The sequence below is a fragment of the Barbus barbus genome, assembly GCF_936440315.1.
Source record: "Barbus barbus genome assembly, chromosome: 2".
In the NCBI taxonomy this organism is placed as follows: Eukaryota; Metazoa; Chordata; class Actinopteri; order Cypriniformes; family Cyprinidae; genus Barbus; species Barbus barbus.
In genome coordinates, this window is record NC_136730.1 from 31,466,443 (window position 1) to 31,754,800 (window position 288,358).

Consider the following 288,358-nt stretch of genomic DNA (forward strand, 5'->3'; position numbering starts at 1 on the left):
TATTAAAATGAACTGAGCATAAAGGGTTTCTTTCGTTATGCATCCCTTTATTAGTGTTAGGCCTGTTAGAAGTCATTTTTTCCCCTTGAGTCTAAAACAGACACACCTGCAGAATTGCCCTCCTCGAATGTGAGCGGGACCCCCATTTTTATATCATATACACATGCGTATTAAAGTGCATTATATTTTTTTTTTGGGGGGGGGGGGGATCAGTTCAAACTATTAGATGTTCATAGGTCCACCAGATCAACGTTTGCAGTCTAGCGGTGAAACATCTGTATTTTTTATATTTTATTTATTGAAAATAAAATTTACAAGAATGAGAGACAATAAACAAACAATATTTGATTTTGAAATTATTTGAAACTAAAGTCAAAACAGTATGACGTCCGAAGCCTCGTTTGCTGATACTTTGTTACTTGAACCTCTTGAGAGTTTGACTCAAGGTCCGAACCACTGATTAAAATCATCTGAGATTCATAAAAACTTCGAAAGCGCCCTTCACCAGAGATTATGCACCACAGCAGCAGGGGGCGCTGCACGCGCTCAGACGCACAGTCACCACTGCAGCTGTAGTAACTCACAAACAACACAGACAGACCTAAGCAGCAACGGGACTTGAAGAAGCATAAGACATTTCTCTTGTGAAACTGCTGCACAAAAAAGGTACATATAAACCCATAACAGTGTGTGTGAAGAAGATATGCCGGATTTCAGATGTTAGTAGTGCTCTTATCCACGCTTATAAACATGCAGTGATTAGAGTATTATACAACTGTTTACAGTGATGACATGTTTACAAACGTTATAAGCTGGGTTTTACTAGCAGCAGATTCGTCTCTGTTTTGAATTTTGAGGAATAAATCTCACAGCTGTGATTATTTGTCTTAGATGGATGGTTTTATATTAGTCAGCATCATCTAGCAGTGTGCTGGCTAATGCAGGATGCTCCAGCACTGCAGATCATGATCAGGGTGCAGGTGCTTTGATTAACACTGTTTCAGTAGTTCAAAGATTTATGTTGCATGGCTGCTGAGGAATATAATCCGTTAAGATTTATTCAAGTGTGACCAGCTCACACTTTTGCTCCTCATTTAGAACTAGGTCATATTTTATCTCATAATCAAAAAGTAATCAATTATATTTTGCATTAAGAACATTACGGCTACAGTATGTTGAAGACCATTAATCATTTGTTATGTGACAGAAGTTTTATTTCAGGACTCATTAGGGTCACTTGTCTTATTTACAAACAGAAAAAAACAACAAAATTATACTTGGTTGCATTCAAAACTATCTTTGTTTTAAAATGATTTAATTACACAGCCATTTTCATTGGATGTTTTAAAAAATGGTATGTGGGCATCTCAGTGTTGCTTCCCCTGTTTATATTGTTGCATTAATGTAATCTAGTATAAAGCTAGAGTAACACAAAGGAATATTACAATAATTCAGTACTATATGACATTACACTTTGTCACTCATAAAACGATGACCTAAAAACACTAACATGTAGCATTTCATTATAATTTCTTAAGATTTCTTTACAAAAAAAATAGCAACACCTCTCTGTTGTTTAATATTCACTGCTGTATATGTTACATGGTCTGTTTATACATAGCACAAAATGATTTTCATTTGTTAATTTTTAAATATATTTCATTATGGTATTGATTGCTGTCTTATTCAGTGTTGTATTATGAAGTTTTGATACTAAGTTGAACAGTTTTAGATTTTTAGTGGTGGTTGTGTCCGAGTGAGAGAAGCATTCATGTAATTGGACAGAAGTAGTCACTGAATGGATTCTGTGTCAAAGCAGTGAGAAATGGTCCACAGTTTAGCTGACATAGACTCATAGACTGCTGTTGTGCTTATTGTGTGAACAGTTTTGAAAATGTGATTGAGAAATGGGTCTAAATGGTTTTAATGGTTCTAAAAGCAGACCTCATCTTCTTAATGCAAAATATAGTGTTTTTTGTTTGTTTTTTAATTGTGGGGTGAAATATGACTCCATTATTGTGTTTTTAAGTTACGCTGGAATTTTCGGAGACCGACTCAGACATGTCATATGTCTTCATCAATGACTCGTCGCAGACCAGTGTACCGTTACTACAGGCTTGTATCGATGGGGACTTGAGTTACGCTAGGCGTCTGCTGGAGGCTGGCTGCGACCCCAACATTCGTGACAACAGGGGCCGCACGGGTCTGCATCTGGCAGCGGCGCGAGGGAATGTGGACATCTGCCGCTTCCTGCACAAGTTCGGCGCAGATCTGCTGGCCACCGACTATCAGGGCAACACTGCACTGCACCTGTGTGGACATGTGGACACCATTCAGTTCCTAGTGTCCAATGGTCTCAAAATTGATATTTGGTGAGATATGCCAAAAAGTGACTACTGTTTATGTAATGTACAACATGACTGCTACTGTAGCATACTTGTGCTTTTTAGTACTCCCATGGTGTATGATTGCAAAAATCCTTTTATTGAACATCGATGGAGCAATACATTTATATTGTCATGGCTTAATGGTTAGAGAGTCGGACTCGTAATCCAAACGTTGCGGGTTCGAGTCTCGGGCCGGCAGGGATTGTAGGTGGGGGGAGTGAATGTCCAGCGCTCTCTCCACCCTCAATACCACGACTGAGGTGCCCTTGAGCAAGGCACCAAACCCCCAACTGCTCCCCGGGCGCCGCAGCATAAATGGCTGCCCACTGCTCCGGTGTGTGTTCATGGTGTGTGTGTGTTCACTGCTGTGTGTGTGCACGTTGGATGGGTTAAATGCAGAGCACGAATTCCGAGTATGGGTCACCATACTTGGCAGTATGTCACTTCACTTCACTTCATTTACAGGAAGAAAATTATAGAAAGTATTAAAATAAATATTTGAGCTATAGTAATAAATTCAGCTGTTTTGCATAAAATACTTCTTCAAAGTCACTTTATCTTTAGTAATCAATTTAGTTTTATTATGTTTATTCTGAGAGATAAAGTGATTTGAATAATAATTTTGTAAGATATATCATATTAATTTATTATTTTACTGTAGCTGTAATGATGTCATTATCATTGTTGGACTCAAATTATTCAATTTCTCGATTGTTCTCTGATATTTGAACAGTAACCACAATGGCTCGACACCACTGGTGCTGGCTAAGAGGAGAGGGGTCAATAAAGATGCCATTCGGTTACTGGAAGGGCTTGAAGAGCAAGAGGTCAAGGGCTTCAACAGAGGAGCCCACTCCAAACTTGAAGCCATGCAGATGGCTGAGAGCGAGAGGTTAGATTTCTACATTTACATATTTTAGTTAGACACGTATCAGTACCTTTTTTCTTAACAAAATACCATTGTTCCTAGTGCGATGGAGAGCCATTCGCTGCTGAATCCAAACCTGCAGAACAGCGAGGGTGTGCTATCCAGCTTTCGCTCCACCTGGCAGGAGTTTGTGGAGGACTTGGGCTTCTGGAGGGTGCTGCTGTTGCTGGTGGTCATCGCCCTTCTTTCTTTGGGCATTGCTTACTATGTTAGTGGCGTACTGCCCTTTTCTGCAAGTCAGCTGGAGTTGGTCCACTGAGGGCGAGGTTGTGTTGTATCTCGGGACCAGACGAGTCCAACTAAAGGGGAAGTTTGAGTGGACTCTGAAGGTACACTGAAGGTTCCTCATAGTACAAGATTAGGTCTAATGTGAAGTTTAGAAACAATCTTGTGATTCTCACAGGTGAGGTCGGGTGACAGCGTTCACATGATGATGGCTGCACTATGAAGGAAGACTGAAAGGTTAAGGTATTTATGGGAGAAAATGTTAGAAGTTTCTCAGATACACCTAAAGTGATGTAAACCCATTTCTCACAGATTTTTCCATGATCACTGAACCTGGTCAACTGTTGAACAGTAGACACGCACACTTATTAGCACTTGTAAGCAAATTATGTAAGGTGATGTAAGCAACATTAGATGACTGTTGTAGATCAGGCATGATGTTTTCATCCTAGTATTTACATATTTTCTTCATGTAAATCATCTTTATTTTTGTCTGTATATGAAGTCTTTATTGTGTATGACAGTAGATCGGTTACTACACACATATGCTTATTCACATATCTATGATTCAACAATTTACATTGTTACATGAAATATTGTTTAAAGTAATATGTAAAATGTTACATATATCAATAAATGGCCATCAGGAATTTCCTGTTTGTGCACAGATGACAGTTTGTCAAAGGACAATTAACAGTCTTTCTTTTATCCTGTGTGTGTATAGTTATTATGTTAAAAGGTTCTTTCTATTTGTTAAAAAACAAACTTTTTTCACATCATAAAATAAATTTTCCACAAGAATACATGCCAATGTTAAGATAATATTAAGCTAAATATGACCTAAAATGATTGCTCATTGTCTAAAAAAGCAAGTAAGTCCTAAGAAGCAGCGATTTACAATGATTTAAGAACAGCTAATGGGATCCCTTAACCATTTATTCATAACAATAATAATCGTTCTTATGCCAAGCAGTGTAGTTTTTCAGCAACATATAGCGCATTAATGCGGATTTAATGAAGCCGTGTGTGTGTGTGTAATGCTTTTTAGCCAATCGTAATTGACCGTAACTATTAGTTTTATAAGTTATTGAGAAATAATTTGATCAAACTATATTTTAATATTTCCTTTTTGTTGATACAAATAAATATGTGCAACATTAAAATTTCTTATCAATTTTTGCATACAGTAAATGATGTTTAAAGATGAAGAGTACATAAAGAAAATTTGTTAATACTTTATTTTAAGGTCCAATTCTCACTATTAACCAGGACTTTTGCCTCAATAAGCTCCTAATTACTTATTAATAGTTACTAAGGTAGTTGTTACGTTTAGGTATTGGGTAGGATTAAGGATGTAGAGTATGGTCATTTATAAGTACTAATATGCTAGTGATATGCATACTAATAAGAAATTAGTTAATAGTGAGAATTGGTCCCTAAAGTGAAGTGTTATTGAAAATTGAATGTAACAATTTCATGTATATCTTAATGACGTATTGTACATCTCACTATTTATTTTTGTGTCTGTTTATAAATTAGGGTAAGGGTTACAGCTATATTTGATTGCATTTCCATATTTCATATAATTTTACCTTAAATAGGTTAAATATTAATTTTAATTACAAATTTTTGGCAAACTTTGATATAAAATGTGTAACTAGCATGTTTTATTTGGTATAAAACAATGGGAAAAACACGTCAAGTAAATGTAGACCTATACATACATTTTTGTCCTGCTAAATTGAAATTCTATAAACCCATTAGAAAATCCTAAGGGAACCCATGACTCAAATGCTAATGCTTTTCCAGACTTTAGAACTGCAAACTGAACAGCTCTATTGTATTTACATAATTGCCACAGCGCCCCCTGGTGCCCACAGTAGAGTGGAGCAGGAGAAAATACAGTATAGATTTCACTTTCTAGTAGCATTCCTTTGTATCCATATTTTTTTAGTTTTAAATCTAAATAATTACTTGGTAACATGCACAAACATGACTTTGTGGGGAAGTCGTGGCCTAATGGTTAGAGAGTCGGACTCGTAATCTAAAGGTTGCGGGTTCGAGTCTCGGTCCGGCAGGGATTGTAGGTGGGGGGAGTGAATGTCCAGCGCTCTCTCCACCCTCAATACCACGACTGAGGTGCCCTTGAGCAAGGCACTGAACCCCCAACTGCTCCCCGGGTGCCGCAGCATAAATGGCTGCCCACTGCTTAGGGTGTGTGTTCACGGTGTGTGTGTGTGTTCACTGCTGTGTGTGTGTGTGTACACGTTGGATGGGTTAAATGCAGAGCATGAATTCTGAGTATGGGTCACCATACTTGGCTGTATGTCACTTCACTTCACAAACTTATTGTATCTGTTACAAGTCTGCTAACCAGTGGTTATATCCAGACACACTTATTGGTTTTCTCATTATGATGGAAAGAGTGTTGATGCTGAATGACTCATCCTGATGTTTCTTTGGGTTTTGATATAGATTGGTCTCAGCAGGGGGAGATGGTGGGGGTTGTAACAGTTTAAAAGCATGCTGAGATTTCTGCAGTGGTGGTATCACTCAGAGAGAGAAACCACAGCAACCAAACAAAACTCTGAGACATATTTAGCATGTTCTGATCCACAAAATGCAACACAGAAACACAAGAGAAAAAGATGGCAAGGGAAAGCTATACTGTAGTATTAAAGACTCTGAAAAAGCTTAAATAACTGCAAAAGCCAAAACAACAGGCCTCGGTCAAACATGAATATTTTCTTTGTGAAAATTACATTTAATATACAATTGATTTGGTGTTATATATAGTGCACAATGATTTAATAGGTAAGGATAAGGAATTACTTGCAATTTCTACCCAACAAAATAGTTTGGATCTTGACATGATTAAAAAAATAATAATAATTGTAAAAAAGTATAAGAATGGATGACTTTTCTAGATCATGCTTTTAAAATGATGCTCCCCTCTTACATCCTGCTCCAAGACTGGGACCGCTGGTTCTTCAAAAATAGTTAAGTGCTTGATTTATCTTATTTTAAATGCTGAAGTGATCTTGATGCCCTTTTAGAGTTTTGCTGAGCTTCCTGGTTGAAAACCACTGACACACATAAATACTGAATTAAATGCATTGACATGGTGTTTTTAGCTGAATCTTTTAGTTTTACTGTCACATGCCACAGCCTTCTCAGCTTCAGTTCTCCTTAGGCAATTAAACCAAATATAACACTAGAGTAACCTTCAACCAATGTAGCAACAACCAAAAACTGTGCGACAACATAACCTTTACAGTAATGCCAGGTGACTGTACAGTCCATTCTATTATATTTAATAGCCCATAATGGGTTGTGAATTAAACATGAGATGTAATGAGCTACAGGTCATTTTCTGTTCTTTCTTTTGGAGACTCGAGACTAGCCACAGCCTGAAAACATAAAAAGAAAAATGTGTGATGGTATAGGTTTACATGGCAGAAAATATCATTAGCTTAGTATAAAAATCAATGGATTGTCCTATGAGAGAAATAAAAAACAAGTGTGTGTGTGTGTTTGAGAAACATGGTGGATGTCTTTAGTAAATGCATTTGTATGTTCTGTCTGATGGATGATGGCCATCAGGGAGCAGTAAAGTGCTTTAGTAAAGTACATCTCATTTGCACTATTTGCTCTGTAAAAGCTGAGTGCTTTATCATGATTGCTCTGTAAATTACTTGTTGATAGTAGTGGAGAAGGCTGTGTCATGTACCATTACAGAACTGCTTGTGTTTCGCTAATTTTAGGTAAAGTGACTGAGAAGGTATGCGGAAAGCATGTTCATACATCGATTCAATTATAATCATAGCCTGCAGGATGACAACATTGTCAGCTAGACATTTCACTATTCACCAAGAATAGCTTTTTGTATTTATTATAGTTGCTGTCAGCCACACACACACACACACATACATTCTTCACCCTCATTGTTTTTTTCCCCCCAGCTTTTTTATTGTATTTTATGCTGTGGTGGTCAGTGAAAATGGACACAGTGAGTTCGGAATTTATTTCACAAAATGTAATAAACAATGAAAGTGTCCAGGGAAGGTTTGAGAAAGTACACTGTGTGCTAACAAAATGGACATGATGTCCGCAGGAAACAGGAAGTGAAGGAACAGTTCGAGCTGAAGTAGGGTGTTAGTTCAGAGGAGATTTATTTCCTGATGCTCTGTCTGTCTGTTTTTCTATTCATGGATATTATGTCCACTTGAACTGTAGTAGAAGGAATGCTTTAATGAGCAGTGAGGAGGTATAGTAAGTGCCAAGTGCTCCTTATTGCATGCTGCCAGCTATAGTCCATATTTGGGTGCCTGGTGAAGGGTGAAGGGAAGGAAACTGTTGTTAGCTCAGGAGCAGCATGTGTTAATACAGGTGATTACAATACACTTTGACGTCTCATTTCATCATTTCCTAATTTCTCTGCTTTGTATACTGTTATCTGGCCTTTAAAAAAAAGGATGACTTTAGAATTTAAGTTCCTGTTTACACAATTATCTGTTTTTTGTCTTACAAATGTAATTTATTCAGTTTGGTAACTATTTGACTTAAATAGTTTTGTCAAAACTGCAAGCATAACTTGTGATGGTCTTGAAAAAGCATAGTTTAGAATAAGAAAAATGATAAACGCATATTTTGGCACACTGTATATTATAGTAAATACTGTCTGAATTGCATTATAACTTTTTGGGTTAAAAACAGGTTAACATTAATTGAGCTAAACATATTTATTCGATATGGGCCAGGAAACATTTGGCAGGGCCAATGGAAATCTTAGCTGTACTGCCAGCAGGAAAAAAAAAGAAACCTTATTTTTGAGCCGTTTTTACACCAGGGTCCAGAACCAGACCTGATGACTGGCGAGTACTTTATGTATCCGGATGTGGGATGTCATTGTGTGTTTTCAGTTCAGCAGCTTTTAATGTTTTGTCTAGTTTCAAATTGGGAAAGAAAGAACTTATTTGTTTGTGGACCATGATCTTTTTGAATGGGATGAAAAACCACAATGCATCACTCACAAAGCATGTTGTAAAGACTATTCAAAACCTGTGTGTGGACATATCTCTGCAGGATTCAGACCGACGATCCCTCTCACGTCACGTGGATCAGCACCCTCCAGGCATCAGGTGACACAAATACACATCTGTTCTTCCTCTTCTGAAATTCAAGTGCATTTGACCATCCGTGTTTGCTATCTTAGGTCTTAGCACTGTATTTATTTAACAATGCTTTTGACTTTATCATAAGACCAATGCAATTCTGTGAACTGCCACAGGGGGAAATTCTTATCCTCTTATCCTGTTTGCAGATTTACCCTTTCCAATGTCCTCTCAAGATCTGAGGGAACAATTCACTTCCTGTTGAGTCATTTATTTGTCAGCAGTGACACAGTGATGATTTATAGGTTAAATCCTGTATCAATCGCATTAATTTGTTTGACATACTTCCACAGCAAATGGATGAATCTGTTATATTCAAATGCTCTGGTGTTTAGTGTCTAAAACATGCCTTCAAATACCTGACAACTTGAGTCTTGCAGATGAGAACCAGTCTAAACTTGTTTGAGATATTGGAGCACTGGGGGCCTCAATTTTAATCTTAGTTTTTGTTTGTTCTGTATTGTATGTGAAGCATGTACTCTGCTGAAGGGTGAAGTCTGTGGTTTTCATCTGATAGCTATGGCGACACATCTGATCTTCATTGCTGCACCTACTCCTATTTCACCCCCACAGGCACTGAATTCATCTTCCATTTCATCTATAAACTAGTATACTTCAATACCCACAGAGGCCTAGCCCGGCTAATCCTCCGGTAGGTGGTCACCAAATACACAGCAGGCAGTCAATCATCGAGCAGCTGCCACACAGCAAAGCCCACCCCCTAATGACTACATATACATGTGGGTTCACACATGCATAAATACGCATAAACGGATCAATATAAACTGCATTTTTATGATATTGCTCCTAAAAGGCAGTATTCTGCAGGCTATGTATCACAGTATTAAAAACTTTATGTGAGAACTACAGTATGCCCACACAGAGTATAAAGCCCGATGATTTATACACATTTAAATGTCAGGAAAACATGTTAAATATTTTATTAAAGTGTCTAAATAAAATATGATCTTCAGAGGTGCCCAAGCATATGAGAGAGGCTTAAAATATAGACGTTTTTCTTTTTTTTTTTTAAATGCCACCACTACTACTGCTACCCCCCCCCCCCCCCCCCCCCCCCCCAGCAGTAGCTACTACTGCTAAAAATTATATGAAAGGATGATTATTATACTGTAAGTGACTACTGACAAATAACCAATACTGTCCCATCACGACATGCTTTAGAAATCAATCCAAGATCAGCACAATCAGACATTTGCTGTCCATTCTGCCAGCTGGCCTGTGTAAAAAAAATCAATGTTCTCTAATGATAGCACTATTCTTACAACTCACTGCCCATCATAGGGCCACCTGTCATGGTTATGCTGGAGGACTCAGAAGTTCAGATGGGTGCGAGTTGTGAATAATTTAACAGAAAAGCTAACAGGGAAACAGTCTGTGCTGTTTGCTGTGACAGAGCGTTTTCATGAAATGTTATGGTGTCATAATGAAGAATTCAGACGCCTAGAAATAATAAATGGGTATGTATGGGTGATTCAAATGGTGTTTTATTGCTAGTAAACTACAAAAAGAGCTCAAAATGTGTTTGAGTTCTGACTCAAGATCGCTTCCTGTTCCCCTCTCTCCTTTTCCTACATTTCCTGTCTGCCCTCCTACTGTCCTGTCTATTATTAAATAAGATAGGTGGTAGCATTGCTCAATTTAAACCATGCAAGGTGGTTTTACAAATGCTCTTTATAAGTACAATATATAAATATACCACCACAGTACAGGATATAGAGCAAGAAACCTCAGCTAGCACTGCATTGTGTAAATAAGCCTGTGTTTACACTGTAACAAATCTTCAGGGGTTTTTTGCTCAGATGTGACACAGAACGGATATTGTATGTGTAAACCTGCACAAGTGTTCGTTTGAGATCTGACCCTGAGCCACTTTTAAAACATTCAAAGCTATAGCTATATAGTTTTTCTATAGTAGCTTACTTAGATGTATATCAGTTTACATCTACAATGTATCATAGTTATACAAGTAGTTTAAATGTAACAACCTTCATTTTGTCTGTGGCTTGTTAGCTAGCTGTTTAAAACAGATGCTTTCCCTAAAATACAAAACTGCCATTTGACATACTGTAAAGTATATTAACTGTGAAAAATAAGTCAAATAAAGCCTCTATTCTACTGAAATCAATCATGTCTGTAAATGCCGTAGTCTTCGGCTTAGCGCGTGGGGGAGAAAGATAGAGATACATAAGTGTCTGTGAGAGAGGGATAGATAGATAAAGAGAGACACTGGCTGCTGACGGAGAATTTGTTGAACACTTGTAAAGAAACTACAGCTCGTATGACTACAAACACACACATCACGTGTTTTGCCGGAGCTGGTAACACGGACGCTTTTATCCTGATTGAGTAGCGGCCGGACAAGAGAGCGACAGACAGCCCTACAGCACCTCAGCCGGCATTTGTGCAAGAAGTCAAGGGCAATCTAACGGTACAGGGACTAGATGCCGGTTGACTGTTTATTTATAAGAGCTGTCGAGCAGAAACTAAACATCTCCTTCCTGGAAAAGAGCTCGTTCCGGATCTCATAGCACCGCAATGCGAATCTCTATCGAAGAGACGCTAAAACCAGCACAACTGCATTGAACATGGGCGAAAGAGGAATTAGCCGCCACACAGAAAGCTGAACCGTGAGAAATGTTCTCTGTTCCCGTTCCGAGGTTAAACAGCGCCGTGAGACTGCATGAAACGGCTGTTTTCGAGATCGTCTACTAATCTACAGCAGTGCATCTTCATATGAGACTGCACGCGATAATCTGGCCGATGAATTGTGCACGGCGGAGCATGAATTATACACCGAGGGGTGACGCTCGTTTTCAGAGACCGGCCGGTGTCCCACATGACCTACTTTCAAAAGCTTTAATGCAGGAGAGATGCATTCGCAGTGAGCCTTCAACACTGAAAAACAAGCTCACTGTTTGCTCGATATGTGTGACCGAAGTCGTGTGGACCTCAGGTGACATGAACGTGTCACGGCCGGATCGCTCACCTTGAAGACTTGGACAGTGGTAGCCCAGAGAAGCATCCTCTGCGATTGTTTTTAATCGTTCATAGTTTTAAAACGAATCTACCGCGCCGATAACTTTGAAGACTTGAGCTTATGGAAAAAAGGGACCTTGGAGCCATTGACCTTTGCACTTGCAACAGCAGGATTCCTCATTTCTGCTAAAACCACAGTCATTTCAGCACATGCTGTTGGGATTTGTATTGAGCCATGGTATTTGCCTTTGCCATCTGAAATCTCCACACAAACTCCATAAATGCTTCTAAAGGATTATTAAAATGACAATTTTGCCTCTGTGATGTCATACATTTTGACAGTCAAGCGCTCTGTAAGCAATACTATTTATTTAATGTCTACCTTCAACAACGTAGCGCTGGTTATGTATGTATGTTATCAGTTTAATAAATCTAGCTCAACAATGATTCTAAGCTCAGGAGATATTTTTTATTGCTAATCAGTGAATTCGTCATTCGGTCCAAATTCAATCATGTGGTCCCTACCATTACTACGTCACACTGACGTTCCATCGAGAGTGACTGAGAACTTCATTCTGTCTGGTTATCGTTTCCCCAACTACAGCCTACGGCAGTGCCTAGTCTCTGCTTTTCGTCCCACCAATGAGACCGGAAACTTCTGGACACACTTCCTTCCCATTTTTCTGTTCGTCTTTCACTTTCTGGAGGTTTTCACATGGGAAGGAGCGCCAGAACCTAGCAATCCTTTTTTCTACCCTTTCTGGACCTACTTCCTGGGGGTGTTATATCTGCTGCTAGGCAGCAGTCTGGCTCATCTTCTCAACTCCATGTCACTCATCGTGCGTGAAATTTGTTTCTTTGTGGACTATGGGACTATTAGTGCGTATACAGTGGGTTCCTCACTGGCGTATTACTACTACATCCATCCTCAAGCAGGAATAGCAGAGATTGGATTCGGTGGACCGAACTCTACCCAAAGGAAGAGCCTAAGCGCTGATGAAGAGGCTTGGCCCTCTGCATCTTCTCCCACTCAGTTCCAGCTGTTCTTTGAAAGCCTCTACATCCCATCCTCCTGTCTGGTTGCTATCATATGCGTCATCACCTGCTGTAACACCAGACAGTGCTGGCGGAAGTACCGCTATGCTGTCCGCACCCTTGTCTTCCTCCTTCCGTTTTTCATCTCCTCCACTCCTGTCTTCTACCGTCTCTCCACGAGCTCGCTGTCATCCTCCCCTCATCTGTTCTCCACCATGGCTGCCTTCTTCTACCGCCATTGCTTTTGGCTGGTGGTATCTGCCCTCTTTAATATCAGTAAGATCCCAGAACGTTTTTCTCCAGGGAACTTTGATATCTGGGGTCACAGCCATCAGTGGTTCCATTTCTGCACCTTCCTGTCGATCCTGGATGAGCTGCAAATGATCAAAGTGGAGGTGCAGGCCCTGCTTCTCAACTCAACTTTGATACTATCACCTGCAATGCCGCCTAGGCTCCCTGGACCAACACTCTGGTCCACCTATGGGGTCATGTTGCTCCTGCAGGGGTGCATAGCGAGCATTATAGCCTGTTTTGGTTGGCAGGCATATCAGATCTACGCACCAGAGCAAAAAAAGCTAAAGGGACATTAGGAAACACTGTATGCTGGTCAGGTTTAAAGTTCTTGTTATGGATTTTGATTTTTTTGAACAATGTTTTAATGATTTCTGCAGGAGGAACTCTGTCATTTCCACCATTTTAAAAGGGATCGGTCACCCAAAAATGGTAATTGTCATTAATTACTGACCCTCATGTTGTCTCAAAACTCATATGGCTTTCTTTCTTTTGCAAAGCACAAGATATTTGAATTATGAATGGGACCCGGAAATGTCGGGTGGTCAATGTCCTTGTTGCCCTGTAATCAGCGCTTTGACTCTGCCACATTTGCTCCCCAGGGGGCTGTATTGTTGAACTTACTTTGTGGTTCCAGAAAGTTCACATAATTTTCTCTCAAGAGGGGTTTAGAATGACGCATTATTGAGCTTTTACTAGGACACCTTATATTGCAACACTCTTCATCTTTGAATTCTCTTTCTCAGTCTATCTGTTTATCGCTGTCTGTCTTTTTCTCTCATCTGCCCACCCACATTTCCTCCCTCTTTTTAACAAACCCTTTAAACAGGAAGTGCACACAAACACAAATAGCTTCAGCCAAAGCGTTTGAAGCAAAGGGAAATGAGAGGGGTGGAGTTTACGTCACTGTAGTGCTAAACTACACCCTTCACAGTTTTTAATGAACCTTACATTTCACTTTATACTATCATTACTTTCAATTATAGACCTTAATTAAGGTGTGTGGCAGCATAGGTAGTAACCGTAGATTTCAGTTGAAATGCTATATTGTAATCTACTGTCACTATGCATTGCTATTGACTGTGTACGCTTCTCTATGACTTGACATTTGGTTGAAGGCCTTGGTGGTAAGACTGAAAGGAGAAAAACAAAGCCATATCATTGTTGAGAAACATATCAGCAAGTACTGTTTTTACTGTAAAGGCCAGTTTTGAAGACGCAGGTTAACTGTAGTCATGGGCTTCACAAAAATGTCTGTGGTAAATCATGGTTATTATAAACTCTGTTCAGGTGCTGGTCTAGAAAGTGCTACTAGTTGGCTGTACTCAGCTTTATTGTACTGTACACAGCCATGAGTTGTCACTGGTCTTTCTGCTGGGTAGTTGAATTTTCCTTCATCCAATCAGACTTTTTTGAGTAAATGGTGCTCTTATAAGAGTGTGTTAAGTGCTTTAGTGAAACACCTGTTGACAAAACATACAGGTTATTTAGTCTGAGAGTTTGGTGTGGTTTAACAATATTTGTGAATTTCTGTGTGAACATGTCTTTCTGTTGCTGTGAATGACAAATTGAGGTCATTGATTAATCAGATGTTGTGGCTGTCAAAAAAGTTGTTATGTCTCTGTTGTTCTGTCCTCCAGTTTCAAAGTCAGGCAGGCTGAATAGTTGCAATAGGTGTGAGGACATATTATAGCATTTTTTCAGTTTTAAATGTATTTCATCATTCACAGGGATTCATTCTTTATTCATTAATAACTTGAGTTTATAAAGCCCCATACTTAATACTGTTTGTATCCTATAATGAGATAAAGAATTTGTTACATTGCACTGTGTTGCATAAGCGTAGTATTCAAATCTAGACAGAATATATGATTTGCACATAAATGACCTAATGTTTTTGAGCTTGACAGGGACCCAATGTACATTTTATCCTGCTTTAATAGATTGAGCTGGGCTGTCTACAAAATCGGACAACTTTTTAGAACCGGAAGGTTTCAGCAATTTTGAGAGAGCATTGTTGGGCTGCCTGCCACTTTTGTTTGCCATTGTGCAGGTCTGGCAACTTTGTGCGGTCATATTGCTCACCTTATGCTAACACCTCACACCTGTAATAAGATATATAGTTATACTCTACAGATCAAATGTACATGAGACTAATTCTGTATCTAATATGTTTGCTCTGGAGAAAACACCAAAATATGAATATTTAAAAAAAACTGTGTTTATAATAGCTTGATTAGAAATATCTAGTTCTAGAACAGTTTGTCTAGAAGAGTTGTAGTTCTCAGGGGAGAAGACTATAGTCTTAATGCACTGGAAACTATGCTGTATGCCCGCAGCTGAAGTGTGAGTTTATAATCATGGTTTACTTAAGTAGATCATGCTAATATATCTTATTTATTAAGATATAGGCTTGAACATGAAACTAGAATACTTATCAGTGATCATACTTATTTAGTGGATATTAATAAATAAGAGTTCTTGTACTGCTTCTATTTCAATCTGTATCAAAAGATGAAAACTAGATCAATAAATAAAAGGTTAAATCAGGTCTGTTTCTTTGTAAAAGAATATGTACAAGTGTGCATTTTTGTTTATGTGTATAAGATACACGTTGAAATCACAAAAATATGTGGTTCTACTTTATATAGGTGGCCTTAACTACTATGTACTTGCATTAAAAAAAAAAGTACAATCTACTTGTGTTCATAAGGTTAGGGACAGGTTTGGTGGTATGGGTAGGTTTAAGGTTGGGTTAAGGTGTAAGGGATGGGTCAACAGTCTAATTATAATATGTAGTTACAGAAATTATTGACAGATGTAATTACATGCAGGTATTTTTAAAATGTAAAACATGTTTGTACACAATAAGTGCATTGTATCAAATGATTAATTTAAATGTAAGTACATAGTAGTTCAGGGCAACCAAATAAGCGTTTTGAGTTAAATGCTAAGCTGAGAAATCCTTTGAGAGAAGGATGTTATGTTCACCTTTCCACGTCTGCAGGTGTGAATTTGCCTATATTTGCATTTACATATCCGTGTTTGTGTGTGTGTGTGAGAGAGAGAGTGATTGACTAATGCTGTGTAACAGGAGCAGCGGTGACTCTTATGTCTCAAAACAGCCCGCCCCCTCTCTACCTATGTCTCTACCTATGTCTGTCCATCTACATGCTTTACATAGTGAAACACCAAAGCACAAAACATAAATATATACTGGATATGCAGCAATGACCTCAGATCTTCAGATAGACAATATTGTGGGTCAGACACCTTAAATGAATTGTAGGGAAATGAACCAAGGCATTCATTTTCCAGCACACTGCAGACACTAAACACAGCACCTCATTCTAGATGTGTCCACTTGATGGAGACATACAGCTGTTTGTTTTCTATTGGCCTGGAACACTTAGTTCAAGGAGGAAATCCTCTGTGGCTCTTTCCACCTTGTCAAAACATACATGACATGATTGTTTTTACAGAGAGTGGTAGTGTAATAAATTTACAGTAGCGTTCAAAATTAAGGTTCAGTAAGTTTTGTTTAATGAGAAATTAATACTTTTATTCAACAGGGATGCGTTAAAATGATCAAAAGTGACATTATTTTAAAACTTTCTCTTCATGGTTTTTTAGCCATGATATTAATAAGACTTTTTTTAGCACTGATATTAATAAGAAATGCTTCTTGAGGATTTCGGAAGCATCATGTGATGCTTAAGACTGGAGTATAGCTTTGCAATCACAGGAATAAATTACACTTATGTTAAATGGTAATATTTCACAATATTACTGGTTTTACTGTCTATTTTGATCAAATAAATGCAGCCTTGGTGAGCATAAGAGGCTTCTTTCAGAAACATTAACATTTTAATAAACCCCAACTTTTGAATGGTAATGTAGATATGATTAACAGTTATGTTTTAGTATTATTATGCAAATAAACTCAATGGTATGTGTAGTTAAAGTAATTAAATTTTGATTTCTGATTAAAAGATGAAGGTTGATAAATTCATATTTCACATGTCACCCATCTTTAATTAAAGGAGCTTTATCATTTATAATGAATACATTGTGCCATATCAAAATGTTTGCATAATACATTAAACAGACCTAATATAACCTAATAATACAAACACAATAAACATAACATGATAAATCACCCTGTACTTTATACCCTGAATATGACTGAAAGGTTCTGGTGTGATGCATAACATGCCACAGATTTTGGAATCTTCTGTTCTCTTAGCGTTAGAATATTTACTTAAACTGTTTACTTAAATACTGTCCCTCTAGTTATATAAAAAGATACAGTTCGTAACTAAGGATTTAGTGTATTAGACTTGACCTTTCCCTGCCTGATTAAAGTAGACCAGACTGGGTGGTATTCGGCTTGTGATTGGTCAAGGTGGTTGTGAGGTCAACATGTTTTCTTTGTGAGGTTGGCCAGTGCTTTGTCATGCACTGTCTTATGCTGAAGAGCAAAGCTGGATGGGGTCAGAATGCCAAGGCCTTTGTCATTCACCTGGCCCATCAGCACATAGTTCACTCCTATGAAGTAAATTCACAATGATTAGTAAACAATCAAAACAAAAGGTCAGTGAAATGATCGAAAATTTGAACCAGTGACATTGTACAGTAACAGAAGACAAGTCATGCACAATTGCTTGTGGTTGAACTGGTTTTGTGTGTTTCTTTCACCTTTACGCAGTGCAGGACACTTCATGCATGTTGCTGTCAGTGTGGCAGAAGTGGTGGGTCCTCTCTTTCTGAACTGAAGTCTACCTGCCTTATACACCTTAATGATGGACACCTCGACTTCAGCACTTCCTTGAGACCCTGGACTAATTGATGTCACTTTACCGGTCAACACTGTGGGAGATATAAAGGAAGATAATCAGATGTCTGCATGCTTCTGATGTGCAATCTGCAATTGCATACAGATTCCATAAAAAAGTAATAATAATAAAACAACTTATTACGAAATAATTATAGTAGTTAAGTAATAAAGTAATGAAACATTAAATATGCAATGATTTATAATTATAATACAAAAACATTTCATATGTAATGACAATAATAATAACAACAGCTTTATTATTATTATTGCTTAAGCTATTATTAATAATGTAACAATTATTCAAGTAATTAATAATACATATTATAATAAATAATAATACTATTATTATTAATATTATTAAAATATGTATTTTTTTATTATTATTATTACAGTTTTGAGTCTTGACCATTACATTAGCTGTTTGTTGTAAGCACTGTTCTAAGATCATTACTGTGTGAACAGCTGTCTGCACTAAAGGCCTCAAATGACTATCGAGTCTATAAAAAAACCTCTGGGGTCCATGTCTGTGACATGCAATTAGGGGAGAATGAAGTAGACAGAAATAGCAGGATGAAAGGGATACAAATGAAGCAACTCACCAAAATGACTGGGGCAGAAGCGGGTCATGAGAGTGCCTATTCTCTTGCATGGTAGGGAACACAGTGGGTTGGCCACTGGGGCTTGGGAGAAACACATAAAATCAGAAATATGTACTGTAGCACACACGGAGAAATACTATATTGAATGGTCATGCACATAACCATTTATACCTGCTTTTGTTGTTGTTTTATTCCCAGGTTTAGAGATGCGACTGGTTTTTGGCTTTGCTGTTGGTTTGACACCAGGCTTTACTTTTGGCTTTGCTGTAGTACTTGTTGGTTTCGGTTGAGGTCTGACCGTTGATTTAGGTGTAGGCCTCTTTGTAGGTTTTGCTGGCACTTTTACAGCAGGTTTTGGTGTGATTCTTGCACCGGATCTTGTTGGCGGAGTAGGTCTGACTGGTTTGGGCTTGGGTGCAGGTTTTGATCTCGGTTTAGGAGTTGGTCTGGGTGGTACAGGTTTAGGTTGTCTTGAGGGAGCTTTTGGTGTGGGCTTAATTTTAGGCTTAGGCCTTGCTGGTGGAGTCGTGGGTTTGGTAGGTGAAGTGCCGACTCTTGGCCCGTGTACTGTGTCCAGGGTAGCCGTGGCAGTGTGGGAGCCGCGGGGAATACTCTGGTAGTGAGCCAGAAATCCTGCGGCGGTCACACTCAGGTCTGATACAAAGTGCACCAGCAGCTCATTTCCATTGGTCACAACCGCACTGACATACAAATTAATACAAAGAGCATTATTATATTGCTAAAACTATTGCAAATATCAATGACTGAGTGCTGCAGGAATGAATCCTTAGCCCTGAAAACAAGTTAGCATTTTTGAACTCTTGGATCCATCTTCCCTAATACAATGGGGTTTTTTAATAGGTTTTTGGTGAATCCCTGAAATAAAGTTTCGATAATTTTTTGATAATTTTCCTATTTAAAGTAGTCCTTAATGTTTCCTGAAAGTAGTCCCCAGCTATATCATAACTAGTTACCTAACTGGGGACTACTTTCAGGCGCTGTGTAATATCACTGCGCCTGCTGCACCCGTGGTACGATGAACAAGTGGGAGGCACATATGCAAACTGTTGTAATTCCTACACCATTCACCTGATTTGGATGTAAATACCCTCAAATTAAAGCTGACAGTCTGCAGTTAAAGCACATCTTGTTCGTTTCATTTGAAATCCGTTGTGGTGGTGTATAGAGCCAAAAAGGTTAGAATTGTGTCGATGTCCCAATATTTATGGACCTGACTGTGTACTCTTCTACTTATTAGTTCACTTTTAAAGCCTTACATATGTACTCGGGCTCTTGCAGACTGCTCTAACTCAACCTTTCCAATTTGTAGATTTAAAATATTAAAGTGGTGGTGACCCTAAAGTTGTACAACCATGGCACACTTTTGTTTATCCCTTAACTTAAGCTCTTTTCCTTCTGGTTTGTAAGTTGTGTACATTTGTGATTTAAGATTATCTTGATGTGTAAGAACCATAAACCTTTTGGCCACAGGGCTCATCTTCTGCAATAATCCAAAGGCCAATAGAAAAATCCTATTGGCTGCCTGTCAAGGTAACTAGAGTGATGCTAACTAAGGGTTGGCCTACATGACTGCATCATCCCTCTATTGGACATTACTTATATAACAGCAACAGTCTTAAAGGTGTTTTTATTTGGCTGTTGTATCCCATCTCTTAATGAGATCTAAGTGGGATTAGATGAATCTGAAACAAGCACAGTTACACATGGATTCCTAAGAATCAACTAGTTGGCTATTGAGGAAACCCTTATGACAGGGGTGTCAAACTCCGCTGCTGGAGGGCCGTAGCCCTGTAGAGTTTAGATGCAACCCTAATTAAACACACCTGATCCAGCTAATTAAGTCATTCAGGTTTATTTGAAAACTAGATGGTTTGTGTGTTGGAACAAAACTCTGCAGGGCTGTGGCCCTCCAGAAACTGAGTTTGACACCCCTGCCTTATGACAACTGTCTTGGACTTATACTGACATCTAGTGGCATGGATGCATCAACTGGCAAAGCAATAGTTTTTTTTTTTTTTTTTTTTTATAATGTGCTATTATCCTCAACCATAATTCATTTAATATGTGAGTGAAAATGTCCATTATTAGGTGTGATCTGAGGCCTCCCTCGGCCCCCTTGAGGCAACATGCTTCATAAAATAGCTTTTTTTGGGCTACTGATATGACTGCATCTCAGTTGGATGAACATGATTTTTAATAAATTAAGTGATATTAAGCCATATTTGTGAGCTTTAGGGATTGGTATTAAAATCTTTTTAAGAAGAAAATGTTACAGAGTGCATCTTTAAAGTTAATATCCAACATTATCTGCAATTCATGGACCTTCCTCAGTACAAAGGTCATATTTTTATACAGATAACTGTGTAAAGATAAAGTATTTCCTAATTGGGAAGCAAATTCTTTCACTAAGCTTCCCTTAGGACGACTGACCTTGCAGAAATCAACAACATCCTTTTCCTGTGTAGATAAACTACAAAACCCCTTGTCCTTAGAATAATGTTTGAAGGACTCTTTAAATGCCATACTAGTGTATGAATAGATTTGAATGATATCTGGTGCATTGTGTTTGCACTCACTCTGGAACCACGTCTCCGCAGAATTTGCCAATACGTCGAGAGTCATCGGTCTCGCCCCCGTTGAACAGGGCCACGTAGTCATAACGACAGTATGTGTCTAATTCCAAGTCCAGCTTCTCAAACTTAACCTCAATCACCTGGGCATGTACAGATACACACACACTTTAATATGTAGTTATGCAAGTAAAAAGCTAATTTTCTGAAACGGGTATAAAGGCTCTTTCATGCATGTTTCATGCCGCTCTCTCACTCTCTCTTTTTCCATGTCCCACCTTATGCACTTTCACTGAATGAGGTCTTTCATATATTCTCCCATATACTGTTTATGCTGTCATCATAAACGCACACTAGAGTTCAAATTCATTCACATGCACAAAATCTCATAGCAGCACGTCTCTAGTAAACCATATAATTACTTCTCGGATGACTTAACGGTTGCTAATGATTTAACAGATTGAGAGTAGACAAATGCAAGAGAAAAGGAGCTGCGAATTGATCGTTGCAGACTCACCATGTTGGGCTCCACAGATATGTGCCAAGAGCAGCTGATACCTGCTGGGTAATCAGATTCTGGCCAGTTCGGTGTTTTCAACGAACCTTGAGGCTTTGTCAGTCTGCCACCACAGAACTGATTCTCTATAGGGAACAGAACAGATTTTTTTTTTGGTTAAAATAAATGAATTTTATTCAGCAAGGATACATTAAATTGTTAAAAAGTCAAGACGTATAATGTATAGATTTCTTTATTTCCTGTAATTTACTACAGATTTCTTTTTCAAACAAATGCTATTCTTGAACTTTCTATTCATTCAAATATCCTGAAAAAATATATATATTTTGTATAGTTTCCACAGAATATTAAGCAGCACATCTGTTTTCAACATTAATAATCAATAATTACATCAATAATAGTACCATTTTCTTGAAATCAGCATATTAGAAGAATGATTACTGAAGGATCATGTGACACTGAAGACTGGAGTAATGCTGCTGAAAATGTAGCTTTGCCATCACAGGAATATATTCAAATAGAAAACTGTTGCCTTGGTAAACTTCTTGATAAGACTTTTCTTTCAAAAGCATAAAAAAATAAAACATTTTGAACTTAGTATTAATCCTGAGGTATTAATCCTGAGGAGTAGCATTCGTATCAACCAAATTTTGACACCAATACAAAGGCAAATGACTATTTAATTTGATGTATTGTTGTTGTTTATATTTGATTTGATTCATTTTAGAGGAATTAACTGTTCCGCTTATGGTTGGATCCAAATAATGATAATAAGAATCCCACACACACTCCTGTAGGATTTTTAAGGATATATAATATTTGTTCCTTTTAACCATTTTGTGACATGAAAATTTTTGCAAAAACAAATGTAAAAAGTCATCCCACCATCGACATGTGGTTTTCCCCCACTGAAATAAGCCAGAAATCCTCTTCCTCCTGTGCTGCTGTCTGACGCCATCTCCAGCATCATGGTGTTTGAGGTGGAGATGAGGGCTCCGGGTCGGAACGTCCCACAGAAGCGGCCCAGTTGCTGCACTGTGTACGAGTGTCCATTATAGACATCCACGTAGTCATAGCGGCAGGTGGGATCTGCCTCTAGATCAAAGATCCTGAACTGGAGCATCACAACATGACCTTCTGGAACCTGATGAGAGAGGAGATGGGATGAAAATGTCAGGCCTGAAGCAGAGGCAGGCAAAAGAATCTGAAGGTGATGCTGGGACGTACTGTGATGTACCAGGTGCATTTGGAGTTTGGTTTGTAATGAGAGGGGAAACCCTCACTAGCCACAAACCCTGAGTCTGTCGTCAAATGACCACCACACAGGAATACAGGCCTGGAGAGCATATAGGAGGAACAAATGAGAAGGATAGATGTTTAATGCAGTGATGTCTTCACTACTGAGTAAATTAAAATAAAAATTCATTAAATTGATAATAAAAATAATGAATTACAAGTTTGGGGTTGGTAAGATTCTTATTGATTGATTGATTGAAAGAAGTATTTAATGCTCACCAAAGCTGAATTTATTTGATCAAAAACACAGTAAAAACTGTAATATTGGGAAATAAGTATTTAAAGTTATTCCTGTGATGCCAAAGATGAATTTTTAGCAATCAGCAATCCAGTCTTTAGTGATCCTTCAGAAATTTTAATTGTAATCATTTTAATATTTAAGAAAATAGTGATTCTTAATATTTTTGTGAAAAACATTTGACTTATTTTTCAGGATTTTTTGGTGTCTAGAAAGTTCACAAAAACAGCATTTGTTTAAAAATAAGTTTATTATACATTATAAATGTCATTGTCCCTTTTGATTATTTTAATCCTTGCTGAATAAAAGTATGAATTACTTAAAGCGTCATAAAAGAGCTAAAACTTTCAAATGTTACTGTTAATAATATGCCTAATATATAACTCCAATAAATCACATAAACATTTCAATTAGTTTTTGAACACAAGAATGCGTAAACAAACACGTAAACCATTTTAAATAGTACCAGTCCCAGTCACTGCTTATTAAAATCCTCTGTGTATCCTTTATTTACTTTGTGCAGTGGGTTATTTTTGGATCCTGTTCACACATTTATAGTACTTGCATTACTTTAATACTGCCAGTTCTGTCATATTAGTAGGAAATAAACAAACCACAGCCAACTGAACAGATGTGAGGTTACAGAGTGAACCACTGAGCTCTAGATATTGCTTTTTATAATGGTTTTCCTGGAGGTGAGTCAGACTGTCAGCAAATCTATCCAGTCACTGTCTTTCTCCCTCACACAATTTTCATCATTCAGAGTCAGGAATAGAGCAAACGATGAAATTTACATAATATCAGAAAACAAAGAACTGAACAAATCTATGCATAAAAAAACACCAAGCCCTCTGACACAAGGAGCATTCAGACGTGGTTTTCAGCACTGATCAAAGAAATAGCTTAATTAAACAGGTGCTGCTTTTAATGGCTGGTTACACAATAATGCATGAATTTAACGATAATTAAGTCTTAAGGAACAAATGTGGTGTTTTTTGTGGCATGTCATAAACACTGCACAGCCTGAGATGGACAACAGAGTAATTAAGATTCTACAACAAGACAACTGGGACATTTTTGTTGATACTGTAAAACAAGCCTGTGCTTGAAATGGCCTTGAATCACGATGTTAAGATTACTTCTGGTTTTGTATAAGATCATATCATATGATAACTATGTGAGGAACTGTGTGAAGGTGCGACAAATTTTTTTTACAGTACATTTGAGGAATTAATTTTACCATTTACTTGTAAAAGTATATGAGTGACATTTTGATGCAGTGGTTGCCAAGTAATTGCACTCTCTGATCACTAAACTATATAAATTCAATCACTATATACAACAACAGTGACAACAAAAGCAATTTTGTTTAATAACAATAACAAGCACCCTGATGAAAATTCATTTTTCTGATCAGTAAATAACTTCATTTCAGAAGAAACTGAAGCGGAGATTTGCATTACATTGTGCAAATGGAACATCTTGCAAGATTGGGTACGACTGTATAAGAAAGACTGACAATGGCATACAAAAACATAAGAAGCTACCATAATGTTTCATGTCAAGTTATTATTCAGTTTATGAGGTCAGCTAATGGTAATGAAAAAAAAAAATAGTCTAAAATCTTAAACTGAACTTATGTTGACTTGAAAAATACAATAATTAAATCTGACCAACACTTTTCAGGACATTAAGTGTTTCCTGTCTAATTGAGGGTTGCAGAGAAACATTGTAATCAATGTTTCCTCGAACTGTATTATTTCCAGCTCCAATCCTGCTGTTTTATGGGTGGCTTGGATGTTAACATCTCCTGCTGAATGCTTGCATTCTCTCTCTCTCTCTCTCTCACACACACTCACACTCATACACACACACATGTATGTGGCAGTGCACATACAAAAACACACAAACCTTCACACACTTACCTTGTGAAGTTGGTCTGGCTTTGTCCATGTACCCATCCTAACCCCAAAAACAGAAGCCCCAAATGCCACATGTACAAACCACCCCACATCCTTCTTCTCAAAGAGGCACAGAGAAGTCAGTAAGGGAACGGAGGACAGGGGCGAGTTTAAGGGCGTGGAGGACGACTGGAGGAGGATTGAAAGAGGGATTCAAGAGGCAGAGAAATGAGAGAAAAAGTGAGAAGGGAAAGAGTTAAGTATCCCAGATGCCACTGCTGTGAAATCGGAGAGATATAGATATTTAAAACTGAATGAAAAACTATAAACCAAAAAAAAAAAGCACATCAACCACCCTCCGTTACAACTTTCCACAGCTGTTTGTCTGGTTTTGTTGAGATATGCCTATTCAGTAAGTCCTATATTTCAAGGCTAAATAATGTGTTTTCCTTGCTTGTAAAACCCTCAAAGATATATGATGTTGAAAAGTGATATAAGAGCAAATATGTGCAAATAAACAACTAGTGCAAGTTGTCTTTGTGGTCATATGCTGTAGATTTTTCTCTCTCTTGGTAGGCCTGTTGCTACATTGCGGTGCAGGGAAAGAATGCATGTCAAGCCAAACTTTCTTACCAGGGCACTGGCACAAGCAAACATGTTATTACGTTTTATATCTCTCATTTAGCTCTGTACAATAATCACCAGGTTTTTGTATGTGTGCATCGCACTTATTTGTATTTGTGTGCATGTGGGCTTTTGTTTGCGACTGGAAAAACCTCTATATGTTTTTATAGCTCAGTGGACATTCTTGTCTGCAAAAAGCCTATGGTTTGGTATGAAAACTGCTTATTTTAAATCCCTCTTCCTTATCCAAAGCAAACTGCGTGCTTTTCAATCATACATGCACTGTATATTCTTATAATTCCCGGTTTTAACCTTGATACTTAGAATAGTCGCAGACCACAACATTGTGAATCATATTCTTTTTAATATTAAAGAAATACACAAAATACTTACAAACTGTTCAAGGACAACTTGAATTCAAAGAGCACGTGACTGAAACGGACAGTGAAAAGGTAAAACAAGAGAACAACACATTCCTTATTTCACCCAAAATAATTGGTCAGAATTTGTTCACCATGTTTTTTCAAACCAGTGCGACTGTCCTTATTCTGTGGAACATAAAAGATAACCCAACAACTGTTTTTGGGTGAACTATCAATTTAAAACTCGCTCTTCTTTGATGGTACAGTTCACATCCAGGCCATTAAAAGCCTCCACTCGTTCAACCCAGAAATGGGCTGCAGCTTTTTCTGGCCGTGGCCTTTGGAGCTTCCCTTCGCCAAGTGCTACTCTCCAAGAAGATGCTTTGAGCTACAAATACTCTTTGAAAGTTCACGGTTGCCATGGTTACTGTAGTGACATCTAAGTGGTGAAAGTGAACTGTAACAGACCAATAAGACTCTCTGTGGAGCTGCAGTTCTTTTCACACAATTCATCCAAGCTTCAACAATTAACAATTTTGCACCAATGTATAAAAAAATATACAGAACAATCAAAAAAAGTTGTGAATTTGGTCAAAAATTCCTACTTTGTATATACACCTGTAAAAAAATTACAACATTTCCATAACATCTGGGAAATGTCAAAAAGCACACGATGAGAAACAGTTAAGACTGTCCTCAAAGGCAGTGAATCTGTTCTCCTGTCTAAATGCACATCTTACGACACCTAAATCGACTTCCCACCAGAGTTTAAAAGGTCCGTTCATACTAACGATAACTGTAACCATAACTATATTAATGCCCACACCAAGGGATGATAATGTTGTTTATTTATATATGCGTTTAAACGCTCAAGCGCTTTAAAGTTGGATGAGTTCTGATTGGCTAGCAACGTATTCATCATCTGGAAAAAAATTGTCCTGAAAGTGATTCCAGTGATATTGTTAATCTGTGTCATCGTGTAACATAGCTGCGGCCTTCCCTATTCTTATAGTCATGGTTATAGTTCTCGTTCTTGGTGTGAAGAGCGCTCAACCCATTCGACAACATTTGAAGTAGTTGTTCACCACGCCACAAAATGGGTCACTAGAACTGGAATTGAACCGGTGGTGTCTCGAGGTCAAATCTAGAGTGGTCTAAAGCTACATACCCTTAAATTTCCCGCTAACAGATCATTCCTTCTTTGCAATAACCAAAATATCCCGGATTTTTGATAATCACAGTCTTTCAACAAAGCATTTCTGCTTTACATTCATCATATGTCAGCCTTCCTGGCTAATTTGCATTAATTTATAGAAATAAATACAACTGGATAATTTAATGAGTACACAGATGATGTCATCAGAATCCCACAGACTCATTGTGTCTTTAGTGTGTCATCCGTGTAAGTGAGGCACCCATTTCCTCCTCGATCTGTGAAGTCACTTGCTGTTCTTCTATCACCATTTCTTGGTCATTGATTTGTGATGTCACAATAGTTTCATCATTCTCAATTTCTCTGTCTTCTGCCTCACTCTTTTCCATGGCTGTGTCTGCTGGTGTGTGTTTCTCAGCAGTGACGCCCTCTTCCGTCACCTCTAAAACACTGCAGAACTCCATCTCGTGGATCTCCACATCGAAGGGGGTCGCAGAGGGGACCGGCGGAGGGGACCTACAGCCCACACATGCCTGAGAGACACACTGCATATTAGTAAAACAGTCACGACTGAGTGTTTAATGGTGTATTGTGGGAGTTATTGTCAGAGATTTCAACTCACAGAAATGTTGATAGAACGAGGCAGGCGTCCAGTGCGGATCCAAGGGTGAACCTGACTCAGCTCGGTCTTCTGCTCCTCAGTGAAGCGAGGCTGCTGTTTCTGCATGGCTCTCAGAGCAGCACGGTCCTCTTTCAACACAGTATCTCGGTCTCTGTTACAAAACACATTTACTTGGTCAGTTAACTCTCTCCATTATAACTTGGATCAGTCTTTTACAGTGAGTGTAATAATGCATGGGAATGCCTTTTTTCTATGCTTTTGATGTGCGACATTTTGCGTCATAATGGGGTGCATTAAAGTATATGTTTGAGATTATAACAGGTCAGTAATGGTGTTGCATAGGGATGGGAATCAAATTCTGGATATGATTTGACTCCACTTAATGATGCTGGTTCCTCTGGATTGTCTTTGTAACTTTAAGGAAGAATAAATGCAGAACTTGCAAGGCATTCCAGGTGCCAAAACAAAATAATATTTTTATTTACTTTTATCATTGATTTGACTCTTGATTCAAAAATAAACCAAATCAAAAGTAAAGTAAAATGAAATATTACAAATAACAAAATTAAATTAAATAAATGTAACCGGTATTTGATTCCCAACCCTAGTGAGGTAGTGAAATCTGTATAGTGTTGATATTAACCGGATGGGCAGCTGGTAGGTCATCATAGTTTTTTCATCTGTGTTGGCCATGAGGAGCCAGATGGGGTCTTGTAGGACACATTTGATGAACTGTGCCTCTCCATCACCCTCTGCTGTCTGCTTGCGGGAGTGGCTGTTCTCTGAAGAGTCCACGCTGCCAAAGTATTTGCTTGTATGGCTGCTCTGACTACTTCCTATTAAAGTAAACAAAAAAAAAAGAACTAAATTAAGTCATTTAATTCAAGTAATGCTTCTTAAGTAAAAATTACTGAATTCCATTTGGTTCCTTTATACCAAGTAACACTTTAATCCACACTGCCTAAAATTTATCCAATTTATAATATATACACACACACATTTAAAATCTATCCATTTATAACTTAATGGTAGAAATTAAATTTTTTGATGCATGTATTCATAAAGTACTTACTAGTTCCACTTCCCGAAGAGCTGCAGCCATTAGACCCTGATCCAGAAGACCCCAAGCCAGACCCAGAGGAGCCTGTGCCTGATGAGCCAGAGCCTGAGGCGGCTGAGCCAGTGCCCGAGCGCGAGTCCTCCTGTAACAGCAGGTCTAGCAGATCACTGGAGGTGGACATGGCGTCTTGATTGGACTCATTTGTTTCACCCTGCAAAGGACATTAAAACCACAGACCATTACAGAACGAAATTATTAAATAAAATTACATCAGGATCTTTCAGCTGATTATTGAGAATGTTCTCCGATGAATGCTACATGTTCTGATTAAGAATTCTTTTCATGAATGTTAAAACTACTCTCCTTGGATGAATCTCAAAAAGGCAATATTGTACAGAGTATTGGGGGGGGGGGGGGGGGGGGGTTAATATCTGTAACGTAACATAATGCAATGTTACGTTACAGATATTAAACTAAATATACAAAACACTTTTTTCCCTTTACTGATTGAATAATTTCCTATTTGGCCATATTATGCTAATTAGTCACTACTAAATATCACTGTGGTATCAAAATAAAAGTATTGATTTTTGTGAAATTTTGATATAGAATACTGAACATTAAATCTCAACATCTTTTAAAATTATCCAACAGTCCATTTCCTTACATTTTCATTCTCTTTTGAGTCCACCGCTGAACCTCTCTGATTGGAGGAGGCCTGTGCTCCTGCTCCTGCTCCACCCCCTTGTCCCACCATAGGAGATGTGGTCTGTTGCCCTGATGCCACCTCAAACCGGTTGATTGGAGACTCCTCCAGCTGCAGCAGATTTAAGGGCGAGGAGCATCTGGACTGAAAGAGCGGAGACTCTGCTCCTTCTCTCTCAGGGGCCTCTCTTTGGCTGTAGGATTGAGGGGTGCTGGAGCGTGAGTGGGCACGTGGGACAGGGTTTGGGGCCTGACAGGGCGCAGGGGAAGCTGTGTTGGCAGCGGCGAAAGGGAAAGCTGAGTTTGGGCCGTAGAAGTGATGAGGCAAGCCCATATTAGGCTGTGGGAACATGTAGTTGGGTAATACCAATGCCATCATTGGGTGGACCATGGGAGGTGACATCTGCGAGTTCTGAAGGGGGAAGCGTAGTCCTGTCTGTATGTTGGGGTCTGACATGGGATGGGAGAAAGGGGGATAGAGGGGATAAAAAGGAAGGATGCCGGGTGGGTATGGGACAGAGGGAACACTAGCTTGTGACCCTGAGGTGGGCCAGGAGGAAGAGCTAGCTGCAGGACCCATGGGTATTGAGGAATTAGAAGGCCTGTCCAGAGTGGGAAACCCAGGGTGGAGGCCTTGTTGTGGGCCAGCTGGGCTACGAGATCCCACGTGTTCTGAAGCTTCCTGGTGCTTTAATCTTTTGCCTCCTCGACCACGTCTACGCCCACTACTACTTGCTGCCGGGTAATCACGAGAGCAGCGCACACCTAAAATCAAGAGAGATACATTACCGGTCAAAGGTTTGGAAGAATTACAAATATTTATGTTTTGAAAAAGAAGTCTCTTATGCTTACCAAGGCTGCATTTATTTGACCAAAAATACAGTGAAAACAGTAATATTGTGAAACATCATTACAATTTAAAATTACTGTTTTCCAGAGCATGCGAGCGTAGCGGTCATATTTCCTTCGGAGCGGAGAGCGCCTTTCTGAAGATTACGCTTCGCTCACTCAACCCAAAATACCCTTTGGTAATTTGCTAGTTTGAGAATCTGTGGAATAGGCTAAGAAATAGTTTGTTACTAAAAGTAACTTCTAAATCCTTCCAAGATTGACAACATTTCCCCGCAGTTTTGGACCATTTAAATTTTAGAAAGCGTGTTTCTTTTATTAACGCAACTATATAACGAGTTACTCTATAACTATATAATAACTCTTTGTTAAAGGAACATTCCACTTTTTTTGAAAATAGGCTAATTTTTCAACTCACCAGGAGTTAAACAGTTGAGTTTTACCATTATTTCAATCCATTCAGCCGATCTCCAAGTCTGGAATTAGCACTTTTAGCATAGCTTAGCATAGATCATTGAATCGGATTAGACCGTTAGCATCTCACTCAAAAATGACCAAAGAGTATCAATATTCTTCCCATTTAAAACTTGACTCTTCTGTAGTTACATCGTGTACCAAGACCGACGGAAAATTAAAAGTTGCGATTTTCTAGGCTGATATGGCTAGGAACTATACTCTCGTTCCGGCGTAATAATCAAGGAACTTTGCTGCCGCACCACTAGTGCAGCAGGCGCAGTGATATTACACAGCGCCTGAAAATAGTCCCCAGCTATATCATAACTAGTTACTCAGCTGGGGACTACTTTCAGGCGTACTGTATTTTTGATCAAATAAATTCTTCTAAAGAGACTTCTAAAGTACAAAAACAATGTATTATTGCAAACTTTCAACCAGTTTTGAGCAACACCATGTGCTTTGTCTCTTTTTTTATGCACATCCTTACCTCTTGCTAAGGGTACAGTTGCTTGTCGGCGCACAGTTGAGGTTGGGTCAAAGACTCTGAGTTTGCTCAAGTCTCTGAAGCGGCACATGAAGTTCTGCTCCGCTTGCTGTGTGTGAGCCGACAGGACCTCTTTAGTGAGACCCAACCTTTCTCCTCCAAATCCTCCAGCTACCACTGTTCCTCCTGGACCTCCTCTTCTCCCTGCATCCCTATCAGGAGCAGGGCTAAGGGACAGCGAGTGCGTCATTGTGGGAGGAACTTGGGGCTGAGTGGCAGCATTCGGCGTAGGTGGGACCTCTTCCATTACGATATCTGTGGGAGTGAAGTAAAACAAGAAGAGGGGGATGAGTCAAAGAAGCTAGGATCCCAAAAACCAGCCACAACAACAAAAAGACTTGACTGCTATGATTGCTTTGATGTATAATGGGTCTTTGGTGTCTTCTCTTATTCCTCTTACATACACACACACTTGCCCACCTGACTCAGGAGGTTTCTTGTCCCCCACATGGACGATGGTGCTGCTGAAACTGCATTGAGAGGTGACCGAGGCTACACTTTCAGCTTTACTGTGCATGGCCATTGGGGGTAACAATGTACTCTCCTCTACCAGAGACACAGACGGACCTGCAGGTTAGAGTATCTGTTAATACTAGTGTCGCAGTCAAGACCACCTAAACAGAGACCAAGTCGAGACCAAGACCAGAGTGTGATGAGACCAAGACAAGACCAAGACTTTGAGAGGTTGAGACCAAGACAAGACCAAGACCAAGGCAGGGCAAGACTGAGTCAAGATCAAGACCAAACCAGCATCCTGAAATTCATCTGAAAGGTCCACATTTACGGAACAGTCTTTTCAGGATTAACTTTTAACTTTCAAGGATTCAAGTATACTCGGTGTGAAACGTGAAGCAAGATAATCCAGGATTCCGTTTACCTGGGGTTTAGAATGACCCAGGGTTAACAATTTCAAGTGTGAAAAGCCCTTATAGAGCGGTTACCAATCAAATAAATTCACTAACAACAGAATTCATCTTTGTACCAATTCAGATGCAGCCTCTGTGCTACCTCAGCTGTACAATCACAACTGCATAGAGAAATTAATCTTTTAAAAATAACATTTTGGATATAGAAATATGGAAGAATAAAATTAATATCAATAACAAACTAAAACCGCCAGTAGGCTAGGTGGCAGCAAATCACATGAGTGTCAATCATTTATTCAACCAATTCATTCATTCAGTAACAAATCACCACAGTGTGTTGCTCACCAGTTCTGCTATGGATATGTTTTCATTGCTGTTTCTCGTTTTTTGGTTATTTGTATTCATTTGGTTAATTTTTGACTGGGGCACAGTAGTATCAAAAGATATCAAATTAGAGAGATGTTATTTATTGAATTTAAAGCAGGAAGTTTGTCACATTAAGGATGTTAACAAATAAATCAGACAACGCACCAGCAATTTAGTAATATCTCTGCAGTTGTGGTCTTGCCCAGTCTTGAAATAAAATCCTTTTAAATAAGAAAATAAGAGTCCTTTGAGTCAGACCAATACAAGACCGAGTACAAATGCAGTGGAGACTGTGACAAGAGCAAGACCATCAAAAAAACAAAAAAAGTGGTCATAGTGACAGAATGTTCATTTTTGGGTGAACTAATTACTCACCCTCACGTCGCTCCAAACCCATAAGTTTATTCAACAATTCTTCTCCCAGAGTTACCGTCTGCCACCATCAGTTAAAGATGTTGTTTACATTCAGCATGTGCACGCTTTACTACTGAACGCAAACAACGCTCATTACGTCGATTACATTCTGGGGTACGGGCAGACGGTAACTCGGGGAGAAGAATTGTTGAATTAATTGTTATTGTTTTCTTTGCGCACAAAAATTATTCTCGTAGCTTCGTAAAATTACGGTTGAACCCCTGACGTCACATGAACTAATTTTACAGACGTCCTTGCTACGTTTCTGTGCATTGATCGTGGTAATATCCATGTTGTCTATGCAGGGCCAGAGAGCTCTCAGATTTCATCAAAAATATTTTAATTTGTTTTCTGAAGATGTCTTATGGGTTTGGAACGACATGAGGGTAATTAATGACAGAATTTAAATTTTTGGGTGAACTAACCTTTTTTATACACAGCATGTTTTTAGTACTGTAGTCTATATATGAAGAGTTTATTTGCAAAGACAGATAACTCCATTTTTGAATGTTCAAAAATCATGTTTTTTGTGTTATATTTGTGTTGTGTTAGTTAGCCTTTTTTTTTTTTTTTTTTTTTTTAAGTAATTTTTTAACCCAGTCAAAATAACCCAACTCTAGTTTGATTGAGATTAATTGGAATACACAAGGAAAAAACATGATTTCTGAGAATTGTTAAAAACGGAGTTATCCGTTTTTGCAAATAAACTCTTCATACACACTACTGATCAAAGGTTCAGGGTCAGGTAAGTATTTTTTTTTTTTTTTAAATGCTTCTAAAAAAAAAAAAAAAAAAAAAAGTATCTTATGCTCACAAAGACTGCATGTATTTGATTCAAAATACAGTTAATGGTAAACAGTGATACTGTGAAATACTATCACAATTTAAAATAACTGTTTACCATTTTAATATGTTTAAAAATACAATTTATTCCTGTGATGTCAAAGCTGCATTGTCACCAGTCATTATTCCATTCTTCTGTTTGACATGATCCTTCAGAAATCATAGCATTATGATAATTTGGTGCTCAAAAAACTTTTTTTTTTTTTTATTATTACCAATATTGAAAATGGTTGTGCTATATAATATTTTTGTGGAAACTGACATTAGATCCTTGTTGAATAAAATTATTAATTTCTAAAAAAAAAAAAAAAAACTGACCCCCAACCTTTGAACAGTACTGTAAATTTCATAGTCATAACCGATATTCATGAGTCAAACCTTCACCATAGTAGTACTCCTTAGTTTGTGATGTGCTGGCGTTTATGAGGTATTTCATGCTGTGAGACAAATTCAACAAAAAACATGGCATACACTAATTAGTGCAGGGGTCTCCAAACTCTGTCCTGGAGGGCCGGTATCTTGCAGAGTTTAGCGCTAACTTGCCTCAACACACCTGCCTGGAAGTTTCTCGTGTGCCTAGTAAGAGCTTGATTAGCTGCTTCAGGTGTGTTTAATTAGGGTTGGAGCTAAACTCTGCAGGACACAGGCCTTCCAGGAACGAGTTTGGAGACCCCTGAATTAGTGCATATATACATGCCATTGTAACCCTTTAACATTTATGTAAACCTTTAAGTAAATAGAGTGTGCTCAAAACTGGCACTTCATTGTCACATTCATTGTAAAAACAAGTTATATTTTAGTGGTAGTTGTGTTGTAATAGACATGTAACTACTGTGTTGCATTAGTTTATCATTGGCGCATCACCTTTAGCATTTCCTGGAGCATCCTGCTGTTTGTCATCATCAGAGGTGGAGGAAGCAGTGCAGGAGGAAGAGCCACACTTCCTCTTCACCGTATTTGGGATGTTACAGCTCTCCAGATACCTGATGAACCAAATAAAATCATGAGTTCATGGCCTGCCGTTGGATTGCCATCACAAGGACTAGAGATGTTCACGATACAATAAAATGATTGATCTTAAATTCACAACACATAATCAGTGATCGACATTGTTGTATCTTCAGGATTCAGTGCATTAATGATCTGAAACACAAACCTTATGATGCTATCCAAGCAGTTGATTTGCTGATAAGAGAAGGTGGTGGGGGGCTCCTTTTGCACAATCATGGAGGGTGCAGAGCTCGTCGAGGGTGGAGCAGCAATAAGACCGAGACTGCTGCCCGGATCTGCTGCTTCACCTGCTAGCAAAGCACCTGTTTATCAGACAAAAAAACATCTTTATATTAATAACGTTCAAAAAAAGAAAACCGAGCAACTGAAGGCTGTCCTTACAGTAACTATGAATATACTGTGGGTGCTTGTGTACCTGCGGTGGAATGTTTTTTAGGAGGAGGTCGGTTGCGGGATTCAATGAAGACTTGTTGTCCACTGGTCTTCACCATGTGAACATCTTTGCAGATTTGCTGGAAGGTCATCTATTTGGAAAGCAGTTCATTTAATTTAAGTGTTTGCTATCCATATCTGATCTGCCTTTTATTTATCATGTACAATATTAACATAATGGTGTTTGAGGACTGTGTTTTTAAAGACTCACAGGTTTGTGGAGCTTTGAGGGGTCCTCCAGACCTGGTCCACTGCTGTCTGATGAGGAGGCGGCACTGGGCTGGTGCTCATGTGACCCATTGCTGGCCAGGCTGCTGTAGCCCTGAGAGCTGCCGCTGTGGACGGGCTGCACCAGGAGCCTGTGGATTTGCTCACTGAGCTGAGCGACGTCTGGTGACAGGGTCCGCTCCTCCAGACCCCTCGGCAAGGTAAAGACGTCTTCATTCAGTGGAGAGCTGGAAGGAAAGAATCAAGAGGTAAATAAGCATGTGCGTAATGTAGGTGTCGAATTGTGAGTGTCTTTTTGAGTGCTATGAGCCAGTCATAAAATCATTCACTCAGAAGATTTGCTCAAAAACACGTCACTCAAATGGATTTAGAATTTGTTGGGAAAAATTATTGGGAGTCATACCAAGACCAAACCAATGCATTTTCAATAAGGTACTCACAATTACAATCATTTTAGTTGTACACAGTCATTAGCCTCTGCTTCCCCTTTTGATGAACTGGATAACTATATGAAGCAGTGATGATGTGTGCACAAATACAGTACGTGAGTGTAGAAGCACTATGAGTCACTGCATGTTGGAAGAAAAATAAATTGTTCTTGGGAAAAATATTGAGCTCATGAAAAATCTGTCTGTGTCCACATGTCAGAGCATGTGCTTATGAGTGTGATCGAGTGTGGACATTACATACTGGTGTGTGGGTGGTATGTGACTGAGAAATTACGTGTGCATGCCTGTGTGCTTGTGCTTTGCACATGAGTGCGAAAGTGTAGACAATTGAGGTGTGCACTGAAGATGAAGCTAGTTGTGCATGTTTACAATCTAAAAATGACTTTTGGGTCAATATAGACTTTAGTCTAAAGATAAATTCAGCCACACCAGTCAATGGTGATTGAACCAACTAAGATATTTTTTAAAATATATTAAAATAGAAAAGTTATTTAAAATTTTACGTTGAAAATGTAAAGTTTTACAGTATTCGTTTTTAGCAAATAAATTCAGCCTTGGTATGAGCCCAATCCTTTGAATGGTAGTGTATTAATAAAAGATCGGTCACTTATGAATTAGTGAATATTTGAATAGCTATCATGTAAAAAAGTAAGGGTTTCCGAAAGTTCATTTGGATCTTGTGTACACTCAGGTTCTTACGTTCTGACTTTGTGGCGGCCAACAATGAAGGCCACTTTCCTGCTCCAGGGGTTAATGAAGGAGGACCAAGAGGTGTCTATGGTCACATACTCTCCATTTTGTGCGCACATCCGCAAGGGAGCATGATCAAACGGCTGCCCTGCAAACTGAAGAACTGAAAGAGAAAGGAAAAGTGAAAGTTTAAATGTTGTGCCGTAGGCTACTGCTCTCATCTAACAAAGGGAATAGACCGAGGTTAGAGAGGAAGGGAGAGTGACTCACTTTTCTTATGGATGGCCACCATAATGGGTCTGTCATCTGGATGGATGTACAGCAGGACTGGGGTTCCCACCAGGTCCTGAGGCAGGTACCCTAATAGAGGAACTGCCCGGTCATCCACCTCCTGAAAGAGACAGCTGGGGGTGTGACTGGTGGTGAATATCCTCTTATCTGCAGGAATGCGAGGGGCTGAAAGCATGATGGAGAGAAAGAGAACGAAACCCAAACTGAGTTTAAAATGGCATTTGTATTTTTTCGATCTGGTTCAAAACATTGTGAAAAAACAATATACTTGTTAAACAAGAAAAGTACCCTCATATCCCGAGTGCACTCTCTCTGCGATGAGCAGACAGCAGGGTTGAGGGTAAGCCAAGTCAGAGTCTTGGAGTGTGAGCAGGTAGGGGGTCAGTCTGAACGGGTAGTACTTCACATCGCCACTGGTTGAGATGTCTCCACTGATGCGACAAAACATGGACTTCTCTTGGGTGCAGTCCACCGATGGAGAGACTAGTGAAAAGAGAGATCCAAGTTGTTTATGACTTTAACTGTATTGCATGGCCATGACTGGTCTTGGTGGTCCTGGTTCAACAGAGGACTTATGACGGCATCAAATGTAGGGTGAATCCAGGTAAATCGGGACACTTTTTGCCATTGAAATGACGGAGAAAATAAAAAGTCCCAATTAACCTGAATTCACCTATTTCTGCACTTTAGCCACAATAAATTATTTGTTTTATTAAATGACAGAATGAACACACTTTAAAACAAACATTTCATGAAAAAATAAAAGAAAAAAGTAACAAATGAGCAACTAAAGATAGTGTTCAGAATGGTTGACAAAACTGAAAATTTTAAATCAACTTACTCTTATGTCGTTCCGAACCTATGATATTTTTGTTCATCTTTGAAACTCAAATGAAGAGATTTTTTAATAAAACCTGAGAGAATTCTGTCCCTTCACTCAAAGTCCACTGCACCAAAACTTTGACACTTATGGTAAATGAAAGCTCAACCTCACTGGTTCCTTCAAGTCAAGCAAGGGCGGTTTAGCTGCCATCGACCAAATTTGATGTGCTCCAAGTACGTGTGCTAAATTAAATCTGTGCTAATTAAGATCAGTTTATCATATGAAGAGACAATTGCTTTTTAAGACTTGGATTAAACTGCTCAATTCATATGCATTTCTATTGTGATCTTTTCTTTAACGTTTTGAAATGTCAAAGTTTGGTGGAACTGACCTTTAGTGGAGAGACAGTTCTCAGGTTTCATAAAAAAAAATATCCTCATTTGTATTTCAAGGATAAACGAAAGTCTTGGTTTGGGTTTGGAATGACATAAGGGTGAGTAAATGATCACAGAATTGTTCACAGAAAAGTATTTTTGGGTGAACTATCGCTTTCAAATATTTTTAATCTTAAAAATACATCATTTACAAACATACCAGAGCCGATGCAGGAGGCCCAAGGAGGTAGTTTGCAGGGCGCAGTGTTGCTGTAGAAGGTGCTCACATCCTGGGGGGCCAAAAGCTCAGAAAACAAAACCCCATGCAGCTTCTCTGGCTTACTGCGCAGAAGAGATGAACCCTGTGGGGATATGTACACAACCTTCCCTGACAGGAACGAAACCGCCATTGAGAATGTGTCCTGCACAAGAGAAAAGAGACTCTTTTGTAACTTCTAACAAATACTGTACAAAAGTATCTGCATGACTGAGAAAAGCGGTGTACCATTTTACAGAGAGAGAGTGGAGAAAATGAAAAGAAAAGGTGAAATTTGGGTCAAAATGACTTTGCCATCTAGACCGTGGTATCTGTAACTCATGTCTTGTCTTTGTTGTTGTTGACAGAATTATAAAACCAGTAAGCCAGTAACCGCGTTAATGAGACAAACTACTTTTCATACAATATTTAAATATTGTTACTACAAGAGAGAAAAATGGGTGTGTGTGCAAGTCAACGTACTGTATTTTTGAGCGTGTATTCTGAGGTGATATTGTCCAGTTCTTCAACAGTGAAGGTGGACAGATCCAGACTACAGCCATGACACTCCTCAACATTCCACTGGTGATAATACTCCTGATTGGCTGCAAAATTCAAAGCAAAAAAGCTTTGACGTGAACATTAACATCACTGGACCCACAAACTCCATTCATATTATAGGTGAAGTGCTTCTAGCGGCACCAAACAGAATTCCAAAAATAGTGATTATTTTCGAATGCTTCAATCACAGTGTTTACAATTAGTCTACAAATGGCTCATTTATAATGAACTGGAGAAATAATTCACACTGAAAAAAAGTTGCATACGTCACACCTTTAAGTCAATTCAAGCTGTTGCCTTTCCTGTCAAACATCGAACACAAAACCAATATATGAAACTCCCACTCACCTCTGACTTGTCTGACACAGCTGAGGGCGTATTTGAGGGCGTTAAGAGTGCTGGAGCGCCCCTTCATCTTTCTCTCTGGTGGAAGACGGATCTTCAGCTCATTCAGGGCTCTCATCAGCTCTTTCTGGGTCTGGACGCGAGCAGACTGATTGCTGCTGCAGCCGCTGGTGGATGGCGGGTCTTGTTCAGAGCTGGCGCTCAACAGGCTGTAAGCCAGAGAGCTGCTGGGTGGAGAGGGGCTGTGAGAGTTTGAGCTGAGGGAGAACGGATCAAAAACAAGAGTTGGAATTTTAGACATTTAATTAGGAATTACTTATTATAAATGTAAAATAACATTTCATTTTACTTTTCAGATTTATTTGCATTATAATTTCATTATAATTGTTTATTTTAATACATGAATAATTTATTACTCTAAATAATTTGAGTAATTAAGGCTCACTTGAAAATTTGCCCCATACTGGGCCCCTTGGCTGAGAAGTCTAAAATGAACGTAGACTTAATTTTTTTTTAAATTATGTTGTGATTTAGACCCTCATGTTGTTTAAACCTCTTTGCCGTGGAACACAAAGACATTTTGGCGAGGGGATGTCAAAAAAAGCACCATAAAGTATAAGGAATGTGATGATTGGTATTCTATAAGTCTTCGGAAGTCATGTAATAGCTCAATTTATTGAGTTGATTTAACAGACTAGACATCAATAACATCAAATACCATTCTCTGGTGTCTTGTAATCTTAAGATGCCATATTTGATATGGGAACTGCATCAGAGGGGAAATTATTAGTAAATAAATGAATTAAATTTCAAGCAGTTCATCACACATAGCTATTGTAAGGTTTTAAAAGAATTGGAAAATAGCAAGGAACACTTTCGTGATACTTTAATTGCTCTTTTTGAAGCTTGTCAGCCTATGGTCACTATGAATTTACTGTTATATGGAAAAGATATTTGAACCAATATTATAACTAATCTTAATCCTTTACAACAACTCCCTCTGATTTTCAGTTAAACTTATGACTGAAATTAGATATAGCAGGACTGAACATCTGCTCTGAGACAGTGTTCACCGATCTGGTGTCCATTCTCTCGGTCTCACCTCTTGTTGCTCTCCGTAGTCTCCAGACACATGGCTGAGTCTTTTCCATTCTGACTGGAGAAACTCTGATAACTTCTGTTCGACTGTCTGCCTCTGGATCCATTCCCTCCTTCACTTTCCCTCTCTCCAGAGTCATTTCCACTTGATAGTCCATCCGTATCATCAGAATTTGTCCCCCGGTTGTCACCCGTGGATCCTTTGGGATCAGATACCCCTCCTGGAGATGATCCCGTCTCGCTATTTCCCGGATTTGATGAGGGAGAACTTCCACTCATGCTGCAGGATCTGTTTACAAGCCCTGCCGTTTTCTTGACCCCTCCTGCTCCTCTGTCTGTATCATTGCTGGGGGCGGAGTCTGAGTTGTCATCACTCATAATAAAATTGTAAAAATAAGCTGTTACCAAGGTGATAAGATTCACCCAACAATAGATTACACAAAGCTGAATAAGTTCACTATGTTGGACTGCTTGAACTACAGTGGGAAATCATTTTGGTGCAAACATTCTTCAGATTTGTTCTGTAAACAAAAGCCATGGTGTATCCGGGTGTCTCACCACCCTGTCCTTTTTCTCAGCTTCTATGGAACCTCAAATCAAGTAGCGCAAGTGTTAATTTTTTTCCTAACTGCAGAAATTGTTGTTCAGCTCAGAAAAACTGACACGACTGGTTGTTATGAAACACACTTGGCTGCTACCACAGAGGCAGATGGAGTGTGACGGTGCAGAAAAAAAAAAAAATTGTAAAAAAACAGCCACTTGGAAATTAGGCTTCTTGTCAGGGTCTGGCCATTCCGTCTTTTCTCTTTGGCCTCTATAGCACTCTCTCTCTTCTCAGAGGACAGCTGCCAGGAAAAAACAAAACCAAAAACAAAGCAAGAGAAAAGGTGAGCATCAGTCTGAAACATACACATGCACAACAAGACATACTGAGCCGGTTAGTCATCTTGTATTATGTAGTCACATAAAAGCTAATGGATAATTTTATTATTTCAGAACAGCTTTTTCTTAAATAGGAAGTGCTACTAAAGGATGTTTTTGTTTTACAGCAAGGTAAATTGCAAGTTATCAGCAATTTTGCACAGACTCAGTGGGATGCTGCATGTGAGAGCTCATATATTTCACACTCCCAGTTGGCCACTATGGCTACTACTTTTTCTAGTCTCCTTGGTAACAAAGAATACCCATGTAGAACCACAAAACCACTCTACCTTCAACCATGCAAGCTTGTTTTTGTCTTTTGCATTTGCCAACTACAAGGAGCAATCCAAGGATCTATGAGAAACGCAACAACATCAGTGTTGACCTCAAGTTTCTGTCACACTGATTAGGGTCACCAAGTTGGTTTCTAGTAGGTGTTCCAACTCAGGTATTTAATGGTCTCCTAGACCACATATTAAGCAGCACAACTGTTTTCAACAATGATAATAATAATAATAAAAAGTTTCTTGAGCACCAAACCAGCATATTAGAATAATTTCTGCAGGACCATGTGACACTGATGACTGGATGGCTGGCTGCTGAAATGTTTTTTATAAAAACATTACCATATTTCTGTTTCTACTGTATTTTGTTCAAATAAATGCAGCCTTGGTGAGCATAATTCTGCTGAATTAATTCCTGCATCCCACCAGCAGATGACGCCTGCAGCTGAATCACTTTGCTTCTATCTGGTAAGCGCTTCCGTAGCCTGATGGCAAAAACTGAGAGACTTAGAAGGAGCTTCTTCCCCCAGGCCATCAGGCTCCTAAACTCTAACTCTGTGTCATAACATCACTTGACTCCATGTAAATATCACCATATCAATAAGCTATTCATAATTTTTCTCTACCTCATATTGCTGCTATTATATACCCTGTACAACTTTTTTGCACATTACTCTTAGTACCATTTAAGTCAACAACATACTGACCTGCACATTTATATTTATATTTTTTATCTTCTTTTTATTTTATTTTATTTTTTCTACTTTTCTTCTCTTAATATTTGTATACTTTATAATTGCACTGTCCTTGGAGCGGACCTGACCTACATTTCACTGCTGGTTATACTCTGTATAATTGTGTATGTGACAAATAAAACTCTTGAATCATCTATTCGTGCATTTTTAAAAGCACTCATCCATGGCTAAATTGTTTAACTAGGGTTTATACATAATTTCTGTGACAGAGTTCAAGATAAATCCTTTAATCTTACTACTGGAGCTGCCCGTTGCAAATGACTATTGAACAGCAAGCAAACTATGCAAAGGCGGAAGTCCTTCTGGTGCACTCAGTGTCCAAATTCATTCACTCATTTTCATTCACTCCTTCAAGTGAACCGAATTAGTGACTTAATGTAGGGAATAGTGAATGAGGGTATACGGGGCAATTTCGGATACAGCCAAGGTATTCAAGGCTAGTTGATAATTACAGACAAGTGTGTTAAAGCAAGGTTGGCACGACCCAGTTTATCTAAAGCCTGGGAGCTCTTTATTTAGAAACAAGGTCATTAGCATATGGTAAGGGGCATGTCTTATAAAGATAGTGAGAAGAGAGTGCTCAATTGGAGTGCACAGACAAATATTTGCAGATAGACTATAGATAGAGAGAATTGAAAAAAAAAAGGGGAAAATATTGGCGGAACAAAACATTAAAAAGAAGGGTTACGACCAGGCAAGAGGTAGGACCCGCGTAAATATCGGAGCAGCTTTCCAGCGGTGGAGAAAACTCAAGGAGCAGGAAGTAGGGCTGTAACGGTCGCCGATTATAATGGGCATTGAAATACACAAGGCCTTCCCTAAAGTAGACGTCCTCTGGAGGGGAGCATACAATGCTCTAAAACCTTTATACACCTTTCAGCATTCATAGTGCCTTCCAAAACATGCAAGCTGCCCACACATTAATCTTTTCAAAATTTCTTGCTTTTTCAACCCTTTGATGCCCCTGAGCCAACTTTTTTGAGACCTGTAGCAGGCATCTAATTTGAATTTTCATTTAGTGGATAAAAGTGTAAATTTTCTCAATTTAAATATTATGTACTCTATGTTCTATTGTGAATAAAATATTGGCTCATGCGATTTGAAATTCTTTTAGTTTTCATTATATTCAAATGTAAAAAAACGTCCCAACATTTCCGGAATTCGGGTTGTATTTTATATACACACACACACACTTAATATACAAGCATAATATTTAAAAAAAAAAAAAAAAAAAACCACACATGCATGTGTTTGTAGTTATATATACATAAACATACAAAGTGTACACTCACAGCACTAAAATACATCCAAAAATCTCATTCATATATATATCCAAAAATTGCTTAGTGCACCTTTAAACAACATAGTTCTCACTGTACATTAAACTGAAACAGGGAAAATAATTATACATCCCTTTTAATTTCCAGAGAAACAGACAGAAAAGAACCATCAAGTAACTGGGACTAAATTACTCAAATGTGAACCAAAACTAACCTTATCTCACCACTTTTGCTTTGACATGCAAAGAAAATCATCATATTACCCAATTAAGATGCATCACATATTTTTCACCGAACTGTAACCAAGTCTCACATAACCAGACTTTCAACTAACAACAAAGTCAGGTCCACACTGCAGCATATTTTGGCCAAGAACTGCACACTCAGACAGGAATAGACTGGCTGGTGAACACGCATAGCATGAACTGTCGGTTTTGTTTTACATCTCATTTAGGGACAGGTTTATCTAAAATTGCTCTTGTTAAATGGAATAAAAAAAAAACACACCGAAATAAACAGGAGAGGGACACTATTTACATATACCAGTATTAAAATTGGGTGAACACGGTTTTGTAAATACAGCAAGAGGACATTTGACCAATACAGGAACTAAACATCACATACTGACCTACTGGTCCAATACAAAAAAATACAAACTGGGGAAGTGGAGTACAGTATATTTTGAATGTAATATTATTTGTCAGTTACTATTTATAATTTTTTTAATACTTTATTTTAATGGATTTTTTAATTAAATTAATTTGTATAAATAAAAGGTTTCGCATTTTTATTCATTTACTTTTACATCAATTAAGAAAGTATGTATTTGTATTATATATATATATATATATATATATATATATATATATATATATATATATATATATATATATATATATATATATATGCGCATTTATTTTTTGCATTGACATTCCGATTACAATTTCACAGGCCCCTACAGTTCCTTTATAAACCCCTAGGAGCTTGTAAGCTGGCTGAGTCACTAAGGCAGGCACTAAGCCTTTTTAAATGTCTTCTAATTAAAACATTTTTAAACGATGCGTGGTCCAACATGTTAGGCTAAGAATACAGTCCACTCCAGTCCATAGTCCACTCCTTAAATTACCATTAAAAATTATATAGTGTCAAAATGAGTATAGTGTCAAATTATAACTCCAGAGCATATGTCATACAGCTGAAGAGTATATTAACTTACAGTAACGTTAGATAAGTCAAGTAAAAACCAGAAGGATGGCAGAAGCCTGTGAAATGTCGATCTAATTGTTATAAAGCGATTTGCCAAAAACGGTTATAGCGCTTATAAACCATATTTCAATCAAATTCTTCTAATTTGAACTTATCTAATGTTGCAAACATGTGAATAGAAAAGAAACTGGATTTAACGGGCAATCAAAAGTATAAGACGTTCAATCCCAAACGTTAGACAGAAGAAACGTGCTCCATATAAGTTAACTCAGTGCTGGGCTTACCTTGTAGATCTCACTGTTTCGTTCTCTCTTGAAACTCCTCTGTTTTCATAAGTCGGTAGAGTATTACAATGTATTCCTGATGTTATGAAGACGACGTTACTGCGTATGCGGTCCACTAACACTGGTATTGTGCGCTAGAGATATGTTTGCCCATGACTCCAGACACACACGAATACACGTGCTTTCCAATCTGTCTCAGGACTTCTTGTTTCGAGGAATTCTATTGGCTGTGCTCGCAGCAAGCCACGAATTTTATTGGGTAACCTCGCCCATTCACGGCGAAGCATTCTCTGATTGGTCAATGCTAAGGGCGCTCTGCACATGTTCATCTGTTGTCACGTTGCAGTGCGCCTGTTGTTTCAATAAGAGTGAAAGCATGTTGTGGGCAGTACAACGTATTCTTGTTGGATTGCAGTAGATGTAAAATGGCCCTCTTAATTAGTTCCTATAGGATTTCCCCCCTATGCATTTTTTACATTTAATAATGTTTCAATATGTTTTCTTCCGTATTTTTCTTTTAAATTAATTCTATGTATTTGTTCTAACGACGTTCTTTTTAGTGGGTCATATCTCTCGTTATTAATAAAACATTACATATTACTAAAAAGATACGTAAAATGAGCTTAGTAGTGTTCCATTTAAATTCAAATGTAGGTTCTTTTTATGCCCCTTTTAATCATGAATGATGCAGAATGAAGTAGATCACATGCACAACAGCAATATGTGACTAATGAACCATTTTAGAAAGTTTTACGCGAAAACCTTAAAGAATAGCTTCTTTGGAACGAACTGTAAAATCAGTGAGACTTTCCAACAACACTGATACATGTTCTGAATCTGCACAACTCCACTGAAAAACCTGGTGGTGAACGAGCCATGCACAGATCCACGTGCGTCAGAGGAAGGCTGTTGGTGACTTCAACAACAACACCCTTGATTCACGTGTCGAGCGGCGTGGCTAGCTGCTGCTGTATGGGTGGATTCGTCCCCGTCGTCAGAGAAGCGTCATTAATCAAGCTGACCCCCATTTACCCGATTGGTAAATCTGGCCCTTCTGCTCGCCAATGCCTGGAGTTTGGAGGCAGGCTGCCCCACATTTAGCATTTGTAAATACGCAGTCACTTTATTATTTTAAAGTAGGCCTACTGGCGACGGCGATGTGCTTAGCAGTACACACATCACATGTTTATCAAGTTGCACTATCGTTCATTTATGATACTTGGTTGTTTTATAGCCTAATTGTTAATCAGTCAAGTACAGCATCTCAAAATCTAACTTTTCAAATTTTATATTTATGTTTTTGAAATTGTGTATCCCTAATAAGGCTTATTTTGTATTTTAGGCTCAGTATGTGCTTTCTGCAAATGTAATTGGTTAGTTTATATATAAAACCTATATATATAGGTTTAAACCTAATATATAGGTTATATTCATATCGGACTTGTGAAGGTGAAAGTTTCAGGTTTGTTTAATGATGCGTGTAAAAGTATCCCGCAACCTTATCATGCCTTATACAGTGTACACACAGTATTACTTTGTTTTAAGCTGTTTAGTATGTGAATGCAACTACCTTGAAACCAATAACGCGGTCTATTTTGATAACTGATGATAGTATCGCTCTGCTCTTGTAGTAATCTTTAAAGTTTAAACCGTGAAGTAAAATAATCGGTACAGCTCGCAGCCAATGTCGCCAAATCTGTTTCCCCCTCTCCTTCTCTCTCTCCGGTTCGCAGCCCCCTCTGCTGGTGAAAATAATCTCAATCATACGGTTTCCAGCCGGCTACATTGGTCGAGAAGAATCGTGAGCTTCTACCTTTGCGTGTTTCTCAATCGGAAGATATTCTTGGAAGACAGCGTCCTTCTTTCATCTGAAATTGAAGGATGCATGGAATGTATCAATCACCCACAATCCTTTGTACCCATTCCATTTCATGAAAAGAAACTGACGAAAAATGAGTCAGTACTGAGCTTGTCTGAATTTATTATGAAATCTAAGACAGAAATAATGTTTTCGGACATGAAAGGATGTATATTATGTTTTGATTTGGTGTAAATAAACGCTTATTTTGTTTACTAGGATGAGAGTTGCTGAAATCGCGTTTGGTCTCGTACTGTATCGTGTATCTTGTCAGTGTGTGCACTTGCTTGGCCATTTGTAGTTGATAAACAGGAAAGTGGGTCCAGCTGAATTGAAATGATCATTTGTTAGATTGGTATAATAAAGGTTATTATACCGCGGCAGCGGTCGCGGCAGTCGTCGTGTGAAGCCCTCTTAGTGTGAAGACCAAAGAGTGTAAAGACCATCGACTCTACCGTGCGACTCCACCGGGCAGGGACACCGGCAAGGGATAGTAGTAGCTTTTTATTTAATTTTTTCATTGATATGTTTATTATTGAAATGTTGTTGTTATATGCATGTGTTAATTTTATTTAATTTCTTTATTTTCTTAAATATGTGGGTAGATAGTATTTATAGAGTTGTAACTTTTTAGTTTTAGTTACTTTTTCTTATTTGTAAGTCGCTTTGGACAAAAGCGTCTGCTAAATGACAAAAGTAAAAAGTAAGTAAAGTAAAGTAAATTACATATAAAACCTAAACTGCCAATAACTTAAGCCACAGGGAGATAGACGCTGTGATCCATTGTATTGCATTAATAGAAAGCCAAATAATATAAAGATATGTAATACAAAGTATTTTTCCGAAACTAAGTTTCCAGCATCCAGCCTTCCGTTTGAGAAGCACCCATTATCACCTCTGATTGGTCATTGCGTTCCAGAAATCAACAGCTATGTCTGTGATTGGCTACATTCCGCAATGCTTTAACCCTCTATATGGTATGCATTGCATTATTTTCTAACCATGAAATATTTTTTTTCAAATAAGTTTTTATTATATGAAATATCTTCAAAAAAGTAGTTTTTCTATTAAATTATGATTTTATTTTCAATTTAAATGCACATTTCTTTTAAAAAATGATTCATTCAATCTTAATTTCCATCAAAAGCTGCCATATATTCAGACATATACACACACACACACACACACACACACACACACACACACACACAAATGGGGAGACACATTACTTCAATTCCACTGTGGTACTGTGTTGCCATGTGGCAGCATTGACATTTTCTTAATTTACAGAAAAACTATGTGAGACAATGTCGATTTGCGAATAAAAATTATGTAATTTATTAACCAAATATGATGCAAAAAAATAAATAAAATCCCCCTTCAGAAGAGATGTTCAGAAATGAGATTAACAGAGCAATTTCTGGAGCACTTCAACAGGTGCCCTGTATGTGAGTGGGAAAAAGTGTTTTGGAGGAACATTCAAATGTCATTTTACTTAAAAACAGCATATCATTGACTACCTCAAGGCTGGCTCTTTTAATTACCATATTGCAATATATTGCATTTTTTTCAGAATAACAAGGAAATCAGTAGAAATGATTTGTTGCCATTGCCATTTGGCAACTCCATACCATATGGAGGGTTAAACGCGTGTTATGAATAGAAACTCTGCCAAGCTTGCGCATTTTAATAATTTTAATGTTAATATTAGTTGTTCTTTTTGATTTTGTGCAACATATTTGAAGTGTAATTTGATTATTTAGTTTGCCTCACGTCCCATTAGATTACATGGAGTGGGTGGGGTTTATGGCCTACTGCAGCCAGTCACCTGGGGGCGATCGATCAAGCTCTAATCATCAAAATTAAAGCAAAAAAATAGACTTTTTTTTGTTTTTTTACTTTACATGTAATGAATCTAGAATATATGAAAGGTTTTGAAATAAATGACAAAAAACTGAACTTTTTCACGATATTCTATTTTTTTGAGATGCACCTAGGCTACATACTGTTATAGTTTTTATTAATAACCATTAGCTGATAACTTTGTCTAGCGCTCATATGAATGTTTATAGCATGATCTGTGACTAGCTAACTACTATACTGAATGACAAAGGCTAGCATAGACTTCTTCGTGGCTAGTGTTTGTGTATTTAATTTTTATTCTGTAACCTACTTGTTTTGTACAGATCTGTGTAGGCTACTGTTAAATGCTACTGTTTTTGATAGCTTTAATAACGTTTCTGACTGATAATATCATGATATTTTTTGCGTTTCCCTTACCAAATGTGCTATCCTGTCAGTAATAACATGTCCGTGGGATTTTTTGATTACTGTCAGTGCTGTTGTAGTGCCGAACTCTGACCCCCACCAGATTATTACCCCCCTAGTATTGGTAAATTTAGTTTAGGGTTAGGTGTTGGGTTAGGATTAGGCAATCAGGTAGCGATTTCAACGAGGGGAGTAATAATTTGGCAGGGAGTCGAAAATGGGCACAACAAGTAAACTGCCTAAACTGCATCTTCCTACTTTATTAACTTTCTAAAGTGTTAAAATTAAGTGGAAAAGACAAATCCCAAAAACGCTTATAATAGCTGGACCTGGCAACACTGCGCCTGTGCCCTCACTCACAGCTCTCTCAAGCCTCGTTCACTCCGCAGTTCACTCACTTTCATACCACGGACGCTAAAAATTCTTGCAAGCGGTCTAAACTGAATTATACATGTCATGCCGACATCATATTATTTATAATATGAGTTTAACAGCAAATTAGTCATTCGGAAAATACATTTTATTTTTGAACATGAAAAATGTACCAAGGTCCAGACCTCGTAGACCTCATCTGGCTACTGTATAGGCCTACTTATGAATCACAAATTCTAGCCATTTGGCACCCCTAGAAATTTTTATGAGTAAAATATCTCTGAAGTATATTCATTCATATTTAAATTTTGAAGCACACCAGGGTGACTAAAATTGTCCAGCCATGACTTCCTGTTCCACAGGATTATAAATATGAGGAATGCCAAATCCCCTTAAGCATCTATCACAAGGAGTAAAACCAAAGAATATAGTCCTGATGTAGAGAACAAGATTGTTGAGCTTCACAGAATAGAAAGTGGCTGTAAGCAGTGGCGGTTTGGAGGCCAGGCAAAATTCATGTTGGAGGCCCTCCTACACAATAAAAAGCACTTGAAACAAATGTGATTCCTAACATTTTTATTTATATAACATTTCATATTAAATTTGTATATTTTTACTTAGTAACAGTCAAAAGTTTGAACACTATTACTATTTTTAATGTTTTCAAAAGTTGCTTATGATCATCAAGTCTGCATTTATTTGATCAGAAATACAGAAAGAACTATAACATTGTGAAACTTACCGTATACTTTAAAATATCTATTTCTGTGAGTCGTAGCTGAATTTTCAGCATCAATTTAACACATCCTTGTGAATGAAAAAAACAAACAAATTTTTGAACGGTATTGTCACAAAAGATTTCTATTTTTAATTAAATGCTTTTATTTATTTTTTTCTTTTCTATTTCACAATATTACTGTTTTTTTCTGTATTTTTGATCCAATAAATGTATAGCTTGATGAACATAAGAGACTTCTTTCAAAAACATCAAAAACTGTAATGTGTCCAAACTTTTTACCGGTACTGTATGTACATATAAATCAAACTTTATCTAAGGTAATCTATTTTGTGTTTGTTGAGGATGTTATTATAGCCTTGATAAAATTATTAATATTATTATTTTTCAGTATTTTTTTCAATAATTTATTCACAGTTCCTCAATACAGTAAATGAACATCAATGAACATCAGTGCTTTTATATATACTGTGTACTGTAGTCAGCATATTAAAATGATTTCTGAAGGATCATGTGACACTAAAGACTGAATAATGATTGTTAAAACTTCAGCTTTGTCATTACAGGAATAAATTACATTTTAAAATATAGTCTAACAGAAAATAGTTATTTTTAACAAATACTATTTAACACTATTACTGGCTTTACTGTATTTTTAATCACATTTTACATTTTAATGTGGAGACAATTATTAAACATTCAGCTGAGTTTAATTGAACTTAATATTTTTTGTTTAACGTAAATGTTTTTGTCAGTTTTTACATAAACAATAATTGACAAACCCACTATAGTACCACCACAGACCCTTTATATGGGTCACAGACCCCCTGTTTAAGCCTGAAAAGAGGTATTTAATTAATTTATTTGTTATTCTTATTCTATTCTATGGGCAACACATTCATAAACAGTTAACCAAATATGTAATTTCTTAGTGTCAAAGAACTACTACTGCCACTTGCCAGGTTTTCATGTTTCTTCTGCTTTTCTCTCCTCCATTTTGCCATCTGGATCTTCCTTGAGTAGTAGCTCTCTGGCAAGGTCAGACCGGATCAAGAAGCAGGCCAGCATGGGGCATTTCAGAGTTGAGGAAGGAAGGCCCCGCCTCCATGCCGTCAGAATGCGAAAGGCCTGTTGTGAAAGGCTGTGTGGTGCACAGAGTCGAGCTATCTGGACAGTGGAGGGACGGAGACGGAGAGACATAACAAGAAATGCTGCATCATCCTCGGTGAGCTCATCACAGAGCCACGATAACAGCTCATCTGAGAGAGGCTCTGGAATACACAAAGACTGTGTGTTTGTGTCCACACCTCCATAGCCACCTCACTTAGGCTATTATGTCATTTTTAAATTATAGAAATTTGAAAATGATCATAGCAAACCACAAAACAGGCCAAAAGGGGGAAATAGATAAGAGGCTGGATTGCACAAAAGGTTAGGTGCAGTAGATTTGCAACATAGGCTCATTGGAAATACGTGCCTCTACCTAAAATTTCTGCAAAACTCAAAAAAACGTACTTAAACATATACAAATCGCTGCAGTTTCCAGTTGAAATGAACACTAGAGGCAGTAAAACTCCCACAGCTTTTATTCCTTTTCACACAAAGTATGATTTGCAGGTCCACAGTTTTGATTAATGAAGTCTAATGTTCGCATAATTACTTGAGGAATATTACGTTTGAATTCTAAACAATTTTAACATGCTGCGAGATTTGAACTGATGCATTTGAAGTTTGCATCAAATAAGGTACGTAATAACGGTGCCGCAGAAATGTATTTAGAGGCACTTATTTCGAATGAGCCTGGGTAGTAGATTTCACATAGCACCTGTTTGGCTGTTCCTTCACACTCACAGGTTGAAAGACTGTTGTTGGACTCTAAGTAACAAAAAAACAGCAACTCTTGACTTATAAAAGCACTGCAAAAACTCTTAGTCTTAGTGTTTCTGTCTTGTTTTCCAATACAAATATCACATCAATACCTAGTACTTAGTAATTTTGCTTCTCAAATAAATGGTTCTTGATTTATGAACTGCTTTCTATTTAAGAGTAGTTCACTTCCAGAATGAAAAGTTCCTGATAATTTACTCATCTCCATGTCATTCAAGATGTTCATGTCTTACTTTCATCAGTCGAATAGAATTTAAGGTTTTTGAGGAAAATATTCCAGGATTTTTATAGAGGACTTCAATGGTGGCCAACAGGTTGAATGGCCTAATTGCAGTTTCAATGCAGCTTCAAAGGGCTCTATGCAATCCCATCCGAGGAATAAGGGTCTTATCTAGCGAAACGATTTTCAAAATAAAAATTTGTAACCACAAATGCTCGTCTTGCGCTAGCCCGACCTCACGCATTACGTTATCACGCACATGTGACTTGGGCGGAAGTACCGACCCAGTGTTTACAAAACACAAATGTGCAAAGAAAGTCAAAGGCTCTCTACAAAAAAAAAAAAAAAAAAAAGGTAAAACAACGATCTCAGTTGATTTTGAAGTTGGAGGAGAAAATGAGATGGAGTTTTTCGCCATTACCCCCTAACGAAGAACCATGCATGACTCTACCAACATGATTACGCAATGCATGAAGATACGAATGTGCATCGCAGAGCTAGTTCAAGATGAGCATTTGTGATAAAAAAAAATTCAAAATTAATACTTTTCAAAGAAAATGACTGATCGTTTCTCTAGATAAGACCCTTATTTCTCAGCTGGGATCATGTAGAGCCTTTGAAGCTGCACTGAAACTGCAATTTTGACCCTCAACCCACTGGTTAACATTGAAGTCCATTATATGGAGACAATTCCTGGAATGTTTTACTCAAAAAAACTTAATTTCGTTGAGACTGAAGAAAGAAAGACATGAACATATTGGATGACATGGGGGGTGAGTAAATTATCAGGTGAACTAATCCTTTAAGGACTTAAGTCTTTACCTTGGGCAGAGTGAGCGGCAGCCTGCATACAGGCTCTTCCAGAGGACAGTCCTTAGACACAGCTGCCCTGTCACCATTCCAAACCAGCTGATCTTCGGCAACCTTGAATAAACTGATTACTCCTTTGTAGTGAAGAGAACTGTAGTTGCCGAAGGGTACGACTTCTTTTCATTTCAAATACAGGCGGTTCCTTCTTTGGTTGTAGAAAGTGACTATGTGTGAATCTGTCTTGTTCATTACCTGTGGGCTCTCCAACAAACACACACATAAACAAGTATAGGCACATATCATGGATAAACTAAGGCCCTGTTTACACAAATGTGATCCAATTCCGATTTTTTGCTCATATGTGAGAATGTGACAGATCGGCCGTGTTCTGACTATGACTGTGTAAACAGGAAAGAAACGCATGCGCCTCATATGTGGAAATAAAACCGATATGTGAAAGTGAAGTGACGTGTGGCGACCCATACTCGGAATTTGTGCTCTGCATTTAACCCATCCAAGTGCACACACAGTAGTGAACATACCCAGAGCAGTGCGCAGCCAATGCTGCGGCGCCCGAGAGCATTTGGGGGTTCGGTGCCTTGCTCAAGGGTCTCACCTCAGTCATGGTATTGAAGGTGGAGAAAGCGCTAGTTATTCACTCCCCCCACCGACAATTCCTGTTGGACCTGAGACTCGACCACGCGACCTTTGGGTTTACAAGTCCGACTCTCTATCCATTAGGCCACGACTACCCCCAATGTGCCAATGCGACTGTCATGTAAACAGGCAGATCGGACTTTCTGAGGCATTGCGTTCTGTACCTCATTAAAACTGCGACAATTTGGTACTTCTCTGCGGTTTAATAACGTCATATGTGACCTGTTCAGGCATAATGAGTGTAAATGCACACTGGCTATTTTGAGCTACAGGCTAAAAAAGGGAAAAATGTTGATTTTAGTCGAGTTTGAGGTTTTTCACAAAAATGAGTTCATAGCGCCCTCGTCTAGCGACCCCAATGCTCCAAATAGTAATTAAACATCTAAAATTATCTTTATTTGTACATTTTCTGAGAGGAGTACCTTTTCTCCACTCGCTTCGCTGACTCTCATCCGAAGTGCAGTTCATTGAACTGTTTTTGTAGTCAATTTATTTGTAATGAACGCATTAAAGTGATTTTTACATTTGATTATTTGTTTTTCGTACACAAATTCTTTTGTTTAAAGATGTAAAATGATAAAGGTAATGCATTATTTGTTTCTTAATAGGCTATTTGTTCTGTTTTTGTTTGTTTGTTTGTTTTTAGCATCTGTTCTTATTTATAATAGCAAAGATAAAATAAGAAAATAGCTATATTGTGATTATTAATATAGTCGGCTAATTATTAATAAGAAAAGAACTGGAGGAAAATTTAGCTTTAGAACCTTCAGAAAACTATAATCTATCTCATAATCAACTTTGCTGACTTATCGACTTTTGTCCGATTCCATCAAATCATACATCATTTTGAAAGTCTTTTGGAGAATGGTGAGGAAGCATGGTAAACGACAACAATGCATGTGCGATGGTTCAGATGGTATGGCAAGTGTAAACATGAATTGCATATGGGTCACAACTGAAATAAATGTATACGGACAGGCAACAAAATCAGAATTGGGCATTAAGGCCCTGCAGTGTAAACGAGGCCTAAGATTCTAACACTTGATGCCCTAGACACTTGATTTAAAGAAATTTGTTATGTACCACTGCAAGTTATATTCCCGCTGAACTGGAGCAGCAGCTGTTCTCCCTCCTTCATGGAGAGTTCAGACGAGGGCTCTGCAGGGCCACAGTAACCCAGGGTCTGGAGTTCACACAATGCCCAGCTAACATCTCTGCTGGGCAGGGTGGCCACAACCACACTGCTGGGGTCCAGACACTCATGATGGAGCACAACAGTCACAGAGAAGCTCTTTATAGCTTCTTCCAGTTCTTCAACTATGGAAATCATGTAGGACGATTTTACAGAGATCTGAAGGTGAAGGACTATTAACCTGAGAACAGAGAAAGCAAAATGTTTCTGTTTCTTATTTAATACTTTTTGAAATATTTTTAGATTACATGTTGCTTTGGTCACACTGTACCTTTCATAGCTCTCTGTTAGCTCAAAACAGACCAAGCTGTTCTGTAGGTTCTCAATCGTGACTTTATCCAGAACCTTCCAACGGTTCTCTGTCCAGCCCAGCAGAGCAAGCTGCTCTTTATGAGTCTTTACTGAAGCACCATCAACCCTGTAGCAGAAAAAAAAGCTTATTTTATTTCTGCACTAATTTCAATACCATTTTCCCTCTCCAGTTCAGAATGTGACGTTACTTGATCTGCTGGGGTGAGAAAGTGCCTGATATAAGAGTGGGTCTGTCAGTGTCTTCTCCAGCACTCCTCTTGTCAGAAATAGGAGGACAGGGCAGGATAAGTGTCATAGGTCGTCTGAGTTTAAGAGTTGATGCATTGCTTAGGTAAAGTAAGGGGGTTGAGGTGTGAGCAGCATGGTGGAAATCATTTTTGGGTTTCAGAGAGGATAAAATGAAGGCATCCACTGGCTGTACCTAAGGAGACAAAAAGAAAATCTGCAATACACAGAGTGCACTTAAGCTGCCTTTTCCCTTTCTCTGACAAACAACAGATATGAAGTTATTCATTCAGTTATCGCTTGTTCCTTTTAGATTTTCCTATGTGGGTTTTCAATTTATGATGACTATAAAGCCTCTGGATGATTTGGATGGTAGGATTAGGGATGAAGAATAAGGCATTAATATGTGCTTAATTACTACTAATAAATGGCTAATATTCTAGTAATATGCATGCTAATAAGCAGCTAGTTAAGGCTACCATATTGTTAAATTCATTTCACTTCATTTTGATGGTCCCTTCAACACATTCTGTTGACTATAAGTAAAGTTGCACCTTCATATCTACTAAGTATGTTAGTAGAGTATTAATAGACGCATAGGGTTAGGGTTAGATTAAGTTGATGTACTTGCATAGTTACATCTATTCAGGATAATGTCTGCTGAGAGATCATCACAATAAAGGGTTAGCAGATATTAAGCAGACAGTCTACTAATATTCTACTGAGAGTTAGTTGACATGTAGGTGCAATGTTAATTCAACAGGGACCATCAAAATAAAGTGCTATTTTCTAATATTAACAAGAGCAAGTGAAAGATTTTGGATGTTTTTGGACTGATCAACAGCATTTTTGAAACATCATTTCCCCACACCTGCCCTATATACATACATAAGCTTACCCAACAGTTACCAACTTCAATCTTTGACCCTCTTCTCCTCTGCTTTTCTGTATTTCCTCTCCCTTTTTTTACATCATCCACCTCATTATTCACATTCAAACACTCCCTTGGAGTCAGTCACCCAAGTATAGAGTGAGTCTACTCTTGCTTCCTCATGTGAGCACTCTTCCCTGATGTTTCTGTCATCCATATACACAGTACAGTGCTTCACTGGACCATTTGGAAGTCCTGTAGACTGTACATTTTCAAGATGCTTGTCCAGTGGAATACTGGTGTCACATGATTCTTGTTTTATGTGGTCTGCGGTATCCAGAGATGCAGTACTGGTATCACCTCTCTCATCACTGACTTCAGTAAGAAAAGCAATACCAGCGTCGAGCCTCCTGCTCATTTCACTGAACTGGTTTACAATGGCGTGGATATCTTCCAAGAATAACATCAGTCACGTGGTCTTGGTAAAAGTGCGATCCACAGGAAGCATCTAAAAATGAACAATATACTCATCATGACAAGCCATGCAAAGGTGTGCATATGAAAGATTTATGCACAGTTTATCTATTGCTTTACTTTGCATGAAATAGGTTAAACAATTAAAAGCAAAAGGTATAAGTGTTGTAATTTGTCGCCATCATGTGGTAAAATGTCTGAATTGCACAAGTCTGAACAATATTGTGTTATACAGCATTTTGTGATCGAAATCACAGCGGTGTAAATTACTTTTTGGTGGAAATGTTGATGATGTTTGCCAAAAAAAGCACAAAAGCACAGTACAGCGTACTCCTGTGATCTATTGGCATTGTTAATAATCACGAGCAAACAGGGCCAAAAGTGCCCATAGTTGAAGATACACTCTAATAACATACACTAAGTGCAAGGTTATCACGTAATATGACTAAAAGATTGAGCTATTTGTCATGATTCATGTTACATGTGTGCCTACCACTGAATTATCTCTTCTTTTGGTATTTAACTGTTTTATATTGTGCTTCCAGTTATATAAAAAGATGCAAATAGTTTTCATACCAAAGAAATATGTTATCCGAGACCAGTGTTGGCAGTAATGCGTTACAAAAGTAATGTATTACAGTAACGTATTACTTTTTCCTGTAACGCAGTAGTGTAAGGCATTACTAATGCTTTTTCAGTAATATTTTACTCGGTACATGTTCAGTAACGCTTGCGTTACAACAAACTTTTCGCCCGCAAGACATTAACAAATAAAAAACACCGCAAGTTCGTTCTATTTCCTGTTCGTGGTTAGTGAATATACGCGTGAACTTTTTACTTTGTAACGCGTCGCAGAATGATTTCTGAACTCGAGGTCTGAGGCTATTGGCCCCGCCCGGTTCGTAGTAAGCCCTAACGCGCAGTGGAAAAGCAGTTAATGGATGAAAATGGCAGAAGACAGTACATTCGCGAGATGGACGTACGCGCATTACTTCGATTTTGTCCGAGATAAGGACAAGAAGAACGTTATTGTCAAATGCAACCTTTGTATAAACCCGAGAGAATTATCGACATCGAGAAATAGCACTAGCAATTTAAAAAAACATCTCGAGCGTTGCCATGCGACCACTCCACTTACAGAGATCTTACACTTACAAGATCCCTGTGACCAGCAGCAGTGACAAGGTAAACTAACGTTTACATGATGACTAGCTAGAATTCTATTTAATCTAGTTCAGGGATGGGATGGGATTATTTTGTATTTAAATACCTTTGAAAAAAATTAAATGTGTTTAATCTTAGTATTTTCGTATTTTTTAAACTAAAATACTTTTTTTTTTTTTACCAATTAACCTTATTAGACTGCATTAATGGGCAATATATATATTTTGAGTACATCCGTTTAAAATACAAAACACTATTATTTTGTAATAGTATGTTGTATTTAAATGCATTTAATCTTGTATTTATTTTTGTATAACCTAATCAATACAAGAAAACACCAGTCTAATAAAGAGGTTGATTGGGAAAAAGTATTTTGTATTTTGAAAATACAAAAATAAAAGATTAAATGTATTTGAAATAATGACATCCCTGATGTTCTTCATATAGATCTGTATGGATCATATAGTTCCTGGAGATACCTTTCTGCAGAGTTCAGTTCCAACCCTGATCAAACACACCTGTTAATTATCAAGTGCTCCTTCAGATCCTAATTAGTTGGTTCCTTTGTGTTTGCTCAGGGTTGGTGCTGAACTTTGCAGGAAGGTAAATCTCCAAAAACAGAGTTGGGGACTGGGTCAAATGTTATAGCCATCTACAGACCTATATACAGCAGCATAACGTGAATGTATGCTCTTGCATCTGACTGGAACAGACAATAAATATGCATATGTGTGATTTAGCATTGCATGATCATGAACTGGAATTTTTTCAAATTTTACTTAAATGACTGAGCCATACTTCCTGTTAGGCCTTGTAGGCCCAAGCACTTAAATTTCATTTTTGTATTGAAAAGTGTGTCTAGTTCTATAGTTTCATAGAGCCAATAGCTAGCTGTCTTGTTGTTGTAGCCTAAGTGGATTAATTTAGGCTATGTTTAGCCTGTTCATTTCTATGGCCTAAAATGACTGAGGTTGAGGGGTTGGTCCTCTAATTGCACTTTATACTGAGAAAGCTATGTTCATCATGCTCACTTTGTGCATGACAGTTTTGTGTTGTGAACCGCTTGAATTTAAAGTGAATAAAATAATGGCAACAATAAGAAAAGAAAAAATCTGCATCTTGTCATGGCATTGGAGTTCACATATAGTCCTGTTGTGTCTAATATGAATATACCCAAGATATTGACAGATATTGCCAGATAATCACTTTACCTCTACCCTACTTTTAAGAGACTTAGATCATTTGTGATTCTGGCTGTCATCCTTTCTTGCATTGCCTTGAGCCTTCACGTTGCCAATTATAAACTATATTGTTAGTAGCCTGGATAGGCCACAGTCATTATGCTACATCATATTGCTTTCTACTGGATGTAAAACGCTCTGCAGTACATTTTGTCATTTTAGAATGTTAAGTTCTAATTCTGTAGTTATTTTGGGGAAAGTAACTAAAAAGTAATATATGAGTCATGTAACATATTACAATTCTGAGACAGTAATATTGTAAGGTAAGGGATTACTTTTAAATAACAGTAACAAGTAATCTGTAATGTATTACAGTTTGGAAGTAACTTGCACAACACTGTCCGAGACATAGAAATGTAAATGTATTTGAATATCGCAGCAGTCGTGTTTATGCGCTGTGGTTGCGTTGACCGGACATGAATTCCTGCAGAATCCGTCGCTGGAGGCGCATCAAGCTGCAACATGCAGAAGAGTGGAGGTGTTTTACTGATTCAAAGACCCGAGAAAGAGACATTTTTGCAAACTGAGCTAATTACCAACATCATTCTATTGCCATGTTATTTGAATTGTACTTGACTCTACTTCATGCCTGGGCATTTGTCCCACATGTTCACAGCGGTGTAGTATTGAGGCGCGGTTGGCTGGACGCAGGTAGGCGTGGAGAGCCGCGCGCCTAGACTCGGAATCCGGAACGACCTCTGGATGGAAAGAAATACGGCATTAAGACAAACGTTTTCAAACTAAGCAGACAGTGACAACTTCTCGTCAGAAGGTTACAGCGACAGTTTGACAGCAAGAAGGGTGGTCACGGTTTGAGGTATGTTTCGAGAAAAGACCTGCTTCATTTTCCTTAACAAGATTTCGCTTTGAGCGCCTCACGTTCGTTTATGGCGTTATGTTATTGTGCTTAAATTGGATAAATCAGTCTAGTTAGTCAAACAAACTAACTGGGTTACAATCTTTTGTTTTGTAGTGTGTTTTGCTCAGACACTCCTTGTGTAAACACTCCCTCAACTTCTTGATGTTGCGCTCTTTCACTCCGGCCGTCAAAACAAAAAACGTGCCAAAAGTTAGAAACACTCATACAATAAGTGCAAAGTTCTCACTTATCCTCTAACACAGTTTTCATGTAGAATAAATGTTTCTGCAATACTGATAACATTTGTTATCATTACAGATAACCGAACAAATGCATGTTGTAAATTGTATTTTTTACGTATGTTTTTTTTTTACATAAGCAAATAATAAACAGCTGTATGCTGTTTATTATGTGCCATGCTGAAGATTTGTTTATATCGTGACGAAGGATATATGCATTTATGCTGTGAAACATTTCTAATAGCTGAACTTTGCTCTTTAGTGGTGGATTTTTTATGGGAGAGAAATGCCTGGTATGTATGACTCAAGAGTAAAATGGGGACAACAGAGTAGACAATCGAAATATCTCCACACGCTGAAAGTTTACCCAAAATGAAAGTCCTGTCATTATTTACTCACCCTCATAATGACTTTCTCCTGAGGAACAGAAAAGGAGATGTTAGGCAAAATGACAGTCTCAGTCACCATTCGCTTCATAGACTGTCTGCCTAACATCCCTTTTTGGGTTTCACTGAATGACACGAGGGTGAGTAAATAACAAATTTTGGGTGAGCTGTTCCTTTAAGCATATTCTTTGTGTACATTCTTTACACTATAATCACTGTGGTTTACAGTGAAAGTCAGGCACGGGCCTACATCTTGTGCTTGTTATGAAGACAAGAAGATGGCAGGTGAAGAGGGACATTTGTGTAGAATATAACCACACCCAAATGAATCCAGCTTGCAACAATGTTTTGGAAAAGACTATCTGCTAGATTAGCTTTAATGGTTTTGTGAAGCATTTTGGGTGTTCCATTGTGTCTAGATTAATATTGTCTAGGAAACTTGTAATGATGAGCAATTGATTAACCTGTCTGTACTGGTGGAATGAAGTTCAGATGTCCAATTTTATGTTACTGGTCTTTGAGCTTTTAAGAAACATACCTAGTAGTATTTTTTCTGTAATATGTCCCAGTTGTTTTTTTTTTGCAATTGTTTATCGAGCAGGCTGTCTGTAAAAAAGGCTTTGAAATGATCAAAATAACAATATGCAAAATAAGATTCCTCGATAGAAATTTATCATTTTGTGAATGCACTCATTAGAGCAAGTGTGATTTATGGTTTTTGTTGATTTGCTGTGATGATTTGAAGACATTGTTACTTTCTTATGGAAAAATGTGCCTAAATGTCTCTTGATATTTGATAGACTCATGCTCCCATGAGGCAATAATTCACTGCACAGAACCATGTTTATCCTTGCTGCAAGTGAAGCCGTATTTAATGTAGTCTGATTAGAACATTCTTTTACCTTGGATAGTTATTTTTCCCCTGCTTTTCTGGAATGAGAGCATGTCATGCAGCCTGGATAATCTGAATAATTTGCCTGCTTCTACCAAGTGACAGATGAATTTGCAGCCAAAACAACAGATATAGAAAGTATTTTCTCCTCCCTTGAAGCATTTTCTTGTGCTAACAATGTCCAATTATATGATTAGTTAGATTTTATTATTTGCATACTATGTAGTTTTTTCCCCTGCTGTCTGCGACTGTCAAGGAACAGATCTGCAACTTGTTTCATGGAGCAAACCAGTGAATTGCTGCATTGGCAGGATATGCTGTGCTACTCTGTAATTCATGAAATATATGTGCCTGTGTCTGAACTGGTAAAACTCTAATGCATGTTGGTGCAGGTTTAGAGGTTGTGAAAGCATTGGTTTGTGCCAAAGCTGTGATGTTTTAGCCAGTTACCCAGACACAGATTTTCAGATCTGAAAAATCTGATTTGTTAAACAAGGCTTAAACTGATCTGAACAAAAGCAGCCTTTTATGCTTGGTGAACAATACATTGCCATTATCTGGTAGAGTTACTTTAATTATTTAGGGATTTTTAGGGATTTTATAATGAAAGAGTTTTTGTTTTCAATTTGAATTATTTAGTTTTAAAGTAGTAATTCAAAGCTTTTTATATATACTGTATTTATCAAGTCAGTGAGGCAAGTATTTGCTGTGTTTTGGTTTTTTAGAAGCGCTCCTGCTCAAAACCGAAATGGCCTTTTTTTCCCTTTATTTTTATTTGAGTGCACACAAATAAAAGTTGACCCTTTACAGTTCCAAAAAATGCAGCCTATTACTCTTACATTTCTGTGCAATAATGACAGCATATTTTGAAATGTTTCCAATGCAAGTGAACACGCTGGTGCCTCCATGTCCTATAAAGCATGCTTCAGCTTCCACTCTCCGCACAAACGACTGGATATGCGTCAGTGCACATTTATCTAGGTTAAGTGTTTAAACTAACATTGTGGAGCTGTTTTATAAATATAGATTTCATTTTAGACAAGTTGTGATGATTTGAGAAGGCTAAATTGATCAAACATAGCTTATATGATCAACTAAAAAAAAAAAAAACTAACATTTAACGAATAAAAAAATGCTCCAAACATTTTTCTAAATTAACTGAATAAAATAACAAAACAAAATATTTCATACAAACTGAACTATTTTAATAGCTGAAACAGTAGTAGGCCTATAAGCTGTTTTCCGAGAAGGGGAAAAAAAGACAGGCTCTGTTTGGACTCGGGCCGAGAATTCTTATAAGCTGTCGGACATGGGCCGGGCTAGGGCCTGAGTAGGGATGGGTATCGTTAAGGTTTTTAACGGTATTACTACTCTTATCGATACTGCTTAGCGATCCGGTACTTTAACGGTATTCTTATCGGTACTTTTTGTTTTACTTTGTTTCTTTGTTCATATTCTTACAGTATCTTATCTTATGTATATAAAACACTAAAAATGCCTGCACTTCATCAATTTGTAAATGCACCAGTTTGCAGGTATTTTTAGTATTTTATATACATAAGATAAGATACAATAACAACATGAACAAAGAAACAAAGTAAAACAAACTGACAAATACAATAAAACAAACACACAAACGAAATGAAATAAACAGTGCTTTCATTTTTCCATGAAGGTCTACTAATATTAATGTTCAGGTAAGTAATAGTTACAAAAGTAATCAAATGTAAATGAGTACTGCATAGTTTTCACTGTATACTGATAGATTTATGTTTGTTAAAGCTATAACGTTGTTCAGATTAAGAGCTGTGGGTGATTTTCTCTTTGCATTTTGTTCTTTGATTAACATTGATGGCTCAAGCTCCAGTCTGACACTTTAAGACAATATACTGACACGCATCGGATTTTCTCCCAACTGTTCTCATCCACTTAAAACAAAAGTGAAGACTCTCATAACCGGCCATTTTGACACATTGTGTGTGTATTTTTTGGCATATTTCTGAGTGTTATTTCGACGCGCCCGAAGCTCAAAGTGTACTTGTCCGTTTTGGAGCACGCCGCCGCGCAGGCACACGCACGCACACACATTTCAGCCTGGGGAACAGCAGATTGTACTTTCAGCGTTTTACTATCAAATATGTCCTGCAATGTAGCAACAGTAAAGACGGCATTTTATAACAATCACTGATTGAGCTGATTCAGATGTTAAGTTTTGGTTCGGAGGAACGATTCTGCGCCGCTATGAAGGGAAGGGAGATGTGCTAGAAGAAATGCGGCTATAATCCTTGGAAGCCAAAATCGAAAAATAAATAAATAAATACTTAGCTTAATATAACAGCCACAGGCCTAAAGTGTGAGCAGATGTTTGAATAGTTGGTTCTCTCTTCTATCATAATTAAACAGGACTTTCATGTTGCGTGTGCTCCTCTGCGTGAGCGCGATCTGGCTTCTGAATTGCGCATAGAAAAAATGCATCATAGACAAATGTTTGAATATTATTTCACAAAAACAGCTGGCGACATTATATATATATATATATATATATATAAATAGAGAGAGAGAGAGAGAGAGAGAGAGCAATAATAAATGTATGTGTGTTTTCTTAACTTCTCCAATACCGACAGAAGTACCGATAACGTCAGAGCTTATCGATACTCCGGTCTTTCATAATTTAGCCCCGAGACCGATTTAATACCGAGTTTCGGTACCCATCCCTAGGCCTGAGTGTCTCGGGCCAGCGCCGGGCTTTGGGCCTAAATTTTAGGCCCGTGCAGGGCTTTAGTTGGCATCTGCAGATTGTGTTTACCGACAGTGGTTTCTGGAAGTATTCCTGGGCCCATTTAGTAATGTCAATGACAGAATCATACCGATGAGTAATGCAGTGTTGTCTGAGGGCCTTAAGACCACGGGCATCCAACAAAGGTCTTCGGCCTTGACCCTAACACACAGAGATTTCTCCAGTTTCTCTGAATCTTTTGATGATGTTATGCACTGTAGATGATGAGATTTGCAAATCCTTTGATATTTGAAGTTGAGGAGCGTTATTTTTAAAGTATTCCACAATCTTTTTACGCACTCTTTCACAGATTCGAGAGCCTCTGCCCATCTGTACTTCTGAGAGACTCAGCCTCTCTAAGGGCCTGTTTACACCTGGTCACTTCATGCATTTTCTCTGATCGGATATCTATCTGATTTGTTAAAACGTTTCCATTTACACTTGGCCACATAAATGTGTCTTCGCAAAACGGATATAAATCCGCTCTTTAATTCCCACGCTATATGCAAATTTAACGGAGTTCACGTCAATGAAAGTTTCATTCGTCATTTCATTTTTTGCGCGTCGGCTTGCTGAAGAGATACTCAGCTACTCATCCGCGGTGATGCTTGTTGCATTAGTGCTGTCATATCTGACTATAACATACCATATAGCCTATAAAACGTTCTCACACGTTTATTATTTTAATATTTTGGGAGGAGTAAAATTAGCATATGTGGTATCAACAACCAGATGCATTTACACTTGTCCAGTTTCATCTGGAATGCGGCCCAGACCACCTCCTGAAGTGGTTTGAGTGATCGGATTTATATCTGTTTCGAATGCGTTTTGGACAGTATTTACACCTGGTCTTTTCAGGATCGGATAGCTATCTGATCAGAAAAAAAATGCATGAAGTGACCAGGTAGGGCTGGGCGATAAAACGATAATGATATGTATCGCGATAGACATGTGATAATAAAAAATGTGTTCGATAAAACGTTCGATATGTTTTATTCTTCGTCGGAAGAAAACAAAGGCTGCGAAGCAAGTTTGGTTGCATTAACAAAGGCACTCGCTCTCTGGTAACCTAGCAACGTAGGGAGTGACACGCTAACAGCCAATCATGTAACAGTATCATGTTTGGTTGCGCCATATCGTTGTCTCGTGTCTAAGTGCGCACGAGACAACGATATGGCGATATGGATAGGTGAGAGTGCACGTCTGCAGCCAGACCCTATTGGCTGGTCTGCTGGATTCCTCTTCATAAGCAGAAAATGAGTGCCGCAGCGAGCGAGGAAATTGTAAATAAAAGAGAAAGTCAGCTCGCCAGTATGGCAGTTTTTTGGATATTATAAGTCTGACCGTAGTCAGACCAAATGTCGTCTGCAAATTATGCAAGACCGTCGTCCCCGCCAAGACTGGTAATACCACGAACTTGATGTACCACCTTAAAAAAAATATAAATAATTATCGATATCGACCGATATGAAACACTGATATCGTGATACAGTTTTCAGCCATATCGCCCAGCCCTATGACCAGGTGTAAATAGCCCCTATGACATCCCTTTTATACCTAATCATGTTACAGACCTGATGTCAATTAACTTAATTAGTTGCTAGATATTCTCCCAGCTGAATCTTTTAAAAGTTTCTTGCTTTTTCAGCCCTTTGTTGTCCCCATGCCAACTTTTTTGAGACCTGTAGCAGGCATCAAATTTGAAATGAGCTCATTTAGTGGATACAAGTGTAAAATTTCTCAGTTTAAACATTTGTTATGTTATCTATGTTCTATTGTGAATTAAATATTGGATCATGTGATTTGAAAGTCTTTTAGTTTTCATTTTATTAAAATTTAAAAAATATCCCTACATTTCCAGAATTTGGGTTGTATTTCTCATTGTGAAAACTATAAGCTTAAAAGCAAAGGACCATGTAACAATATGAACATGCAAGCTTATTGATAATTTAATATTATCAGAATATCTTCCCAGTATACAGTATTCATTTATATTTTTAAGAAGCAAGAGAAAGACTGGTCTTAAAGTAAGGATGCTAATGTAATGTTGAGGGAATCTTGATATTATAGGCTAGTATAGACACTTGTTCAGGTTTGATAAAATGAGTATATTATATGTAAAAAAGTGTTGCAGTTATCAGACATAACAGTTGATCGTACACCATGTCTACACTGCAATGCGACAAAAGACAATAGAAGCCAATACAATCATTGATTCTGTCTACACTGGATGTGGTGCAACACAACAATATTGTATATATACAATAAGTTTACAATATATATACAATAGGTTTAAAAGCAAAATACCATTCAAGACTTTGGAATTAAATAGAAAATGTATATTATATATATTTGAGCCCAGTGTTGTTATTTTAGCTAAATGAAGAAGTATTGCTGAGAAAAGGAGAAGCAGAGAACCCTAAGGAGTACTGAAAGAGCTCTTTAAATGCTGTGGAACTACTATTCACATCACTGATAAAGTTTACCATCACTCTGTTTAAACATCTCTGCAGTGGAAGAACAAGAATTATTAAAGATTCTTATGAAAATGTTAATTGAATTTTACTGTGGAATGCAGCTTAGGGTTTCAAAGGTGAGTTTACTCAGTTGTCATGGGAATAATGTCACAGTACAAAAACATATCCTGAAATGTGCTTTATTTTTATGATGTTTTTTATATATTTATATACAATTAATTTCAGAATGAAACGGCTAAAAAAGAAAATACAGAACATACCTCACATAGCCAAAATGTGTACATTCAGACAGCAGTGAAATACCATTGGCTTGTTTGGTGTATGAAGCATGGTTATCTTGTGCATAATTTGGTAATGAAAGACAACTGCAGTCATTTTCCATAACCAAAGGGACTATCTGAAATTTACAGGAGTGAGAAGCAAATTTTGAGAGTGAGTTCATTTGATATATCCTATATGAACAGAACATGGTGGACAGCTAGTCATTTATCATGCCTTTGCACCTGTCAACCTTCATACATTTAGACTGTGATTATACAAACTATTTCTAACATGCCAGAAAATGGATATATTTTGTGAGAGGGACTAAAGTGTTTGAGCAGTGGATGGCTAGTTATCTGATTATACAGACACTATCCGATCTATTCTTGTCTGAATAAAATCTGAATCCGCATAGAATACTCAGATTTTGAATTTCAGATTCAACATTTGACACGACAAGCCAAATTAGTCTCGAAAGAAAGGGTTTTATATATTATAACCACTATCTATATTTAATTTCCATCCTGATTTTATAGTAGAAAATAAAATAGCTACCAGAAAATATCTGGTAACTATAAACAGTTACTGATTTTTGTTGTAATTGCCTTATTTGTCAAAATGTTGCACTAGTTGGTGATGATAGCCTCATGGGCAGTGCGTCAACATGCAGCGCCGTTGCACTTCGGGCGTGCCGTTTTTGAGTCCCGGCTCGCGGACCTTTCTGATCCCAGCCCCCCCTCTTGCTTACTTCGCTTCCTGTCTCACTACTGTCCTATCAATAAACAAGGCAAAAATGCTAACAATAGATATTTAAAAAAAAATGTTGCACCAAATAGAAGAGTACAGAGACAAGAGCAGAGCCTGGATTCTTCCTCTGCTATTCACTGGTTCTTAGCAAAATAGTCTGTTTGTGCGTGCTACCAAGTCATATTTTTACGTAACAGTAGCGTCTATGGGTACATGATGTGCAAGTCTTATGGGTTGGCTAGTTGACACATGCAAATGTTTGTGTCGGTCTGAACAGGCACACTAAATGCTGTTCATTCAAATTAAATTGTTTATTGCAACAGATTTTCAAATCAAATAATTGTCTTGGTTGTAAACAGGCCTTTAGCGTTGATTCATGTTGCAGATGACACACAAACAATTGTCCATTCCCTCTGAGGAACAAAACTGTAGAGTCTGATCTTAAAACGTTCTACATTTTCAGGGATATGAGGGATGAGATAGAAGTGGTTACAAATATAAAGACCATTCTTTTAAGATTCATTTGGCTTGTTGCTTCAAATGTTGTATCTAAACTTTAAAATCTTAAAAAGTATTCTTTTTAAATTTAGATCTTATGTTGCTCATAAAAGGGTGTTTTATAACTTAAGAATCTTTGAAAACTGTTTTATCCCACTTTGTTGGAAGCAGAATTTATGATTGTGTTATTTTTAAATCAAGTTCAAGTTGAGCTTTATTGTCATTCCGCTACATGTGGGGACATACAGTGGAACGAAATGTCGTGTCTTGCAGGACCACGGTGCTACATAAATACAGACAACAATGCAATAAATACAACAATGAAGTAAAAAACACTATAAACCTATACACTACTAACCTACTGACAGATTTAACTATAAGTATACTATATATAAGTATTTACCCTATACAAACTAAAAGAATAAAGGATAAAAAATACAACTATACGAATGCTTCACAAATACTGTACATGTGCAAAGAGAGACATTTGAGTCAGCAGCTGGTTGGGGAACAGTGCAGGATGATTTGTAGTGCATGAGCATGTAAACATACATATATTGCTGAGTCTTTTGTGAGATTGTGCACGCGCAGCAGTGTGTGTAAGTGTCCATAGTGCACATAGTGTAAAGTGTAAGTGTCCATAGTGTAAAGTGTCCATAGTGCATATAGAGGAGAGTGTGTTACTACAGGTGGTTTGAACATGCCCACTTACCTGTGTGTAGTACACTTTGAATTGCACAAAAAATAAAAATAAAACAAATAAAAAAAAATTAAAGTTCCATACAGTTTTTCTTTGGTGTGGTAAGGTTTGGGGTGGGGGGTGGTCCATGTTTCAGGAGGTAGGGGTTTGCATGGGGTTTCAGAGGGGGCCGCGGTGGTTTGAGTTCAGGGCTCTCACAGTCTGGGGGAAAAAGCAGTTGAGCAGTCTGGCGGAGCGGGCTCTGATGCTCCGGTACCGTCTTCCTGATGGTAGGAGCTGGAAGAGACTGTGGGAGGGATGGGTGGAGTCCTTCACGATGCTGTTGGTTTTGCTGGAGCATCGTGTAAGGAAGATGTTCAGGATGGAGGGGAGAGGGGCACCGATGATCTTTGCAGCTGTGTTTACTGTCCGCTGGAGGGTCTTGCGGTCAGCAGCACTGCAGTTCCCGTACCAGACAGTGATGCAGCTGGTCAGCACACTCTCAATGGTGCCTCTGTAGAATGTGGTGAGGATGGGTGGAGGGAGACTTGCTCTTTTCAGCCGGCGGAGAAAGTGTAGGCGCTGTTGTGCCTTTTTGGAGAGTGACATGGTGTTGGTGGTCCAGGTGAGATCCTCTGTGATGTGCACCCCCAGGAATTTAGTGCTGCTGACTCTCTCCACAGTCGAGCTGTCGATGGTCAGTGAAGGGTGGTCAACGGAGTTTCTTCTGAAGTCCATCACAACCTCCTTTGTCTTCTCCACATTGAGGGACAGATTGTTTGTGCCACACCATTCAGCCAGCTGTGCCACTTCCTCTCTGTAGTGCGTTTCATCATTGTTGCTGATGAGACCTACCACTGTTGTGTCATCAGCAAACTTGATGATGTGGTTGGAGCTGAACTTGGCAGTGCAGTCGTGGGTCAGCAGTGTGAAGAGCAGCGGGCTAAGCACACAGCCTAGTGGGGCACCTGTGCTCAGTGTTGTAATGCTCGAGGTGTTGTTGCCGACACGGACTGACTGAGGTCTTCCAGTTAGAAAGTCCAGGATCCAGTTACAAAGGGAATTGTTAAGGCCCAGCAGGTTTATCTTATTTATGAGCTGTTGTGGGATTATTGTGTTGAATGCCGAGCTGAAGTCAATGAACAGCATTCTAACATAGGAGTCTTTATTTTCTAGGTGGGTAAGAGCCAGGTGGAGGGTGGAGGAAATTGCATCGTCCGTAGAGCGGTTTGGACGGTATGCAAACTGGAGCGGGTCGAGTGTGTTGGGGAGGCTGGTTTTGATGTTATGCATGACTAGCCTCTCAAAGCACTTCATCATGATTGGAGTCAGTGCTATGGGACGGTAGTCATTGAGACAGGACACAGGTGATTTCTTTGGTACCGGTATGATTGTTGTGGATTTGAGACATATGGGGACGACTGCCTGGCTCAGCGAGGTGTTGAAGATATCTGTTAGGACATCTGTCAGCTGTGCAGCACAGTCTCTCAGAACACGGCCAGGTATGTTGTCAGGACCCGCAGCTTTGCGTGGGTTAATCCTAGATAGGGTCTTCCTTACGTCGGCTGGAGACAAACAGAGCGCCCGGTCGTTGGGAGGTGTGGGCAGTTTTTGTGCAGGTGTGTCATTCTGCATTTCAAACCGTGAATAAAAGTGGTTGAGTGCATCGGGGAGGGATGTGTCCTCATCACAGTCCTGTGGCGGGGGCTTGTAGTCAGTCATGGTCTGAATGGCTTGCCACAGGCTCCGTGTGTCTCTGCTGTCTGTGAAGTGGTTGTTGATTTTTTGGGCATATGACCGTTTTGCTTTTTTGATGCCACAGGACAGATTGGATCTTGCTGTTTTGAGGGCTGCTTTATCTCCTGATCTGAATGCTTCATCTCCGGTCTTTAGCAGCCCACGAACCTCTGCTGTCATCCATGGCTTCTGGTTTGCACGTGTGGTGATGGTCTTGGTGACTGTCACATCATCAGTGCACTTTTTGATGTAAGCAGTCACAGTTTCAGTGTACTCATTCAGGTCTGTGTGGTTGTTGTAGGTGGCTGCCTCTTTAAACATGTTCCAGTCTGTGTCCTGGAAGCAGTCCTGCAGTGCTGAGGTGGCATTGTCTGGCCATACTGTGATCTGCTTTTCAACCGGTTTGGTGAGTTTGAGAAGTGGTCTATATGCTGGGATTAGAATAACAGTGATGTGGTCTGAGTACCCGAGGTGGGGGCGGGATTCAGCCTTGTAAGAGTTCTTTGTGGTCATGTAAACAAAGTCCAGTGTGTTGTTTCCCCTTGTTGCAAAGTTCACATGTTGGTAGAACTTTGGCAAAACTGTCTTTAAGTTTGCGTGGTTGAAGTCACCGGCTATGATGAAAAAGCCGTCTGGGTTTTTTGTTTGTTGTTCACTGATGGCGCTATACAGTTCACGAAGCGCATCCTTAGCGTTTGCACACGGGGGGGGATGTAAACCGCAACGATAACAATGGCCGTGAACTCCCGCGGCAGATAGAATGGTCGACACTTCACAACCATAAACTCCACCAGCGATGAACAGTGTTTCGATAACACCGCAGCATTGTTACACCAGTCTTTGTTGATATACACACACAAGCCACCTCCGCGTGTCTTACCAGACAGTGATGAATCTCTGTCCGCTCGGAAGTTGGTTAGCCCGTGCAATTGAATGGCGGAGTCCGGGATGTTGTCGTTTAGCCATGTTTCGGTGAAAACAAACACGCAACAGTCCCTTGCCTCATGCTGTGTAGATCGACTGAGTTGAATTAAGTCCAGTTTGTTTTCCAGTTTTCCAGTTTGTTAAATGTTCTTTAACAAAATAATACATCTTCTGTATCTTGTTCAGAATGAACTGGAGAAGCACTGATTCTAAGAACAACAAGAAGACTTTATATATCCCTGTTTCAGCTTCGCTGGTTTCTTGTAGTGTCATGGATAGACCTTAGGCTTCATGCATGTGACCTCTGCAAATACTATGTTATAAAGATGCAGGTTTTTAAATTTCAAATATATCATATTTTATTAGTCTGTCAAGATGATTCATACTTAAAGTGGATGAGGCATTTGGTTGTTCAATTCCTAAATTTGTTATTCACAAACACTAATTTATTCTCTCTAGGGTGTGTTCCTACATCTTTACAACTTGCCACAGAGTAACCTCGTCATCCAATGGCATATGGTAGACTTCATGACCACTGAAGACCCTTGTGTCTAGTCTTCTATGGAGCCTGACCAGGAAATTACTTGGTGGCTGACCAGTCTGCACCTGCCCCAGTATGCCTCCAGCTTCGCCCGGGCTGGCTACCATTGCATTAAGGACCTCAGGAGCCTAACTGAGGAGAAGCTTCTCGAAATGGACAATATTCCCACAGGACACCGGCGGAGGATCCTAAGCAGCCTGGAGAACCCGGTGATGGAAGTGGATGGAGGTAACGTGCTAGTGAGGAGAAAGCCAATCCCAAGACCTAGACAGGTGTTTCCCAAGGCTAAGCAGAGAGGAACATCTTGTCAGCATTCTCAAGGCAGTAACATCCAGATGACAAGGCAAACTCTTCTTTCAAGGACTACTGCTGATACAGAGCGGATGGCCATCGGTTCTGCTACACTTCTTCATTCACTGCCTATTGTTACATGTCACATTGTTTCCTCCAGCTCTAGCTCCGCCTCTGAGCATGGCAGCAGCGAATCACTGGAGAACTTTTCAGAAGAACCTGTTCCAGATGAGAATGATGATTTTTCCTCAGAAGGAGCTTCTGTAGGGTTTCAGGGAGAAATGGTTGAAAATGAAATATATGAGCAGTGCACCTTTATTAAGGAACCCTCCGAGCCGAGGTCCAACTGCTCCTATAAACTACGACACAGGCCTGTACCAGAGATCCCTGAACATCCTTTCATACCTCCTTATGACTGGTGAGTAAATATCTAAATGAATTAAACATTATATAAATATGTTTTTATCTGTTTGTCATTAGTGATGCATTGAAATTTTGTTTTGTTTTTTTATATATTTACAGAAATCATAGTTTTCATTTAGCTGGACAGAAACTAAAAATAAAGTTTCAGTAATTTAATTTAGGTAATTGGGTAACTGAACTCCATATGCTGTTCAGGGTGTGATTTTCCTTAGATCATAATTTAAACCGGTTGTAGTAAAGTTCTTTGGCAATGAGCCATTTTTGGTGATGGTAAAGTGTGTTCATAGTGCTGCCATGTTTACCTGTTGTACCTTTCTAAAAAAAAATAGGTGCTGGCAAATTGCGCCAAGAGAGCAGCACTGTTTTAGTCAATGATTATAGGGGTGAGACGAGACACTTACCTCATGAGACAATATTTTTACACTATTTTTAAGAAATCTTCAATCATGAAAAACAGTAGCTACTTGATTCGAATGATAGTCACAAATTGCAAAACAATGCAGGTGGATTTTGACTGCACCTGATTTGTTCAAACAGCTGATTCATTCAGTAGGGTTTTGTTTGAAACAATTTCCTTGGCGAAATTGAGCAAAACATATAATATTGACTGTTAAATTTACCACAATGTTAACTTCTTGTTTATTGAAACTGTTTATTGTGGCATAAGATCTCGTCACACCCCCAGTCACAATCATGTTACTTTCAAAGAAACTGAAACTGAAAGATAATACTATAAGTACACAAACATTTTTTTTTTTCATAATTTCACTTTTCTTTGAGTGTTTGTGTTCTTCTGATGATTAATGTTTTATATAATTTCATATTTTAAATTGTATATTACCAGGTCAATCACACCTGAGAAATGAAAATGAAATACAATAAAGAAGCTTAGCATGTGCAATTCAATATTTATGAATTTCAAAAAAAAACTTTTTGCACTATTGTGCTCTACCAACATTACCAAACATATAATACAGTTAGAAGTATATGACGTTTTACATTCTTTGACAATAAAACATAAAAAATGGGAAACAAATCATTGTAATTTCTTAATGTACAACAGTGAAAGTGATGTGACATGTAGCTAAGTATGGTAACCCATACTCGAAATTTGTGCTCTGTGTTTAACCCATCCAAGTGCACACATACAGTGCTATGCATAAGTTTAGACACCCATGCTAAAGTTGACTAAAAAGAGAAATAAAAAATCATCTTTTGGAAATTGAACTTAATGCCTTAATTAAAAAAATTAGGAAAAATCCAACCTTTAAGGACACCGATTTTCTAAAAATTAATTAAAATAGCCCCACATCATCACATAGCCTTCACCATACCTAGAGATTGGCATGGTTTTATTTCAGTTAGCCTAATAGCTGGTTTGATTTGCATTGAGAGATGATCTTATGGAAAGTACTCCATGCCAATCTCTAGGTATGGTGAAGGCTATGTGATGATGTGGGGCTATTTTAATTCCAAAAGCCAAGGGAACTTTATCATAGTATCCTGGATCCATGAAGTAACTGGCCTTTAAAAATAAAAATCTGCCTGCCTCTATGTGAATTTAACATAGGGGTGCCCAGACTAATGCACCCTGTATTTTAAGGAAGAACATTTATTTATTTACGATACATTATTCATTCACAAAGAAAATTGGTGTCCTTAAAGGTTGGATTTTTCCTAATTTTTTTAATTAAGGCATTAAGTTCAATTTCCAAAAGATGATTTTTTATTTCTCTTTTTAGTCAACTTTAGCATGGGTGTCTAAACTTATGCATAGCACTGTACACTGTGGACCTGGAACAGTGGGCAGCCATTTTTGGTGCCTGAGAGCAATTGGGGGTTTGGTGGCTTGCTCATTTTTTTTTATTTAAGTTTCTTTACTTTTCTTTACTTATTGGCCCACTGCCAATTGGTTGTCATTTTGTCATGAATAACTATGCAGTTTATGGCATCAAGCTGAGTGTGGGTATTGAGTTGTGGGTATTGAGTGTGGAATATAGCAATGTTCATTCACTCTCCCCACCTACATTTCCTGCTAGTACTGAGAATCAAACCCACAACCTTTGGGTTTGACGCTCTAACCTTATGTTATACCTCAGCTTCCGGTCTGCCTCAACCACCTGCAGAGTGTTCTAATAGTGCTGTCTCGAAATAGACAACTCGGAAAATAGTATATTTTCCCCACAAGGAGTCTAAACTTGGAGTCTAATATTGAGGGAAATCAGCGCTTAGGAACTCCTCTAGCGGCCACGAGTCATGATTAGCATCGGCATGTTTACATCTTAACAGATGCAGGTTCTTCAAGATACTCACGCAGAAGCGCATCTTCGGGTGCATTCGTCCCCAAGATCAGTTTGCAGCGATCGACCTGAAGGATGCGTACTTCTATGTGTCGATCCTTCCGCGCCACAGGTCATTCCTGCGGGTTGTGTTCGAAGGATTGGCATATCAGTACAAGGTCCTGCCCTTCGGCTGTCCCTGTCGCCCCGTGTTTTCACGAAAGTTGCGGAGGCAGCCCTTGTTCCCATGAGAGAACAGGGCATTCGCATTCTCAACTCCCTCGACGACTGGCTCATACTGGCTCAGTCTCAGGACCAGTTGTGCGAACACAGGGACTTGGTGCTCTCGCACCTCATCCAGTTGGTCCTTCGGGTCAACTGGGAAAAGAGTAAACTCTCCCCGACGCAGAGGATCTCTTTTCACGGTATGGAGTTGGATTCGGTCAATCAGACAGCACGCCTCACGCAGGAACATGCTCAGTCGATGTTGAACTGCTTGAATACGTTCAAGAACAGGACAGCGGTCCCACTGAAACAATTTCAGAGGCTTCTGGGGCACATGGCAGCTGTGGCGGCAGTCACGCCGCCGGGACTGCTTCATATGTGACCGCTTCAACACTGGCTCCATGGCCAAGTCCCGATGTGGGTGTGGCAACGCGGCACTCACCGGGTCCAAGTCACACCGGCCTGCCGCCGAACCCTCACCCCGTGGTCAGACCTCTCGTTTCTTCGGGCGGGAGTGCCCCAGGAACAGGTCTCCAGTCTGTGCTTTGCTTTATGCTGTGGTTTACACGGATGCTTCCACCACCGGCTGGCATGCCACGTTCGACGGGCTTGCAGTGTCGGGGGTTTGGACGGGCCCCCAACTGCACTGGCACATCAATTGCCTAGAGTTGCTAGCAGTACGCCTGGCCTTGATCCATCTCAAGAGGCGCTTACGAGGCAAGCACGTATTGGTCCGCACGGACAACACTGCGACCGTTGCGTACATCAACCGACAAGGTGGTCTACGCTCCCGTCGCATGTCACAGCTAGACCGCCACCTCCTCCTCTGTAGTCAGAAGCATCTGAGGTTGCTTCGTGGCATTCACATTCCGGGCTTGCTCAACCAGGCAGCCGACGAGCTGTCACGAGCTGCGCTCTCCGGAGATTGGAGACTCCATCCCCAGATGGCCCAGCTGATTTGGAGACGTTTCTGATCCGCTCAGGTAGACCTGTTTGCGTCTCTAGAGACCTCTCATTGTCAGTTGTTTTACTCCCTGACCGAGGGAACACTTGGCATGGACGTATTGGCACACAGCTGGCCGCGGGGCCTTCGCAAGTATGCGTTCCCCCCAGTGAGCCTTATCGCACAGACACTGTGCAAGATCAGGGAGGACAAGGAGCAGGTCCTGCTCGTGGACTTAGTTCCCAGAACTGATGCTCCTCATGACAGCCCCTCCTTGGCAGATTCCTCTGAGGAAGGATCTACTGACTCAGAGACGGAGCACATTATGGCATCCGCGTCCAGACCTCTGAAAACTTCATGTCTGGTCCCTGGATGGGACGCGGAGGTTCTAGGTGACATACCCCAGGAGGTAGTTGGTCTACGAGACATGCTTACGCCTTGAAGTGGAACCTGTTTGTCGAGTGGTGTTCTTCTCACCGAGAAGACCCCCAGAAGTGCCCGATCGGAGTCGTGCTGTCCTTTTTGCAGCAGGGGTTGGAGCGAAGGCTGTCTCCCTCCACCCTTAAAGTCTATGTGGCTGCGATTGCTGCCAACCACGACCCCGTGGAAGGGAAGTCGGTGGGTAAGCATGACTTGGTCATCAGGTTTCTTAGGGGGCAAGAAGGTTAAATCCTCCACGGCCCCCCTCTATACCCTCTTGGGACCTGTCTCTAGTGCTCAGAGAACTACAGCAGGGCCCATTTGAGCCTTTGCAAACAGTTGAGCTGAAGTTTCTTTCAATGAAGACTCTGCTCCTGCTTGCTTTGGCCTCCATCAAGAGGGTAGGGGACCTGCATGCATTTTCGGTCGACGATCTGTGCCTAGAGTTTGGGCCGGCTAATCCCAGGTAATCCTGAGGCCCCGGCCCGGCTATGTGCCCAAGGTTCCCACTACTCCCTTCAGGGACCAGGTGGTGAGCCTGCAAGCGCTGCCCTCTGCAGACCCAGCCTTAGCTTTACTTTGTCCCGTCCGAGCATTGAGATGCTACGTTGACAGGACACAAAGCTTCAGGACCTCAGACCAGGTCTTTGTCTGTCACGGAGGCCGGCAGAAGGGGAATGCTGTCTCCAAGCAGACGATGGCCCACTGGATAGTGGACGCCATCACCCTGGCTTATCAGGCACAGGGTGTGCCTTTCCCGTTTAGGTTGAGAGCCCACTCTACTAGAAGTGTTGCATCTTCCTGGGCGTTGGCTCGTGGCGCCTCGCTGGCAGATATTTGTAGAGCTGTGGGCTGGGCGACCCCTAACACGTTCGCTAGGTTCTATAGCCTTCGTGTGGAACCGGTTTCCTCCTGTGTTCTCACCTCAAACGGGTAGAAGCACTGAGAGGCTCCGGTTTCGGGTCGGCTTGCTAAAACTCTGGTAGAGGGCTGGGTTCCATATGTGAGACCTAATTGGATCCCATATGTGTGAAGTCCACGGTATAGCCTTAGAGCCTGTGTTTCCCCGGCAGATGATCTGCCATTGTTCAAGAGGCTACAATCACCTCTAATTTTCCATATGCACCTAAACAGTTGTTCATATGCATAAGTGCTTCTGAACCTCCTTCGGGAAGGGTGGGCTTCCGGAGCGTCCGGTTCCAAGTGGAACGGGTACGTTTTCCCAGTGTTATCCAGTCTTACTGAGTGGGTAGTGCCATAGCAACAGTAACTGGTCTTCTGTGCTAAGCCCTGACCTGCGCCAAAAAATAGGGGCGAAGGAGGCTTCCACAGGACACTGGAAGGGGCAGTATGCGTGGCCCTTTGGTAGGGATCCCAATTCGTTGGTCACCGACGTGACTCGGAGAGACTGACTGATAGGGAACGTCTCGGTTACGTATGTAACTCTCGTTCCCTGAAGGAGGGAACGGAGACGTCATGTCCCGTCGCCATGGCTGCTCTACCATGGTTTGATTGAAAACCTGAATATGCGCTGCACCTGCTGCCTACTTATACTCATGCTGTGATCAGCGGCAGCTGGATGCAATAATCGCATGCCAATATGCATTGGCTCGTTTAGTTACACTCGAAGTGGATTGGTCTCTCTAAGCGAGATCCCAATTCGTCAGTCACTGACGTGACGTCTCCGTTCCCCCCTTCAGGGAACAAGGGTTACATACGTAACCGAGACGTTCCTTTAACACTTTGGTATTGTTCATTTTCAATTAATAAAAAAGGTAAATTCAGGGTTTCCGCCAGGTCTTGACGAGATCTCGTGCCTCGCAAAGTTACAACGTGTGGATATTTCTTGTCGAGGTGAAAATGTGTCTCGCAATATATCAGTATAGTTTGTAGCTAAACATTTGACAAAGCTTGTGTTATTTCATTCTGAATTGTACCGTTATCTGTTTGTTTCCAATAATGTGCATTGTGTTTCACTGTTACGTGGAGCATCTCTCTGCAACTCAGTCAAAAAACTCAAATCTGCATATGCTAAAAATGATATGATAAGTTTGGGTACGAAAGGTGCGCTGTTGAAAACATTTATAACAAATATTGTAACGACACGAAATATTACATCAATATTTTTCTAAATATGCAACCTGTCGCAATCACTGGGCCGCTGGCGCCCTCTGTAGGCATTTTAATACATATTGTACTGAGGTTTGTATAGATGTATATTTCTTTATGTATTTTAACAGTGTTGTTCAATCAAACCATATGATTACTCGCTTTTGATGTTTTATTTAAACCAATTATTATTTCCTCATCGTTACAGCTATTTAAGTCTATTTTTAAAGATTTAAAGTTTAAGCTACTGTTCATTTAAGTCTATCTTTATTACATAAACCAAATCATCAGTAGATTGCTCATTTAACAAACTCGTTAGAGAGAGCCCAATATAATATGTTTCAAAATGCACCAAACAATTCGATTAAAATACCGTTTCAACACCTTCTCTTGACCAACATGATGTATGGACTCATCTCCTGACCTAATATTCACACATTCTATGGTCGACATGACTCGGCAAACAGGACTATGACTATGAGCACCATAACAGAGTGTTAAGTAAAATTATTAACACATACCCAGCATATCAAATGTAAAACCTCAGAATGGCACATATGTTAAATAATTAATGAATTTATGTGCGAATTTGTGTCTGTAAAATGTTATTGTGAAAATACAATTAATTTTCAGCTGTGTTGGTGTATAATTTGTAGTAAAATAATAATGTAAAACCGAAAATAATTAAATTGAACACTATTTGAGGTATTTGGCGTCACGCGTCTGTGGAGGCGACGTACCATTCTCACAAGTAAAAATACACGACTGTCTACTTCGGCAGGTAATCCTGTCACATAACACTCGCCATACGGTTTTGTTTACTACACACAGACTGAAGCGCACGTGATGCTCGCAGTGATTTCAGCATCTGCCGTCTCACTAAATGAGGACATAAACACATGAACAACATCTCCAGAACTGCTCTGAGAGTCACTTTATGAGCATTTTACCGTTTGATTTGAGTAAAACTAGCGTCATATCATATACACACAGAACTGTAAAGGTATTCGTGGCAACCCGTCAAAATAAAGGTTCGGTTTAACTTGGAAGACACTGTGGCAGAAATATATTAATATTGTTCAGCAGAGTGTACATACTGCTACTACTTGTTACGGGGCTGACGAGACGTGAGACGTGCGGATCCATATGCAAGGCTTTATTATAGAACATGGTCAGAAACAGGCAGGGTCAGACAGTGGCAAACAGGTATGGCAAGGGCAAGACACAGCAATCCGTGGAGCAAGCGTGGGTCGACGATCAACGAACAGTATCCAAAGGGGCAAGGCAGAGAGATAATCCAGAGACGAGAGCAATAGTCCAAACGAGGTGCAAACACAGTCCAAACGGCAAGGCAAAGGGGTAAATCCAGGAGACAAAGGCAGGGTCAGACACGGCAGGAAAACAAGGCAAGACTAAGACTAGGACAATGATTATGGCTCTGTAAAGTTGCTATCGCTTGGTGAGTGATAAATGCTAACAATACAGGAACACAACAGAAACACGGAATGGCACGGTAAAGCAGCTAGCGCTAAGTGAGCACTAAACGCAGATCAGTACACGGCCCTGAGCAAGAGGAAGTCCCAGGCTTAAATACAGTGATACTGATTGAGAAATGGTGATCAGGTGTGGGCGAAATAGTGAACAGCTGTGAATGTCGTCAGTGCAAAGGATTATGGGAAACTGAGTCCAATGTGTTGTGAGTGAGTGACATCTGGTGGCGAGTAAACGGAAGAGCATGGTCCAGATTCGTGACACTACTGGGCTACTATTAAAATTATTAAGACTATTGTTTTTTTAAGTAATGATCATACAACATTTCTTTCATATTTCAATTTTAATAGTAAAATTTTGTTTGCCAAAATAAATAGTTTGATTTTCAATCATTTAAAAGAGAAATGAAATGAATGCCTTCATTTGAAAACCAGATACAGAATACAGAATTTTTGAGGAAAAATTAAACATTTCATAAGGCTATTTTAAGAATAAATTTGAATAAACTAAGTAGTTTTTATGCATTCATATAATTAGACATACTACAACACATAATTTAATAACTATAAAACATGAAATAAAATAAAATACCCACTTATGAAAGTGGATAAAGATTTTAAATTTCTTTAAGTCTTTAACAACCTAGAATAAATGAATAGAAATGATGATTCTGAGCTATGCGTTTTAAAACGAGCATGCACTAGTGTAAACTGAAAACTATTTGAGAATTTATTGTGTTGGATATATTTTGTTCCTTTGTGCAGTGGCTCAGGAGATGAGGCTTTGAGTCTGTATACATGTCAATGGGCTGAAAAAAATAAAACCAAAGTTTTTTGAGAATGTAATCTTGTTAAAACTTATTTCATAAAGTTGGTATCGAAAAAAGTATCGTTCAGGAACCGGTATCGAACTCAAGGTATCGGTATCGATATCGATATCGAAAATGTTTGAACGATACCTAGCCCTAGTAATGACGCAGCAACATGCTCGAATTTTCCGCGAAAACCTACCTGTACCACTCAAATTAGAAAACATTATTATAAGCTAATCGTTATGAATCGGGCTAAAGTAAGGCGATAGTTTTGAACACTGGCTGGTTATGTACTTGCTCACATATTGATTTCGGATGATTTTTAACCGAAAAAAGTTACGGACTGCAGCTTTAATATAATATTATTAAAGGAAATATATATTTCCTTTTAGAATTAATCTGTTTGTGTGTGTGTGTGTGAATATAAAAATATAAACAAGAATATATAGAATATAAACAAGTTTTTATAACAACCATTTAAATGACTTTATCTCTCAAAAAAATAAAATAAAATAATTTGGTGCATAAAATGTGTTTAGTACGTCATAATCACAAAATTAGTAATTTTTATAAAAATAAAAATTCACAATGTAGCCTAAAAAGCCTTATTTTCTTTTAATGTAATAACTTATTTTACATAAAACTATTATTAGGTTTTGTGGTCAGATTTATTATATTGAAAGATGATTATAATATTGCAAACATTGTTTTAAATTACAGTATGTGCTGGTATTACCTTATGAACTGTGATTACATTATAAGTTGCCATAGTGTGTTCATAATGTAATACATTTCTCATACAATAATCTATTACATTATATGAAAATTTGTTATTACATTGAAAAATTATTATTACATTATTAGCTCAAGATTTTATTACGTTTTGAGAAAATTATTACATTATAAACATTTTATTACAATAATAATGTAATACTTATTACATTATGTGCAGTTATTACATTATGAAGGTCATGAGTTTGATTCCCAGTACTGGCAAGAAATGTAGTTGGGTGTATGATCAGCGCTCTGTGTGTGACTATACTTGGATGGGTTGAGTTCAAGACTTAATAAAATAAAATAAACAAAAATAACTTAATAAAAAATTACCCACCTGTGCCAGAAAATGGTAGTTATTATTTTTGTTCTAATAAAAATGCACATTTGTTGTGTGCCTTCAGTGGAATTCTATAGGGCGAAAGTAAAAATCTTACATTTGATTTGTTAATGCATACTTTCAAACAAAAATGATTGAAAATAATTGGGAGGTGGTGCAAATGACACTGTGGTGGAAGTGTTCATGACTTATAAAAACAAATGACTAAACGTACATAATGCCTCCTATACCACATTATATAGGCTAGGTAGTGCTGGTGGACAAATTAAAGTGATTGAGAGACCGCATAAGTCCGAAAATGCCTTCAGTTGAAAAAACACACAGAAATACTTTTCCCAAGAGATGCTTGTCCTGCAGTGATCAGTGCATGGATGTGCTGTGGAGTCCTAATATGGATGACGCTGAATGGGACTGTAAAATGTTGTTTGTTTTCTATCCATTCAATCATAAATGCACAAAACTTTCACACTTTTCTCCTTACAACTGTGTGTGCAGGAATGTGGCAACAAACAACAATGATCATCTCACAAAGTCTGAGGGACCCATCTGCCCCACAGCCAGTCAGAAAGGTAAGCTTCGCTTCACTTTATTTCAGCTTCAGCGGTTTATATCTTTTGTTCTGATTTGTGATTAAGTCATTGAGCCATTTTTACCCTTTAAAAAAAATGGGATGCAGTCTCTCAGTGGAATATGCTCTCATGCATGCATGTGGAGAAGCCTAGTCTGCCAAACTTACAGCAGCTTGCTGTGTGTCTTTGAAACTGCCTTTGGCTTTGAAATGCTCCATTGTGTCCCCGTTCCGAACACGTCGCAGTGTTTGTAATTGTGGCAGGAAAGGTGCTTTTAGCATCCTAGAGGAATAGTTTGAAAATTGTTTCAGTGAGATGTGTGTGTGTGTGTGTGTGTGTGTGTAGTCGGGAATTGGGAGTTACACTGAAGTCAGAAACCAGGTTTAGGTGTAAAAGTGATTTAATAAATCCTATATCTAGTAGATCTACAACCTAATTCCGTTCTTACTCTCTGGAGACTAAAATGTAATAGAAAGGTAGATGGAAGAGGAAAAGTTTTAAGTACTGGGAACAGGGAATTAGTTTGCAACAGAAAACTTGATGATCAGAAAATAAGATGAGAAAAATCAATGTTTAATCAACAGTTTTATAATATTTTGGTCTTCAAGTTAAAGATGACAGCAAAGAATGGGGCAAAAAAGGACTGTGGTGTCTCACGTACGATTCCAAAATGCTCAGTGAGCGATTTACACAATTATCCTGAAACAGGTTCTTGTAGAAGACGGATAAAACAGGGCAGAGAGAGAGAGAGAGAGAGAGAGAGAGAGAGAGAGTATCATCTGTAGTTAGAAGGTCAACACTTGATAATGATAAACGATGACACTGATTTGAAATGACACATTTGCTACTGGGTTAAGATGTGATACAATACAGTACAGTTCTATCATAGATAACATAGCGGCATCTAGATCAAACACCCTACAGTAGAGTCTTATCTAGCGGGGAGGCCCTGTCTATTAGCTATATATCTATGTGTGTGTTCGTCCGGAGGGAACAGTCTGGAATTCATGCTGCCCCTTACTGTCTCCGCAGAGATATGGTGGTCATTTGTCACCTTGACAACCAGTCACCCAAGCTGCTCCCTCTTTGGTACATTTTCCAAGCTGGCTGCACTAAAGGACAATGTGTGGGATCTCATTTTATGCTTGTTATTTTCTGTCTCTTGCCTCGTTCTTTGTCTTACTTTCTCCTTTGCCCTCCTCCTAGAATCGAACCACAAAACCACAACCTGCTTTGTCATAATGATTCATTCCTGTTGTTCTAATTACAGCATCACTTCAAAGGACCTTGTCGCCCATTGCCCCATATGGAGAGATTTTTCTGTACAATTCAGCAGAAAAGGAAGTGGTGAGTGTATATGAAACCTGCCTGTGCTGGAATTTGTTATGTTAAAATTAACGTTACATATAAAGTAACAGGATTTACAATGACCACACATGTAGAGCACAAGTTACAGTTTTAGTAAGGGTGTTTTCACCCCTGGAACATTTGTTTTTAGAACCTGCCTTGTTTTCTCTCCTAGTTTGGTTTATTTATCCATATATGAACATGGCAATTGTGCTTGGATCTGCACCAAAAAAAAAAAAAAAAGGTGGTCTCAGTTTGATTGAAAACTAATTCTGGAGTGGTTTGCTTGAGTAAAGAGCAGTCTGACCCAGTGGTACAATGAACCAAACTGTCTCATCTGTGTCGTAATTCATAACTGAAAATGTGTTATATAAAAAGCAGCAGTGTCTAATTCTGTCGGTGAGCACATTACTTACTGCACTTGAAAACCAAAGAAAAAACATTATAAAATTGCTCTTGTTTGAAATGGGTGCACTGCAAAAATGCTGTCCCGACAAGGCTGTGATTCTCACTCTTACTGATAAATTATATATATTTAACACATTATGGTACGATTAGTCTACAGGTCTTAAAGATGCCTTAAGACATCCATAAAAAGGGTGAATTTAGAAAATAGACTTGCTTTTAGTTTCATCTTGATTGCTTTTGTTTTTCAGGATGTGGGCAACGATGTTATATCCAGTCAAGGAGTAAAAGAGAACCTGGATCAGCAGAAGTTAAGGTGAACTGTTGGGTGAACTTCAGCGTTCTACAGTTTTTTAACAACCTAATTCTAAAATAATAAACTTGTATGTGAAGTCCTCTAATTCTTGTTGATTTCAGTGATTTTAAGCACAGGTTGCAGATTTTCATTTGCCCACTGTGGTACTTGGAGGATCTCTGTAGACAAAATTGTGGTTTGTAGGATATGATGGCCAGGTGTAATGGCCAATCAGCATCAGCACCTTGGGTGTGAATTATTTTTCAGTGATGAAAGTGTTCATTATCAAATATTCTTTGCATATCCTCCATCTATTCTTAAAGCGATAGTTCACCCCAAAATAAAATTCTGTTGCAAACCTATATAACTTTCTTTCTTCTGTAGAACACAAAATGTGATGTTTGGAAGAAGGTTGGTAACCAAAAAGTTTGGACTAAAAAAAAGCTCAGACATTACTCAAGATATTGTCCTTTTTAAAAGAAAGTCATACAGGTTTGAAATGACATGAGGGTGAGAAAATGATGATGATGAGAATTTTCATTTTTGGGTAAACTATCCCTTTAATGTTTACTTAGGAACAGTCTCCCTCTCGCTAAATATTGTCATCATTTCAAAGAATGTAAAGCAATGGAAATGAAATGAAGTGACCTACCTAATCATTGTGAATGTTATTATTTTGCCTTTTCCTTATGCTAAATATTTTTATTTGTATTTTTTTTGGTAGAAACAAGCAGACACAAAACCAAGAGGGAGCACACAATAACAAGAAGCAAGACGTTTCCAAGCAACATTATGTCCATGATGATGATGATGATGATTACTCCATTGTCCAAGAATCCATGCTTAGTCAGCGATTGGCTAATGAATGCTCTTTTAGACATCCTACACCACCTACACTTCTCTCGAGCACTGGACCATCAGCTTCGGCCAAGCCACAAACAGATGTGAAGGACAAATACAGTATGGCACAAGATGACCTGCCAGGCCTACTGAGACCAAACCTTCCTTCCCTAATAGAAGTTTCCATTTCTCCCTATGCCTGCTTCTATGGGACTCGTAATGCTGCCACCAAAGCAGGCTGGCTAGACAAACTCTCTCCTCAAGGGTAAGGACCATGCAGACCTCTGTTTGCTGCTTTGCACTCTTTGTTTTTTTTTTTTTTTAAAGGATTATTCTTGAGAATACTTTGTCAAGTACTAAAGCACATCAATGTTAAGGAATAGTTCACCCAAAAATGTTGTTCTCCATACACAGTTATTTTATATCTGGAACACAGAAGATGCACTTCATGCAGCTCTTTACCATTTAGTTCATATGACCTTAGTCTGCATGACTCATGCACTATATTTCAAGTCTTCTGAAGCCACACAACAGCAGGAAACTGTACTTCACACTGCAGTGAGCTGACTGCAAAGTGCCCAAACCTTTGGAACTTGAATCCACTGAAATTCTCATGACACAACACTCATTTCACATTTAGCAGCATTACTAAATGATCCAGTTCTAAGAGCAGTAATGTGTTCCTGCTGGCCACGTGACCTTACGATTATCTAAACAATGGCTGCTTTTTTATATTTAATTATTTATTCAGATTCAGAGAACCAAATTATGTTGGATTTTTGTTATCTTTATTAGTTGTGGCCTAATGGATAGAGAGTTGGACTTGTAACCTGAAGGTCGTGGGTTCGAGTCTCAGGTCCGTCGGGGAGTGAGTAACCAACACTCTCTCCCTCAATACCACGACTGAGGTGAGACCCTTGAGAAAGGCACCGAACCCCCAACTGCTCCCCGGGTGCCGCAGCATTGGCTGCCCACTGCTCCGGGTGTATGTTCACTACTGTGTGTACACTTGGATGGGTTAAATGCAGAGCACACACCACTTCCCTTTCCCTTTCATTAGCTTGACATCATATGTTGAGTCTGTAATTGCAAAGTGGCCTTATCCGGCTTAGCTTTTTTAAAATGAATGACAATTTGTCATTAAAATATACATGAATATACATTAAGATGAAGGTACCACAGCTGTTTCTGGTTTCTCTTTTATTTTTATTTCCATTTGTATTTTACAGCTTGGATTTTAGTTATACAATTTCCCCCTTGTTCAAAAGTTTGGGGTATTTTTATCAAAGAATCATGAAAAATGTGACGGTTTATTCACAAATATTAAGCAAAACAACTGTTTTCAACATTGATAATAATAAGAAATGTTTCTTAAGCACCAAATCAGCATATTAGAATTATTTCTGAAGGGTCACGTGACACTGAAGACTGAAGTAATGGCTGCTGAAAATTCAGCTTTGTAATAAATGTAATTTTAAAATATATTCAAATAGCAAACAATATTATATATTATACAATATTACTGTTTTTACTTATTTTTTATCAAATAAATGCAGTCTTCATGGGCAAAAGAGACTTCTTTTAAAAACTTGGACAAATCTTGCTGACCCCAAATGTGTCACGGTGCACACACGAGGGAGGACACAGGAACATGCAGACGAGGATGTAACTTCAAATCATAGTCTTTACTGATAACATCAAGGCAGGGCAAGACTGACACAGACAGAAACACCGGGGAGTAACGAGTAGACCAGACGAACTCTAACTGAACAGACAGGACTAATATACAAGGGATAATCATAGATAACGAGACGAACACAGCTGGACAAGAATTAACTAATGATAACATTTAACAAGGACAGGAAACAAACCAAATATGGACACATGAGGCAGGAACACAGGACACACACGACAGAGGACTGACAAAATGGTAGTGTGTGAATTATTTTTGAAAGCAAGTGTACAATGCTTCAGCAGAGGCAGCGTATTTCACACTTTATTTTCGTATCAGTTTCCATACATGCTAAACCCACTTGTAAAAGTGGCCTTCCTGTTCTAGTTTTTTTTTCCTCTTCCTCCTTCTGCTTGATGCTTTATTTTATTAGTTGACACACCACAGTGCCAGTTGAGTGGGAGCACTGGCCAAAATTATTCATTTTGTTTTAAATGGCCCTGATAATAAACCCTCACTGATAGTCAGTTTAATATTGTAACATGAATAATGATGTGTTTTGACTTTTGTCAACATGACACTTTATTTTGTACTTGTAGGAACTGTGTCTTTCAGAGAAGATGGGTGAAGCTTGAAGGAGGAAATCTCACTTACTACAACAGCGATAAGGTGTGACACACACACACACACATATTCGCAAACTCTCACACACAACAATTGCCACGTCATGTTCTTGTTTCAGTTTGAATGTGGACAAGCCTAAAGCCCTGGTGTCAGTTTTAAACTCAGCATGTACAATCAGTTTAAAGTATCTCAGAGCGTCCAAACTGCTGCAAATCCCTCTCTTAATTTCCACTTCCAGTGGGATAAACCTAAACTGTTCTTCCATAGCTGTCGACAGTCTCTCACTCTTTTTGCAGAAACCGTATTTTCACAGTAGGACAGAAACAGCACTGGTTGCAGGGCCGGGGTGATATCATCAGTGTAAAACAGTAGTGGTAGAGGACACTCTAATAGAAACGGAGGAGGGGGCATTGGGTGAACTTGCGTGTACCATGCTTTTGTCTTTCTTTTAGTCCTTTAAGCCTAATCAAAAGAAGAGCATCAGTGGAGCGGCCAGTTCTAGCTTTCAAACATACCAGTCACTCTTTCCCGCCTACTCTTCCCCTTTCCTTTTCATGCCCTGTTTACTTAGATGTATAATTGTGAGATATTATATTTTCTGTTTTAATGTATTTTTTTATTTTAAAATGTAATTGATACTTCAGAAATCATTCTTATATGCCGATTTGCTGCTTGAGTAACATTTATTATTATTATCAATGTTAATTTTTATGGAAACGGGGACAAATATTTTTATATTCTTTGTCGAATATAAAGTGAAAAAGAACGGCATTTAAAAATACAAACATTCTAGAGCTTTACATATGATTTTGCTGCCATTTTTGATGAATTTAATGCATCCTTAGTGATTAAAAATTATTTCTTTAAAAAAAAACACTTCAAGACCAATTCTCACTATTAACTAGTTGCTTATTAGCATGCATATTATTAACATATTGGCTATTTATTAGTACTTATAAAACACATATTCTGCATGACCATATTGTACACCCCTAATCTTATATATACCTAAACTTAACTACCTTACTAACTATTAATAAGCAGCAAATTAGGAGTTTGAGGCAAAAGTCATAGTTAATAGTTTGGTAATACTGAGAATTAAACCTTAAAATAAAGTGTGACCAAAAATGTATTGCCCCTAAACATTTAAACGGTAATGCAAATATATCTTGTAACTATATCTTGCCTGGAGAAACAGGTGAGTCAAAGTTTCCATGGTGCCACTTAATTTAGGAATTATAGGAAACATATTTTCCATTGTCAATATCCACAATATCCAATATCCACAGAATTTGCCTTACCAAGCATCACTTATCAAGAATACTAAGGAAAGTTTCAAAGAAAGTATTCTCCAACTTATTGTCCTCAGCGGGCACATTCTCTCCTCAGTCTCTTTTTTCTGATTGGAAATGGTTAATCTCAATCACTGCTCGCTTCTTGACATCACATAATGATGTCATCAATCAGAGACCTTCTGAAGCGTGGGAGAGAGACAAGCACCGCACTCCCACTGGATCACTGTGGGACCCTCGGGGACAGAGAGGCATGGTCTTACCCAAACTTACCTGATGTTTCATCAACCTTGCGACCAGGTCTGCAACGTCTAGGGATCCAAGTAACACTTTCATGAGTTTTAATTTGAATATGTGAGTGAGAGAGGTTTAGAGTGTCATCTGTCAGTAGGCAGGGTGTGTGGAGATGTTTGCGTTGGGATCAGTTACCTCGTATCTGAAGTACAACTGTGTGGAAAATCCAGAAAAGCTCAAAAGTCTCCTGGGAGCGCCAGTGGAAAAGCTTTCTCACCACCCACCCTCAGGTTTTGATGGTTGTTGTAGTCCATCCAATTTAGAGCAAAAGTGAGCTTCCCATGATCTGCAACTTATACACTACCTGTCAATTAGTCAGAATAATTAATTTTTTTTAAATATTTTTGAAAGAAGTTTCTTATGCTCACCAAGGCTGCATTTATTTGATCAAAATACAGTAAAACAGTAATATTGTGAAATATTACAATTTAAAAGAACTAGTTTCTACTTCACTATGTTTTAAAATGTAACTAAATTTCAGCAGCAATTGCTCCAATCTTCAGTGTCACACGATTAAGAAATAAAAAATATTTTTTATTCAGCATAAATTGATCACAAATTACAGCAAAGACTTTTATAATGATCTGAAAGATTGTTTTTCAAACTTCTTTTCAGCTCTCTATTTATCAAAGAATCATGCATCACGGTTTCCACAAAAATATTAAGCAGCAAAAAATGGTTTTCAGCATTAATGACTGTAAGATCCAGTATTCATAACTGACCTCCAAAATTAATTGATAATAGCGAAGTGTCAAAGATATATCAAGGATCATGTGACACTGAAGACTGTAGTAGTGGCTGTAGTAATAAAGGATTAACATTACAGTAATATATTAGTTTTAAAATATATTGAAATAGAAAACAGCTTTCAAGACTTCTTTTAAAAACATTAAGACAATCTTAATCATTTCAGACTTTTGACGGTAGTGTATGGCAGAAGATCTTCTAGAATTCTACATTCATCCATGAGCTTTTGGCTAGTGTAGGATGTTGCAAAAAATGCAAATGCATCATAATGACATTTACTGCACATAATATATTTAAGTTATTTTCCACACTCAAGTGCATTAGCGGCCCTTTGCCAGGTGGTGTCCCCATGGCTCCACTGCAGAACTAACCCAGTGCTGGTAAAAACAAAAGCTAATGGCATTACAAGCACTCTCTGGTTCTCTCTGAGCGAATGCAGACTTCATCAGTCAACTCTATCGCACATTCGGATGTATGTGTTCATGAACATCAAAGTGTATATATAGAACAACTGCTGTGAGCGTGACACGTCGTCACAGATTTGCCATACAAATAAATCCTGCTCTAAACTTTTTGTGCAGCTTACGTCTTTGTTATATGTGTGTTTGTATAAGTGCTTAAACCATCTCTAAACTCTTAATGGATGTGCTTGCGTTTGCACATGTACTCTTTAAGCCCCCTTCATCGTTCCGACCCTGAAAATTGTAATTATAATGAATAATTAATGCCAGCTTAGAGAGCTCCTCATTATTGCCACTTAGTTTTCTATAAACATGCACACCTCTTCACTTTTATCCCCCTTTCTTCTCATCCGCTGCTGTCCAGATTTTAGACAGAGGAAGTCTCATTAATATGCCGGCAAGTTCGGCGGTGGGAAGGATGCAGAATTGGAGAGAGTGAGCGAGGAGTGAAATCCCAGAGAGAGGTGATGGCTGCCCCTACCATAATTAGGGTTAGCTGCAGCCATCGTTGTTAACATGCTGCCTTAATTTGAGGAGATGGCGCTCTCTCTGACCCTACTTTCTCTCTCTTTCTTGCTCACAAACTTACACTCCCTCTGCTTTGTGAGCTTCTCTTCCTTGATGCCGTGGTTCTTCAGTCATTCTCTTTCTATCAAGCAATCCTCAAGCTATCATATCCCTCTCTTTTTCTCATTCTCTCTGCTTTCTCGCTTTCGCTCCCTCATCTGCTCTCTTACTGTCTATCTTTGGCATTACTTCTTCTATTTGCGCCAGCTGAGGAGGGGGTCCCTCACTAAATCTTCTCTTCTATTTCTGTATGGACGAGTTCTAGAAATAGTGCAAGGTCATCATAATAATTAACAGCCAACTGAAATGGACAAATGAATCTTTCTTTTTTTCCCCCTCTTTAACTCTTTTCCCTTGCCGTTTTTCCCTGTCTTTGTCTCTCAATGTAGCTTTATTCCTAAACCAAATGGACTACATCACTTACTACTTTTTACTGAAATTTATGAACCCTCATAATCGAGTTGTTTTGGAATGACCTACACAGACGCAACTCGTGTGCTATACAAATAGCACTCTATAAGACTCAACTTACAAACCCCTTACTTTTCAGCTGATGGTGTACCTTTCTTTTATCACTTTTGGAATTGCCTTCACAATATATGCTACCTTAATATTTAACAGGATTGCTTAATTAAAATGTCTGACTTTTAGAACAGACTTGTCACCTATGCTGCCTAAAATGTTATCTGCATAGGCGACATAGGTTTTGGAACACAGCTCCTGTCTCCCTATCCTCCTCCCTCTTCATTTTCCGTTCTCCACAGTATTTGCCCTTTTCTATCCATCACAGTCTGCTGTTTCAGAGCGGCTGGAGTGCTGTGTATGAGTTCTGTAGACTAAAGGAGGTCTCACAGAGCTCTACTGCTGCTTTGGAGGCTTATGTTGGTTTGAAGCACACAGAGAGACCAAACACTCCTTTCTCTAAACAACTAGCTCTGTTTCCCTCATCTCTCCCTACAAAACATCAGACTATAAATACTAGAGTGCCGAGCCTGTTAGCTGGGGACTGGTATTAGGAACCAGGCCTGCTTGAGTGTGCGAGTGTGTGCTTGACTCAATCTCTCTTTTCTTTTTTTTTTTTATATGAAGCAAATGCATTATAACTGGATTGAGGTCCCTGTTGGAAACAGTGTACAAACATATTGCAACATCACTCTCATACACTATCAAGTTTGTATATATATATATATATATATATATATATATATATATATATATATATATATATATATATATATATATATATATATATATATATATACAATTTGTGTTTTTTCTTTTTCTTTTTTTTAGTTGGTTTTGGTTTTTAAGCGTTTGCTTTGTGTTTTTGTTTGCTTTTTGTTTAATTTTGTTTTGCATTGCTTTGTTAGCTTTTTTGGATTTGCTTTGTGTTATTTGTTAGCCTTTGTTTTGAACCAATGCATCCAAAATAGGTGATTTTTGTTTAGTGTTGTGTTGTTTAATTATCTTTTTATTTGGTTTCATTTTGTTTCGTTTTGTTTTACTAAGCCTTTAGAAAGAAAGAAGTTTTTGAGATCATGAGAGACATGAATTCAGTCAAATGTGTCCAGACTTGCGACTTGTAGTTCGTAATCTGTCCATATGCACTTTGTGCTATGAATTATTTTTCTGTCTCTCTCATTCTTTGCAGGAGATGTACTCGAAGGGCCTGATACCTTTTTCAGCAGTTAAACAAGTTCGTGCTCTGGGTGAGAATAAGTTTGAGGTGGTCACAACTGTAAGAACCTTTGTGTTTCGGGCAGAGAAAGAAGGTGAGTCTCTTTGCTTTTCTGTCTGTCTCATGTTTCGATTCCCCTCTGCTAATCTCTTTTAAACCAATTCACTCCCTCTCTCACTCTTGATCTTTTATCATCTTTTCACTCATATTATTGTCGCGTTACCATCTCTTGTATAAGATTCTGAGTAGATCTTCCACACTGAATCAAAGAGAGTGAAAGGGAGGAGAAGCCAACCAGACTCAAGGAGATCACAATATTATGACACAGAGCTGAAACAACCGAGACAACGATGATTATGATGATGACAGCTGTAGATTTAATATGTACAGTAAACACCCTGTTGGTGTATATAGTTGCCACACCGTTGCCTGTGTAAAAGGCTGATTATGGTTTTAATGGAGAGACTCATGGTGTTTAAGGAGTAGTCTGGTACTTTAGCTGCAATTCAGGATCAATTTAAAACTGTGTTAGCATTTAGTGGTTCTGAAGGTTAGTCCTAGTCGTGATTTATTGAGAGTGTTACTTTAATATTACAGCTAGTTCATTAATAATAGGATTTTAGCATGATTTTGTGCTGAAAATATTTGTAGTTTTGTGCGTCATGAATCTCCAAGTACGTTCTGTGGCCACTGTATGTCTGTAGATCTAAGTATGTCATATATATTATTTGTCATTAGTAGTAAATGGAGCAACTTGACTTTCTCATTGCCATGAAGACTGGTAAGATAATTTAGCTTTTTACGACATCTTGCAGTAAAATGAACAATGTAAGAGTGAGGAGTTCACCATGAGCCAATCAATTACCATGTTATTGACACAGCCTGTGCTTTCCCCATTGCAATTATTGTGATAAATATGAGGCTAATAGCACTGCTGTGTGCCATAGTGTCCCAGAATATCAGCAAATAATGGCCTCCTGAGTACCTACTTTATCCCCAGCTATTGTGTGATGATCTCTGACCCATGGTAAGTAAATTACTCTGAGGGAAGTCAGTTTAGTCATGCATTTAACTGTACTTTCCACCATCAAAAAAAAATAAAAATCAGAGACAGAGAGAGAGAGCGCTGTTCCGATCTGCTCATGCATCTTTAAACAGCTTTATATCAGTCTGAAAGAGTCATCAATCTTAAGATAAACACAAGTGAGGAGGAGAGAGAGAATGAGTGAGTGAATGAAAGAGCTGGAAGTGGGTGGTCATGGGATGAGCACAAAAGATAAGAATGAGAATTAGTGTTAGAGATCGAGCACACTGGGATTTAGATGCATTCATTACTGTGCATTCTTTCTTTGGAAGTCTTCAGCAGTGCAGGCCTCTTCTTTCAAATACAGTGTAATATTTTGGCAATAACAACTTTATCATGGATAAAGGGGAAGAAAAATGTATTTTTGTGGAAACCATGATACATTTTTTCAGGTTTATTTGATGAATGGAAAGTTGTAAAGAAAAGTATTTATTTGAAATAGAAATACTTTATTACAAATATTGTACTGCTTATAAAAATAGGATCATGCTTACCAGCTAAACTTTTGTCCTTGAGATCTAAAATGAATCAATAAAAAAATAGAGAAAATGTTCTTAATGGATTTAATCATAATTATAAATATTTATAAACCCAGGTGGAATATTTAACAAAAGTAAAGTTATTTATACTTTTTTATGGTGTTATTTAATTATCACCTACGAGTGAAACTCGCAAGCAGCAGTCTTGCAAAACAGCTTTACACATCCATAAAGTGTGAGCTAAGTTGTTATATTATCTCATTATTGGATGTTTTTATTTCAGTCTTTGCATTTCTTGGGCAGTGTGAGGAATACAGAATAAGATGTGCGAGTGAGACGAGTAAAGAGCACCACTGCCAAAAATCTACCTCTCTCAGGTGTCTTTAGTTTATACATATGCAGAGCACATATGAGTGTTGTTGTTAAATCCAACATATTAACATATTGTGTTCTTTCCTTAACAATTAACTTGATTCATTAACAAATAATTACGATTAATCACAATTAAAACTGACAACCCTAGTATTGAGAAAAAATTGAGTTAGTATGTAAAATAAGTGGAATTGGATAGATATGGCTACACAAACTAAACTTAAGGAGTCAAATGTGGTTATATATCTAATGCACCAACACTTACATTGCGCCTGGAAACTCTTTTGCTGACTACAGGCACATTTTTAGTCTTGTCCAAAGGACAGTGTACACAAAAACATTCACCTTTAATGAAATGAGATCTCACTCTCTCTTTCTCTAACCCCTCTACTCGTCTCTCCCTAGATGTGGCAGGTGCTGTAGACCTGCAGAGGATAAGAGTATTCAGCTGTTAATGTTTTTTGGCTAGTGTGTGTGCTCGCAATGAATTTGTGCAAGCCCCTGTAGCCCTATTTAAACACAGCACAAGAGAACCCTCACAGACTTCCTTCCCCCATCTCACACGCACATACACAAACACACAGGCAGACACAATGCAATGAGGCACAGGGGCTTTTGCATACATGCTTTGTTTGCAGATTTGAAAGTTTATAAAGTATAACAATAATATTAGACACTTTTCCCTTCCCTTTTATTCCCGTGGCATGGCGTCTCTCCACACACGCGCACACATACCTGCGCATTCACTAATGTACATCAAACAGACTGCAGCGTTCCTCCACAGACATACACATTTCTTCTTCTTACCTCTCTCCATCTTCTGTCTTCCCTCTAAGGAGAACGTCAGGATTGGCTAGAGGTTCTCCAGTCTGCTGTGAGCTCCCAGCCCTCCATTTCCCATCAGCCTCGCAAAAATAACACAAACAAGAGTGGCTACGTCGAGCTGCGTGGCCTCAAAGGAAGAGTCTACCTCAGCCTCATGGGAACCAGCTTCAGACTCTGTAAAACAGACCAGGTAGATCTATATATGTGTATTTTTTATTTTTGGGTCTTTTGGTGTTGATATGATTCATACTGCTGCTGACCGCATGAGTTTAAAATAATTACCACACCTCAACAACCAAGTGCAGGGTCTCCCAACTTATCTGTCGCAAACTTAACTTTACTAAGCCATTGCTTCGGCCAGCTTGTATGTCCATCTATCTACTTCGTGTCTGTCTGTCTCTTTATCTGTCTGTTTGTATCTTTCTGTCTCAGTGGCTAAACCATTGCTTCGACCAGTCTGTATGTCTGCTATCTATCTCTTGTCTATCTCTCTGTAAACTCGATTACTTTATTACTCTGTAAAATCCTTTTGTTTTATTATTCTTCCTTTGTTTTTGTGTATATAATTGTCTGTCCACCCATCCATCCATTCATTCATTCATTCATCTACCTTCAAACTTCACTGTGTAAAGCCATTGCTTGAACTTTCTTTTTCTTTCTTTCTTTCTTTCTTTCTTTCTTTCTTTCTTTCTTTCTTTCTTTCTTTCTTTCTTTCTTTCTTTCTTTCTTTCTTTCTTTCGTCTTGTATGTCGGTCTCATTTTTCTGCGGTTTTTACTAACCGCATTTTTCATATTTATGTTATCATAATTTCACATCGAACCTCCAAATTAATGTAGAAACAACATAAAGATGGTATTTTAAATAGTTTAATGGCATCTTTTTACCAAACAGCTTATTATTAATGAAGGCCAGTATCATTGATGCTAATAATGTTACTGATATCTCTATTAATTATAGCCATTAAACATTACAGTATAGTTGAAAGCCATTATTTTTAACACTTATTAGGCTAAGAAAAATATGACAACTTTTAATTTAAGTTAATTTAAAACAATATTCACAAAATATAAATTGGATATGTAAATTATAAAATGGATATAAATTCAAGATTCAAGATTCAAGAGTTTTATTTGTCACATACACAATTATACAGAGTATAACCAGCAGTGAAATGTAGGTCAGGTCCGCTCCAAGGACAGTGCAATTATAAAGTATACAAATATTAAGAGAAGAAAAGTAGAAAAAATAAAATAAAATAAAAGAATAAAATAAAAAGATAAGATAAAAAATATAAATATAAATGTGCAGGTCAGTATGTTGTTGACTTATAGTAATAAGAGGAATGTGCAAAAATAATGTGCAAAAAAGTTGTACAGGGTATATAAATAGCAGCAATATGAGGTAGAGAAAAATTATGAATAGCTTATTGATATGGTGATATTTACATGGAGTCAAGTGATGTTATGACACAGAGTTAGAGTTTAGGAGCCTGATGGCCTGGGGGAAGAAGCTCCTCCTAAGTCTCTCAGTTTTTGCCATCAGGCTACGGAAGCGCTTACCAGATGGAAGCAAAGTGAATAGCTGGTTACCAGGGTGATTTGAGTCCTTGAAGATTTTAACAGCTCTATTTTTGCAGCGTTTGAGGTAGATGTCCTGCAGAGAGGGGAGAGCAGACCCTGAGATGCGCTCAGCTTAGCGCACAACTCTCTGTAGTGCTTTGCAGTCCTGATTGGAGCTGTTTCCATACCACACTGAGATGCACTGAGTCAATACACTTTCTATGGTCCCTGAATAGAAAGTTTTCAGGATTGCTGGTGAGACCCTGAATTTCCTCAGCTGTCGCACTGCCTGGCTTTCTTAACCTGTGTTTGGATGTGTGTAGTCCAAGTCAGGTTCTCGGAGATGTTTACACCGAGGTACTTGAAGCTGCTCACCCTCTCCACAGGGGTCCCACTGATCATAAGAGGAGTGTAGGGCTGCTGCTGTCTCTTCCTAAAGTCCATGATCAGCTCTTTAGTTTTGCTCACATTCAGAGAGAGACAGTTGTCCTGGCACCATGATGTGAGACTCTCTACCTCATCCAAGTATGCGGTCTCATCGTTGTTGGAGATGAGGCCCAGAACCACAGTATCATCAGTGAATTTGACAATAGATGTGGAGCTGTGAGAGGACACGCAGTCATGCGTGTAGAGAGAGTAGAGCAGGGGACTCAGGACACAGCCCTGTGGGGCTCCTATGTTCAGAGTGATGGAGTTTGAGGTGAACTGGCCAACTTTCACCACTTGAGGTCTGCCGGTGAGGAAGTCTTGAATCCAGTCACAGAGTGAGGAGTTTAGGCCGAGGTCTGTGAGTTTAGATGCCAGCTTGATGGGGACTATAGTGTTGAAAGCTGAGCTATAGTCAATGAATAGCAGCCTTACATAATTTCCATTGTTGCTATCCAAGTGTGTGAGGGAAGAGTGGAGAACGTGAGAAATGGCATCGTCCGTGGATCTGTTTGGGCGATAGGCAAACTGAAGAGGGTCCAGAGTATCAGGGATGGAGGAGCAAATGTGGCTCTTTACAAGTCTCTCAAAAACCTTCATGACTATAGATGTGAGGGCAACTGGGCGATAGTCATTCAGGCAAGAGGGTTTATTGTTCTTTGGCACAGGGATAATGATGGATTTTTTGAATGAGGTGGGAACCACGGCGGTAGCAAGGGACTCATTAAAGATAGAAGTGAACAAACCAGCGAGCTGATTCGGCGCAGGACCTCAGAACACGGCCGGTTATCCCATCAGGTCCGGCTGCTTTCCTGACGTTCACTTTCTTTAGCGCCCTCCGAACCTCATCCTCCGACACGATGATTACAGGATCGTCGCTGCTCTGCCTGTTGCTTCCTGATGCGCTGGTCGGCAGAAACGCGCTGGTCGGCAGAAACGCGCCATCGCCGTGGCCATCGAAGCGGCCGTAGAAGATGTTTAACTCGTCGGCCAGCAACGGATCTGCTCTCACCTCCGCGGAGGATTTGTTTCCGAAGTCACAGATGGTCCTCAGTCCCTGCCACATCCGTGTAGAGTCGTTGAGCTGGAAATGAGACTCAATTCTCTCTCTGTATCTGTGTTTGGCGGCTCTTACTGCGCGTCGGAGAGCATAGCACGATGCTTTGTACTCGCTCGTATTCCCAGACAGAAGAGCCTCATTGTAAGCGGCGGTGCGTGTGTTAACCGCGGCACGGATTGTTCTGTCCACCCACGGTTTCTGATTGGAGAATGTCCTTATCGTTATTGTTTCTGTAGCTTGCTCGGTTAGCGTGTTTACGAAGCTTAATGCTACATCCGTGAACTCGCTGATGTCAGAAGAACTCGCCCGGAACATGTCCCAGTCGACGTCATCAAGCGGCGCCTGCAGCATAGTCTCTGAGTGGGAGGACCAGCGCGTCACTACTCTCTGCACCGGAGGTTCCTGAACGAGCCTTTGTTTGTATCTCGGTGTTAGAAAAATGGCGGCATGGTCCGATTTGCCAAAAGCCGGTAGTGAGCGGGCTTTGTAGGCATCCTTGAACTGAGTGTAGCAATGATCCAGTGTGTTTTGTCCTCTAGTTGGACAGGATACATGTTGATAAAAGTTCGGCATAACCTGCTTGAGGTTGGCTTTGTTAAAGTCCCCCGCGATGATGAAGGCAGCGTCAGGATGTTTGTTAATGTAGCCGCTGAGCACATCGTGAAGCTTAGACACGGCCAAGCCGGTGTCCGCCTGTGGTGGAATGTACACGGCAGTAACAATGATCGATGAAAACTCCCGGGGCTGATAAAATGGGCGGCAAATAATGGAAAGATGTTCCAGATGAGGCGAGCAGGAACGTGACAGAATGGAGATATTCCTGGGATCACACCATTTCTTGTTGATCATGAAACATACTCCTCCACCCCTGGATTTACCGGCCTCTGCTGTTCTGTCCGTCCGAAAGACAGAGAAGTTATCACTCGGCATTACAGCAGTGTCCGGGACCGAGGACGAAAGCCACGTTTCTGACAAACAAAGGATGTTACAGTCCCTAATGTCCCGTTGGAAACTAATCCTGGCTCTAAGATCGTCCATCTTATTCTCCAAGGATTGGACATTAGCGAGGAGAATGCTTGGGAGAGGAGGACTGTGAGCCCTTTTCCTGAGTCTGACTCGAATTCCAGCGCGCTTCCCGCCGTGTTTCTTGATCCGTCGCCTCGGGGGGGTGTTGTTTATCTCCGCGTTCCGAAGAATCTCCAGAGGCCACGCAGGATTCGTGGATAAAGTGTCCTGAAACAGGTTGGTGTAGCGGTTTCCAATGTCCAAAAGTGTTTCTATGTTGTAGGTGATCAGTGCCGACGTGAGATGTGTAAAAAGAGAAAGTTGAAGCAAAATCTCAGTGGAGCGACCCGAACGGCGTCCGAACACAGCGGCGCCATCTTGATGAAATTAATCTTTATTCCAACATCATAAGTTAATCAGCGACTAGTGGAGTGATTTCTCCTTTTTCTTTTGTTCTTTGATTTCCATCAATGACAGACTTCACTTTAAATCAGCACTGTCTCTTTAAAACCTGATGCACATGACACGGATCTGACACGCATTTGGTTTTCTCTCAACTGTTTACGGTCATTTAGGACTTTATAACTTATTTAAGACCGTGTTTATGAGGTAGCTTGCCATAACCACGCATTTTGACATAATTGTATGCGGACAGTCGAACGTGCAGCCTTTCAAACTATACTCCTTTTGATAATCGTCTTCGTCCAGTCTCTGCGCTATTTCTCGCCGAAACATATGACTGATAACACTGTCATTATACTCATTTTAACTAGAGTTACGGATATATCTTAACCCCCTCACATGAGCGCTTGTCAATGCTGCTGTTTATTGATGTTACGGTCTCCGGTAGATTGTGGTTGTTGAGCGTCTTCCTTTTTCGGCTATGAAACAACGGTCCGTGCCAGTGTTGCCACCTTGTGGACAAACTAATTAGCGCTAAAACAATTCGAGGCATGTGTGCGATCTGCACGTTCTCTTCCTCCGGGCCGGATGAAGATGATTGGCGGGCCGGATTGGGCTCGCGGTCCGCCAATTGAATAGCCCTGGTCTAGACGGTCTATCTCCCTAAAAATTTCACTGTTTGCAGTGTGAATGTATCTATCTAATGTCTGTCTCTCTATCTATCTGTCTGTCTGTCTGTTTGTGTCTACAGTACCTTCAGACCTCACTGCTAAGCTTCAACCAATCTGTATGTCTGTCTGTAAACTCTATTTATACTTTATTTCTCTGCTTTATTACTTACATTTTCCTTATTACCCTCTTTGTTCGTGTGGAGATAGTTAGAGACTGTTTTCTCACGGTAGTGAAATAACCGAAACTTTCACACTTCATGTTTTAAAGTGTGTGACGTCCGTTTTGTGCTCCCTACTATGAGAATGAGCCCATATGCTGAGAGTGTAGTTATTACACTGTAAAAAGTAATTTAAGTTTACTTAATTGCATTGTGCAAACTCGTTGCCTTAATTCAATTAAGTAATCTGAACTTAATTGAATTAAGTGTAATTTAAGTTTTATTTACTAATATATTAAAAGTATCTCTTACTTTTTAAGTCCTATTTACTTAAGCCATTTAAGTTTAGTTAACTTAAATGAATCTGTGATCTGAGGAACTAGCTATACCTAGTTAAAAACAAAAAACAAAAAAAACAGCTCTCCATTCACATTTCAAAACATTTATTTTTCAAAATGCAGAAAAATTATGTAAATCAACATGGTAATTTGTAATGGTTGTTCATTAACAATGCTTGAATCAGTATCCCTTTAAAACATCCTTTTCTGCAAAGCAAAGTCATCACATACCTTCTCCAAGTTTTTCCTGCCAGGATTAAGAGATTTAGAGAAAAGAACTGATTAGTTGTAGAACAACAAAAAACACATTAATGATCAATATCTTTAGCATAACTTTCACTCATGCACTTTGTATTATATTAAAGAAACTAACCTCATATGTACGTATTGCTTTGGAATCACCTTTCGTATCTCCTCAAATGCATATTAATCCAGCAGGCATGGGTCTGTAATATGATGATGCAGATAAAAACAACTCAGTTAATTCATGAACAACAGCAGATAAAACCTTACTGACCATAAATATATACCTAAAAGACTGTAAGTACTTACTTTTGTGATGTGATAACATCTCCAAACTGTTGTCACAAAAATCCCTTTCCTAAAAAAGACAAAGGATAGCAATTATTAACTGGATTGAGGGAAAACAAAAGCAGAGATAAATAAATAAAACATTAAAATGGCACGCACGCACGCACACACACACACACACACACACACACACACACACATATATATATATATATATATATATATATTCCATTAAAGAATACTCCATGTATTAGAGTCTTTTCAAGCTACAACAGTTAACGCTATTTAGTAAAGGGCAGTTATTTATTAAAGAGTTATTTTCTTTTTATATTTTGTTTAATTAACATTAACATTCCACAGCAGGTTTATTTAGGCTGCTGTCACTTTAAGAGGAAATAATATACTGATCCACATCTGTTTTCTCCTAACTGTTCACGTTCATTGTAGACATAACCGACTGTGTTTATGTGAATACTAAGAAAGATTGGTATTTTACATATCTGTGTGTTTATTTCATTTCATTCGAATGCTGCGAAACGGAACACATTTCTGAACTTGAATGCTGACAGGCATCAGTGTCAAGCTGTTTCCTTTCCGTGCACTTTTAAAGTATCAATCAAGCACTTCGTTCTTTAATCTCCATTCATCCGTGCGTCATCACTCTAAAGTGTCAGTAATTCAAACACTGAACACTGCACGGATATATTTACCAGGCGCGACATAGACGACATAACAAAATGTATATTGACACTTTATATTCGGCAAAACGCGTGCATTAATCCATTAACTTTGACTTTAATATCATATAAGTTCCTTAACATTAAACTCAAACATATATGTATAAATACCCACCAGTTTTATTGTTTATCAACCGAGGTCTTCCACAAAACAAGATGGCCGTTGAACAGAAAATTCTCATTCCAAACCCTGATGACGTCAGTGGTCACATGGCTTGCACAGCACTCAAACAAGTCATGTAACCTTAACTAGGGACATTTGAGTAACTAGGACTTTTAGCACAAATAGTAAGATTTAATAGATCTACATCAGTAAGGTAAACAAACAATAGCACTTTATGTAAAGTCAACAAAAAGAATTGGGTTAGCACGTTTTTACAGTGTAATGCACACACAAGCCGTGACATTTCGCACGCATGTGTATGTGATCTATGCCCAATTGGTCTCAGTTTTAAACGAGATTAAGCTGAGAATGTTATTCTGTATGAATAGGCGGCACATACGCTCACACACACTTTATCATCTCTGTTTGTCTTTCATTATTTTCCTTATTAGCACAAGCAAACATCTTTGTCTTCATTCTGCAAGGAAATTGTTTTTCGTCAGCCGATTTAGCATGCGGGAGAGCGAAAGAGAAAGAGAGCAGTGAAAATGGAAATTGATTGTATTGTTTTTGCATTAAATCCTCTCCGTGGCCATCACTCCGACAAGTGGTGAGAGAAACGGGAGGGAATGGAGGAAATGAGGGCATGGGGGAAAGAAATGGAATGAGGGAAAGAGGGAGCGAAGGAAGAACTGGGCAGAGAGACAAGAACGGTGGGATAACAGAAGGAATTGAAGACAGCAGTGGCTGTTGAGGGATGAAGAAAACACAAAAGAGCATAAAGATGGAGAGAAGGAGACGGAGAGAGAGGAAAAAGGTGTGGTGGTGGGTAGCTCGGTTCATGTTCAGTGAAGTGGAGTATTTAATTTAACAAGATGAACGAGCTGCCCAGGACGCTGTTTTTTTCCCCTTTCCCATCTTGGATAGAATGAAGTGTGCTGCCCTTCTCTCCTCTGCGGTCAGGCCATGATGTTTCCCCAAGGTAATGAAAGTCAACCTAACAGGCAAGCCCAAGTCACGTGATGCCACTACAGTTTAGTGCTACATCGATTTTTTTATTTCCTTACTTAAATAGTTTTCTCCAAAGCAAAGAACGCAAAAAGACCAAACACATGGGTACTGGAATGCCACTTCAAAGGGTCTCTGATGGCTAATGTTTAAAGTCTAAAAGTACAGTTAGTCGGTTTGTCAATAGATGCTTATTAGAGATGCATTTAGTTGCATTTAATTTTCTAATTTCACTGCAGTAGGCTGAATGTGCTGCAATTTTAATACACCATATCAAATTAAATCTAGTTCAACTTTGAGAAAAAACATCTCAAGACCCCTGTTCTTTGTTTCATTTTGTTGTGCTGTTTTTAAATCAGCTATGCAACATTCAGAATGCGTGTACTGGGACAAAAAATAATTGAAGTGCATATGTGGGTAAAGGATTGACCAACAAACTGTCAATCATTTTTTCTTTTTTAAATCCAGGTTGCTAAAATGCAAATGTAACTCCTGTAACATGACATTCAAGCCACTTGATCTGTGAAAAGTTTTAGATAACTTACTTTGGCTAAATTAAAAGTATCCTTGAAAGAGAAGGCAGTTCTATTGCCATGAGCTCAAGAGAAAGTAAAAATTAAACAATCCAGCACAAAGAAAGACAAAATATTGTCTATTTTTGTGCAAAATAAATATGCTATGTCTACATAAAAGTAGTGAGAAAACTGGTTTAATTGAATTTTACCATTAAAAATATGAGACCTACGAGTCAAATCTTCTGTATGTAAAATGTTCCAAATGGTCATTTATGTCACTTATGTTGTTTTATTTTATTTAAAATGCTTAATGGGAAGGCAACTGCCTTTGTTGTGCTGTAACAGCCTTTTATTTTGAAATATTGTGGACAACATAAAAGCAAGAAATGTTAAAGGGACAAAAAGTAAGTAAAATAAGTAAAGAAACAGAAATGAATGATCTCAGGGTGTATTATGGGTAATTCAGCTCTTTTGTCAGCTCTATAGGGATGCATTTTCAATGTCTTGCTCTGGTCATGAACTCACTGCGGTTATGAGTTCATCAGTGCACTCTGATTTCGCACTCTCTCCTTTTACCTCCAACTTTATTCACACCTCCTGTTCACATCTGACTCGGTCTTATATTAGCCATGTGAATACCTTTGAGTCTCTCTGAGGGAGTTTTACTTTTAATTAATGTAACAGAGATGGTTGACTCAAGGATGTTAGTGCACTTTTGATATAAGAAGGTTATAGTTCATTTCCAGCCATCAGACATTTTTCAGAAATATTCTGAATTCTTATTAAAAGACAAGTCTAAAGACCAAGGATGATAACTGTCTGTCTGTCATCTATCTATGTACCTATCTATCTATAGTATCTAGAATAATTTCCTACACATCATAGAGCCTTTTAATTGAGATTAATTTTAGAAAATATAGGTTTTATTGACAGTTTGCTAGATTCTTGCATGTAAAAGCAAGTGTGTCTTAAACGCTGTGATATATATCACATATTCACAACTACATTTGATCTGTTCAATTAAGTTAATCTTTCTTAGATCATTTGCTTTTACTGAAAAACCAGCCCTCATGGCACTCAAAACACAAAAGGAGTCATTATCAAAATGTCAAATGCTCAATTATAGTGTTTTGAAGTTGCCCACGACTTAAATTAAGTAAAATACAATAATAATAATAAATAATTGTTACTTGTATAGTGTCTTGAAAGGATGTACAGTAGCCTTTATCTGTTGCCATCTCGTTTTTTTCTTTCCTCTCAGAATCATCCCTTGTTCCTCCGAGAGGATTTAATATTGTCATTGCCCTTGAAGTAATTGGTAAAGTCTGTAAAGAAAGTTTGTTGTGTATTTCCTGCTTCTTCTTGTGTGAAATAAACTTTGTCAGTCATTCAGACTCTGATCAATGGATCAGCAAGTATTCACCCTCCAGTGAGCTCAGTGTCTGTTCTGTGCTCCCTTTGACCCTTCTCACACAACAGTGTCCTTGCATTTGTACGATTTTTATAGTTAGCATTTTTTTCCCTTACTCCCTTCATTCACTACAGCTACAGTGTTCTAAACAGACACACTGAAAGTCTGACTGTGAATGTTTTGGTCCTTTCACATAGCAGTGACTGATCTGCTTTATTTACTCTACTATGTTCATTTGTTTATTTTAGTTCCTAATGTTGGAATGGATATGAAAAACTGAGTGTTTTGATGTTTATGCTGGTTCTTCACAGGACTTTAATGCTGGGCTGGCCATCACTGTGGTGGACCTGATGGCTGCGTGTGTGAAACAAGTTGAGAGGAAAGGATTTGAGATCACTACACCTTTCAAATCCTTCTGGTAAACTGCTAAAATACTATTTTATATATTTTATATTAGCATAAGGCCAGAAAAAAATATCTTCTCAAAATAAAATATTAGCATAAGTTTACTGATAGATGTTGATTTAAAGAGATTTCAGATGACCTTCAAAGAGAGTTAAGCTTCTTACCTGGACTTTATTAATATCACTTTATGCTAAAAAGAAATCATCAAAGTTTCACTCAAGGTCAAACTTGGAGGATTAAGTTTCCTTAGTGCAAATAATAATTTATTTACACAAATGCCTCCAGATTATGAGTTCAGAGATGCTCTAAATTTCAAATACAGGTTCTGATTACATAAACATTTTAATATTTCATATGCTTTCATTTGCAGAATAGTTATTTAGGAAATTGACTTCTAATAAAAATTGGATTGTTGCTTGTATAATATAGTATATAGACTTTTTAAAACCATAGTGTGCTACCTACCTACTTAACTACAGCATTTTATCCAAACGTTATGTTAATTATAAAACTATTTTATTCAGTTCTTTCTCGATAAAAAATACTGTACTATGGTGATGTTGAGATCAACAGTGAGCATTAGTTAAGTCCCTTGAGTGTGTGTGTGTTTTACTAATAAGGAGCAGTATTTTTGAGATGTCTGACTAAATATTAATGGAGATACTGCTTATAGATAAGTTAAAAGGAGTCACCTATGCGGTTAATGTGCTACCAACACTCCATGGTTCCATGAAGAACCTTCAACATTGCATGTTGGTTCTGTCACGGATGTGTCATTTCTCCACCAGTCACGATGCCCTCACGCACCTGGTTTCACTTAGCATTTGATTGAGCACACCTGCACGTCATGTGTTCACGCATCAACACGGCTTCAAATACACGCGCCTCACAACACTCCAGTGTCCGGTCTTGTTACTACCTACTACGTGAATCGTTCCTACGAAGAGGACTACTATAGCAATTATTTCTCTATGCTTGATCTCCTGTTTAAAGAGGATTTCCAAGTTACCATTCCTCCTTATCACCAAAGAATCCGAGAATCAATGCTTACCTGTCTCATTCCATATCCTCAAGTCTGTCAATAAAAACCTGTTCGCATCACGTCACGCAGTCCGAGTCCCTCATCTGTAACAGGTTCTTTATTGTATAAAAAAGGTCTCAGATTATTGAAAGGTTCTTCACATTAAGAAATAAATAGTTCTTTTTAGAACCTGCCTGTGTAGACATTTGACAGCAAGTCAACTCACTATTGTTTGACGCATACAGTGCCTTGCGCAGGGCTCCAGACAAAAAAATCGAGTAAGGAGCCATTGGCTCCTATAAAAGAAAAACTTAGGCGCCAAATTATTTTTTTAGGTGCCACAGAATAAAAGTGGTTTATTTTATTATTATCATTTTATTTTTCCCCCCTATTTTAACATTTCAATCATTTTGTCATGTGTTTATGTCTTATCTTTTCTAGGCTTTATCAGCATTTTAATCCATCTTGTAGATGATCAGGTCGACCGGGGGACTAAGGTTCACTTAAAGTGTGAATTAAATGTCTTTTACAACTTGAAATATACAGTCACAAAGAATTGTTCGTTACACAGAATCTGTACCAATATCATGGACCATAAGCATCACTTGGCAACTGAGTGCAGTGCATCCTATAAATGTTGTCACGTCTTTCACACATTCAGTCTGTTTTTCTTCATTAGTAAAATGCAATTTTACAGGAGGAGTTGAATCATGTACAACAGAATAAGTAAAAATATTAATATGCAACAGCGCATGAATATAGCAAAACGCTCGTCTTTATAGTTATTTTTCTAGCTGACTGATGAGTTTATGGACACTGAGTGGTTATTCTGAGGTAAATGTATTACAATGCAATGTTTACAAGCTTTATACATTTCCTCAGTTTGAAACACTGAAACACAGCTTTTACATAAAACATTTCAGTAAGTTGTACTATAGGCTTTCTTATTGCCTACCTTTTGATCATGTTCATTTCATACTATAGTAGTAAATCTTAATATATAATGGGTTCACTTGCTGCTTTAACTGAGGCGCTAAAGAGATCGCGCCTGAGCATTAAGTGCGATACTCTCCGCTCGCGCGATCCGGACGCATACACGGACCGTGTGGACGCGGGGTACTGGTGTTTATATTACCGAAAGTGTGCGCTTGTCGTCCGCATTAAAGAGCACCCAAACCGCATCATTTGAATTTCGTAGCATTTTAAAGCTGATAGGTTGTTGATTTAAAAAGTAAGACAGCACAAAGCTTTTTGCGATTACTGGATGGCAAGTGCGCTTCAAATAACAGGAAGTCCATGCATTAACAGAACACAGCATATAGACTAAGATCTCGATAAGAAGATCGACCGGACAAGTGTAAATGCATCTGGTTGTTGAAACTACATATGGTAATTTTACTCCTCCCATAATATTAAAATAATAGACGTGTGAGAGCGTTTTATAGGCTATATGGCATGTTATAGTCAGATATGACAGCGCAATGCAACAAGCATCACTGCGAATGAGTAGCGGAGTATTTCTTCAGCAAGCGACGCGCAAACTGAATGAACCTGAAAGTAAGCCGCAGACGCTCAACACACAATCTTCTTCATTAAAAGTAGCGAGACTAGCCTATCTTTCCAGTGCTGATGCCGCGCGCTCTCTTGATATTGAAATTAGCTGATAATTAATAAAATTATCCATTGCTTTCATTGACGTGAACTCCGTTATATTTGCATATGAAGCGGGAATTGAAGAACGGATTTATATCCGTTTTGCGAAGACACATTTATGTGGCCAAGTGTAAATGGGGAAACGTTTTAACAAATCATATAGATATCCGATCAGAGAAAATGCATGAAGTGACCAGGTGTAAACAGGCCCTTTCAGGTCTCTCTCACTGCGTTCAGCAGACTGTGTGCGGCAGAGACGAGGACTGTTTGAAACTCTTTTCCAGTAAAACTTTGATGCGCATAGTCTTATGTAAGTTTAATACGTGAACATAACAAAAGATGTGAGCGCAAAACAATCGGGAAAAAAGTCCTTTCATGCAAATTATATATAGTCGCCAGTGGCGACCTCAGCAAAAACTTCACTCGCAAATTAATATTTTTGGTCGCAAATGCGACCATTTTAGTCGCAGTTTGGAGCCCTGGCCCTGCGAAAGTATTCATACCACTTAATTTTTTCACGTTTTGTCTTGTTGCTGTCTATGTTAAACTGCTGTAAATTACTTTTTTCCCCACATCAATCTACACTCATACACCATAATTGTAAAGCAAAAAACAGGTTTATAACATCTTTGCAAATTTATTAAAAATAAAAAACTTAAATGATTCCATTGCATAAGTATTCATACCCTTATCTGGGACAGCTGAAATTTTGCTCAGGAGCATTCATATTGCTTGTATATGTTGCTACACTTCAAGTGAAGTTAACCTGTGGCAAATTCAATTGAATGGGTATGATTTGGAAAGGCACACACATCTTAATAAAAGGTCTAACAGCTGATAATGCATATCAGAGCAAAAACCAAGCCTTGAGGTCAAAAGAACCATCTGTAGAGCTCAGAAACAGGTTTGCATCAAGCCACACATCTGGGGAAGAGTTCAGAAAAAAATTCTGCTTCATTAAAGGTTCACAGAATCATGTAGACTCTGTTACCCTTAATGGAAGAAGTTCTAAACAACCAGGAATCTATCATACCTAAAAGACTTGAGGCTGTAAAGGTGCTTCAGCTAAGTACCGAGTTAAGGGTATGAATACGTATGTAATGTACTTATTCCAGTTTTTATTTTTAATAAATTTCTAAAGTTGTGAAAATTAAGTTTTTGCTTTGTTAGTATGGTGTATGGAGTGTAGATTGATGTGGAAAAAAAAGTAATTTAAAGCAGTTTAACATAAGGCAGCAACATAACAAAATAGGAAAGAAATTAAGGGGTATGAATACTTTTGCAAGGCACTGTATTGTAAGAATTTAAAATAATTATCAAATAATATGCCAACATCTAAGGTGAGTTCTGAAAAGAAGGCGATTGATGTTCCATTGTGGCATTGACCAGCTTTGCCATTTAAAAACTTTTGTTGATCTGCTTTTCACAACTTCGTTGTTTTCAAGTGCAATGTAGGTAGATAAAAATAGATTTCAGATAAACTTAGAAGAAGAGTTGTTGAAGCACATAAGTCTGGGAGGAATTTCAAAAGGATATTTTAGGCCCCCACAGTCCAGAGTCAGGCAGGTTACTCCTGGATGAAACTCAGTTTCTGCATTTGTGTGTAGTCCTTACAATCCTGAGTTCAAGAATATGCTGAAGAGTCCTCAAACAACATACAGAGAATATAAATTGTGTATCATCTAGAAAACAAAATGCTGTATTTACTCCAAAATCGCAGGTGAAAGTTAAACTATGCTGGAGGGTGTATAATATTATGATGATGCCTTTTCTGCTTCAGGGCCTGAAACTTATTTAGGCACCAGTGAATTCCAAATGACTTCATGAACATCCAAAATTGCATCAGATTGCTAACTATTGAGGGAAAAAATTTAACTTTCAACAATCGGAATTCAAGTAAATCGGATTCTGATATTTACATTATTACAATGATTAATAGTTGATTAGAATGTTGGTTCTACGGATAAATGACCATTTAGTGAAGTAATGTCACCAGAAGCTGTGTTTTACAGGTAAAGCAACTTATTTAATGTATTATTTGGATATTTACTTTTTATCACTTTTTTATGATTTTTATCACAAGTGAGATATGTCTATAGGTTAAAAAATTCAACATTATAATTACATCCTAAAACAAAGATTAAAATACACTCACCGACCGCTTTATTAACTACACCTTGCTGGTACCAGGTTGCCTTCAGAGCTGCCTTAATTCTTTGTGTGTTTCTAGCACCTTGGTAAATCTATGCCACATTCTCCCTTTCCACCACATCCCAAATGTGGAGGCCATTTGTATATAGTGATATCAGTCATGTTCAAGAAACCAGTTCGACCTTATAGGAGTAGCACCCGGTGTGGTCTTCTGCTGCTGTAGTCCATCTGCTTCAAGGTTTGATGTGTTGTGTGTTCATAGATGCTCTTCTGCATACCTCGGTTGTAACGAGTGGTTATTTGAGTTACTGTTGCCTTTCTATTAGCTCGATCCAGTCTGGTCATTCTCTGACCTTTGGCATCAACAAGGCATTTTCACCCACAGAACTGCCACCCTTTTGATATTCTCCCTTTTTCTGACCATTCTCTGTAATCCGTAGAGATGGTTGTGCGTGAAATTCCCAGTAGATCAGCAGGTTCTGAAATATTCACACCACATTGAAAGTCACTTAAATAGCTTTTCTTCCTCCTTCTGATGCTCGGATTGAACTTCAGCAGATCTTCTTGACTATGTCTACATGCCTAAATGCATTGAGTTGCTGTGTAATTGGCTAATTATATTTTTGAATTAACAAACAGTTGAACAGGTGTACCTAATAAAGTAGCTGTGAGCGTATGTTTGTAACATTATAGAAAATAACATTTTCTGAGCCAATCCTGAAGTGAGTAAACTATTAACATTTACATCCTAGTGTAAGTGATTGCACCAACCAAAATAAAATATAGATTAAACAGCTGAACTTTGCAAAAAGATTAGTGTCAAATAGTTGAAACTTTTTTGGCTGTTTATAATGCAATTGAGTGCTTGCATATTTGGACAGTGTGAGATTTATTAAAGGCAGAGGAAACTCTGTCGATTTCTCCTTTCTGAGCCTTTTTAGTATCTTTTTTTTTTCCAGAGTTTGTTGCCTGCTGTGTTATTTTGTAGCAGCCACTCTCTCATTATGACTGTCCTGGCGCTCTGATACTATCCATCTGAAGCACACTCATTATTGATCTGTTTTTTCTTCCTCTTTCGCTCTTTTTTTTTTCTTTATAAATATCAGTTCTGTTATAGCGGCTGTACAGTACAGGCATCGCTCACCTGTGACCCCACACAAGCTGATGTTTCCAACAAAGCAGCAATTTGCGGAGGCCTAATCGATGAGATGTTTTCGAGTTTGTTTTTTAATGATCCTTTTATGGCTGATGCAGTTCCCCGGCTAAAAAAAAGACACAACAATAACAACAACAAACAATGAAAAGCTATCGCTCTCTTTCTTTGGCTGGTGCGCAATGTTAAAGATTTTTCCTCTTTATCTCCTCGCTTTGTTTTTGTGGACAGGACAGAATATTGATCTGTTTGTAGTTGCGTTCTAAACACTGAGCGATATGAGGCCAGACGACTATTTAGTATTAGTTGTTGGCAAAATAATTTGAAATTTTTCTCAGAGATGACGTATCAAGGTCTCTGTGCTCATTTAAAATAATGGGCGCAGAGGGGGTCATAATGGAAATAGAAAGCAGATTCAGAGCTATTACTGGTTTTTACATTTGGACTGCACTGTGGCTCATCACTGCCAATCATAATGCAATAATGAACATTTTAAAAAGTGGTGTTCGCCATTGTTATTTGTCTGGTACTTGACCTGGGCCCAAATGGGACTTAAACTGTTGGGTTTTAAGCCAGCATGAAGCAAAAGGAGCTTCCAGTTTGTGTGTAGTTTTTGGCTTGTTTTTACATGCACACACACAAACTTGCCATATTTGAGTCAGTGCTTAGAGAGTTGATGGTGAGGGATTTCAGGTCCTGTCTTAAAATTTGTCAGTATCTCTTTAAGTTGAAGCACAAATCCAGTAGTTTACCCCAAAAAGTGGATTCTGTCATTTATTTACTAACCCTCATATCATAATAAAACATTAGGACTGTTTTTGCTTTCATGGAAGACAAAAGAAGAAATTCTGAAAAATGTGGTAATCGCTCTTTTCCATGCAATCACAATGAATGCTTAAAAGCTTCGAAAAGGACACAGAAGCACCATAAAAGTCTCATAAAAGTTCAATACTATGTGCAAATTCATGTGACCAACTGAACCCTATGTGAAATCTGTATGGGGAAGGGCAATCACTATAACAGTGAAGATATATTTTGAAAAATTCGTTCTAAATTTCCACAGCACAACTATAACAATAATGGCACAGAGGAACAATATAGCTGGAATCACTTTCAGAACTGATGAATCATAAAAACATTGACAACCAATCAGAGTCAAGACTGCTTTAAAGAGACAAGTGATTGCCTTTTTTAAATCACCTACAGTAATACTTAATGTGTAGTTAATAATACTTTGTGTAGTTAGTCTAATAGCATGTATGTAATTTGTGTCAGTTTCACAGTGGAGTCAGAGCGTGAGAGAGAGGAGTGGATAGAAGCAGTTCAGGAGTCCATCGTAGAGACGTTATGCAATTACGAGGTGCTGGAGAAGGTTTGGTTCAACAAGTCCAACAGGAAGTGCGCTGATTGTCAGGCTCCTGAGCCGGAATGGGCCTCCATCAACTTGTGTGTGGTCATCTGCAAGAACTGTGCTGGTAAGAAACAATTATGAACACAAAGAACAGATCAAGAAAAAACACAACAGGAAAGAAACATAAAACACACAATGTCTTAACCACACACTCTAAAGCATGAAGCAATGAAAGTTTACTTGGTTCCCGTGTCTTGCTTTGTCCTGCCTGCAAACGGATGCTGAATAAGCCATTGAGTAAGGAGACACTTTCCCTAAATGTGCACCGCAGCCTTCATGGGATCTATGGCACAGACACTTTAATTAGCTGCGCTGCTGCAGCCGACAATTAGGAGAGCGAGAGCGAAATACTGGGAATATAACGAACAGCTAACGATTAAATGAGAGCAAATAGTCTTCGGTGGGAGAAAGAGAGCGTGTGAAAGAGAGAGACAGGTGAAGTGACTTCTCACGGTCTATCTTCACATTTATAATACTTATCTAACGTTCCCACGTCTTTTTTTCCCCCCACTCATTCACTTCTGTTTCTGTTTTGCCCTGTCTTTTATCTTCCGACACACTCTCATATCAATCAACATCCCTGGCTGTGTGACACGTATTCGGGTTTGTCTATTTCTTGACACGTGTAATTGCAATAAGCTCTTTAAATCAAACTCTGTGATTGGAGACATTCCTCAAGTGAGGCCACGGTTACCATAGAAACTCCTGCGATGCACATTGTTCATTCTTCCTTTCTTTTAGTAGTTTCAAATAAGGTAACAAAGAGAAATTTCTCCACCTTTCTGATGGTTTTTGTTCTCTTTTGATGCTTTAAATAAGGTTTCATTGAAGCAAACGCTGCGTTTAAGGTACTTTCCTTTCTTAGAAGTTTTCTTAGATGGCACTACAAAACCCTTAACAAGTGCCCTTAATGCACACACACTAACACGTACACAAAGCATTTTTAGTCCCGTCGGCTCTCAGGCGGCTCTAATGATCTTTGATGGCAAACTGGTACTCTAAAATGCTACTAATTATGCCGGAAAATCACACACTCCATATTCAAATATGTGTTTCTCCCTGCCATGTTTAATTCATCTGTTTCTCACATAAACAACGACTACGACGGTGCCTGGAGTTCAGCGAAATAAATGCACAGACCAACAAACACAATTAATTACTTATGATTCATTAGCAATTAATGGCTTTTTCGCGCCTTTCATTTGCAATTATAGCTGTGGCAGGCTGGAGAAAAGAGTGCTTGGGAAGGATACGATGAAATGTATAATGAGTGTGACTCTGTCTGTATGTGTGTCATAAGAGTCGTTGCTTTATACCATGTAGTGTGAAGTTGTGCTCAATTTTGAGGTTAAGCAGGTCACTTTTAGTTAACAGGAAGTTTTGACCATTAAATTAACATTGTTTGTTTTAGATGTGAATAGTTCAGATCAGTATCTGTTTCCAGGTCAGCATCGATTCTTGGGTCCTGGGATCTCGAAGGTCCGCAGTATGAAGCTAGACAGCAGCATATGGACCAACGAGCTCATTGAGGTACCGATCTGTTGTGGGAGTCACTTCTTAGATATTGATTTTAAAGGGATAGTTTGCTCGAAAATGAAAAATCTGTTGATTTATAGTTTCTCACTCTGATATCATTCCAAAGCCTTAAGATTCTTGCTTATCTTTGAGACATAAAGGAAGATATTTTGGTCAGCCTTTATTTTAAAGTCCAATTCTCGCCATCAACAAACCATTAATTATGTCCTTAATTATGCCTCTGTAAATTCCTAATTTGCTGCTTATTAATAGTTAGTAAGGTAGTTAAGTTTAGGTATTGGGAAGGATTAGGGATGTAGAATATGGTCATGCAGAATATGTGCTTTATAAGTACTAATAAACAGCCAATATGTTAATAATAGGCATGCTAATAAGCAACTAGTTAATAGTGAGAATTGGGAAATTCTGGGTTTAGAATGACATAAGGGTGAGTATGATGGCAGAATTTTCATTTTTGAGTGAAATACATTCTCCTCATGTTCTGTCTTTCTCTTTAGCTGTTTTTAGATGTTGGGAATAAAAATTCCAACAGCTTCTGGGAAGCAAATCTTCCCCCAGAGGAGGAGCTTTGCAAGTACTCATCGCTGGAGCAGCGTGCATCCTTTATTCGCAGGAAGTACAAAAAGAGGAAGTACAAGAAAGTTCTAGAAGGTCTAAACACTCAAGAGGAACTCAACAAGGTGTGTGTGAGAGAGCCTGTGTGCTAATGTTGGCCTTTGACTTGGTGTATTTTTTTTCTAACTCATTAAAATACCCACTAGCTCTAGAGATGTTGGTCGCTGTGTGTGTGTGTGTTTGTACATCTGTTGTTCCTCTGGCTCACCTGGTAGCCCAGGTGTAAATTAGGGTTACCATGGTAACTGACTCTCATCAATTTTCAGTGCAGGTTGCCAGGATTGTGTTAAAACCAATATTCTGCTTTAAATTAAACAGTCAGAAAACCATTTTTTCTTGACAAAGTATGTTAAAGAAATTGAACGGATGATAATGGGAGTATTATGAGATAACAGGATTTCTTGTGCATAATTCATAATTATGCTGAATTTTTGTGTGTGATTTGATTGCTCCTACTGAGTTCGTCCGCTTTACTCTTTCTTAAGCCAAAAGACGCTGTTTTTCCTCACCATCAGCACTAACACAGATCAAGCTTGCTTTTGTTTACTGGAGAGGGGGGCAAAAGAGAGGGAGCGAGAGAGGGAGAGAGGATTGGAACTGTGAATTATGTGTGTGTGAGATGAGAGCAACACTGGGGAGTTTTCAGGGGTTCTTCTGAAAAAGTTATATGATTGTGTGCATGTGTGTCAGAGAGAGACAAAGAGAGTGAGAGGAAGATAAAGAATATAGTGCAGGTACATAGAGAGGTGAGATTAGATTATAAATGGAAGGGTACGTCTGGGACAGACACAAACAAAATGTTCCAGAAAAATCCTCCCTGTTCTCAAAGTTTTTGTTTAAGCCCTGATGTGATATATGTCTTTAAGTTTTCATGTTAGTTCTTGTCTGATACTTTCGTTCAGCCTGAAGTTTCGAGCAGCAGTCAGCCTGCCAGGCAGTGGTTTTGAGTTAGGGTTATGAGATATAACAACAACTCAGAAGAAGTTCTTTGGAAGAGTAAAAATCTGAAAGTGCCTGCATGGTTGGGCCCAGCCAAAGTTTAACTGCTTAAGCATGCAAATTAATGTGAAAATGAATATGTTAAAATGCAGAAAGGTTTGTGTGAAGATTAGATTTAGCAGATGAGAATTATAATTTGCTCAATGTGATAGAAGTCCCCACCACAATAGATCTTAATGGCATCACACACGCACATACATTTGATCAAAATTGACAGTAAATACATTTAGAATCTTACAGAAAAAATCTATTTAATAAAGGCTGTTCTTTTGAACTGTCTATTCATCAAAGCCTGCTGTCAAAAAATAGGCTGGTTTCCACAAAAATATTAAGCACATATATTTTTCAGTAATAATGAGCACCAAATCAGAGAATGATTTTTGAAGGACCATGTGATACTGAAGACTAGAATAACAGCTGCTGAATTTTATTTCAGTCTTTGCCATCAATGGCGCAATTTATCATTATGTTGTACTTGTTTGATTTGTATAGAGTCTGTATACGTGTGTGTCTTTTTATAATGAATAATGAATAATAATTTCTGGGTACTCAAAGCGCTTTACATAGAAGGGGGGAATCTCCTCAACCACCACCAATGTGCAGCCGTCACTATACTGGGGCATTAGGACCCACACAGACTGCAGGGTGAGCACTCCCTGCTGGCCTCACTAACACCTCTTCCAACAGCAACCTAGTTTTCCCAGGAGGTTTCCCATCCAGGTACTGACCAGGCTCAATCCTGCTTAGCTTCAGTGGGCAACCAGTCTTGGGCTGCAGGGTGATATGGCTGCTGTGATCATATTTATCTGGATTATAGTCAACAACTCCAGTTAACATCTGTGACCTCCAGAAAGTCTCTTCAGCAAATGTGACCTAGAGAACATGTACACGCACACACAATAAGGGACGCCCTTGGGTTTTATGTCATTGGAAGAACATTATAAGGTCACCTAGAAACCAAAAGAAACAAATATTGTGATATTCATGTTATTTATTTATTTTTCCAGTTCAGCTTTTTAGTAACATATACTACCAATCAAAAGCACAAGTCTCTATTTTAAAATGTAATTTTTTTTTGTCATTACTCCAGTCTCCAGTGTCACATTATCCTTCAGAAATCATTCTAATATACTGATCTGGTGCTCATGAAACGGTCTTCTTATTAACAGTGTTGAAACAGTTGTGCTGCATAATATTTTTGGAGTAACTATCATATGTTTTTCAGGATTATTCAATGAATTATTTAAAAGAACAGCATTTATTTGAAATAGTTTTTTGTGATATAATTTCCTTGCTTAAAGTAGTTTCAACAAAAAATCTTACGTACTCTACCCTTTGAACAGTAGTGTAATTTTTACGAAAAATAAGACAATAATTTGAAACTATATAATACTTTTCACTGTAGTCTGAGATGTTTTGATTCTTCTGTACATATATGTGTATGTGTGTGGTTTACTGTCTCAGTGTCCTTGTTCTCTAGCGGATCCAGCTTGTTTGAGGGAGATCGATAGCTTGGCTGGATCGGACTGTTTTAGATGAAAGCAGTGTTCGACTGAATTACTCCCACCAACACTCTCTCTCTCTCTCGCTCTCAGAGACACACACACTATTGTATTTATTGACTCTTTCCCCCTCCATCTCTTTTTAATTGGACTGACTGCATTCGTTCTTTGGATGCCTCGCTTCCTGTCAATGTCGATGTTATTCCGTACCAAGATTCCAAGTAAAGCTGCACGCAACAAATGTTTGTTTTTCATAGCTGCAAAAGAAGTGGTACTTTGACAATGTTGTTAGTTAATTCATCATGTGCTGTCAGTTCAGTGTAGTCTTTGCGTGCTGCTGTGCTCTTCCCATCACTGATGCTCAGTCGTGTTCATACAATGTGTTTTGTTGCGTGTGTGTGTGTGTGTCCGAAGGCGCTGTGTGCAGCAGTGGTTCTCCCTGACATCCTGCAAACCATGTCCCTGGTTTTCAGCGGGGCGGATGTGATGTGTGCAACCGGTGACCCTGAGTACTCCACCCCGTATCTACTGGCTCAGAAAGCAGGCCAGAGGCTGCAGATGGAGTTTCTCTACCACAACAAGCTCTCAGGTGTGTGAGTGCTAAAGAAACTGTCAATTCATCATGATGTGTGCCACCACATATGCACTACCTTTCCAATGTTCAGTGTCAGTAAGATTTTTATTTATTTAGTTTTTATTTTCTGAAAGAAATGAATACATTTATTCAGCAAGGGCAGAGTAAATCGATCAAAAGTACAAGTAACAACATTTTTAATGTTACAAAGTATTTCTGTTTCAAATAAATTCTGTTGTTTAGAACTTTCTATTCATTAAAGAATCCAGAAATAATGTTTTCACAAATATTAAGCAGCATATTACAATGATTTCTGAAGGATCTTGTGACACTGAAGACTAGAGTAATCGATTCTAAAAATTCAGCTTTGCCATCACAGAAATGTTTTTAAAGTGTATTAATATTGAATAGATATTTAAAAATGCAATTTTCAAGTTTTTACAGTATCAAATTTATGCAGCCTTGGTGAACGTAAGAGACTTCTTTCGACCAGCATTGATTTGATTTGATTGACTTTTTTTAATCCCAAAGGGAAATGTCACAGCAGAGCTTACCACACAATAAATAAATAAATAAAATAAAGATTAAAAATACTGCATTTCATACAGCACCCCTTTGTTTCAAGAATGAAAGTATGCACTACACCGTGATTATACAATATACAATTAAGATTCTAAAATCAGTCATCTAATATGACATTGATTGTTCAGTCTAATAGCTGGCGGCTTTTTGATGGAAAAGGAGATGAATTTGTATCAGAAGAGAACATGTTATCAAATATTCATGAAAGTGTATAAAACTTATATTGAATGCAGATATTGAGAACGAATACACGGTAAAAACAGTAATATTGTGAAACATTATTACAATTTCAGATAACCCCTTTTCTTTTTTATATATTTTAAAATCTGATTTATTCCTGTGATGGCAAAGCTGAATTTTCAACATCCATTGCTCCAGTCTTCATTATAAAAATGAACCTTTAGTAATAATTCTAATATGCTGATTTTGTGCTTAAAAATATTTCATATTATTAGCAATGTCGAAAACAGTTGTGCCGCTTAATATTTGTATGGAAATTGTTAAGCTTTTTCTTTTAGTATTCTGTGAACAAAACGTTAATTTAGTTTTTATTTAACATAGATTTTTTTGTAATGTTATAAATGTCTTTATTGTCACTTCAATTAAATGCATCCTTGCTGAATGTAAAAAAAAGTATTAAATTATTTACTTTTAATATGAAAAAAAAATCTTGCTGGCCCCAAATTTTTGAAGGGTAGTGTAGACCATAAATAACATGCTATTTAAATGGAAAGTTTTCTGTTTTCCTGTTTTGCATTTAAATACACGCCGTCTGGTACTCACAGTTAAATTTTCATCACAATTGGCATTTCTCACAGGCTAATGGGCGACTTTAACACACACACACACACACACACACACACACACACACACACACACAAATCCTTACCTCAAGACGGCATTGCCCCTGAAAGTGTCTATAATTAGCTGTAGATTGTGTGTGTGTGTGTGTGTCATTACATTGCTCATTTGGGGCTTTTACAGGAAGTGTGCCAACGATCCTAATTAAGCTATCCTCCAATCAGCACAGCCACAAATGTTTTACAGTGTTCTGCCAATGTTTTGTTAAGCTTACTAACATCGTAACAACAGCAGGACAACATTTGCGTAACCTCTAAATCTGTGTGGAGCTATGGCCTCATTAACTTAATGGCTTGTAAATGTGATTCTCAGTCAGATAATTCAGTCATCATATTACACACATACACACACATTCAACTTGCAACAAGTTCCATTGTTTCTCTCAGTCTAATGGAAAAATACACATACGCATACATTTGAATATATTACTTATGCAGGTTCTCAATTCGCATGTTGGGGCACGTGTGCAGAGATTGCCAAATTGGACTTCTCATTATCCCTTTTAATCCTTCTCGTTCAAACAGAGAAGTATCAGTAGCTGGGGGGAAGAGATGGATGGATGGAAAGATCCCTCAATTAAAAGGCTTTTCAATTAATGTTATTTGAACTTTTTCCACGTTGTCGCCTGGAAATGTGTGATAAAATCTCGTCAGCACTGCCGGCCTTCCTGAAGAAAATTGAACCTGAGCATAGTGGCTAATTGAATCAGAATGTGATAAGGTAGTTGGCGGAAAAAGGAGTTAAAAGTGAAGGAGGCAAATAGGGAGAGCAGATGAAGAGGTAAAGTAGAACGAGAGGAGCAGAGTCAAATTCTAACTTTGAGCCTCTGTGTTTGAATGGAAGTTTTACAAGGTTACTAAATAAATAACCTTGGAGAATGAGAAATAAACATTAAAATGGTTGAAATTTAGCTGTTAAAATCTGTTTGACACCTTGCATGAAGACTGACTGGTTATCAAGAAGCTTCTGAGGTAAATAGTTTTTAAAAACTTAGAATTTCACTTGAAAGCAGCAGGAATAGCGAGCTGCGTTTGCATATAATGCGACTGATCTCCATATAAACAGCATTTCTCGTCCTTACCACATTATAGGATTATTCCTAATCAGCTGTTCTCCTTTTTCTTTTTAATCTCTCTCTGTTTTTTTCTCTCTATAGATTTTCCTAAGCTGGAAGCAGTATTTGACAGCAGTTTTTCAGCTGATGTTCCTTCTTTTATGGATGGATTTCTCTATTGCTCTGTGAACGCCAGCAAGGCCACTGTGGACCGGAAAGGAAGACCCGGTGAGTCCGTCTGTCATTCCATTCATCCATCCAAACAACCACCTCCTGATTTATCCATTCATCCAAATAATTACCTATGAATATTCATCTGCGCTTCCTGTTTATCCTCACCCATGGTTGGAAATTGTTGCACCTTATTTGTGTAATATTATTATGCCCCCCTTCATTTGAGTACCCCATTCTTCTTACACTAAATCCCCCCAAAGATGTTATTCTTTCAAGTATGTTTTCCCGTCGTCTCTCTGGCACCCATTGTGCTCGCGCTGTTCTCTTCCAAGCATCTGGAGAGGGCCGTTGATGGTTAGACAGAAGTTGTCTCTAGGGAAAGGGCCCTACATTAAGCTGGACTCTTGGTGGAGTAACACAAGTATCTGGAGCACATGTTCCACTGTAGGAGCTTTGTTTTTTTTCTTCTTTTTTTCAGCTCGTCTCTATCTTGTATCCCTAGGGACATCTGTCTCAAGCTGTGGTAGCCCGCTTTGGTCCTCTGCCTGTTTTCCCCGATATCACTGTGTGTGTGTGTTTATGAGCACTGGAAATAAGCAAGCTGTGTTTTAGAATTAGACTCTGATAGTTGAAAATGGTTTGATGCAGTTCTAAGTATCTTAAAAGTAAATGTGATGACTGTTTGAAAGTTTAAAGAAGGTCTGCTATGATCATAAACAGATGCCTCATTATTCTTTACACAAAAAGAAACTTCAGCAAAGTGGATGAGAATCTGAAAACTTTCCTGAACTGCCAGTAACGTCATGACCAAACTTTGGAGTGTTCTTGAGCCTGTCTGCAGCCTGTTTCCATCCAACTGGCCTTTTACCGATAAAATCATGACATCATCCCTAAAAAAACGAATTGTCGCATAAGTTTTGGTGTATCGCAAAAAAATGTTGCCCTTGAGCTGTTTCCATTCATAATTTATACTATTGCGTAAATTATAGGCTAGGTTAGCTGTTCTTCATCTATTTGAAACAAAAAAAGCCTATATTCAATTGTATAGGCCTACATAAAATAATTTTTATTAAGTGTCATGAGTTTTTTCTTTTGTACTTTGTTATAGACTATAGCTTTCCTATAGCTCAAATGGTAGAGCATGGCGCTAGCAACGCCAAGATCATGGGTTCGATTCCCAGGGAAAGCAAGAGCTGATAAAATGTAAAACTGTAACTTGAATTGTTACAGGGCTGACGAGACGTGAGACATGCGGATCCATATGCAAGGCTTTATTAAAAAACATGGTCAGAAACAGGCAGGGTCAGACATCGGCAAACAGGTATGGCAAGGGCAAGACAGAGCAATCCGTGGAGCAAGCGTGGGTCAACGATGAGCGAACAGTATCCAAAGGGGCAAGGCAGAGAGAGAATCCAGAGTCGAGAGCAATAATCCAAACGGGGAGCGAACACAGTCCAAACGGCAAGGCGAAGGGTTAATCCAGGAAACACGGGCAGGGTCAGACACGGCAGGAAAACAAGGCAAGACTAGGACTAGAATAATGGCTCTGTAGAGTTGCTATCGCTATGCGAGTGATATACGCTAACAATACTCAGCCCTGAGCTAGAGCAAGTCCCAGGTTAAATAGTGTGTGTGATGGGGTGATCAGTGAATTCAGCTGTGTGATCAGTGTAATCAGCTGCGTGTCGTCAGTGCAATGGATTGTGGGTATTGCAGTCCAGAGAAGTGTGGTGTGAGAGTCAATGTGGTGAGTGAGTGACATCTGGTGGTGATTGTCCGGAAGAGCATGGACCAGATTCGTGACTGTCATGACACGTGCAGAGAGAAGAGGCGAGAACTCATGCGCAGGGGAATGATGGGTTTTTAATATAATAAAAAGAAACAAAAACACAACATAAATTCCCCCGAGGGGAAAAACAGGCAGACTAAGCAATACAACGATCATGATTTAGAAACACACAGGACTTACTGCACATCACATTAGACAATGTGGCCGAACAGGACTGCAAACACCAGGATCATTTAAAGGAGACAAACGAGGAGGAACAGGTGTTCACACTGAGACAATCAGGGAATAACAAGGAGGGCGGGGTCAAACAATCGACAGGGGAACACATGGCACAATCACAACACTAACCCATGTGCTCAGACAAGACAGTGACATCTGGTGGCCAACCAGGGCACACCCACAGGATACGTGACACTACCCCCCAACAAAGGAGCAGCTCCCAGATGCTCCACCTGCAGACACTAAGAAAACCCAAAAACACAAGAAAGGAAAATACAAATGTCCAGGAGGGAGGTAGACCAGCAGCAGATCAGGGGGAGGGATGGCGGGCCAGGCCCGTGCCAAGGCAAAGGGCCCGGAGACAAAGACCGAACAGGAGGCCAGGGCAGATCCGGAGGGACAGACCCGGGAGGCTCCAGCCTAACAGAAACCCCAGCGCACGGCCAGGGTGGGGCCGGAGGGACAAGCCAGGCGGGCGCTAGCACGCCCGAAGGCCCGGACAGAGCCAACAGCTTGGCAGGCAGCAACGGTGGCCCCGGCGTGACTGGAAGCTTGAGTGGAACTGGCAGAGCAAGGAGCTGGAGCTTGGACGGAGCCGGCAAGGCGAGGAGCTCGGGTGGCGCCGGCAGGGCAAGGAGTCTGGGTGGCGCCGGCAGGGCAAGGCGCTTGGGTGGCGCCGGCAGGGCAAGGAGTCTGGGTGGCGCCGGCAGGGCAAGGCGCTTGGGTGGCGCCGGCAGGGCAAGGCGCTTGGGTGGCGCCGGCAGGGCAAGGAGTCCAGGTGGCGCCGGCAGGGCGAGGCGCTTGGGTGGCGCCGGCAGGGCGAGGCGCTTGGGTGGCGCCGGCAGGGCGAGGAGCACGGGTGGCGCCGGCAGGGCGAGGAGCACGGGTGGCGCCGACAGGGCGAGGAGCACGGGTGGCGCCGGCAGGGCGAGGAGCTTGGGTGGCTCTGGCACGACCTCCTGGCCAGCAGTGAGCTCCTGGATAGCCTCCTGGCCTTGTGGGACGGAGGAGGCCTTCCTCCGCCTCTTCCTCCGTCTCCGGGAGCGGGGCGCCGCTGCAGCATCCTCGGCCACCTCTAGGGAATTGAGAGCGGGCACCGCCGCCTCGGGAGCGCTGTGAGCGGGCACCGCCGCCTCGGGAGCGCTGTGAGCGGGCACCGCCGCCCCGGGAGCGCTGTGAGCGGGCACCGCCGCCTCGGGAGCGCTGTGAGCGGGCACCGCCGCCCCGGGAGCGCTGTGAGCGGGCACCGCCGCCCCGGGAGCGCTGTGAGCGGGCACCGCCGCCTCGGGAGCGCTGTGAGCGGGCACCGCCGCCTCGGGAGCGCTGTGAGCGGGCACCGCCGCTTGGAGATGCGCCAAAAACTCCACAAACTCCCCAAAAGTCAAGCGGTCCAGCCCCCTCATCCACTCCTCATCGAGGGGCTCCTCCAGGGCCAGGTTAAAAAAGTCTTTGAGAGCTGCATCGTTGTAGCCCAAACCCTCTGCTGCCTCACAGAACGTCAGGGCAAATCTCCTCACGTCAGTGCCCCTCTGACGGAGGGATCGCAGCGTCCTGACCTGGAGGATCCGTGAGTAGCGAGGGTTCCTCACGTTAGCGGCTGGAGGATGGTGTGGATCCATTCCCCGCTGAGTTCTCAGTGTCGGCCACATTCTGTCATGACACGTGCAGAGAGAAGAGGCGAGAACTCATGCGCAGGGGAATGATGGGTTTTTAATATAATAAAAAGAAACAAAAACACAACATAAATTCCCCCGAGGGGAAAAACAGGCAGACTAAGCAATACAACGATCATGATTTAGAAACACACAGGACTTACTGCACATCACATTAGACAATGTGGCCGAACAGGACTGCAAACACCAGGATCATTTAAAGGAGACAAACGAGGAGGAACAGGTGTTCACACTGAGACAATCAGGGAATAACAAGGAGGGCGGGGTCAAACAATCGACAGGGGAACACATGGCACAATCACAACACTAACCCATGTGCTCAGACAAGACAGTGACATCTGGTGGCCAACCAGGGCACACCCACAGGATACGTGACAGTGACATGAATGCAATGTAAGTCGCTTTGGATAAAAGCGTCTGCTAAATGCATAAATGTAAATGTAAAATAGACTAGATAGATAGGCCACTGTTGATAATCAAGCAATGATCATAAACAGTTGCAGTTGGATTATTATAATTTTTCTGATTAACGTTTATAGGAAATATGAATGTTCATTCCGGTTATTTTATTTCTCCTAACCGACGGTCATTAAGTCATATTAACCGTTAACCGACAAGATTGTTAAATTACAATTAAATTAAATTTAAATTGATAGGTGGCTTGACCCATTACAAATACCTAAATTTGTTTTCCAGGGATTCATTTTATGTACGCAAAAAGCAGCATAAACAACATGAACGTGAGGATTCGCGCACCTGCAGCGCTTCTGCGAACGGAGAAAAACATAAGCTATTATATATAAAAGGAACAGGCCCATATGCAAAATATATTTTTCTAAATAATTAATGAATTAACAAAACGAAAGAAAAAAAACCTGCAACAATTAGCAGCCTATATGCAGAATTTCGGTTCATTTTTGTGATGCACTCTTAAGAAAGCGGCAGTTTTCCTTTATTTCACAAAGGTACGTTTTGTTTTTTATTGTGAATGTTCACAAATAAAATAAATATTGAATAGTTTTGAATAATGTCTTACTCTTATATGACCACAAAAGAAGGAGTAGGCTAGTGCAAGTTGTTTCCACTTTTACAAGGAAAAAAAACAAAAAAAAAAACACAAGCGATCGTGCCGGCGCCTCACGCGCAGTTAAGCATAGCCTACTGACTCGACAATGCAGCCTGTTCATGTCATAATAAAATACAGTCCAAAAATAATGAAGAAACATGAAAAAAATATTTTATTTCCCCTCACTCCACAACAAATCTACTCACTCCATCAACAAATTTAACGGTAGAAAGAACTCAGAACAAAGCAAGAATAAAAATATAAGATATATTTTTTTTTCCAAACTAATTTTTGCGACATTTGAAGTGTCGATATGGAATTTATGTGCTAAAGTTAAACGGAAGAAGATTTTGTCGACACATGAGAAATTTAATTGATAATTGGCATTTCCATCAGCTATATCGCAAATATTTTAAAGCGCTAAATATTTTTTCGCAAAAAAATCCTTGGATGGAAACCTGGTTAGTGTAGCATCTGCTTATGATCCTTGATGGTCATTGTGGTTTTATGTCTTAGAGACCCCTTTTAACCTGTGATATTAGCTAAATAACTCACAGACCTGGCCCCAAATTCTACATTTATATGGTGTGTAATTGCCAGTGGTTGTTCCCCCCACTCTCAGATGCTAAGCAGAATTGACTATCTGTTCTCTCCATCGGACTTCAAACACATTCCGAAAAGGAGTGAATGACCCCCCCTGTGCCAGGCACCAACGGCCTGACTAGACCAGTGGTCTCCACAATTTCAAATACACATCACACACACACACACACACACACACAAAGACATTTGCTTTATTTAGGCTATAATTAAGCAGTTATAAATGTATCTGATATATGCATGTGTTGTATGTATATTCCCCTATTATATTAACCTAGTTACAACCCTTTACTTGTATTAGTTAGACTCTAAACGCCTATATTCAGGTGTATGAATGTATCTCTGGTTTAATATATGCTAGATGTTTCTTTCTTGATATCAAAATGATCTGCTCTTCATTTCTCAAACAATGATGGACACAGTGACCTCGTGAAATGCATCATAATATTCCTACAGTACTGTGGGAAGAATTACACTGATCCAGCAGAAGTCATAAAACATGCAAATGAGGTGTAAGTGAGACAAAGGAACACTCTTCCGCCGACACTATGCGCGTTGTTACTGGTCGAACTGACCAGAAATGGGCGGTGCTGGATCCAGATAAAACTTCTAACACCACCCAAAAGACTCCTCTCTTCTCTTTTACCTTCGGGTGCCCTAGAGACATCATCACTGTGGAAACTTAGCGACTCCCCTTCAGCGGGAGCCCGAGCCCCTGGCAGCTTTGAGCTCAGTAACCTTGTGTGACTTAACTTCGGACCAATCAACCCGTGGCTGAAATGACAAAGCTTTCGCTCCTAAAGGAATTCATCAAGAATTAAGAAACACATTGCAACAAACCAGTGCAAGCAACCGCTGCTCACAGAACGAGGTCACTTTAACGTTCCGGTTTTGTTACACGCTCTATGAGCGATGTGTTAAGAAGGAGATTATTTTCGTCAATAGACGATTGAAACTGTCCGTACTGCGGACGAACAAATCATTTCATTGTACTGTTAATGCTACAGTTAATTCCTGAAGATGAATATATAATTGATAACCCGTTATGATAAATTATGTTCATCTTACTTTGAGCTAATTTGCTACATTAGTGTACAGAAAATGATATTTATGAAATAATGGACCACTTAAGGAACTTAAAGAGAGTTTTTCATGACTAACTTTCAAAATATTTCATAACTTTTAAAAAGTGCACTTTGTAATAATTTCAAATTAAATGTTTCACTTGAAAGTACATTTGAGATTTTGAGAGCTGTTTTAATCTTTTGGAATGTTTTTAATTACACTTGTTTTGATGTGTTGACTAATATACTAAAGCACATGTAAAGTACTCGATTATAAATACTGTAGTGTTTAGAAAAACAACACCGGTTTGATGGAAAAACAAAATAAAAGCAATCCATGTGTCATACAGCGCTATTGTGACTGCGGTGTGTCACATGACAAGCATGACGCGTCGCCATGGAAACAATAAGGCTAAACATTCTAAAATAACGGTCACCTGAAAAAAACTCACCCTGGGGGCTCAGCTGGAAAATTCACGTGCGAAAGGGTTAAATGGTGGAATTTTAAGGCGCACGGAGTGAGCGCGTCTCCAGAGAGCAAACGGATCTGCTCATGCGCGAGCAAATAAATAGGCTAATTGATGTATGATAGGGCCCCTAATCTCAGCCCCTTTACCTGTATAAAATACACCTGTAATTTCTGTAACAATGACTCTTTTAAAAAGTATGCTAAAGTGCACTTTTTCACAAGGGTGTTTATAGACAAAAAATCTTATAATTTTGGCCTAGGTAATGTTAAAGCAGTGAAAATGGAGGAGGAATATGAGCCATGTCAGAGACCAGAATATTGTAGTGATGTGGGACTGGCTTCTTTTAACTTGGGCCAGTAATCAACCACCTAGTACCCACCCTAGCAACCGCATTGCACCATTCTAGAAATCACTCGGATCACATTAGGAACCACATAACAATGCCCTGGCAGCCACCCACAACACACTCGCATAGTGACGGTGACTTTTGCACTGGCAAGTAACACTCTTTGACTCTTTAGAAAAATATCTCCACAAAAATATGAAACTCTTTTGGTTCTCTTCTCCTTAGAAACAGTAGGTCAGATAACATTTTTTATTGTCTGATTTGTGCCGATTTACAGCTGTAGAGAATCATTAGTTTGCTGCCCCCACCATTTGTCCTTGTAAGCCAACATTGTATAAATATCTTACATGCCTCTATAAAAGAATTGTAAAGCTGAAAATACCTTGTTATTTAATTTATTACTAAAACCAATGTGCAGACACATTAATGGTAATAGTAGAGTCCTTTCTAAAATATTCAGGAGTACTACTTAAACAGTGCATTTACACTTGTGTAATCAACAGGAAAATGTTGCTTGTGCAATTCCTAAAAAATGACTTTTTTAAGGCTCTTCCATTGAGGTTGCCTTAAAGCCTTTCACGCTAATGGTCTAAAATGCTCTATATAAAACCTAATGTCAATAATTTATGGTTTCGTTCTGGGGATTTTAATAAAAGCACAGTCTGCTGGATTTGAGGCTGTCCGGTTGTTGCACTGACTTCACTTTAAAGTTGTAGCAACATTTTTTGCTACAAGGAGCAAACACCATACGCTACTAACAAACAGTAGCCAACCACACTGAATATGTTTATGGGCCAGTATATATTTTTTTTAAATGGAGAACTATCCAGTGATTTGTGTTTAGGATTTAATCTGAGCCATATTTTTCATTTGCTGCTTTTAGTTGTTCCCTAACACTGCATGATCAGAAAACACAGATCAAAACCTCTGATTTCTGATTTAAACTTCAGCGTTTCAGTGTTACTTCAGTGTTTGAAACATCATCTCTCTCCTATGTTTCTACTTATACTTACGGAGATGGGATTTTTTCATCCAGTCCTGTCTCTTTTGCTCTTTCTATCTCTGTTATACTACTTTAAACTGTTACTACTGTTATACTTTATAATCTCTCTAAATTTTAAATTCAAATTTATTTGGCATTTATATTCTACAAAACAAGGGTCTCATATTTCATTCACAGCAGTATTCTACAGCATTAATAGATTACTAAAATACTGGATGTTATTGTAAAGGATATTTTCGATTGTGGCCGTGCATAAAATGTATGTGTTTAGGGCTTATGCACCATTCAGAATTGAATTGAGAATGTATTTTAAATTCCAATTCTGTTTCTCAGTGAATTCAGCCAATTGGAATTGCAGTTGCTCAAACTAGATGTGGAATTATAATGACAATAAAGTGTTGTTTAATAATACATAGGCTAATAAAATAAAACAACAAATGGTGTATTTCCAGAAACATCATATATAAATAATCAATGTTTGAAATGCTACCTATAGAAATGTATGTCATTTTATGGACCATGGTAGAAGATTTCACTCCCTTACTCTATTACTTATTTGTTATTATCATAATTTTCCCAGAAGGCAGCTAAACAGAACTCCTGAGTTATCTGTTGTTGTTGGGTTGAACCAAATTTGAATTTTAATTCAGTAAATTCCTCTTCCTGTCACACGTCCTATGGGGTGTTGCCAATTCAATTGAAATTTACATTCATAAATTGAAAGCATATTCTTAAATTCCAGATTTTGCCCAACCCTGATGTGTGCGCGGCTGTGAAAGAGTGTGTTTTTCTGTGTGTCTTTACTAAGCTTCTGCTGACACCCGCAGAGGAATTGTGCTTTTAGGGGAAGAGGAGAAAACAACCACATCTGCCCCTTTATAAATCATGCAGCGGTATTCCTCCGTGTGTGTGTGTGTGTGTGTGTGTACTTGTGAAACTCCCCATGCTCTAAAGGGGATAATGCATCTAAAACAAGCTCCCATTGCCTGTCACTGCTGCTAGCTGTGTGTCTGAGAGCCGGGGCAACTTCTCAATCGAGACTCATTCATTTCTTTCATCTGGATCAATGTTGCGATCCTTTCATAGCAAACAATGTCCATCCGCAATTGAAAGAGGTCCCCCATGAGGTTTTCGCCTGTGTAAATGATAAAACAAGATTATTTTGAGGCACATCCATTGATGACTAAGCCTCTGAACTGTGCTATGCTGGGCTCCAGACACTGAACTCACATGAATATGAGTCACTTTACTCGCATGTTATAAGTAAATGCTCACAACGATTTGACCTTTAGATTTTCTTTCAACAGCTTTACACTAAGGTCTGTTTCACACTGCACGTGAAAGCAGCTCGTAATTATTTTTTACATCCATGTTAATAGGTTACAGTATTCACACTGCTAACAAAGTGGCTCTGTCTGCTGGGAGCGTAGGTGCGTGTTTTGGTGCTGGGCTTTTTCTGCTCGTTCTAAATTAAACTCTGCAGAAAATGATTTTAAATCTACTTTTCAGAACATTTGTTGCAGTGTAGCTGTGTTTAAAGCAATATAACCTACTTATGTAAACTACTCTTCTGTTGTTTGATGACATTTGTTGGGCTCCATGCATACATAGTGACTGCATTGTCTATTCAGTAAATCTGACAGAATCCAGCTGATTCAATTCGTTTATAGCTCCAGTTTGGGGTGTAGTGTTATTCTGTGTAGATTAATTACCATCTGGACGTAAATGTGATTCCACTCCTCATGTGACATATTTTCTCATAAATGACATATTGTGACCATCAAGTTGTAATAATTCTCAATGGACAACCCTTGATTATGATGTAGGATTTTAATGAAAGATAATTTGCAATACAGTAGCACAGAAATAATTTCATTTTCTATATAGAGCAGGATGAGCTTGTTGTTTTCCTTGTGTGCACTGTGAAGTAGGCCTAATTTTATATAAGTGGTAAGTGTTTTGGTTAAGTTATACCTTATTGTTTTGTTGCAGCATCTAATTAATGTGGAATTATAGTAGATATATATAAATTCAAATTCAAATTTTATTTGTCACATACATATACATACGTAGTACGACATGTAGTGAAATGTATTGTACGACTGTCCAACAAATTGTCCAACAAAATTAAGAAAAACCTCAAGTTTACAAAAATACAAATAGAAAAAGCACAGTAAACATATATACAGAAATAAACTAGCAATAAAATAAAATAACAAATAGATATGAGAATAAAAATAGATATGAAGAATAAAAATAGAATATGATTCTATATAGATTCTATAAAAAGTAAAGTGTATGTCAGTGATAAAGTGTCCGTGTGCTGTGCAGTGCAGTAAAGTGTATAAGTGAGTAAAGGAATACTAAAGACAAATGGTTTGTAAGTCCCACTCATTTATCCTTACGTAACCCTTCTACAAATTAGTGCAGATTGTATTTGAAAATGTGCAAAGTGGAAGTGTGGGGTGATGTGCTTAGAGTGGAGAGAGGTTAAGACTCCGAATGGCCTGCGGGAAGAAGCTCCTCCTCATTCTCTCTGTGTTCGCCTTCATGGAGCGGAAGCGTCTCCCTGAACGCAGCAGAGAAAAGAGTCCATTGTTGGGATGGCTGAGGTCCTTCACTATCTTCCTGGCCCTGGTCAGGCACCGCTTGCTGTAGATCTCCTGCAGGTCAGGGAGCTCGGTGTGAATGGTACGTTCCGCTGAACGCACCACCCTCTGGAGGGCTCGTCTGTCCTGCATAGTGCAGTTCCCGAACCAGGAAGTGATGCTGCCCGTCAGGACGCTCTCGATGGTGCAGGTGTAAAAAGTCTTAAGCACCCGAGAGGGAAGTCTAAAGTCCTTTAAGCGTCTCAGATGGTACAGACGCTGCCTGGCCTTCTTCACCAGGGTGCTGGTATGACAGGACCAAGTCAAGTCCTGCGTGATGTGAACACCCAGGTATCTGAAGCTGTCCACTCTCTCCACTGGAGTCCTGCTGATCGTGATCGGCTGGTATGACCGCTCCTGCTTCGTACTGAAGTCCACTATCAGCTCCTTAGTTTTGCTGATGTTCAGGTGTAGACTATTCACCTGGCACCAACTCTCCAGGTTCTTAATCTCCTGTATGTAGGCCGTCTCGTCGTTGTCTGAGATCAGGCCCAGCACAACAGTGTCATCAGCAAACTTGATGATGGTGGTGGAGTTGGAAGTGGCCACACAGTCATAAGTGTACAGTGAGTACAGCAGGGGGCTCAGAACACAACCTTGAGGGGCTCCAGTACTTAGGGTGATGGAGGATGAGGTGTGTTTACCCATCCGTACGGCTTGCTGTCTGTCCTTCAGGAAGCTGGAGATCCATTGGCACAAGTATGTGCTGAGACCATAGACTGTAAAAAAAATGGACGTAGTGTCAGTGACGTCACTCGTAGGTTTCTGAAGAGCGTTTTTGAAGCCTAAAGTGGGCGGAGCCGACCGCCGCCATCTTGGCAACGCGTCACCGCGCGTCACTCCCGGATGATCCAAAATGGGCAATGAGGCGGGACGTGGGCGGAACTGAGGTGCCTGATTGCTGAAACCACGCCCGCCTACCTCGTCGACGTATTGGCGGTTGATTTTTGAACTTTTCCAGAGCTTTCCAGCTTACTCAAGGTAAATTAACCTGAAACTAAATTTAAATAAAATTATAATGAATAAATAAATTAATAAATAAAATTACATTACAATATCACTCACCGGAAAAAATGGAGCCTAGACTTGGACGGTCTGTTAGTACAATTAATCGCACAACAAGCCATTTTATTAGATAATTTTAAGAAATAATAACGAAAAAAGCCATAGACTGTATAAAACAAAAGCAGAAACACGGCAGAGATGCCAAGTTCAGCGGCTGAGGTAACGTGACGGCTAACAGACAGCAGATAGAGACAGCAACGTCAATCAACCTGTCACTCAAGTGGCCACGCCCTTAATTATGCAGAAGTTTAAGGCTTACTATAATTTAAATGGATGAGTTATAAAAAAATTCACCCCCCTCACAGTTGTCACGAAGGGCAAAATTAGCTATATAGACCAAAATAAATTTTTGTACCAGGCTGTAAACATGTTTTTTTTCTACTGTAAAGTTGGGCATTTTAACATGGAGAGTCAATGTGATTGACTCCCTTTTGGAGCCAGCCTCCAGCGGCTAGTCGATGAATTGCAGTTTTAATCACTTCCGTGTTGGTTTCACTAGAGGGAGCGGGAGGTTGCCGCTTGGCTGAGACCAAGGACCTCCAACTTGGAGGTGAGTGTGGAGGGAATTAGGGTGTTAAACGCTGAACTGTAGTCCACAAACAGCATTTTTACATAATTCCCTTTTCTGCAGTCCAGGTGACTTGTTGTGGTGTGGAGGAGGTGTGAGATGGCATCCTCCGTGGAGCGGTTATGTCTGTATGCAAACTGTAGTGTATCCAGTGTGTCTGGTAGTGATGCAATGATGAAGTCTCTGACCAGTCTCTCAAAGCACTTCATCACCACTGATGTGAGGGCTACAGGGCGATAGTCGTTTAGGCAGGTGGGCTGCGGTTTCTTGGGGACAGGAACAATGGTGGACTGCTTAAAGCATGAGGGGACTATGGACTGTTCCAGGGAGAGGTTGACGATCTCGGTGAACACCGGTGCTAGCTGGTCAGCGCAGGCCTTCAGAACCCGACCTGTGATGCCATCTGGTCCTGCTGCCTTCCTGATGTTCACTTTCCTGAATGCCCTCCTCACGTCATGCTCCGTGATGGTGAATACGTTGTCCTCACCGGCTTCCTCAGCGTGCATGCAGTTAGCACTGCTAGCGCCGTTAGCGTGATTAGCTGCAGCCTCGAAGCAAGCATAAAAAGTGTTCAGCTCGTCAGCCAGAGAAGCGTCCGCATTCCCCGATCTGGAGGGTGGTGTTTTATAGTCCGTGATGGTTCTAAGTCCCTGCCACAGGCTCCTAGAGCCGCCATGTTGGAATTGCGACTCTAGTTTCCTCCCGTAGCGCTGCTTCGCCTCCTTCACCGATCTGCGCACGCTGTAAGATGCAGCCTTGTAGTCATCCATGTTCCCGGTGATGAGCCCTGTGTTGTAGGCAGCGGAGCGGGATCTCAGGGCGTCGCGGATGGTTTTATCCACCCACGGCTTCTGGTTGGGAAACGTCCTGATGATGGTTTTCTGCACCGTATCATCCATTAGTTTCTCCATAAATCCCACGACCGCTTCCGTAAACAAGCTGACGTCATCAGAGCTGCGCCGGAACATGTCCCAGTCTGCGTCATCTAGCTGCGTCATCCACCGATTGGTCCGTCCAGCGTTGGACCTCCCTCTGCACCGGGGCTTCCTGTTTCAGCCTCTGTTTGTAAACAGGCATGAGGAAGATGGCGGCGTGGTCCGATTTCCCAAACGGTGGTTGTGACTGTGCCTTGTAGCTGTTCTTGTATGGGGTGTAACAGTGATCTAATGTCCTTTCGCCCCTGGTGGGGCAGCTGATGTGCTGATGGAAGTTCGGCAGTGCACGCTTGAGGTTGGCACTGTTGAAATCTCCCAAAACAATGAATGCGGCGTCCCGGTGGTGTGTCTGGTGAAGGTGTAGTGTTTCATGTAAATCCCATATCGCAGTGTCCGTGTCCGCTTGAGGTGGAATATAAACGGCACTGACGGTGACCGAGCTAAATTCCCGAGGGAGATAAAAAGGGCGACATTTGATGGTCAGAAGTTCAAGATTCGGTGTGCAGGAGCGTGAGAGGGGTACAATGCTCGCGCTGTCGCAACAGTGTTTGTTCACCATCAGACATACTCCACCTCCCCTAGTCTTCCCCGAGTCCAGCGTTCTGTCCATGCGGTAAACCGAGAAGAACTCGGCCGGCTGTATGGCGTGGTCTGGTACCGCTGGGTTCAGCCATGTCTCGGTGAAGCAGAGAAGGTTGCAGTCCCGAATGTCCCTCTGGAACCTGACTCTTGCCCTGAGGTCATCGAGTTTGTTATCCAGCGACTGGACATTGGCGAGCAGGACACTTGGTAAGGGAGCGCGGTGTGCGCATGCCCTCAGCCTGTTCCTGACGCCGGCTCATTTCCCTCGAGGACGCCGGTACGGGTCGCGTCCTTTGTTCCTCCTCAGGATCTCGCTTGGCCAGGATGGGTCCGGGTTCAAAAACGGCGAAAGGTTAGTGCATTGTGCACCAATAGAAATAAGAGTGGCCCTGTCGTATGTAAGAATGGCCATCTTACAAAAAGAAACCGGTGTTTATAGTTAACAATATGAAAAAATAACAAAAGAAGACAAAGTTTGGTCGGAGCAGTCGTGACGGCAGCCGATCTAACCGGCGCCATCTTAGAATCGTGGCCACTGTTTTTACTGAATTACTGACACCACTGTTCTAACGTTTGGGGTCAGTAATTTTGATATCATTTAAAATGCAGTTTATTCCTTTAGGAAAGCTGAATTTTTAGCAGCCATTTCTCCAGTCTTCAGTGTCACATGATCCTTCAGAAATCCAATATTTTACCTTAATCCTAAAAAAACTTTTTCAAATATTTTTCTGGAAACCATGATACAAGATTCTTTGATTAATAGAATTTCAAAAGAACAGCATTTATTGGAAATATATTTTTGTAAAAATCTAAAAGTGCTGAAGTAATTTCTTTCAAAACAAAACAACAACAACATCTTACTGACTACCAACTTTTGAGCAATAATGTATAGTTGATAGTTGTTTCTTGTGCACAAACAACACAGAACAAGATGTACGTGGATTGTAATAATAATGGCATCTCCATCTTTTTAATACTTTGTCTTTCTGTCTCTTCTCTGTCTCGTCTTTCCAGCATTAGTATTTTACCTAACTGAATGATTCTCTCAAAAACACATCTAGCTCTCAGACCTGTCTACCCATATAACCTTGGATGATCACAGGTAAAGACAGCCATGGCCTATGGGTGTATACAAATCTGCAGAAAATATGCTTGACGCAACAGAAATAAAGGAGATATACACATCTTTCAGGGATGCTCCAGCCTTTTCAAGATTCAAGCACATGTTAGATGTGTATGAAGTATCTAAATATGCAACTTTGCTTTAGAAAATGCTTTCAAATCTTCTTTTTATCATTTTGAATTTTAAGCGGCTTGACCCCCAGCAACCTGACTTGTATTGAAAGTTTCACTTCACTTAAAGACCCTGATGAAATTGAAGTATACAAAGACCCTTGTCCACATGATGTGCAAATTCAAATATAAGGACTAATGAAAAGGACACCTCTCCATGTTTCCTGAGAACACTGGTTCAGAGATTATACATCCATACCCTTTGTAAACAAGACAATGAAAAGACAGTGACAAGAGGGTTTTTTTATGCACTTACTGTGGTGGCATTTGAGCTGGAGAGGTTCAGACAGATGAGGTGAAGAGGTGTGAGGGAAATAAATACCAGCAATTTATTGTATTATACCACACTCGATACTGAGAGACGGCCACATTGGATAGTTGTTGATAGTAAATGCCAGCTGCCCATGGACTTGTGTCCATTAGTGTGTTGTGTGTCACATTAGTGTGTTGTGATATTGCCAAACAGTCACCAAATACCACCGCTGTCACCTGAAGTTTCCCACCGATCAACATTTTGTTTTGTCCCATCACTTTAAAACTTAAATATCACTCTGAATGTCACAAGGATAACCCCTCTTTGCCCATAATTTAGTGTTTCTTAGTTCTCGTCTTGACATTGCCGACAAGAAGAGTTTGTTCCCTCACAAAACCCAGCTAATTGGATTAATCAAGTGCCAGTTTTATAGATGAATCAGGTGAGGCATTGTCAGGAACAAACCATTCATTATTGTGTCACCGTAACACGAGGAAGGAGTTAAGATCCACTATTTTGTCTAATAGCTCCCCTCTGGAAACCTCACACAAGCCCTTCTGCTGAGAAAGAGACCATCAGCATTTTCACAAGACAAATGACAGTTATATTATATGAAAATGACTTTTGCTCTGAACATTTTAGAGTGTGTTGAACAAAGCTAGTAAAACTTAACTAACTTAATGTAATAGAAAAAGTGTAACATCTCATTTAAATATTTATGATGAACAGAAGCCCTCAGATTGCGGAGAATCTCTTGGAGTTTAGTGCATAATGTGCTCTCTTTACAGGCCTTAACATTCCTTGATGTATCTTTTATAGATTTAAACTGCACTTTTATGTGATGTCAAATAGGGTATAAAAAGCTTTTTAGTAGCATTAATGTTTTTGTTGCATTTTTAAACAACTCTTTAAAGGCATTCAGACTTATAAAATGAGATATCAGTTTGTTTTATTAAATCCTTTTTTAAATGGTTGCTTTGGGAGGAAACTGTTATTTGTTGCGTTGGTTTTATTAAAAATGGTCTTGTCAGATTTGCTTGTGCTTTGTAACTCAACACACTCTCAGTGTTGAGTAAAGCACTTGTAAAATCATACAATTTTGTCTGATTTTACAATTACATATAATTTTTGTCCCGACATGTATATATCAGAACCTGTCCTGCACCCAGCAAGTGGTGTTGAGGGTAATACTTGTGGCTCATAATCAGAAAACTGCTGACTAAAAGGACTGAGCCAATAAGTGAACTGTACTGATAGGACACTAGGGATTTAAGTGTCTGATAAATTATTTATTACTTGAACACAAACATAAGTTAGATAAGCTTGAATTCATTAAGTACATTTGAATAATGTATGGCTAAACCACTTGGCATTTTTAAGTTTCTTTTTTTTTCTTGAGTAGATCATTTTCAGTTTTTTTTCTTTGCAAAAAACTGAACTGTTTCTGGTTACTCTTTATGGATCATAGCTGGTTTACATGTTTAAGAATTCTTTAAGGATTTTTAAACCTTTTTTAATGTCTTTAAAATAGTAGTAGATAAAGAATTCATAATGTGGTAACTGTGGGATAATCCACCATATAAGGGGCTGTAAATCTGCTCTGAATTCTTAAGAACAGTGTGATACAGTATATCCACTTAAGGAAATAAGACCGATCTTATGCGTCGTTCACCCAGTTGTTGCCACTGGCCTTCTTTAGAAACTCATTGGTTTCTTTAAATTGTATTATAAGCAAATCCTAAAGTACACCGAGTGAATAGAGAGCCTACTATAAAATTGTAAAATGTAGTCTAAATATTTTTAACACATTACTATGTGGTTGCTAACATGTTCTGGATGTTGATCACATTCATCCTTCAAAGCAACTCATGCAGTCATGTTACCAAATTTTGGTGAAATTTAAAAATAAAACGTTTATTGCCAAAATTGCATGCTTGAAGCTCCATTTAGACAAAAGTCGCTTTCAAAGGGAATTTTTTCACCTTCACATGAAACTCTAATCATGTGGATTCCTGTTGAAATGACTGGATTTTACCTGTGGAATTGTCTGTCATTCCATGTCTATAGTGCAACAGTGCAGCATATATGCACTAAAGTTGTTTAAATCTGTCTGTATGAGCAATAACAGCAAGTACCACTAAGTGTGATAAAGAATTTAGCATTGAATCTAGTACTCAGTAGTCAAATCTCATGTTTGTATATTTGTATGTGTTTCAGACCTGGTCCGCCGTTGGTGTACATTGGAAGGTGGATTTCTTAGTTACTATGAAAATGAGAAGAACGCTACACCCATAGGCCGGGTTGATGTCAGCGATGTGGTGAGCCTGGCCATCAGCAACACTGAGAACATCACTGAAACAGGGTATGTGTGTGTTCCCCCTCGCTCTCTGTCTCTTTCTCTCACAACCTCTTGTTAATTAACTCATTCTTTTGTGGGTTAGCGGTTATAGAAAGTGTTTTAGATGTGACCTCAGAGTTTCCATAAACTAACAAACACTAGCAAGAAATGAGAGGAAACCAGCCTGAAATCCCCCTTTTTCTTGAATTCTTTTGCTCTCGCTACTGTAACAAAAATATCCCCTTGTCCAAAAATGTGGGCCACAAGTCAGAGCTGTTAAAGCCATTAAGAGAGTGACCTTTCCCCCTGGATTAATCTCCAGCGTTCAGCTGTTTATTGTAAGAGCAAAAGACTAACAGAGATTAATCACTATCCTTTCTGTTTCACAGCTGTGAGCATGTGGGCATGTGTGTGTTTCAGTCACTTTTTGTGTGTGTTAATTGTGCTGTTTCCACACCTCCCTCAGGCCAGTGTTCACCTTTGAGTTGTACCTCCGCTCTCAGAGAGTGCTGGTGTTTGGAGCGGAGACCTCAGACGCACAGCAGGACTGGACACATGCCATCGCCAAGGTTACACTCACTCGAACACATAAAATAACTCTTAAAAGATTTAGCGCAACTTCAACGTTGCAGGGGTTTGGCATATGTGTGCGTCTGTGTTTAAATATGAATTGGAGCATTTGCCGCACTGTGCTGTATGCATCGACTCTTGAAGGTCATTTTATTGTGTCTTTGTCCGTGTTGTGTCGGTGTGCGTTAGTGTTTTTTTTTGTGTGAGTGGGTGTATGCTATTACTCCTTCAAACAGATCCATCTCACTTGCCTCTCATCCCTCACACACACACACACACACTCGCACGTATTCCCATTTAAGTGAAGTGTGGAGGTGTTAGTGTCTAGGCTGAAGTGTTTGCGTAACTGAGAGCTCAGCTAGGGAATGTTCAAAGGGTGTTTGTGTTTGTACTTATATCTGTATATGCCGGTTTAATGCAACTCCAGGGTTAGCTGTAGTTTCTGTTTGGCAGAAAACACTAGAAACTTCTTTGTGTGATCTGCACAAGCCCCTGACTTTTAAATGTTTTCTCTCCGCATCTCACGTAGCTCCTCAGTCTAATGTTTTTCTCTTCGTTTCAGTGTTTTATCCCGCCAAGGGCAGATGCTCTGCTGAGGCAGGACAGTGAGCTTATTGGCCGACTACACTATAAAGAGGGTCATGACCTTTATCATTGGCGAATGGGATGGTTTGCTCTGGTGGGCTCAGAACTCTACTTCTGTTCTGGAGATGAAGATGAAGAGGAGGGAGTTCTTCAACTCAAACGCCTACAGGAGCTTAGTGAGGACAAATATGCACGCATACCAGTCGTATGAAAGATATTAAGGGAATAGTTCATCCGTGTTTTTCCAAACCTGTGTGACTTTCTTTCTTTTGTTTAGTTTTTGAAAAATTACCATGGTTATTCTTTTTAATATAATGAAAATAAATGAGACTGGCACTGCCAAGCTCTAAAATGACCCCCCAAAAAAACTTGACCATTACAAAGTATCATGAAAGTCGGCAAAAAAATCTCTTATATTTCTAGTAATTTGGACTTACTTAGCTTTGTGTGAGGAAAAGTGCTATTTTAGTATTATTTATATACTATGAGAATATTTATTCATATTTTGAATTAGCTTTGATATTTGTTTTATTTTTAGTATAATTTTTATTACTTTTGTACGTATATATATATACATATATTATATACATGTACATATACATATACATATATATATATATATGTATGTATATATATATATATAATGTATATGTATATATATGTATATATATATATATATATATATATATACACATGTATGTATATGTTGTTTATTGTAGCTTTATATAGCTAATTTTTATTTTATTTTTTACTAATTTTAGTACTTCATCTCAAATGAAAATTAAATGAAAGGAATAAGCTTAATTTTTATTTTTATTTTTTGTTGTTAACAGTAACAACACGGTTGAGGAACAGATAGAAATGTTATTTTATAAATTTTTCAGTTGAATTTAAATTCTTGTCATCTGTCCTTGCTCCTTTCAGCCTTTATGAGACTTCATTAGAGACGTTGCAATGTCTGACTTGCAAACAAACTGTTTTTATGAGTCAGACCTTTTGTTTTGTTCTCAAATCGGTCTGATCCGTTTCTCAAGTTTAGTTTACTGATTCAGTGATCTGACTGCAGTGGTTAACAGGTCACTTGAGAAAAACATTAGCATTAAATAATGGCTAACATAGCATTTATGATGCATTCATTGTGTTATTGCATCGTTTTTGGAGCTTGAAAGCGTTAGTCTCTAATGGATATAAGTAACTGTATCCATCACATTATTCTCCCTTTGTGTTCTACAGAAGAGAGAATGTCATTCAAGTTTATAGTTTCTGGTGAACTAATCCTGAAATTGACCACTGAATGTGTGTTTGTATGTACGCTTTTAATTCTAGACATTTTTTCACACTCATTTTATGCTCTCAGTAGGCATTTTTAGGATCATCTGTTTAAAAAGATTGTCCATATTGTCTACACTTTTAATGAATTACGTTAATGATGTCTGAGGTTAAAGTGTCTCAGTATTAGCCTGAGACGCCTTGAGCCTCACGATCGTTTTCTTGAAATCTCATCTGAAATATTAGCCCTAGTCTTCTGTGCCTTCTTCTCTGTCTAGCGCTAGTATTTCCTCATTGGCATTCAGTGTGCTAATGTTTGACTCTGTTCCCACGTCTCTAAAAGACTCGTCTGGTCACACGTCTCGTCTGTCTCCAAGGGAGACCGCGGTTGCCGATGGCAATCGTGTTTGGGCGGGAGGTAGTTGACACAAGCTTGGCACCCATGGACCAGGTTGGCAACATTTTCAATCAATTGCGCTAGAACGAGGCGGGAAAAATCAATGAATCTCTTTTTTTCCTAATCCGTTCAAGGCCAAAAAAAGGATCAAATCCAGAAAGCCAACATACTCGGGGCAGGATTAAGAGGGTGATGCCTCAACAGTTCGCAGAGCCTTGAAATGTAGCGTGGCACGCTAACGAAGCGTTTCCAGTGGTGTAAGATCTCTATAGCGAAAGAACATATGGGCCTCAAAGGGCTGCAACTCTGTGAAATTAGATTAGGACACAGACATAGGCAGACTAGCAGTTCACAGCTTGCCCTAACTCACCCTCTTTTGCTCGCTCCTGCCATAAACAGGAGAGCAATGTCAGATTCATCCATTTAGCAGTGGAAAAGCTTTGTGTAGAAATTACATCTGAAAGTCATACATAAATATTTTGTCTACAAAGAGGCTTTTGAAAGAAATTATCATAGTCTTTTGTAAGCAAGTGCTTCAAAGCACCTCTGAATAGTTCCTGTAAACGCCCTGAATGTCAGTGTGGTAATGTTATAGTATTTGTCAAATGCTTTGCTGTCCATGGTCCTGAAATGTCACGCAGGTACATACAGGTTCTCCGATATAAGGATCCATTTGTTCTTAAAAATCTTAAACGTTGCCTCATATACAGTGGGGTCAAAAAATCTGAGGCCATACTGAAAATCTGGGATTAAAAAAAATCGAATTTAGGGCATCAGGTATCAGGTTGTGACCATATCCTTATGCATTTTGTTTTGTATCTTTAGATTCAGTGTTAAAATGAACACTAAGCGAACCAGGGCTAAATGTATAGTTTTCATTTTTGGTCCGTACCAAAAGAACTGAACTACAAATGTAAACACAACCTTAAATTTGAAAGCCACATTTGAGAAATATTTCAGGGTCTGTACTATTTGTAGTTAATCAAAATAAACTTGTGACATTGATCATGTGACTCTTTATGCTGCTTGAGTGCTGCTGTCATTAAGGGAAATATTAGATAAACAAATTAAGGTATTTTTGAAAGTTGTATCAAACATTTTGTTCAACAATTGTGCTATTGCAATAAAAACAATTTTCACTTGTGGTCTCAGACTTTTGGTCCACACTGTATGTCCACTGGGAACTTTAAGCATATTTACTTTTAAAATTTACTTCTCTTTCATCTGTCAAGATCATCTAAACCCTCACTAAATGGAAAGGAAGCTCACTGGCCACCTTTAATCTGAAGTCATTCTTCCCTTGTAAATAATTTCCATGTATGTGTAAACAAGAAAGAGAGGGTTAAGCGAGTCGTTATTGGAATCTCAATGCTAGCCCCAGCACTACAAGGCTGTTTGGTTTAATTCTGTTTTTTAATTCCTTAATAAAAGTTAAGGGCGTTAATGTTTAAGGGAGGTTAAAAGGATGAAGTGAGTGGTGTTTGTTTTTATCAAACTGTGATAGTGAATGTTTTCCTCTTTTCAGTAATGGCTTTTAATAAACTTTGTGTGCCCAGTGACGCTCCTTTCCTTTTTTAAAAACATCATTTTCAATAACATTGGTAAACAAAATTTGCCAACCTTGAAAATGGCTAAAGTGCAACAATTAAAGTGCTTGTTTTTAGCACTTAAGTTCCTATGTTTCGGTTGATTTTAGTTGAGTATGGAGTTTCAAAAATAATTGAGCAATTTTGTTCTCACTTGACCTGTTTTGATTTGGTTTTGTTTCTATTACTCTGAAATGGATTAATCTTGGAATTTATGCACAAGTGATTGACTCTATGAATTTGATTAATTAATTAAACATAATACAACGATTGATAGAGTGTTTCGGTCACTGAATATGATTTGCAATATTGGTCTGGCACATGAGGGAAAGAGAGAGACAAAAGGGAGTGGGAAAATGACAGATGTGAGGAAGATGAGTTGAAGAATCAATGACTCTGAATGTGTATGTACAACTGTGCACATGTCTGATTGGTTCAGTGAGGCAGTTTTCTCATGTACTGCAGTAGAAACTAATGACCAGCAGCACTCAGCTTTCTGCTTCACTTACTCCAGCTGGAAAGTTTACAAAACACTAAAGCTCTCATCATTTGTTTCACTTCATGTTCCTCTGTTTTCTTTCACTTTTAATGCTTTTCATTTTAGTTCGTCTAAGAGTGTTTTTTATCATTCTGTCAAGGTAATAGAGTTATGGACTGCTTCAACAAAGTTTTTCCTATATTTTTTCCTCAGCTGAGTCCACTCATATGGAAGGTGATGAGAAGATTCAGGTCTTACTCATGGTTGAGAGTGGGAGGTACAGTTCACTAGACACCTTACACCATAATGCAACATAAAAGACTGTGATGATATAAAGTTGTAGCAAACATACACAGTCTTTCAAAAGTTTGGGATTTTATTTATTTATTGAAAGTGAGAAAGAAAGAAATGAATTAATACATCCTTTTGTGTATTCAGACACATTAAATTGATCTAAAGTGACAGTTGACATTTATAAAGATTTCTGTTTCAAGTAAATGCTGTTTTCGTTTCATGAAAGGATCATGAAGAAAAAACTATTAAAAATAAATTAAGCAACAGATTTTAACATTGATATCTGAAATGTTTTTGGAGCACCGCTTATTAGAAATGGTTTTTGGAGGTTCATTTGAAATAGGACTGGAGTAATGGTTGCTAAAAATCAGCTTTACAATCACAGGAGTAAATGACATTTTAAGATATATAAAAATAGTCAACCGTTATTATAAATCATAATGTCTGTTTTTTACTGTACCGTGTTGTCACCATGCTGTCTCCTCTTTTTTGTGAATTATATTTTAATTTTTAAATGTGCATGTGTGTGTTTTTCTTTTTTTTTTTAATGCAGAACTGTGTACATGCATGGTGTAAACAAGCAGGACTTTGCACTGTGGCATTCTTCCATCCAGTTGGCAGCTGGGAGGGATGGTATGGCTCTCGGAAACCAGCAGATGAATAAAAACGATGTTCCTATCATTGTGGATAGCTGCATATCTTTTGTCACACAATATGGTAAGTTGTTTATATTCCTATGAGATTTAAACATTTATATTTCATTGTGAAGTATTTAATCAAATTTTTTTTTTTTTTTTTTTTTTTCAATTATATCATAGATGACACTATAAAGTTATCTCACAAAGCTCTTACTGCTGACTTTTCTGCCAGGTTTGTGTTACGAGGGAATCTACCAGAAGAACGGTGACCCGGGCCGTGTGGCCCAGCTCCTGCAAGATTTTACCAAGAACGCTCGGATTGTTAAGCTACGTGCTCAAGACCACCGGCTAGAGGATGTCACAGACACCCTCAAGAGCTTCCTGTCTCACAGTGAAGATGCTCTATTGGCTAAAGAGCTGTACCCTTTTTGGATCTCTGCCCTTGGTTAGTGCTGCCAACCACTTAATCTGTTCCTGTAAATGAACATTAATTTGTGTTCAATTATAGATCAAACTACTCTAAAGTCCAGTTGGTTGTTATTAAAGGTATGTTCAATAGTTCTTTAGCTAGTGTTTGTATCAGCATTCTTTTTGTACTTTAACTACAGTTACCAAAGTAGTGTTAGATGTCACACTGCCATCTATCGACGTGGATCAGCATGATCTTTATTTATTGAATTTGGTTTTTGTCAGTCTTCTGACTTCGGATCTTTTTTGCTTTGTCAGCTGTAGAGGTATTCTACTGATTCTCACAACAGTAAAGCACGATAAAAAGCACATAAGTGTGTTATTTGACTGATTTTTCACTCTTAACATCACAAAACGATGGTACACTTTTAGTGTATCTGCAGAGGCATCAGCTCATGAGCACGTGGATTCTCTTCGTCATTTGTTTTGATGGCAAAATAGATTGAGCTGGTTGACTGGCATCATATATAATTAAAACAGTCTTCATACGGTGTCAATATAAACCAACACCAAAGTAGTGAATGCACCTTTCACGAGTTCACACTTACATATATTTAGCACGAGTTACGTAATGCGTATTTGGCGAGTATGGTAATACGTAGTTGGCGTGCTGTCCTGGGGAAGGGCTCTGAGCTCGGGAATGGCCCGAACCTAGAGTATCCCCCCATAGTATGGTGAGAACTTAGTGATATTGGTGGAGAAGGGGTGGTGGAGGGATGCTGATAGACCGTCAAATGAGTGGAGGTATGTCAGCTGTATTTATATCCGTGGGTAGAATGACTTGATTGCGTGCCACTTGTGTTTAATTAGGCTAAGTATCTGACGTGCTCCTCCCGAACTTTGCTAATAAAGCATCATTTAAGGGGCTTGGTCAAAGAGTTTCATTTGTGTAAAATGCAAACAAAACTTTATGTGGATGCACATTACATTTCTACTTTAAATAGTTCTTATTGTCCATGAATACAGATGAACAGGATGAGAAGGTCAGAGTGCAAAAATATTCATCCTACATTCAGAGTTTACCCAAAGTCAACAGGTCAACTCTTGGTGCTCTGCTGCAGCATTTGTACAGGTAATTTACCCCTTTTTACAACAACACTATAATAACAACCTCTGTAGCCAGTAACATTTCCAGTTGGTATTGTGTTGATGTTTGAAGTCTGGTTAAATAGCTCACAGTAAACATGGGCACTCCAAACCCTCACTGGGTATGTCAGATTGCTCGAAATATTCTTGTAATTACTGTAATTGTTTGAGGAAGGCTTAATTGGCATATTAAAAGGCTTTTGGCATATTTGGAGTGTAGCTTATCATTTCCCCCATGATGTATAATACTCATTTTGCTGTGCTCAGGTCACTTTCTTTTGTTGCCTACTTTCTTTTGTTGCTTATATGTGCTTTTATTTAAAATTATTAACTTCCTATCATAGCTTTCTTCATAAAACTGCCTTAAAGATCTGTAAACAATAACACTGTGCCAACAAAAACTTTTCTGATCAAATAGGTTTTTCCAATATGATAAGTGCTGTATTTATTTGACTACATACAATACTGTTTAAAACTTGGACATAATACTTAAAAACTTTGAGATTAAATGCAGTAAAGGCTTTTGCATTAAAAAATCTATTTCAAATAAATACTGTTCTTTTGACATTTCTATTCCTCATGATTTCAACAAAAATATGAAGTGGCACAACTGTTTTCAGCATTGATAATTATAGCAAAATTTCAATTCACAACAGTTCAAAGTATTATTGATTTCTGAAGGATCATATGGTAATGAAGAATGGAGGAATGTCTTCTATAAATTCAGATTTGCATCACAGGAATAAATGACATTTTTAAACAAAAATAGAAAACAGGTATTTTCAGTTTTAATAATATTTCACAATATAACAGTTTTTACTGACTTGATGAGCATAAGAGACCTTTCAAAAACATTAAAAAATCCTACAGATTACACCACTTTTCAACAGTGGTGTAATTAAATAAAATAGATTGACTTATGCATTTTTTTAATTATGTAAATTTTACAATTTAATTTAGGCATCATAACTATACTTAACTTAAGCTTGAGCTTCCATGCAAGAATTGCAACAGTTATTACACATTACACACAGAATTCAGTGTATAGTTAACTTAACCTTTATTAAGGAAGTGTATATATTTGTATGGACGGTTTGTTTACTCATCTATGATTTATGTAGGTCTTTTTTCAGAAATATTCACATTTATGCACATATATTACATCTGCACAGGATCCAGAGGTGTTCGCATATCAACCAGATGAACACGCAGAATCTGGCGTGTGTTTTCTCCTCGTGCCTGTTTCAGACAGAGGGACACATGGCTCAGGAGACCCACGTGGTGGAAGACCTAATCAACAATTACATCCAGCTCTTCTCTGTGAGTTACACGTGTGTCCTCTCTCACGATTCAGACCTAGTTGATCTCTGTCACTTGAGTCCCTAGGGCCTGCTAAACGTGAGACCGCTCCAATATTCACTCCCCTCATATTCAGGGTTTGAGAGCCAAAAGATATTTCACAGTGCTGTTTTCACAGGTGTGTGGGGTTAATTAATGATTTATACCATTATACCCGTTTTATTAATACACAAGACCTTGATTTAGTAGTCAATTGTAGTCTCTTTATTACTGAAGAATTGGACATGAGACATTGATCTTATTGTCCATTCTAATTATTGCTGCTGAAAATAGACGCCTGTCTGTGTTTGTTGAACCCCTCATTTGAAGACGGCTATAACAAACTGGCAAGCTGTGGTTGTTTACCCATTACAGAGTATTTGACAAACTCCATGGTGCTATGAACAGTGAAAAGCATTTCCATTCAACACCATGAAATGCGCAGCTTTAGTGTAAGTGTGTGAGGAAGGGGACGGTGTGTTTGTGCTGCACTTGGACGTGTGCCTCTGTAATGGGATTTACAGTGCTGCGCTGTGCTAATTCCCTCTCGGCCTGCTCGTACATTCATAGGCCCCCTGGCTTCACACATACACGCGCTTGTACTTTTGGAGAGAGGGAGAACGTGTGAAACGTGAAGTTTAGTGTTGCTAAAAGCCATGATCTAGAGAAAAATCTGTGAAATTTCACTAAAGTAATATGCAAGGCATGCAGGTGTAAATTAAAAGTTTACTATATATGTTAACATTTTTGTTTAGTTTTTTTTTTTACAAATGTGCCATTGTTGTCAAACTACTACATATCAAGTTTAAGGTATTGTAATAAAAATAAAGCATTTATCATTCTATATCTTATACATTCATTTAAGCATTGCAACATAATGTGCAGTATGAAAAAGTTTAAGCTTACATTTAACAGTGTTAAAGATTAGCTTTTAGTGAGCATCATTTATTTTTCAGTATATTTACAGTTAGAATCTAAATGCAAAAATGAGCTTGCACCATTAGATATCAATTATCGGCCAATATACTGTTTATTAAAATCATTTGACGACTCATTCCAATTGTGTATGACCATTATTGACCATTCAACTTTTAAGTTTTCTGACATTCCATTTCAAACGGGTCTACTTATGGGAGTTTAAATGCCCTGACTTTGCTGTTAGGGATGTGAGCAGGTCTGTTTACTGTGCACAGGGGCTTTAATCTGTGTTTATCTGTGCGGGTCCATTTAAACAGGTCAATGAAGAGCAGGCTAGGCAAATGGAGAAAGAAAACAGCTTTATCACCAGGTGGAAGGACACCACAGTAAGTCACCCCTTTTAACCTTCCTGTTAAATAGGTGTGTGTGTGTTTGCAGGTGTTTATAAAGCATGATGTTACAGGCCATAAATGTGTGCATTTAGCTTTTAACTACCTTTTGTTGGAATATATGTGTGTTTACGTTTTTACAGGTCACAGAATCACTTTGACTTGTATTGCTATTGTTTTGAGCAAATTAGAGCAAACAGCAAGCTCTTTGTGCTACCTAAACTTCCTGTCTCCTGCTTTATACCTCGCTGGCACCATAAGGAACAATTTGTTCAGATAAGCTGAAAAACAAATTAATCTTCCTTTGTTTGCTACTGTCCAAGTTTAAAAAGTTTCAGTGAATCTGTTCAAGTTTGGGCAAGGACAATGTTGGAACTGACCCATGTAAAATACTTGAAGCTTTTGAACGCTTAAACACATTCACATTCACACACTAGGCAAGACAAACACATTCACATTCACACAATACAGTACTAGTCAAAAGTCACTTTTAATTCATGAATTAAAAGCATGATCACCACAGAAGAGATGAATTTAGGTTTCATTTGAAATGCATTTTTAATATATTTTTCACAAATATTATAGATCTGGACAGAACATGACTGTTATGTCACTGGCCCATTTATGTATGGGAAAAACTCTTTTCAAGCATAAGCCTGGCTTGGAAAAAAACTGTTAATCTTAAGCCTACATAAACCTAAATAGGAAATAAAACCGTTATTGAATAAGCACTATTCTGTGTACTAAACTCCTGAAACATTGGTGTCTCATATTTTAGAGCAGTCACTGCAATTTATGAAAGAAATCAATTAATCTGTATGTGGGTGTGTGACATTTTTAAAGTAACTGTAATTGAATTACACAATTTTTTTTTCAGTATAACTGTAACTGATTACAATTACATTATTTTTTTAAATTAAATTATGTAATTTAGTTATAAGTAACCAGTTACTTCAAAACACTGCTGAACCACTGCACTAAATTAGATGGTAGAAACATGTATTCGGCTATTTGTGTTCAAACGTTTGACTAGTACAGTTCCTTGGCTGCAAAAATAACCATGTTTCGTTGTATAAGACACAGAACATCTGAATAAGAGTGTTTATACACTGTTCTTATAGAATGTTACAGTAGCATATGTGTCATTTACGCTACATTTAAATACATTTTGCCAACGCATTTTCTTTCGTTTAGAAGAGGAGCTTTAATCTGTGGTTTACATGAGCTAAGATGTTTGCCAGCTTTTGTTGTGTAATGCTGCTAAATGATGTGTGGGACTCCAGCTGTGTGTCATTTAGTCAGACTCACACAGACGCCGGTCTGAACTGAATGGGCTGCTGATTGCTTTTGTATTATATCCATAAAGACTGCTGTACAGTTGGGTGCTTAGTTTCTTAGATAAGCTGTGTTCATTTTCTTTCTTTTTCTTTCTTTCTTACTATATATTTATATGAATTACATATGTATTTAAAGTTGTGTGTGTGTGTGTGTGTGTTTTGTCTCTCTGTGTGTTACCTGTGTTTGCAGTTCTCTCCTGCTGGTGACCTGATATTTGAAGTCTACTTAGAAAAAAAGGAGCCAGAGAAGTGCTGTTTAATCAAGGTTTGTTTCCCTTGCTCTCTGTGGTGTGTGTGACTGTCTGGCTGTCTGTGTGTGTGAACCTAGAGGGTATTCTGCCACAGACTAAATCAAACCGCAGTTAATCAAAGGCAAATTTGATTTAATTGTGAGAGTAATTGTGTTTTATCAGTAGTCAAGGTATACCTCAGTTAATAGAGGTTGCTTCAGAGTGTTTTTTCTCTTGACACTTCTTTGATATCTTTTTCCTATTTTCCTCTCATTTCTCCTCCAGCAAAAGTAGATCAATCCCTTTGCCAAGGAAATTAAGTCTTGAACATTTAAAACACAGAAAGCAGAATAATACTGATATCTGTGTCTATAGGTGTCTCCTAGCATGAGGTCAGACGAGCTTGCCATCAGCACTCTGGAGATGAAGGGGATAGAGGTCAAAGCTCAAGATCTCTGGACCACTTTTGAGGTCATTGAGAATGGAGAGATGGGTAAGGGTCCTACTGCTGTTAAATCTTAGTTAAACAATGAAAAAACTGTTGAAATCAGTATTTAAATTTAACTTACGAGTGAATTCTACATAAAGCATCTTTTTAGCAAGTGTATACCAAATTATTAGAGCATTTAATGATGTTCCTCTAAGGCTTACACACACATTAAAATGCTTTAATAGCTAAGTGAATGCGATTAGTACTATTATTATTTCATGAGGGTTATGTGAAACTATTAACAGATTGTGATGCATTGGTGGGAGGGAGAGACAGGTGGTGTAAGAGTGATTTTTGCCAATAGCGCAAATTGTGTTTTCCTTTTTACAAATTACAACTTGATAATGGATCTATTTTGCACTTGAGTGTGTTTTCTAATCATAGTCAGATTGGCTGGTGATAATTACAAATTTGCACCACATAATTATGCTTGTGTGGAGGACAAACCCAAGACACAAACAATTTTTTGGGGGGTGGTGATGAGGAGGAGGATTGTTTTTTTTTTTTTTTATGTAATCTGTATGTTTTTTAAGTGAATTGATGCAAGAATATACAGTCATGCTGATTCATTTTTTTTGATTGATTCTTTTGTATGTTTATCCAGGAACATATTTTATAAATATGCACAACATTTACAAACCGAATTCCGGAAATGTTGGGACGTTTTTTTAAATTTGAATGAAATGAAAACTAAAAGACTTTCAAATCACATGAGCCAATATTTTACTCACAATAGAACATAGATAACAATTTTATTTCAAATTTGATGCCTGCTACAGGTCTCAAAAAAGTTGGCACAGGGGCAACAAAGAGCTGAAAAAGCAAGAAATTTTGAAAAGATTCAGCTGGTAGAACATCTAGCAACTAATTAAGTTAATTGACATCAGGTCTGTAACATGATTAGCTATAAAAGGGATGTCTTATAGGGGCAGAGTCTCTCAGAAGTAAAGATGGGCAGAGGCTCTCCAATCTGTGAAAGAGTGCATAAAAAGATTGTGGAATACTGTGGCGGGGTGGAAGCAACACACGACAAGGAGAGCTCGAGTTATTACCCCGGAGGGTGAGTTTATTAGATGTCAGGTGCTGGGGAAGTGCAGTGCAGAGTGGTAGAGGTGCTTGTCGTGCTCTCTGGTGTGAATCCGTGGCGAGAAGGACCGGCTCTGTGCTCTGTGCAGGCTGGGTCGTTCAAAGGCTGGATTCTGTGGGAAAATGAAGATAGCAGTCTGTTAGATCTCGTGCGGATTGGAGATGAGACTCTCCGAGTGTGCGGCTCTCGCGGCTTATCTGGCCTATTTCCAGGGCAACGCTGATGGATCGTCGGGACGCTCGTCACACTCCCCCCCCCTAAGCGTTGTCCTGGTCCTGGTGGAAACAAAAGGCATTACTAGGGGGGAAAATTGGGGTGGGTGGGGAGTGACCCCTGACAGACCTGCATAAGCTGTCCAGATCCGTGACAGTCCATCTGCGTTAGCGTTAGAGGCCCCGGCTCGATGACGAACTTCAAAGCAGAAGTCCTGGAGTGCGAGGAACCACCGTGTCACCCTGGCGTTAGTGTCTTTGGCCCTGGCCATCCACTGCAGGGGGGCGTGATCGGTGTAGAGGGTGAACTTGCGGCCCAGGAGGTAGTATCGCAACTCCAGGACTGCCCATTTTATGGCCAGGGCCTCCTTCTCCACCGTGGCATAGTTCCGCTCGGCTGGGGTCAGCTTTCTGCTAATGAACAACACAGGGTGTTCCTCACCTTCCTGGACTTGCGACAGGACGGCTCCCAACCCTGTATCGGACGCGTTCGTTTGCAGCAGGAAGGGGCAGCCAAAGTCGGGGGCTCGCAGAACCGTATTCTCCGTGAGGGCCTGCTGGATCTCCTTGAATGCCTTCTCCTCTTCGGGCCCCCAGGGGACCTGTTCCGGCTGCCCCTTCCTGGTCAGGTCTGTCAGAGGGGCGGCTAGAGAGGAGAAGTTGGGGATAAAACAACGGTAATAACCCGCCAACCCTAAGAATGCTCGTACCTGGGTTTTCGTGCGAGGTCTCGGGGCGGAGCGAATGGCCTCTACCTTCTTATCCTGAGGGCGGATAAGCCCTCGTCCATCTAACCCAGGTACTTTGCTTCCTGCATGGCCAGGTGGCATTTGGCTGGGTTGGTGGTGAGCCCAGCCCGTCGCAGCTCCACCAGCACCCTCCGCAGACGGTCTAGATGGTCCTCCCAACGCTCCGAGTGGATCACTACGTCATCCAGGTAAGCGGCCGCATACTGCTGGTGAGGACGGAGGAGGATGTCCATAAGCCTTTGGAATGTGGCCGGTGCCCCGTGCAGGCCGAAGGGGAGGGTCCGATATTGCCAGTGCCCACTTGGTGTCGTGAAGGCCGCCTTCGCCTTGGCTGCTTCGGTGAGGGGCACCTGCCAATATCCTTTGGTAAGGTCTAAGGTGGTGATATAGCGGGCTCTTCCAAGGCGGTCTAACAGCTCATCCACTCGGGGCATTGGGTACCCGTCGAACTCCGACACTTCGTTGAGACGTCTGAAGTCATTGCAGAAGCGGAGGGTGCCGTCCGGCTTTGGTACCAGAACGATGGGGCTTGACCACGGGCTGCGGGATGGCTCAATTACCCCCAACTTCAGCATCTGTTGGACCTCTTCCTCAACAGCACGCCGACGAGCCTCAGGGATTCGGTAGGGCCGTTGCTTTACCACTACTCCTGGGGGCGTCCTGATGTCGTGGTGGAGGACGTGGGTGCGTCCAGGCACCGGGGAGAACACATCCGAGAACTGACCGACCAGGTGCTGGAACTCAGCCTTTTGGGGGGACGAGAGTTCCGTGTTAACATCGACAGGGCCGGGATCCACAGTGGCCAGGGCGACCGTCTGTTCTCGGGTCCCCACCCACTTCTTAAGCAAATTGACGTGGTAGAGCTGTTCGGTGTGGCGGCGTCCAGGCTGGCGAACACGGTAGGTGACGGGTCCCACGCGCTCTACCACCGTGTATGGCCCTTGCCAGGTGGCAAAAAATTTGCAGGCCGAGGTGGGGACTAGCAGCATAACCCGGTCACCAGTCTGGAACTCTCGGGGCTGAGCTGGCCTATTGTAATGGCGTTGTTGGGCCTGTTGGGCCTTGGCCATGTGTTCCCGCACTAATGGCATGACTCGGTCGATCCGCTGCCGCATCTCCGTGACGTGCTCGACGAGGGACCGGTGTGGGCTGGGCTGTTGGTGTTCCCAAGCTTCTTTGGCCACGTCCAGCAGACCGCGGGGTTGCCGCCCGAAGAGGAGCTCAAACGGGGTGAAGCCGGTGGAACCCTGCGGTACCTCCCGTATCCCAAACAGGATGTATGGCAGCATTTGATCCCAGTCCCGTTTGTCGTCGGCTGCCACACGCCGTAACATCTGCTTTAGGGTTTGATTAAACCGTTCTACCAGGCCATCCGTCTGGGGGTGGTACACGGTGGTCCGCAGTTTGCGTTTTCGCTTCGCGGCGGGGAGGGAGGACTCTCGCGTGGACCAGGGTGACGGCGCTGCCTGAGTCGAGCAAGGCTTGGGGGGCCGGCCATTGATCCGTGCCTCTGTTTCGGGGGCGCCTCGAGGGGGCTCCTGGTGGACAACACAGCCTGCCAACCAGGGCTGGGATCTTGGAGAGGGAGAAGCCGTGGGCATGGAATCGTCCCGCATGCCAGGGGTCGCCGCTCTGCTCAACGGTCGCGCGGTGCCCTCCAGCGTGCGTTGCTCCTGGACCACCCTCCGGGGAAAAGGCGGCCCTCGCTCCCCAGCATCACGGCGTTGGGCCACCTCCGCCAGCTCGATCGCCTCAACTAACTCCAAGGTGGTGGTTGGGTTCCGCATCCCCACAGCCTGGCGGAATGCGCGGGGCAGCGCACGCAGAAGGCGATCGATGATTACGCGTTCCGTTACCGGAGCCGCCGTCGGGGCTCCCTCCAGGAGCCAATGCTGGGCGAGGCGCGTGAGGTCGGCCGCCTGTGTTCGGGCTGGGACTCGGGGCTGGTACACCCAGTCATGAAACTGCTGGGCGGCACAGATCGGCGAAAGGCCTACGCGAGCCAGGATTTCCCGCTTCACATCCACATATTGTTTCGCCGCGTCGGCGGGGAGGCTGACGAACGCCCGCTGTGCTTCGCCGGTGAGAAGAGGGGCCAGCGCACTCGCCCAATCCTCGGGATCCCAGCCTTCCACAACGGCCGTATTCTCGAACAGCTGGAGGTATGCCACGACGTCATCGTGGGCGGACATCTTCGGTAGCAGCTGGGTTGCCTGCTTCCGAGGGTCAGGTAACGGAATGTGCTGGCAGGCGGCCATGCGAACCTTCGCGATCTCATGGTCAGTCTGGCTCTGCCGCGAAGCGAGATGTTCCACAATTTGCTGTTGGCGCAGACTGACCTCCGTGAGTTGCCGGAGAAGCTCTTCCATCTCTGTGGGAGGAGGCGCCGCCTACGAGAACACAAGATGAGAGGGGGAACAAAACAACAGGTGACGTGGGTAAGATGGAGATCGCTTGTCGGTGTAAACTTCCACTAATCTGCCAGCATTCTCCACCAGTGTGGCGGGGTGGAAGCAACACACGACAAGGAGAGCTCGAGTTATTACCCCAGAGGGTGAGTTTATTAGATGTCAGGTGCTGGGGAAGTGCAGTGCAGAGTGGTAGAGGTGCTTGTCGTGCTCTCTGGTGTGAATCCGTGGCGAGAAGGACCTGCTCTGTGCAGGCTGGGTCGTTCAAAGGCTGGATTCTGTGGGAAAATGAAGATAACAGTCTGTTAGATCTCGTGCGGATTGGAGATGAGACTCTCCGAGTGTGCGGCTCTCGCGGCTTATCTGGCCGCGGCCAAATTAGGGACAGGTGCGGTCGCTTCAGTCGTAATGAGCGAGCGCAGGTGTTCCTTGTGCGTTTCCAGGGCAACGCTGATAGATCGTCGGGACGCTCGTCACAAATACTTTAAAAACAACATTCCTCAACGTCAAATTGCAAAGACTTTGCAAATCTCATCATCTACAGTACATAACATCATAAATAGATTCAGAGAAACTGGAGAAATCTCTGTGCGTAAGGACAAGGCCGAAGACCTTTGTTGGATGCCTGTGGTCTTCGGGCCCTCAGACGACACTGTATCACTCATCGCCATTATTCTGTCATTGACATTACTAAATGGGCCCAGGAATACTTCCAGAAACCACTGTCGGTAAACACAATCCGCCGTGCCATCTGCATATGCCAACTAAAGCTCTATCATGCAAAAAGGAAGCCATATGTGAACATGGTCCAGAAGCGCCTTTGTGTCCTGTAGGCCAAGGCTCATTTAAAATGGACTGTTTCAAAGTGGAAAAGTGTTCTATGGTCAGACGAGTCCAAATTTGAAATTCTTGTTGGAAATCACGGACGCCATGCTCTCCGAGCTAAAGAGGAGAGAGACCTTCCAGCGTGTTATCAGCGTTCAGTTCAAAAGCCAGCATCTCTGATGGTATGGGGGTGCATAAGTGCATATGGTATGGGCAGCTTGCATGTTTTGGAAGGCACTATGAATTAGGGGATACTGAAAGTGCTTTTTCTTTATCACTTGTAATTGTCTTTTCCCCCTTTATTACTTTATATTTGCTTGTATGTTTTGAAGCTATATTTATTTTGAATTCTTAACAATAATTAATGAATTCATATATTAATTAATTAGGTAACAATTATTTTAAAAAGTAGCCTGCTTATATAAATTTAATACAAATTTACTAAATAAATTTGAAATAATAGTGATGCATCGTGATATCAAATTAAATCGAATCATTGACATCGTAATCGAATCGCGAAACCAGTGCCGATTCACACCCCTACTATGAATGCTGAAAGGTATATAAAGGTTTTAGAGCAACATATGCTCCCCTCCAGACGACATCTATTTCAGGTGTTACGTCCTCTTTTTAGTCTAGAGGTATTGTGAGGCGTAACAAAGAAAGAAATTAGCCAAATAAAAGAAAATTAAAGGCAGATAAAGAAAAACAAGAAGAGAAACACTTCAAACCTCAGCCCTGGAGTGAAAACGCAACAATTCTTTAAAGAAACAGTAACTGCCATTTATTAAGTACGGAACATGGGTTGTAACAGAAAACAAGGTTTAATTAGAATGAGTGTAGCCAAAAATAACAAACAAAACACAGCTAACTAAAGGATTAAAGGAGCTGACTAACCTATACACAAAACAAAGATGAAAACCGAAAAACACATGAACTTCCCTCAGCTCCCTCTCTTAACAATAACCAGGAGAAAAGATATTCAAAAATAAACAAGGCACTCACTCCAAGTTGGCTACTTAAGTAATTATATACAAATTTTCAGGTTTAAACAAAAGAAAAGCAACTAGTTATCTGCTCTGATTAAGTGGGGTACGTAACACACGCAGCCCGCTACCCCCTTGTAGCTACCCACACAGGCTAGGCAAGTTAGTTAGCAACACACAGTCAATAAAGAGGAATAAATCACAGTACCTTTTAGTTACCCCCTCACAAGGATTTAACTATTGGGCAGTTCTCACAAATGAGAAAATATTCCTAGACAAAGAACAACAGGCTACCCTCATAAGCAGACAAGGCATTTCAGTCAAGAGCTGAGGAGAAGTGATCCTCCTTAGCAGCATCTAGAAGCTCCATTTATACTGCTCCACTCTCTCTCAGGCATGCTCACAACGAGTAACAGCTGAGGGTAATTAACCTGAGAGAGATAGTGAGGAAGAGGCAGAAAAGAGCACAAAACACAATACAAAAAAGGTACAAGGCCTACATTTAGAGTAAAAAGAAATCAAACGCCCAAGGGCGTAACACCCCCACCACTAAGATTACAGTCCAGAATTCAAAGAAGGTTCCGGCCCTCTATTCTCCCACATGTCGATTAAGCAGTCTCATCCATAGATCTTGATAAGGCATCTGCGATAACATTGTCAGTGCCTCTGATGTGCTGGATCTGGAGGTTAAAATCTTGAAGTTTTAAGGCCCAGCGCAGCAAACGCTGGTTAGAGGAAGACATGTTGGACAGAAAAATTAATGGATTATGGTCTGTATACACAATTATCGGTTGCACACTATTGCCAAGATAGACTTCAAAATGCTGTACAGCCCACAATAAAGCTAAAGCTTCCTTTTCAATAGTACTATAGGACATCTGACATTTTGAAAACTTGCGTGAAAAGTAGGATACAGGGTGCTCTATGCCCTGGGCATCCACTTGCACAAGCACAGCACCTGCACCAGAGTAACTTGCATCCACCTGCAACATGAATGGGAGGTTGAAGTTAGGTGCCGCCAGTACAGGGGCGTTACTAAGTAGATCTTTAGCAGCTTGAAAGGCATGATCACAAGCACTGCTCCACATGAACACTCTCGTCGTGCTCAGTAAGTTCGTGAGGGGTGCAACTACGGAGGAAAAATTCCTACAGAACCCTCTGTAGTAACCGGCCATTCCAAGGAACCGTCGAAGCTCACGTTTGTTATGGGGTTTAGGAAAATTAAGGATGGCTTCCACTTTGGCATCCACAGGCTTCACCCAGCCATGACCCACCTTTTTCCCTAGGTAGGTTACAGTGGCTTTACCAATCTCACACTTGGTAAGATTCAAGGTCAGTGAAGCACTTTCCAGCCTTTCAAAAACCATTTTGAGAGTCTTTAAATGGTCTTCCCAAGTTTCAGAATAGAGAACGATGTCATCCAGATATGCATTGCAGTTAGGCACGTTTCCCAGCACAATGTGCATTAGTCTCTGAAAGGTTGCTGGTGCATTTCGCATTCCAAAAGCAAGAACAGAATACTGAAGGAAGTAGTCTGGGGTAACAAATGCAGAAATCTCAGCAGCACGGGCAGTTAGGGGAACTTGGCAATATCCCTTAAGTAGGTCAAGTTTTGTGACAAACCTGGCTGATCCAACTCTATCTACACAGTCCTCCATTCGTGGGAGTGGAAAAGAATCTGGTTTCGTGACTGCATTCACTTTACGGAAGTCTGTACAAAAACGATAAGTTCCATCTGCCTTGGGAACTAATAGGCAGGGTGAACTCCACGGACTCTGACTGTGTTGAGCTAGCCTATGCTGTAACATATATTCAACCTCTGTCTTCATGATGTGTCTCTTCACTGGGTTAACTCTGTAAGAGTGTTGTTTAATTGGCTTGGCCGAACCCACGTCAATGTCATGTTCAAGGATGGTGGTTCTCCCTGGAACATCAGAGAACAGGGATGGGAACTGATACATCAACTGTGTGATTTGGTCAACCTGCTCAGGTTCGAGATGAGAGAGAAAAGAGATTAGGTCTTTCATCACAGCGGAGTTCTGAAACCTTACACCATCTTGCTTAGTGGCTGGCGTCACTATGGCCACCGGTGATGGTAAAGTTGCAGGAGTGCATGGGGAATCGAGCTTAGAATCTCGCATGAACTTCTTTAGCATGTTGACATGACATAGTCTAGTCTTACGCCGTCTGTCAGGAGTGGTGATGATAGTCGGTTTCACTGAGTTTCTCTTTCACAGTATAGGGACCACAGAACTTGGCACGCAGCGCTGAACCAGGCTCAGGCAAAAGAACAAGAACTTCATCATTAGGCTGAAAGCTGCGACAGACACTCTTCATATCATAGAGTTTCTTCATTTTAGACTGAGCAGCAGACAAGTTCTCCTGGGCCAGCTCGCGAGCTCTGTGTAGATGTTCTCGACAAGAGCTTACATACTCAAGAACAGGCACAGGCAGTGAATCTTTAGCTAAAAACTGCTCGCTCAACACTTTGAGTGGTCCCCTCACGCTGTGACCGAAGACGAGGTCGGCAGGGCTGAATCCAAGTGACTCCTGTTCGACTTCCCGAACAGCAAACAACAGGAACGGCAGAGATTCTGCTCAATCTCTACCACTGGCTAAGCAATAAGTCCTCAACATCATCTTTAAGGTTTGGTGAAACCTTTCTATCGCCCCTTGAGACTGTGGGTGGTAAGCGCTTGAAAGTTCATGCTTGATTCCAAACTGCCTTAAGGTTTGCACAAACAGTTTTGAGGTAAAGTTTGTGCCTCGATCAGTCTGTATAACCTTTGGCAATCCAAAGATCGTACAGAATTTAATTAGCTCTCGTACAATAATAGGAGCTTTTATTGAGCGTAATGCAACCGCTTCAGGGAAACGGGTAGACGTGCACATTATAGTCAGAATATACTCATGTCCTGATTTTGATTTGGGCAGGGGACCAACACAGTCTAGCAACAAACGTTCAAAAGGTTCCCTCATAACTGGAATCGGGCATAAGGGGGCCACGGGCAGTTTCTGGTTAGGCTTACCAGCTATTTGGCAGAAAGTACATGATTGGCAGAACTTAGAAACAGCAGACTTCAGTCCAGGCCAATAAAAATAGCGGGACACACGCTTAAATGTCTTAGTAACACCTAAATGCCCTGAGAGAGCATGTTCATGAGCGACCCTCAGAACTGGATCCCTGTACTGCTGAGGCAGAACGATTTGATGGACCTCATTAAGGGAGGAACGAGCATTGGGTCTCCAACGGCGCATTAAAACGTCCCCTTCCCAAAAGTATTTAACCGTTTCGGGCAATTTGTTTTAAAAATTTTCAACAGACTCAATACAACTGGCCAGAGAAGAATCGGTTCTCTGGGCAGAAATTAACTGAGCCCGGCCCATTTGAAGTACAGGCTGCAGCCCAGGAGCAGCAACTGTTTTATAGGCCTCTACAGCCTTCGTTTTCACTGGCTTTGCATCACAATCATTAGTGTCTTTTAAAAAACTCTCAGAGAGATCAATTACATCATCAAATTTCTTTCTCTGGGCACGCGTCACTGCGCACGCAGGGAAGACAGCTGGAACGTTTTGCACAGGCAATGAATAATCACTCTGATTTGGGTTGCTGCTCACCAAAGGTCTAGGAAAAACATATTCTCCTGCAAGATCATTTCCTAAAATAATGTCAACCCCTTCAATGGGTAATTGTGCACAAACTGCCAACATTACAGGACCTGTAATCAAGCCAGATCTAAGGTACAAATCATGTAATGGCAGGTTAAGACATCCGCTGCCTATTCCGCGCACTAAAACATTAGCTCCCGTGTAATTAGCAGCAGGAGGTAACACTTTCTCACAAATCAGCGATTGGACTGATCCAGTGTCCCTCAAAATCTTCACTGATTTTCCCACTTCATCAAGTGAAAGAGACACCGTACCGTCCAACAAGAACGGCTGATACGCACTAATGATAGTGTCTGCACTACGATTAACATTGTCGAGCGTGTGCACCAAAGCTGTAGTTTTAGGTTGCACACCAGCCATTTTCTGTTTCCAAGCCCGGCACTCAGAAATCATGTGACTCGGGTCTAAACAGAAAAAACAAGCTCGTTTGCTTTTCTTTTTCTCAAACCAATCTGGCTGTGTCCCAGGTTTGATACGTGAGGAGTTAGGAGTCGTACCCTTATCAGAACCAATATTTTGAGAGTACATTACATTACGTCGTGAATTATGAAACACATTTTTATGTGTCAGGACAAACTCGTCAGCCAACACCGCAGCGTCATTAACAGAGGTGACTTTTTGTTCATTCAGGTGAACTACAACACTTTCAGGTACGCAATTTTTGAACTCTTCAAGCAGAACTAGCCCTTGAAGTTGATCAAATGTGGTGACTCGGTTAGAAAGGCACCACTTCTCAAAAAGTGTGCGCTTCTCTCGTGCGAACTCGACGTAAGTCTGTTTGGCAGCCTTGGTATGGGAGCGAAATCGCTGTCTATACGCCTCAGGGACCAGCTCATATGCTCTTAATACAGCAGCTTTTACGGTGTCATAGTCAAGAGACTGTTCTAATGGTAAGGCAGAAGAGACCTCTTGGGCTTTGCCAGAAAGACTGCATTGCAGCAGCAGGGCCCAGACGTCCTTAGGCCAGTGCAGCTTCAGGGCGATACGCTCAAACGTAACAAAGTAAGCATCTACCTCGCTTTCTCTGAATGGAGGAACCAATTTCAGATATTTGCTAACATCAAAATTCACACTAGCCTCAGCTTCATGTGAATTCTGAGGTAACACAAGCGTGGCGTTGGATGGAGAGCTAGCAGAAAGATCTCGTGAACGGGGCAAAGGTACAGGCTTATTTTTCTCTTCCTTACGTTCAAACTTTTGCAATCTAATATCACGATCAGTCTCTGCTTCTATAACACGCAGCTTAACAAGCAATGTGTCATGCTCTTGTCTCTTAATTTCAAGATCAAGCTCTTTCATCTTGATGGCTAATACTGGGTCAATAGAAGTTTCTACAGCAGGGACGATAGGAAGGCCGCCATTCGACATTACTCCACCTGGTACATATGACGCAACATCCTCCTCCCCTCCAGTAGAATATTCTGGAAGAATCCACATCTCTACGAGTGTTTCACGCAATGTTTGTTTAATAACTCGTTTCGCCGCATCCCTAGACACATCAATATTAAAAAAGTCAGCGATCAACAATAGATCTACCTTCCTACAACGCTCAAAGGCTTCTGCGGTAGGAGAAAGAGTGAATGCAATTAAATCAAACTCCATCCTACCACAGCTTCCTCTTCCCCCCCCCTACAAAAACTGCCAAACAGCCTAAAAAACAACAAGAAAAAAAATTAGTGGACGAGCCCCCAATTTGTTACGTCCTCTTTTTAGTCTAGAGGTATTGTGAGGCGTAACAAAGAAAGAAATTAGCCAAATAAAAGAAAATTAAAGGCAGATAAAGAAAAACAAGAAGAGAAACACTTCAAACCTCAGCCCTGGAGTGAAAACGCAACAATTCTTTAAAGAAACAGTAACTGCCATTTATTAAGTACGGAACATGGGTTGTAACAGAAAACAAGGTTTAATTAGAATGAGTGTAGCCAAAAATAACAAACAAAACACAGCTAACTAAAGGATTAAAGGAGCTGACTAACCTATACACAAAACAAAGATGAAAACCGAAAAACACATGAACTTCCCTCAGCTCCCTCTCTTAACAATAACCAGGAGAAAAGATATTCAAAAATAAACAAGGCACTCACTCCAAGTTGGCTACTTAAGTAATTATATACAAATTTTCAGGTTTAAACAAAAGAAAAGCAACTAGTTATCTGCTCTGATTAAGTGGGGTACGTAACACACGCAGCCCGCTACCCCCTTGTAGCTACCCACACAGGCTAGGCAAGTTAGTTAGCAACACACAGTCAATAAAGAGGAATAAATCACAGTACCTTTTAGTTACCCCCTCACAAGGATTTAACTATTGGGCAGTTCTCACAAATGAGGAAAATATTCCTAGACAAAGAACAACAGGCTACCCTCATAAGCAGACAAGGCATTTCAGTCAAGAGCTGAGGAGAAGTGATCCTCCTTAGCAGCATCTAGAAGCTCCATTTATACTGCTCCACTCTCTCTCAGGCATGCTCACAACGAGTAACAGCTGGGGGTAATTAACCTGAGAGAGATAGTGAGGAAGAGGCAGAAAAGAGCACAAAACACAATACAAAAAAGGTACAAGGCCTACATTTAGAGTAAAAAGAAATCAAACGCCCAAGGGCGTAACACAGGGAAGGAGTAGTGCATTTCAGCAGGACAATGCAAAATCACATACTGCAGCTATTACAACAGCATGGCTTCGTAGTAAAAGAGTCCAGGTGCTGAATTGGCCTGCCTGCAGTCCAGATCTTTCCCCTATAGAGAACATTTGGCTCATCATTAAATGAAAAATACGTCAAAGATGACCACGAACTCTTCAGCAGCTGGAAACCTATATCAGGCAAGAATGGGACCAAATTCCAACACCAAAACTCCAGAAACTCATAACCTTGATGCCCAGACGTCTTCAAACTGTTTTGAATAGAAGAGAAGATGCTACACCATGGTAAACATGCCCCAATCCCAACTATTTTGGGACCTGTAGCAGGCATCAAATTTGAAATGAGCTCATTTTGTGTATAAAATTGTAAAATTTCACAGTTTAAGCGTTTGTTATGTTATCTGTGTTCGATTGTGAATAAAATATTAGCTCATGTGATTTGAAATTCTTTTAGTTTTCATGTTATTCAAATTTAAAAAGCGTCCCAACATTTCTGGAATCCGGGTTGTACACAAATGTCTGTTCTCCACATTGCAACACGCAGTCCATCAAACATACTTGTATGAATTGCGTTCTGACACGTTTTGAAGCACAATGAAGTGTGAAATCGAGCTTGCATAGCTAGAAGCTAGAAGTGTTAACATATTTGCATTGCATATGTTTCTGGCCTTTCTGTTCTGTGGAGTTGCAATCAATTGTGAAAGAAGTCAGATGGAGCTTTGCGTTCATATTTTCTCTCTGTGTTTAGAGCGGCCTTTACACTACAAAGAGAAGATTCTGGAGCAGCTATTGGAGTGGAGCTCTCTGGAGGATCCCAGCTCAGCCTTCCTGCTCATTAAGAAATACTCTGGTTCTAAAATGACAGACTCCAACTCAGGTACCAACAATGAATGTCCTAATGCACTCCAGCAGATCGCTCTAAACTATGATCGACAGATTAAACAACCTTATTGTTTTATTACATTTACAGTCAGTGTTTAATTGGAGCCACATTCAAAGATTAGCTTGTGGTTATTCTTAGAGCTGTGCCTATTTTTTTTTTTTATATAGATCTCATATTTTTCAGCATCGTTATTATTTAGTATACTAAATGAACACAAGGAAGATTGATAATTTTTTTTTTTTTTTTTACATTTGAACATATTTGTACTAAAACATTAAAATGCCAACAATTTCAGCTGAGGACTAAAATAAATGAAGTAAAAATCAGGCTGATTACCGGAAATTAATCCGACTTTACCATCTCACAAATTTTTTGCTATTGAGTTTTAAATAAGAGATGCTATTAAAACTGCAGACATCTGTCTCAATTCTCTCATGCTTATTTTATCATATGAAACATCCCACATGGAGACTGTGAAGATTCTTGGTTGATGACCCTAATAAATCCATAAATCTGAGTTTTAAAAAAACTGAATTAACTTTGTGGCCAACAAAATTGTTGCAAATATATAATAAATTGCCTGATAAATCGCCTAGCCCTAGTTACTATCAGTCATAAAGTTTTCTGATTCTGGCCTAATTTCATAACTTTTTAGAGTCTCCGTTCCAATTTCTAGATCAATTTTTCACTCTTGATGATAAATGGAGTAGTTGCAGAAAAGCAAAGCATATTTTTTTTTATAAAGTGCATTTACACTCTTTTTGGTTTCCTATTGAAACCATCAGTAACGACAGCCAGAAATCATAATTTTCTGCCTGCGCTGAGTAATAGCTTCTGTGCATGCCTCACTAAAGATATTAATGTATATTAAGCTGTCCTGTGATGCAAAGGTTTATTCATGTGGCAGGATGTGTATGTGCTAGTCTCTCAAATGTGTTAAGCTGGAAATGTGTTGCAGATGAGATTTCACTTGCTTTTCAGTACTTTAGACATTTAAAAAATGTATGACACCTTGCTAGAGTTTGAAGGAGCGGGGGCTACACTGGTACAGTGCTACAGTATATGTATAGTTTGTATGTTCTGTCTCATAAATAGTTCATGGTATGACTCAATATGTTTAATTTGTGGTGTTCTTTGTTTGTGACAGATAAACTGAAAGATTTCATTAAAGGAGAGCAACTCAAATTCAAAGACGGTTCTTCCAAACTGCTTTTGGGGAATAAGTTTCAGGACCGATACCTGGTACTACAAGACAAAAAACTGTTGTTATACAAAGACATAAAAGTACGTCTCCTACATTTTCACTCTTAATTCAGAGTCTTTTAACAAATCAAAATGCTTTGCAAGGTCTTTAAGTATCTCTGCCCATGGTAATATTTAAATATCTCCATCCGCGCTGTTCATGGGGATCGACCTCTGTGCAGTATCTCTGTTCGCCAGCGGCCCTGCAGCAGTCGCCAGTTTACCAATTTAGATTTTTTGCCATGACATTTCATATTAGCTCTGTTTGTTTTCTTAGCATGCGTTTACAGATGAAATAATAATTAAAAAACACAGTGGATGTGAAATTACCTGCTTTGGGCCAATCGCAGGGGCCCGCTTGTAATAAGCGTGGAGGGAAAAAAAAGGAAACAAATAAACCCTTAATGGCTATTTTCATTTTGAATTAAAGTAATGTGGGACTTCTCATACCCCCTAAAATGAGTACAGTGATTTAAACGACTGCAGTCTGTTAGATTCTCTCTCTGTAATATCTCTGCTTTATTCACTCTGTGCACACGCCGATCTGCTCTTCCTCAGGGGCACACGCTCCGTGAGCTAAGACACAGTCTCCTAAAGAGTGCAGGATGTGTTAATAACTGATATTTGAGCGAAGTGTGGATGTGTGTGTGTGTGTATGTGAGAGAGAGAGATGGAGGGAAGGCGGAGAGGCGAAGACACTCTGAATGAAGGCTGTTCTTTCCTTAATTAGTGTAATTTCTGGCTGATGCGGAATATTCGGCTAATTATCAAGTGAAGAAGGTGGGAATTGGCTGTGAAGCAGAAATTTAATTGATATTGTGATGCATTTGTTTTCTGTTTCTTGCTTTTTTGTAAGTTGGGATTCTCGGTTAGATCTCATTTTGTTGTCGTCGAAGTGTTCGCCTGAGCCGGTCGTGTTTTGCAGTGCATTACGTACAAAGTACGTCCCTTCCAGGCAACAACACAGTGTTGTCGGCACATGCTAGTTTACACAATGCCCTTGGGCTCCCGACAGCTGTAAACAGGAAATTGCAGTTTTTTCCCCTTTTGATTCAAGTGAATGAGCTGGGGGAAATAAAGCAGATTTTTTCTTTCACACTACTTTTCTGCATACAGTATGTGAACCAGTTTTAGTGGTGCTGATTGTTTGGAAGATTTTTGATAGCATTGTAATAAAGCTTGAGCTATGTTGTATGTAGTTTAAAATATGTGTAGACACAGAATAATTTTTTAATAAAAGCCCTGTGTTGATTTTGAAACATGTGCTATTGTTCCCACAGAGTACCAAACCAGAAAGAGAGGCTCCATTAAAGTCTGTTAAATGTTACTTAGGGCTACGAAGGAAGTTGAAACCAACAAGCAGGTAATGGTCTTTTATCTAGTACACTAAAAAACATTTGGCGCAATTATCTTACACATTAAAAAAAGTGCTACCTAATCATGTCTTTCTCAAGTTCATCAACAAACTGGTTCTTTTTTTTTTTTTGTAACAATTTCCCCAAACCCTCATTATAATACTTATTTTAATCTGGAGCACGTAGAGCCCACAAACAGTGGTGTGAAACAAATTATTCAAAATTAGTGTGGCCACTCTGAAAGACATATTAATAATCCTAAATGTGTAATTAAGATCGATTCGTAAATGTTCTGACATTAACTCTAGGTTTGTGCTCAAATGAGCTTCGAGTTCAGTCTTTATCTTTTGTGCCAAACACACAGAGCTGCTTGGTTTAGTGCCAAATGCCCCCCTCAGAAACGAGACTATCACAGTCATTCTGAAAGCAGAGTTATCTCACAATTACAAAATTCATTAAACGTAATTTAGCAAATACACTGTACTGTTTTTCTCTCTCCTGCTGGGAAAATTGTTAACTGTGGTTTTGTTTCATTTCAATAATGTTTTTGTAATTTATGGCTGTAGTGTAACTTATGAGTGCGCTGAAGACCTTTTTTGTGCTAATGATCATTTATTCATAGTTTTCATTGTGAATGTATCCACAACATGATTCTTACAATAGCTTTTACTCTTAAATGACTTTCAATCTGTTTGTATGTTGTTTTATTTTAATGTTACATTGAGGTATTAACATGCATACTATTTAGCTTTTGTTCATTTAAGGGTGTTTCTTCAACTATAGGAATTTTGTTTCCTGGACTACAAAATGAACTCATTTTCACACTCTCATGTTTACATAGTCCAACATACATGCATCACAGGAACCATTATGAACATTTCTACCACAGTGACATTTTCACCACATTTCAAATAGTGTGTGGTGTTTGATAAAATGTGATGGAAATGACATTTTACACATTGTTGGAGCCTGCACATGACATGCAGGGAAAAACAAACAAACAAGATAACGTGATCATTAATTAAGAATTCATTCTACAAAATAAATTGTGGACAAGATTTAGCTAAATTAAAACAAGGGAACAAATGAATTCAATATTGCCACACTTCAACTAAAACAGTTAATAATATGTGGCCACAAATTAGTAAGTTGTGGGAACGAAGTTGTGGCCATGATTTAATTAAATTAAAACTAGGAAACAAAATAATTAATATAACGTGGCCATGATTTGTAAAAACATGTATTTATCAAAGGTTGCCACATTTAAATAAGAGATTAATAAAACGTGGCCACAAATTAACAAGTCATGACAACAAATTTTCAATTTTTTAATTTGTGGTCACAATGTCTTTTTTTTTCACATGTCCTGTGAGAGGCTCTTTTCTAAGGCTAATTTTATAGATAGTTTTTTTTTTTTTTTTTGTAACCTAATGTACACAATTTGGTAATATTTTCACACTTATGGCAAAATGACTGTACAGCTTAATTGGAAACCAAACAAAATGTAATGGCTTTATTAGATGTAATATTTTCCTTGAATGATCATATTTCATCGCAGCCAAGCTCTTCACTGTCAATTTTGATGAAACTGGGTCCCACTTTATATTAAGTGTCCCTAATACCTGTGTATTTGCATAGTAACTAGATGTGTATGTAGTATGTAACAACAGTCTAAGTACATTTTGGTACATAGTATCTGCAGCTCTAATATTTCTGTAACTACACACACGTTACAACACTCAGAATGGTATGTGTAAGTACAAATGTGTAACAGGACATTGGTAACAACACTTTTTGGTAATGAAAGCACAAATGTGTAACAGGACTAACAGCACTTTTTGGTAAAGAAAGTGTTACACTTTATATTGGATTTACCATGTAATTACTCTGATGTTACACAGCAGCGGCCAGTAAGTTAGGCTTTACATATAAATTGTGGTTGGTGTCCAGGAGGTTACACTTTATATTAAGTGGACAGTTCCTGAGGAGTTACCATGTAAGTACACTGGTATTGCTGTGGTGCGCCAACTCCAACTCAAGATCCAACTCCTCCCACTTTACATATCCCTAAACCTATCCGTTTCCACCCCCTGGATCCTAGTTCCACCCCTGAACCTACCCATCTCCACACCCTGGATCAAATTGTTCCAATTACTCTTATACATACTGTTGTACATAATGTAGTTATATAATTCCTGTTATACGAGTACTTAGTGAAGTGAAAAAGTGTGTTGTTACCAATGTCCTATTACACATTTGTACTTACACATACCATTCTGAGTGTTGTTACATGTATGTAGTTACAGAAATATTACAACTGTAGATACTATGTACCAATGTGTACTTACACTGTTGTTACATACTATGTACACATCTAGTTACTATGTAAGTACACAGGTATTAGGGACACTTAATATAAAGGGGACCGAGACGTTACAATAAAGTGTTACCAAATGTTTTTTTTCTTTTGAAAAAAAATTAATAAAAAATACCGGGGACAAAGTGCCAGAGGTTGAATAAACACATTTTAATGCTCATTATGTGACAAGTTGTGTGGAAATAACAGCTGTTTGTCAGCCACAATGACTAAAATGCTGTGTGTAAGGTCAGATTGTTTTGGTTTGAACCATTTAGACCAAGAACCATGAATTTAACAAATTAACGAGAAGTAGGTCAGCAAAACCGTTACATCTGTAAGAGTGTAAAGTATAACAGGCCGTATAACATTGATATAATTCTCTTACACAAGCAAAATAGGTCATCTTTTCTATTAGGCTTGTCAGCTGGCTGTGAAAGTTAAGCTGAATTTAATGGTATCTTAGCACTTTAGAGGTTCTTAAGGGGTCAGACTGTGGCACCATCAGGAAAAGCTGAATATAGTTGTAAATTGATGTGGAGAACCTGAATGAAATGCTGCGAAACTAATGGAGTACTTTCTGCTGTTGTTTTTCTGACTAATTTTCAACAGTTGGGGATTTACTGTTTATACTGAAAAGCAGCAGTGGTAAGTGCAATTAACTCTGTTCCTAATTGCACAGTCAATCACACGCTTCAGCACGGTTTTTAGGAAAAACATTTATAGATTCTTTTTTAATATTTCAGCGTGAAACTTACTAAGGTTTTGTACAGTACTTGAACCACAGAACTGCATGACTGAATTTCAAATAGGACACTTGAGTGCCTCTGTTCTTAATATGTGCCTTTGCATCCTCCCTGAAAAAGGTTTTTCTGCTGTAAAGGGAATGATTCTCAGCAGGACTGGGTCACCTCCATTATCAGAGTGAAGGTGAGCTTTCTTCGTTTTCTAAGTGCTCATAATGTGCAGTTAACATTGTTACAAATGGGTTTGTGAAGAGATTTTTATAATGTAATTTTTTAGAGGGGTACTGTTCCACATCTGGCACTTAGAAGCTCTTTTTTTTTTTTTTTTGAATTTAGCAACCAAAAATGAGGCATTTAGATTCATAAAGTTCCATGATATTACCATGTTTTTTCTTTTTGGAGAAAGAAGGTATCCTGTAAAGTACTTCAGAGTACCTTGTAAATAACGTGGTACATGAATAGGAAAACATGGTATTAACATCTGATACCACAGCTGTACTTCTTTGTGAAAAAGAAGTATGCTTAACTGTATCAAATGTGCACTTGTAGCTTACTTCAAAAGAAAATTTAAATTTAAAAGTACCTTTTAAAACAGTGCACGTGCACTGTTTATAAAATAAAGGCCACTTAGGTGTTCTTAAAGATGTTTTTTGTTATGTTAAGTGCAGTTTGTAATAATGTCAACTTAAGAATTTTATTTCAAATTATATTTAAATCATCAGCTTTAATTAAGCAGATTTATTTTGATTTGTTAACTAACACACTGAAGCATATGTAAAGCACTTGATTATATTTAAACTGCACTGTGTCATTCAGTATTATATTTTAAATTTATATATATGACTCTGGATCAAAAAAACTGTCAAAAGTAGAACGGTTATATTCGTTGCAAAAGCCAACAATGCATTGTATGCGTCAAAATTATTGATTTTTCTTTTATGCCAAAATAATTAGGATATTAAGTAAAGGTCATGTTCCATTAATATATTTTGACAATTTCATTCCAAATATATATGAATTTTTTATTTATTAGTAATATGCATTACTAAGAACTTCATTTGGACAACTTTAAAGGCGATTTTCTCAATATTTACATTTACATTTATGCATTTAGCAGACGCTTTTATCCAAAGCGACTTACATTCAAGTTAGTTTTTACATTTTATCAGCTCTTGCAATATTTCAAATTTTTTGCACCCTCAGATTCCAGATATTCAAATAGTTGTATCTCGGCCACATATTGTCCCATCCAAACAAACCATACACCAATGGAAAGCTTGTATTAATCTCAATAAAAAATTTTTTACCCTTATGACTGGTTTTGTGGTCCAGTGTCACATATTTTAAATGAACTAAATTATAACTTTATCATCTCAAATGTGTAATACCATAAATACAGAACACATACCTGTTTCAGTAGAAATGACATTAAAGTACATTTAGTGTTATATTAGCTTTCTATCAAGGACTGCCAGTTATTTGGTATTCAACTTTAACCATATTTCAAAAACAATAGAGGGAATTATGAAGTTACATATAAAGATGTCCTACATAATTGGGTCAAAAAGCACTCAAAGGTTTTATGTAAATTTAGAATATAATACATTTTAATTTCATTGCAATTTGCATGCTGTTAACATTACATTCTGTTCACACTTAATTCTCTCAGAATTATATTATTTGTACTATTTTTAGTATGCTAAAGTGTGCTTCTTTTTCACAAGAGCCACGATATCCCCACAGTCCTTTTTTTTATAACACTGCATTTCCTTTTCCCAGAGAAAGTTAGATGGAAACTAGCCCTAAGAATTGAGGGAATGTTTTCAAGGTCATCCTCCATGAGTATAAATCACATTATCCGGAAAGGTCTTTTAGCTGAAATAAGGTCATGCAGACTGCCACAATAACACTGGTTCCAGCAGACTCTTCTTTAGACAAGCCGGGCTCTACTACACACAGAGGGCCTGACTCAGCTGATTCACTATTAATAACTTAAACCAAAGGCAAGAGATGGCAGAGAAGTACTGTAGTAGATGATTTAGCCATTGTTTAGATCTCTCCTCCAATCCTCTAACCCTCTCAGATTTTTCCTGCCCCTCTCTTCGGTCCTAATGGCTCATCCTTATCTACTTCCCACAGGTTCGCTGTTTTCATTGTCAAGGTTTATTCTTGCTTTTGCGGCTTTGAGCTGATACGAGGAAGAAAAATAAAGCGCTTCGGTTCTTAATTTTTCCCCTCTTCCAGGGAGGTGGGGCACAGCGAGGTGCTGCAGGTTTTTTTTTTGTTTCTTAAAGCGGTAGAGTAAACGAGTAGTGGAGGGCATGTACCATAATTCAGTGTACATATTGCTGTGTCTCATTATTACATGCACTAAAAGCGGTTGTGCAGTCCATGCAGGTAGATTAATTGATACTCTGTGCACCGAGACTCTTCTAACCTCTCGCTGCTTCCATTTCACCCAGCATTCTGCTTGGCATGTTTCCATAGAAACTGGCGAGCAGTGCTGGGTAAGTAAAGGAACAGGCAGACGAGACCTTCTGCTGCTAAAATGAGGATGTAGACGTGAAGAACAACTCAAAGGCCATAAAGTCACAGTGGAAAGTATGAGCTGTCTTAGTGAGTGTTCAGCTCAGGAATAGGTCCAGAATGTTCCAGCACATTTGTTCCTACATCATTAAGGTCAAAAAGTTAGTGTTAGTTAGAACTCCTGGAGAATATATGGAAGTTTTAAACATTTCACTTGCCTGAGACTTAAAGCTTAAAAAGTAAGGTATACATTTTTTGTATGAAACTATTTCTTCCCGCTGTAAGTTCCCACTGTCATGGAAAATATCAAAATATCAGGTAAAAGTCTGACTTCCTATGGCAAGCCATTTTGACTTTTATTCCTTCACAGGATATGAATTCTTGATATCAATAATTCAGTTTTTACTAGTTAAAATGCTAATTCTACTCATTCTAATTCTAATTAGATTTCTACTAGTAACAATGGCCATTTTTGGATATCAGCAATTGCATTTCCACTAGTAAAAATTAAAATTTTTGATATCAACAATTCAATTTTCACTAGTTAAAATGCTAATTATTAAATTGTTGATATCTGTAATTGTATTTTCACTAGTTAAATGTCACCATAGGCTGCCATTCAAAATCAGTTGTTGATATCAATAATTAATTTCTTACTAGTTGAAATTCCAATTTTACATATCACAAATACAATTCTTACTAGTAAAAATGTCTATTCTTAAATTCTTGATGCCCTCCCAATTGTTGACATCATAAATACATTTTCAGATATCAGAAATGAACATTGTCACTAGTGACAATTAAATTGTTGATATCAAGAATTCAATTGTTGATCTCAAATTATATTTCTACTAGTAAGAAATACAAAGCTGATATGTGCATTTGTAACTAGTAAGAAATACATTTATGATATCTGTAATAGTTTTGTCGCCCTTTTAACATTTAAATATATGTATTGTTTGATATCAGCAATGACATTGTTGATATCAGGTATTTAATTGCTGATATCATCAATTAATTGTTGATATCTGCAACTTAATTATTAGATATTAACATTTAATTTTCACAAATTGTCACTAAAAATAGTTATTTCTGATATCATGAATTTCTTTTTGCATATGTGCATAATTTAATGACGAGTGCCGCCCTTTAGGAATGTTTATGGCGGATAGACGACAAGGTACAGAGCCCAAAAGAGAACGGCACATTCGATTGAAATTATTGGAGTGTGCTTATTGGTTAAGGTTAGGCTTAGTTGTAGGGTTCGTTGCAGCCCACAAGATACAGGGGGCGTGGTTGGATCCACATCTAGGGGTGGAGATTGGTAGGTTTAGGGGGTGGAGATGGGTAGGTTTAGGTAAATGTAAGGTGGGAGGAGTTGGATCTGGATCCAACCATGCCCCCTGGATCTTGTGGGCTGCAGCGAGACACTCCTCTGTAGGGGCGGCATGCATTTAATAATTTTAATAAAAATTATAATTTACACTCAATAATAGATAAATAAAATTATAATTTACACTAATATAAAATAGTCTAATAAAAATAATAATAAGCAATGAAAGATGGGCAAGATTATAATCCTTATTAAAATGAATAATTAATTAATTCTTGCACAAAGAGAAACGCCGGCACGCATTTGGGCACGCAATACGATGACTCGTTCATGTAAATACAATGATAGTAGATATATATAAAAAATAAAGTCCAGTAAAACATTCAAACTTTGTTTGACACATCATTATGTTTTATTTTTAATTTTGGTTGTATTTTTTTATTTGATATATTAGGAGAAAGTGTAATGAAACCAAAAATAAACGTGAAAAAATGACATTGTTATTTTTTATGTTATAGCTAAATGATGCCTTGTTAATTTTTCCTTTAATTATCTGAAGGACTTGGTGGCCTATAAAAAGAAACAGGATGAAACTACTTTTTTAAAACAATTGACAAAACCAAGAAAAAAAAATAAAAAATCCAGCCAAAATATAATCTTTGTTTCATTTATAAAAAAAAAATTAATGAAGGAGGAGCCGTTTCTGCGCATGGTTGTTCTACCGCCATCTTTGGCCTATACTGATGCTACTAAGAGGATTATGGGAAAACCAGACCTAATTAATATTCATGAACTCATTACCATAGCTAGACTGCTTAAGGGGCAGTCGTGGCCTAATGGATAGAGAATTGGACTTGTAACCTGAAGGTTGTGGGCTCGAGTCTCAGGTCCGGCAGGGATTGTAGGTGGGGGGAGTGAATACCAGCACTCTCTTCACCCTCAATACCACGACTGAGGTGAGACCCTTGAGCAAGGCACCGAACCCCCAACTGCTCCCCGGGTACCGCAGCATTGGCTGCCCACTGCTCCTGGTGTATGTTCACTACTGTGTGTACACTTGGATGGGTTAAATGCAGAGCACAAATTCTGAGTATGGGTGGCCACACACCACTTCCCTATTTCTTTTTTTTCCTATTCTTAATAGAAGTTTTTTTACTAGTTAAAATATTAAGATATCAGTAATTCTATTTTCACTAGTTGCAAGGGCAATTTCAGATATCAGCTGGCTTTGTTGATATCAATAATTATTTTGTTACTAGTAAAAATGTGAATTCTTGATATCAGTAAATGTATTTCAACATGTTACATTTGTTATTTCTGATATCTGAAAATGCATTTCAGATATCAATATAATTTCTGACATCTAAAATGTCTTACTAGTAACAATCACATTCATTATATCAGAAATGATCATTGTCACTAGAGATAATTCAATTGTTCATATCAAGAATAGACATTTTTACTAGTAATAATTGTATTTGTGATATGTGAAACTGGAATTTCAACTAGTAAGAAATTAATTCTTGACATCAACAACTGATTTTGAATGGCAGCCTATGGTGACATTTAACTAGTGAAAATACAGATATCAACAGTTATAGTTTTTACTAGTTGAAATTTAGTTCCTGAAATCAAGAATTAGTATTTTAACTCATGAAAACGGAATTGTTGATATCAAGAATTAACATGGTTACTAGTGGGTTACTAGTGGAAATGCAATTGCTGATATCAAACATTTACGGTGACGCATTGCTGCCGCAGACATAATATTTTTTTCCACTCAATTATGTGGTAATAACGAGATCTTTTCTCGTAATAACAAGATCTTTTCTCGTTAGAACGACATCTTTTCTCGTAATAATGAGATGTCGTAAAAAACAATATAATTTTCTCTTTTTTTTCTCGTAATAACGACATTATTTCATAAAAAAAGATATGTTTTCCGTTATAATAGATATATGGTACATTATGTAAGGGAGCTGAGCGATTGTCCGCGCTGCTGTCGCCACAGTCTGACATAAACGAGGATCATTTGAATAATGAATAATACACTGTTAAATGTATTTTAATGTAATGGTTTCAATTGTAGCGGCATGTTTATTAGGATTAATCTCCAATCTGTCTACAAAATAGTGCTATCCAATAACTGCACTCAGACCTATGAATTGTTAGCCTATATGATCAGATCAAAACAGTTATTTTCGAATAATCAACTCTGGGCTTGGAATATTTTTTTATTTGAATGACTGAAGTTTGATTTAACAACAAATCGATATATGAACAAAGAAATAAAGATTTTGTCTAATAGGCTAATATTATAATAGGCTATTATTATTAGCATTAGCCATTGTTATTATTTCGTTGTGTTTGGCAAACGGGCAAACAAAAATTAAGCTAGAATTTTCTTATTTTTTGTTCGTGGGTTAAAAAATGAGCTTATGCTTTAATAGTTAGGCTGCATTACGCTGCCCGGGAGGGACTGTCTTCGGTTTACTTAGTTTTGTCGTGGCCACGAGAAATTAATTAGTGGGAACATGATATTATGTCGAGGTCACAAGATCATTTTTTCGAGGTACGACATGTCGTGGCCTCGAAATGTTGAGGGAACGACATATTTTTCTCGTGGCCACGAGTTTAATGTGTAAACAAACCTACATGACTATAGCAACCTGGGATTATCAGGGATTCATTAATATTTTATTTTGAATTAAGAAATTACGATATTAATTATTATAGAAATTATTACATAATTAAATTATTATATTGGCCATAGGCTACGCTGGCACGCCTTATGTCTAAAGGTCTACTTAAATAAAACAATCAAAAACAAATATATTTAATTCGTATAGCCTAAATCCAACAAGAGGTACAGTCTTTCCTGTGAGCTCATCTGTACTATTGTGCTCACACCCAGGCGCAGCGCAGCCTATTCATTCAGTATAAAGCAAAGCCTGGAATTCAACCCATAAGAAGAACACGATGCGTGCACTTGATTCAAAAAAGCTCATTTAATAATATAAAATCATTAATATATAATCAGACTAAAGTAGCTAGCAAGGCTGCCCATGCATGTGAAACAAATATTAAAGCAGCTCATTTGTTTAGCCACGAACAAAAACAGAACGAAATAATAATAATAATAATAATAATTATTATTATTATTATTATTATAAAACTATTAGAAAATCTCTTTATTTCTTTTTGTTCCCATTTCAGTTTGTTGTTAAATCAAACTTCAGTCATTCAAATAAAGAAATATTCCAAGCCCAGAGTCGATTATTCAAAAATAACTGTTTTGATCTGATCATATATCCTAACAATTCATGGGTCTGAGTGCAGTTACGAGAAAAGATGTCGTTTTAATGAGAAAAGATCTTGTTATTACGAGAAAAGATGTCGTTTTAACGAGAAAAGATCTCGTTACGAGAAAAGATGTCGTTTTAACGAGAAAAGATCTCGTTATTACGAGAAAAGATTTCGTTTTAACGAGAAAAGATCTCGTTATTACGAGAAAAGATGTCGTTTTAACGAGAAAAGATCTCGTTACGAGAAAATGTCGTTTTAACGAGAAAAGATCTCGTTATTACGAGAAAAGATGTTGTTTTAACGAGAAAAGATCTCGTTATAACGAGAAAAGAGCTCATTGTAACGACATAATTGAGTGGAAAAAATATTATGTCTGTGGCAGCAATGCGTCACCGTAAAAAATAGCCATTGTTACTAGTAGAAATATAATTCCTGATATCAAGAATTAACATTTGAACCAGTAAAAACGGAATTGTTGATATCAAGAATTCATATCCTGAGAATGAATAAAAGTCAAAATGGCCTGCCATAGACTTCCAGGCCTAGAAATGTCATGAGAATGAATAAAATCTTAGTTAATATAAATACAGTGGTTGGAAGGTAATGATATTCCTTAAAACATTATTATAAAGGAGTTTTACTAAATAATTTACTATTTACTAAACATTTTTGAGTTGGAAAATCTAGAATGCTTAGCATTCAAGAGGAATGTGTCACTGTAATATTTGCATACTAAATTACATTAGGTCTTATTCCTATTTGCATACTTGCATATTGTGAATGCCTTTTTGTTCTTGCATATGTTTAACTATTTATAGTCACATAGAGTGTTGATATTAATGTTCAGCTGACATCATTTACTACCGTTCACACGTTAGCTGTCAGTAAAATTGTTTCATGTTTTTGAGAGAGGTCTTGTATGCTCATCGGCTGCATTTATTGTGAAATATAACTGTTTTTTATTTTATATACTTTAAAATGTAATCATTCCTGATTTCAAAGCTGAATTTTCAGACGCTATAACTCCAGACTTCAGTGTTACACGATCCTCCAGAAATCATTCTAATTTAGTGTTCAAGAAACATTTCTTATTATTATTTGCGTTGAAAACAGTTGTGCTGCTTAATATTTTTGTGGACACCATTATACATTTTTCCAGGATTCTGTGAAGAATAGAAATTTGAAAATAAGATATTTTTGTAACATTTTAAATGTCCTTACTGTCACTTTTCATCAGTAATTAATGTACCGATATGAATTGAAGTATTAATTTCTTTAAAAAACAAATCCCAGATCAACCCAAACGTTTCTGTGCCTTAACTGTCTAGCAAAGACTGGTATTTCCTTTAGGGTTTTTCTAGTAATGTTCCTTTGTAAAATATTTGATTGGCTAGAAGCTCAAACAGTAGAGCATTGCGCTGATATCAACAAGATCATGTGTTTGATTTTGCATAGACTCATAAAATGGAAAATCTTCAACACAATGTAAAATAAAAGCAACTTGTAAATGCTTAAATATAAATGTGTTTACAGCATGCCAGTGACTTATGGCCTAAAGACCTAAGGCAGTGCACATCGTTACCTTATAACCTGAGCAGAGGAAGAACATCCACTTACAGCACTGCAAAGACCAGCACAACCAAACACCAGAGAGAGGTCAGCATTAAACCTGCTCTACACTCACATAAATGTCACAAATACTCGACAAACCTTTTCATTTAATGTTGCTTAATGACTTTTGTGCTTCAATGAGCACTTCTAAAGGCCAGAACAGTTGGCAGTAGATCAACCCTCATCTCCATCTTTGTTGTCAGTTAAACAGTATCCATGTCTTCTTGTCCAGAAAAATGGTTGTTGGAATTGGACATCAAGTTTATCCACTGCATACAAAACAGCCTTTGACTCATATAGCCATGTATATCCATGTATTTCTCCCTGTTCTGCAGGCTAAAGGGAAATCAGTCTTCACTACAAGTATAGAAGGTTCAAATACGCAAAACCAAATGACCACAGATGTGAGCAACCAACCGGACTTGATGCATAAATTGGCAAGCAGTGAAGGAACTCCGAGTGTCTCCGGGCTTGAAATGGTGATTGATGACACACTCCACTCTCATCGTAGACCATCACTTCAAGATGACCCCAGCGCTCTCACCCAACTATCACAGAAGAAGGCTGTGTTGATCAGCAGAGGTGCGAAGTTGCCACAAAGCCTCATTAATGAACTAAGTACTGTTCTCAACAAAACAGGACGCTCTCTGAAAGAAGACGATTAAGAGAGACATACACAGACTGAAAGACAAGAGCCTTGTCCATTGCACTTCCATTGTGCATGAGGAAAAACCAAGACCAACCCACAAAGCACAGTAGCCTCTCAGTAAGGAAGTCACTTGTACTACTCTTCTTTTTTTTTTACATATGGACATGGAGAGTAAGTACAGGAAATGTTTAAACTTGGATGTAAAGACTTTTTTTGCGCACAACTACAGCTGTTTGCCATAGGTTGCGTTAAGCCTTTATCCATCAATTTAGAACAATACAATTCAGTATTATTGACCATTAGTGATTGTTTAGGCTTTTGCATGGTAACATGTATTTCCCTCTTTATTCTCATATTTGTATTTTTGATTAGGTTGAAAAAGATACTACTAGACAATGATGTTCCAATATCATCATACATCTTCATATTCTGTAACTGGTTGTTCTGAGATGAGTGGAATGGAAACATTAGCATAAGTTGGCATGAAACGGAATGTTACCCTATTCTCTAAATTCTTACTATTAATCATATTGTGAACGATTCATCCATGCAAATGTTTTTTTTTTTCTTCTTTTTTTTGGCCTCGTAATATTCAATTTAAATATCATAAATCCGAAAAAAAGGATCTTGCGCTACATCTGCTATATTGCAACTTTAATTTATTAGGTATCATGAACGGTGACTAATAGTTTTACAGCATTAGTTAGTCTATGAGGTTAAAGTTAATTTCCACATATTTAACATATTTAACATTTCAAGTTACATTAAATAGCATTGATGTCTTATGAGCAAACATGAAATAACTATGAACAGTTGTCCTGCATGTTCATAAATCAACACTAGTAAAAATGTGAATTTGTGATACCTAATGCATTGGCTAATGTTAACAAATTGAGCCTTACTGTAAAGTAATTTTACAAGAGGTCATTTTTAGTTCAGTTCAACTATTTTTGGTTCAATTTTGATCATTTTAATGCTGATGTGCTTCAAGATGTACCAAGCATGTTTCTGACTTCTGAATTGTGTGGCCTTTTTATAGTTGGGTACAAAAATAGCCCTGCTGTTTTCCCTCATTCTCATTCCTCTGTTTTCGTGCTAGCGGAGGTTGAAGACACTACCAGACAATGATGCTCCAATTGCATTGATCTGTTTAGAACTTATCAAACCTCCACGTAATGAAAGTGGCTGTTCAGAAGTGAGCTGAATTAGTCATTACAATCCTAATGGTATACCACGTGCTTTTTTTCAAGAGAATCTAGTGCCTATTTATAGTTGGATACAAAACTTACCCAGCATTCGAAACACTCCAAAGTTGTTGAATAATGCATAATAGTATGAGAGCATACACACTGAATATTGTCACCCAGTTTGATATTAAATATTTATAGTTGACATTTTATGTAGATTATGAATAACTTAACAGCCATCTGCATTTCATGGCTGCTTTTAAAATGGTAATCATGCACTCTGTCTGTCATCAAAACATGTAACATACTAAAGTCTGTGTGACATGTAAATACAGTTAAATGGTTCATATAGTACACTAGCATTCAAAAGTTTGAGGTAGGTAAGATTATTTCATTTTTAAAGAAGTCTTGTATGCTCACCAATGCTGCATATATTTGATTAAAATAAAACAACAATAAAATTAAATTAAAAACAGTAATACTGTAAAACATTACAATTTAAGATAACTATTCTCTATTTTAATATATTAATTAATTTGTTAACAAAATAATATTTTTTTTGCTAGTTAAAATAAAATAAATGCTAACATAAATAAAATGAAATACTTTTTTATTTTAGCTTATTTCCAAGTCGATGTATATCATTTTCATGTAGTTAAACCTGAAATAACTAAAACTTAAATAAAAATAACTGATAAAAATGTAAAACTATATAGTTTATAATATATGTTTAGAAAATTACTAAATTGCTTTAACTATAATTGAACGTGAAAGGAGCAAATCTAATTCAAAATATTAACAAAAACTAGTATCTCAATGCTACTAAAATTTCAAAAGAACAGCATTTATTTAGAGATAGTTTTTATAAAATATATAAAATTTTATATAAAAGCCTTTACTGGACCTTTTGATTAATTTAATGCATCTTTACTAAATAAAAGTTAAAAAAAAAAATCTTACCCCAAACTTTTGTACGGTAGTGTATATACTGTACTGTATATATGTTGCATCTGCTTATTTGCAGTCACTTTACAAGTGCTCTCTCAACTCTGTATAAATATACTGGAGCACTGCCAGTGGTTTATGATCTGCTTGTAAAAGTATGCTGCTGCCATTTTGATTTGAGAGTGTTTCTGTGACTCTTAAAGTGTTAATCAGGTTGTATTCCATGTGTTTTATTGTCTTCATCTGATTTACCGTCTGTAATCAGCCAGAGTTGTAAGTGACACACCTGCGCCATCTCCCTCATTAAAGTTTTTATGCTTGCATTAATTAGCGTGTTTATAAATGACGACTGTCAGATGCTGACACCTTGAGCGTTGCCACATGTTACGGTTTTGATTGAAACATGTCGCTTCTGTGCTCCTGTCACTCAAAGCGCACACATGTGTTTGTTCTCACCTGTTTCCGCTGTGCTTCCCACCTAAGCATTACTGCTACGCTGTGCTGGCGCTTCTCTCTCATCTGAAGGTCACCATATGGCAGGAGTGTGGGAAATGAAGGACCTCAAATAATTGAAAACATTATGCGTGACTTTGACACACAAAGGAAGGTCGGCTGTGTAGTGGTGAAATCCAGGCGTTTTGAATGAATTAGCTGGGCTGCATCTGTTACCTGCCAATTATATTGGCTACTGTTTTCTGGAAGTTTTATTAAAGGTTTTGTTTTGCTTACATTTTGATTGAGCACATTAATAGCTCTATTTTTTTTAGCAGCAGCAATTGTTTGCTTTTACACTCGTCCTACTAACTTTGGGCTGACCAAACTACAATAAGAGTCACGCCAGGCAAAAGCTCCCAAATCACCTCCCCAAAATCCATTTAAAAAAGAGATTAAGCTAATATGACAAACATTTGCTCATAAAAGATGCAGCCTGTCCCTATAGTCTGTTACTTCTCTCAGGCTTTTGTTTTATCAGTACAAAGTCTATTCATTGTTAAGACTGAAAAGCAAGCATCGCCGAAGACTCTCAACCACCGAGCTTTCAGATTTCATCACTAATGCATAACCTTCCCCTCATGCTATTAGTCAGTAAACACTGAGCAGTCCAGAGAGATTACAACAGTCAATAAAGCAAGTTAGGTTTTTAATTTGCACAACAAAATAGGAAAGGTGGGACAATGCGGCTAGGCACAACGCAGGCAGCGAGTGGCTCTTGTGGGACAATTAATGTTAAACTATTCAAATGATGGACTTAAGAGCTTAATTAAATAAATGCTAGTGTGTTTTTTGTTGTAAGAGTGTTAAATAACTGGTGAGGCATTACAATGTCGCTTTTTTCTGACCTCTCATTTGTGTGATTTTGCAGTGCATTGCTGAACTATAATATACTTATTAAAACATCTCTAAGTGATTTACACTGTTGTATGTAGGACATATAGAATACATACAGTATATAGATATATATTTCTGCTTATATTATAAACTGCAACCTTATATCTTTGACATAATTTCTCATAACTGTGACTTTATATCTCACAGTGAAACAATGTTTCGGAATATTTTTATTGTAATTCTGACTTTATAGCTTTAATTTCTGTCACTTTATCTCACAATATGATTTAATTTCTAAGTGTAATGTAAGTGTGACTATATACACCACTGTCTAAAATGTTTAGTCAGTAAGTGTTTTTTATTATTTATTAATACTCTTAATTCGGCAAGGATGTAAAATTGATCAAAAGTGACAGTTACGTCATTTATAATGTTACTAACGATTTCTATTCATCAAAAAATTACTTTTGTTTCCACAAAAATATTTGCGACCCCCCTCAAAAAATGAGATGAATCATCTAAATTTATTAAATCCCTTTAATAAATTAAATTCAATCACATCAATATTTAACATATTTATCATTATTGTTAATAATAATAATAATAAACAAATCCGCATATTAGAATGATTTCTGAAGAATAATGTGGCTCTGACTGGAGTAATTCAGATTTGCCGTCTCAGTAATAAATGACATTTTAATAGATATTTAAACAGAAAACAGTATTTTATATAATGATATTTCCAAATATTGCTGTTTTAACTCTATAAATGAAAACATTTCAACTTTAGTGTATACCCCAGACTTTATATCTTACAATGTGGCTGTCTTATTTCAAAGAACATTAGAGTTTCTCTTCAAGTCTGTAATTGTAGGCGCTAGCTTTTTCCTGATTGTTCAACAATGCGTATGAGTCTGCTGTCTTCCCACTAATGAACGTCCACTCCGATGAAATCAAAGTAAGACAACTGTGCCCACAGCATAAACAAAGACACAGATCTTCATGTTGATATTGGCCACTCCAATTGGACACACAGCCATATTGCTGCCTGCTAGCTAACAGACGATGGGGCTAAATTACCATGAGGACTGGAAAAGCAGAAATCCACAGACAATGATGTTAGCGATACAAAATTCTAGCGAATAAAAGACCGCAATCTTATCTGAAAATTATGACAATTGCATTCATCACAGCCTGTTTGTTTGTGCACTTCGATTACAGACCGTTGCGGCAATTTACCGTGTTTTTCACACCGGCTGCCTGTCTTCTCCATCCCCTTCTGCTGGCCTCAGAGGTTAAATACCCATTGTTATGTTATATGCCATACCTAATCAAGAGAGTCAGAGCATAATGAAAGCCAAGGAACATATGTCTACTACTAACAGATAATAAACCGATATTCCCTCTATATTATTCACGGATGAGATGAGATTTAGGGGGTTATGAATCATTACAAGGCTTATCTTATCAAAATTAATAACCCTAATGGTATTGCACCAGTTGTTCAGTTGGCACAGGAGCTCAGATTTTGGATCATAATGTGCATCGCCACAATCCATCTCATCCCATTATGCCTTTTATCTGATGTAAATAAAGCAACTCTCGTCGGACAGCAAGATGTCTGATTGGCCACAAAACTACAATGGTGGCTAATTAGCAGCTAAAAGACAATGTAGGGCTGATGGGAGATAATATCTGCACCCACATGCTGAAATTGCTCAGAAAAGCAGATGCCTTCAACATTGCGTGTAAGTGAGAAAATCAAAGAGAGAAAGGGGTAATCAAAAAAAAGAGGCCTGTTTAGAGATAAAAATAACCATATTATAATAGGAGGAAAATGTATGAATTAGCCAATGTATCATTTATATATCTTAACATCGAACCATAAAAATATATTACAAAAACCAATGCATGTGCGTGCACATGTCTATTTAACCTTGCTGTTCAGTTATTAGTGTTATTGTGGCATGCATGACTGAGGGTTGGGTAACTACGGCAACGGTAGCCTAAATGATTTTTACTATGCTAGCCTCTGACATCAATTTGTCACTGACTGCATCACCGCTGCCCTGTACTTGCATTTCGATAACAAACTTTGGCTGCGTTCATTCTGTCATATTTATGCTGCCAGTGCTACATCCAGCGCAAGCCAGACTAATACTTTAACCTAATTTGTCAGAGCATTTATCATCTCTTTACTCCCTCGCTCACTTGCCTGCTTTCTCTGTCTTTCAGTCTTGCTCCCGGTCCGTCCACCCAGTTCCACTAAAGACTGAGTCACATAAATTTTTTTCTTCTTTCTTCTTTTTTTTTTTTTTGTCAGTCATGATTGAAAGCCACTCAGAAACATTGCTATTTTTAAGATAAAATTGATTTTAGGTCGCAGTGAACAAAACCATCTGCTTTGTTCATTTTAATCCAAAGTTGCTCATTTAGTCTCTTTAGGGATTCGACTATTCAATCTGGAGTCACTATTTTATGGAAAAAAATAAAATAATAATCTTTCAGATATCTCACTGAGTACTGGCTGACTTTCACTAACCTTCCCTGTTATGCAGTCACATTTCTGCTATTTTCAAAACTTTTTCTGTCTCGGTTTTCACACTAATAAGACTTTCTCTCCTGTCTTAATTAGCATCATCCACTAGTGTTTATGCAGACAGGCGATTCAGGTCATAGACAAACTGGGACGGTAGTGGCTCGCCTGCTTATTTTCCTGCATATGTTTGCAGAAGGCTGGATAAAAATTCATCTTAGCTGTTGATCGGGTGCTGAAATACTGGGAGATGGTGAATAATTGATGCTGTGGTCCTATCACGAGGGCGTCTGGTGATATCTTTAAACTTCCATAACTTGCGCCTGATTTCTATGTCTTAATTTCCTGCATGGACATGGCATGGACAGATGTCCACTAGAATGGGCTCTAAATAATATATGAACAGAGGAAACCAACCCAATAAGGGTCAACACACTGTTGGTCTACACAACAGTGAGAGATGCAAAAACACGGCATTAGTTGTGATGGCAAAAAGGAAAACCAGTTCCAGAAGAAGATATTTTGAGGAATGTTGGTAACCAATCTTGGTCATCATTGATTTCCATCTCAAAATATATTTTTTATTTTCCACAGAAAGTCATACAGGTTTAGAATAACACGAGGATGAATAAATTACAGAATTTTTTTTGGGGGGGTGAACTATTCCTTTACAGATTAAAGAAGTTTCAATTGAAGAAGGCAGATGAAAACATCAAAAAGAAGCTAAACAAGGAGTCAAGAAAAAGAAAAGAGCAAGACTTACAAACCAGCAAGTGCTGCCATGATGAAACCTCGCTTTCCACGGCCAAGACAAATATCCACAGCCGTTTATCTGCTGCATTTATCAGACCTGCCTCTTGCGTTTTATCTTAATGAAGGATTCTGTTTACACATGGCTGCCCGTGTCAGTCCAGACCTCACCACTGCTCTCGTTTCCTCAGACAGTAAATACTTTGAATAAATGAAACAGGACGAAAGCTGAGGCAAACAGATACCCACTACAGAAAGAGATGTGGTACGACCATTTCTCATATCTGGAAGGGCTTGAGGGCTTAATGGAAGGCATTGTGAGACTGCCTCTGTAATTTGTCACATCAGCTTTAAGTCTGTAGCTTTCGTGGGGTTGAAAAACGGAGAGCACTCCACACCACAAAGAGCAATTAACCAGGCTTTGTCCTCTGTGTTGCCATGCTTTTCCGCATTGTTTGGTGAAAGAGGGTGGCATGTATCGGTCGGTGCAGACACACACTTCGGCTCTGTCTCATTCCATTCCCTAATTCCTTATGACATGATGCAATATATTGTGAAAATAAATTCTACTAAGGGTCTTTAACGACAAAACATTGGGTTAATGACCTGTGACTTGATTACAAGGTTGTACATTCAAACATAGCTGATAGTTATCCACAAACTCACTGTAACCTTCCAACACTGATGTCTTTCTGGTATTATTTTGTCATTGGTGGTATTAAAGACCATTTTGAAAATCAGTCCATTTTGGACTATAAAACAAAACGTACAGACAGTTACGACTTGATATGTATATAGCAGGGCCTGGAAGGTCCATGTGCTAGCTCCAATTACACACTTTCCTAGACCTTGATTAGCTGGTTCAGGTGTCCACTTAGGGTTGGAACTCTGAAACAACAAGGCTTTTGGGTTCCTCTCAATGAACAGTGATGAGAATTTACCAACAGTGGTCCAAGGAGGGACAAACTACAAACCGGTGAGCTTAACGAAGGCTATCCCATCTGGTCTGAGTCAAGAGAAAGTCCCACAGAATTGTAATGATGTTAGGAATGTGCCACAACACACACTGATTGAGGAACAGGAATGATTTGAGGAACATATAGAGTTCAAGGCATTTGCTTGGCCTCCAAATTCCCCAGATCTCAATCTAATCCAAAAAGTTTGATGCACAGCGATGCATCGTAACCTACAGGATATGCTGCTAACGTCTTGGTGCCAGATACTACAGGACACATTCAGGGATGTTGTAGAGTCTCATGCCTCATCGGGTCAGTGGTGTTTGGCAGAACACAGAGGACAAATAGCATATACGGCATATTTATAGAAGGCATATATATAGCAAATGTTTCAATACAGTGTTATGATTTTGACAATGATGCACTCATCGGAGAATGCACTTACTGCTAAACAAGAGAGTGAAAACAAGTTATTCTTGGCCAAAAAGTAAACATGATTACAATGATAGATTAATTTTGAGTGAGAGAGAGAGTTTGCAGAAAGTAGAGGTGACGGTCTCTACCGAGGAGCTAAGTAAATGAGGATTAATTACTGAGATTAGCTCATACTTGTGTGCAGAGCAACTCTGTGCTCACAAATTGCTGCCTAATTACAATACAAAAAACATTTTCTATATGCAGTAGAGGAAGAAGAGATGTTGAGAGGTTACAGATGAAGAACATGGAACAGGGTGAACTGGATGAATAGCTTGAAATGAACAAACAAGCAGACGAGTGCCATGGAGTTCAACATGCTTCTGATGAAACCATTAAGTGCAATGTTACATCAGATACAATCCTCACTTTATCTCATTTTTTTTTTCCTGTTTGTCAGGAATGAGCCACATGCTTGTTTTTCAGGGACACGAAACAGATTCAATCAAAATAAGCTTCTAAAACCTAATGGTCTCAATAAAATGCTAGGCACAGTCTATCATCTCCATTCGACACGTAGCATCTTTTGCTACATGGCATGCTCAAATAAGCAGACAGGCGTTCCATATTCACCGCAATTATATTACGTTAGACACAATTGCACATCCTGTCTGACTCTCTTTAATTCAGTGAAACGCTGTATGTAGCCTCACGCTAACAGGAAATTGAGTTAGTATAGCAGTATTGATTTGTATTTACTCTAAAGCATCACTCCACAGACTCACTCAGACAGACTGCTTTTAGCTTCCTAATTCTTCAATATAGAGCCAAAAGAATGACTGAGGATGTTAGTGGAGAGATGTGTGGTAACATACATGCATTTGAAGGCAAGAGTCAGGTAGAAACGGCAATAAAGAAAATTATACTGGTGGATGAAAAAAAAAAAAAAAAAAAAAAAAAAACATAAGGTAGCACGTTATTTTGATAGTCCAGTTTAGACTCATTTTACGTGTCAACGACCAATCTACTAATACTTTATTTTAATGGTGCCCCAACATACATTCTACTGACTATATTAATTTTTATTAACAAAGTTCAGTAGGAGCACGTTCAGATAATCAACCAAATACCACCAGATGAAAACATTCAGATAATAAACTTGATTAGCACAATACGAGGTATATATACCCCTGACTTACCTCTTGATATTACACTCGAATTAGAGTTACTTGACAAGTATTTTTAAAGTTACCTGTAGTCAGTAGAATGTAGTGACTATTGGTATAGTGTAACCAAACAGGGGTATAAATAATTGATGAAGACATGCTAAACACATGTGAGCTCACTCAGAAATGAGTTCATTTAATATTATTTACTTACTCTCATGTAAGTCTAGTCTTCTTAAGAGACCAAATTAGTCTTCTTAAGAGACCAAGAATGATAGCTAAAAGGATGGCTATAAGAATAGCATTATTAGCATTCACACCAACGGTTGATAACGTTTTATTTGCTATAAGTGCATGCTCTGATTATGCTGTTTGACACCTTAGATGCTCAAGCTCTTAAAAGTAGTGTGGATTCTGATTAATTGGAAAAAAAATGTTGTTATAGTTATAGACGGTTCCCTATCTGTCGGTCACTACGAGTTATGTCGTGACGACATTAGGGGATTTACTTGGAAGCCCCGACTGCCTCTGATAAGAGAAAACGCCAATGAAATTTGGCTAGTGGATTTTGCATACCTGAGCCACTCCCCGTGCATACGGGTATAAAAGGGCGACAGGTGCATCCACTCATCAGATTTTTGCTTCGGAGCCGAGTGGATGAGAAGTTTGCGATCTCCACAAAGCCTTCTGCCTCAAAAAAAAAGAGTTTGTTCCTGGGTGGCGTCACGGTGCAGACAGCGGTGTCCCTGCAGCAGCGATTCCCCTGGGCACTTCACCTGAAAGAGCAAATTTCTAAAACACTGGGCGGTTCGCGTCTTTTTAAAGATGCCGTTCCGTCCGTGTTCTCTTGGTTGCGGTCGCTTCCTGTCCTCGGATGACGGTCACGAGCGTTGTCTTCAGTGTCTGGGCATCCAGCACGCTGAAGATGCGTTTGTGGATGAGTCATGCGCCTGTTGTGGGCGTATGAACATGGCAACGCTGCGTTCTCGCCTTTCCTTTCTGAAAGGATTGGCACCCTCTGCCGCCACCCGTCCCGGTCTCTCTGGCTCGAGCAGAGGACCGCCGGCTGGCGCTCTGGGAGATCTGAGGGTGACGGTAAGAGCTTCTCCGCCGGGCACGTCCCCACGGACCTCTTACTCCTCCCGCAGCGCTTGTTCCGTCCGGTTCCCGAGTGATTTCGCTGGTTCGCCTCACGGGGCCGCCAGCATTTCATTCGGTGCGCCGCCCGAGGATCAGATGTCGATCGCGGCATCGGGGGATGGGCTTTCGTCCTCTGAGGATGAACGATCGGCGGGGCTGCCCCCCTCGGGTGTTGTCGCCACTGCCGATCCGGACCCAGAGCTGACGGCCATGCTTGCCCGGGCAGCCGTGAGTATCGGGCTGGAGGTCAACAGACCGCCCAGTCCCGAGCCCTCGCGGCTGGATGATTGGTTCATCGGCGCAAAACGCGACCAGCGGCCGCACTTTGCCCCGGTGCCTTTCTTCCCGGAGGTGCATGAGGAGCTGACGAAGTCGTGGACGGCCCCTTTCACGGCCAGAAGCCGCTCGTCTCCCTCCTCCGTCCTCACTACCCTCGATGGCGGGGCGGCCAGGGGGTACGTGGATATTCCCCAGGTGGAGAGAGCGGTTGCGGTGCACCTGTGCCCGCAAAACGCCGCCACCTGGAGGAATCGTCCGCGTCTCCCGTCCAAAGCCTGTAAGCTGACGGCCGCACTCGCCGCCAAGGCTTACAGCGCTGCGGGCCAGGCCGCCTCTGCCCTGCATGCCATGGCCATCCTGCAAGTTCACCAGGCCAAGGCACTAAAACAAATGCACGAGGGTAGTCCCGACCCGGGGTTGATGCAGGAGCTGCGCACGGCGACTGACTTCGCTCTCCGGGCGACGAAAGTCACGGCGCGGTCCCTCGGGAAGGCGATGTCCACGTTAGTGGTCCAAGAGCGCCATCTCTGGCTCAATCTGGCCGAGATGAAGGACGTCGACAAAGTACGCTTTCTCGACGCCTCCATCTCCCAGACGGGGCTATTTGGCGACACTGTCGAGGGTTTTGCCCAGCAATTCTCGGCAGTACAGAAGCAGACGGAGGCAATTCAGCACATCCTCCCTAAACGGCGGGATGCTCCAGCTGCCACCGCTGGCCCAAGGGCCAGGCCCCAGTCTGCTGGTCGCCGTGGGCGCCCTCCTGCGTCCTCCAGAGCTGCTCCGCCCCGTGCTGAGTCGTCACCTAGGCCGGTGCGTCGAGCCTCTCGCAGGAGTGCGGCGCCCCCTGCGCCTCAGCCGGCCGCCAAGTCCTCCAGGAAGACGACAAAGCGGCCCTGACGCGCACAACCCGGAGATGGAGGAATTTGCTCTTTCCCAGGAGACGACGAGGCTAGCGTCGCTCCTTCCCCCGGAGGAGGGCCGGGTGGAGAATCCTGTGTTTTCTTTTCTTTCTGTTCCGCCACTGGCTCAAGGGCCAGTGGTACCCACATTGTCAAAGAAAGAGCAATTTCCCTCTCCTCCGGGTTCCCAGGTCTGCGGGCTGACAGTGTGCGACGCACTGCCTCCTCACTCTCACCCGAGACCCATATTGCCAGTGGCCAAGAGAGTGCGGTCTGGGGACGCGATGCCTCCCCGCGCACCTCTAGCCAGTCCCCCCGGGGACTCAGGGAGTTTTGTGGGGATGAGTCAGAACGCACCGCCTTCTGTTCCATCCAACCTTACTCCCCCTCGCTGCACCACTGCGGGCACGTCGATTGTGCCTTTGGTGCCACTTGCACGGTATCTGGGGGCGTGGCTTACGCTACCCAGCCCGTCTCGCTGGCTCATTCGCACAGTTCGACTCGGCTATGCGATTCAGTTCGCCAGGCGGCCTCCCAGGTTCAGTGGCATCCTCGAGACTTCGGTGGCAGTCCGAGATGCACCTGTCCTGCGCGAGGAGATTGCTGTCCTTCTGGCAAAGGGTGCAATCGAGCCGGTCCCTCCAGCCGAGATGAGGCAGGGGTTTTACAGCCCCTACTTCATCGTGCCCAAGAAAGGCGGTGGCCTCCGGCCAATCCTGGACCTGCGAGTCTTGAATCGGGCCCTACACAAGCTCCCGTTCAAGATGTTGACACAGAAGCGCATCGTCAAATGCGTGCAGTCCGCGGATTGGTTTGCAGCGATCGACCTGAAGGACGCTTACTTTCATGTCTCGATTCTCCCTCGACACAGGCCGTTCCTACGGTTTGCGTTCGAGGGGCGGGCATGGCAGTACAGGGTCCTCCCCTTCGGGCTCTCCCTGTCTCCCCGTGCCTTCACGAAGGTGGCGGAGGGCGCCCTTGCCCCGTTACGGGAAGTGGGCGTCAGGATCCTCAACTATCTCGACGATTGGCTCATTCTGGCCCGGTCGCGAGAACAGTTGTGTGGTCACAGGGACCTGGTGCTCCGGCACCTCAGCCAGTTGGGGCTTCGGGTCAACTGGGAAAAGAGCAAGCTCTCCCCTGTGCAGAGAATCTCTTTTCTCGGTGTGGAGTTAGACTCCGTGAGTATGACGGCACGTCTCACGGACGAGCGTGCCCAATCAGTGCTGAACTGCCTGAGTTCCTTCAGAGGCAGGACAGTGGTTCCGCTGAAACAGTTTCAGCAGCTCCTGGGGCATATGGCATCCGTAGCCGCAGTCACGCCGCTCGGGTTGCTTCATATGAGACCACTTCAGCACTGGTTACACTCACGGGTCCCGAGATGGGCATGGCGCCGCGGGACACGTCGTGTGACCATCACACAGTCGTGTCGCCGCTCTTTCAGCCCCTGGTCAGACCTTGCTTTCCTACGGGCCGGGGTGCCCTTAGGACAAGTGTCCCGGCATGTTGTTGTCACAACAGATGCCTCCAGCAGGGGCTGGGGCGCTACATGCAACGGGCAGGCAGCCTCGGGGCTCTGGACGGGGCCTCGACTGCTTTGGCACATCAACTGCCTAGAGCTGTTGGCAGTGCATCTGGCCTTAAAGCAGTTCCGGCCACTGCTTCTAGGCCAGCACGTGTTGGTCCGCACGGACAACACTGCGGCTGTTTCGTACATCAACCGGCAGGGGGGTCTACGATCACGCCGCATGTCACAGCTCGCCCGCCATCTCCTCCTCTGGAGTCAGTCACAGCTCAAATCGCTGCGCACCGTCCACATTCCGGGGGAGCTCAATCGTGCAGCCGACGCGCTCTCACGACAGCTCACGTTCCCCGGAGAATGGCGACTCCATCCCGAGACGATCCGGCTGATTTGGAGTCGATTCGGGGAAGCTCAGGTAGACCTGTTTGCTTCCCGCGAGTCCTCCCACTGCCAGCTGTATTTCTCCCTGACCGAGGCCCCCCTCGGCACGGACGCACTGGCACACAGCTGGCCTCGGGCTCTGCGCAAGTATGCGTTTCCCCCAGTGAGCCTGATCGCACAGACGCTGTGCAAGGTCAGGGAGGACGAGGAGCAGGTCTTGTTGGTTGCGCCATATTGGCCCACCCGGACCTGGTTTCCGGAACTCACCCTCCTCGCGACAGCCCCTCCCTGGCGCATCCCTCTGAGGAAGGACCTTCTTTCTCAGGGGCTCGGCACCATATGGCACCCGCGTCCAGATCTGTGGAACCTCCATGTGTGGCTCCTGGATGGGACGCGGCAGACTTGAGTGGCCTGCCACAGGCTGTGGTGGACACCATCACTCAGGCTAGGGCCCCTTCAACTAGGCAAGCCTATGCACTGAAGTGGAGTCTGTTCGCGGACTGGTGTTCTTCTCGTCGAGAGGACCCCCGAAGATGCACGATTGGAGTGGTGCTTTCTTTCCTGCAAGAGAGGTTGGAGCGCAGGCTGTCGCCCTCCACCTTGAAAGTGTACGTGGCTGCTATTGCGGCCCATCACGATGCAGTGGACGGCCGGTCCCTGGGGAAGCACGATCTCATCGTGAGGTTCCTGAGGGGTGCCAGAAGGTTAAATCCTCCTAGGCCACCCCTGATGCCCTCCTGGGATCTCTCTATTGTCCTGGCTGGACTTCAGAGGGGTCCCTTTGAGCCGCTGGACTCAGTCGAGCTGAAATTCCTGTCGGCCAAGACAGCGCTCCTGACCGCGCTCACTTCCATCAAGAGGGTCGGGGACCTCCAAGCATTTTCGGTAAGCGAAGAGTGCCTTGTGTTTGGGCCGGCCTACTCTCACGTTGTCCTGAGACCCCGGCCTGGATACGTGCCCAAGGTTCCCACCACGCCCTTCCGCGATCAGGTGGTGAACCTGCAAGCACTGCCCTCGGAGGAGGCAGACCCAGCCTTGGCGTTGCTGTGTCCCGTAAGAGCGCTGCGCATATACGTGGACCGCACCCGGAGCTTCAGAAGCTCCGAGCAGCTCTTTGTCTGCCACGGAGGTCAGCAGAAAGGGAAGGCTGTCTCCAAGCAGAGGTTGGCCCACTGGATAGTGGATGCCATCGCCTTGGCGTACCAATCCCAAGGCGAGCCGTGCCCCCTCGGGGTGAGGGCTCACTCCACACGGAGTGTTGCCTCCTCCTATGCGCTGGCGCACGGCGCCTCTTTGGCAGACATCTGTAGAGCTGCGGGCTGGGCGACACCGAACACCTTCGCGAGATTTTACAGTCTCCGCGTTGAGCCAGTCTCTTCCCGTGTGTTGGGTAACAGGTAAGTGGCGGGAAGAGTTGGCCGGTGTCACGCTTGCTGCGCCATTCCCCCTTACTCGGGGATACGAGCGCCTATTCTCTCCTCCAGTTAGTTCCCCGAACGGCGAACCCTGGCGGAGTTCCTCCAGCACCCCCGGCAGTCAGGCTGGGCGGAGCAGTCTGACGCCAGGCCCAGTACCGGTGTTAGCTTGCCCGGGTCTCCGGTCAGCCCCTGTACTCGGCTAGGTGCCCGTGCGGCCTGATTCCCTTCGGGTGATCCCACACGTGTATTCATCCACGGTACGGTTTCCCTCATGGTAAACCCGTGTCTTCCCTTTGACAGAGCTCTGTCAGGCCCTGCTGGCAGCCTTCCTCCCTTCTCCTAGGTAGGATCTGCCCCAGGGTCCAGGCGTATGTAGCACTGCCCCAGGCTTGGGCCAGTCCATACCAGTGTCTCCACACGTTACCTCCCTTCGGGCAGGGTGTGGCCTCCGTAGCGCCCTTCTCCGGAAGGCTCGCTTCCCCGTCGTTACTGCCGGGCTGTAACAACAAACAGGAAAGACTTGAAGCAATCTTTCATAGAAGGTCGAAATCCCTTCCGATTTCTGGGGAAAGGAACAGCGGCTTGGCTATCTCCAGCAGCAATGTACTCAGTGGTCCCTGCGGGCACCAAGGTTAGCGAATTTGCGCTGGGGCGACGGGAAGGTTGCGACCTTCGCATCGCATTTGTCTGTCACGCGCTAGCTTGTCAACATCTGCATGCCACAAGGTCGTGACGGGGTTCAGGTTGTGGCGCTTTCCATAGACCCCTAATGTCGTCACGACATAACTCGTAGTGACCGACAGATAGGGAACGTCTCGGTTACGTACGTAACCCTCGTTCCCTGATGGAGGGAACGGAGACGTTATGTCCCCATGCCACAATCTCGAACCATCGCTGGTTGCCAGGGACACGTTCTCGGCTCCTCAGCGGAAAACCTGATGAGTGGATGCACCTGTCGCCCTTTTATACCCGTATGCACGGGGAGTGGCTCAGGTATGCAAAATCCACTAGCCAAATTTCATTGGCGTTTTCTCTTATCAGAGGCAGTCGGGGCTTCCAAGTAAATCCCCTAATGTCGTCACGACATAACGTCTCCGTTCCCTCCATCAGGGAACGAGGGTTACGTACGTAACCGAGACGTTTCATTGGGCGCACGCGCCTGGCCCGAAGTTAACTTCCGGTCTGTGTTTGTCTATTGGTCTGGTTAGTGGCGCCGGCTACAAACGAAGTTAAAGTTAAAGTGATGAGTAATGAAGCTGGTCTCAGGTTGTTGTGCTGTGGGATGTGTTTCCCATACATTTATTTATTTGTGGCGACCCGCCACAATATCAAAACTGACCGATTTTCCAAAAGGCAAGCGATGCGTGGGTGTTTTTATATCACTGTATTTCTGAAGGAAGACTGCATGTCTTTAGAAAATGTTCGATGTCATTTTCATTGCATCTTGCATGTAATGTTAATGCCTGATAAAGCAGCGTTTGTAAACTCCGGGGGAAACCTCTAGTTCTCCTGCTTAAAGCGCCTCCTGCTGGCAGCGAATGAATTAGCATTTTTAATAAGTCCGTCTGATTTACGCAGCAAACATTTAGTTTTTTATCAAAAATAATCTACTCTAGGGGGATTTATAAGCTATAGCTGTTGTTATTGATTCTATTTGGATGTCTACTGGAAGTTAAGTTAGGGCCACAAAAGCGCGCGTGCGCAGTAACGTTTGTTTATGTTGTTGCCGTTGAAACGTCTATAGTTGTGGTGTGGACATCTCTATTGTCAGAATTAGAATTATTACATTAAAGATTTAAAGACGCTTATCGTCTTTGGTATGAACAGGTCTTCTGAAGCCTTATAGAAGATTTGTGTTCAAAATTTCTGTCGTTATTCACTGAAAACTTTGGCAAATGGTGTGTTCATGGGAAAAGTATGTACAGTATGGGAATTAGTCAAATCTTTTGAATTAATCTGTTGATCCAGTTCATATGATTTGGTCTGTTGGATTTGTTCGCAAAATCTTAATTGTTTCTTGTGACTCGATGATCTGTTTACTGTAGTTGGAAGATTAACAGTGAATTATCGAATGTAATATCAAAATCTCATTTTTGGGTGAACTGTTCCTTTAAAACAGATTTCAATGGAAAGTTAAACCAAAAATGAAAATTCTGTCATCATTTACTCACCCTCATTTCATTCCAAACCTGTGTGATTTAATCCTTCTGTTGAACATAAATGATCATATTTTGAGTGTTTTTTTTTTGTCCATACAATGGAAGTCAGTGGCAACCAACTGATTCTTCAACATATCTTTTGTGTTTCAAAGAAGAAAGAAAGTTTGAGAACGACATGAAAGGAGGTACTATAAACGATGCCAGAATTGTATTTTGGTTGACTTCTCTGTGCTAAATCATATCCATGTTGACACAGTTGACTGAGAAAGTGATCAGCATCCAGGGTGAGAGATGTATCAGCTAGAGCTCAACTCCAGGACCGCAGGGCTGTTTCTGTATGGAATATGGAAAGGGGCGTGTGCATTTTCATACACACTCTTATGTCCACTGACATCCACTCTCTCACAAAGACCCACATGTCACATCGAATTATGACACATGACAGTGTCATTTTTTTAGGCTTTTTTTCCCCCTGACATCAAATGCACCCAATGCCTCCATCTCTAAAATTCAAACACATCCATTCTCTGCGGTCTGTGTACCATCTCTCATTTGCCACAGGCTGTGTTTACTTAATTTTCCGCAAAAAAACTCGATCACACTCTCTCTGGCTTGTTCTTTTTTGCTCCTTCCTTTTTCAAATATGGAGTTTTGTCACCTCTGCCATCCAGTCATGTGTCAGTTTGCATCAGCCGTCTTGAGCTCTGTGCCAGAACACAGATTGAACCAGGACAGTCTGTTCAAACAGAGAAGCATTTGTTTTAAAAATTTTCATCTGTTTAAGGCAAGACAATACTAGCAAAAACTATTGCTTGTTCTGCAGAAAAAAAACATCCATACATTTAAGTGTATATTCTACATTTTATCTATTTGCATGTGTAGAATATCCTAAAAGTCATTTTCTGAGCCAGAAATCTGTAGCATTTACATGCATTAGACTTTCCAGGTTTCTACAGAGGGATTTGTTAATATATCATTTGCCTGATTTATGTAACATTTTATTCCTAAAAAAAAATTTTTTTCAGGCTTTTGAAAGTTTTTTCTGATTTATGGAGTAAAAAGAGAAATAAAAAGATAAAAAAAAGAGGATAAAAAGAGAGATCCAATATGTCAGCAACATGAAACAAGATTTTTCAACCTGGCTTTATCCAGTGTATCCACATGCAAATGAGTGCATATTTAATTAGACAATGCATAATTTGCATATTTAAACAACATTTTAGAAACTTGTAATACAAAAAATTGTGTTATTGTGCTGTGATTAATCATCTAGGTATGGTATGATGATATCTATTAGTTTAAAATGTTACCCTGTTAACCTGTAGTTTCTTGCATTCATTTGATTCATATACATCTGTCTTTCATATTCATACTTAACAAAAACATTTAGGGGAATGGGTGCGAGCGAGGTAGGGTTTGTTTAAGGAAGCTATTATTGTGTTTTGTTTGCATATAGTATCATATTGTATAATACATATTTCAACAATGCAAGCACAAACTGTAGGTCAAGTTATTTATCTCAAAACAGGCCTTAGGGAGCCTTAAGCATCTGTGTGTGTGTGTTTGAATGTGTGAAAGCGATAGAGACTGAAATGATATCTCTGGAAGCTGAAGAGAGACTGACCCAAATTTCTCTTGACGTGTTCACAGCTGCCACTTAAATACTCTCTTCTTTCCTTTAAAAAAGCTAAGTCTCCCTCCCTCTGTATCGCTCACTTTCACTGTCCTCTTACAGTCAACAAACATTTGCCTTTAACCCTTTAACTGTCACTACAAGAAATAATTTACTAAGGAGAAAAGTATTTTTAAAACTGTGATAAAAATAACAACCGTTCACACTTTTTTAATGTGTCCTTGTCAGAATGTAATTACAGGAATATGTACAGAGTAATATTATTTAACAATGTGTACTTAAAATATGTTTAGGATAGGGTTTGTTGCTTGTAATTGTGTATCATTTACTGTTATTACTTATTACTAACTTATTAGTTATGTTGCTAATGTTATTAGTAATGATAACTAATGATATTAGTATATACGGTAACAATTTACAATAAGGGTACATGAATAATCATATACTAATGCCTAAATTAATACTTCACATTAATTCATCATTAAAGGAGTTAACTAATTATGAACTATCCTTACCTACAACTGGAGTCATATGGATTCATGCATGAACAACGGCAGCCTTAACTACATGTTAGTACATGTTTGATAGTTAATGCATTAATTAATATTTATTGGTAAACTAAATCAAACAGCCTCTTTAAGAAGGAATAAGAAATACTCTGAAATTAATTTAATACTATCATAATTTGAGCATTTGACATCTTCAGCTTTGTCATAAACATTATTGGGTTTCAATGGATTAGTTGCTCCTCCTCATGAAGTGTAGGAAATACTAAGTACAGTAATGACTGATCTTGTCTGTTTTATGTTCTTCTCTTTCCCTTTGAACTCACCCTATTGTGACTTATACACAGATTAATAAAAAAATAAAACCCCAAACCCATAAAGAACATTTGTAGAACAATTCCTAAAGAAATGCTCCAACTGGAAAGAGTTCACTGTCCATCCAGACACAGCCATGATGATCCTGTTCCTCCGCTCTCTGATTGAAGATCCACACAGCATCTCTGAACCGGGCTGAATACTCACTGTGTTAGTACATGTGTGTTTGATAGAAAATATAACACAAATCACGAGCTGAGTTCAGTAAGTAGTTAACAGTGAATTCATTATGATTGGGCCCTCTCAAGTAAAGTCATGTCAAAATCAACTTTAACAAGCCATCGGTTGATGTTAGTTTATGGGTAGTATATAATGAGTTAGTGATGTTGGGCCCTCTCAAGTAAAGTCAGCTCATGATTTATGTTATATTTTCTATCAAACATTAAAACATATAACAAGGTGACACAGAAAACAAATGTTGACAGATTCTTAGTTTCTTCACTCTTATTTACTGACTTCAATTAGTTTAGATCTCCATAAAAAAGAAATGTGATCAGAGTGTCTTACATATAAACATATAAAACAAAGTAATGAATTGAATGAAAAATAAAGCAATTAACCGAACTCAATTCTCCTTTTTCATAAGGATAACATCAGATTGAATAGCTCTCATTTGATTGTTGCTTATTGTTTCGGCACAGAAGCATCACTGTATAAATTGCATTTGGTTTGGCTGAGTAGTTGTTTTAATCATATATTTTAATATTGTGTATATTTCCTTTTCCTCTTTCTGTCTTTCTTTTTCGTTCTTTCTTTCTCATTTAAAAAAAAAAATAATTTCTTTGTTTGGAAAAAAATCCATGCCTATAAAACATCTGGACCCTTTTAATGTATTTTCAAGTGAGGAAAGATGCAGACGCAGCCAGTGAGGCAGCCGCATGGTGATTATTGAATGAGTCTCTTTATAAACACTCTCCTAGCCTTAATGGAGGCTTTTTAGTAGCTTCCTTGCTGTGATCAATTTGGTCCCCGTCAACAGTCAGACTGAATTTGTCAGCGGACGCTAGGCGGTTGGCCTGGTGTGATTGGAGGCCTACATTTCAAGGAGGATTTTGGAAGATGAGGCCAGTTATTGCACAATTAGACAAGCAAATTAAAAGTGGCAGAAACTGTGAGCTTGCCCGGGGGGCTCTTCTATCCTTCACTCCTCCAACTTCCCTCCCCTCTGTTCTCACGTTTCTTCCAGAGAATTCCTTTCCTCCATTTGTCGTGCTTGGTTTTGCGCTGGCACATTTTCCCTCTGTGCAGCTGCCATCTCTTTATGTCAGTATTTCATTCTGTTCTCTGGCTCGTGTGGGTAAACTTTTCTTATAGCCCGTAAGTGTGATGTGTGTATGTGTGGGTGTGTGTTCTTGAGGGAGAACGGTTTCTTTTTGAAGGCAAGGTGAACTCTACTGAATTTCATATTTGGTCTGTGATGCAGAAATACCATGAATATATATCTCTCTCCCTACATAGTGAATTGCAACAGAGTCACCGTTAAACTTAACTGAGAAGAGAAGTTTTTTTTGAATGGAAACTGTGCGATTTGAGAATTCATTCCTAGTCCTCTCAGTACCCGTTGCGCTTATTTCTTTGCACTTTTCCCACATGAGCGCCTTCCATTTCCACAGCTCCAGCATTTGGCTGTATGTGTTCATGAGCAAAATGAAAGAGTATCTTATTTACAATGTTCTGTTGACATTTCAAGTTGACCTTTATGCTAAAAAAAAAAAAAAAAAAAAAAATGGACAGGGAAAGCAAAGCATTCCATTAACGGGTGATTCTGTGCGCTCCGTTGATTTTAAAGTCCATTACATTTGTTAGCCTTCCAGTGCATCAAATCTAAACCATTGTTCTAGCCAGACTATCAAAGGCTAATTGCGATTTCGAAGAGGATTCATAGGTAATGAACTTACATTTAGGGTGCTGTTTGTCTGGGTTTTGACCGTGAGCAAGTGTTGTGTCTCAAATAAATAAGGTAAAAGAGTGTGGTATAGTTGTTTCTCAATGCATTATTGACTATGCAGAGGTGTATTGGGTAACAGATGCTTCACTATTACTTCACTGTGTAGTTTCATCAAGTTCCAGCAAAGATTTTAAATGCATTTATTGTTTCAAATTGCAATTACAGTTTTTTTTTTTGGGTGAATGATTTACAAACTCAGGAGGAAATGCTGTATCTTTGGACTTATTCAACTAAAATAAGGGATTCCTATAGTGAGTTCAGAGTGGGGCTGACATGGCTGCTGCTTTACTTTGCTGATTGTGCTCACAACAGCTAAAAGAAATGGGAAGAAATAAGCTGTGTTAAGCCATTTTAAAGAACGCCTCCAGCAGCACAGACACAGAATAATTGGATGAAACTCTGTCCGTGGTGCTGAAATTAGAGTATTTGGGCATGAGAGTTACAATGCAGCTCTGTGAGACAGCAGAGACCAGAACAAAAAGAACCTTTTGGGCTTTTTATTATTGAATTGAATACACTTTATATTCAATAGACACTATAAGGCATGTTATTTTATATAAATCACCTACTGTATATGTTTTCAGCTTTAAAAGACATTCAGTATACTGGAAATATAGAAGAAATTGAACCCTGAATTTGAGCTGAGGTGAAAGGGGAATAATAAAGATTCACAAACAATTGACTCTAATGAACTTTTTTTTTTTTTTGTGAATCAAAATGTACAACAGAACCAGTTATGTCCCATTCATGAACAAATGGCTCTTATGAACTGGTTCTTTTCAGTAATTCAAAACATACTGTACAGCACAAACAGTGAATTCCAGTTCACAAACAAATTGCTCTTATGAACTGGTTCTTTTTAGCAAATCAAAAATATACAGAATTACCAATAAAATGCAAGTGTTTTTCATTTTTAATAGTCTTCTTCAGTGTAATAATGCCGGCTTTATGCAAAAATCTTAGTTTAAACTTTAGTTTTTGCTTTTAGTGAATATTATTTCTGTTAAATAAATATAATTTCAACTGAATAGTTTGTCCTGGTGTTAATTTCTAAAATTAACTATTTTATTTTGTACCATGATGGAAGTTTCCCAGTATAATTTGCTGAGATCTGGAATCAACTGAAGTTGAGAAATGTGAATTGATACCCTGCTCTAACAGCAAGTAGATAGAGAAATGAAATTAGTATGAATTTGTTATAGTAAGAAAATACAGCAACAGACAACATAATTTCAATAATTTTTCTCATCCCTTGTCACGGCATGACATCACATTCAGTGCTGACATTAGACTGACTAATTAGATCATAATCTAAAGCCACTATCATCATAAGATAATGCAGCTCTCCCTCCAGAGAGAGAGAGAAAAGAGAACTACTGCAGTCTCTCTCTCTCTCTCTCTAAAGACATCTTGACACAGACTCTCTCCTCATTGCTCGCTGCTGCTGAATTATCTGTGTTCCACAGGAAGACCCTAATATCTTCACATACAGATCAATTCATCCCCGCGTGAAAAAGAGAAAGCTATAGAGGAAACAGAATAGCCACCAGATCTTCCCCTGCTTGTTTATACTGCAGCTTCCAGAGTGAATTGAATTCCTGAACACAGGCGGTCATCCGTTATTGAGATTACCTGATTCTGAGATTCAGAGTTTCCTGCCTGTGATTCACAGCATCTTCCTGCCTGTCTGCTCCCCGCTGCTCAGCTTCCTCAACATTTCCATGGGCTCATCTTCTCATTCCAGAAGGTTTCACGGGGCTCAGATTTACACAGCTCATTTGAACTCTAGTACAGATGCTGCCAGGCCACTTCATCCTCCCAGATGATGCTGAGATACTCTCTCTCAAAGTCTATACAAACAGATGTGAAGACATATTCTGTCATTCTTGGCAGGAAAGTCATGTGATTTCATGCAAGTCATTTTGAAGAAGGGGGGAGTGGTCTACAAGGAGGTCCCAGTTCGAGTCCAGACTAAACTGAAAGTCCTTTTTGTGTGGAGATGCTTAAAATGAGAGTGTGAGTACAGTATATATGTGACTGGCCACACACTCTAAGAAAGTTCTGTAAAAAATAGGTCACAATGTGCTGTATTAATATAAAGGAATTTTCACATTGTGTTACATTGTGTTGTGTTTTAGAGTCCATACAGCGCAGACATTCTGGGATAGAAGTATAAATGAGGTAGGAGGTTTAACAGGCCAGTGTTTTGCTCCATTCAGAATTTAATTAAGAAAGCCTTTAAAGGAATATTCCCCCCAAAAAAATTTACATTTGCTGAAAACTTACTCAGGTCACCCAAGATGTAAATGAGTTTGTTTCTTCATTCTAATTTCACATTTGGAGAAATTTAACATTACATCACTTGCTTACCAATGGACCCTCTTCAGGGAATGGGTGCCATCAGTTAAAACAGCTGATAAAAAAAAAAAAAAAAACATCATAATAAACCAAAAGCAATACACAAAACTCCAGTCCATTAATTAACATCTCGTGAAGTGAGAATCGGTGTTCATAAGAAACAAATCCAAGATGACTTTTCCTTTGGAGGAAGCAATGTAGAGTACTCGTTTCTTGGCCAGAAGTAACAGCATTAAGTTAAAAAAAATTTTTTTTATTACAAACACACAGCTTTTCACTTTACAAAATATTAATTGAGAGACTTGAGTCAGGTGGATTACTTGTGGATTATTGTGATGTTTTTATCAGTTGTTTGGACTCTCACTCTGACGACATCCATTCGCTGCAGAGGATCCATTAATTGAGCAAGTGATGTCAAGCTAAATTTCTCCAAATTTGCTCAGATGAACAAACAAATTCATCTACATCTTGCGTGGCTTGAGGGTGAGTATATTTTCAGCAAATTTTCATTTTTGGGTGAACAATTCCTTATTCCTAAATACCAGCTCAGTTCCTGAATTTGAAGTGAATTTGTACTGAGCTATCAACAGGACGCAGTTCAAATTTGAATACATGGAAGAATAAAGATAATTAACTGAAATGCATTGAAATTCATATAGATGTCATTTTTAAACAGAAAAGCAAAGAGCCTCGTCATTGAAAGCTTTGGTGAGGGGGGAGTTTACAAAGCTTTGAAGTTTGAAGGTTTATGGGTCAACGATAATTTACTGATTCACTCACCAATTTCTCAAAGAAAATGGCATTTCATAATTACCATTTGAAAACTGCATTGAAAGTCTTGTTTGATGAATGGATATCAAATTCGAAGTTTGCTAAATTATGTGTTGTTGTTGTTACATGTTTTATGTATTCAGTGTTATTTGATATGTCCTTGCTCTATTAAGACCTTCTGTTTAATACGCCGAAATTCTGAAAACAATAAATAAAGTCACGTTTATTAGTAACTTGCATTTATAAGTGTTTTGTCTCACTGGAAGAGATGGACTGAGCAATGATGGAGAGAGGTGAAAGTGATACAATATAAGAGCGACAGGAGGAGAGGAAAAGAGAAACTCAATAAGATGAAACAAAATCAATGGCTGGATGCTGAGGCTGCATTTTGAGGCTCAGGAGACGATCACATGCGCTCATGGATTTGCACTCTTTAAAAAAGATAGCTTTGAGAGTGAACCAGTAAAAAAGTGATATGTATTCATATTCAGAACGGAAACAAAAAGGAAGACCAACTGAAAACTAAAATCAATAATTCATTTCAGCAAAAGCGTGTGCGAGAAAGTGAGTGAGAGGAAGATGGAACGGCAAACAAATGTCATGCTTTAAAGGAATGACAATGTTGACAGGCTATTAAATGAGTAAATATTTCATGTGTTTTTAACCTTTAGGGATGTGTGTGTGTGTGTGTGTGTGAACTGTTTTTTGCTCTTTTATATGAGGAGCAGTTCCATGTACCACAATTTTACAATTTTACCTGGTTTGTTTGGTATCTGAGTACTGAATACTGCAGATCTTACATATGTTGAGTACCTATAGAAACCATAAACATTTCATAAACAACTCAGGGTGAACAGGTGCATTGGAAGTGGATAAAGAAAGGCTGAGGAAGATAGTGAGTGAGTGCAGTGTAGGGAGGAATGGCTCTAAAAAGCATCTAAAGAGCTTGTCTAATGGGCTGCTGCTCTCTCAGTCCTTTAGTTAAAGAGCTCACCTAAAAATAAAAATAGAAATTATGCCATCATTCACTCACCTTCATGTCGCTCCAAACTGTATTTCCTTCATGGAACATAAAATAAGATACATTGAGAAATGTTTCATACAATGACACTTTTTTTTCAAAGGTAACGGAAATTCTCATCTTCTTTAATATTCCAGAAAAAGTCAGGGTATGGTTAAATTATAATAGAATTTTTGTCCGAACTAAACCTTTAAGAAAAGAGGATTTTCCTCTACGAACATAAAAATGTAGACATACCATGAATATGTGGAGTGTAAACTTAGTAAAACTTACATAAACCATTCTTCTCCTAAAACAGATCCATCTAAAATGGAAAATCAAAGGAAGGCAGTCTGAAAACACTTCAAACATATATGGTGTCACAAACCTATGGTGTCACAAACCTTTGGTGCACAAACATTCATCACTGAAAATAATGATAGTTTTATGCTTAGAGAAAGAAACTAACCTTAGTGAAGGAGACAACAAGACAAACCAGTTCAACTGGTCACAGATTTTACTTAGGTGATAGTTCACCCAAAAATAAAAAAATTGTCATTAATTGCTCATGTTGTTCCAAACCCGTATGACCTTCGTATATCTTCAGAACACAAATGAAGATATTTTTGATGAAATCTGAGAGCTTTCTGATCCTCCATAGACAGCAACAGAACTACTACATTCAAGGCATGCTTTAGAAATGTAGTAAGGACATTGTTAAAATAGTCCATGTGACATCAGTGGTTAAACCATAATTTTACGAAGCTACAAGAATACATTTTGTGTGCAAAGTAAACAAAATTAATGAGTTTATTCAACAATTTCTTCTCTTCCCTGTCAGTCTTTGACACACGTTCACCAGAGTACCACAACGCATGTTGTGTGGTGCTGTTGATGCAGGAGTCGGCGTTCTGACAACCCAGATACGCTGAGCTTTGTTTGCAAGCAGAGGAATATACACGCATGCGTCTTGGTACTCTCCTGAATGCATGTAATTTTTTTCTTTATTCTCATAGCTTCATAAAATTAAGGTTGAACAACTGATGTCACATGGACTATGTTATCATGGTTGCTGTCTATGCAAGTGCAGAAAGCTCTCAGATTTCATCAAAAATATCTTAATTTGTGTTTCGGGTTTGTAATGACATGAGGGTAAGGAATTAATGTCAGCATTTTAATTTTTGGGTGAACTATCCCTTTAAGGAACAAAAAACAGTGTGAGTGCATGAGACTTACTAATTGATTCAGTAAAAGAACTTGCTCATAAGACTCATTTGATTGTAAATCAGACTGGTTGCACTGTATATTTTTGATTCACTATAAAGAACATAAGAGTCTGAGTGTGAATCTGACTGCACTTGTTACACACGTAAGTTTGTTTTTGTGTGAAGCTCACAAGGACAACTCAATAGACAGATATGTTTTATAACCATTAGTTTGCATTACACTGTCTTTTCATATCCTCACATTCAGTTCAAACTGCAAGTCTGAATTTGGTCATTTATAAATTTGGCAGCAAATTTGGTCTAAGGTGACTTTCACTGAATTAAATCTACAAATTTGATCAGTTCATGCATTCCTTGGGAATCAAACTGATGACCTTAGTGTTGCTAGTGCCATGCTTGACCTTTTAAGCAGGAACACAAACATTTCTATACATATAATTTCTTCTGTAGGTGAAGCTGGATCATGAATGATTCACGCAAACCTAGATGCATTTAGGAAGATCGGGGGGCGCATTCCCTTCAAAAACACAATTAATCCACTGCGTCTTCAGCGGCTCAGATGTCAAGAGTAAATGACGAATGCTATGTTCATTATTACATCCAACAACAATACACCTCAATCGCTTAGGAGACATTCTTGAAAATGTCTTGAATTGCCATGACGAAGAGACACTGTTTTTTCCACCTGGGTTCCAAAATTGATAAAAAGCGAGCGTTTCATTTCTGGAACATGCTCTAAGTGCCTCGCCAATCACAATGCACTGGGCCAGCTAACCAATCAGAGCACAGTTTGTATTTTGGAAGGAGGGGTTTAATCAAAACAGGAACTGAACAGGTCATTTGAGACAGACTGGGAAGAGAGGTGCGGCAATAATGTAAAATATGTGAAAAATAATGTTTTTGGAACAATCGAGCATGAAAATCTATTCTAGTAGCCTACACCCCAAAAATGAAATCAAGACTTTGTAAAAGAAGAAACGAGAGACATTTGGTGGAAAAGGCCAGTATGAAGGATATCTGTGAGATTGTGGTAAATGGGATATGTATTTGGGAGGGTGGAATAAAAACATGAAGTTGATGCGAAGTGTCAGATGCCGAGTTTAGAATATCACACACACACACACACACACACACAAACACACACGTTTGTTTTTGTGAAAAGTGGGGACATCCCATAGGCGTAATGGTTTTTATACTGTACAAACTGTATGTGCTATTGCTCTACACCAACCCTACACCTAAATTTAGCCCTTACAGGAGACTGTGCATTTCAACTTTCCCCCAAAAAACCTCATTCTGTATGATTTATAAGGGTTTTGAAAAGTGGGGACATGGGTCAATGTCCTGAAAAGTCACCTTCACCTTGTAATTCCTGTGTCATACCTGTGTCATTATACAAATTTATGTCCTCATTTGTCACAAAAACGCACGCACACACACACACACATATATATATATACACATACATACATATACATGCGGTAATGATCTCAGAGCTGCAAATAAACACTTTTTCCCTTCTGTTTTAGAAGCCGGTCATGTAGGAAGGGCATTAAGGCCTGGTAAGAACGGTATCAATATTTGAAGCAGGGGTTGGGCTTCACTCAATATTCCTGAGCCTCCTGCTGAAAGAGAGAGAAAGAAACAAAAGAAGGGCTAATTGAAAAGGACAAGCCTACACCGATCATTGAAGGGTCTGTCTTTGTTATAGGCCCTGCCGTTTATAATGTTTTGGCATCGCTTGTCTACTACTCTTCACAACTACATGGAGTTTCGCTGAAGTTCTGTACTTGTAAAACACAGAAAGAGCAGCAGGTCAAATGGCGATTGAACACACACACACGTGTGTGTATTCCTCACTTGCTTCAACACGTATATATCTTTAGAGGGCAGCTGAAATATACATCAAACAGCTTGGTCTTCTCTCCCATTTAGCTCTCGCTGGTTTCTTTAGAAAACCAGGCGACTGGAAAATAACACAATAAGCGCTTCGGTGGAAGAAAGCAGGAGGAAGCAGGTTCAAATCCCACTTGGGCCACCTCCTCTGACCTCTGTCATTGTGCCCTTGATTAGGGCACTCATCCACCTGCTGCCCCGTGGTTGCACTCTTCTCCATCCCACTCACTCGGCGGGTCACATAAGAGTTAGCGGTACATAAAGAAAATAATCCTATAGCACATGCTCAACGTAGCAAAGAGCGATGGGTCAGGAGAAGAAGAGTGCAGAGGGAGAAATAGATGGTCAAAGTGAGCAAGAGAGAGAGAGAAAGTGATATAATATTGATGAGAAGTGCATTGAGAAGAGATATTGGAATGCAGGAGATGTCAGACGGGGCAGAGATGACTGACGCTACGAAGGAGAAGAAAAGCACCAGAAAGAGAAGGAGAGAGAATAAAGACGGGGAGGGTTTTACTGTGGTGCAGGGTGCTGTGTAGTCTTTTACAAAGCTTTTTGAAGTTGAGCAGTGGGATTATGGGAATGCTTCCTCAGCACCAGCAAGACGGATCGCTCATTCTGTACAGAGGAGAGCCCAAATCCTGCACACACACGCACACATTTCTCGAGCGCTAACCAGACCCCTTGAATCTGCAGAGAAGATGGTCCAAATCCCATATGCACACATATTTTTACTTTCTTTATCTCTTTCTTTCACTTTCAGGACTCTGTCAGACTGAAAACATCCACATAAATGGACACAGGCAGGGTGATATTCCTTCACCTGCTTCTTTTGATTCAATCGGTTCTTATTGGCACGGGTCTCGGCATCCTCTGATGCCAAGTACATTAAGAAGAACGCAATGGATCTTTCCTATCATCTCTCTCTCTCTGTCCGTCCGTCTATCTCTCTCCCCCTCTGGCCAGATTGCATTGTCATGCTGGCTGTACCTTCGAGAAGCTCTTCTCTCTTTTTCTCTCCTTCAGCCCTTAGCACACTCGCGCAAAACACACGATCTTGCCAGACCGGTTGGGTAAGATGTGTGGAGGCAATTTGCCCGAATAGTGTGGCATCAATCAGTGGGACAGAGAAAGAGAGACACAAAAAAAGGGAGAGAGACTAAAGCGGTGAGTATTCATACTGAGGCAGGACGTTCTGCCCACAGGCTCAACACAAAACAATGCATGATGGGAGGAAGTGGCCATCCGTGTCAAGGCATAACAGCGCTGGGGGAGAGAGCACCATAACTCACACACACCCTGCAGATGTATTTCTGCAAGTGTGCATGTGTGTGATAGAACAGGGATGGGCTGATGGACGGGTGGAGTAGATGGTGAGGAAGAGGAAAGCCTGAAGGAAATAGTAACCAGATGATGAGGATCACAAAGTTTGAAGCTTTCCAGAGCAGCACTGAAACAAACCTTTCCCACCACAAAAAATAGGATGTAGTTTTATGTGGCAGTCTTTAGCAATTGCTTGTAAAATATTAAAACAACATAATGTGTTTAGAAAGACTGCCATCCTCTCCCCCACTGGTTATACTAATAGTGTGAACAAGGAAAGTTTAAAAAATGTTTAAAAATGAAACTTATGTCATTATTTACTTATCATCTCATGCTGAGCTCCAAAATGACAAAAGAACCATTAAAGTAAAAATGGCAGTATTAAGTCTTTTGTAGCCATATGATAACTGTTGGCTAACGAACTGCCTGAAATATATGCAACATTAAAGTCATAACATCTGCCCCAACTCTCCAAGAGAGAGTTTTTTAAAGACGTAGAGTCCGATTCCTGAACGGCTATTTTCAATGAACTGGTTCATCCGATGTACAATGTGGGTCTAAATAAGAGCTATCGAATGGATTCAGAAGACTATATGAATGTTGTACGTTAAACTAATTGAAGGCATTTTGATATTTTTATGCTGCCTTTGAGGTATGTTTTGGTTAAATTTGGACCTTGCCAGTCCTAGTTCTCATTCACATCAAGTATATGAAAACATTTTTGTCAAAGAAATGTGCACTTCGTGTTTTACAGAAGAGAAGCCATATGGGCTTGAAGCATCGTGAGTAAATGATGACCGTTTTTGCGTGATCTGTTTGAAATCAATAGGTAAGTGTTATAAGTCATGTCCTGGCTTTTATTTCGGTTATAAAACAAAGCATTTATTTGAGAAAAGCACATGCTATAACAGCACAGATCTTACATTAGACGTGTTTATCTCAGATTAGGTAGTACTTCAAATGTCCACCAGAGGGCGATGACAACACACACTTTCACCTCCGCAAAGACTTTTAATAGCAAAGAAATTAAACAGTTTATTGAAAATCCTGTGATATAAGTCCTGTAGAGAAAGTGAAATGTCGTATGGCCAATACTTACATTGTAAATGAATTAATTAGTAACTTTTTCAACGGAGGATGTTTGTATTCTGCATAAGTGTGCCGCATAAAAGACGTGATGCACGGTGGACGGTGGACATGACAGGAAACTGAATAGAGAGCTCAAGCCACGGATAAACACCGCTCACACACGCGCAGACGCACACACACTGAGACACTACATGTCTGCAAGCGGTGGAAGAGTGACATGTTGAGAGGTTCAATAGTGAGACAATGAGATTATGACTGTACAGAGAGAGGGTGCAGGAAAGAGGACATGATACACAATAACCGCGTGGATGCCTGTTCCCTTGGAGACGCAGAAGGCACTCAAGACAACCCCTAATAATAATAATTACTTATGTAAGTAACAATGCCGTGCTATAAAATTACATGCAAGTACAGGACTGTACGAATCCAACAATAAAATGCAATTCTCTGTATGGGCATTGTTGGGGAAATCATTCTGAGTTTGATTTTACTTTTTATTTTGAAATGTCCATCTGTCTATCAATAGTATGTAATGGATAATTCCAGCTCAATTAGATATGAAACAAGTTCAAAATAAAATTGTATAGCCTATATATACCCGTGACCACACATCAGCTAATTAGCAAATACACAATAGGCTATTACTTAAATTGCTTTTTGTGATTATTGCTATTAATAAATTGAACTATTTATTGAATATTGGCATCTTTTAGCATATTATCATGAGTACCTTGAGGCCATACATTACAGGGATTTTATAGGGAGATTTAGGCACTCGGCAAGATTTCATACCTGTAAAATAACTGTAATATCAAGTGGCTTATTGCTTTATTTGAAAGCAGATTGTGAAAAGTAAACCAACTGGTCATAAAAATATGCACAGCAACATAGTATAGCTATAGTTAAATCACTGTACCACTGACTTAAGGCAAGCCGGGTCCATGGATTCATGTTGTTTACTTCCTACTATTTGTGTGTCGCTGCAAAAATCAAGAATTGGCCTAGTCAAGGCCTTTCTAGTCGTCAGCTGTCTACTTTCGGTGCTCATGTGCCTATCTTCCTGTTAGTAGCTGACAGGTGTGAAACCTGGAGTGGTCTTCTGCAGCTGTTGCCCATCCACTTCAAGACTCAACACATGCTTGGTAATGGGTGATTTGAGCCACCTCTCTCAAAAACTTGATGTTTTACCCACAGAACTGCTGCTCTGTAGTTGTTGTTTTTTTTCACAGCATGTTAAAAAGCCTGGATTTCCTTCTTGTCTCAATATCTAGAGACTATATCTGCATATTCTGTGTATTGTGATGTAATGCACATGATGGATGTATTTAGAACATCTAAATCATAAACATGGACCTACAAAGATTCATAAACATTTATACATAACTAGTGTTGTTCAAATATATACTACAATTCATTATTATTACAGTGTACAGTATATGTTCTACTTCAATAGCATATGTATTTCAATTCATTTGTGTAATGGAAAAGATGAATTTCACATAAATGCTGTTCTTTTGAATTTTCTATGCATTAAAGAATCCTGGAAAAAAAATGTATCATGCTTTCCACAAAAAATATCAAGCAGCACAACCATTTTTACCATTTATAATAACGATGAGCATTAAATCAGTATATTTCAATGATTTTTGAAGAATATGAAACTGAAGACTGACAAACGGTTGCTGAACTCTAACATATACATTAAAAATGTATTTAGAATTACTAATGAGGTCATGTTGGATTTTCTGTTTGTTAACTTGCATTACTGAGCATATCTACTAAACTTTGGCAGGTTATGTTACATATGTTGGTAAGTGTGCTTATAAATGTGGGACAGTGATTAAAATAACTGAATAGCAATTTTTAAGAGGATGAGGCCTGGGATAAATATGTGTTTGAATCTGGTGCTTCTGATGTGAAAGAAATCTCTCAATCTCAGTAGATAGACCATATGACTTGGGACGGTTGAGATTTAATATAAGAATGGAGTAGGGATCACTGATGCCTGCACTGTTGACTTGAAGCTGGTGCTGCTTTAGCATTTTGGGAGTTACAATGGCTCAGTCAGATTTACAGAACAGATTTACTGAAACTTTTCCATTGTGCAAACTCTCTCAAACTTTAAAAGAACTAACTGTGTATTTTTCAAGATTTCACAGTGGACTTCAAACCTGAGCAGCTGGTCCTTCACTTTGCTGTCTGTTCTTTCACACCCAGATTAACATAATGTTTGTTCATCAGTGAAGACGTACGAGACAGAATGGCTGTAGACAGTGCAGGGTCAAGCCATACGGCGAGGTTATGGGATCAGCAATGGCATCATTCCAGCTTGTTTTGAAAATAATAAGCTATTCATTTCTCCATTTAACTCCTGTCCACTTGACTATTCTCCTGAAGTTGTTTTTGCATTGGTTTCATTTGGCTTCAACAAAACAGTTGCATTGCTCGAGGCTATATGGATGTGTAATTAACTAATATTTGTTAAGCAGAGGCATTTATGAGACACAATTTTGTATTCAGTAAAATGGTGTGTTTTAGAATGATTATGTGTAATAACAAAGAATAAAATAATGAAGGTTTTAGCCCCTGAGGTGTATTTCCTCTTAAAACAGGCTCTCAGTTGAACTTAAATAATAGCAAAGTAATTAGGCTAAATCGGTTTCTTATAGCTTGAATAGTACCAGATTTTGAAGGTCGTCAATACAGCTAAATGGTTTAAGTGCATCTGAGAAACCATTTTCACTATAGAGAAAAACAACTTCTGTGTTATGATGTGATCTAAAGTGACACGCGTGACTTTCTTTGTTGTTTGTGTCAGCAGACAGATGTTGAAGTGAGACGAGGACAAAGCTCCTACAGTTAGCAAACATTTTCTGATGTCACTCACCATGCTGGAGGTGTGACAGACCTTTCAGCACACACGCACAAGAGAAAGTGAAGTCGTTTTGGCGTTATCATCCAGCGCTGCCCTCTCCGAGCTAAACCAAGTGAAGTAGAGGACACACACTCACCTGCACTGTCTCACTTTACTGCACACATTTTTGCATCAAATTCACGAGGAGGCATTAAGTAGTTTGGTGTGCCTGAAGGGCATAGAAAGGCAGACACACGCACATATGCGCTCAAGTCCACAGGGGTAAACCACATTTGATGAATGAATTGGCAACACACTCTTGTTTGTTCCCCCCTGGCGTTGCTCGTCAGAATGTCATGACTCAGTACAGGCAAAAGCAGGAAAGTGTTCGCCGTGACTTTGTAATGCTGCCGCCATCTCGCAGGTCGTTGCCGAACCATAGGAGGGCTTCCCCTCGGGGAAGGCCACACGTACTTGATTTCTTCCTTTGGCACAGGTGAAACCCAATGGACCTGTAATATATTATTGTTCTCACAGCTGGAGAAAATAGAGAAGAGATGTTAAAACAGAAAGAGTGTTTGTGAGAATAAGAGATAGGGAGGTTGTCAGGCTGGGAGATGATATTCATACCATTATTGAATAAAGAGAAGGGTAAATAAAGAGATGGAAGGTGAGGAAGATAGACAAGTGAAAAGGGCTATCGGTGCTCAGCAGACTGTGCGAAAAATGAAGTTTTGAATTTGTTTCATTCTGCACAAATGCTGAACAGGGTGTCGACTTTCACCTCAGAAGGGGGGAATTTGCTAAGAATAAATTGTGTGCATGTATAGAGTTTTATGTGCTATTGTTACTTGATTTTCCAAAGGTATTTCGCAAATCAGGTAATGGTGCAAGTGTGCCCCAAAAATCAGCTCTGAACTAAATTTAAATTTGCAGGTCAGTCCTTGTGTGTCAGTATGCTGTCTTTAATGGCAAGTTGTACATTATTACAATGCTGTGATACAGACATTGGAATTGTTTCTGTCAGAGGCATGAATAAGTATTTGATGATTAGGTAACACTTTATTTTGGGGTGTCCTTGTTACACACGTTACATGTACTTGCTATTATAATAACAATAAATTATGCATAATTACATGCAAGTAACCCTAAACCAAACCCTAACCTTAACCATATTGTAAATACATGTAGTTAATTAATATTAATCAGTACTTAAATGTATAATTACACTGCAACAAGGACACCTTAACTTTAAAATGTAACCGATTATTATTATTATAATTTTTTTTATGTACGCAATCATCTCTTTTTTTTATCCACCACTTTTTTTATGCCATTTATAGCTTCAATGTGCAAGGCTTCCAGTGTCACCTGCTTTCAGTTATTTTAGCTGTACAAAAACCAGTCCGTTATGCTGCTTGATATTCTTACTTATTACTGTAAGACACATTGGTTTGGAGCACATAGAGTTTTACTATTTACTGCATTTTGTTATTCTCCTAGTTGTTTACCTATAGCGGCAAATGAATTGAAAGTCTCGCTCATTCAGAGAAAATAGCTTACTTCCGCATTGCGAAATAAGGTGGATAGATGCACCACAATAATTGCTGCAGGCAAATCGTTTTCATGCGTATCACGACAAACACTATTTGCACTGAAATACTGTTCAGTGTATTCACCCCAGAGTATCTGGAATGATATAGACTCATTATAAATGCCATTGTGGTGTGTTTAAACAATGCAAATAAATAAATAGCAGCAGCTCAGGGATGTTGTGCCATGTGTTCTGCTTCCTTATCTTGAGAGCAGCTTGAATTAATGGTGATTTGACAGAAGTGTTTCACTAGCGCCTTGCAAATCAACCTGCTTTGCCATGATTTCTTCCAGATTAAACTGATTGAAGATTAGTCACAAGAATTCTCTCTCTCATCAAGTCCAATCTTGACAAAAGTCAAAAGTGAGTTACAATGAATTTTCTCACTCTTAAAAATAAAGGTTTTCAGAGCGATGTCATAAAAGTACCTTTTGAATTCCTTTCAGTGAATAGTTCTTACAAGAATCTTTTTTTTTCTTCTTAGAGTAAAACACATTTTAATAATATTTTTCCTCTGTAAAGAACCTTTTCTGCAATGGGAAGGTTTCATGGATGTTAAAGGTTCTTCATGGAACCATTGAAAATACCAATAATGAACTTTATTTTTTAAAAGTGTTGTACTATGATCTTTTCTGACTGGCAATTTTGACTCAGCTATACTCAGATTCAAAGACACTAATGCAAATTAATATCAGCTTGATATTTTGACATCAAACCAATCAATAAAACTAAGACATTTTCTCTATTGCACTGTTGGTGTACTTACTGTGTTTTGCCTTTGCAGGTTGCCCGGTGTGGACTACACCTTCTCTCAGGATTTCATCTTGACCGGTCACGTTGACCCTGGATTACATGTCCAGAGACAGCCTCTAATTCCTCATTTCTGAGATCAGAGCACCACATGACAGGAAGGTCTGAGTCATCCAGCAATTTCATTTTTAGCTCTTAAACTTCTTTTATTATCAGAAAGTTGTAACGCTCATTTAAGTGATAAGAGATTAAAAACATTGTATTATAAATTGGTATTAAGAGACCTAACAATCCATTAGCCTTTGAACTGATACAAAGATAGCTTTTAATGAAGAGGACTGTGATTTATAGCAAATCATAACTGCACCCCATGGCTGCAAAAAACATCTTTCTCCACTGACTGCCATCAGAGAGATTGTTGGTAACATAGGGGCCAATTCTCACTATTTACTAGTTGCTTATTAGCATGCCTATTATTAACATATTGGCTGTTTATTAGTACTTATAAAGCACATATTCTGCATGACCATATTCTACATCCCTAATCCTAACCAATACCTAAACTTAACAACTACCTTACAAACTATTAATAAGCAGCAAATTAGGAGTTTATTAAGGGAAAATAATGGTTTGTTAATAGCGAGATTTGGACCTTAAAATAAAGTGTGACCACATTGTGTATTCTGGCAAAATTAAAATGGTTTTAGACAACATAAATTGCCCAAATTTCATAAATGTCACATGTGTATGTTTTATACATGATGTGATGGTGCCTAAAATTATCTGGAGCTGAACACCCATGAGCACAGATGGCAGAATACCTGTGGCAGCCGAGCAACTGTCTTTGAGATGAATGGCAAAGCTAACAGACAGCACTCTCCTGGTATTATAGACCTTCTTGAACTACTCTCGCAAATCTTGGACAGTGTTATTTCCTACCACACTTTTACTGGATACAAATGACTATTTCAACTGCTTTTTCATCTCTCTAACTCCTGAGTTAGTATTTTTTAAAAATGATGAAAAAACTTTGATATTTTGCTCCCTCTGGTTCTTTTTTTCCTCTCCTCGCTCTGATCCTCTCCAAGGCCACCTGAAGCTTCCAACTCCCAGTCTGTTCTTTGGGGTTCTTGGATCCTTTACAGCCCCCCCCCTTCTCAATCGCTCTGAGCACACAAACTCTACAAAGACAGAACAAGGCAAACGTGGCAGATCTGAAGAAAAGTGTGATGGAATGTTCTTGGGTCCTATTGAAGTGGTTGTTTTGTTATTTCCACCAGCTGTCAACTGTCCAAAGCCGAGCATGTTCGACATACATTTCCCCCTGTTTAGCTTCAGCACAACTTCCCATGAGACGGCAGCTCCACCGTACCAAAGCGACATCACTATATCAAAGTCAGCCAGACTTTGTTCGTCCATCAAATGCCTGTGTTTTTCCACCTGTGATTTGGAACGACGAAACTCATGAAAACAATGTCCCCATAGAAAACTTTAAAGTTCCTTAAACTGCACCTCACAGGTGTCCAGAGTTTGCGTTACACTAAGCGGGGATTTCACTGATGTATTCTATAACAAGAAACATGAAACTTTTTAAATGATTGAGTTGGCTTAGAAACAGAATTGGGAGATATTTTCATTCTACTGCACGGTACACCATTTTCTCCATGGCTGTTCAGCAGATTGAAATCATGTTAAGAAGGAAGTGAAAATATCTGTCAGAGGAAACTTTGACAACGTGCTAGAAAAGTTTCCCCTTGACTTAATTGAACTGCAGTGTAGTGTGACGTTTGCTGAGAGGTGAGAAAAAGTAAAAGACATAGGGATTTGAATGGAGTGACACAGACATTTAGAAAATATTTATTCAGTATAAAGTAAAGAGATAAGAAAACATTACCTGAAAAAGTTTTTCTTATTCCATTACTACATATTTTGTTTGATTTGAATTATGTGAATGTGTAATTCTCCAAGCAACAGCAATGTTGTACCTTTTTCCATGGTGATTCTCAAAACTATTGTCAAAATATCTTCATCTTTCTAAGTGAATAAAAGTGGTACACCTCATTATGTATACAATAATCTCAGTAATTAAAATGTGCCTAATTATGACAATGTTAAATTATTCCCTTTGCAAGCATAATTAAAATAGGCATATTAGACTATTATGCATATCAGTAATTACCTTAATAATGTAAGTTAATTGAATATCATTCATTTCATATGTTATCATTGGTGTCTTTCTTCAGATGATATACAGTTGACACCTCACATTTTTATTTTGTACTATCGATGAATATTCAATTAATTGTCATGCTAAACCTGGTTTTAACTTAGCCTTTTGCCAAAAATAGGCTAAAAGGAGAATTGCATCAATAAGAACCTTATCAACCTTCTTCTCAGAATTAGTGTTACTCTGTGATGTGTTACATGTTAATTGGTATTGAGGGTGTGATTTGGCGTCTGCTGACGGAGCGGTGGGTCCACATGCTAATTGTGTTATCTTAACAGGAGGGCAGTGAGATGTGCAGTTTGTAAATGTTTGCATCGGCAGCAAAACTCTCTCAGGAGGACCAGGGCAGCGCTGAAGGACCTGACCGAAACATGCGGGAAGAGGTTGGAGGTCGAGGAGAGTTTGGACATCTTATCCCACCCCTGGTGAGAGGGCTGTGGATGAGTAGATGTCTGACAGGAGTTTAGGGATGTGAGCCAAAGTAACAGAGTAGAGCTAGAGAGAAGGAGAGAGACATCAACACATATTTAAATGCACAAACACACTCTTGCACTCTGACCATGAATAGGCTCAAGAGTCCTCGACGATTATCTGCTATAAAGATTATATTGTTTTAATTAAGGACAGAGTAATTACAGCTACATTTTGGCCAAATCTTGAGACATAAGCCTTATTTACAAAGTCGCTGGAGAATCAGTGGAAACCAATGAGATTTTTATTTCAGAAAAAATCTTACATTAGCTTCATTTTATGCAAAGAATGTGTAAAAAAAACATATTAGCTAATAGCTATATGCACTGAAAACCCCAGATTGTCCGATTTACTCAACCATTATTTGTCATGTACAGAACCAAACTGTGTTTCTCTTCTAAACTTATTTTTTATTGCTTTTGATAAAAATCAGTCTCTAAAATGTGCAATCTACTAGTTTTAATTATGAATGTGAACCAATCAAATACTTAAAAGTAACTTTTGCTCTTGACATTAAAGAAACTGTCCTTTCCAGCATGATAAGGGAAAGTAATTTTGTGTGGGTGTGTTTTGAATAAAACAGAGAGACCAGATAGAGTTTAATGTTCAGTTATATTGGGATTTTGAACTGTTTCAGTTCCAGTGGGTTTACAATAGTGGTGAAGAGTGAAGCTTTTCTTGGCTTTGGACGAGTACAGTGAATGTTTCTGCTGCTTTACTCAAAGAAGAATCTAACACATATAATTTTTATTTAATTTAAGTGTTCTTTCCTAACAGTTCATTAGCTAGCTGGTAGAATCTTGTAATTCAGCGATGTGACAAAATATGGAACTGAATGAATTAATCCTATCAGGAAACCATGCAATATCACTTTGATACTACTTTATTGGGTCACTTAAAAATAACTTCATTCTACGATGTGGAAGTTATGTGAACAAATTATGTTTTTGTTTTGTACTGTAATTGATGATCAGTATGGAACTGATTAATTCATTTAAATCACCTTTTTTCAAAGTCGACACTATTTAATTACATCTAAACTCAAACAAAATGTGATTTGTTTTCGTTATGCTTCCAGTTTAAGCATCATCCCCCATCCAGCTCAGTCAGAATATTTATTTTTTTCATTAAAACATGCTGCACAACACATATTTTCTATGGCAAGTATATAAAGAGGCATAAGCAAAAATCACATACAAGCTACTCCACAAATTGCATCTTAATTCAGTTTATTACAGTGTGTTTGTGTTGTACCCCTTTTTTATCTCTGCAGAAATCACATTGATTTGCTGACATAATGGGTCTTTGCAATCCGTGACAGGGAATCATAGAGAAATGTCAGAGGCAGTCATTTAGCCTGTCACCTCTGTTTCAGTCTTCGTTGAGTATGACAGACCTCTGACATGCAAGGGGCCAGATTTCAGCTAAAACTGGGTAAAAGTGACATCCCAAACTAAAACTGAGTTGTTTTCGAGTTGGCTACTGGAACGGCCATTTACACACACAGTCTATGAAATGGTGCTTGATGATCACATATAACTGTCAAGCTGACAGTCGACGCCGTTTTTTCCTGTTTAATATTCTGTCCAGTTGCAGAGTGATGCATGGCTTGCTTTCAGAGTAGCTTCATCAGTCAAGGTTTAGAGATCCTCAACAGAAAGCTGTAGATCATTGCAATAAGGTAAACTTTCTCAAACTTTTTTTTTTTGTCAGCTGACCCTATTTTCTTGAAGTACTGTAACCCCTGAGATTTTATAACAGCATATTGGAATGTTCATAGTTCTCTGATGCCGGCTGATGATCATGACATGAAGATAGGTAAGTAATAATTCTTTTTAGCATAGTTTCATTTTGATTGTTTTTATATTAAAATGATTAAATCCTCTCAGACCCCAGAGGTTTAAAATAGTTTTAGTATTTAATTATTACATTTCCTTCATGAATCCCCAAGGGTTTGTGAACCCCTCTTGAACCCCTTCAAGGAAAACATGAATTAATGTAATGAGTTTGGTGAATTAAAAATACCACCTTGAATATTATTGAACATAAAAAAAAACAAAATATAATACAGTATCTGCTGCATCTTAGTAAGCCTTCATACATGGTCTGCCACATCATCAAGCTTCTGCTGTCTCAGTTTGAAGGATCCTTGGAAGGCAGACTTTGTTTAGTGTGCTACATTCAGCTTATTTTGAGGGATGAATCAAGTGTATCCTTTATCTCCCACAATCCTTTGCACACATTCCAATTCTTGTCTAATTTCATTATGTAGTGCAAGACAAACTGTATGTTATCTAACTACTGGGAGACCATAGATTGTTGTATTGCATTAATAGAAAGTCAAATATTAGGATGTTTTTCTTTTTTTTTATTGGTCACACTTCAGTTTGGGGACCAATTCTCACTACTGGGCAACAGTTATCTATAACTTTTGCCTCATTTTAACTACCTTAAATTGGTAAGTTACTGTTGCTCACTCAGACACACAAATGGAGTTGCTAAGTATCTTACAGTAACAGTTGTCAGTGTGAAAACCTTGTCCCAAGATGTTTTTGATACATTTTGGACACAGAAGAACCACCTCTTATTGAGGAGCATTCAAGTAGAACTTAAATATGCCATGGAGGGATATATAAAGATTTTAAAATAATGATGGTGGGTAACAAGATTAATTTGGAAGCTTTACAGATCACAATGCAAGTGGGAGAAGCCTCATGTTACGGTCGTCACGATCGCAGATGACAATATCCAGGATCAACACTGTTCATGAACTGGAGGGTAAGATTAAATTAATTTATGTTTAACCAGTTTAATATGGAGAAGGACTGAAATGTAAACCTTAGTTTGTATTTTTGACCCATACAGTACATGATGTGTGAACAGTTAGCTATTTAGGTTCGTACATTAGCATGAACTCACTAACTTTAACATTAGCTAGTTTTAGCCAGAGTTCCCTTGCTGAAGCACAAGATGACATTAACGTTCTGCTTGAGCAGATGTAAATGGTAACTTAATGAGAGTATGACAACCACAAAATGAACATTGAGTAATAAAATAAATGATAAATTCCAATGCCTATCCTCTCAGGATACCTGGAATCAGTTTTACAAGTACCCCAGGCACATCATTTTACCATTTTTGTAGCATAAACCTCATCGAACCGATGAGAGCTTCGGATCGTCCAATGTTTCTCTAGAGTTACGGTCCACATGCAACTAATACTCAACTGCCATTGACTCATCTGCGTTCGAGGGGAGGGGCTTACCGATAGATCAATTTGCTGCCTATTAATAGTTAGTAAGGTATTTGTCAAGTTTAAGTATGGGGTAGGATTAAGTGATCTAAAATATGTGACCATGGACCACAAAACCAGTGTAAATTTTTCGAACTGAGATTTCTACATCATCTGAAAGCTGAATAAATAAGCTTTCCATTGATGCATGGTTTGTTAGGATCGGACAATATTTGGCCGAGATACAACTATTTTAAATTCTGGAACCTGAGGGTGCAAAAAAATCTAAATGTTGAGAAAATGGCCTTTAAAGCTGTCCAAATGAAGTACTTAGCAATGCATATTACTTATCAAAAATTAAGTTTTGATATAATTATGGTAGGAAATTCACTAAATATCTTCATGGAACATGATCTTTACTTAATATCCTAATGAATTTTGGCATAAAAGAAAAATCAATAATTTTGACCCATACAATGTATTTTTGGCTATTGCTAAAAATATACCCCAGCGACTTAAGACAGGTTTTGTGGTCCAGGGTCACATATGGTCTTGCAGAATAAGGCACTGATATGTGCTTTATTAGTACTAATATCCAGACAATAAGCTAGTAATATGCATGCTAATAAGCAACAAATTAATAGTTTGGTTTGGTCCCTAAACCAATTTTGAAGCATTTTCCCACAATTACTTTTGTGTCGTGAACATTTATGGCATAGCCATGGTCACTTGCTAGACCATTTAATGTAGAAGAGGACTCTAGCCTAAAGACTGGACTAGGAAGGATGAAATCTCACCAGGACTCAGCCTTTCGATTGAGAAGCTGGTAACACTTAATTTTATAGTGCCCTCGCTACAAGTTACATGTACATAGTATAGTAATAACACTACATTGTGCATAATTACAGGCAGCTAAACCAAACTAAACCCTTTACAGTACTAGTACTGTACTTGTTGTTAATTAATATTATTAATATTACTCATTCATTAGCTGTTATTTCCACTGTGTCAAAGACATTTAAAAAAAGAGTATGACAAAAGTGACTATATTCAATTAATTATCTTAATAATAATACTAAATTAAAAAAATGATATAATAGTGTCCATGATACAGATTGATATCATAAATTATAATGCTGATATCAGCGACAGTATGCACCTACATGCTATTCCCTGACATAATTACATATTGGTACTATCCAATACTGTAAGTCTGTATTTATTTAATTACACTATAGCATAGATACTAATGTAAAGTGTGAAAAAAAGTTCAGCAACAATTATGATCATAATAATATATATAAATCACAGGCCTTTCATCCACTTTTTACCAAGTGTCAGTGCTAAAACACACACAGGTTGTGCTGCTGTAGTGTGATTTTGCCACGGTGGGGTTATTATATGACCTTTTCTCTGAGTGCAATAATTACAAGCAAATCCCACTTTTCCACTTTTTTGTTTCCTGTCACTGCTTAATGGGTTTTCAGTTGCCTTTATTTATTTACAGTTATTTTGGCCTCTTTTCCATTCTTTGGCACTTTTACATCTCTCTTGTCAGCTGGAATCTTTACCTTTGCACCATTTTAGTAAATGAAGATTGGAAGTCTCGTCATTCCATGGAAAGATTCCGATGAGTTCTTGAGAATTTTTTTCTCTTTATTTCAAGGCCGTTTATATTTCTGGGAAATGTACATCGTTCTGAGAAAAAAAAAAAATCTAATGCTCAAGTAGAGTGCATCATTCAACCCGCTGAGCTTTAAAACACATGTCTGTTTAGACAAGATATTTTTCAGTTTTTCAATATATCAAAGGATTTACAAGGCAAGCTATGGCATCTGACATTTTAACTATAATTACAAAAAATCTTTAATGCTTTTAATTATTGTTATTTGTATTAACTTGATATTGGTGTGCTGCTTACTTGAGACATTTCTTCAGCAGTAGACATTTTCAGCTCAGTGATGTGCAGAAAATTGTGGCATGCTATGATAGGATAATATGGCCCTATCCATCTCATGTCCCTTGTTATTTTTATGCTATTTTTAACTGTGCAATACAGGTCATAATCGTTGTGGAGTGCACTGATGTCATTATTTCTGCTTGCTTACTCCCTGTTGACAGCGTTCTCCAACACTTCGGACAAACTGACAACCTCGATTACAAAATGGATTGCTGTGGACTTTAGGCCACTGAAGGCTTATGCTAGATGATATGCAAATACAACAAACACTGTATTTATTTCCAAAGCCATGTTTTGTCTATGTGTGTATTATGCTGCCGCAGTAACATAGTCTTCATTTGGCCTTTTATTATTAATACTGTACATGTGATTAATTCATCGTCATCGATTGAGAGTCATAATATATGCAACTGTAATTTATATATATGCAATTGGCAGATGCTTTTACCCAAAGCAACTTACTCATTTATTCATGTATTCCCTGCGAATCAATCCCATGACCCTGGCGTTGCTAGCACCATGCTCTACTGTTTGAGCTACAGTCTAATGTAATTAAACTATGACCCTTTAACCCTTTTGGAATTTTAGAAATTAACAAGGTGCAACCACTGTTTGAAAGTAGTTTTCTGATCTTTTAATTGAAAATTGCTGCACAATTGTTTGAAAATAATAGCATTACCCCCCGCCCCCCCAAAAAAATGTATTAATATTATTCCGTATGAATATTACTGTCTTATTACACAGATTTTTTTCCTCCACTCAACTTGATTTATTCAGCTATCTTTTTGTTTGTGCAGTTAATTTGAATTCTTTTAGTAAATTAAGTATTTTCAAATTTGGTTGGAACATGTTTATACAGTTTGGAATAGAAGTTTTTAGTACCAAGGTTCATATTAATGTAACCTTATTTTGACTCTAATTGTTCATTTATTTTAATTCAGTACAACCACACTTTTAAAAGTAAAGGTGCTTCACGATGCCATAGAAAAACATTTTTGTCTAAATGGTTCCATAAAGAACCTTTAACATCCGAAGAACCTTTCTGTCTCACAAAAGGTTCTTTGTAGGGAAAGAAGGTTTTTCATGTTATAAAAAGGTAAGAAAGAGATGGTTCTTTAAAGAACCTTTGACTGAATAGTTCGTTGTGGAACCAAAAATGGTTCTTCTATGGCATCGCTGTGTTATCGCTTACAAATCAGTACTGCCAACCTATTGTACAGTGCCACTCACTATCATTCTAATAAGTCTGGATTGACCGTAAACCAATATGTCTCTGACCCACACACCTCTTGGGCTCATGGATGAAAAAAGGAGCACAAGAAAGAAGAAAAAAGAGGCAAAACAATGCACTTTGATCACAGCTGCATTGCATTTCTCTGCCTTTTATCTGTCCAGGGGAATTGATTTTATGGCATCCATAACCTTCAATGGCGTTGAACTTTGAAAAGAACCTTGGAGTGATACTGAGGCTGCTGTCAGGAGAAATCCGAAAGGCTTTCCTCTGACATTTTTATTTTTTTTCTCCCCTCTCCCTCTTTTCCTCCATCATTTCCGTTTTTTTTTTTTTCTGCCCATGGGGGCAAAATGCTAATTCTCTCAAAGGAGTATTTGGAATTCTGCTTGCCTCAGTGACTTTGCTTTGCTACCAGAGCTGGATATTGTCCATATATTTACATGGCGTTCCATTGTGAATTTGATTTACATGGCAGGAGTGACTTTATGCTTGTTTGTGTATGTGTGTGCATACTTTAATGCATAAGGACCATGCGTGCATAATGTAGTCATACAGGTGTCATTCCTGACAGCATGTTTCATGTTTCTTTTCCATTGCAAATGGGCACTTGCCAAGTGAGCTGTGAAGGGCAGTGTGAAGCCTTTGGCAAATTGCTTGAGGACAGACAGGCACCACCTTCCTACCACCACAGTAACAAGAGAAGCACTGGATGAACCAGTAAGTATGAATGTGTATGTGTTGGAGTGAATCACGTCAGCCTGTGGTGATCCTCAGTTGCCCTCCGCTTTCCAATTATGCATGGAAAAAGACGAGCGTGTATGAGTGCATGGAAGTCTGAACCTTGATAACTTGGCCGTACAAAAGGCCATGTGGCACGATTAACACACGCAGGCTTGGGTGCATGAAATTTATTCCCCTAACAAACAATTGACAGGGTACAGTGCCCTTAAAAATCACAAAAAACAAAAAACAATTAATCTTTTCTGTTGTAAATAGTGATCAGCGGTATTTAATTGATTGATAATAGCATTATCACTCCTTAAAAAGAAGAGTAAAAATATATTTTATGGTGTACAAATCAATTATATACAGTATATTGTTGTGGCCTTCTGCAGATATCATATAGCTTTTACTAAATTCATTTTATTTGCTCTTACAATTTATTCATTTGTTCCCTTGTTTTAGCTAAATCATTTAGTGTTGTTCCAAATTTGGTCCCCTAGTTTTAGTGAAATTGTGGCCATGGTTTAACTAAACTAATACATGAGAACACATGTATATAATGTGGCCACAATGTAAAACAGTACAAATGAAATAACTAAACAATTTAACTAATTAACTAGCAATTTTCTATTAGTTGCCACCAAATATATATGTATACATATATACATATACCCTGAATAAATTATTGGTTGGTCCACTTTGGCTGAAAGAACTTTCCTGAAGAGGAGGTTGGTCACCAACTTTCTTCATGCTAGTGATGGCCTTGCCTACTACTGACAACAATGTAGATGTGATTTCCATGTCTTTGCTACATACATTTGAAGTAATAGGCAGGAATTTCTCCATGCATAGGTTTTACAGATTGAGTGCTAGTTTAAGGATTGAAATTGTTGAGTGTCCAGGGGGACTGTAGCTCTGGGTATAGCAGGGAGTGCATCACATACAGCCTGCTTTAGGCTGCTTCAGGGCATAGCCATGTGCCGTGTAAAAATGTGCCCTCAATCACACTGTATCTGAAGAGAAACGCAAAGATCCCTGAGTTATATTATATAAAGTTTGACTGGGGTAATGTAGAGCTGGTGAATAAAATGATTATTATTATTTTTTTTTTATAGTGAACCCAGAGTTCATTATAGATGCTACTCCACTCCTGCACAGGTCTCCCCACAGCTGCTCCTTCAATTCAACACCCAGATTTCTCTCTCACTTTACCAGAGACCTGTCAGATTGACACATATGGTTTGTGGAGAGGAGATCACAACAAATTCCGAACACAGACCTCAACATTTTATGTTTTTACCATAAAACATTTTCGCAATAATAGGTACTGTTAGTAGAGTCTTGGTCCAGTTATGGTCAGGTTCAGTAAAGGTTAAATATATGAAAAAAAAAAAAAATTAATTCAAATATATTATTTTATTTTCTTTTCTTTAAAGAAACGAACATCATTCAGCAAGGATGGATTATATTGATCAAAGGTTTTGTAATTTTATTGTAATTATAAAATTGTGATTATATTTCACATTCATTGTGTTTTGATTAAATAATAGACACCTTTCAATAAAAAATCTTACAGATCCTAAACTTTTGAATGGTAGTGTACTTTAATATGTTTATTAAGCTTTTTTTATGAACAGTAGTGGAAATCAGCATTTACTGTCCTTTAACTGTCTATTTGATTTCTGTTGAATGCCGACAGATATGACTTTTCAAGTACCACCAATGTTCAGTTCATACTCCGTATGTTGGATTTTGGGCTGATTTTAATTTGTCCTCTCACCTTATTAATTTCTCTGCTTACATATGTTTTAAAGATTCCCAGCATAAACATTCTGTACAGATATAACATGCTTGTGAAATGCTGAAATATGGCATTTCTTTTCTGTCTTCTAAGACTATCATCTGTCAGTTCTTCTGCTGTCCGGGAACAGGAATCAAATTCAGTAAGGACTGCTTAACCTACTTAAAGCTTGTATGAGTCGTTCTACATGCTTGAGAGTGTAATACTGTGATATAGGCTCCCTAAACTACAGTATATACTGGTTTGAATTTGAATTGTTATGGCCTAGACTTCTTGCCTCTAACTATTGGCTTAAAATACATTCTGGGGCTTTGCAGAATTCTTTCAACTCACCTTTGCACCAGGCAACACTTAAATCATGCATTTTTCTTAATAGTGAAAAAAAAAACAGAAATAAAAGAAAGAACAGACAGGGAAAGCAAGTAAAAATGAAGAGTTCCTGAGAAAAATAGTGTCTGGTTTGCGTGTGTTCAGCAGCTATAAGCTAAGACCCATCTATGTTTTGCTTAATGAGCCGGTCTACAGAGTGCACAAAGATCCTCTGCACTACTGCTGGAGGAGATCTGAGTCACTTTGGAGGAGCTTTGCTTCATCATATCCAATTGGTGTCTTGTAAACTCTGGTCCCAACAGACCGGGACTCTGTGGTTGCCCTTCAGTCCCTTCTCGTTTCTTTGCTTTCCTGCTGTCTTTCCTTTTGCATCTGTACATTGTTTTTTCGAATACAACATCCACAAATAATATCTACCACATCCTCTTAGTATGCTTTTCCTCTCACTATGCCACTCTCTCACTGATTCACATATCGTTAATAATATCAATATAATCTTTCTCTAATCAGCACATACCCATTTAAGAATGTAGATTTTGATGCAGAATTTGTAGATATAATGATGAATTATTTTATTGTTTGTGTTTTTGAAGATACCAATGAATAGTAAACGATATGGAAAACCAACATTCATGCAAAATTCTCTCTACTTTGTTTTAAACAAGTTCATCTTAATTCAGTTTTAGTCAGTTTGGCTTTGCTCGATTCCATTAGATTCAGATCACTTTACCTTATTGACAGGCAAAGCTGCTCTCCTTGCTTGGTCCCTTTGGTCTGCACTTTAGAACATCAAAGATCTCATTAGGAAGGTTAGCTGTTCTGTGCCTTAAGTTCAAGATTGTATCAACAAGCCTTTAACAACACACTCTCATAAAGAAGCAGCACTCCAGCAGCTTTTATCCTTTTTATCCTGCACCTACAAAACGTCACTTTTGTTCTATATTTTAAATGTCACTCTGGATTTCATGACCTTACCTGAGGATAAACTTTAAAATGTTCAAATAAATAAAAAGTCTGTCATCATTTATTATTTTGTTTTCCATAAGATTTTTTATGTAGCCTTTGAGCTGCAGCTCCGAATATATATTCTTTACTGTTGTCTTTGTGCACAATGCAACCTGTCTTCTAAAGAACTATGTGTGAGGATATATATATATATATATTACTATATAAAGATTATAGATCATGTTATGGTTAAACATACTTTTGTTTTTGTGTCATGCAACACACATAATAATCAAATGTTGCAGAGGCTTTAATGGAATGCTTTGAATTAATGTGACAAAGTCGTGATAGTCATATTTTGGTGGTGCAGGATAAAACATATGACTAGAGGGAAGGACACTCGTTCTTTGTGTCTCTATGTATTATGTAAACTATTGTTAGTCCTTAATATTTTTTGATGTTTTTGAAAGAAGTATTTTATGCTCACCAAGGTTGCATTTATTTGATCAAAAATAAGGCCGAAATGTGAACTATTATTACAATTTAAAATAACTTTCTTCTATTTTAATATACTTTAGAATGTAATTTACTCCTGTGATGCAAAGCTGAATTTTCAGCAGTCATTACTCCAGTCTTCGGTGCTACACGATCCTTCAGAAATCATATGATTTGCTGCTCAAGAAACATTTCTTATTACTATCAGCGTTGAAAACAGTTGTGGTCCTTGATTTTTTTGTGCAAACTGTACAGCATTTTTTGAGTAGATTTCAGTTAAAAAGAACCAAATTTATTTGAGATAGAAACCTTTATTTAACATAGAACATATCTTTACTGCAACTTTTGATGAATGTATTGCATCCTTGCTGAATACATTTCTTAAAAAGAAAAAAACTAAAAATCCCAAAACTTTTGAAATGTAGTGTATATAACAAAAATACTAAATGACTAAAGGGTATGACTAAAGGGAAGGATAATGCTTAATACTCATTCTTTCTGCATCTGTATCATGTATATTTTCTACTGTAACATCCTGGCATTCCACAGCAACACACAGGCATTGCTCAATGCAGCCTAAAACTACACAAACATGAACACGTAAATAAATAGCAGAGACTATCAGGCTGGCAGTGGCCTAACCAGCACGGGCACCAGGGAATGGCACAGCATGCAGCTCTGCCAATGCATCTGTCTGGGGAGGGTGAAGAGAGGGCTGGCAGGGGTTAGAGAAAAGGCAAAGGAGACCGAACAGAACATCCAGGCAAGGGAAGCCCTCTGATTCCTGGCCTGGCACAGGGGAGTCCAGACAAGGGTTGGCTGTAGGAGATGGAAAGGGGGTTTGGCTGTTGCAGCTGTGGCCGGTTCATATCGCAGCAGTCCCAGGTTTTAGCATAGACAATGCATCTGTTATACCACGGTATCAAAGGACTCATGTGCGACTGCAGAGACATTTTTCTAGGTCAGAGAGAAGTCAAGAGGTTCCTTCAAAGACAAGTCTGCTCAAAGTGTCTCTGTATGATTCAATCGGAGCACATGAAATATGCATCAGAAGATGTGCTTAATTGTATTTTCTGTGCGTGAGGGTGTAAAGTACAGTATATTCACTCATAACTGAGGTTGTGTTTGCTTGCATAAGAAATCTGGGACAAACGTACCCGTTACTACAGCACAATAAAATAACTATAGCCAAACACATATGAATCAGTCTAGAATGTAACTCACATGAGCCAAAAGGAGAGATTAACTGTTTAATACTGCACTGATTTATGGTGGTGTGTTTCAGATATCGCACCGTTGTTAATATCGTCAGGGCAGAGGTTCAGTGAGCCGTAAAATTCTCTCGTAAAAACCTGAATGAACGTATATGGGGGATTCTTCTGCTGGCAGGAGAACTGACGTTTACTATATATTTGATTTCATAACACAGGTTGCTGTATATCTTTTGAAAATAACAATGTGATTGTAAAAATTTCAATAAAATGCATCAAAATGTTTTTTTTTTTCTGCTCCATGAGCTGTAATTTAGTTTTGCCAGGCAAACATGTTCTCATGTGGACTATGAAAACCCACAGTCAAAATAAACAAAAAATGCACAAAAGTGTATTGCTAATGTGAAGCTGAGCACAAGGAAGAAGGAGAAAACAATGAGCTCAGTGCAGATTTTTAATGATAAAAAACATAGAGTCCAGGGAAGCCAAATCTAGAGAAACAGAAACCTATAAAACAACTCACAATGAAACAACCAAGACTTAAATACACAAGGGTAAACAAGGACACATCTGTGGAAACAAAGAAAGGCAACCAATCAGGAATTAAATTACAATTGGACTACAAAAAACTGTACAGGAAATGGAACCAAAAACAAGAGTATCAACATAAAAGTCCAAGACAACACAGGGAACACATCAGCTAACATAGATTCTACAAAACATCAACATAAATATATTTCTATTTTTATATGCGTTTACTAAATATAAGTTTAAGTCACTTATATCACTTTTTGCCATTTTATATATTTACGTATATTCACATTTCATTAATATATTTATGTATTTCTGTATCTAAACATATTTACATTATTCAACATATAGAACCTAACTGCATTTTAATATTGGAAATGTATTTTCTTTCCTATTGAAGTGCATTTTGTAATATGTTTAAACAATTCAAGGTTTTATTAAAGGATTGTTTTCTTATTTTGGCCCACTGATAGCCAATGACATTTTTATTATTTTCACATACACTGAAAGGCCTGTGACCTCATGCAATCTCCTTTCTCCTGACATGGACCTTTGACCATTCATTATCATAGCTCAATTCAAATCATGCCTAATTAGCTGCACAATCAATTGGCATTAGCACCTTTGTGACTTAATGTGTGATAATGGCATACCAAAGTGTGTGTAGCCAATTTCATTGTCTTCATTCATCTACAAGAATGTCATGTTCTGTGACCTTTATGCGTTTATGTGTCTGCAGTCTTTCAAATGATTCAGTAACTGAGCCATCACTGAAATTGCCACACAAACATTTCATACTTTCCTTTTCTGCAAAGGTATTTTGCCGAAATACTTGTAATTAGGTGACTGATTGTGGGCTTCAGTCGCCGGTTATCATGGCACAATATTATTGGATTTGGTGTATATCACTTTCTTCCATTCATTTGCAGCGTCTATCAGTGACATACTCATGGGCTAATATCTAGAGCTAACATGATTGCTCGCTCCTTTTTTCTCTGCCTGATTCATTTGTTGCTGTGTATTAGCAGGCTGTAGAAACCTGGCTGGATCCTCATCCTTCTAATGTCATTACTGTGATAGAGCCATTCATTTCATGTCACCCTTTATTCGTTTGGAACTGGACTGAAATGAGTCAAGATGTAAGTAACTATAACTGCGAGGCAAAGGCACAGAATTTGGACTGAAATGTAATTTCTTAGAGGCCACTTCTCACTTACAAACCTTTATTAAAAAAAATTAAATTCTGAAGAAACTCCAAATATTGATGATCAATGGCAACTTGAAGAGTCGTAATACAAACAGACAACCCCCCGCTCCATTTTACTAGGAAGATAAAATCACATTGTGGAGACTAACCATAGTCAAGACAAAAACTTTTCAAATCTTAATAATAGGGACATGTTTTTCTTTCCACACACATCCACACATTTTAACACAATTTCAGACTCTTCCAAAGTGACATTAAAGCGTGATAGCGAGTACAAAAGCTGTCTCTTCTCTGCTGTACCCCTGAAGCGTTAGGTAGGGCTGAACAATGACAGCTTGTCCTTGAGTTATTAATATATAATACTACCTAGGTTGTGTCAGGAGACTGTTTCTTTTGATTGGCTTTTTTCTTAAATAAATCATTCATTATGGCTACCATCAATAATTAAAATTCTCGGAAGCCCTAGTCCTTTATGTAAATAGTGTCACATGTAGGAAGGTTACCAGCACAAGCCTGCCAAGAACATCAGCTTTTGAACTTCTGAGTGTGAGCTTACAATGCAGTATTCTTCAAACCTCTCTCTACTTTTCATATTCTCTTTTGCAATCTCAGTGTTTATTTCAAATGAACTGTATTTGACTGTTCCTATCTGTCTGTTCAAGCTTTTCTAGATTTTCTATAGACAGTTTTATAATTGTATAGGAATTTCTTTTTGTCTTCACAGTCTCAGTATCTCTCTCTAAAGGGATTTTTACTCTCTTTTACACACACTTCCTCTCAGTTTACACAGAGAGAATGAATCTGGTATAATATGTAATAGCGTGGTTAAAATGGCCCTGGCTTAGGAAGGAACCAATTTCCTCTACAAAAGAGTGTCAGTCAGCAAAATTCATGCTGAATTAATCTCATAGTTTTGAAGATGGGCCACTCTGCTTCTCTCAATTGGAATGAATCCGATGGAGTTTTTACATTACAGTTGTTATGGGCATGTGTTTTATTTACAAAGGGAAATCTTACAAATGTGAGACCAACATAATGCAGGCATGTTACAACAGGTGTGCTAGGGTTCAGGTGGATTAATCAACAAGAATAATTTTATATAATTTTTATATTTTTATTTCAATGTGGGAAGGATAGCTACAGTAAGCATTCAATGCATTTTTTTATATTTGTATTTTTCTTTATTTTGAAGAACACAATTGAATGTTTGGAGTCCTGCTTTTTTTTTTTTTTTTCATGGTGCTTTTGTGAAGTTGTCCCAGAATATTTCGACAAAACATCTTTGTTTGAATTGTCATTGTGGAAAAGCCTTCAATACATTTCTTTCTCCCACAGAATAAAGAAAGCCAAAAGAGTTTGGATCAACACGCGGATAAGTAAATAGTGAAAGGAATTTCAGTTTTGGATAACTTTCCCTTTAATTCAGTGGATCTCAACTAGGGGGCCGGGGTCCACTAGAAGGCCTCAGCAAATTCCCAAGGGGGCATCAAGGTGATTTAAAATGCTTTAAAATAAAACAAAACAAGCTTTGAAATAAGCTAAAATATATAAACAGAAAGAAAAATCAAGACATTTTTTCAAATATAGTTTGAAGAGGCTTCAAATATTGTTGTGGACAGTGGGGGGCCTTGGATGTGCACAGTATGTGTGTGTAGCTGGGGGAGAGAGAGAGTAAAGATCAAAGAGGTGGTGTGTTTAGCAGCTAATGGATGGGTGATCATCGGTACACCCGGAGGATGTGAAATATCTATCACAGTCCATTAATGACAGCACCTTAGTGACACGCACCAAACACACTGTCACATTACCATATGGCCTCTCTCTAAACATGGACCCGGCTCCAGTCATCCCCAGCATTGTGAGTGGTTAGTGTGACATTCAGTAGAGCAGGCCCTCTGAGAGAAAAGCCATCTGCTTTGGTGACAGTGGTCTTTTAATGTCACTTGGGTGATGCCAGTAATATGCTGTGTGTGTGTGTGTGTCTTTCACTGTCACTGATAGCATTTCTTTATTGCTTTAAAGCTCCAACTACACAAAAATGTATAGAACATAGCTTACATTTAGGTTTAGAAAATATATATTTTTAAACTAAAAACACAACAAGCAACAAACCCTGGAGGATAAAGTTGCATTGTCTCATTATGACTCCAAAGTTGCAAAAGCAGATGAGTGTTCAAGTTCAGACTATACTAAAACTGTAATAATACAGCAATTGTTTACATAAAATTTACTCCATTGCTTTGTGCAAATTTCCTATTCCTGCACTGCTTCAGCTGCTACCTGGAACTGTACCATGAACAAGAAACTTTGGTAACACTTTATTTTAGGGTATCTAAAGTAGTTGCTTATTAGCATGCATATTACTAGAATAGTAGCTATTTATTAGTACTAATAAAGCACATATTAATGCCTTATTCTACATGACCTTATTCTACATCCCTAATCCTACCCAATACCTAAATTTAACAACTACCTTACTAACTATTAATAAGCAGCAAATTAGGGAAAGTCGTAGTTAATAGTGAATAAATGTTCCCTATTCTAAAGTGTTACCGAGATTTTATATGGATATTTTAGAAAGTTAGTGCATGAGCACAACCTGAACACAACAAACATACAGTTCCTAAATATTAGCAACTCAGGCTGTTTGAAATTTGCTACTGTGCGTGTGTGTGCTTTGTGATACTTTTTCAATTTGATGAAATAATTGAATGAAATAGTATTTTCTAAAACACACTCTAATCTTTATTTACAACTTCGAAAAAATACTATTGCATTGCACAAAAAATCTAAACAAAACACATTTTAATGGTTAAATCAGGTGGAAATAGCTCTTTAAAGCAACAATTGCAGGTTACCATTTTTTACAGTGCATTAGTATTACGTGGACAGCTGTACATTTGCACTAAACAGCAGCTGTACTGAAGTTATACTACAGCAGACCACAAATATATTATTAGTTAAATGTAGTTTTACTGCAGAGTACTAAGTACAAGAGTTTAAAAGCATTTTACCTGCATCACAGCTGTATTGCTCAGTATATAATCATTGTACTATACAAGACAGCACTTTTTACTGCATAGTTTGCAGATTCATTTTCTAATGGTAATGTTTCAAAGCAGATTTGCAAAGAATGGTGCCCTACAACCCCCCGTTGAGCAGCAACAGTGGCAATGAAAAAAAAAGATCTTAAGAAGATGAGAAAGAAACCTTAAGAAGAATCTAGTCAATCTCTCTCTCTCTCACACACATACATACTCGGTCATCAGTTAATATAGTATTTCGTTATGTGCAAAGGAAAGTAAACTCTCAATACCCAAGAAGGCCTATTTTGCTCAGTTTCCTCAATTAATCTTTGTATTTCTCCCTCTCTCTCTCGTTCTCTGACTCTACACCCGTCTCCACACTACACGACTCCACAGCAGCCACCACTTTTGTCATGTTAATGTATCGCCGTGTGACGACAGGCGAATAGGATTTACTCTACCGGCTCATCTGCCGGAATGAAATCGCAGTCTCATAAAACCTACTTTTAAAGTCATTGTGAGAGAGCGCTGAGGGCAGTATATTAAACTGCAGCGGATTAGATTAAGAGGAAGAGAAGGGTGGATGTGGGTTATGGACGAAAAGATGGAAGAGAGGAATGGAGCGGTGGCGTCCTGCATGTCTGGAGTGATTGAAAGTCTGTTGATGGTGCGTTCTGATTTGGGTGTATTGTGATGCTATAAAGGAGGTAAATGAGAAGGGTAGATGAAGAACGGAGGTGTGTAATGTGAGTATTTGCAGAGCACAGAAATATAATTTACGCTGTCAACAAAAAATTGCTACCAAAGCCAAAGTGCTGCGCATTTCTCATACTAATCTGATATTAGTAATCATAGCCATTTTTCCATGTCTTTACCGTGGCAGAACATATGCAGATTAATGCACGTCAATGTCTGTGAATGTTTACCTTGTACGTACTTAGACGACAAAACTATCTCACCCCAAGCTTTCCCCTCTGTGCTCCAAAGCCTATTTGCTGAGGCTCACAGTGGTCAGGAATCATTGTAAAAAAAATGCCTTGAGTTGATTTAGAGCCCAAATCCCTCTCAATCATGTCACATTTTGCACTTATAGGGCCATTCAGTACTGATTCTCCACACCACAGTTGCTCTCCCATACAGCGGACATTAGCGAGCAGAACCAGGCTTCTATTAGAGATGATTTAAAGGCCATTTTCCCCACACAGCCGCTTGGACAGGCATTGACAGGGCACCTCAGCGAATCATTTCACAACCTCTACTAGCCCTTGGTCCCAAATCCTCGGCAAGCTATTTTATCATCTTAAAGCTAGCATTTCTGCTGAGGCTAAGCAGTGTTGTCAGTTGCCGCAGTGTAAGCTAGTACTGAAAGCTGTTTTAAAGTATGTTAGGTGTAGAATTTCAAACTTGTGCGCAAGTGTAATTGGTTTTACTCAGCCGTCACGCCTTAATTTTCTCATGCTTTGAAGGTCAGATTTGGTCACAGCAATGTGCCACCGGTTTCAACGCTTAGCTTTGGATTTTTCTTGAGATGTAAACATAAAGGGTTTTTGGTTTTAACCGTGCGGTGGAGTTCAATGCACCCATGCTGAGTTGTGTTGTCTTCAGCCAAAATTTTGCAAGGCAAAGTAACTTGTTTCTGAAGACTGCACCTTTCATTCTAATCTACAAGGGACTCAATCAAACTTCAAAGATGGATCAGTGCTTTTGTGAAACGGATGATAATATGTTCAAATCTTGAATGGAGATCCAAACCCAAAAGTTTAGAATGTCATTCAAACATGCCCACCTGTTCCTACCATAATGCTTAGGGTATATAAACAGCAACTTACCTCATCCTTTTGACAATTCTTCCAGCGTCGTCCCCACGCACATGCCGTGAAACTGTCTGCTATAGCAGAGCCTGCGATCTAAACCTCTGAGGATGAAATACTCAACCCACCATGTCTCAAAACTCATTCTAGAGAGCCCACGCATGGTACGTACCTGACAACCCTGTTATGGGTCGGAGATGCTAGCGTGCTTGTGATTCTATGACATTCTTCGACATTGCTCCAGGTACCTCTCCTCTGCACTCAAGAACACTTTACTGCTTCTGCCCTTCAAACTCAGTCTCTTGCACCGCTGCTCACAGCAGATGCTTCCTCGACTGAATCCCAATTCAGGTCCTTCCGTTTCTCCTCGATCCAAGTCGACTACCAATGGACTTCTTCTTATATCTCTGAAACTTGCTGTCAAGCTCCTGGCGTCCCACACACCCTTCAGGTTAACTGTCCTCATGCGCTAGAGTCCCCACCACCTTTTCTAATTGTGTGCCTGCTCAAACTACAAGGTAAGTGAGGAGTGAGCAGCAACAGTTTCTCTCTCAAGTTCCTTTTTTCAACCTGCAGAGGCCTGCTGTTAGCTACTGCATGTGGCACCTAGTGTGTTTCAACAACTTTGAGCTCAACCGATGCCACACTAACTGCATAGCAGTGACAAAAAATGCATCTGAAACTGTATATTTTCAGGCATATGGCCTGGTTAATTTAAGGCAGTTAAAAATATAGAATAATTACTGCAGTTACGATCAGATCACCATAACACTCATCATTTCTACACAGCAGTTAAACACAATAACTATAAAGTGTGACCAAAAAATCTAAATAAATTTGAATTCAGAAAAAAAAATCATAGAAGAGGTATACTCAGCTCATATGTACAAATTGTAATGTATTTTTTGTAATGTTTTTTTTTTTTTTAATTAGCAAAAAGAATGTCAGTTACACATGTTACTTAATCTTCCCTAGTGAAAACATATATACTAAATTTGAAATACTTAAGTATTTTGCAGTTGCAGTTACATAATATAGACTATTTAAGTCTCTAGGGAACCATTTATAGTACTGATAATTTGTGTGATTTCAGCTGGCACAATGTTTCTTCTCATGCATGAGTTGTGTGACAACATCAGTGAACAGCAGGAGTTTGGTTCACATGCAGAGGACAAATGACAGCCCTTTCGTATCTGTACAAGGCTAAACACAGCTCTAAAGTGACAGGGTTGGGAAGCCATTTTAAAAGCTCTTGCTCTCTAAAGTCCCTACAGTTCACTCAAGATACACGTCACAGTACAGTAGAGGACAAAATATGATGGGGACAAACTTAAAACGAGCCTGACTTCCCTCATGTTGACGGCTAATGCAGTATTAGCGAAGGACGATTTCTGATGATGAAGTTCATATGCGCTGCTGCAGGTTCAAAGCCCTCGGTGAAAACTTCTCAGTCTTTTGAGGTGCTAACTAAAACCTTACGCAGCAATTTTTGATGTTTCTAAACTCTGTGACAAAGTATGACATGCAGCAAAGACACCTATCCTCTCGTCTTTCCCTCATTCTCAACTTCGTTCAATCATGATTTCCCATTTTCTGACTTTAGCATGAGTTCTCACTTTATCACACTTTTGTCCTCTCTCACTTTTGAAAATGTCATTTTTCTTAGTTAGTTTGGCTGTGGTTAGCTCTAACTTTCTTTCCCTCCGTGTCTTTCTTTAGTCTTCTCTCCCCATTCACTCTCCCACATTTCATGCATCATTTCCCTGGCTGAAACCCTTCTGCACAGTCCAGGAGTGTCTTTTCCTCTTCAGCCAGCACTATTCAATTAGCTGTGTATAGCACAGCGCTGTGGTTCAAAGCCGAAAGCGTATAGTACTTTGTGACCCACCCAAACCACAGGACATTGCTAACTTTAACAATAGCCCACCTTTAAGAAGCTGTTTGTGGTGCCACAGTTCAGAAACAGTCCAGTAGCTTTTGTCAGGTACTATAACATAATATAAGAATAATACTTTGTATAAAAGAGATGTTATAATGTGTGATGTTTTCCAGTCTTTTTTTTTTTTTATATTTAGGTACATGGCCGTAGCCAGGCTTCGAAAATTTGTGAGGTTCGGGGTGGGGGTGCATGTGTTAAATAATTGTATACTATATACTATAATAACAAATAAATACAAATACAACTCATTATATACAATATAAACACTTTAAAAGAGATAGACATAGATATTTTTAAAAAATGTTTTCTCTGTTTTGGAGGGATGATAATTTTTAAATCATACCCTATTTATTGCATCAAAATTTGTTAATACTGTACTATAGTTGGGGGGGGGGGTAATTTTATCAGTTGTTTATTATTCATGCTGCAACAATGTATTATTGTTATAGTTTTCATTAATAACCATTGCTATATAGCTGATAACTTTGTCTTGTTCTCTTATGAATGTTTATAACATGATTTCTGAAAATTTGAACTACTATACTGAATGACATATAACATAGACTTCTTCTATGAGGCGCCACATAGGATTTAAATCAAACTTTGCTTGTCAATACATACATTGTGGTTAAAAGTAATACATCAGTAAAAGTAATACATCATTCGGACAGTAAAGGGTCTACTTTTATTTGTGTGCACTCACAATATCAACAAAACTTAAAAAAAAAAAAAATATATATAAAATAATTTTATAAAATAAAGACAACGATGCGCTTTCTGCCGTCTCGTCTTGAACAGGAGCGCTTCATAAAAAATGAACGAAAGTCAGCGAATACATGCCTCACAGACATGATAAATATATCTATAGAAAGCTTTAAGTTACTACTTAACGAAATAAATCAAATCGAAAACAAAAACTCTTTCATTATAATCCAAAGGCACGTCTAATGAGGAGATAGGAGCCCCCCCCCATCGTCGGGCCCTCAGAATCGTCCTAACTCCACCCCCCAAGCCCCCCCCACTACTTCATCAGCATCTGGCAACGCTCATTTTTATACCACGGACGCTAAAATTCGTACAAACTGTCTAAACTGAATTATACATGTCATGCAGACATTCATATGAGAAGTTTAACAGCAAATTAGTCATTCAGAGAACAAATTTGATTTTTGAACATGAAACATTTACCGAGGTCCGAGGTCCTCATAGCTGGCTGGGCCTGTTTAGGTAACTTTTTCAGACAGTTCTCCTTACCAATTTCTACATGGCAAATTTCACATCCAAAATTCAAATGTCTCAAATCAAGTAAATTTTTTTTCATAATATTAGCAAAGGTTGTCAACAAGCACACTGTCACTAATAGAGCAATGATCAGAAAAAAAAACTGACAACAGGTCACACTGTTTTCTTTTGTAAAATTCCTTTACAAAACAAGAATGACACATCTGCTTAGTAAATTTCTGTCCATATTTATGGTATTAATGGTTCCTTGTGACTATAAACAATTGTGAAACACAGATCAATATTAACACACACACACACACACACACACACACACACACACACACACACACACACACACACACATGTTGGTTTTTGTGGTTTATGGGGACTCTCCATAGGCGTAATGGTTTTTATACTGAACAAACTGTGTGTGCTATTGCCCTACACCAACCCTACACCTAAACTTAGCCCTCACAGGAGACTTTGTGCATTTTTAGATTTTCAAAAAAACACCATTTAGTATGTTTTTTAAGCCTTTTGAATTACGGGGACATAGGCAGTGTCCTCATAAACCACCTTCATATTGTAATACCTCTGTCATACCCATGTCATTATACAAATTTGTGTCCTCATAAACCACATAAACACACACACACACACACACACACACACTAAAGTAATCTGCATCCAGACATAATGTACATGATACTTAGCATTCCACAAACATCATGGTGACACTCAAATCACATTATTGAAGACACCATGACACATAGCCAAAAGAGAACAACAAACATGACAACAGTAGTGCAAATAATGTATATGCAAAAACAGTTAGTAATGAGATAATTTGCTTGATTTGCTCATGCTGCAGTGCTTGCTGGGAACGTCTAGCATCCTGCGGAAATCTCAAAATTGAAGGGGGGAAAGAGTCATACTTCATGCTAAAAAGGTTGCCAATCCTTGATTTAGAGCGTTCACATAGAGAAACTAAATTCTTGCTAGTCGACTAGTTTTCTGGGTGACTTGTTGAGTAGTAAAAATGAGCTGTCGTGCAGGAGGAGGGAGGGTGGGAGTGACGGTGAAAATGAGGAAATGAGGGAGAGCTCAGAAATTATGGTACAAAGTCTGAAAAAAAAAATCAGGGGGATGCAAAAACACAGATTATTCCCCTTCCCAAACTCATCAGTGTACCACTGCCTCACACAGCAGGATTTAACACACAATCACACACACACGGCACTGAGATACCCAATGTAATTATCAGCTACTTAATGATCACTGCACATCAACAGAGGCTCCATCCATTCATTACAAGTGCTGCTGGAGCCCCCCCCACCAGGCTCTGGAGACATCTTATCTCAGCACAGACCACTCCATGGGCCTAATTGAACCCTATTAACAAAACAAAAGTGTACCGGCTGCTGCGATTACTCCACAAACTGCAAAGATAGAGAATGTGTTACTTATATATATATATATATATATATATATATATATATATATATATAAATATATGCACTTTCAATCTCTCAAGGGCGTATGACATTAAGGCTTCTGTTGTGTACAGTGGAAAGATAAAGCAGGGAAAGTGGATTTGAGGGCAACTGAGGTTTTGAAAGGATCAGCGCAAAATAGGAAATGTTTTCCTACTTAGAGGAAGGGTGTGTATAGATATTTGTATAAATTAGGGGCACCATCTTGATAAGACTTTAATTAGATTTTAATTAGTTTTTGAAAAAATATGAAAAAATACTCAGTCTCATGTGGAATTTCTAGTTTAGTGATGGCTTTGAATCTATCTATCTATCACTTGTTCTGACTTTGACTTTAGGGTCAGTAAGATTTTTTTTTATTTTGCAAAAATGAAAAACCATGTTTAAAATACAACGTTTTTAACACTGTCGGTAGCATTTTAGTATAGGCACCACTCACTATTAACAAGTTGCTTATTAGCATGCCTATTATTAACATATTGGCTGTTTATTACAGTTTTTTAAAATTGGTTTGGTACTATTTTCATAAGTGAGGTGTACATTTTCATAACTCTTAGTACAAAACTTTAAACTGATCACACTTGTAGCACCACTAGTCATTCTTTCAAAACCTGTTCTCATGATTTCATTGTAGTTGCACATATTTTCATTCCACATAATCATTGTTTCAGAACACAAGATCATTGTGATATGTATTGAGAACATTTGGTTTAATCACCAAAACATAACAGTAAGATCTTTTTTTCAGTTTGGTACTTTTAACAATAAGTTCATTCAAGAGCAAACAATGCAAGATTCATGTTTAAAATCACTGTTGTTGTTGAAATAAGTACAGTAATACAGGCAATAACTGTCATGTTAGAAAATATACTTACATTACCTAGCTTCCATAATTCACATAAAATCCATAATGTTTGTAAAAGTATGTATCCAGTGTGTTATCAAAAGGTGTGATGAAGGTATGACATGGTCATACGGTTTTGTGCTAGAACAGTTTACTGTCAATGCAATAAATGTCCTCACTAAGCTACACTATATGACTGAATCTATCTATACTCTAGCTGAACTTTTCAGATGAAGGGAGAGTTATAGTAATGTGCAGTCTTTACCATGGTAATGCTTCTATATACAGTGTCACTTGGCATACAATAATACTGGCATACAGTGTCTCCCTTCTTTTGATACATCTCTGATCAGTTCCTCTCCCTTGTGTCCTGCTGTATGTTAAAAAATAGCAAAACACATGGTTTTACAAATGATGACGTCCTCAAAGGGAGGTTTTAGGTGAATTTGTCAAGCTGTGCTTACTTCTGGGTACCGATTTCTCCCCAAAATATGGTTATATTAAGTAGGCACACACACACACACACACACACATCTTATCATCTTAGATAAATCACTTTTAGTGTAAAAATAATTCATTGCATTTGGTTATCCCTAAATTGCAATCACCTTCTATAGAAACTATATATCTATTGAATCTATATCTATAGATGCACCAAATAATTCACTGATTAACCATTAAGATGAGTTAGATTAAATAATAGACAGATGTATTAAACTGAGTGAGAAGTCATGCAAATGAAAAGTTTGATAGTAATAGCTTTATGAAAGGCAGTTACTGTGAATGAAACATTTATATAGACAAAACACTTATTTTGTGTAGTGAAAATAATAATTTGTGATTGTTGTATTGTACATCAAATAAATTGTATGTATTGTTCTACCACAATTGAAAATATGCTGAAATGTTTGAAAAAAAAACTGCACTGTTGATGATCTGTTGTGATATTAATACTTAGAGTTTAAAAACAAATTACCAATTGCTTGTGAAAATTGCGCCAAAGCAATTAAAAAAAACTGTAGTACTTATAAAGCACATATTCTGCATGACCACATTCTACATCTCTAATCTTACCCAATACCTAAACTTAACAACTATGACCAGAAAATTAGGAGTTTGAGGAAAAAGTCAGGAAGAATCATATGACACTAGTAATCGCTGCTGTTAATTAAGTTTTGCACAAGATCACAATCCTCAAAAAAAAAAAAATCCTCTTCAAATAAACAGCCTGATGAGCAAAGAGATATTTTATTGAATAAAGGGTCAAATTCATTCATTCATAAATAATTGGTATTGGGTAGTCTCACTTAGCCTAAAATATCTGCCCTTTTACAGTATGACTGCAGAGAGAGAAAAAGATGAAAGTAAAATGTGATAGCATCTCTCCATAGGATGCACTGACCTGTTTGACAAGTGCCATCATGCCTGTTAGATGGTGATGCCTTTTATTATGTTTATTTACTCCACTCCCTCCCCTTCCCTGTGCTGTCTATCTCCCTCTCTAACAAATTCATCCCAGCATTCCACTCTGCTCTTTGACCTGACCCTGAGTAGATCTCTCTAGCCTCATGCTGAGGGAATCAGCAGTACTCTTAAGTGGCCCAGCAGGCACCTGACGATTTACCCTTATGGACGACACACAATGTGTCTTGCCTGAAACCACCAAGCACAGGAGATTGTGAAGAAGACTTCACTCTCTCTTTAGAGTCAGATGAAAGTATTCTGTGGCACTGTAAATCCCTGTAATGTTTAAAATAATCCAATATATTTAAACCTAACATTTAAGAACAAGAAAAATTTAAAAGCAAAACATTTTTCTTTTGGGAAAAACTCACAATTTCCCCATACAGAAAAAAGTATAGTCATATCATTCAAATATATGCAAACTATGTTGTACAAAGCATGGCTTAATAAATACCCCTCTTGGAAGTACATTTTGTTTAAACCTTCAAAACAAAAATATTTTACAAAATGTTCTTCGAGGAGCAAAAAATACACTTCTTAAAATTCATTGTAGGCAGACCAAATGCAAAATGCATTTTTCAAATATATTTTGGACCATATCAATATTTAGATAACACATTCAAGGAAACATAAGCAACTACAACTTACTGAAAAAAGTCAATATATTTCAAAATATGTGTTTTTATATATTTAAAGTTTATTTAAAAAATGTCTTTTCATGTCTTTGTGGTTGATTTTAAGCTTGAATACTTGCATTCCATTGGTATCAGTGCATCGGCATAAAAGTTAACGATTAAAAAAGCTGATACAAGTTGACATTGGTATCGCGATGCATCATGTTTAACATATTTGCATCTGTAAAAATGATTTTTTTATTTATACATAATTATTAGATGCGCTATACTTTTATTATTTAGAAAATGACCAATTATTTGTGACCAACGTTTTATATGTAGATTGATTTCTCCTTTCTAAGCTTTTTCTGATGCATGTTTTCTTATCACTACTGCTGCTACGTGTTCGGAGAGTCACATAGAATATAAGTTAACATGGCTGTTTATCTCAACTAAAGAAATAAAAGCAAACTATTTGTACCACATTGAACTGCACAGCATCATATTTTGTTCGTTGAATCGAATCTAAATCGGATCACACAGCATCATAATCGGGGTGAATTGTACCGCATTGCATCAGTGGCTGCTTCATATGTATCTTTAAGCATCGAGATGTGTATCACATCAGTCTCAGTTATGGAGATGCACATCCCTAATTCCTAATCTTGTGAAAGGCGGATATTGAAGAGATTGCTAATTCTATACTCGGGAAACAGTTTAGAACCATTGTTCATTGTCCAGCAGTAAATGCTGGAACATCTTTAATATCAATTTCGCAATACACTTTCAACCAAACTCCCAGTCCCAAATCTCACAAAACCCCTGAGAACCTAAAGGATCCCTCTTCCAAGAAAACAAACCCTTCATCCTCTCAGCTTCCACCATGCCATCAAATACCTCTTCATCAGGCAGCTCCTTCTCTCCGCCACCCCTCTTCCTCTCTCCATGGCAGCTGAGATGAGGTAGAGCGCCCCAGCTGACAGGTCTGAGCGACTGATGTTTGAACAATAGCCGACCTCCTTAAGCAGGGAGGCTGGAGCGAGGGAGAGGCGAGTACATTTTTAAAGAGCCGAAGACGGCTTGATTGATGTGCTCCCCATCCATTGCTCCTGCCTAGGAGCAAGTAATGGAGTTGTGTTTAACCCTGGTCTCCTGGGGAGGCTTTGGTGAGATGTGTGGAGATGGCATTTGTCAAGAGCAGAGAAGGCCTGGCTTAATCCATGGCTGCTGGGCTTTCACCAAAAGAGCTTCAAACTTTTATATGAAACAGAGTTCGTTTTAAACCTGTTTCTTGGTCGATTTTTCAACAGGTCTTAGCCATAATGCATACTAAAAGTGTTACTGCCTTCAATAGCTTCTCACAATGCATGTACCCATTTGTAATTTGGAGGTTTGGTAAAAAAAAAAGAGAGGGTGCTTAGTGTTTAATTTTGCTATAAAATATTGCCTGCAGCCCCTTCTGTGCTTTGAATAACAAGGAGTGCAGTACACTAAGCTATTAAAATGGCCTGGATGACTTTTATTTATTTAAAAAAAAAAATTATTTACATAACCTGGAATTTTACAATTGATGTTTAACACAACATGTTGTTTATCTTGCTGAAAAGGTCTGAAAAGCATATTTGAACAACACCTATCCATTAGCTGTCGTTTCACTCATTCGTACTTGTTAAATTTATAGTTATGTGTGAAATGCTCTAGTAAAGTGCAACTGAGAGCAGGGGCCTATTAATCAAGAGCTGAACCATCTCTTTTCCTTCCACAGTTTGAAAGTAATAGATGTTTATTCCGTTGGCTGGAATGTTTTGGAGGAACACAGAATGCAAATGGTAGTTCTCAGTGGGGGACTATTTCTTGCTGACTGTTTGCTGTTGAAGTTGACTATTTTGCTATTGATTTTGGCCCATGGCCCTAATCCACAACTATTCTTTGTGTTTGATATGTATCTGAGACGACTGACGCCTTAGAGCTGGCTACTAGCATCTCTGTCCGCCTTTGAGTGTACCGTGCCCTGAGAAAAAGAGAGATAAAACAGTAGACGGACAAGGAGATGTACAGTAGGAAATCTTGTAAAAACAATGATGTAATTCAAATAAAAATAAAATCATTTAACCAGTGGTGATTTGAACATTATTTTGGATATTGAGGACTACATAAAAACCTCTGTAAGGCCAAATTTCAACCAAAAGGTTAATGCTCTACTGCATTTGAAAATAACATGCCACCCACAGTAAACCCTACCCTAAATGATATTGATAACAAAGCAAATGTGAGATAAAATTCTATTTGCTGAAACAATAATTTCGTTATCTTTAATCACAATCAATAATTCACAATATTTAGCTTGATTTTACAAGTCTTTTAGCTCTTTTATTGTGACTCTTGTTTCATTGCAAGCGCAGTGCTGTACCAGATGGGCTACCAAGCAATTTTACTAGTTTGGAAAAAGCCATATAATGCTAGTTATGTGACGCAAACATCAAAATGTATTCGTTTATAAATCATGCTAAAATGATTTTGAGTTCATATCACATATTTGTGCAAAGAACTTTTCCAAAATAAGACTTTCTAAAAAAACATTTTCTGCCTGTAATAATAATTTGTGGAAAAAGTAATAAAAGTTACTGTTACTGTAGAGTTACCACTGCTGATTATTTCAGCTGAGAACTGCAATGAATTACCTATGTATAGGTACGTTTTTAAAGTTTTGCAAAAAGGCAATTTTTTAGGCAAAAGTTTAGGCAATTTTTCCAATGAGCCTATGCTAAACTGTTTTATTTCAGTATACAGTCAATCAGTCAGTGATCAGACTGGTCGCTTACAATATCCAGAAACTGTCTTTAAGCACATGCATAAGCCAAAATACACTGTGTTCTTGTTGTATTATGTCAGTACTATGTCAGTATTATTATATACTCGACAGTGCCTATTTATTCATTGGAATGCCTTATGCGCATTATGCCAGCTGTGCCTGCTGTCACTGCCTTATGACTAATGTTACTCAGTTACACACATCACTGTGCGCTATATATGCTATGTATGTTTTAAGTTGTGACTGACAGTGCTATTAGAACCATTTAAGTAATTTTAAGCACTTTTTTTTGTTGCTGCTACAAACATATCTACATTGACAGCTGTACAACAACAAACACACAGTAGTGGCATTTAGTTCTTGATTGATTCAAGTTTTTTTTTTTTTTTTTAACAGATCACTTGATTTCATCATACAAAGTGTGAGTGTTGGTTAAATGAATGATTTAGAGAGCCTGACTGATAAAGTTTAATTTCTCAGTTAATCAGGACTGATTTAACAATTCAGATGACTTACTCATAATAGACCAGGGGTAGGTCCTGGAGTGCCGATGTCCTGCAGAGTTTAGCTCCAACCCTGAAAAAAAAACCTCACCTGCATGTAGCCCTGGTAATTCTGAAGACCTTGATTAGCTTGTTCAGGTGTGTTTGATTAGGGTTGGAGCTAAACTCTACAGGACAGCAGCACTCCAGGACCGATGTTGCCTACCCCTGTAATAGACAGTCACTTGTTTCCCACCTACTATGCCGTGCAAAGGCAAAAGACCGTAACTTCAATGTTTGTCGAAAATAAGTTATTGATATTTTTGGGACATTCAAGACATCCTTTATCATGTACATAAGTATCTTGAGTCAATTTCGTTGTTTTTCCGAGAAATAATGGGTTGTCTCAACCGTAACTTCAAAAAGCCCCAGAGAAACCAAGGCAGACAGTAATAAAAAAAGGCAGAACACTGTATAACTCCAAGCTGGCACCGTAACTTCATATTGACGCACGGGTAAACAAAGGCAGAACGCCGTAACTCAAGTCGTTACTGGTGTTATACCGTGTTCTGCCTTTGTTTACCCGTGCGTCAATATGAAGTTACGGTGCCAGCTTGGAGTTATACAGTGTTCTGCCTTTTTTTATTACTGTCAATTAAAGTCTGCTGCATTTTAATTACGGTGTAGACCAAACAGCTCCATATAACAAAGCACTGTAAAGACTAGAGTTCAGATGCAAAAGCCGCTAAACGCCACCTCCGTCAAAAATGAGATAATGACATTGAGCGAATGCTTACGGCACATAGTACACGTTCAACAAATATTTTTTCTTCATATCCTCTAAATCCCAGCGTCAGCCCATTCAGAAATATGGGTTTGTTGGCAAAAACCTCTAGATGCCACTTCCCTTTGGCAGCAAAAGCCGCTATCTTACGAGAACCAATCAGAAGGCGTGAATCGAATCAGATGATTTCGAGCTGTTTCAATAGCGGCACAGTGAGGAGATGGTTTTTCTGTGGAGATTGTTTAAAGATTCAGATTCAGATTGAGATTTTTAACATAAAAGATGGAGTACGATGAAATGGATGAGCCTGTCCTACTGACATTGAATAGCAGAAGAAAACGTTATTTACCTCAAAACTGTAGATACAATGGAAATGGCTCGGTCGCGAGTGTAACATGCATTCATAACAGTTTTTCGTGCAGTACCGTTACTTTGAAGGAATCTGATTTATTATACATCAAACAACAGCTCTATTTCACCAACGACAAAGTCAAACAAGATGCCATTCTTCTGTCTCATATGGATGTTATGCCAGATGTATATATATTTAATGCATTTTTAATGTTGGGTTGTTTGTGTAACGTCTGTTTTTTTGTTGTTAAAATAAATATGCTGCCATTTTGTGCCATTGTGGTCATACTGTGTGAATCTTTTCTTTTTTGTTTTGTTTTTTATATTTTTTGGGGATTTTTGCCTGTATACAGACAGGGTTTCTAGTTGCATCGTCAGTGATTTTTCAACTATTTACTGTCTTGTCCCAAAGAGGTGGATTTAGAGGTTTTTGCAAAAAAGCACAAGTGGATTTAGCTGGTTTTGACGCAAAAGAAAATCTAACTTGTTTAAAACCAATGGATTGTCTAAAGTGACATTTTTGAAAAAAAGTTAATTTTATTCACTAACTAATTACCTTATCATTACCTTTAAAATAAAAATACTGAACCTGATCACAAGAGCCTGATAAAAAATGCTCATTTAAAAGAAAAGAAGTTGATGGATTTAGAGAGTTTTGCATCTGAACTCTTCATTTGTTAATCTAATAACTAATTGATTTGTTAAATCAAATGCAAAATTGTGTGTCTGATTGGTCCAAATGCTACAGACTTCAGGCTGATGACATAAGAGGCAGGTTCTGAGTGGCAGACAAGTAGAGAGGAACGAAGATGTGTGGGAAAATGGGAGAAAAAGGGAGTAAAGGAGCATGGAAGCAGAGCAGGCGGCCTGAACGGTGAAAGTCAGCGCTAATAAAATCTCTTTGGTCTGAGGTCAGCTCAGGGCAGCTACAGATTGGCTCTGTCGCCGACTCACATGCCACACTCATATAAATCTATTTAACTGGCACATTGCGCTATTTATCCTCAGAGAGTGACTGAATTTGTCTAGGCCTATTGGTCTTTCATTCTCATCATTCTCTATTAGGGTTCACTTTGTTGTTTTTACATTTTCATGCCACTTTTACAGCAATGCATCCATATGATTAGCATTTTCCAAAAACAACTTGTAATCAAGTGACATCACATTAGCAAGAGTGCTGTTGTATACAGTATTTAGTATTAGTAGGATTGTGAGTGTTATATTACTTTTATACAACAGCTATATATGCAAAAAGTCAGTACAGAGGAACTAAATTCAACCAGTTCTTCCAAAAGAAATCAAAAGATTGCAGCCAAGTAATGCACAGACTGGTAAGGATAAATTGAAAATCAAATTCGAAGGTCAGGGGGAAAAAGGGAGAATCAAATTATAATATTTAATATATATTTAATAATCACTGTGATGATTGAATGATGAACTCAAAGTTATAAGCAGTGTTAGTATCCAAGTCCCTTGTTATCTTCAACAAACCGTGACAAACTACTATCTGGATGTTTTGGTTTTAAAAGTGTCCTTAATTAATGTGATTCACCTCACATTTAATATCAGGTGTCTTTACAGAGCTTGCGTACGTGGAAGCACTTCATTAGAGAGAATATGCAGTTGCCGATGCCTTTGAAGTGACTTCACAAGAGTAGGTCAGATAGTGGTGTTTAATGAAGTATGCCAAATGATTGCAGAAAGCACATAAAGTCAGCGTTTCTTTTGACATTAAACTTAACAAGGAGCTCACAATCCCTTTGATGTGACAAACCTTTTTCTGGGCAGAGATTTGGTATTTTGTTGAACTGGGCTTATCAGGAACAGAATCCAATATTATGAGAAGATACATATGATATGATCCACCAGTCTAACAATATGCAATCTGATGGTAATGTTATAGCAGTAGCTACAGAAAATAAGTTGACATTATGATAAAAGCCATTTATTTCCTTAAGCTATGTAAGGTTTTTTCATAATATTATGATACTGTCATATGTAAATATGTCTACTGTACAACAATTTTCTTTACATGCAGGACATTTAAATGTGATTTTGTTTGTTGTATAGAGTTTTACAATAGTAGATGAGATACACTGCTAATTGAGTGCTGCAAATAGTAGCATAATGTACCTCATTAACTAGAGCCGACTGAAACGTCCCAAGTATGTCTTGATAGCACATGCTAATAGGTTTCTCAAAGAGAGTATGTTCTAAGAGAAAGAGAGCAGCCTGATTAATTTCCAGATTCTGGCTTTGATGTTGTTAATGGCCTCCAAACTTCATTAGACGAGCAGGTACGTCAGTGGAGAGTTAAGGAGAGTCCCTGGTTGATGTGGGCTTTGCTCCTGAGATGCTGGACTAATTTTAGACTTCTTGTTCTGTGGCTGCAGTGGCTTGAGTTTTCCAACTGTACCTTGAGAAATTTTAATGTATAAAAATAGAACGAAACTGTGTAAGTAATGCTGATAGAAATACCTTGTTAGTACGTGTCCTTATGAATTCAATTCGTCATTTCACAAACAAATATGCCAACGGCCATATGGAATGCGTGCCTGTGCTCCTTTACTTTTTATTATTATTCTTATTTCAGGCTGAAATTAAATGATCTCAATTGCCATCATATTACTGACATCTCATTACTTTGAGTGATTCATATTGAGGCAGAAAAACTTTTGGTGATCATTTATTTACCTCCAGAGCGGAAACCAATTAAGTTGACTGGAGGCAATAACTGCCTCTCAGCTAAACTGTAAATCTCTAAATGTGTCTTCTTGTCATCAACATGACTCACTAAGTGTTTGACCCTTCTTACAGTGCTTGCCCTTTAACTAGCAAGGTTACTCCCATATTAACTTATTGTTATTTATTATGCTGAAAATCATGTAGAGTCAAGGCAGATTGATCGCTAATGAGAGTTAGGGTTGAGGGGGACATAATCAGAATTTTATTTGCTTACGATTAGCGGAGACCCGAGCATTTTAATTACAGATGAAAGCATTGTGCTCTGCTTGTGAAATATGACAAAATGTACGGTCTATATCATAAAGCCTCCATTATCACATATTTGATATATCTCTCCTATATAGCACACATAAAGCTTCTAATCTTAATCACAAACTGTAATCACCTCTGAATAACTAGCTTATTCAAGATAATGAATGGCTTGGAGAAAACAGAAATATAAAGAAAGAAATACATGGTCCCACTTTATAAGTGCCCTTAACCCTATGTACTTATATTTAAATTAATAATTTGATACAATGCACTTATTCTGTACATACATGATTTTACATTGTATTTACATTTACATTTCTTTGAAAATACATCATGTAAAAACATCTGTAATCAGTTTCTGTAGTTACACAGGTAAGGTAAGTGGTAGGTTTAAGGGGTAGAGGTAGGGTCAACAGTGTGATTACAGTGTATAGATACGGTCTCTACCCCTTAAACCTAACCATATCCCACCTCAATAGCAGCAAATGTTTAGCAATTCAACATGAACAAAATAGGCACACTGTATCTAACAATTCATTATTTTATTATTAAGTACACAGCATTTAAAGAGCTCTTATATAAAGTGGGACCAAACACACTCTTGTGAAAAAGAGGTTCTCAGAAGTTCAGAAGTTTTTATGCACTTGTAGTATACATACATTGTGAAATACACCTATTAGGCACTTTCTTTGGTTACTCCTTTATGTAACCATAGCTTTCAGCCATAAGCAGATGTCATTAGGTGGTTCCCAACCTTCCTTGAGTGTTTCAACCCTTACCAAAACACTCTCCGGTTGGTGGATCGGCAGTGGTGGCCAAGTCACTGCCCATCTGCTCATGGCTTCCAGCTTTCTTCCTCCCTATCCAGCATGAAGCTCGCCCAGCCTCCTCTCCAATCCTATGAGCAGCATGTTTCTTGGTCTTCTCGTCCATGCCTAAAGCTGCCTCCATACAGCCTCCATACTGATTTGTCAGGGAAGCCTCTACAACTTATTTCCACCGGAAACAGCCATGCCTGCCATCCTTTGTCTTTACACTCCTGAATTAAAGGCTTATACTTCAAGGCCTTCCTCTTGTGAAAAAGAGGTTCTCAGAACTTCAGAATTTTTTTATTTGTAGTATACATACAATTGTGAAAATAAATAAATAAATACATTTTAATAAAAAAATGTAATTGCAGAGTTCATAATATTAACTATAAACCAATCCAGTTTATGACTGTTTCTTAAACATAAGTCCACTTAAAAAGTTTACTTTGTAATAATATAAAAATATAAAAATTTGGTTACACGTTATTTTAGAGTGTCCTTGTTACAATGCAATAATACATTAAAGTAATATTAGTTAGTTACAGTACATGTAGTTAGTATATGGATATGGTTAGGATTAGGGTTTGGCTTAAGGTTACTTGCATGCAATTATGCATAATTTGTTGTAATTATAATAGTAAGTAATGTAACGTGTAACAAGAAGACCTTAAAACAAAGTGTTACCAAAATTTTTACTTTACATTTAGGTTTAGTATATAAGTACAGTATATTTGAATAATCTTGTTGTTCTCGTCAAGTAACTTATTATTTTTTTACTAACATATTAAAATGTGTAAAGTACTTGGGTGCAATTTTAACTGAATATTTCATGTAAAGCTAATATATTGAAAATGTTCTAAATAGCAACTTCATAATTACAAATGTGCAATGTGTAATACAACCCACATTCCGGAAATGTTGGGACGCTTTTTAAAATTTGAATAAAATGAAAACTAAAAGACTTTTAAATCACGAGCCAATATTTTATTCACAATAGAACATAGAGAACATAACAAATGTTTAAACTGAGAAATTACACTTTTATCCAATACATGAGCTCATTTCAAATTTGTTGCCTGCTGCAGGTCACAAAGTTGGCACGGGGGCAACAAAGGGCTGAAAAAGCACAAACTTTTGAAAAGATTCAGCTGGGAGAACATCTAGCAACTAAGTTAATTGACATCAGGTCTGTAACATGATTAGCTATAAAAGGGATGTCTTAGAGAGGCAGAGTCTCTCAGAAGTAAAGATGGGCAGAGGCTCTCCAATCTGTGAAAGAGTGCATAAAAAGATTGTGGAATATTTTAAAAACAACGTTCTTCAACATCAAATTGCAAAGGCTTTGCAAATCTCATCATCTACAGTGCATAACAACATCAAAAGATTCAGAGAAACTGGAGAAATCTCTGTGCTTAAGGGACAAAGCCGAAGACCTTTGTTGGATGCCCATGGTCTTCGGGCCCTCAGACGACACTTATCGGCGTGATTCTGTCATTGACATTACTAAATGGGCCCAGGAAACTTTCAGAAACCACTGTCGGTAAACGCAATCCACCGTGCAATCTGCAGATGGCAACTAAAGCTCTATCATGCAAAAATTAACCCTTGAAAATGGTCCAGAAGCGCCGTCGTGTCCTGTGAGCCAAGGCTCATTTAAAATGGACTGTTTAAAAGTGTAAAAGTGTTCTATAGTAAGAAGAGTCCAAATTTGACATTCTTGTTGGAAATCACGGACGACGTGTCCTCCGAGCTAAAGAGGAGGGAGACCTTCCAGCATGTTATCAGCGTTCAGTTCAAAAGCCAGCATCTCTGATGGTATGGGGATGCATAAGTGCATACGGTATGGACAGCTTGCATGTTTTGGAAGGCACTATGAATGCTGAAAGGTATATAAAGGTTTTAGAGCAACATATGCTCCCCTCCAGATGACGTATATTTCAGGGAAGGCCTTGTGCATTTCAGCAGGACAATGAAAAACCACCTACTGCAGCTATTACAGCAGCATGGCTTCGTAGTAGAAGAGTCCAGGTGCTGAATTGGACTGCCTGCAGTCCAGATCTTTCACCTATGGAGAACATTTGGCGCATTATTAAACGAAAAATATGTCAAAGATGACCACAAACTCTTCAGCAGCTATATCAGGCAAGAAAGGGACCAAATTCGAACACCAAATCTCCAGAAACTCATGTACAATACATTTTCATTCATTTGTGATTAAAGTGTCTGAAAACATTGCATTCGCACTTTAGTATATTATAAAGTGTATTATTTCTGTCAACTACACTTCCAACTACATGGAAAAAATAGCTTGCTTCTTTTAAGAAATAAAAATACTGAGCTGTAATTTGATCTAGAAAACAAACATGTCAGCTGCTGTGTGAAAATTTGTGATTGTTTTCTGTGAGTGTTAATGAGATAATGAGTGGTTAAAATATAAACCAGATGCAAGGAGCACACTGTGAACCCATTTCTTAATCAATAAAACAGAAAAAAGCAATGAGCCACCTCGTTGCTGAGAAATGTATTTAGACTAACAGCTTCAATATAAGTAATGGCACTACTGCCCAACACAGGTAGGATGAAGAGAACAGGAGGAGTTGGAAACTGCTGCATTTAGCAGTTTCAGAGGGTTAGGTGAGAGATTCAGAGCACTAATGAGTTTGTAGAGAGAACTGTTGGGAGTTCTTGAACTGATCTCCTAGGCGCTGGGACATGCTGACACTTCGTTTTGCCTTCTATCATTTCTTGCCTCCTTTGCACCTCTGCCGAAACTTGCTTGAAAATGATTGACCATTATCCATGTGGTAAAATAATGAGTGTTTCTGGAGTTATTACCGGATGTATATGTCATCTACAGTCGAAGACAGGAAAAGGGATTGTCAAATACATCTGCCAGTTAGTAATCTTAGAAAATAAGAACTTACAGCACCTTAATGAAATAGTATTAACAAAACATCCACTGTGTGAGTCATACTATGCATTTATACTAGTTTGACTTTTGACAGACAATAATTTGACGCACGCTTACACAGTAACTTTACTTCTGATACATAATTCAACCTCATTATGTCCATTTACATTTAGGCTGTCAGATTCTAAAACAAGCTGACAGAACCAGAGAGGAAACTTTAAATCCAAACACTATATGAAACAGCTCATCAAGGTCAAATGTCAGGAATGCTGCATCAAACTTTGGGAGGAATCCACTAAGAATGAATTATGCCTACTGATAGCACTGTTTGCATTGTTTTAGTGCTCTATTCACTGAAGTAATTATGTAAATCAGGTAAACACACCATCATTATTAATGCTGACTGCATTTTGCACTGCACAATTACCCATTTTGCAGGCCAGATCTGAGTGCTTTGTTGTCAAGGATACAGAAGTCAGCTGAAATCTGGAAACTCTTGTGAACTGAAAAATATATTTTTTAAGACCAGTTAAGTGTAGTTTTATTTAAGTTTTATTTAAGTTTATTTAAAGAGAATACACTTTCATGACTATGTTTCTTAAAACTCTGCATTTTGTAATTATGTTAAATACATTTAAAATATCTATTTTTTATTTTCCTTTTAAGAAGTACACTTGTGTTGACTAACATATTAAAGCATGTGTAAAGTACTTGATTATAATTGTAGTCACGTATTATTTAAAAGCTCTTTACAATAGAGATGGTTTCAAAGTAGCTTCACCATTAAACAGGTACTGTAATAATGCAAACTTCAAATATGAGGCAAATCCAGATTCTACTGTAAAGCAGCTCTAATACGACAATAGCGTCATCATTCAGCTCAAGTCAATACGTGCTATGTCAGCACTGGCTTAAATTGATTGAGGGGGATAACTGAATAAGACACCCCACTCAAATACTGCACAACACTCGCACTCAAAGTCAACCGTTCTTCACTAAAAGTCTTTTAGTTCAAGACTAGTTGATTTAAATCTGTTGAAAGTGACTCCACAAAAATCACAAATGTAAATGAATGCACACACTTACTGTTTGTGCTGACTTAATCTTTGACACTCACATTACTCTCGTTTATGTTTTATCGCTCTCTCTCTTTCTCCCATAAATAAATCACAAATCTCACCCATCTTTAATTAGCATCAAATCATGCAGAAATTTTCCAGCGATGAATTGACACAGATGACCAATCATGATTACGGCATGCTTTCAAACTAAATGGAAGAGAGCTATTTATGTTTGTGGCTCCACTGTGTGTCTGTCTCGCCGTACTGATGTTTATAGGTCTTGCCTTCGAATTAGTGAACAATATGAAGTGTGGGATTGTGACAAGTTTATCAAAAGTCTTTACTTATAAAAGCTCTACTTTTCTGGCCTTGCTGTCAAGTTCTCCGGTGAACATAAGAGGCAGCGTTGATATAATGTGGGAAGACTTGATAAAAAACAGGGCCCTGAACTTACAGTATGTGGGAGTAAAAGCAGATATTTAAATTCATAGAAACAAGACACAGAGGTAGAGAGGAAAAGAGAACCAGTCCTATATACCTGAGAGAAACTGAACAACAGAAGTGTGTAGGAGAGGTCAAGCCATTTAAAGGTGCAACTACTGGAGCTCATTAATTATAATTCATCTAAGGAGTTTTCTTTTCTTTTTCTGTGCGATTGCAGTGCACTGCTGTGATGAGACTCACTGAAGCACATCACCTGTGGGACTGCTGTCTGTATGGCACCTGTGTTCCTGTCAACCTATGTGCTTGTATTAGAATGTTGCTGTCATATATTTGCATCATAATTGAGCGCGATGCTGCTTTAATTTTGAATATGAGGGTTGACATTATTATTCGAGTATATGTATGTGTATATATTTATGTGTTTGTGTGCATTACGGAGGGACAGGCAAACAGACAGAAGTTGCTTGAAATGCAACTTTTTAGGTCTTTGGACCACAGGGTGTGAAGCAGTCTTATTGTTAATGAAAAATTAACTGCTTTTTCAATTAATAAAAAATAAATAAAAATTACAATAAAATTATATAAAAAAAATAAGATTATAATAAGCATTGTGTGATTGTATATGTACATAAGTTTTACTTCCTGATTTCCCATTAAGAGCACAAATATAATGTGTTGCCCTTTATAACTGTCTTTGACTTTCATTGAACTCTTAAATTGCAAGTCACTTGTGCACAAAACTGACTCGTTTGAAATATTTGGAAGATTATCATGCTCAAGTAAGCAGTTCCATTGTTCACACACGCACGCAGACACACACACACGCACACACACACACACACAGCTGTACCCCCAGGGACAGTTCCTGCAGACAGCAGGGAGAGCTTGTTCTCAGAGCTGCTCAAAGTGGCTGCACAAATCAAGCTTGGCACATCCAAGACTTAACATGTACGGTACACAGCAGCTATGGCTGTGTCCACAATCAAAATGTGTGATGAAACATTTAAAAGCTACTTCCTCTAACCTTTGCAAGACTGACAATTTATTTAGTAGGCTGTTTAAAATTCTGCAAAGCAACAGCAGGAGTCCAGATGCTTAATAAAAGCAGTGCAGTTGGAGGATTGTGTCTGAGGGCATTTCCTGCAGCAGAGGAAGGAAGAACACCACCATATATCACTACCTTTAAGGGGAAATATCCCTCCATGGTAATAATACTGTTCTAGTTTTATTCTACATTTTAATTAGACAACTCCAAAGTGGCCAACCTTGGCTCAATGGATATACGTGCCTCTACACGTTTTGCAAAACACCAAAAATATACCTATGCATATAATTCACTGCAGTTTTGAGCTGTAATGAACACTAGTGGCACCACAGAGAAATTATGATTATGGAGGGCAGGTTAACTGCTAATGCTCATCATATGACCTGATTCACTGATCTCAATTAGTGTCAAATGATATGGGTGAGCTGTAATTAATTTCATATTGTTTATGATAGTAATATTACTCTACAAGATAAGTTGACAAACTATTATGAAGGAATTTAAAAACATTTTATGCACAAAGCCTTTAGAGCTATAGCACAATTTAGACAAACACAGATATCAAGAATCAGCACATGAACCTCAACAATGGTGACTATTAAAAAAAAGAAAGAAAATAAATTCATGCTGCAAAGCATGCTGGGTACTATTTTCTTTATTTGCTTTTATTTTGGTGTTGTTTTGGTTGTGACTTTTCAGTACACAGTTTTGTGATGTTCAGAGTTGAACCGATTTTTTTTTTATAATTTTTTTTTATTAGTTTTGATTGTCACCAATTTTGAGATTCATACGCTGATTGTTGATGTCTGTGTGTGTTTAAGTTCTGCCGTAGTTCAATACATTTATTTGTGCATATTGTGCTTAGAATTGTTTAATAACATTTGATTGATGTAGTATCAGCGGTGCAATTTAAGTGTATTAACGTATCAAATATTTAATAAGAGATTAAACATTGGGTCAGATCAGTGAATCAGACTATATAATGATGGTTCTGACATCACAAATATCAGTCTCATCTGATCATAGATTATTATTATTAAAGCAGGTGTTCATCACTAAAGCTCAATCCTCATTTAATTAGCCACTTCATTCTCTCATTAACTTCAGTTACTTCAACACTTTGTAGTGTGGACATATAAGTGCTCTTTAAAACCGAGGATTTTGCTGTGGGATTAAAGGGGTTAAATGTGTGAGATGGAAAAAAAATACACAAATGTAATTTTAACAGAAATACAGTAGATACAGTAGATTACTGGCAACCACAGCTGCCGGTATTTCACCGTAAAATCAAGAAAAAAACAGCAAAATACTGTAAAACCTAACAGTCAACTTCCTGTTGTGTTTTGTGGGTCACCATTGTGCTGGAGAGTAGAGCCTGTGTTTAAGTTAAGGATGGCCAGAGAAACACTGATATTATGCTGCATGTTGCTTTATTTAACCTTTTAGGCGCCAGGGTTTTTTTGGAAAAAATGCTGGATTTTGACATCAAGATTTCAAAAGCTTGTGGCTTGAAAGGGCTTAAAGATAGAGATCTACAGTAAATTAGAAAAATGTTGGGCATGACCGAAAGTTTATGTGGGGTGTAAATATACTAATCTAATTTGCATTTTATGACGTCATCGGGGAGTGGCCCTCTTGAATTTCATAATATTCAGGAAATAATAATATTCAATAGATATTGAATTGATGTTTGAACTTATTTGCATCTATGTTTGTTTTTTTTGTCTTTTTCTCCTCATTCCAAATGATCAGAAAAGAGAAAACCAACAATAAAACAGGAGAAAGCAGTAAATTGTTACTATATTACTATACTATATAGTAGCAAAACGCATGTGAACAGTAGCCTACTTTTTGATCAGTTCATCAGTAATATTCAGGAAATAATAGATATTGAATGGATGTTTGAACTTATTTGCCTGTTTGTTTGTTTTTTTGTCTTTTTATCCTCATAACTGTGTAGTTACTGATGCAATAAGAATCTCTTTGCAAATTTCAATCATACATGTATGTGTGCTGCTGTTATCTGCAAGAGTTTTGAGTTGAATTAATGCTTTTAATGACTTTGCATAAATCAGTAGGTTTTTCTTCATGTAGTTAAGCAAAATAGTTCTCAATACTCTTATGCTCACTTTACTTAAACATGATAAATATTAGTTTATAAACAAATGGCAGTTGGACAATTTAAGTGCAGTCGGTTTCAGCAAATAAAATGAGTTAACTGAAAAGTTTGTATATTAATATTGTATAAGTTAATGAAATACGGTTTTTCACTGTAAATTTAAACAGTTTTGTAAATCCTAAAATGTTGCTACTGTATTTTTCACGGTAAAATTCTGGCAACCACAGCTGCCGGTATTTTACCGTAAATTTAACAGATTTTTTTTACAGTGTATTTTCAGATGTGATGGAGCACCTCTTAGTGACATTCACCTAACATTTCCTTTCCAAACTGCCACAATGTGTACAACAGCCACTGTAATAAAATGCTGTCAGATTCACATTCCTCTATTTCAAAAAAAAAAAAAGTTCCTATTTTAAGAGCAGTATGTTTAACAGGGTTAATTCACCCCACAATTAACATTCTGTCATCATTCACTCACCCTCATTTTTTTCCAAACCGACATGATTGATTTTATTCTGTAAAACACAAAAGAATATAAATTGAAGAATATTTTTACCAAAATTGTTTTGGTTACCATTGACTTCCATTGTATGTACAACAACAACAAAACACTATGACATTTCTCAAAATATCCTATGTTCCACAAACGAAAATATGTCACATAGGTTTGAAATGATAGGGTTGGAATTTTAATTTTTCGGGTGAACTATCATTTTAAGTGCTTGTGCTAAGCAATATGTCACATGTGCAAAGTCATTAGGCAGGGGGAAAGAGAACTGGAAAGCGTGAATGTCTTGGGTTCCTATTATGTATTTCATTCCCTGTCAAGCCACAGTGATATAAATGAGGCCAGTCCATTAATAAAAAGTTTATAGTATGGGATTTATGCAATATATATTTGAAAAACAGATAGCTAAATACAGATCATATATGTGTGTTTCCAGTGTCATATACTAACTCAAAAAAGTGGTGCTTGTCAGGAGTAATTAGATGTAGACTAATAATAGAGAGCATCATTAATGATAGTAATCACTGGCACGGAATGTCATGGTTAGCGTTAATTGTAACTGTCAGGAACATCATTTTGTGCTTCACTATAATTCCAGATTCAGGAATTGCATAAAATGACACATGATTGAAACAAGGGTAACTTAAAGTAAATATTGTGTCTGAGCTGAACATTTCTTTTCATTCGCTGTTTCTAACCATCAAGGAAATGTGACTTATTAGGAAGGATCAGATTTGCCAGCAACAGGTGCCCTATTGCCATGGTAACGGCGAAAAAAACCTAATGAGGGATAGCCATGATTGGCTAAATGTGTTACTCAAAACAGCAGAGACTGAATGAGATTTGTAGCTTGATCTGGAATTCAGCGTATGGTATAAGCACACCACACACATGAATGTTAATGCTTCAATTATGAAATGATTATTTCTAGATTGCAACCGGCAGAATGTCCCCATCGAGGCCTCTTCATAAAACTGTCTGGGTCAGCAACGGTTCCTCATATGTACCTTGCAGGTCATCACCATTCTCCCTGTGCTGAATCTGAACCCTCCTCTTCCATTTTTATAAACAAAACCGATCCTCCGTTCACGTTTGCGGCATGTCTTTGACTCCCTGACCCCAACTCCACCCATAATGAGGATGGGGATTCTGAGTCCTATTCTAAACGCATTAGGACAGTAAACACATCACAAATGCCTAATTGTGTTTATGCCGCTTCGTTTTTTTGTGCCTTATATTTTTCCTGGCTCAAGTTTTTGTTTGCTGTGACACCAATGTGACCGGTGGCCCATTATGAATTCTGAACAAAACCTCAATAAGTGATCTCACAAAAACCCCCAACACCTTTCTGTGGCACCAGATAATTACAACACAAATGCAATTCTGCCTTTCCATCTGCACTGTGATTGGTGGTAAAAGGGGGCTAATTAGAATGCAACCACACCATTCAACCTAAATTTGTTTTTAACAATTGGCCTCCATGCGCACGGCCCTCCCATAAGCACTTATGTTATTAATGGAACAAAACTGAATTCAAAGATGTACACATGTTAGACGACACCTTTCGGCCACCGCAATCGCTGCTCTGGAGAGACCACATAAAAGGCAATTATGGCTCGGAGTAAACCGTGGGATACTGGGAAACTGAAAGTTAGCATAACATTAACACTTTTAGATTTGATTTGCATTAGACTGGTACCTTTTGAGATCCTTTGTATTCTGGTGTGTATTTCTTGTCTCCTGTCTTTAAAAGGATGAGCCATGTTGATTGACTTTTAATTACCCATGAAGCTTTTCCTTTCAGGGATCACACGACTGGATTCTGAAATAATCAGTTCATTTGGGTCCCTTATTACTTTTTAATCTAAGAGAGGAAAGCAAATCATCACACTGAATGGGTGAATGAGCTGAATAAACTGTGCTGTCATGGGAAACTTTGTGCTGCTGTCACAATGAAATGTGTAAATAACATAATTTTAAAGACGCAACGACTGCAATGGCTGACCAAAGGCCTGAGTGTTTGTTCACGTGTTTTAAACAAACCTCACATATTCATGTATATTTTTGTATTAACTACTGTATGAACTGAATTATTAATCAAATAATTAATTCGAAACAACATGCAAATGACATTTTTTTGCATGTACACTAGAATATGCGTACAATGTCTTTGATAAAAATGTAATCATCAGCATACTACATGTGTGCACTACAAAAGCAAAATGAATTTTAATTGCACATATACTCAGCTTCCACACTAGCCTTTTTAATTATAGACATTAAAGACGTCTCCACTTCCTTCCACTATAGAAAAGTGAAGCCAAAACATCTCAGTATGGCCACTGTCATCTTGCAAAAATGATGCCATTTGGAGCCAGAGTCTGCAGTAGTGATCATTAGGTGCAGCCCTGGTATCAAAGTCCCGCCCAAACTCCCACAGACCCAATCACAAGCTCACAATCATGACATCACAACTAACTAAAAGCAAGCTTGTTAGAAAAAACTTGAACATACATCAGTTTGATAAAAACTTCCTAAACTGATGGAAACCATATTTGAAAAAATAAATAAATAAGTGTAATTTGATTATTTAGTTTGTCTCTCATCCCATTATGACTTATTCTGCCTCCTGGGGGTGATCAAAATATTTTGGCTTCACTTTTCAGGACATATGTAACTCACTTGATTGGAACAACAATAAATTACTGTGGATGGCAACAACAATAAATGACTGTGTTAACGAGTGCTAGCTTAAGAGATCTCCAATTTAAACAAGTGCAAAGACATTTGTATCACTCATATCCTCGGGAGAGAAATAACGCAGACTATGAAAGGCTATGCATTTGGGCTGTACACATACAATATGCATTCGTCTCAAGTTTAAGTGAGGGTTTGGCCTTTAATTTGTGGTCACATTTACCATTGTCCGATGAATTTTTTATAAAGCATTGATTTGGCAATAGATTCAAGTTGGTCATGCGGATTCACATCATTGACCAATAGAAAGCAGAATATTTCTATCTCAGATGTGCTTTATACATTACTACATTATTTTTTTCACCACAAAACTTTCCCATCATGACTGCACCTTTACACATGGTATAAATGAGAATACATTACAGTTTAACTATGTCCTAGAAATACCTCACAGATTATTTACTGCCTACGTGCTTAACCAAATAGATTACATGGAAGTAAATCTGTCAAAATATAAGGATAAATGGGAAGGGGAAATCGGCAAGATTGTGTGTAGAGAGAAAAAGAAATGGATAAATGTGTGTATCAGAGAGGCTCATCAGCTCAAGACCTCACAAGGATTTATTTGAACTCCATCTCATCCTGACTTGAAGTCCCAATGACACTTCCAGATAATGAGCCTTAAGATATTTCTCAAAGATGTATGATTTTTCTTCTCTCAGCCTCTCTCTCTTTCTCTCTGAGCTATAAGGATTAGGTTGTGCACTAATAACAGATCTTGTCGCTCTTTTTAAATGGGGCATCTGAAGGGCTCTTAAACCTTGGAAGCTTTGATGAAATAATGTAATCTAAACTCCTTGACACAATGATAGACCACAGCTGTGGCTTTGAGCAGTGTTTTGACTTCCTCGTGGACATTTTCACAACAAAACACTTGAGTTCTTGAACTATTATACTTCACTGTAATGCCAGAACACTGTTATTACAGGAATTCACCACACTCTGCATCATATTACCTTGTACGAATGGCCATGTGGCTGAATAACATGTGTTTGATACACTTAAGTCTTTAAAATAATAAAAAGCGAAACAAACTGAATTAAAATCTACGTCTGAAATATTAATTTAACAAAATACTGTATTTAGTTCAAGGATTTACCTGCAAAGAGCTACTGTTGCCAATTTTCTCACAGGCACTGGAAACATTTTAGGCCAATCTCCTCAGCTAAATGTCATATGACAGACCTTGTGATGTTTTGCTCATATAAGATTTAGCTACTGTGCCAGAAGAGGCTAACCAACCAATTCTTAACTTTCCTGGATTAGTTTGCAACATATTGAGTGTTGTGACATAACCCGACTGGAATGGTTGTAGTTTAAGTGCAGTAATTCTTCAGGACAATGGAAGATTAAGATGACCATAGAGAAAGATGACAAAACTGCAGTGCTACTGCATACATACTCCAGATTTGAAACTGGATGTGATTCTTAGTTAAATATGTCTTTTTAGTTGCTGCTGATTAAATATGGCTTAAAGTATTTTTCTCAACTGCCCTAGCAAAAAGTAATATATTAAAAATTCATTTATTTCATTACAAAACTAGTTGTTCCAATTTAGCAGACTTTAAGTATGCCAGTTTAGTATACTAAAAGTACAACTGCAGGACACTTTACTAAGTACATAAATATAGAAATGTATTTGTAGTATACTTAGCATGAAATAAATGTATTTCAAATACATTTAAGTATATTTATTTTTTTGATAGGGAACCTGAGGTGCTAACCATGTGCTGTACCTGTAACATATGAAACTGCTAGACACGAGTGCCACTGATTGATCAGTGAGTCAAGTAAACACACTTCAAAAGCCATTTTAGGAGCATCTTATGGTGAACAATTAGACCTACCTTCAATTTTTATAGCTGACACAGTTCAAAATGACATTTATATTAGCATTTAAATGCTTTGTGTGTTTTGTTTTTGTATATTTTAATTTTCTCATGTAAAAAGGATACACAGTAGCTCGTCACCAGGATACAAACAACCACACTGGACACACAAAGAGCAGCAAGGCAGTTTGCGTTTACTAGAGTGTGATGATTGCTAACATCTCACAGCTTAAGGGCAAAGAGGTCATGTCCACGAAGACCATCAGTACCAGTCTCATACTGACTGTCATCATGTTGGAGTCACAGGTCAAAACGGTCTGCTTTGATGATATAAGAATCAGACGTATGACCGAGTGAGTAATTTTGCCTCTAGAGCTGTTAATCTCCTGCTTTTGGCCTGTAGTTTCATTGTGCATGTTATCAAATGTAATGTGGCACTAAAAGCAGCTAAAAGTATATTGTAGTTTTTTGTCTTTTTTTCCTTCTTTTGTTATATACTGTTCCCATAATTAACTGCAACAATTAAAAACTAATAATCTTCTAATCCATTCTCCATGCAATCCATTTACTACAAATAGTGTTACTAAAGCTGAGTTGTAACATTATTAGTAAGCATCAATTTTTTTATTAATTTGCTGTAGTAATCACATTTATTTTTTCAAATAAATAATTAAAATCTTGAAATTTAAATATTTTTTATTTTTTATTTATATTTATAGGTTTCTTTAGAATAATTCATCAACTCTCAAAAAATGTAAAAAATACAATAAAACATTTTACTCATTATACGTATTAATTGTTAGCAGTGTTGATGAGTAACTAGTTACTCACACACACACACACACACACACACACACACACACACACACACACACACACACAGAGAATAGACTGATTCATTGATTTCTTTCCCACATTGCACTGACTGCTCTAAAATATGAGACACCAATATTGCAGGAGTTTAGGATACAGAATAAGACACATGCTAATTCAATTTTTTTGGGTTTTCGTAATAAATAATTTCATGGCATTTTTGGATGCCAATGTTTCCTGTCATATCTATGCAAATGTTTGATTTTAAAAATGGTATCATAGATATTAAACAATTTCTTGTTATGATTTTAAATCTGTAGGGTAATCATTTATTTTAGGGTCTCTTAACTAGTTGCTTATTAGCATGGATATTACTAGAATATTAGCCATTTATTAGTACCAATTAAGCACATATTAATGCCTTATTCTAAATGACCATATTCTACATCCCTAATCCTACCCAGTACCTAAACTTAACAACTACTTTATTAACTATTAATAAGCAGCAAATTAGGAATTTATTGAGGGACAAGTTGTAGTTCATAGTGAATAAGTGTTCCCTATTCTGAAGTGTTACCCAATTAAAAACCCAATATTCAAGCAATTAGCCCTTCCTGGTGTAAATGTTTGAAAATGATTAACATTTGAGAACATGTATTAGAAATTTAAAAAAAGTCATCAAATGTAATCAGTTGCATTACTTTAATAAAGTAAATTAAATAGTTACACTATTTATTACATTTTAAATAGAGTAACTTGTCATTTGTATGCTATTACATTTTCAAAGTAACCTTTGCAACACTGATTGTTACATGGTTGCCATGTTTCTTTACTCATCCTTTATAGTCAGTCACAGTAAAACATTACAGCCTGCATTTGGAAGAAGGGAAGGTAGACATGCATGGCCTTATCAAACATATGAAGAACACAAGTAGATGCATATGTGCACATATACAAAACAAAACACACTGTTCCCAGATAGCATCAATCATCTGTAGGAATCAGTACGTTGCATGACTCTTTTTACATTTCATAATGCATAAAATAAATCAAAGTTGTTGGTTTCTTATCATACATAAAGGGGGGATGTGCAAAATCAGGCATTTTCAAAACCAAAACATGACATGTTTGCCAAGAAATGCTCAAATCAGATTTTCTCCCTCGGAGAAAGAGTGACCTTGTGATGTGGGAACAGATGTGGCTCCCACAGTGAGCAAGCAAACACTTCACCAAGTACAGATGTCCTACAGTGTGTAGTTGCTCTTAATGCAATGCTGAAGGTGAGAAAAATTCCAGCAGTGCTTACAATGCCACAATATCTCGAATAACGAACACTCTCACACTCTTATATCTCAGGCTCTGAGTTGAGAGACACTTATCAAAGAGGATTTTTTTTCCATCTCATGATACTGGAAGCGACAATATTATATTCACAGATTTCCCAGTGTATGAATATTAACTGTGCTCTTGCCTGGCTCATGCAGAAAAAATGACAGGAAATTAAAAGTCACAGATCAGCCAAGAGTGGCAAGAAAAGCACTAGAAGGTAAGTAAATACAAAAGACAACAACAGAAACTACACCACTTAATTAATCAATATGGACCAAATGAAAAAACTTGAACTTAAGGGAAAAACTGTACTTCTTAACCAATACAGTCAGGTCCATAAATATTGGGACATCGACACAATTCTAACATTTTTGGCTCTATACACCACCACAATGGATTTCAAATGAAACGAACAAGATGTGCTTTAACTGCAGACTGTCAGCTTTAATTTGAGGGTATTTACATCCAAATCAGGTGAACGGTGTAGGAATTACAACAGTTTGCATATGTGCCTCCCACTTGTTAAGGGACCAAAAGTAATGGGACAATTGGCTTCTCAGTTGTTCCATGGCCAGGTGTGTGTTTTTTCCCTCATTATCCCAATTACAATGAGCAGATAAAAGGTCCAGAGTTAATTTCAAGTGTGCTATTTGCATTTGGAATCTGTTGCTGTCAACTGTCAAGATGAGATCCAAAGAGCTGTCACTATCAGTGAAGCAAGCCATCTGAAAAAACAAAACAATCCCATCAGAGAGATAGCAAAAACATTAGGCGTGGCCAAAACAACTGTTTGGAACATTCTTAAAAAGAAGGAACGCACCGGTGAGCTCAGCCACACCAAAAGACCCGGAAGACCACGGAAAACAACTGTGGTGGATGACCGAAGAATTCTTTCCCTGGCGAAGAAAACACCCTTCACAACAGTTGGCCAGATCAAGAACACTCTCCAGGAGGTAGGTGTATGTGTGTCAAAGTCAAAGTCAACAATCAAGAGAAGACTTCACCAGAGTGAATACAGAGGGTTCACCACAAGATGTAAACCATTGGTGAGCCTCAAAAACAGGAAGGCCAGATTAGAGTTTGCCAAACGACATCTAAAAAAGCCTTCACAGTTCTGGAACAACATCCTATGGACAGATGAGACCAAGATCAACTTGTACCAGAGTGATGGGAAGAGAAGAGTATGGAGAAGGAAAGGAACTGCTCATGATCCTAAGCATACCACCTCATCAGTGAAGCATGGTGGTGGTAGTGTCATGGCGTGGGCATGTATGGCTGCCAGTGGAACTGGTTCTCTTGTATTTATTGATGATGTGACTGCTGACAAAAGCAGCAGGATGAATTCTGAAGTGTTTCGGGCAATATTATCTGCTCATATTCAGCCAAATGCTTCAGAACTCACTGGACGGCGCTTCACAGTGCAGATGGACAATGACCCAAAGCATACTGCAAAAGCAACCAAAGAGTTTTTGAAGGGAAAGAAGTGGACTGTTATGCAATGACCAAGTCCCTCACCTGACCTGAATTCGACTGAGCATGCATTTCACTTGCTGAAGACAAAACTGAAGGGAAAATGCCCCAAGAACAAGCAGGAACTGAAGACGGTTGCAGTAGAGGCCTGGCAGAGCATCACCAGGGATGAAACCCAGCGTCTGGTGATGTCTATGCGTTCCAGACTTCGGGCTGTAATTGACTGCAAAGGATTTGCAACCAAGTATTAAAAAGTGAAAGTTTGATTTATGATTATTATTCTGTCCCATTACTTTTGGTCCCTTAACAAGTGGGAGGCACATATGCAAACTGTTGTAATTCCTACACCGTTCACCTGATTTGGATGTAAATACCCTCAAATTAAAGCTGACAGTCTGCAGTTATTTGTTCATTTCATTTGAAATCTATTGTGGTGGTGAATAGAGCCAAAAATGTTAGAATTGTGTCGATGTCCCAATATTTATGGACCTGACTGTATATGTTTGGACAAAGCTCTTAATCGCCATTAAACTTACTCGCTAAAACATTTTCATTATTTACTGAATTATTGTAGTGTACTGACTTTAGTATTGAGATTCAGATTCAACTTTATTTATTTAGTTGTTAGTTAAGAATTACACTTTATTTTAAGGTGTCCTTGTTACAGTGTAACTATACCAGTGTTGTGCAAGTTACTTCCAAATTGTAATACATTACAGATTACTTGTTACTATTATTTAAAAGTAATTCCTTGCCTTACAATATTACTGTCTCAGAATTGTAATGCGTTACATGACTCCTGTATTACTTTTGAGTTACTTTCACCAAAATATCTACAGAAGTAGAACTTAACATTCTAAAATGACAAAATGTACTAGAACCCTGCCCTAATGGCAAAGTATTTATATTTCGTTCTGGCTTTTTATTAAGTTAATTTAGAAAAACGTTTGAAGCATTTTTTGTTCATTAAACAAGTTTTTTCTTTCTTAAAGTAACGACTAAGCGGCCAGCGGCAGACCTGTAGGCTGATCATAGCTTATGCTTGATCAATTTAGCCTTCTCAAATCATCATGACTTGATGTTCAAGTTCAAGCATATAACAATGTTTAAACGTTAAACCTAGATAAATGTGCGCTATATCCAGTAATTTGTGCGGAGAGTGGAAGTTAAAGCACAGGACATGGAGGCACCAGCGCAATCAATTACAATCTTTTTTCAGAGTAATACATAATTCGTAACTGTATAGGGTCTACTTTTATTTGTGTGCACTCACAATATCAACAAAACGTTGTGCTTTTATCTTGAACAGGAGCGCTTCACAAAAATGAAACGAAAGTCAGTGAATATATGCCTCACAGACATGATATATATCTATAGAAAACTACTTAACGAAATAAATAAAAACAAAAACTATTTAATACAATCGTTATCTGTGAAGATGCACTTCTCTTTAAAGGCGCGTCTAACGAGGAGATGACGAATCCTTACTATTTCCCCCGGACACATTCATGGTAATTACTTTTGCTTTATTGCATGTATTTGAATGCAGAACTCTTCAGCTGTGCTGACGGCTCGCTGCTGCTGCGGGACACTATACACCGTCGAGCCGCTCTTGACAGTCGTGGTACGGACTAGTGTTGTTTCCACCAGCGCGGCAATTTTTTTTCAGCAATAATTGATGGATGTCTAAAATATAAAGATAAGGAGAAGCCTAAAACAGGCCCGAGGACCGGCCTGCGTCTGAACTATAACGTGAATATTGGCCCGAAGCCCGGGCCTAGGGGCGTAAAAAAGTCGGAGCCCGACTTCAAATTAAATAAAAATAAATAAATAAATAAATTGGGGGCTAAAAGTGTGTTGTAACGCAAGTGTTACTGAAAATGTACCGAGTAAAATATTACTGAAAATTGATTAGCAATGCCTTACACTACTGCGTTACAGCAAAAAGTAATACATTACTGTAATGCATTACTTTTGTAACGCGTTACTCCCAACACTGAACTATACATTTAAGTATTGAGTAATATGAATGAACTACATGCACTTAATATATGGTTAGGGTTAGGATAGGGTTACTTGCATGTAATTATGCTTCATTAATTGTTATTATAATAGTGAGTACATGTAAATTGTGTAACAAGAACACCTTAAATTAAGTATTACCTAAGCTAGTTAGTATTTAAATTACCGTTGCTGTATGGCAAAGGGTTTGCAACAACCAAAATGTACACGCATGAAACATAATACCCTTAACAAACATTAGTTAATAAAACACATTCATGTTTATCAGACATGAACATTGTATAGATACACAAGTAGTTATAAGTAGAAAAATGTCCCGCCGATTAAAGGCCTAAAAAGTAAATTTTCAAAATTAAAACTCTAGAACTGCTGCAAACACCCAACAAGTATGCATTTTCAGTTGACATCAAGTGATGCTGCAGAACTGAAGGGAAAATTCAGCGTGTGGATTGTCATGCAATAAGTAATGTTTACAAAACGTGTGATTTTTATCTGGCTCCAAAACAAAACTCAACAAACTCTGTGAATTATCTGCCAGCTTCTCTGATATGCAAGTCAAGGTGTTGCTTCCCAACATCTGCTGCTTTGGCTGTGGATGATGGATCCCCTGCCCTAGCAAGGGCCGAATATGTTTTGCTAACAAGCATGTCTGTCCAAATGAATTAAATTAGCCTAGTGCTATTTGATACAGTCTATTTGATTGACCAAGCATATCACTGTCCCTAAAAGCTCTCGCAGTTTCTACTGTTTCCCACTTCTTGCAAAATACCTCAAATGTGTTGCTGCCTGTGAGCAAGTGGACTTTTTTTTCCACCATAAGATGAAGAAAAAAAAAAAAAAAGTTGTGCGATGGATTTTTTCTCTGCTGGGTGAAAGCAAGGGAATCAAACATCAAACCCCGTCAACAAGGCACCTTTTCCAAGTCGCTGATTACAGCTGCTCTTCCATCTGTGCTGGTTTTGAAGAGTGAAACTCGCATATGTGTGTGAGAAAGAACGTGTGTAAACCCAATCAGAACAAACTGCTTCTCAACAGGTAGAATTTAACAGTCAATATGTCTCACCTCTGTGTCCTGCAGTCCACTGGGGGACTCCAAGCTAAAAGCTTCATCAGTATCACAGACGCAACTTGGAAAAGTTGGAAATTGTTTCTGAGGGCCAAGGCATTGACTAAACTCTCATGGCTCCTATGACAGTTTAAATTAAAACTAATCACATTTAACCAGTCAAACTGACAGTTTTCTCTACAGTGTTAAAATAATAACGAGGAGCTTCTCTTCCAGCAATTCACCTTAGACTAAAAGAATGTTGAAACTGAACTTAATGAAGATTGGTTTCAGGTTTCTAATCATCGGTGAAATTGTGGGATTTCAGTTTTGCCGAGTTACTTGTTAGAGTAATTTCGAGTGGCAGTTCAATGATGTTTCCAAGAACTCATCCAAGGTTTTCAACTCCAGTCTCATAAGTGAGAAATGCCATAATTGTTTTTCCTCTTTATTTTTGTGATAGAGCCTTCAAATGAACATGACACTTAATTTCTGGCTCAACAAAAACAAGGCGTTACATGGGACTGTACGATACATTTCATCTCATTCTCTGTTTTACGACACCAGAAGACATAAAGGTATATTTTGAAAACTGACACATTTAGCTTTCAAGAAACTGAATGTGAATCTTCAGAGAGTCTGCTTTCAAAGACCCAGGAAACGGAGAAAGACAAATGCTTTTTTTCTTCTTTCTACATAAACAAATACATATGCACACAGTGGATTTTTAAAAGCCTCTGTGAACTCCAGGTTTTCCACAGAAGTCATGTCTCTACCCTCTGGCAATATCTAAACAGCAGACAATAAGCAGTCAGCATGCACACTTTAGCTATGAGTGCATTCTTTAATCTTCTGTGTTTATGGCACCTGCTATTTGCAGAGAGATGGGATGTGGAAATGTTTCTCTTCTCCCATGGCACCCTTGACATTGTCAAATCACGAGGGAGTATTCGGCTGGGTAAAATATATGCCATTCACACACATCTTGTGAGAAACGACCGTGTTCTCTGTGTGTATTCGTCACTAGCAGACATTCGCTCTTAATAAACTCCTTGAACTACTTAAGTAGTTTTCTCAAAATACAAGTAATAACAAAGATCTATTAAGAGAACACTTTCCAGCATAATCATCAAGTTATCGCAGCCCAGGAGATTTATTTATTCATTACCTACATGGAAGATTAGGTTGGAGGCAGAATTACATTTTAAGAACTGCAACTAAGCGAAAAAAAAAAAATAGTTAAAAAGTCAGAAAAATAATATAATAAAAGTTAAAAGAAGATGATAGCACCAAATAAACCAAGGACCAACATAAACACAGTTTACACAAATAATTATTTTGGTTATACTTAATGACAAATGTAGCTTTTCAATTATTTTAAGCCTCATTATAGTGTGAAAATGTATGTCCATCAAAAACACACTTTTATTTTTATTTTTTATTTTTTTCTACATTTTATGTAAAATCTCCAGTAATGTTTCAGAGGTACATAAAATACAAACAAACTGTAGAAATGACCCAATAAAAATAAATAAATAAATAATAATAAGTGAAGTAAACCATTTTCAACTAATTTAAGATTTGATGTCTTTCTCAGTTTATCAGTATAGTGGGAGGTTGTTTTGTGAGTGACCATTTTACCTTCATTTTAATTTAGACCCAAGTCTAAATGTAATACACAGACCACTGGTAGACATTAGATGCTTTCCAGCAACTTGATTTACCTTTGCAAATAAATGAACTGGAAAGTGTTGTTATATATTCCTCTTCACTACTAAGGATCAAAGGGAGAGTTTTGACTCTTTGCATAACGATGTATCTGTGAGTGAATCTGAGCTTTCTTTCAACCATGGCTGACACATACAGAGACCGACTCATCACATGACAGCAGTGATGGCAAGAGTGGGCCTGTCAAATCTCTTATGAGGATTGCTGGGACTGACAAACGAGTGCACTTCTGCCCCCACTGGTCACTTCTCTCTTTGATGGTTTTGAGTGAGTCATGCTAAAAGTTATAAAAAAAATAAAAAATAAAAAAAAAGGTTAAGCACCATATTAGTTGTTTAGATCAAGTAAAAGAGAAAATAATTTAATAATAAAGAATAGCTACATAATGAGTCACAATTCATTGACAGTTATTTTTCATTTGATTTGAATATTACTTTAGATGATGATTTACTTCTTGAGACTGGTGATTCATTTAAATATATTGGTCTTTGGACCAATTTAAATGGGCAGTCATGACCTAATGGATAGACAGTTGGACTTGTAACCCAAAGGTCACGGGTTCAAGTCTCAGGTCTGGCAGGGATTGTAGGTGGGGGGAGTGAATGTCCAGCTCTCTCTCCACCCTCAATACCATGACTGAGGTGAGACCCTTGAGCAAGGCACCCAACTGCTCCCCGAGCGACACAGCATAAATGGCTACCCACTGCTACGGGTGTGTGTTCACGGTCTGTGTGTTTGTTCACTACTTGGATGGGTTAAATGCAGAGCACAAATTCCGAGTATGGGTCACCATACTTGGCCACACGTCACGTCCTACTTCCCATTATTGCTTTAGGTTATCTCTATTTTCTGATCTCAAAATAACTTTTTAAGTTATAAACTTTAAAAGTTTTCTTATGTTGATTCTGTGTATGTATGACGTTAATTGTTGATTGCATGTCTTCTGTTTTATATATTTGTTTATATATAAATGTAGTGATTATTTCACCACTAGAAGGCAATGTGCAACGTGGTGAGTAGAAGTAGTGACGTGACATACGGCCAAGTGTGGTGACCCATACTCGGAATTCGTGCTCTGCATTTATCCCATCCAAAGTGCACACACACAGCAGTGAACACACACACACCGTGAACACACACCCGGAGCAGTGGGCAGCCATTTATGCTGCGGCGCCCGGGGAGCAGTTGGGGGTTCGGTGCCTTGCTCAAGGGCACCTCAGTCGTGGTATTGAGGGTGGAGAGAGCGCTGGACATTCACTCCTCCCACCTACAATCCCTGCCGGCCCGAGACTCGAACCCGCAACCTCTGGATTATGAGTCAAACTCTCTAACCATTAGGCCACAACTTCCAACTAGGTCATCTTTTAACATTGCATGAAACTAACCTGCCCTTGTTGTTGTATTGGATAAGTACAGGTGGTACAGAACATACTGTTCTTACCATAACTCCACATGTTTTTATTGAAAGTGTTGTCAGTTCATTAAATTTAACCAAGTCAAGAAATGGACATTGCTTTATGGACACCGTTAATTACAACCTATGAGTCAAGAACAACTTACAACTTTATAGGAAAGCCACTACAACTAAAAGAGAAGAGGAAACCCTTAAACATTCATTTAAATTTTCTGTTGTTTATTTCTGAAAAGCACTGTAATATTTCTAAGACACATGTACATGTTTTGTGTGTTGTTTTGTTTATGTTGTAATATTTAGTTTTTTTTTGTGTGTTTATAGCACCCCCTTGCAAATGAGATGTTACATCTCAAGGGGCTATCCTTCCAATAAATTCAAATTTGAATGGTAAGAAATAATAAGATAAAAAGATAAACGCAACTTTAACATGATTCTCCCATTATATATTATATACATTAAATTCATTTCAGTGCATACAGTATATTGCTATTGTCCCTATTTAAAATAATAATAAATAACCAAGTAGCAAGTAAGTAAATAAATAAATAAATAAACTGACAAATAAATAAAAACAAATATAACACTTAACTGGAAAACATGATTTTACTCCTGTCAAAATCTAGGCAATATGACATCCTCCGTATCATAATTTGAATTGGTCCTACTCATTAGCCTCACTGACGTCCTCGAACTAGCCACATATCATCGGTCAGCTGATTCATATTCTGCAATTGGATTAATGCATATTCAGATAAGCTTCAAATAGTGTTATGACCTGATTTCCAGTCTGTCTTGCACTTTCAAAAGAGCAAAATTAAACTTTGCATATTCACTGCCCTTGGGTTTGCAGGACAGACAAACATGAGCTTTGTCTCAGATGTTTCTCCTTGTTAAATAGAGACAAAACAGATTGTAAAGCTCTGAAATGGATATGAATGAATAGCATAACTCAGAAATACATAGCATAGTTCAGATAATCTTGCAAGAAATTAATACTTTTTTTACGTTCATATTGAAACCATTTGCTTCTAGACTTTGATATATATTGGCAAGTCTAAAAACAGTTTGAGACATTGTTAAGATCTCTTCTGAAACTAGAGGACACACAGATTACTTAAATATTTTATTATTACACTATTATTTTTTATTCAGGTGAAAAATCCAACACAATCTCATGAGAAAGCATAACCATTTTTATGACGTGGTCATTTTAAATTAGCATGGTGCGATTTGTACAGAAAAGTGTGATTTCTTTAAGCATGAGGTAAGCATGAAGGTCAGTGGGGCATAAGCAGGTTCTGTGAAGCTGTACAAAAGAGATCATACAAATTCATATGAATGAGCCAAAATGTAAAATAGAGTGTGTCGAAATAAAAGCCTCTATATTCTCCATTTCATGTCTAGGAGAAACACCTGATATTAAAGAGATTCTTGTATTTTTTGGAGTTACTTTTGAAACTTTTCACTTTCCTAAACAATGATTCTTTTAACATTTTGTTAATAGAGTGCTGCATCAATTACATTTTTGTAAATGCCTGAAATAAGGTTTCGTAACACTAGGTCAAGATATTTTCACATTATGTTTACATTCACTAGTCTATTCACTACTCTATTCACTTTGACAGGGATTTTTTTTCTTTTAAATAAAGACTGAACTAGTTGATGGGCGCTAATTGGTGATATTGTTGAAATAGTTTGTATATAGCATACGTTTAGCTTTTAACTTGTATTTATAGGCTTTAGGTTGTTTTCATTTGTGAAGATTATCATAGTGAACCAAATGTGTAAAAATCCTAAACTACTGCAGCACTCTATTTGCCTGTATGATTATCTTGCTCACTCGGAAAGTATCTTTATTTGAAAGTATCGAATTTGTCAGGTCACTGTGTGTGGTGTTTTTGAGGGCATCAAGAGTGAAGAACATTTGACAAGCCGTGTCTAAAAAGTTTTCAGGCCTTTTCTACTGAGAGAACAATAATACAATTCTAAAAGCTCTGTGAGTGAAAGCTAAATCTCACAACTAAACAGCACACTGTGTTGTAATGTCTCGTTAGTCCATCATGACAAAACACAGTGCCCTTCAAGAGCCAAAGTCTTCATTTAGAGTTATTAAAAATTTACATCTTTTAGTACTTAAAACTGTGTTCACAGGAGGAAGTCACAATTTTAATATGTGCTTCTGGTGCTCTAATTCCTGTGAGCAGTTTCACGGCACTACAAGCTCACTTGACAATTGCCTTGCAGTTCAGTTGTAAAATTACCATACCATGAGCAACAGGATTTAACAATGTTAATTGCCTTTGAAAGATATTTGTGGTACCTCCCCACTTTCAAATGAACACAAAGAATGGGCTGTACAATCAAAATGCATTTGAAAGAAGTCCAAAGTGTGTGTTTGTGTGGGGACGGGGGGCTGAAAGTAATGTGGATGTATTGGTGCATTACAGTAAATAATGCAGTGTGGAGAAATACAACATCACTCTGTCTGAAGTGTCTGCTATTTTTCAGCAGCTGACAGACTACTATTTCAGGTCAATGCAAAAAAATGTCCTAACCTAGATCATTGCTAGAACACAATTTACAAAGCACTCAAAGCAATGGCAATGCAATGTATAAAATGCAAGCGCAGCACTTTCCTAATTTGCTTTTTCCTTTACAGAGGAAGCAAGAGAGGGAGTTTGCCATCAACATAACATTTGTACTTGTGCTCATAAAGGCGTTTTACTTAGCAGCGCTCTGCAAGTCCATTAAAGCTCTCTGCACAGCCTATCTGCTGATGAAAAGAGGCAGTTTTAGGACCGTGATCATCCCTGCAGCACCAGCTAACACTTCAAGCTCATGGAGATTCTTCTTATGATAATTTCACATTCCTTATTTGTTTTTTTTTTCTCATCTTGATTTAAATATTAATACTAAAGAAGGTTTTTCTAATGTTTTGGATTGGTAACATTTTAAGTCTCTTATGCTTCCATTTACTTGATTAAAATAAACAAATCAGTGAAAGCAGTAATATTGTAAAATATTATTACAATTTAAAATAACTGTTTTCTATTGTTAAATATTTTAAAATGTAATTTATTCCTGTGAAGGCAAAGCTGATTTTTTTTCAGCAGCCATTGCTCCTGACTAATTTATTCTACAAATAAAAGTGTCCGATAATAGTTATTAAGATATAAATAAGTAGCACGCTGCCTGTCATTTGATTTTAACACTGTGACTACTATAAAGGGGTACCAAATTAAAACAGCTTTATCTAGGTTACTATGAGTGGAGTCTTCATCTCATTTAGGAGTACACCATTTGACAAAAATACTATTTTTATCCTAAGTTGGAAAAAATAATTTTACATATTAGAGTCATTTTTAACTGATGAATGAGAAGCACTACAAGCTTCAAAGTCTCTCCTTTTTTAAACTCTGCAAATCGACAAGCATACTGAAATGTGATATTACCAAACACCTGAAGCGTTTAGGAAAAGGTTTTCTAATATAATCATATAACTTTGTGTGTACTTAGTATTGTCCGACTGCACCTTGAGCTCTGGTTCCATCTTATCACTGCAAAGCCATTTACTAGAGATGGCTTAAAGTCAAGACCACAATGTCAGATAAAATACGGTTAATGATATTTGGATGTTATGGAGTACAGCACTTAGCTGATGCATAAAGAATCTGATGTACATTTGTATATGTGTGTGTTTGTGTGCAAACATGTGAAAGGCCATAAGGCTTGATGGTGAAGTGTCTGAGAAAAAAAGTCTGAGAGAAAATAAATCCTTGTCCCTCCTCGCTCCCCCCTTCACTCACTTTGTAGTTGAGAGCACCTTCGCAGCCCAGACACTAGATACTCAAGTGTTCTTATGAACCTCAAAGAGAAGGATAGACGTAAAAGGGATTTTGTGAGAGTGAGTGATCGAGAGCAAAAAACAGAAAGAGCTCAAGGTGAACGGCTTGAGAATGCACGTTGAGTGGCTTAGGCAAAAGGAAAGAAAGAGAGAGCAATGGGGAGGGTTGAGAGAGAGAGAGAGAGAGAGAGAGAGAGAGGGATAGAGGGAGATCAGCAAAATACAGTAGTGTTGCAGAAGAATGATACAATTCAGGCTTTAGAAGCAGCCAGACAGGAGAGCATAAGGGATAGAGAAAGAAAGAGAGAGAGGGAACAGATAAAGGGATGGATGTCACTAGCCGTAGGCCGGGTGAAAAGGTGTCACTCTCTCAAGTTGGATGTCACTGGGAGTTTGGACATGAATCTTCCAACTTAGGATGGCCCTCTACCTGATAAGACAAGCATAGATATACTAACATTAGAAGGGACTGATGTGTACACATACACACACACACAGGAAATACACTTGTACATGTACTGTGTCAAACTTCTAATTAATAAAACTTAAGTGATAGTAAAAAATTACTGTATGTTGAACACATACAGTAAAATAATACTACCAAATATATAAATATTTACAATTATGTATGGCCGTGCTGATATCTATGCAAACACTTTGATATTGCTTTTGTAGAACAGTGCGAAGGACATGTATACAAATACATAAGGAGAAATCAAGGAGTGTCTGAAATACCATTTTGTGTGTAGAACTATACAAAATATATTTCAGAAGTTTGGGGTCTAATTTTAATGTTTGTAGGAGAGGTCTCTTTTGCTTACCCAGGGGGAAAAATATTTGATCAAACATACAGTAAAAACACCAATATTGTGAAATATAACAATTTAAAATAATTACTTTCTATTTAAATCTACTTCATATCTGTGATGGCAAAGCTGAATTTTCAGTGGACATTATTCTATTCTTTAGTATCACATGATCCTAAATCATTTTAATATACTGAGCATACTATTTTCTTCTCATGATTCTTTGATAACTAGAATGTTTTTCTTTACCAAGTCTCACTGACCCAAAACCTTTGAATGGTAGTGTATAATTTTTTTTACATCACAAATTCAGGATCCTTCATTGTTATTTTAAAATATGTGTCCAAGTCCTTGTTACTAATTCAAAAAGTGTCATATTAGAACTAACATTTAGAACTAGTTAAAATGGGGCTGTTTTGAGAAGCTGTTTAGGAAACAAGGGAGACAAATGATTTGTGAGATATTGTTACAGTTTTTTCAAAATGCTTACACACAGTTTTTGAAACTATGGTTCCATTTCTCAAAACTCTACTGTCTTTTGCTTGTTCAGAGTGCAGTGGAGCACAGGAGTTTGTCATAGCACTTGCACATACTGTACATGTATATGCACTGTATATACAGCATGTATGACTGATGAATTTTACAAGTTCACGAAGAAAGTAAATACACCAAAGTAAAGCTGGAGTAGCATAGAGAGTCCACTTCGTATGAACGAGACAGGACACTGGAGTGGAATGAGGGGTGTGCTTATAAGGCCATCTTGATGAGGGTGCAGATGCAGTGCAGGTGCGTGCAATCAGTAATCAGGTGAGGGTGTGCGCTGTGATTGGGTGGTGAGTGAGCATAGCCGATCTGTGACAGTACCTTCCCCTCCCGGAAGGCACGATCTTGCACCAAAAAGGAATCCAACCGGGACGGGACGGGATGGAGGGTGGGCATCCTGGATCTGTGGCAGTGAACTAACAGGCGAGTAGGGCAGTACGTGCAGGTTAGGACATCTCCAGGGTGGTGCCGGCAACTCAGGGAGCCATGGAGGTACCGGCCATTCGGGAGGCACCGGCCATTCAGGAAATTATTGGGGGAAATTAGGGGCCTACAGGCCAGTATGGGTTCTGGAGGAGTGGGCACTGGAGGGAGCGCTCGAGGAGCAGAGACTCAGGAGACGAAGGAGGGTTGGACTTTGGTCTGTGACCCTCTCCGAGCCAAACAGGGTAACTTAAAAAAAAAAGTGACATACTGCCAAGCATGGTGACCCATACTCGGAATTCGTGCTCTACATTTAACCCATCCAACGTGCACACACACAGCAGTGAACACACACACACACCGTGAACACACACCCGGAGCAGTGGGCAGCCATTTATGCTGCGGCGCCCGGGGAGCAGTTTGGGGTTCGGTGCCTTGCTCAAGGGCACCTCAGTCGTGGTATTGAGGGTGAAGAGAGCACTGGACATTCACTCCCCCCACCTACAATTCCTGCCGGCCCGAGACTCGAACCCGCAACCTTTGGATTACGAGTCCAACTCTCTAACCATTAGGCCACGATTTAGCCCTCTCTGGGCTGGATTCGGGTACTAGAGCCAACACTGGAGCAGATTCAAGGGCTGGAGCTGACATTAGAGCGGACTCAGGGGAGTGGGTCTTCATTGGACTGGACTCGGGAGTGGAAGTCAACTCTAGACTGAGTTCGGGGACAGGTGCCATATCTGGGCTCCAAGACATACCATCATATTCCATCAGTATTCTCGGCAGCCATGGTGGGATGGAGTTCTGACCTGGAAGTAATGACTGGACGAGATTTGGGATAAGGGAGTTTGAGAGGGGAAACATTCTTCAGGGCCTTCCAGAGGGAAATCACCGCAGGATCTGCCACTTTCACTCCCAAGTTGGAGCTGTTAGGCACCCTCTTCCTGGCTCAAGGGGAAACCCACGATTTTGGTTTGAAGATGTTACACACTGGAGTGTACTTTGGGACTGTAGTTGGCTCGACTGAATACCCCGCTGGTACCAGGCAGCTTTAGTGTATTGCAACTCCATGGCTCCCTGAGTTGTCTAAAGCTGCTGGTACCAGGCAGCTTTAGACAACAGCTCATATTGCTGTTGTCTCTTAGGGTCCGGTCTTCTGTTACGGAAGGAGACTCACACAGAAGATTAGAATAATGCAGATAGCCTTTATTAACAGCAACAGAGGTAAATGGGTCAATGGCAGGTAAGTGGGATGTTCAATGCAGAGATTTCACAGTACTGATGAGGAAAGTATTCAAAGTCTTTTCCTTACTGTAGACCGTGGCAACAACAGAGGAGGAATGGATGACAGCACACACCTCGATCGAGCAGTCCAGGTGTTTTAATGAGGAATGAAACTCATGACTCTTAAACTATGTTCTTTTTAAAGTGTTACTCCACCCCAAAATGAAAAATCCGTGTGGTGTGGTTGACACAGAACAGCGTACGCTGTTTGCGTCCAGCGGATACTCTCCAAAATGGCGCTACGCTGACACAGAGGAGACGAATTGTTGAATAAAGTCATTTTGTTTTTATTACATGTGGGGTTTTTAGGTCCGATAATTAACACCTCTGTTTTTTCAGAATTTAGCAGTAAGAAGTTACTCGTCATCCAGTTTTTTATATCGACTATGCATTCCATTAGTTTCTCAATTTGGCGTTTCACCAGGCCGTGAAGAAATATAGAGCTGAGTATCATCAGCATAACAGCGAAAGCTAACACCATGTCTCCTGATAATATCTCCCAAGGGTAACATGTAAAATGTGAAAAGTAATGGCCCTAGTACTGAGCCTTGAAGTACTCCATACTGCACTTGTGATTGATATGATACCTCTTCATTCACTGCTACGAACTGATGGCGGTCAGATAAGTATGATTTGAACCATGCTAAGGCTATTCTACTAATGCAATCAAAGTGTTCTAGTCTATTTAAAAGAATGTTGTGGTCGATAGTGTCGAACGCAGCGCTAAGATCCAGTAGAACTAATAAAGAGATACAACCACGATCAGATGATAGAAGCAGGTCATTTGTAACTCTAATGAGAGCAGTCTCAGTTCTATGATACGGTCTAAATCCTGACTGGAATTCCTCACAAATATCATTTTTCTTTAAGAAGGAATATAATTGTGAGGATAACACCTTTTCTAGTATCTTTGACTGAAAAGGGAGATTTGAGATTGGTCTGTAATTAACTAGATCCTTGGGGTCAAGTAGTGTTTTTTTAACGAGAGGCTTAATAACAGCCAATTTGAAGGTTTTGGGGACATATCCTAATAACAATGATGAATTAATAATAGCCAAAAGAGGATCTATGACTTCTGGAAGTAGCTCTTTTAGTAGTTTAGATGGAATAGGGTCTAACATACATGTTGTTGGTTTAGATGATTTAAGAAGTTTATACCATTCTTCCTCTCCTATAAAAGAGAATGAGTGGAATTGTTCCTCAGGGGATCTATAGCGCATCTGATGCGATACTGTAGCTGACGGCTGCATGGTTACAATTTTATCTTTGATAGAATCGATCTTGGAAGTAAAGTAGTGCATAAAATAATTCCTGCTGTGCTCTTGGGAAATGCCAACACCTGTTGATGCTTTATTTTTCATTAATTTAGTTACTCTATTGAATAAATACCGGGGGTTATATTTGTTTTCTTCTAGAAGTGACGAAAAGTAATCAGATCTAGCGGTTTTTAATGCTTTTCTGTAGGATAGGGTACTTTCCGCTGTAAGATATCAGAGACTGAATAAGAAACATTTTAAGATGCATCAGGACCATTGAAACATGAGGAGCTGGAATTCCCAAGGAAACAGGACAATGTCATAAATCGGATTCCTGGCTCCATCTAGTCTAACCAGCAAGCCTAACCAGCAAGCTTCTTTCACAGAATAGCTTACAACCTTGAGACAAAAGAACACATATTGATAATTCCAATTCAGGAAGGAGACTGTCAAATTTGTTGCAAGTAATCAAGACTGATGGTCACATGTAAACCTGTGATAGAAAATCATGAGCTACAGACACTCTTGGGCAGGTCTCCACACAAAGAAGACAGACCAAACCAAAATTCCTTTGTCTAAAAGAACATGCCTTCGTTCTCCATAGAACTACATAAAATACTTTCATTTTCAATTTTTAATGAAACTAATCATTTCTATGCATAACTGCATATTATGTATATAACCCACACATTTGAATATCCTTGTTTTAATCACTCATTGTGTATGTCTTGCTTTTAATAAGTATCGAATAGCTGAAGGATTAATATTCATGTTTAGTATGTATGAGTTTGAAAATTCATGCTTTAAATGTTTCTTCCAATCAATTCTTTGTTATAGAAATCATATTCAAAAGTATACTTTGCAAGAGCCTGTAAAGTTCGGACCTCTGACTGAACAGATAACAACGATTTATTAGTGGGGTGGAGAAACAAAGCAATACCCCGAGCAAGGACAGTATCTAATTGGTCAAGACACCAGAGGGGATGTGTCCAGAAGTCGAGTTTAAAAACTCAGGACACCATCAAACCCTCTCTTAGTCCCTCTTCTTCTTAAAAATGCTCTCTTAGTCTCTTACTCTCTTGCTCTCTTACGCCCTTCTTCTCTTTTTCCACCGCGTTTTGACGCTGCCCTTTGAGCGTGCTCTGGCCCACGTGCCAACCCTGCCACCTACGGTGCTTCAGGGCACAGCGGTCTCCAGCGAGTGCATGTCTCAGTCTCTTCCGTCCAGTACCGTAGCGGAGCTGAGAAGCCACCCCTTCGGGGGTATCTAGTGCAGCTGGCTCGGTCGTTCCCTGCCGCTTCGCCGCTTCAGGGCACCGAACTAGCCACTCTGACTACACCAGAGACCAGTCTCGAGGGACTGGTTCCCTTAGTAGACTATTTCGCAGCATGTAAGCTACTGCCAAATGTGTCTAGATGGGTCCTGCGCACTGTAGAGAGAGGCTACAGAATCCAGTTCGATTCTCGTCCGCCTCAATTCAACGGGGTGAATTCCACGTTAGTGGGCCCCGAGCAGGCTCTGGTAATGGAACAGGAGGTACATACTCTCTTAATGAAGGAGGCCATCGAGGTGGTTCCTCCTCACAAGAGAGTCCGGGTTCTACAGCCAGTACTTCATAGTTCCAAAGAAGGATGGAGGGTTGCGTCCCATTTTAGATCTGCAGCATCTCTGAACCGCTCAGTCAGTAGACTGAAGTTCAAGATGCTCACGCTCACAGGTCGCGTCTCAAATCAGGTCTGAGGACTGGTTTGTCGCGATCGATCTAAAAGTATACTCCCACGTCTCCATCCTTCCCTCTCACAGGAAGTTCCTGAGATTTGCTTTCGGGGGCGAAGCTTACCAGTACCGTGTACTTCCCTTCGGGCCAGTCACTCACTGTCAAGCAGTTTCAGAGACTGCTGTGTCTGATGGCGGCTGCGTCCAACGCGTTACCTATTGGCCTGCTGTACATGAGACCCCTACAGTGATGGCGCAAGACCAGGGGCTTCGCATGATCAAGGTCACGCGGCGGTGCCTACGTGCCTTGGACATGTGGAGACAACCTTGGTTCTTGTCCCTTGGCCTGGTGTTGGGAGCTCCGTGTCGCCGCGTACGCTTGCGACGGACGCATCCTTCACCGGTCGGGGAGCGGTCATGAGTGGCCGCCCTGCCCACGGTCTGTGGAGGGGTCATCATCTCGCTTGGTCAGCGAGATGCTGGCCGTGTTTCAGGCTCTGAAATACTTTCTCCCAGACCGAAGAGGTTGCCATGTGTTAGTTCGCACCGGCAACATATCGGTGGTCTCTTATAGCAACCACCAAGAAGGTCTGTGGTTCGCGTGGGCTATGAGGCTGAGCTCTCCTGGTTGGTCGAGCTGGCATTGCTCCCCTCAACTTTGAGGGTCACCTTGAGCATGCCGCTCCCTTCTGAGCGTCTGGGTTAGCATGTGGGAGCATGGGCAGGGGCTGTTATCCGGGGAATGGATGCTTCACACCGAGGTGGTGAAGTAGATCTGGAGAGTGTTTGGCCAGGCTCAGGTGGACCTCTTCGCCATTCCCTGCCAGCGCTTGCTTCATTCTAGAAGCTGACGCCGGTTTCACCGCACATGCATTTATACCAGCTGGTCATTACGTCACCTCGCCCGTTATGTCCCTCCCATCCATTGGACAGATTTCATTGGTATTCAGAGCCGGTTACGCTGTAGGCGTTCCCCAAAGCGTCTCCTGACGCAGCGTCTCGTTCCTTCGAGAACGTCTCGGTTACGTATGTAACCCTCGTTCCCTAAAGAAGGGAATGGAGACGTCACGTCGGTGACCGACGAATTGGGATCTCGCTTAGAGAGACCAATCCCCTACGAGAGTATCTAAACAAGCCAATGCATATTGGCATGCGTTTATTGCATCCAGCTGCCACTAATCACAGCGTGAGTATAAGTAGGCAGTGGGTGCAGCGCATATTCAGATTTTCGCTGAGGAGCCGAGCCGGAGACCCGGCCGCTCAGTGGTGGTACAGCAGCCGTGGCGACGGGACGTGACGTCTCCGTTCCCTTCTTCAGGGAACGAGCGTTACATACGTAACCGAGACGTGCTCTATCAGTCGGTCACTCCGAGTCACGTCGGTGACCGACGAATTGGGATCCCTACCAAAGGGCCATGGATACTGCCCCTTCCAGTGTCCTGTGGAAGCCTCCTGAGCCTATATTTTTTGGTGCAGGTCAGGGCTACCACAGAAGACCAACTACTGTTGCCATGGCACTACCCACTCAGTAAGACTGGATAACACTGGGAAAAATGTACCCATTCCAGTTGGAACCGGATGCTACGGAAGCTCGCCCTTCCTGAAGGAGGTTTGGAGCAATTACGCATATGATCAACCTTAGGTGCATATGGAAAATTAGAGGAAATTGTACCTCATGGAAATTGGCAGAAGACCTGCCAGGGAAACACGGGCTCTCAGGCTATACTGTGGACTATACACATATGGGATCCAACTAGGCCTTTCATATGGAACCCAGCCCTCTACCGGTTCTCATGGATTCAACAAGTGAGGGCCTGGCATCAGACGCTCCGCCACGTCTGAATGCCGAGGGGACGGAGGAACTCGACAGGGTCTACAGTACGGACTCTCTGGAACAGTTGGAACCGGAGGAAACCGGTTCCACACGAAGGCTATAGAACCTAGCGAACATGTTAGGGGTCGCCCAGCCCGCAGCTCTACAAACATCTGCCAGCGAGGCGCCACGAGCCAACGCCCAGGAGGATGCAACAGCTCTAGTAGAGTGAGCTCTCAACCTGAACGGGCAGGGCACACCCTGTACCTGATAAGCCAGGGTGATGGCGTCCACTATCCAGTGGGCCATCCTCTGCTTGGAGACGGCCTTCCCCTTCTGCCGGCCTCTGTGACAGACAAAGAGCTGGTCTGAGGTCCTGAAGCTTTGTGTCCAGTCAACGTAGCATCTCAACGCCCGGACAGGACAAAGCAAAGCTAGGGCTG

At 38.9% G+C, this 288,358-nt stretch overlaps 5 protein-coding genes and 1 pseudogene across 12 annotated transcripts; 3 read left to right on the plus strand and 3 right to left on the minus strand.

Moving 5' to 3' along the window:
• Window positions 1-563: 563 nt before the first annotated feature.
• On the plus strand, window positions 564-4,699 carry LOC306881843 (ankyrin repeat domain-containing protein 46-like). Of its 2 annotated transcripts, XR_013785175.1 has the most exons (5): window positions 564-666; window positions 2,030-2,372; window positions 3,121-3,279; window positions 3,358-3,644; window positions 3,719-4,232. XR_013785175.1 is itself a non-coding variant. In XM_079436169.1 (4 exons), the coding sequence occupies exons 2-4, from the start codon at window positions 2,062-2,064 to the stop codon at window positions 3,572-3,574; spliced, it is 687 nt and encodes a 228-aa protein (XP_079292295.1). In that variant the 5' UTR covers window positions 564-666; window positions 2,030-2,061; the 3' UTR covers window positions 3,575-4,699. The 2 variants fall into 2 exon arrangements, 1 of the variants encoding a protein (XP_079292295.1); XM_079436169.1 differs by having other exon boundaries at window positions 3,358-4,699.
• A 6,365-nt stretch (window positions 4,700-11,064) lies between these two features.
• LOC306877686 (membrane progesterone receptor epsilon-like) lies at window positions 11,065-15,587 on the plus strand. The gene has a single exon (XM_079429596.1). The coding sequence runs from the start codon at window positions 12,224-12,226 to the stop codon at window positions 13,334-13,336; it is 1,113 nt and encodes a 370-aa protein (XP_079285722.1). The 5' UTR covers window positions 11,065-12,223; the 3' UTR covers window positions 13,337-15,587.
• Window positions 15,588-16,515: 928 nt separating this feature from the next.
• On the minus strand, window positions 16,516-25,176 carry pcolceb (procollagen C-endopeptidase enhancer b). Its single transcript, XM_079438018.1, has 9 exons — window positions 25,041-25,176; window positions 22,809-22,917; window positions 22,467-22,725; window positions 21,582-21,706; window positions 21,071-21,207; window positions 18,645-19,174; window positions 18,474-18,554; window positions 17,736-17,906; window positions 16,516-17,585 (listed from the first exon to the last, which is right to left on the minus strand). Exons 1-9 carry the CDS (start codon window positions 25,127-25,129, stop codon window positions 17,455-17,457), a joined length of 1,632 nt encoding a protein of 543 aa, XP_079294144.1. The 5' UTR covers window positions 25,130-25,176; the 3' UTR covers window positions 16,516-17,454.
• An 808-nt stretch (window positions 25,177-25,984) lies between these two features.
• Window positions 25,985-45,394, minus strand: LOC306843769 (period circadian protein homolog 1-like). 6 transcript variants are annotated; one of them, XM_079375422.1, is made up of 19 exons: window positions 45,169-45,365; window positions 40,443-41,283; window positions 39,344-39,597; window positions 38,918-39,039; window positions 38,399-38,600; window positions 37,270-37,464; window positions 36,961-37,146; window positions 36,700-36,853; window positions 35,535-35,778; window positions 35,307-35,415; window positions 35,037-35,193; window positions 34,745-34,863; window positions 31,812-31,958; window positions 31,335-31,646; window positions 29,505-30,307; window positions 28,850-29,048; window positions 28,421-28,613; window positions 27,778-27,928; window positions 25,985-27,688 (listed from the first exon to the last, which is right to left on the minus strand). In XM_079375422.1, exons 2-19 carry the CDS (start codon window positions 40,814-40,816, stop codon window positions 27,389-27,391), a joined length of 4,221 nt encoding a protein of 1,406 aa, XP_079231548.1. In that variant the 5' UTR covers window positions 40,817-41,283; window positions 45,169-45,365; the 3' UTR covers window positions 25,985-27,388. The 6 variants fall into 6 exon arrangements, with proteins under 6 accessions (XP_079231548.1, XP_079231549.1, XP_079231553.1 ...); XM_079375423.1 differs by having other exon boundaries at window positions 40,443-40,784; window positions 45,169-45,344; XM_079375427.1 differs by having other exon boundaries at window positions 40,443-40,811; window positions 45,169-45,297.
• A 5,974-nt stretch (window positions 45,395-51,368) lies between these two features.
• Window positions 51,369-61,048, minus strand: LOC306881478 (death domain-containing protein 1-like; annotated as a pseudogene). Its single transcript has 10 exons — window positions 60,953-61,048; window positions 60,045-60,153; window positions 56,845-57,084; window positions 55,669-55,901; window positions 55,440-55,586; window positions 55,060-55,349; window positions 53,713-53,717; window positions 53,332-53,580; window positions 52,248-52,277; window positions 51,369-51,689 (listed from the first exon to the last, which is right to left on the minus strand). The product of its transcript is annotated as a death domain-containing protein 1-like (transcript).
• On the plus strand, window positions 60,068-181,938 carry LOC306883430 (arf-GAP with Rho-GAP domain, ANK repeat and PH domain-containing protein 2-like). Its single transcript, XM_079438689.1, has 33 exons — window positions 60,068-60,272; window positions 72,390-73,180; window positions 83,073-83,146; window positions 84,417-84,493; window positions 85,150-85,214; window positions 85,918-86,298; window positions 88,305-88,374; window positions 93,342-93,462; window positions 96,140-96,318; window positions 106,365-106,471; window positions 113,712-113,911; window positions 115,292-115,377; window positions 115,881-116,063; window positions 118,914-119,088; window positions 121,673-121,798; window positions 139,536-139,680; window positions 140,123-140,225; window positions 140,789-140,987; window positions 144,755-144,818; window positions 145,389-145,552; window positions 145,706-145,918; window positions 146,908-147,013; window positions 148,200-148,347; window positions 149,601-149,669; window positions 151,200-151,274; window positions 151,615-151,732; window positions 165,052-165,180; window positions 166,334-166,470; window positions 167,709-167,791; window positions 170,752-170,787; window positions 171,006-171,069; window positions 179,584-179,706; window positions 179,997-181,938. The coding sequence occupies exons 2-33, from the start codon at window positions 72,492-72,494 to the stop codon at window positions 180,324-180,326; spliced, it is 4,839 nt and encodes a 1,612-aa protein (XP_079294815.1). The 5' UTR covers window positions 60,068-60,272; window positions 72,390-72,491; the 3' UTR covers window positions 180,327-181,938.
• Window positions 181,939-288,358: the final 106,420 nt, after the last annotated feature.

What these genes read in the sequence shown, in the direction of transcription:
- LOC306881843 (XM_079436169.1), top strand. Translation starts at nt 2,062, where the DNA reads ATGTCATATGTCTTCATCAATGACTCGTCGCAGACCAGTGTACCGTTA. An exon ending in GGTCTCAAAATTGATATTTG is followed by an intron (nt 2,373 to 3,120) that starts GTGAGATATGCC and finishes ATATTTGAACAG; the next exon opens with TAACCACAATGGCTCGACAC. An exon ending in CAGATGGCTGAGAGCGAGAG is followed by an intron (nt 3,280 to 3,357) that starts GTTAGATTTCTA and finishes CATTGTTCCTAG; the next exon opens with TGCGATGGAGAGCCATTCGC.
- LOC306877686 (XM_079429596.1), top strand. Translation starts at nt 12,224, where the DNA reads ATGTGGTCCCTACCATTACTACGTCACACTGACGTTCCATCGAGAGTG.
- pcolceb (XM_079438018.1), bottom strand. Translation starts at nt 25,129, where the DNA reads ATGTGGGGTGGTTTGTACATGTGGCATTTGGGGCTTCTGTTTTTGGGG. An exon ending in AGCCAGACCAACTTCACAAG is followed by an intron (nt 22,918 to 25,040) that starts GTAAGTGTGTGA and finishes TATGCTCTCCAG; the next exon opens with GCCTGTATTCCTGTGTGGTG. An exon ending in GGGAAAACCACATGTCGATG is followed by an intron (nt 21,707 to 22,466) that starts GTGGGATGACTT and finishes TGTTCCCTATAG; the next exon opens with AGAATCAGTTCTGTGGTGGC.
- LOC306843769 (XM_079375422.1), bottom strand. Translation starts at nt 40,816, where the DNA reads ATGAGTGATGACAACTCAGACTCCGCCCCCAGCAATGATACAGACAGA. An exon ending in ACTACGGAGAGCAACAAGAG is followed by an intron (nt 39,598 to 40,442) that starts GTGAGACCGAGA and finishes GTTCTCCCTCAG; the next exon opens with CTCAAACTCTCACAGCCCCT. An exon ending in GGTGGCCATCCATAAGAAAA is followed by an intron (nt 36,854 to 36,960) that starts GTGAGTCACTCT and finishes TTTCTCTTTCAG; the next exon opens with TTCTTCAGTTTGCAGGGCAG.
- LOC306883430 (XM_079438689.1), top strand. Translation starts at nt 72,492, where the DNA reads ATGGAGCCTGACCAGGAAATTACTTGGTGGCTGACCAGTCTGCACCTG. An exon ending in ATTACATCCAGCTCTTCTCT is followed by an intron (nt 148,348 to 149,600) that starts GTGAGTTACACG and finishes CCATTTAAACAG; the next exon opens with GTCAATGAAGAGCAGGCTAG. An exon ending in AATGACAGACTCCAACTCAG is followed by an intron (nt 165,181 to 166,333) that starts GTACCAACAATG and finishes TGTTTGTGACAG; the next exon opens with ATAAACTGAAAGATTTCATT.